Below are 248,828 nucleotides of genomic sequence, written 5' to 3' on the forward strand. Positions count from 1 at the left end.
GCCTAGTAAACAAAAACCAAAGGGATGAGAAAGAAAAGAGAAAACATCTTTAACTCAGGAAGTGAAGTTTTTTTTTGTTGTGTTTTGTTTTGAGATGGAGTCTCGCTCTGTCGCCCAGGCTGCAGTGCGATGGCGCGATCTTGGCTCACTGCAACCTCTGCTTCCCAGGTTCAAGCAATTCTCCTGTCTTAGGCTCCTGAGTAGCTGGAATTACAGGCTCCCATCACCACGCCCGACTAATTGTGTGTGTGTGTGTATTTTTAGTAGAGACAGGGTTTTACCATGTTGGCCAGGCTGGTCTTGAACTCCTGACCTCAGGTGATCCACCCCCCTCAGCCTCCCAAAGTGTTTGGATTACAGGTGTGAGCCACTGCACCCGGCCATGTAGTTTTGTTGCAGAAGATTCTGTGGACAGAATCCAGAGAAGCTACTGAGTCCATACATAGATAACTGGAAGAATATCTTTATGAAATATCGGTGTGGGATAGGGGAAGGCATCCCAACATGGAATTTTTTTAAAGCCTTCTTTGATGACCAGAAAAGACTGTGGGTGAGGCTGGAGGCACAGTTAGAGGGGAAAGATGGAAGGGTGACCAGAATGCAACTCTAAAAGCTCATTCCAAACCCCAGGGGTTCTCGACTGGGGTATTTGTTAATGTCTGGAGACATTTTCAGTTGTCACAACTTGGTGGTGCTACTGGCATCTAGTGGGTAGACATCCTGTAACACAGAGGCCAGCCCCCAACCACAAAGAATTCTTTCACCCCAAATGTCAGAAGTATGGAGCGTGAGAAACCCTGTACTAAAAAGTGAATAATGAGATTGCTGAGCAGTTAATGCCTCACATTGTGTGTGCTTTACAGTTTACTAGGTGTTTCCACATCCATTTGCTCCTCATCACAAACCTAGTGGGTTGGCAGGGCAGACGTCTCTATTTCCCTGTGGCTGCTGAGGAAGTAGAAGTTCAGAGACTGATCCAAGGGCACACAGCCTGGAGTCCAGGTGTTTGGCCCTGTCTCCACACTCTGCTGACTCTCCTGTCCCATGTGGCATACCAAAGTCATCTTTGAACTAGATGCTTGGGTGAATATGTGCCATGCCCCAGAAGGTGACAGGGAGAGGGGCTGCCAATGAAGCAAAAGTAGAAAACTCACAGTGCCAGGGGTGACATTACTGAAAGGCACTGATGGAAAATTGCTCAAGTGCCAGTGAAACAGCTACAATGGTTTCCCTTTGGTGGTGGCTCTTGGTCACATTTTGTCATACACCCACAGGAGTTTTTGATACACAGAGACCTGAAAGCGCTTGGCTTGTTCAAGGAAGGAAAATTACATGCAGTTAGAAAGTGGAGGTGATGAAAGAGATGTGGCGGACAGTGAGGTTGGAAAGCAGAGACAAGATCCTGGAGATCAAGTGAAAAATAGAACTAGATTAGGTGTCGTCCAAAAAAACCACCTAATTGGCCAAACTGTAGAAAGGAGAGCTTTACTGGAGATAACTGGTTTACAAGCTGAGAAGATAAAGTGTGGATTGAAGGTGCTATCTCTTTGAAGAGGGGAAGGACAGGTTGGGTTTTATGCCTTGCACAGCCTGTATCACACATATTCAGCAGGTTTGGGGGCAAAAGTTGTATTTATAAGGGGAGCAAAGTGCATGCACAATGGGTAAACATATGTAATATATATCCTGTGTTCACTTTGGGGTGGGGTTTTAGCATTAAAATGAGGTGGAATTTGGCTGTTTACATCAAAAAGTGAACTATAGGACACAAAAACTGTTTGTATGCAGCCTTTATAAGCTGCCTGAAACTGGCTTAAGGTCTGCAATTGCTTATCAGAAAACAATGTTTGTAAGGCCAGTCCTCTGTCCAGTCAGAATCATAGTGGCCTGGGTTGTAAATCAGAGTTAGGAGGGGTATTGTTAGTGTGTTTAATAAGTGTGTGTGTGTGTGTGTTTGTAGCTATAGAAATTTAGAAATTTCTACACGCCAGCCAGGTCCTGAACCCTCAACCTGTAGGAAACTTTTGTTTCCTTAACCTTGGGGTCAATCATAACTGGTGAAGGAGCATCTATTTTGGTATTGCAGATCACAGTCAGCAACCACGAGCCCTGGACATTTTGAAGGGCAGTAGTGACATGAGTTGACCAGTGTTTTACAAAGTCTCCACTCCATGAAGGACATTTTCTTTGAAATCACATTTATTCCTCTTGCCCATATTATAAAAGTGATTGCTTTTAAAAGCATTGCATTTGATGTCGGTGGGTTTTCACTGAGGGCTGAGTACTCTGCTACAATTTGGATGACAGAACTTACAGAGAAATTGGAAGCAGATGAAAATAGCATCCTGCACAGGCTGTCCTTTTGGGTGCCTATTTAAATACATAGTAAGTGAAGTCATAGCACAAACACTCTTACGAGCAGCCATCACCTGACACTAACCCAAATAGGTTTATTACTACAGTGCTACATTCAAATGAACCAAAATAGCCTACAGTGTGTACACAGGGTATCTAGTGTCATTTACATTTGCTGTCTCTGAAACGGAGTTCATCACCCTAAAAAGTGTAAGAAAGGAAAGCACTTAATTGCTCATGGTATCATGCTGTGCACCAAACCCAATAGTGACTGTCTTTACCTTTTAATTACTTACAACTCATATTTTAATAAACATTTTAATATTTTTTTGGGTACTACATGCTCACTGTAGATAAACTGGAAAAATGCAGATAAGTAAAAGGCAGAAAATAAAAGAGTCACCCACTATTCACCACAATACATTTCTTTCCAGAGTTATTATCTAAATTGCCCTTCTAAACACATTAATCATGGTGCCTTTTATTCCTAACTTCCTCTTACAGTTTCAGAGAAGATGCATCAGGATACTTTATTGTTCTAAAGTAAACACTGCTTAGATCAAAGGTGGCACTTGACCCAAAGCCGTCCAGTAATCCACAAGGTAGCGGGCCTGAGGTCTTCTGCCCTAGAGGAGTGATAATGAGCAAATCTAACTTGTCCTTCTGAAATCTGGACTGAAGGATTTGTGGCCCATTGGCCAATTGGCAGTGAAAAGGGTGAAACTCACAAACATGGAGCTAGAAGGACAGGTCAACGAGAGAGAACACCTGGGTCAGATGAGAGGGCGACACAGAGAGAATCAGCGGTAGGGCTGAGAGTGTGCTAGGTCCATCCACAGATAGCCTTATAATAAAGCCCCTCTTTCCTTTCCCCTTAAGGCAGTTAGACACTGTTTTTGTTTTGTATAATCAAAAGTGCTACATGGGCCACGCACGGTGGCTCACACCTGTAATCCCAGCATTTTGGGAGGCTGAGGTCGAAAGATCGCTTGAGCCCAGGAGTTCAAGACCAGCCTGAATGTGGTGAAACCCTGCTCTACAAAAAAAATACAAAAATTAGCCAGGCTTGGAGGCACACACCTGTGGTCCCAGCTACTGCGGAGGCTGAGGTGGGAGGATCTCTTGAGCCTGAGAGGCAGAGGTTGCACTGAGCCAAGATAGCATCACTGCATTCCAGTCTGGGCAACAGACAGACCCTGTCTCAAAAAATAAAAAAAAGTAAAAAAAAGTGCTATATGCTCAATTTTATTTTAGTGTTCTCAGTCATTAGCAGGAAATGGACATGAAGTAAATCTTAATGTTTATGCAAATGAAATAATTCACCTGTTCTCTCAAACAAAATTGTACTGTGTTCAAGATCTTGGGAAACTCCAGGTAAAATGTCATGATTCCCAACCTCAAGGAACTTATTATGAGATATAACTATAAATATCTACAGACAAATAAAAATATAGTTATTTTAAGAAGGGTAAAATGACATACTTCATTGAGGATGCTTTTGGCTTCAAGCAACAGAAAACCTCACTTAAAATGCTTAAAAAACAGAATCTCACATTAAAAAAAGTCCTAGTCAGGCATGGTGGCACACCTGTAGTCCCAGCTACTAGTGAGTCTGAGGCAGGAGGATTGCTTGAGCCCAGTAGTTCAGGTCCAGCCTGGGCAACATAACGAGACTCCATCTCTTTTTTTTAAAAAAAAAAAAAGTCTGCAGATAAAGCAGTTCCAGGGCTTACTGGTCCAATGAATGCCTAAACACCATCATCAAGGACATGGGTTCCTTCTGTCTTTCTGCTCTGCCATCTTCAAAATTTTATTGACTTTTGGTCCTAAGGTTTGTTTCCTCATAGATGCCAGGTGACTATTTCTCTTCCAAGGATCAAACCCTTACACAACAGTGTCTGAAGTTTGGAAAAGATGATGTTTCTGAGTTGTAAGAAAAACTCTCAGCGCCCACTAGCCGGCTTCCCTTCACACTCCATCACCATTGTCACTGGCAACGGAAATGGAATTACCTAATTGGTTTAGCCTAATCAAGAATCACCCCTGAGACTGGAGAGGGGCGCGTGAAACACATTGTTACCCAATACCTCAACAAAATAGGGGTTTGGTTAACAGAAAGAGGGGGGCAGCGCAAAATGATTCTTGAGTGGGCAACTAAGGGTGTCTGTCATATATGGTTTAAAAGGGCAAATTTAAAAACTACTGATGGGGGTTGGGGAGATGTTGGTCAAAGGATACAAAATTTCAGTTAGATAGACAATAAGTTCAAGAGAGCTATCATGAACTTATTTTAGAACAGGGTGAGAATAGTTAATAACAATGTATTGAATTCTCAAAAACTACTTTAAAAAGTGGGGGAAATGACTAGTAAAACAAAAATGGAGTAAAAATTAGAGTTAAAATTAGTATAAGAATCTAGATTAAAATACAGATTAAGAAAAAATTTAAATATCACATAGTTTAATGAAAAGAAGAAAAAAAAGCTGAGGAAAATTGAGATCTAACTGAAATATCAAATCCAGAAAACTAAGGTATCAAAAAGATGAAACGATAAAATAAATTAAGCCCAGCTGTTTTCAAAGGATGGTTCTTTGGCCAGAAGCACCAGCATAAACTGGGAACTTGCTAGAAATGCAAATACTGGGCTCTACCCCAGGGCTACTGAATCAGAAACCTTGCGGGTGGGGCCCAGCAATCTGTTTTAACAAGTCCTCCAGAACCAACAGGATCCCCAGGAGTTGATGTAGCTAACCCTTGTGAATCCAAAGAAAAATAGACACTTTAAAACATTAAAAATTGTAAAATGAGGCCAGCGCGGTGGCTCATACCTGTAATCCCAGCACTTTGAGAGGCCCAGGCGGACAGATCACCTGAGGTCAGGAGTTCGAGACCAGCCTGGCCAACATGGTGAACCCCTGTCTCTATTAAAAATACAACAATTAGCCAGGTTGGTGGTACATGCCTGTAATCCCAGCTACTTGGCAGGCTGAGGCAGGAGAATCGCTCGAACCCAGGAGGCGGAGGTTGCCGTGAGCCGAGATTGTGCCACTGCACTCCAGCCTGAGCAATAGAGCGAGACTCCGTGTCAAAAAAAAAAAAATTGTAAAATGAAAAAAAATCAGTAGGCAAAAGGGCCAAATAAAAATCAGCATCTAGACCGATTCCAGGGTTAACATCTTTTTGCTGGGCAAACACGGTTCTCTGAGCCATTTTACCCCTTCCCACTCCCCTGCCCCACGTCCTGACTGACCACCTAGTTGGTTGCCCTACCAAAGTTAAAATGAGCGGTTCTCATTCTGGCTACACTTTAGAATCACCTGGAGAATATTTAAATAATGTGGATAAACCAGCCCCTTCCTCACACCAAGCAAGTCAAAACCTTGAGGGTGAGGACCTGGCCTCTGTATTTTTAGGAAATCTCTTAAGTGCTCCTATTGTACAGCCATGGTTTTGAACCATTGGCTTAGAGCTTCTAGGTTGAGAGGTGAGGGTTGAAGAGGCCTCTTGGCTCTTGATAGCTTCCTTGACCTCACACTTGCCGCCCGTGTTCCTCAACAGCCTGGCTATAAGCTTTGGAGAAAACATAAAACAAGTATGCACACAGCTCACATCTTTTCTCCAGCAGGTCTACGTATACCTGCCCTGCATACCAACATCTGACCCTCAAATTACTCCATCTGGATCCCAGATTGTGGGCTCTCAGTATGGAAAAGCATAGGCCAATGTTGAAATTCTTGACTGACGTCTCTCGTGCTTTCTAAACACTGATGGGGCTGGGCATGGTGGCTTATGATTATAATCCCAACACTTTGGGAGACTGAGTAGGGGGATCGCTTGAGCACAGGAGGTTGAGACTGCAGTGAGCCATGATCTCGCCACTGCACTCCAGCCTGGGTAACAGTGAGACTCTGTCTCTTAAAAATAAATAAATAAATAAATAAACACTGATGGGAACATAATGTCCTCATTTCCAGCCTGGGCCAGTCCACCTCATAGGGAGCAACCCTAATTTTACATATGTATAAAATATTATACAGATGGTCCCCAACTTATAATGGTTCAACATATGATTTTTTTGACTTTACACTTGGTTTATTATTAGATGGATTTTCGGCTTATGATATTTTCAACTTATGATGGGCTTATTGGGACATACACCCATCATAAGTCAAGGAGCATCTCTATATACTATGTAATTATAATATTATACGTAAATTCTTTTACACATAATTATATGTTATATGTAATTATTAGATATGTGTGTGTATATACACATATATACACATATGAAAAATGAAAATAATATATATTTTAGTGGTCTAGGAGGAGGCCTGAGCATTTTAGAAGGTTCTCAGGTGATTTTCCTGGGCAGCCAGCATTGAGAACCACTGATTTAGAGTGAAACATTCATAAACTCAGATCTCTGGATAAGAAAATATAACATATTTAAAATAGAAGAGAGAAATACAGGTAACAAAAGTTCCCAAATAATGTCAGTGGGAAGAAAGCCTGGACTTTGCTTACTCTCTCTTCACGCTCTCAAGAGGTGTGTCCACAAAGCACTCTCAATAGCTCCCGTAGCAACATTGATTCTTCCACTGGACCTTCATCTTTTCATGGTGGCCCAAAGGCGTTGCTCTCCCTCTCTCCCTGGTAGGGAGCTTGGTTCCATTGCTCCTTCATATTTGCCTTCTGACTCCCGCTAAGCCTCACCTGAACCAGCAGACACAAATATTGTTCCTGAGGTGTCTTCCTACCTCAAGGCTCAATTGAGCTGAACTTCCCTAGAAATGACAAAGCAAGATACAAGAGAGATGAGCCCTAACAGACCAGTGAGCAGCCATGGCGGTTTAACAGACAAAAAGAGGATGGAGGGGGCTGGGAGAGAGGGCGACCACCTGTCCTGGTTTGCCTAGTTCCAAGGGCTAAAACTGAGACAGTCCTGAACAGTCCTATGACTAAGCACAGCTTTGTGTCTTGCAGGAGACGACACTTTCATGTGGGTCTATGAGACCTCATTGAACACAAGCATTTTATATTTTCTTTGTTTTGTGAGCATGCTGAGAGTTAATTTTCCAATTTTATTTTTTCTTTTTTTAATTAAACAATAGATGTGTCAACCATCGAAAAACTTAAATATTCAGAGAAGCAAGAAGAAAACAAATGAAATCACTTGTAATCTCACTTTCCAAGGAAAATTACTTTTAAGATACTGGTGTTTCTCCTTCCAATCTTTTTATGCGCATTTATTCTAAATATCTGTGCAAATATAAATATATTAAATTTACTTTCTATTCAGGAAATCAAAGAAGTTGGGAGAATAGAAAAGATCATTAGACACAAACAAAAGATGGTACACAAAGGGAAATGAAAATAAAACATGAATGACAAGAGAAGTGAGGGTAAAACTGATCCACACCAGTGCTTCTCCAGGAGCCATAGCCTTGATGGCCTTGATGTGAGGCATCAGGGCAGTGCTTTGTCCGTGGAGTGTGCTAGAACCATGAAGTCATCCTCTCTGATGGTGGTCACCCTCTCTGATGGTTCTATTACTTTTAATTGCAAAAACAGCAATTACTTTTGCACCAGCCTAATAAGTATATGCTGGGCTCCAGAACTGAAGAGGACTGAACGTCATAGGAGGCTGTGGCTAAAGAAACTGGAAAGGGTTCAGAGAAGAGAAACCAAGATGACTAATAAAGGGGAGCACAATGAAGCCTTTGAGCAGAGGTGAAAGAAAGCACAACTGTGCGGCCGGAAAGAAAGGAGGGCTGAGACAACGTAATACCATTCATGTAGATGAGGGGTGTGCACCTCTAAGGGGTGACTTGCTGTTCTCTATTTTCACTGAGGACTGAAAAAGGAGAACAAATAATAAACATCACTCTGTATGTCTAAGGGTTTTTTACTTTGCCAGAATTTTTTTTTTCCCAGTGACTGATATCATCCTTACATTTTGAGATACTGACTGTCCTTGCACAGGGATTTAGGTTTACACAGGAGAAACTACCATGGTGGCTGTTAAAGCATCCAATGAGATTTTCCAAGGAGGGCACAGACTCTTCTTTCAATGATCAAAATAGAACCGTCCTTCATCACATAGGGATGCTTTCTACATTGCCCTGCCTAAGAACCAAGAATAATAAGTATACCTTCCATTTCTAGAATACATTAATTGAATGTCTTTCTCCTTTCTAAACTCATTGGGCCTGTGAAACAATCATTTGAGGTCACGAGGAAGATATTATCTTCCCATTGTCCAGGTGAGAAAATGAAGGTTTAGAGGAAGGAAGTGACCTGCCCAAGGCCCCACAGTGAATGGTAAGCTAGAGTATATTCCAGACCTAGGGATTCTGGGTTTCCAGGACTCTTGCCACACTAGTCAATCTCTGAGATCAGAATCACCTGCAGGGCTTGTTGAAACACGGATTGCTGGATCCAGCCCCCGAGTTTCTGATTCTGTAGGTCTTGGGTGGGGCCTGAGAATTTGCATTTCCAACAAGCTCCAGGTAATGCTGCTGCTGTCTGGGAACCACACTCTGAGAATGACTGTGTTATACCACACCTGCCAGCCAACTAGAGCTGTGAAAGGAAAACACTTCAGTAAGACCTCAAACCCAGAGAATTTTCATTCAGACCTCAGACTCAGAGAAGTTTTATTTAACTTGAAAAATCATCTGCATGAAACTCACTAAGTTCTGACCACCTTCCAAGCAACTGGCCCCTGTGTTATCAGAACACATTAGCACATACGTCCACTCACAGTGCAGAGTCCAAGCCTCGCTTCCACACACTTTCCCAGAGCAATACAACCCAAAGAGGTAGAAGTGGAGCAGGGGAACTAAGAAATATTGAGCACTTATTCTATGATAGGCAGTGTTCAGAGTCTTGTATAACTCCTTATTTTATGTTTACAGTCACTCTGATAGAGAAACAATTATTCCCATTTTACAGAGGAAGAAATTGAGGCTCAAAAGGGTTACACAACTTTCCTAGGAAAACAACTAGAATATTCAGCTTCCAAACTATGTATTTTTTTGACATCACAGATTCAACTATTTTAGATCCATTCCCTAACTTGTATTCTATCCACCCTAATTTTTAGCCCCTTAGCACATTTCTCTCCCCCATTCTTCAGGGTTAGTGAGCCTCCCGTCTTCAGCCTATGGGCATTGCACTTAATTTCTTTCTAATTCATAAAGCTCTTTTCTGAACTTTGGTGCCAGAATCATTTAGGACTTATTGGTTGTCTATTTAGTTTGATGCAAAGACCTAACCTAGAGGGAATTAGTTGGGTAAATTGTGGCACATCCATATGCTGTTGTACATGGACATAAAAAATGGTTGTGACATATTTGAATTTTATTTTATTTTATTTTTACTTGTCTTTGTCAGGCAATATATTTGAATTTTAAAAAGCAAGTTACAATCATGCACAGTGTACTACTTTCTGTTAAAAAAAAAAAAACCACATGCATGCAAAAATGCACATTCACACATTGCAACCTACACAGCCTAGAAGAGTATACACCAAAATGTGAGCAATGATGAACTCAGAGTGGTGAAATTATGGGTGACTTTTACATTTTCTTTATTTTGCTTTTCTAAATGTTACGATTTTTCTTTTCTTTTTTTCTGTCTCTTTATTAGAGACAGAGTTTCACCATGTTGCCCAGGCTGGTCTCAAACTCCTGAGCTCAGGCCATCCATCCACCTCAAACTTCCACACTGCTGGGATTACAGGTGTGAGCCACCATGACTGGACAAAATGTTATGATTTTTCTTGATAGATATGTGTAAGAAGCTTCTTCACCTGCCTTAAACTTCTTATCCTTCTCTCTTCACACTGAGTTCTTTACAAGCTCCTGGTGTTTATTCTCCTAATTAAATATTTAGTTCTGTATTCTTCTCTATGCAAGAAAAGAAGAGTTCTTTGGGAGCAGGAAGGAAAAAAACATCCTCCCACCTATGTCCAATTCAAGGAGAAAACAAGCTGGCTACCAAAACTCCCCTGGGGCTCGTGTTTTCTATGCATGGTGAGAACACTATTCAAGGACGTCTCAGAACTGAGCATATATAATAATTATCTCTTTAGGGTTCTTAGGCTCTGCAGGGCATGCATAAGAGTGGAATACACCAACTCATAAATCTAAATGATTTATAACAACAGTATATATACCACAATAAATACTTAAAGAAATCAATGAACAAAACTTACACTTTGCAGTAGTGCTTTAAATACATTCAAAAATTAATAGCTACAGTTCAAAGCCCTCGACAGAGTAGTAAATTCTCTATCCGTGTAAGTCTTCTAGAGACCCTGGTACAGTGAAGGCTCAAAGCTGTGCAGGTTGGAAGGAGGATTCTGCAGTGTTAAGCCAGGGCCCTTTGGAATGAGCCTCAGGTCCAGGCCTTTTCCAGTGGAGATCTTTCTCCAGCAGAACACAAAACCATCAGGTGAATGGCCTGGGTTGGGGTAAATTCATTCGGTCACACCCCATGCCTTGGGCCAAACCATGCACCCAGCTAAAGGGAATGGGTGGCTATTTCTGTATCCCCAAGAATAAAACCAACTGTGACCTCTAATGCTATTGGGGCTAGAAAGGGAAGAAATATGCCTTCTTTCATGTGAATTCATGTAAGGGATGAGGATGGGGAATCATTCACTGAGCAAAGATAATTATTTGCAACTAGAACATCCCTAAGCCTGCAAATAAATCTTCAGAATAGGACCATGAGAGTAAAAGCAATTTCTGGCCCAGGTCTCATGCCCTAAGCACTTCACCTAGACAATCCTCCTGAGAAAAACAAAAAAGTCACTCCTTCCCTAGGCCTGCTGGTTCTGGCCTGGAGGCTGGTTGCTTAAACCAATGATTGTTTTCTAGAGAGCTGTCAGGGAGAGCAAAAGTAATGAAATCATTTCATGTTCTTTATCTGGGAGAGTCAGCCTGTGGCATTCTCAGCACTTCTCTTGAGCTGTATCCATCACTGTCAGACTGTCTTGTGGGAGTGGGGCATGCAGATTAAAAATGACTTCACAGCCCCTCCCTCGCAGGTTAGGGAGCATGACATCTATTGGCAGCTGGGCGTCTGATGGCTGAGAGCCGGACACCACGTTGCTACATTTCCACTGGGTGCTTGCTGAAAATATTTCTCCTGAATAATATCTTGGCCCTAATGTTGAACCAACTCCATCCCAGACTCACATCCTCTCTGAGATGATCTTTTGGTGATCTTCCACTCTCCACTGCAGCTTTTCTTCCTACTGCAAATTCAACACTGTAGCAGGTTTCCCATGGTGTATTGTTATCGGGGGACCTGCCCCGATAATCACGTAGGTTCTTTTCTATTTTCCTAAGCGTCGATTGGCTTGAGAAATAAAAGGACAGAGTACAAAAGAGAGAAATTTTAAAGCTGGGCGTCCGGGGGAGACATCACACATTGGTAGGATCCGTGATGCCCCACAAGCCACAAAAACCAGCAAGTTTTTATTAGGGATTTTCAAAGGCGGAGGGAGTGTGCGAATAGGTGTGGGTGACAGACATCAAGTACTTAAAAGGGTAATAGAATATCACAAGGCAAGTGGAGGCAGGGCGAGATCACAGGACCACAGGACCGAAAAGAAATTAAAATTGCTAATGAAGTTTTGGGCACCATTGTCATTGATAACATCTTATCAGGAGACAGGGTTTTGAGATCAACCGGTCTGACCAAAATTTATTAGGTGGGAATTTCCTCTTCCTAATAAGCCTGGGAGCGCTATGGGAGACTGGAGTTTATTGCACCTCTGCAATCTCGACCATAAGAGACAGGCACGCCCCGGGGGGGCCAGTTCAGAGACCTACCCCTAGGTGTGCATTCTCTTTCTCAGGGACGTTCCATGCTGAGAAAAGGAATTCAGCGATATTTCTCCCATTTGCTTTTGAAAGAAGAGAAATATGGCTCTGTTCTGCCCGGCTCACCGGCAGTCAGAATTTAAGGTTATCTCTCTTATTCCCTGAACAATTGCTGTTATCCTGTTCTTTTTTCAGGGTGCCCACATTTCATATCGGTCAAACACACATGCTGTACAATTTGTGTACTTAACGCAATTATTACAGGGTCCTGAGATGATATACATCCTTCTCGGCTGACAGGATTAAGAGATTAAAGTAAAGACAGGCATAGGAAATCACAAGGGTATTGATTGGGGAAGTGATAAGTGTCCATGAAATCTTTACAATTTATGTTTAGAGATTGCAGTAAAGACAGGCATAAGAAATTACAAAAGTATTAATTTGGGGAACTAATAAATGTCCATAAAATCTTCACAATCCACGTTCTTCTGTCATGGCTTCAGCCGGTTCCTCCATTTGGGACCCCTGACTTCCTGCAACATATTGTAAATATTTTTAAGATTTTCTGTATATTGTGATGTTTTGACATCTTAACCTTTCTGGCTGGGGAGAGACTACCCCTCCAGGAGCTAGCCAATTCTTAGAGGTAGCAAAGGACCCAAAGGGGAACATGCCTTTGATAAGCAGACTAACCAATCCAGAGCCATATCTCCTCTACCTGGCCCTCAGGAGGCAATATTCCATGATTTAATCATCCCCGGGCCTGGTATCAGGAACCTAGGACCACCACTACAGCTCGGAGTCCACCAAAATTATATCTAAACCAGCCAATACCACACTGTCCACCCTGCTCTGCCTTGACATTCCCTCAGAAACCCCAATCAAGCCACTGGCCTAATGTGTAAATGCTTAATGGATGGCAAACTAGCACATGAAAAGATGTTCAACATCATTTACCATTGGCAAAATGCAAGTTAAAACTACAACAAGGCCAGGCGCGGTGGCTAACGCCTATAATCCCAGCACTTTGGGAGGCCCAGGCAGGTAGACCACCTGAGGTCAGGAGTTCGAGACCAGCCTGACCAACATGGAGAAACCCTGTCTCTACCAAAAAGTACAAAAAAATTAGCCAGGCATGGCGGTGTGTGCCTTTAGTCCCAGCTACTTGAGAGGCTGAGGAAAGAGGATCACTCAACCCCGGAAGGCAGAGGTTGCAGTGACCTGAGATCGAGCTACTACACTCCAGCCTGGGTGACACAGCAAGACTCTGTCTCAAACAAACAAACAAACAAAAACCACAACAGGATACCACCACACAGCTACTAGGATGGCTCTAATTCTGTCACCCAGGCTGGAGTGCAGTGGTGCAATCTCGGCTCGCTGCAACCTCTGCCTCCTGGGCTCAGGCTCAGGTGATTCTCTCACCTCAGCCTCCCAAATAGCTGGGACTATGTGCGTGCACCAACCACCACACCCATTTTTTTGTATTTTTTTTAGAGATGGGGTTTTGACATATTGCCCAGGCTGGTCTCGAACTCCTGGACTCAAGTGATCTGCCTTCCTTGGCTTCCCAAAGTGCTGGGATTATAGGCATGAGCCATCACGACCATCCAAATAGCTTTTTTAAAAAAACTGGCTGAGCACAATGGCTCATACCAGCGAGGTCTCTTGAGTCAGAAGTTCAAGACCAGCCTGGGTAACATAGTGAGATCACTGACTCTACAAAATATTTTAAAATTAGCCACACATGGTGAGTGGCACAGGCCTGTAGTTCCAGCCTCTCAGGAGGCTGAGGCAGGAGGATTGCTTGAGCCTGGGAGGTGGAGACTACAGTGAGCCATGATTCTGCCACTGCACTCCAGCCTGGGCGACAGAACAAGACCTTATCTCAAAAAAATATTTAAATAAATGAATAAATAAATAAAAACTAACTAACAATAAATGCTAAGTGCTGGTCAGGATGTTGTGAAGCAGTTGGAACTCTCTTCTACTGCTAATCGGAATATAAAATGGTACAACCACTTTGGAAAACAGTTTGACAGTTTCTTTTTACAGTTAAACATGCACTTACCATGTGACCCAACAATCTCACTCCTAACTGAAATAAAATCCTTTGTTCACATAACAACCTTTGCATGAATGTTAATGGTGGCTTTATTTAAAATTTTCAAGGTCTGGAAACCCAAATGTCCTTCAACTGAAATGGATGAACAAACTATGGTACATCTGTACAATGAAATATTACTTAGTAATACAAAGGAATGAATTAGTGATTCATGCTGCAACATGGATAAACCTCAAAAACATGCTAAATGAAAGAAGCCAGACTCAAAAGTCTGCATACTATTTGATTACAGATTTATGGTTTAGTCTGCATTTTCTAGAGTTTTATTTATGTAAAAGCAAATATTTAGGGACACAAAACAGACCAGTAGTTGCCAGGGACTGGGGGTAGGGGAGAGGGGTTGACTAGAGGAATCTGAGAAAATCCTGGGAGTAATGGAGTGGATCTATATCTTAATTTTACTGATGGTTACACTACGGTACACATTCATCAAAACTCACTGACCTATTCACTTAGGATGAATTTTGCCATATGGAAATTACACTTTAATCTTCAAAATATGAAGCCAGCATTGGCATTTGTCTTCAGTGTAAATTCCTGTGATGCCATATCTATGTTCAGTCTTCTTCAGTGGGGCTTGTCCATGCTTCTCTCTCCCCTCTCAGAGTCACTGAAACAAATGCAGGTTTCCCACAGGCTTCCAGCCCTGGAGGAAATTGCTATGGCTGCTTAGTTAGCAGAAGTGACACTAGTAAAGAAAGCCAGCTTGGGATGCTGGCTAAATAGACAGGGAAGGGGCTCTGTCAGGGCTGCCCTTTATACATGGTAACATATCCTCAGTGATCACACAGAAAGTGGAAGTCACTGAGGTTGAGCATGGCCACCATAAGCCGTTTCTCACCTAGGCTCCAGGGTGAAAGGGATTGGAGGCAGCCCTGCCTAACAGGTGGTCAGCACCTGACAAGCTTAAGTAGGCCCCCAAATCCAGCTAACTCCATTCTTCCCTCATCCCAAAAAAGTACTGCATGTCATGGGGCCACTGTCCTTGTGAGCAATGCTGCACTCTTCAGCCAAACAGCCATCTGACTTTGACTTAGAAAAGACAGAGCCAGGCATCACTCCAAATGGACAGGCCCCAAATGTCCCTTGTTTCCGTGATGGGCAAGGTCCATTTCAGAGCCAGTTTGGGGAGGTGGCTTCTCTCCATCACAGGAAGCATATGTTTCTGGAAGCCAGCCTTCCACTGGTTCTGGAAAGAATCCTTTGGACCAGAGATGAAGTGGGGCCTGGATTGCTCTGCCAGATGAGTTCCTGTCCAGTCAGCCATTCCCAGGGTGGAGCCCTACCAAGGCAGACCGCTTCCCTACAGCATGGAGGCCAGTGGGGGCCAGGATGTGCACCTGACTTCCTGCTTCCACCTTGCCCCAGCTCTGGGCTTCCAGGCTTCTCTCCATTATTTTTCTCTTGTCGTTTGTTCCTAGATCTTGGCTACTCTGACCAGCAGCTTTCTCTCTCTCTCTTTGTCTATTAAATGGCATTATTAAGGTATAATTGACATGAAATAAGCTGAGCATTTAACTGTACAATTTGATAAATTTTGACATTCATATATACCCAGGTAACCATCACCACCAAATCAAGATAGAGAACACATCCATCACCCCCAAAGTCTCCTTGTGCCCCCTTGGTCATCCCTCCCTCCTGCCCTTGCCTGTCCCCCATTCCCAAGAAGCACCAATCTGTTGCCTGTCACTAAGGATTAGTCTGCATTTTCTAGAGTTTTACATAAATACAATCATACAGTATGTGTTCTCTCTCTCTCTCCCTCTCTCCTCTCTCTTTCTCTCTCTGGTCTGTCTGCTTTCACTTAGAAAAATTATCTTGAGATTTATCTATATTGCTGCATGTATCAATAATTTATTCTGTTTTCTTGCTGAATAGTATTCCATCATATGGCTATACCATAATTTCTTTACCTGTTCATCTGTTGGTGGATGTTTACATTGTTTCCAGGTTTGGGGAAGCCTTTCTCTTCAACCAGCTGGGCTGGCGGTCCTTCAGAAAACACCCAGCACTCCTTGCTGCCAAGGCTTCTTGCTCTGACCACTTCTGACTTGCTGCAGTGGGAGCACGAGAGTCACTCCACAGAGTGCAGGAAGATTTGCGAGGAGAGGTGGTCGCATCTCCATACAACCCCTCCACTTCTCCCTGCTCCTCCCCACTACCTCTGTTTCAACAGCCTCTCAGATCACAACTGCCCCTTGACTTGAGCCAGGAAGAGAAGGGACCAGATAGCAACTGGGAGGAATGGGACAGGTCAATAGTGACACCTTTCATTTCATGAGTATTTCCCACTGTTTGCCGTTTGAGGACAAAGCAAGTCCCTGTGGAGCGGTAGTTTGCTGACAACTTTTATAACACTGACTCTTAGAATATGCCTTTTAAGAGATTAATAAAGAATGTTTATGGTAGTGCTTCTTAACCTTTGATGTGGACACAAATCATTAGAGGGTCATGTAAAATGCAGATTCTGATTCAGTAGGCTGGGGACGGGACTTGAGACTGCATTTCCAGCAAGCTCGCAGATGACTGGATGCTGCTGTCTTCAGGCTCCACGCTTCAAGGGGTCATTCGCAGGTGTTTAGTTGTTTAATAATTGCTTTTTAACAAGTGTTTAATCACTATCTATAAAACTCTAATAAGTACAGGCTAATGCAAGTTGTCTTCTCTCCTGGAGATCCCCTGCAGCTATTCTGAATTAACCAGGGCCTCCTACTGAATACCCCAAGTGCTCCCTTGAAACTAGGATTGGTGTTAGAGCTAGGTGGTGTCAGATTTTAGCCTGCCAAGAACAGCTCCTCCTGTTGGCAAAATATCTACTGTTTCTCTTGTTTGCTGCCTTATACTGATCTTGGTTCCTGGAAAGTTTGGAACTTATACTGCAAAAATGGGTTATGGTTAAAACAGATGGACTACAAGGATGCAGGTAAAATGAAAAAAATGGGTTATGGGATAACTTGAATAGGATCTTTTTTCTGTGGGGCCCAACTATCACAGACCCATCTAGGGTGGAAATGAGCTGGTACTGGTAGCTGTGGAAACCACAGATCTCTGGATGCAAAGTTGTGATAAAGTGATCCATTCAATCATGCAAATGAATGTTTATGTCCTGAAACATGCAAGGCACTGTGAATACAGTCCCTTCCCTCAAGGGAGAGCAAGACACAAACTGATATAGCACTCATTTATGCCCAGAGGTACAAACTACACAGGAAAGCAGGTGGTGGTTACCTGAATGACAGCTGGGAGGTGGCTAGGACAAAAGCAAGGGAGATATTCCAAAAAGAAGGAATGACTGGAGTAAAGCCACAGGGTAGGAATGTCCAGTGTGTCTTTGGAGAAAGGAAGTTTCATTCTTCATGTCAGGAGGAATGGAATTGGAGGATGTGAAGGGAGGCCAGAGGCCTGTCTTGACTCATTACCACCCGAATGAAATTTGGTAGCTAATTAGGGATACAGACATCAGAACCAAGATGGTGTTTTATGATTGATTTGGTGGCAATACGCTTTGATGGAACAGTGGAGTGAGTCAGGAGGTAAAGAGAACAGGTAGGAGGCCACTGTATCGATTGAGGTGTGCAAACCTCAGCCAGATTGGAGTTCCAGGGATAGAAAATGTAGGTTAGATGAAGGAACAGGGGAAGAAGACACCCCAGGACCGGGTATCTGTATGTCAGGGGTGATGGAGAGAGGACAATGATCATGCTGCAATTTTGAGTCTTTCTGAGAGAATGGCAGTTCTGAACCATGAGTTTGGTTTTAGTTAAACTGAAACACTTATGTGAAAATGTCCAGCAGGCCAGCAGAGACATTAATCTGCAGCTTTAAAACCAAAGGGCTCAGCTGGACATGGTGGCTCACGCCTGTAATCCCAGCACTTTGGGATGCCAAGCGGGGTGGATCACCTGAGGTCAGGAGTTTGAGACCAGCCTTGGCAACATGGTGGAACCCCATCTCTACTAAAAATATGAAAGTCGGGCAGGCGTAGTGGCGGGTGCCTGTAATCCCAGCTACTTGGGAGGCTGAGGCAGGAGAATCACTTGAACCTGGGGGCAGAGGTTGCAGTGAGCTGAGATCGCGCCATTGCACTCCAGTCTGGACAACAAGAGCAAAGCTCTGTCTCAGAAAAAAAAAAAAAAAAAAGCAAAGACCTCCTGGAGACAGACATTTAGGTTACTCACACTGAGTTATTTCATTTTTCCTACAAACAAGCAAACAAAAACATGAGACTCTCTGGTAGTCTACACTGTGCTACTCACTGGGGCTACAAAAGTGAGAAAGATGGGTTTCCTCCCCTTGGAGTTGTCAGATCCATGGAGGAAACATGCCCCTCCTGCATTAACAGATTCCAGCACTGCAGTGGAAGGGGTTGCAGAGCGAGGTGGGGGAAACCCTTAGGTAGATGAGAGCACTGAGGAGGGAGGGCCCAGAGGGGGTAGATTCTTTCCTTGTAAGTTTACATCTTTCTATTGCTCACAATGTGCCAGGCACTGGTTTGAGCACTGCCAAGTGCAGACTTGTGACCACTGGAGTATACTGTCCCACTCGGTGAGGTCGGCAAGCAGTGGGAGAGAAATTACTCGGAGAAGGAAATAGAGAAAGGCCCCAGGGATAGGAAATCAAGTTACTGAGAAGTCCCTGAGGTCAAAAAGGAAGTGATAGCAATGGTCATTGGTGTCAAATGCTAACAAAATGTCAAGAAGGATAAGAATGAATTGGAGATGATTGATTTGGGAACTTGGTGAAGTCATGGTCATCTTTGGCAGCAATTTCAGTTAAGAAGCATCAGAGAAAGTCACAGAATGAGAGAGTTATGAGGAAGTGGAGAAACATGGAGTGTAGATACCTCTTTTTTTGAGAATTTTGGTAGTAAAAGGAAAAATGAGTGCCAGCAGTTCAAGGTGAGAGAAATTTAGGAATTTTGGGGGGTGGGATTATAAGAGAGTCTGAGGCATGTTAGTAATCAGAGGATGAAGGAAACATTGGAAATGTTCACGGATTGAAGAGAAAATGAAAGGAATAGCTTCCATGGAGAGTGTGTCAACTCTGCTTGGCTGCTCACCTGCTCTTCATACAGCACCACTTAACCCTCGCTTGTGGTCACTGCCCTTGAGGGGTTGGCACTATAGCCTTCAGAGCACCCTGGTTGGACCCTAGTCCTCCTGGAGCCACCAGGCCCTAATCAGTGGTTTCTCCTTTGTGCTGCATTTCCCTGGGAGTGAATTAGTGGTCTAAAGCCCAGTTTTCTCGGTGAATGTCTGTGTTCTAGCTTGTAAACAAACTGTCGACCAGATCTAGAGATTTCAGGAAACTGGTTTTCCTAGTCCTGAACACTAGAATGCTCCAATGACAGCTCCTCCAAGTACTGAGCATTTGTCAACCCAGATTTCTACTGAACCCCAGCTTTGCTTCTGTAGATTTGGCATTTGGTTTGAAAATTTTGCTGATTGTCCTAATTTCAAGAGACTTTACAGGGAAATCACCTTTTAAACCCACAGCTAGCAAACAACTATTTTATTTGCACTAAATAGCTAGCTTTAGGCTCTCTCTGGGTTAGTTTAGTATGCATTGCCTTGGCTTCAGTGTTGACAGCAGGAGAGACTGTGATAAAGAGCAGAGGTAGGTAGGGTGCAGCCCTTCCTTCTGGGAAGTTGAAAGGGGAGGAAAGGGCGGGGCATAGTGGCTAATGCCTGTAATCCCAACACTTTGAGGGGCCGAGGCATGAGGATTGCTTGAGCCCAGGAATTTGAGACCAGCATGGGCAACATGGTGAGACCCTGTCTCTACAAAAAACTGTAATAAATTAGCCAGGCATGGTGGTGTACACCTGTGGTCCCGGCTACTCAAGAGGCTGAAGTGGGAGGATCGCTTGAGCCCAGGAGGTGGAGGCCACAGTGAGCTGTGATTGTGCCCCTGCACTCCAGCCTCAGTGACAGAGGCAAGACCCTGTTAAAAAAAAAAAAAAAAAAAAAAAAAGGCCAGGTACGGTGGCTCACGCCTGTTATCCCAGGACTTTAGGAGGCCAAGGTGGGCAGATCACTTGAGGTCAGGAGTTTGAAACCAGCCTGGCCAACATAGTGAAACCCCATCTCCACTAAAAATACAAAAATTAGCTGGGTGTGATGGTGCACAACTGTAGTCCCAGCTACTCAGGAGGCTGAGGCAAGAAAATGGCTTGAACCTGGGAGGCGGAGGTTGCAGTGAGCCGAGATCGCACCACTGCACTCCAGCCTGGGGAACAGAGCAAGATTCCGTCTCAAAAAAAAAAAGAGGAAAGATTAGGAAATTCAAGAAGCAAGTCAACCTAGAGATCCTCATTCCCCAGCCAGTCATCCATCCATCTAAATATTCATTTACTCATCCTCTTAATTTTTCATTTATCTGTTCATCCAGTCAACAAAATTTGTGGATCACTCACAATATGAGCCTCCAGAAATAAGAGACAAAAACACTGAGAAAGCCGCAGGAAAGACTGAAACTAGCCCATCAGTGACTCAGAGGCCTAGACACGCCTAAATTATCTTTTGCTTTCAGCTAAAGAGAAAGGGAAAAACCTGTTTTATTCACAGACGTCGATGCTGGGGCTTCGACCAATTAGGATCTCAGCCTTCTCTCTCCTGTCCAGTTCTCCCCCAAGGAGGCATGAGTAAAGCTATCATTTAGCAATTCTGGGCAATAAGGCAAGTGCAGGGTATCAAGTCACTTAAAGACCTTGCCAAATCTAGAGGTGGGGAGGAATGCTACTTGCATAATATTTCTTGCTATTCATTACAGCAACAGGAAAATGAGCATTTTATAACAAATTTAACACCAGGCCCTGCCCCAGCAGGAGCTCCTTTAGGTACCAGAGGTTTTGCAACCTCCCACTGCTTAGCAGTTAGCGACCCAGCAGGGGCCCCCACTCATCACAGTTTCACTCTGGAGATGCCTACCCCTGGCTCCACTTCCTTGCCTGGGATGATCACAAGACCCAGATTCCCACCCGCTTCATCTGCTCCTCCAGGACTAGAGTGGAGCCCAGCCTTGGGCCAGGGAAAGGAAGAGGCAGGGGTATCGATGAAAAGCAGGAAGAATGTTCCACCTCATTCTACCACTGTCAGACACTGAACATGAAACAGACTCACATCTAAGTCATGCTCATTTAAAACTGGATTCTTATTTTTTAAATTTCCAACTAAAAGAAAAATATTCCTGTAGATCATCTGAAGCAGAAAAAACAATAGGCAAAAAATATATAGAATAAATGAGACATTTAAAAATTAAGAAAACAATCAAAAATATTGTTATACTGAAAATGTGTAAAATACTGAAAAGGACTGAGAAGAAATAAAATCATCCCAAGCCCTTATCACTCAGAAATAAACACTGTTAACATTTAGTCTGTTGCCAGTCTTTTTTCTTTGCCTATATATACATAATGTATTTATAACATTGTTATCTGTGTTATGAATACTCTTTTGTGATCTGCTTTTTATTTCACTTAATATATTGTGTCCATTTCCCCATGTTTTCAGATGTTCTTTTACAGCATATTTAATGGCCATGTTGTATGCACAGAAAAAATGTTAGTAGCTAACACTTAGAAAGTAGCAGACACTTTACATGGAGTAACTCATTCTCACAATAATTTATTGAGTCAGATACTATAAAATTATCCTCATTTTACAAAAGAGGAAACAGAGGCACAGAGATTCCACACAGTTATTAGGCAGAGAGCCAGAATTTGAACCCAGGCAGTCTCAGGGTCCAGGCTCTGAACCACTAACCCACATTGCAATGCCATTTACCTCACCTATTCCTGATTGTTGGGTGTTATTCTGACTCAGGGGCTCTTTTTTGCTGTCATAAACAATGCTGACTTGAACATTCTTTGTTTTTTTTTATCTATTGCCCAGGCTGGAGTGTAGTGGTGTGATCATGGCTCATTGCAGCCTCGACCTCTGGGACTCCAGTGATTCTCCCACCTCAGCCACCCAGGTAACTGGAACTACAGGTACCTGCCACCATGCCTGGCTAATTTTTGTACTTTTGTAGAGAGAGTTTTGCCATGTTGCCCAGGCTCGTCTCAAACTCCTTGATTCAAGGGATCCACCCGCCTTGGCCTCCCAACCTGCTGGGATTACTGGTGTGAGCCACTGCACCCGGCCTGAACATTCTTAAATACACACTTTTGTACACATGTTAAATTATTTCCTTATGATACTTCCTAGGCCAAATGGAAAACTTACTTTTAAGGCTTTTGATACATATTGCCAAATTTTAGAAACATACCAAATTATGTTCTGCATATATAGCAGTACTACTTCTTAATGAACTTTTACTAATGTTGGTTATATTTTTCTTTGTAATTTATTTGGTGAAAATGTTTCCTTATGATTGTTTCAATATGCATTTTCTTGCTTACTAGTTTTATGGAATTTAAAAATAAAATTATTGGTAATTTGCATTTTTGTCTTATTTATTTATTTATTTAGAGACAGGGTCTCTCTCTGTCACCTAGGCTGGAGTGCAGTGGCGCAATCTCGGCTCACTGCAACCTCTGCCTCCTGGGCTCAAGCAATTGTCCCACCTCAGCCTCCCAAGTAGCTGGGACCATAGGCATACTGCCACCGGCTAGAGTGTGTGTGTGTGTGTGTGTGTGTGTGTGTGTGTGTGTGTGTGTGTGTTTGGTAGAGACAGGCTTTCACCATGTTGCCCAGGCTGGTCTCGAACTCCTGAGCTCAAGTGATACACTTGCCTCAGCCTCCCAAAGTGTGAGCATTTTTGTTTTAAAAATAATTCATTTGCTTATATATTTTTATTTCTTTTATTTTTATTTTTATTTTTGAGACAAAGTCTCACTCTGTCGCCCAGGATGGAGTGCAATGGTGTGATCTTGGCTCACTGCAACCTCTGCCTCCCAGGTTCAAGCAATTCTCCTGCCTCAATTTCCCAAGTAGCTGGGATTACAGGCATGTGCCACCATGCCCAGCTAATTTTTTTATTTTCAATAGAGACAGGGTTTCATCATGTTGACCAGGCTGGTCTTGACCTCCTGACCTCTAGTGAGCCACCTGCCTCGGCCTCCCAAAGTGCTGGGATTACAGGCATGAGCCACCGCACCCAGCCCATACTTACATATTTTTCTATTATACTGTTTTATTTGTAGGAGTTCCTTGTATTAGGATTTTAAATCTTTTGTCTGCTATGTATGTGGGAAACATTACTCAAGGTTGTCATTTGATAGGCAAATGGAATTACTTAAAACTAAAAAGCTTCTGCACAGCAAATGAAACTATCAACAGAATTAAGAGATAACCTACAGAATGGGAGAAAATATTTGCAAACTATATATATGAGAAGGTGTTAATATTCAGAATACATAAGGAATTCAAACAACTCAATAGCAAAAAAAATCCAATTTTTACAATGGGCAAAAGATCTGAATAGATGTTTCTCAAAAGAAGACATAAAAATACCTGAGGTATATGAAAAAATCCTTCAACGTCATAAACATCAGGGAAAAGCAAATTGAAACCACAAAAAATATCATTTCACTCCAGTTAGAATGGCTATTATTAAAAAGACAAAAAATAAATGCTGGTGAGGATGCGGAGAAAGAAACTCTTATACACTGCTGGTGGGAAGGAAAATTAGTACCACCGCTATAAAAAACAGTAGAGTGATTCCTCAAAAAATTAAAACTAGAACTACCACATGATCTAGCAATCCCACTACTGGGTATACATCCCAAGAAAATGAAATCAATATGTCAAAGAGATACCTGCACTGCCATGTTTACTGTAGCACTATTCACAATAGCCAAGACATGGAATCAACCGATGTGTCCATCAGTGGATGAATGCATAAAGAAAATGTGTTATATTTATACAAGGGAATACTATTCAGACTTAAAAAAAGAATGAAATCCTGTCATTTGCAGCAACATGGATAAGACTGGAGAATATTATGTTAAGTAAAATAAGCAGGTGCAGAAGGGCAAATACTGCATGATCTCACTCACATGTGAAATCTAAAAAAGTTGATCTCAGAGAAGTAGAGAGTAGAATAGTGATTACCAGAGGCTGGGAAGGGAAGAGGGGAGAGAGGATGAAGAGAAGTTGGTCAATGGATTCAAAGTACAGATAGGAGGAATAAATTCTAGTATTCCATTGCACAGTAGGGTTACTATGGTTAAGAATAATGTATATTTCAAAATAGCTAGAAGAGAGAATTTTGGATGTGCTCACCAAAATTTTAATTTTGAGAATTAAAATGAGAAATGATCAATGTCTGAGGTGAGGGGTATGCAAATTACCCTAATTGGATCATTACACACTGTATACATGCATTGAAATCCACTATATCCCATAAATATGTACAATTATTATGTGTCAATGAAAAATTAGAAAAAAAGAGATTGTCATTTGCCTTTCCTTTAGTATTGTTTATAATGTTTTCTAAAAAAAAATAGTTTTAGTTTTTACTTGGACAAATTAATTGACCTTTTCCCTTATGTTTTGTTTTTAATGCCATGCTTGGAAAGCCTTTCTCTATTTCAAGAAAAATTCACTGTCCTAGCGTTCTTTTTAGGCAACATCATTTAATGACTTTCTGATCAAATGAGGAAAACTACAGATAATCAGAACTTATCCAATGACTTGATTGATTGCCCAGCGCAATATCTACTTTTCTGCCATTTAGAAAATGTCCCCCTTGGGGGAAGACAGGACTCAGTGCCATTTTGTGTGTCTCCTGGGAGCAGCGTGTCATTCTGACTCAGGGACTTTCATTCCCTATGTCCCCCTGAGGCTTCATTTCCTATCTCAGAGGTGGCCTGCTTGAGTCAAGATGACTTCTTTGCTGCTGTTGATGGGAGTTGTGGGTTTACAATCTGTGTGCACTTGGACCACTTTCCTTGTCTCTCCAGGCTTCTCCAAAGAATATGTTTAGAAAAAACAAATACCTAGAGCTTCCAAAGACATTGAAAAATTGGTTCAAGGACTCACCCATTTCCTTTCTTAAAATAAAAATGACAATCGTCTTTATGTAAGTTTGTTCAACCTTGTCCATGCAGGAACAACCCCACCCAGGGGACCAACCTCTCTCTCAGGCCATGATCCTGATGCAGTCTGGTTGTTTTTCAAGCCCCACCCAGGCCCTTGCTGAGTGACAGGAAGACAGAATATTGAGCTGCATTCTCTCTGCAGCCAAGAAATACAAAAAAGATCATCTAAGTGCATGAGCATCATTCACTGCTAGCCTAGTGTTTCTCTCTAAACAGGCTTTACCAGGTGGGGATGAAGGAGATACAGCATAAATGCCTGAGCAAGAAGCTAGCATTCAGGCAAATGGAGCCACTTGTGACGAAAAGCCTATGAATTCACTGTTCTTTTAATATATCTCCCTCCTCCTTTTGAGGAAAAGTTAAAAAAAAATGCTTTCTTTGCATAATTTATCTTTATCCCCTAACTTTACCATCTTTTTTATTCCTCTAGTAAAATTGCTACCAAGGTTTTTCAAGAGAGTTCTCTAAGAGGTGTTTGCTGTTTACCATGACAAAGCTATAAGTGAAAGGAGCTGTTGCAAGAGATGGGGGAAGGGATTAGGCTCAATCTGCTTGAATTACTAGAAAACAACATTACTGTGTTAATAGCACAATTTTCTCCCTATAATACCCCCCAACTCCCACCATCAGGAAGATGCAGGCCTGCCAAAGCGGCTGCAATCCTGAGGCAAGAGCCAGCAGTGAATCTTAGGTTAGCAGCCACCTACCTGTTCCTTCTCCCGAAGCAAAGAGGACTCAAACTTACAAAGACAGAATGACTATAAAATGTCAACTTCCACTCACTTTCCATTTCTCCCCCTGATATGGTTTGCATTTGTGTCCCTGTCCAACTCTCATGTCGAACTGGACGGGCCTGGTGGGAGGTGACTGGATCGTGGTGGCAGATTTCCCCCTCGCTATTCTGATAGTGGGTGAGTTCTCACCAGATCTGATGGTTTAAAATTGTATAGCACTTCCTCCTTTGTTCTCTCTCTCTCCTGCTGCCATGTGAGGAAGGTGCTTGCTTCCCCTTCACCTTCTGCCATGATTGTAAGTTTCCTGAGGCCTCCCAGTTATGCTTCCTTTTAAGCCTAAAGAACTGTGAGTCAATTAAACCTCTTTTCTTCATAAATTACCCAGTCTCAGGTAGTTCTTTATAGCAGCCTGAGAACGGACTAATACACGCCCTTTATAATCTTTCTCACACGAACGTACTTAAAACAGTTTTAGATAAGGATTGAGGGATTGCTGGGGGGAAAACATTCAAAGTAGAAATGACAAATTCTAAGAACTTCAATACAACATACTGTAACCAATAGGTTTTAAAAATATATATACTTTCTATTTTAGCCTGAGAAATTTATTGTGAAGATTGTATAGAGAATGTCCATATACCCAGTTTCTCCTATTATTAATATATTTCATTAGTGTGGTACATTTTGCACAATTAACAAATATTGGCTGGGTGTGGTGGCTCACACTTGTAATCCCAGCACTTTGGGGGGCCAAAGTGGGTGGATCACCTAAGGTCAGGAGTTTGAGACCAGGCTGGCAGATATGGTGAAACCCCGTCTCTACTAAATATACAAAAATTATCCAGGCGTGGTGGCAGGTGCCTGTAATCTCAGCTACTTGAGAGGCTGAGGCAGGAGAATCACTTACACCTGGGAGGCAGAGGTTGCAGTGAGCTGAGATTGCATCACTGCACTCCAGCCTGGGCGACAGAGCGAGACTCTGTCTCCAAAAAGTAAAAATGAATAAATAAATAAATAACAAATATTGATATGTCATTATTAACTGAACTCCACACATTATTCACGTTTTCTTAGTTTTTACCTAATGTCCTTTTTCTGTTCCAGGATTCCATCCAGCACACATCACATTTGTTTGTTAATATCTCCTTAGAATCTTTTGGCTATAACAGTTTCTCAGACTTTACTCATTTGTGATGATCTTGACAATTTCAAGGAGTCAGGCGTTTTGTAGAGCATTCTTCAATTTGAGTGTATCTGATATCTTTCTCAAGATTAGACTGGGTTAATATGTTTTTAGGAAGAAGATCAAAGAGGTAAAGTATCATTTTCATCATATCATATCAAGGGCACTTATTATCAATATAACTTCACCACTGTTGATGTTGACCTTGATCACTGGCTTGAGGTAGTATTTGTCAGGCTTCTCCACTGTAAAGATGCTCTTTTTTCTCCCCCTTTCCATTATGCTCTTTGGAAGGAAGTCACTATGTGCAGCCCACACTAGGAAGTGAAGACTTTACCTCCTTAACGATGGGGTATCTACATTAGTTATCTGGAGCTCTGAATGGGAGATTTGTTGCTTCTCCCACATTTATTTATATCACTATTGACTCATGGATATTTATTTTACAATTTAGGCTATAATCCAATACTACTTTACCCAGTAGTTTAAAAAAATTATTATGAAGAATTTTTAACAGATACAAAAGTAGACAGTGTAATGAGCTTTATGTACCAATTACCCAGCCCCAATAACCATTAAGCCATGGGCAGTTCTGCTTTCCAAACATCATATCATTTCATCCCTAAATATCTCTGTATGTATCTCTGAAAGATAATGATTTTTTCAAATACCATAATACAATGACTACAGCTTACACAACTAACAATGGATCTTTAAGAGCAAATATTCAGTCAATGTTCACATTTCAAATTGTTGTTTTCTAAAAATTAGTTCTTTTTAAACAATGGGACCCCTTGTTGGAAGAAGCATGGTTTTAGGAACCCAAAATGACAGCAATTACAATGAGAAAATAAAAGAGCAAGAAGGGAAACCCCAAAGGGGTTTAGGATCTGGGCTACGCACACAGCTTCCCCCACCCTCAGTGGTCTGTACATGTATGAACATGCCAGCATGAAAAACAGATACATTAACACGTGATTTAAATATTCACATTTTAAACTGCCCAGTGCAGGAATTCCTCTATAACACTTCCGACAATGGTCCTACCACTCTGTTTGAATATTTAATAAAGGTAATTTACTTTAAAAGGAAATTCTTCTTGTTTGTTTAAAATGCTTACATAATTAAATTTATTTTTAAAAATCGCAACTTCTCAGAAATTTTATTTTATTAATTCATTACACAATTTCTTATCAAGCATTGAGTTCTAGATGCCAGGGATATAGCAATGAACAAAACAGACATAAATTCACATCATGATGAAACTTCCATTCCCATAAATCAACTATGTTAAATAAATTGATGAAAATAAATTATATAGTATGTATCTTCTTCCTTTTGGGCTGCTATAACAAAATACCATAGGCTGGGTAGCTTATATACAATAGAAAAATATTTCTCACATTTCTGCAGGCTGGGAAGTCTGACCTCTGGGGGCCAGCATGGTCAGGTTCCGGCAAGGGCTCTCTCTGGGTTGTGGGCTGCCGGCTTCTGGCTGCATCCTCACTTGGTGGAGGGGGCAATCAAGATTCCTCAGGCTGGCCAGGTGCAGTAGCTCACACCTGTAACCCCAGCACTTTGGGAGGCTGAGGTGGGTGGATTACTTGAGGTCAGGAGTTCGAGACCAGCCTGGCCAACATGGCAAAACCCCGTTTCTACTAAAAATACAAAAATTAGCTGGGCATGGTGGCACATGACTGTAGTCCCAGCTACTTGGGAGGCTGAGGCAGGAGAATGGCTTGAACCCGGGAGGCGGAGGTTGCTGTGAGGCAAGATTGTGCCACTGCACTCCAGCCTGGGTGACAGAGTGAGATTCCATCTCAAAAAAAAACAAAAAAAGAAAAAGAAGTTTCCTCAGGCCTCTTTTATCAGGGCACAAATCCACTCCATGAAGTCTCCTCTGTCATGATCTAATCACTCCCCAAAGTGCCCACCTCTTAATCCCATCGCCTTCCAAGTTCGGTTTCAGCATATGAATTTGGGAGGGGACATAAGCATTTAGACCATAGCAGCGTCTTAGAAGGTGACAAATGCTGAGGATAGATACAGAGCAAGGTAGTGGGTCAGGGGTTGCATTCTTAAATAGGGGGTTAAAGGAAGCCCTGTCTAAGAATGAGTCACATTGGAAATCTGGGGGAAGAGTGTTCCACAACAGGGAACCACAGGAGCAAAGCCAAGCTACAGCCAGGCAGCCAGTGTGGCAGAGCCTAAACCTATATTTTGGGTTTCAAAACCAGACAGGTATCCCTTACAGATTCCATGTTACCTCATCACAGTGTTTCTCACTATATGAACTTACCTTGTTCTGTAATTTGTTTTTCTCTCCACTAGAATGTGAGCTCCATTAGAGAAGGAACCTTTTGTTTTTCTTATTCACTCCGTACCACTGTACTCCAGCATCTAGAACAATGCTACAGTAGTAGGTGCTCAATAAATATGTGTTGAATGACTGACTGGCAATGCATGAATGATAGCTTAACCCAAGACCATCTCCAGGGCCCCATTGCCCTTGCTCTTCTGCACACTGCTGACCCAGGGAAAGGAAAGGGGCCGATGATGTCAATCACACGGGCTGGTCCCATCTCCCGCTGCAGCTTCTCAGGAGTGTGAGACATTTCAATTAAAACAAAGGGAGAGGACAGTGCTATTGCTGGAAAGGCAAACATCTGTGGAAGAGATGATTGGGGTGGGCAGAAGAGGAGGATAAAAAAGGGAACTTGTCTGTCTTTTGAATCATTTTGCATAAACAGAGTTTAGGTCCCATCTTCCCTTTCAGCTTCTAAATCTTCATGTGTGGAGGTTGCGGGGATTGCTGCTGGGTATTTGATCTTTGGTCAGCAGCCCTCTTTTATCAGAAACAGGAATTCAAAGGTGCAAAGGTTAAAATGCCCTCACAGGTTAAGACCCCTCACAGGTTCCAGCATGGACTTCACAGCCTGTTAGAATTAACCGCTTAATGTTGGGGTATAACCCACCTACTGATTTTACGATTATTATTTTTCAATCTGGAAATACACAGTAGCAGACCTGATTTAAAGGGAGATGTACAATTGACCTGCTTAGAATGCTGATGATCTGCCAGAACACAGTGGAATCCAGGGCAATATACTTTTTTTCATAATTTTTAGAAGACAAGCCTATTCAGGTGCCAAGAACAAAAGAAAAAGAAAACAGCTGGGCTGTAGATCAAATAAAATGGTAATTCTGGACCTTAAAAATCAGAGTTGAATATATGCCACAGGGCTCAGCACTCTTGTCAAACATGTTTCAAGAACAGCAGGTTTCTTAAGTACATCACCACATGTGGTATTGGCAAGCTTGTGAGGTCGCTTCCCCGCCTTGTGAAAATCTGTGCATTTATTCATCTTAAAATACCTCGAGATTGTCAAATATTAAAACGTAAAAATATGACTCGTGCTGTCATGTCAATAGGATTCATGAACCAGATAGGACTTGCCTGCCAGAGAGCAAACACTAGAAGCGTCTAAGAAGCTGGAAGCTTAAAAATCTAAAGGGTTTTTGAGGTCCGGTGCGGTGGGTCACGTCTGTAATCCTTGCACTTTCGGAGGCCGAGGTGGGCAGAGGCCAGGAGCTCAAGAGAAGCCGGGACAACATGGCAAAACCCTGTCTCTCCTAAAAATACAAAAAATTAGCCCGTGTGGTGGTGCTTGCCTGTAATCCGAGCTAGTCAAGAGGCTGAGGCAGGAGAATAGCTTGAACCCGGAAGGCGGAAGTTGCAGTGAGCCGAGATCGTGCCACTGCACTCCAGCCTGGGCGACAGAGCGAGACTGTGTCTCGGAAAAAAAGCGGGATCAGGGTGCCGGGAGGGATTTTATATTACTCCCCAAAGCCAAGGAAGCAAAATAAAAGTGATGCCAGATTACTGTTTCTGCCAGAGAGTTTAAAATCTTTCTAGGGAAAAGTCCACTTGTTTAGACAAAAGAACACCAGTCCCTTGGCCATGACACAGGTAAGCAATCTTAAGAGATGTGGCCCTGTGCCTCAGACTAGGCACACCAAGCCTACAGATATGTCAAATATGGAGGCGATTCCCTCCAAAAACAAACATCAGTCTAGCCATTTGGCAAATGAACAGGTAAGCACCCTGTTGGCAGACAGATAAAAACTGAAGCAGAAAGCTTAGAAGTTTCTGTAGCTTCTCTCACAATCAAAGACACAGAAAGTTGTTTATATCAGTCAGCTCAATATGGACTAGAAAAACTGGTATCAAATATTCAACTGCAGCAGAACTTGTATCATATGAATGATAAATCTAACTACTGTAAATACATATACCAGTCAGTAGATATCTACTTTAGAAGAATTGTCATCTTTTAAGTTTTATCATGTCATCATAGGTTTTAAGAACAAACTTAAAACTACTAGCAAGTTAAATCAAATTACTTCAGTTGGTAAATAGGTGTCTAAAGATGACATAAGGAAATGTAAAGAAAGGCTGAGTCCATTGTCTTATTTTTCTTTGCGCCTTTACTTCTGTTTATTTCGCTTCCAGGCTGTAGCAAGTCCTTTCTTAATGTCTTAGAAACTGAAGAATGGGTAAGAGCAGATATAGGGACATACATAAAATGTTGAGATATCTTCTAAAACACATGACTTAAATGACAAAGAATATTTTAAAAAATAGTTTGAAATCTGAAGCTATTTTCTTTTCTTTTCTTTTCTTTTTTTTGAGATAGAGTCTTACTCTGTTGCCCAGGCTGGAGTGCGTGGCGGCCTGATCTCGGCTCACTGTAACCTTCACCTCCCAGGTTCAAGGAATTCTCCTGCCTCAGCCTTCCAAGTAGCTGGGCTTATAGGTGTGCACCACCACACCTGGCTAATTTTTGTATTTTTAGTAGAGACGGCATTTCACCATGTTGGCCAGGCTGGTCTTGAACTCCTGAGCTCAGGTGATCTGCCCTTCTCAGCCTCCCAAAGTGCTGGGATTACAGACATGAGCCACCGTGCCTGGCCTGAGACTATTTTCTAAGACTTACGTCTAAATATTAATGTCAAACAACTTTTTAAAACACCAGGCTTTCCCCAAGATTAGACTACAGAGAAAAATAAATAAATAAAACACCAGGCTTCCATGAATTTACTTGAAAAAAATGTTCATTATGCATGTTGGAACCAAAACATCTTTAATTTTTAATCCCCTTTTCTTCATTCATACAAGCAAAATAATAATTTCCATCTTGCTGCTGGATAGAAGAATATGCCCCCACACGAAGATGCTCAGCAAAGGAGGCTGATTATGTGGACAGCTTTGGTCTCTCTCGTCCATAATCTACAGCATTCATCCTCTATATTTACTGAGAACTACAACGTTCAGGAAAATGAGCTAAGGGCTTTGGTGCATATAGAGATGGCTCAGATATGGATCATTTTGCATGGGATGTCTAGGACAAGGAGCACACAGGATTAGGAATTGGGTGGTTGAGTTCTAGTCCTGGCTCTACCACCAACTAGGTGGCTCTTGGCAGATCACTTAACCCCTGGAGGCTTTGCTTCCCTCACCTATAAAACAAGGGAGAAACTAGATCAGTATTTCTTAACCTGGGGTTCATGACCCACAAGGTGTTCAAGGATAGTATGTGGGGTCCATAAACTTGTATGGAGAAAAAACTGTGTTTGTTATTTTTTTTCTTGACACAGGGTCTTCCTCTGTCACCCAGGCTGGAGTGCAATGGCACAGTCACAGTTCACTGTGACCTCGACCTCCCAGGCTCAAGCAATCCTCCCACCTCAGCCTCCCAAGTAGCTGGGACTACAGGCATATGCCGTCACGCCCAGCTAATTTTTTAAATTTTTTGTAGAGATAAGGTCTCGCCACGTTGCCCTGGCTGATCTCTAACTCCTGGCCTCAAGCAATGCTCCTGCCTCGGCCTCCCAAAGTGCTGGGAAAATTGATTTTTATTTTCACTAATTTCTCATTGCAAATAGGCATTTCCTTCAGTTGTGCTGTAAGTAACAAACCAGAGTAGAATTAGCAATGTATTAGCTGTGTTTTGGCAAACAGAAATCACAGATACATTCATATTATAAGGCAGTTGCTGCAGATATCTCAAAATATGGTTAAGGCTTATCATTACTTTGATATTATGGTAGCTATTAGACCAGCTGCTAGAGTTTTTTTTAACTTGTCTATTAGTAAAAGCTTATAAATTACTATATAACAAATTGGTTTTTAAAAATATATTGAAAACTCCACCTCATATCTATTAGGATAGCTACTACCAAAAAACAGAAAATATCAGGTATTGATGAGGATGTGGAAAAATTGGAAAGCTTGTACACTGTTGGTGGGAATGTAAAATGGTGCAGCCACTATGGAAAACAGATGATAGTTCTTCAAAAAATTAAAGTTAGAATTAATGTATGATCCACCAATTCCATTCCTGGATATATACCCAAAAGCATTGTAAACAGGGACTTGAACAGGTATTTGTCTGCTAATGTTCATAGCAACATTATTCACAATAGCCAAAAAATGGAAACAACCCAGCTGTCCATTGACAGATGAATGGGTAAACAATATATTGTAGATACATACATTGGAATATTATTCAGCCTTAAAAAGGGAAGGAAATTCTGACACGTTGCAACATGGATGAGCCTTGAGGACATTATGCTAAGTGAAAGAAGCCAGTCACAAAAGGAAAAAGACTTTATGATTTCATTTATATGAGGTAATTAGAATAGTCAAATTCGTAGAGACAGAAAGTAGAAAGGTGGTTGCCAAGGGCTAGCAGGGAGAGAAGAATGGGGAGTTATTGTTTAATGGGAATGGGTTTCAGTTTTGCAATACAGGAAGAGATCTGGAGATAGATGGTGGTGACATTTACACAACAATGGGAATGTACTTAATGCCACTGAACAGTGCACTTAAAAATGGTTAAGTAGGTCAATTTTATACTATGTGTATTTTGCCACAATTAAAAATAATAATCAAAAATATATATTGATGACTATTTCAGCATCACTTACATTTTTAGGATTTTGTGCATTTTATTTTATGCATTGAAAAATTATTCTGGAGGGGGTCAGTAGGCTTCACCAGAATGCCAAAGGGGTCTATGACACAAAAAGAAACTGCTTAAAAATCTCAAAAGTCGCTGGGCATGGTGGCTCACTCCGTAATCCCAACATTTTGGGAGGCTGAGGCAGGAGGACTGCTTAAGCTCAGGAGTTTGTGACCAGCCTGGGCAACATGATGAAACCCTATCTCTACAAAAAATTTTAAAAATTAGCCAGCACAGTGGTGATGTGCACCTGTGGTACCAGCTACTTAGGAGGCTGAGGTGGGAGAATTGCTTGAGTCCAGGAGGTTGAGGCTGCAGTGAGCTGTGATCACATCACTGCACTCCAGCCTGGGCAACAGAGTGAGACCCTGTCTTAAAATAAACCAAAAGACCCCCAAAACTCAAGGTGTTTTCAGTTCTGAAATTCTATAATTCTCTGAAATGGAAAAGGAAGCAAGAGAAAAATAGATGTTTTATAAAATGGATGAATGCATTCCTATATGTAGGAATATTTAAACCTTCAATAATAAATTCAAATCCTTTTTTCCTTTTAACAATTTTAAACTGAATTCAGAAATATTGAAAATGTTCTTTTTTCTTTTTTTTTCTTTTTCTTTTTCTTTTTTTTTTTTTGAGACAGGGGCTTCCTCTGCCACCGAGGCTGGAGTGAAGTGGCATGATCACAGCTCACTGTAGCCTTGACCTCCTGGGATCAAGTGATCCTCCCACCTCAGCCTCCTGAGTAGCTGGTACTATAGGCACATGCCACCATGCCCGGCTAATTTTTATATTTTTTGTAGAGATGGGATTTCACCATGTTTCCCAGGCTGAAAATGTTCTTTAAATCCTAAGAAAAAAACAATAGTTTTATAAGTTCTCTGCTGTCCTTTTCTTCAAAATATTTACCATGAGAGTCTGGTCAAGGACTCTATGGATGATTTCAATTGTTGATTATAACCAATTAAATCCATTTTTTTCAACATTTATCAAAATAGTCTAGCAGGTTAAGAACAAAGACTTTGACGTTGTTTTGCAATAGGAAAAAAGTAGAAAGACCTCCCTCCACTTTTTAAAAAATATCTTTACTTAAATTCGAATGGGAAGGGGAAAATATCTTAGATTTTTAAGGCAGTTTCTCTGCTCTGACGCCACTGGGTAGGAACTGAGCCTCCCACTGCCTGCCCCAGTTGGCCCTGCCATAGGAGGCCCCAGGCAGTTTAAGCAAAAGTAAAAATAATTTCCTTTCTCAGGGAGAGGTAAAGTCTTCTTGATCAATTCTGTTTCCCCTAAATAATCTCCAAAGTTTTATCTAATTACCTAAGCTGTAAATAGGTCGTTTTCAGTTGCGTGTTAGTCCATTCTTGGGTTGCTATAAAGGAATTTCTGAGGCTGGATAATTTATAAAGAAAAGAGGTTTAATTGGCTCACGGTTCTGCAGGCTGTACAAGCATGGTGCTGGCATCTGCTTGGCCTCTGGGGAGGCCTCAGGAAGCTTTCATCATGGTGGAAGGCAAATTGGGGAGCCAGCATGTCATATGGCGAAAGCGAAAGCAAGGGTAGGGGTGGTGCCAGGCTCTTTTAAACAACCAGATCTTTTGTGAACTCAGAGCGAGAACTCACTCATCACTAAGGGGATGGCACTAAACCATTCCATTCATGAGGGATCTACCACCATGATCCAAATACCTCCCACCAGGCCCCACCTCCAACACTGAGGGTTACATTTCACCATGAGATTTGGAGAGGACAAATATCCAACCTATATCAAGTTGTAAATAACTTTTATATAAACTGCTAAATAATATGTCATTGTTATAGTCTGTATGTCTAACAGAATGCTTTCTTCTTCTTCTTTTTTTTTTTTTTTTGAGACAGAGTTTTGCTGTTGTTGCCCAAGCTTAGTGCAATGGCGCAATCTTGGCTCATTGCAATCTCCGCCTCCCAGGTTCAAGCAATTCTCCTGCCTCAGCCTCCAGAATAGCTGGGATTACAGGCGCACGCCACCACGCCCGGCTTTTTTTTTTTTTTTTTTGTATTTTTAGTAGAAACGGGGTTTCACCATGTTAGCCAGGCTGGTCTTGAACTCCTGACTTCAGGTGATCCACCCACCTTGGCTTCCCAAAGTACTGGGATTACAGGCATGAGCCACCACATCTGGCTGAAAATGCTTTCATATCCCTTACTTCAGTGGTTCTGAACCAGGGTGATTTTGTCCCCCAGGGTACGCTTGGCAATATCTGGAGATATTTTTTGATAGCCATGACTAGATGTGAGGTGGAGAAGTATTGGGGGTGGTGCTACTGGCCTCTAGCAGATAAAGGCCAGGGCCGAGGATGCTGCTAAACCTCCAACCATTCATGGGACAGCCCCCATGACAAGAATTTATCCATCCCAAAGTGTCAATAATATAGAGATTGAGAAACCCTGCTTTATCTGATTTTGTTAAAAAGAAAATGATTCCCAGATGCCTCTTGAGAGCCATCTTGGGTGAGGAAAGCGGAACATAAAATACATAAAATCAAATTGAGTACTTTAGGCTTTGCTTATTAATACCTGTAATGCTCACCACAACCATGTGTTTTAGGTATTTTCTCCATTTGCACAAGTAAAGAAACAGGCTCCCTGAACTTAAATCACTTGTCTGGGTCACAGAGTATTGGAAGCATATTAAGCATGGGTCAGTTTGACCCTAAAGTCTATGCCCTGTCCATAATCTGTGCTGTAAGCAGTAAAAGTTCAGCTAGGGTGTCATAGAATGGACTCCCCCATATAGGAGTCCCAGTCTTCACTAAGTCCTCCCATGCCAGGGACAGAGACCTAGGGTCTTATACAACACCCCATCTAGCCTAACTCTTTGTTGCTAAGTGGCATACAAAAGAAGTATGAGATTGCTCTGAGGGAGAAGAAATGAATTGAGAAAAAAAGTGAAACTGTATGAAACTATTAAAAATAACAAAGTATATTGTGGCGCAGTATGTTGGCATTGGAATAATAGCACAATATATTGGTAAGTGTTGAATTACGTGGCATGGACAGTGAGTGCTGCTGTGTGAGTTTAGGAGGGAACCCTTCAGTGTGCACTAGAGTAGACTGGACAGTTCCATGGAGGGAGTAAGAATTGGGCTCTCATCGAGCATAGCATTTGAAGGCAGAGTTAAGTTCAGGAGGCTAAAGCTACACACACACACACACACACACACACACACACACACATATATGTATTTTTTGAGATGGAGTTTCACTTCTGTTGCCCAGGCTGGAGTGCAGTGGTGCAATCTCGGCTCACTATAACCTCTGCCTCCCAGGTTCAAGCAATTCTCCTGACTCAGCCTCCTGAGTAGGGGGGATGCGCCACCACACCTGGCTAATTTTTTTTGTATTTTTAATAGAGACAGGGTATCTCCATGTTGGTCAGGCTGGTCTCGAACTCCTGACTTCAGGTGATCCACTGGCCTCAGCCTCCCAAAGTGCTAGGATTACAGGCGTGAGCCACCGCGCCCGGCCTAAAGCAATATATTATTGCGATGAGTATGAGTATATTATTGTGATCTCTTGAATCAGATTCCCTAGGTTTAAATCTTTTTTTTTTTTTTCCACACAGTGTCTCACTCTGTTACCCAAGCTGGAGTGTAATGGTGTGATCACAGCTCACTGCAGCCTCAATTTCCCAGGCTCAAGTGATCCTCCTGCCTCAGTCTCCTAAGTAGCTTGGACTACAGGCATGTGCCACCATATCTGGCTGGGTTTTTTTATTTGCTTTATAGAGACAGGGTCTCCCTGTGTTTCCCTAGCTATTCTCAAAATCCTGGGCGCAAGTGATGCTCCCACCTCCACCTCCCAAAGGGCTGAGATTACAGGTGGGAGCCGCTGTGCCTCTCTTCCCTAGGTTTAAATCCTATTTCTGGCACTTAGCAAGCCATGTGACTTTTGGCAAAGCAATGAACCCTTTTGCATTTGTTTTGTCACCTGCAGAATGCAGATAATAGTACATTTTACACTGGTTGCTATGAGAATTAAATAAGATAATGCATGTAAAGCCTTAGCATGGTGGTGTTTGCCCTATAGTAAATGCTCATTCAATGTCAGCTTAAAAAGACAGGAGGGGTGTGTGTGTGTGTAAAAGTTCTTATTTGAAAGCAACAAAAATTTAGTTAGTTTAAGGGGAAAATTATTAGAAGGCTACAAGGGAGCTCACAGAATTGACAGAAGGCAGGATAACCTAGATCAAGAAACCAAGGAGGAACCAAGGGCAGCTGGGTGGAAGAAACTGCAGCCACATCATGTGGTGACAAGCAGGGTCCCATCTCCCATGAAGACCACACAATGGGGAAGTCCCTGAAGTAGGAGAGGATTAAGATATTGGGTAGCTCCTAGATTAGCAAATAGCTACTAAGGTAGATATTATATTTGGGGGAATAAGAGTAGATTCTAGGGTTTGATGGTGAGGGATAGGAGGAGGAAACCATGAGGGGGTGCAGGGTCTGGGGGTGCAGATGGAGCCCTGACAGTGCCAAGGAGAGCAAGGAAAAGGAAAAGTGGCTGTAGTGGAAGGCAACACTTCTAAGTCTTCCCACTGAGGCAGCTTAACCGCAGGTAGAGGAGAAGGAACTCATGCCCTTGAGGGACCCGAAGGAGCAGCCCAGAGGGACCTGAGGAGAAGGAATTAATGACTTGGAAAGACCGAAGGAGCAGCCCAGAGGGACCTGAGAAGAAGGAACTCATGCCCTTGAGGGACCTGAAGGAGCAGCCCAGAGGGACCCGAGGAGAGGGAACTCATGCCCTTTAGGGACCTGAAGGAGCAGCCCAGAGGGACCTGAGGAGAGGGAACTTATGCCTCTGAGGGACCCAACGGAGCAGCCCAGAGGGACCTGAGGAAAAGGAACTCATGCCTCTGAGGGACCTGAAGGAGCAGCCCAGAGGGACCTGAGAAGGAACTCATGCCTCTGAGGGACCTGAAGGAGCAGCCCAGAGGGACCTGAGAAGGAACTCATGCCTCTGAGGGACCTGAAGGAGCAGCCCAGAGGGACCTGAGAAGGAACTCATGCCTCTGAGGGACCTGAAGGAGCAGCCCAGAGGGACCTGAGAAGGAACTCATGCCTCTGAGGGACCTGAAGGAGCAGCCCAGAGGGACCTGAGAAGGAACTCATGCCTCTGAGGGACCTGAAGGAGCAGCCCAGAGGGACCTGAGAAGGAACTCATGCCTCTGAGGGACCTGAAGGAGCAGCCCAGAGGGACCTGAGAAGGAACTCATGCCTCTGAGGGACCTGAAGGAGCAGCCCAGAGGGACCTGAGAAGGAACTCATGCCTCTGAGGGACCTGAAGGAGCAGCCCAGAGGGACCTGCCACAAATTCAAAATTTCTTTGAAATGCCCTATTTAGTCTTAAAAGTGCTTGTGAATTTGATACTCTTCTTCATAACAGATGTTTGTTTTGATATACAATGTAATTGGAGTTACATATTAAATTCTTTAATATTTTCCCCTCAAGGCTTCAAGTATAACAGATGCTGCAGGAAAATATACTTTATTCACGTGACTTCGCGTATCTCCACCCAAATTGGCCTTGTACTCTGCAGGGGCATATGCAAACTTTCAAGCATCCATTCAACAAACATCGACTAATCTCCTACTGTGAGCTAGAGGCTAGCTATACAGAAGCAAGTCCTAACCAATGTGGTGCCTTCCCTCACCGAACGATGGTCTATTCAGCACTCCAGTCTAAGGAGCATAAATCCTAGAAAACTGTGAGCAAATGTGATTGAAGAAATATGGTTGGGGCAGATCATAGAGTCAGTCTCAGCTCAAGAAATACTAGGTCTTGGCCGGGCACAGTGGCTCACACCTGTAATTCTAGCACTTTGCGGGGCCGAGGCAGGTGGATCACTTGAGGTTAGGAGTTTGAGACCAGCCTGGCCAACATGGTGAAACCCCATCTCTACTAAAAATATAAAAATTAGCCGGCTGTGTTGGTGGGCACCTGAATCACAGATACTACTTGGGAGGCTGAGGCAGGAGAATCGCTGAAATCGCTTGAACCTAGGAGGCGGAGGTTGTGATGAACCAAGGTTGCGCCACTGCACTCCAGCCTGGGCAACAGAGCCAGACTCTGTCTCAAAAAAAAGAAGAGAAAAGAAATACTAGGTCTTGAAAAAAGACTTTACACCAAGTATGAGAGGCAGATAGGAAAAGGAAAAAAATCAGACTCAGAAAGTGGGCAAAAAATACATAACACATATGATACTTGTGATATGGCACCTAACAGACACAGGCATAAGGGACAGCACAAAGGAGGCAGGAATGAGTTCTGCAGGGGAGGATGTGCTTGCTGAAAGAAGGTTTTAAGAGATGACTAGGAGCTGATGAGGCAGACAAGGAGGGCAGGGCATTCTTGGCAGAGAAAGACGCAGTGTTGTGAAAGGGCATGGCGTGTTGGGATGTCTTAAGTGTAAGGAAGGAATGAAGAGAAGAATGGAGAGATGAGCAGGGGCTGGGTTGTGGAAGGCTTTGTCTGCCTGCCGTGTGAGTGCTGGGACTTTCACCTAAAAGCAGTGGGGAGTCACTGAAAGGCTTTTTGACAGGGATGTCAAAGGATCAAATTTGTTTTCAAGAAATGTAAGTCAGGAAGCAGTGGGTGTGTCTAAACGAGGCAAAATCGGTGGCTGGAAGACAACTTCTGAGACTACTGAGATAGTCTAGCAAGAGATCATGAGAGCCTCAAGTGAGGAAACTACTGTAGGGACAGGAAGAGGGGAGAAACCAGTAGCAATGAGGAAGATGATGGTAATTATAACAATTTTTAAAAATCAGGTAAGATTAATAAAACCATTACTATTCTTGCTAGGCACTGTTCTAAGGACATTAAATGAATTATTTTCCTTTATTAATTCATTCAACAAATAGGTGAGTCAGGTGCAGTGGCTCATGCCTGTAATCCCAGCACTTTGGGAGGCCTAGGTGGGAGGATCACTTGAGCCCAGGAGTTTGAGACTAGCCTGGACAACATGGCGAAACCCCATCTCTACACAAAATAGAAAAATTAGCTGGGTGTGGTGGCATGCACTTGTGGTCCCAGCTACTCAGAAGACTGAGTGAGACGGGAGGATCACTTGAGCTCAGGAGGTCGAGGCTGCAATGAGCTGAGATCGTGCCACTGCATTCCAGCCTGGGCGACAGAGTGGGACCCTGTCTCTAAAAGACAAAACAAAACAAATAACCAAAAACAAACAGGTGAATAAATCAAACACTGATCCAGGCAATAAGATACAGCAGCAAATAAAACTAACAAAAATCCTTACTATGATGGAGCTTACATTCCACTGAGGAAACAGACCATAAACAAGATAAATAAATAAAATTTAGTAGCATGTTAGATAATACTGAGTGCTAAGGAGAAAAAACAACACAGGAAAGGGGAAATAAAGTGCTGGGGAGGAGTGTAAAATTTTAAATAGCAGAGCCAGGCAAGACCTCAATAAAAGGCGACATTTGAATAAACCTGAAGGAAATGAGGGAACTAGCCACAAAAATATCTAGGCAAAGAGCAGTCCATGCAGAGGGAACAGCATGTGCAAAGGCCTAGAGGCATGAACACACCTGCTAAGTTCCAGTAACAGTGGGAAGGCCAGTTTGGCTAGACATCAGTGAATGAGGGGAGAAGTTGGAGATTAGGTAAAGACATAGTGGAGTCCCAATCTTGTTGAACCTTGGGGGCCCTAATGAGGCTTTGGCTTTTACTCTAAGTGAGCTGGGAGCCACTGGAGCATTCTGAGCAGGATAGCAATATGATGGAACATACATGTTAACAAGATCACTCTGGCAGATTTTTGAGAATAGATTGCAAGGGACAAGGGCAGAATCGGAGAAACCACTAGTGCTATATTCCTGGAGAAAAATGATAGTAGCTCAGAACAAGATGGCTGCAGTGGAGCGGGTGACAAATAGACAAACAATCAATTTCTGATTATAACTTGAATATAGAGTCAATAAAACTTGAGGGATCTCTGATGGATCAAAGAGAGAGAGAGAGGAAACAGGGATGAGTCTAAGGGATTAGGCTGAGCAGCTGGAAAAATGGAGTTGCCTTTAACTGAGGTAGGGAAGACTGGAGAGAGCAAGTTATGTGTGAGGGGAGGGAGATACCAGGAGTTCAGTTTAGGACCTGTCAGATTTTAGATGTCCAGATGCCAATTGGATACATTGGCCTGGACTTCGGGGGAGTGGTCTGTGTTAGAGATAACAATGTGAGAATGATCCGCATATAGGTGATATTTAAAGCTATAAGACTAGATGAGATCAAATAGGGAGTGAGCATATAGACGAAAAGAAGGGATCTGAGGACTAGGCCCCTGGACATTGCAACGTTCAGAAGTTGAGGAGTTGAGGAATAAGAAACTATTATAGGAGATGAAAATGGGCTGGGCACAGTGGCTCACGCCTGTAATCCCAGTACTTTGGGAGGCTGAGGTGGGTGGATTGCTTGAGTCCAGGAGTTTGAGACAAGCCTGGGCAACATGGCAAAACCCTGTCTCTACAAAAAAATACCAAAAAAGTTAGCTAGGTGTGGTGGTACATGCCTGTAGTCCCAGCTACTTAGGAGGCTGATGTGGGAGGATTGATTGAGCCTGGGAGATGGAGGCTGCAGTGAGCCGAGACTGCACCATTGTGCTACAGCCTGGATGACAGATCAAGACCCTGTGTCCAAAAAAAAAAAAAAAAGGTGGGGAGAGAGGGAGAGAAAATGGAACCATCAGAAAAGTTGGAGGAAAACTAGGCAAGTGTGCTATTCCGGAAGCCAAGTGAAAAAAGCGTTTCAAGGAGGACAGCATGATCAAACAACTGTGTAAAATGCTGCAACAGGTCAACTCAGATGAGGATTGGGAAAGAATCACAGGATTTAGCAATATGGAGGTCACTGGTACCCTGCTCAGAGCAGTTTCAGAGTGGAGATTCAAGAAATAATGGGAGAAAAGGCATTGATGTCTGTGAATCATATGGTTTGGATCTGCATCCCTCCAAATCTCATGTTGAACTGTAGTCCCCAGTATTAGAGGTGGGGCCTGGTGGGAAGTGCTTGGATCCTGGGGGTGGATTTCTCATAAATGGTTTGGCACCAGCCCCTTGGTGCTTTTCTTCTGATAGTCAGTTCTCGAGAGATCTGGTTGTCTAAAAGTGTGCAGCATATCCCCCCTTGCTCTCTCTTGCTCCTGCTCCCACCATGTGAGATGCCTCACCCCCCACCTTAATTGTAAGTTTCCTGAGGCCTCCCAGAAACTGAGCAGATGTCAAGATCATGCTTCCTGTACAGCCTGGAGAACTGTGAGCCAATTAAACCTCTTTTATTTCTTTTTTTTTTGAGACGGAGTCTTGCTCTGTCACCTCTGAAGCCGGGCTGGAGTGCAGTGGTGCGATCTCAGCTCACTGCAACCTCCGCCTCCTGGGTTCAAGCAATTCTCCTGCCTCAGCCTCCTGAGTAGCCAGGATTACAGGCACGCACCACCACACCCAGCTAATGTTTGTATTTTTAGTAGAGACAGGGTTTTGCCATGTTGGCCAGGCTAGTTTCCAACTCTTGACCTCAAGTGATTCACCTGCCTTGGCCTCCCAAAGTGCTGGGATTACAGGCCTGAGCCACCATACCCAGCCAAACCTCTTTTCTTTATAAATTACGCAGTCTCAGGTATTTCTTTGTAGCAATGTGAGAATGTACAGTGAGTATAGACAATTATTTGTGTGTGTTTGTTATTGTTTTTTAGAAGTAGGGTCTCACGCTGTTGCCCAGGCTGGAGTGCAGTGGTGCAATCATAGCTCAGGGCAGCTGAAACTCCTGGGTTCAAATGATCCTCCTGCCTCAGCCTCCTGAGTAGCTGGGATTACAGGCATGTGCCACCATGCCTAGCTAATTTTCATTTTTATTTTTTATTTTTGTAGATACAGGGGTATCAATGTGTTGCCCAGGCTGTTCCTGAACTTCTGAGCTCAGGTGATCCTCCCATCTAGGCCTCCCAAAGTGCTGGGATTACAGGTGTCAGCACTGCGCCTGACCTCTACAATTCTTTTAAGGAGTTTTGCTCTAGAAGGAATTGGGGGAATACAGCAATAGCCAGATGGGAAGCTGGGGCCAAGAAATATTTTTTTAAGATGGGAGAAATAGCATCATGCGTGGAGGTTGATGGGAATAACCTGGTAGAGAGGGGGAAACTGATGAAGAAAGGAAGGAGAATTTTTTTAGGAGGGAATGACCTCTAAGGTACTAGTGATGAGTTGACCTAAGGTAGGAGCTAAGTTCCTCTACAGGAACAGGAGTGAACAAAGAATACAAACACAGATAGATGCTTCACATTTACATTAAATATTAAATAAAATTTGAAATTCAGTTCCTCACTTGTAGAAGTCACATTTCAAGCACTCAGTAGCCCTATGTAACGTGTGACTGAGGCTATTTTATTGGACAGAGTGGCTGTAAAATATATCCATCATTGCAGAAAGTTCTTTTGGACAGCGCTGGCCTAGGGTGTGACCATGGGAATAAGTGGCTGAGTTGGATGGAGGACAAGATCACTAGAGAGGCCAGGGTGTTAGAAAGATCATCTGTGTGTAACTTGAAATTGCTAAGACCCAAGACAGGTAATATTGAGGTGAGTGAAAGTGGGTCAGTTATTAACATCATAAAAAAGTGATTAATAAATGACTGGAGACTAAGTGATATGGTCTGATGATAAGATAATTATGGAGGAGGCAGGGGGCATGGTCTAGAAGCAGCAATGAGAAGCAAGAAGAACCCTACCCCAACCTTCAGGTCCTGTGGAAGGGAAGCCAGCTACCACTGCAGAGGGCTTCAGGGAAGCAGTGTCACCAGGGGACAGAGCCAAGTTTCAGTTACTCCTCCAGGGGGAGGGGAAGGACACACTCAGAGGAGAGCACGAAGGAAAGGATTCTGCTGACGATTGCAAGTGAAAGGGTTTCGGGAGATGAGGAGGATGGCGAGTGAGGCTAGAAAAGGGGATGGGCAGAGTCAGATGGGGATTAGATGCCCAGGGATGAGAGGTGACCTGGGAGTCTTGGGTTTCTTGTGGGATGGACATCAGTGGGGATAAGGGACATGATGAAATTAGTCCTGATGGTCACAAGGTACATAGTGAAGGATTGGGGGTGGGGTGGGGTGTCTTGACAGGAGCTGGAGGGGTTGGGGATCCCCCTTGATGGTTGCTAGGAGAGGCGTGGAGTCTGGCTGAAGGGGCATCTTACACTGAGCCATGCCCTTTCTTGGTGGCTGCCTAATGGTGGCCTTACTTGATCCCCACAACTCTATAAAGTGCACACTATTGTTATTCCAATTTTACAGAAGCAGATATATTTAAAAAGCAAGGACTTGGTGAATGAGGGCCTTTAAATTGCAGGTTGAGTCTTAATCACCAATGAGGAAGTTGAGAAAGGGAGTCTATTTGGGTGTGAAAGTGGAGGGGGAATAAAGGACTGGGAGGTGGATTCTGGTTTAACATGTCTGGAGTTGAAGTTGCAGGCAGCGGGGACTGCCACGTGGAAATGAGTTGAAGGTGCTTGGAACTATGGAATTTGGCTCGGCATAGGTGTCAGAGCTGGAGAAGCGGATTTAAAGTCAGCAGTCCAAGCCAGAGCAGATTTTTCACCCCCAGATCTTCCCAGGTCTTACCACCTCAGGGAAAATGGAATTGTTTTCTAGGGGTGAGAAACAAGAAGGGATTAGAAATAAATTTCAAGGCCGGGTGCAGTGGCTCATGCCTGTAATTCCAGCACTTTGGTAGGCCAAGGCAGGCAGATCATTAGAGGTCAGGAGTTCGAGACCAGCCTGACCAACATGGTGAAACCCCGTTTCTACTAAAATACAAAAATTAGCCAGGTGTGGTTGTGGGCACCTGTAATTTCAGCTACTAGGGAGGCTGAGGCAGGAGAATTGCTTGAACCCAGGAGGCAGAGGTTGCAGTGAGCTGAGATCTCGCCACTACATTCCAGCCTGGGCAACAGAGCAAGACTCCCTCTCAAAAAATAAAATAAAAATAAGTGAATTTCAATTTAGGAACCTGATAAAATTCTAGCTGTTGCCCTCAAACTACCTGTATAATATCTTTTCTCTCGCAGTGTTCTGAAGGATTTTCTCAATTTTATTGCAGGTTGAAGGCTAATGCTTTTGAAATATTGCTTTAATAGTGACCCCTAGTGTTATAAGGAGATATCTGCTAACTGATGAGGTAGTTTGGAAACGAAAATTCCCTTAACCTGAAAGTCATTGCATAGATTGATATTGCCAGAAGGTACCTTCATAAATTATTCAATCCATCTCTCTGCCTTTAGGGAGGATCACACTTGAACAATTCCAGGTCACTTCCCTTCAAGAAAGATGTAATGGACCTGAAGAGAGTTCAGTGAGTGGCAAGTAGCATAAACAAGGAGAGAAATGTACTTTCCTGTGAGAATGGATTGAAGAAAAGGAGAAAGAAGAGGACAGGGAGGAGGAGGGACAAGAAGAAACTGCAGACTAGAAAATGGACACATACAAAACAGTGAAGTAATATAACAAATCTTTACATACTAGCTCTAAGAGGCACCTCTTTGAAACTATGAAGGGGCTGCATTAGCATAATCCTGGCGACCATTTTTGAGCATTTGCTCCATGGCAGGCATGCTTACAACCACCCATAAGGTAAGAACCATTATGATCTCCATTTTAGAGGTAAGGAAACAAGGTATAGCACTCAGTTACTCAGCCAAGGTGCCAGATGCTATGTCTCACACCTGTAATCCCAGCACTTTGGAAGGCTGAGGTGGGGGAATTGCTTGAGTCAAGACATTTGACACCAGCCTGGGCAACGTAGAGAGACCTCATCTCTACAGAAAATAAACAAAATAAGCTGCATGCAGTGATGCACATCTGTAGTACCAGCTACTCGAGAGGCTGAGCTGGGAGGATCACTTGAGTCCAGGAGGTTGAGGTTGCAGTGAGCTGAGCTCATACCACTGCCCTTCAGCCTGGGCAACAGAGGGTGAAAAAAATAAAAATAAAAAAATAGCTAAGCTGAGACAGCTCCAAGGGGCAAAATCAGGATTGGAACTCAGGCTTTTTGACTCCTAAGTGTGTGCTTCTAACCTCAATGCAACAGCCCTTAACTAATAAATAGGAATGCTAATTTATATGCAGAAAGCACATAAGTCATTAAACTGGCAAAGGCTAAAAATATAAATTTGTTCTAGAAAAGTGTGGATGTGGACATGGCAGTTTGGGAACATCTGTGATGTTTTCAGGCAAATCCCCTGATCTGACCCGGTGTGCTAATTCTCGTGTCCTTACTACACATCAAATCTGCGGATTTTCAGAGTAGAAACCTCATGCAGACCAAGCAGTACATTTCAATTTTTTAAAATCTGCAACAGCAGAGAAATTCTTCATGTCTAGCTAAATCCCTCCTGTTGATGCCCATTTTCTTTTATCCTGTCATCAATGAAGATGGAAAACAGCTGGACATAATCCTCTCTAACCTTTTCTATATGTGAACACCATTAAGTCTCTCCAGGTTTCTGCTCTATCCACTTTCGAGATAGATAGTCCTCCTTCCCTTTGAATATCTCCACAGGTTTTGTTATTTATCTTGTGATTTTAATGACCCTTAGGGAAGCATTTCCAATCCTAAAGAGAAGTTTGTGCTGATGTAATTAGTAAACCATAAAAATATCTTCGTTCATAAAAGCAATGCAATGCCTCTAATTTTCAAAGGAGTTCCATATTCCTTATCTTGCTTGATTCTCACATATTTGTCCCTGTTTTACAGAAGTGAAAGTGAGGCTCAGAGAAATTAAGTGATTTGCCCAAGGTCATATAAGGAAATAGTGGAAAAAATTAACAAGATTGTTAAAAAGAGGGAGCAAGGTATATGATGACTGAGAAAGTCAAAGGGAAATTTTTAGAAGACATGTAAGTGTCAAAAATAATCCTTTTTGCCTTTCTGTTTGTCTTTGGTAACTATCAGCATCTGGAAATATAAATATTCAGCAAACAAAAGTACAGCCTCCCTTTCCAGTCACCCACACGGCTTTCATTTTCAAAACTGGAGCCCAGAGACCCTCCTTCCACTTATAGGACTTAGGGAGCTGCCAACTCAGTGCCACCTAATTATTATGAAGCCATGCACTCTTCCCACCACCCCACCTGTATTAACTTGCGGAATCTTTACAACTCTCTGAGCTGGGTGTTATTGTTACCTCTCATTTCACAGATTTGGAAACAAATCCAGTTAGGTTAAATAATTGGCCCAAGGTCATACAGAGAGTCTTGGTAAATATAAAGGTAAAGTTTAAGTAAAAGCCATGTAAATTCTGCATTTAAATTATTAAGCAGTAAGTATTCATCACAGACAATGATCCAGTATAATGGCTGTAAGATACGTAAGACAAATACGATCCCTTGAACGCACATGGAAATTGAGTCCCAGTGAGGTTAAGTCATTCCGTCTTGATCACACAGTGAGGCAGGGCTGATACGAGTTACCATCCATTAGCATGGCCATATTAGTTCTTAAAATGTTCAGTATTTCTGTACAAATTAGTATTAGTTGCTGCCCCAAGCCCTCCATGGGCCTCTCCCCTGTGAAACCTTCAGATCTCCCCATAGTCCAGCAACTTGTGGGGTCCCTGCTCGGTGATGATTGCACTCAGCCCTTTGGCAGGCTCCCTTTGGAAACTGGCATGGGGGACAGAGAGGAGGAGATGCTCTGCAGTAGGTCAGGTGCTTGGGGGACAGAGGGTAGCCCAGGACAGGAGCCTTTAAGAGGTATCTGCTGCACAGTCGGTTTTACCCTTCCCCTCTGCATTATTACCCAAAAGGCAAAAATAGGGTTCAGGAACAGCAGAGAAAGTATCTTTCCCTTCATTCACACATTAGCAGGAGAAACTCTAGGTGTTAGAGCAAAGTAACAACCCTGCCTATGGTGCAGTGGTACCCTGGGGGGACTTAGGAGAAAGAAGACCAGTATTTGGGGAGAGCCAGAGGGCTGGAAATGAAGACTAAGGAGTTTCTCTCTTTCCTGTTTGGTGTATACATGATGATACACATACAAGAACCCCTGATACAGTGTCAGGCCCTTACCTGGTGCACAATAAATGTTTCTGAACTTTCTGGACTGATTAGATTATGATGTGAGCTGTTTAGAAAAAGGCCGTGGGAGTCTGCTTTCAGCCTTGAATTTAGTAGGGGATTATTACTAAGGCACCAGAGCAGATATGCAGGGGCCAGGGAGGAGCTGCCAAATAAGAGGACATTGTCTTGGTAAAAAAGAGAGTCTCTGAAATGGGCCAGCAGTTATAAATATCAATGGCAAATGCCTGAGCACTGATGTAAGAAGATGAATGCAAGAAACCTGACTGTCTTGGAAAAGACCTGAGCATGATGGATTCTTCCAAATCTAAATCCACTGAATTAGTTCTGAGACTACTCAGTGTTACATGGAAAGACAACAGCAGACAAGGCACCCCTCCATCTGCAAAACACTCCTGCTAGTGCTTCTAGAGTCACAGGAAGGGGACAAACAGAAACAAAAACAGTTGAGAGTCAAGATCATGAAATACGACCAACACAAAGGAGTTTGTGAAGTGAGAAGTGTTACTTATTCAACAGGGAGATTCCACAAAGAATCTCTTATATAGTTTTATGACCTCATTCTTGCAAAGGATATAGCAGAAAAAAGAATTGAGTCGTAAAAAGCAAAAGATATTTCTCAATTTCCTAATGATAACTTCGTGACTTAAAACAACAAAAGCTTATTCTCATAGAGTTCTGGAGGCCAAAGTCCAAAATCAAGGTGTTGGCAAGGCCATGCTCCCCAAGAAGGTTCTGGGGCAGAACCCTTTCTTGTCTCTTCCAGCTTCTGGTGGCTCCTGGCATTCCTTGGTTTGGGGCAGCATAACTCCAGTATCTGCCTTGGCCCTCACATGGTCTTCTCTGTGTGATTTTGTGCCCTCTATATTGTAAGGACACTAGTCATTAGATTTAGGGCCCACTCTTAATCTATGATGATTTCATCTTGAGCTCCTCAACCAATTACAACTAATTACATATGCAAAGAAAATTACATCCCTATTTCCACATAAGGTCACATTCTGAGCTTTTGGGTGGCCATAAATTTGGGTGGGGGACATTATTCAACCCACTATAATGTGTGACACATGCAGAAAATAGACAAAAAAGGGAGATTATGCATTTATAACATAGGAAATAGATTTACTCTTTGTGATTACCTTGTTATTCTTTACTACAGCCAACTATCTAATGATTGGTGACAATCAGAAGCAAACTTGATCTTTATCTACATGCTGTAGGACAATGGTTCCCAAATGCTAAACAATGAAACAGCACTGGTCCGAGGGAAAGCTTTCATAGGCCAAGGCATCTTTTCCACAATCCCTGTGGGCTCTCGATTGAAGTCCCAGGGCCTCAGTTGCTCAGCCTTAGCTAAGAGGAGCTACTGAGTAAGAGCTTGCTCTAAGCACCTGGGCTCTACCATCTGCCCCCGCCAAGTTCTTCATGGCCCAGTAAGGAATAAGGACAGCATCAGAGCTATCAGGAAACTTGCTTTCATTTACATAGAATATTCCAAATGAAGGGAAATGCCATTAAGAGTGTTACTTCCACCTTTGCTAACAAACCTATGAGAAACTGAGTTTCATAATGAATGATAAAGATATGAGAACAAATTGAACATTGATGCTCTACTTTGTGGTGTCCTATTGAATATATAACCACAAGCTGATAAATGTGTATCAAACTAACAATTATGTACAATGCAATAGGATTTCATATAGTAACTCTTCTAAACTCAAAAATTATGTATATATTTATAAAAATATATTTCATCTGTGTCTCTCTATTGTCAGATTACCAACTATCCTTTATGCTATGTCCTTTTTACTTTTTACATGTAAAGTATGATTTCTTTTATGAAATAGTAAATATAGATTCTTACCTTACAAAATATAGAGGGCAACTTTTGTTGGTTCCATGCTTTTTAAACATTTTCACTGAATATATTTTATATTTCAGTGATTTCTTTTTTATTGCTTTGGAGTACAGAATTATTACAGAAATAAATTTCAGAGTATAAAGGAATTTCTCCATAAGAAAACCTGCCATTTAAAAGTCAAGCTTATAGGACATATTGGTTAAAATATAATTGTATTATTTTGATTTAAAGTAACAGGATTTGCACTTAAGAGAAGGTATACCCTAGATTTCCTTTGCACAATAAATTCCTAAAGTGCATGTATAATATGATTCCATTTTATATTTAAATCCAAAATTTCAAGAGCACAGTCTTTTCAAATTAAGTTACACCTCCTTCTATTTTTCCTGCAGACAGCTGTCAATAGGCAAGATATTCCCACTGTAGCACTCACCTCTCCTATCCATCTGTCTTTCCACCAGGCATTTAGAGATCAGGCAAATAGAAACACTGTGTCTGGGGTAAAAAATGACTGCAGAGGGAAAACTCAACCTGGCTGGACATAGTTGCTCTGCCCAGAACATTGTTTTTTCTCTTTTATGGGCCTTTACTCTGATTGAGTACCATTTAACAAAAATGGTAGTGAGAGCAGCGTCACCGGATAATTACAATCTCCTTAAGTGTCAAAAGACCTTGGTCTTCCTTCATATGGAAACTCTCTACCCTCTCATTTAAAGCAATCGAGGCTGGGTGCAGTGGCTAACGCCTGTAATCCCGGCACTTTGGAAGGCTGAGGTGGGCCGATCACTTGAGTCCAGAGTTTGAGACCAGCTTGGGCAACATGGCAAAATCCTGTCTCTACACAAAATACAAAAATTAGCCTGGCTTGGTGGCACGCATCTGTGATCCCAGCCACTTGGGAGGCTGAGGCAGGGGTATGGCTTGAGCCTGGGAGGTCGAGGCCGCAGTGAGCCGTGATTGTGTCACCGCACTCCAGCCTGAGTCAAACAGTGAGACCCTGTCTCAAAAAAAAAAAAAAAAGCAATTGAATAACTTTCATGCGCGTCCGTGTGAAGAGACCACCAAACAGGCTTTGTGTGAGCAACATGGCTGTTTATTTCACCTGGGTGCAGGCGGGCTGAGTCCGAAAAGAGAGTCAGCGAAGGGAGATGGGGTGGGGCCGTTTTGTAGGATTTGGGAAGGTAATGGAAAATTACAGTCAAAGGGGGTTGTTCTCTGGTGGGCAGGGGTGGATCTCACAAAGTACATTCTCAAGAGTGGGGAGAATTACAAAGAACCTTCTTAAGGGTGGGGGAGATTACAAAGTACATTGATCAGTTAGGGTGGGGCAGGAACAAATCACAATGGTGGAATGTCATCAGTTAAGGCTGTTTTTACTTCTTTTGTGGATCTTCAGTTACTTCAGGCCATCTGGATGTATACGTGCAAGTCACAGGGGATGCGATGGCCTGGCCTGGGCTCAGAGGCCTGACATTCCTGCCTTCTTATATTAATAAGACAAATAAAACAAAATAGTGTTGAAGTGTTGGAGTGGCAAAAATTTTTGGGGGGTGGTATGGAGAGAGAATGGGCGATGTTTCTCAGGGCTGCGTCAAGCGGAATTAGGGGCGGCGTGGGAACCTAGAGTGGGAGAGATTGAGCTGAAGGGAGGTCTTGTGGTAAGGGGTGATATTGTGGGGATGTTAGAAGAAATATTTGTCATATAGAATGATTGGTGATGGCCTGGATACGGTTTTGGATGAATTGAGGAACTAAATGGAATAAGAGAAGGAGAAAAACAGGTATAAAAGGTCTAAGAATTGGGAGGACCTAGGACATCTGATTAGAGAGTGCCTAAGGAGATTCAGCATAGTCCTGCCAGCAAAGATTATTTATTTACTTCAAGAGTTTAGAGTGGCAGTTTGGGGATAGCACCAGGAGATATCAGCTGTGATGGCTTGGAGAAATAGTGTAAACCGGCAGTGTAAACAAGAGCAGGGCATATATGAGTAGTTGAGAACGGTGAATAGGAGTGTGACTAGATAAAAGATAGTAGGGATGACAAGTTTTTTTGGGGCACAGTCTAAGTTGGTCTGGTGTCAAATGAGACTGGGGCCTAATAAAAAGGAGCATGTATACAGGAGCTTAAATGGGCTGTACCTTGTAGAAGTGCAAGTGGTAAAAGTATTGTCCAGTCCTTTTTAAGTTGGTGGCTGAGCTTGGTGAGCTGTGTTTTTAAAAGACCTTTAGTCCGTTCTACTTTTCTTGAAGATGGAGGACCGTAAGGGATATAAAGGTTTCACTGAAACCTACTAAGAGCCTGAAAAACTGCTTGGCTGATTTGACTAATAAAGGCTGGTCTGTTATCAGACTGTATAGAGGTGGGAAGGCTAAACTGAGGAATTATGTCTGACAGAAGAAAAGAAATGACTGCGGTGGCCTTCTCAGACCCTGTAGGAAAGGCCTTTACTTATTCAGTGAAAGTGTCTATTTGGACTAAGAGGTATTTTAGTTTCGTGACTCGGGCATGTTGAGTAAAGCTAATTTGCCAGTCCTGGGTGGGGGCAAATCCTCAAGCTTGATGTGTAGGGAAGGGAGGGGGCCTGAATAATCCCTGAGGAGTAGTAGAATAGCAGATGGAACACTGAGAAGTTATTTCCTTGAGGATAGATTTCCACGATGGAAAGGAAATGAGAGGTTCTGAGAGGCGGGCTAGTGGCTTGTACTATAGCATAGCCTGCCTTTGCTGGTGTGTGGCGATTAGGCCTGGTGGAACTGCCATCAATAAATCAAGCGTGATCAGGGTGAAGAACAGGAAAGAAGGAAATATGGGGAAATGGGGTGAATATCAGGTGGATCAGAGAGATACAGTCATGGGGGTCAGGTGTGGCATGAGGAATAATGTGGGAGGCCAGATTGAAGTCCGGGCCAGGAACAATGGTAATTGTGGGACTTAAAGAGTGAGTACAGCTGAAGGAGCCGGGGAGCAGAAAGTATATGTGTCAGGTAGGAGGAAGAAAATAGATTTTGGAAGTTATGAGAAATGTAGAGAGTGAGTTGAGCATAGTTTGTGATTTTTAGGGCCTCTAAAAGTATTAAAGCAGCGGCAGCCACTGCACGCAGACATGAGGGCTAGGCTAAAACAGGTCGAGTTGTTTGGACAGAAAGGCTACAGGGTGTGGTCCTGGCTCTTGTGTAAGAATTCTGACCATGCTAACCATGCCTAGGAAGGAAAGGAGTTGTTGTTTTGTAGAAGGTGCTGGGGTTTGAGAGATCAGTCGGACACGATTGGCAGGGAGAGCACGTGTGTTTTTATGAGAATTATGCCGAGATAGGTAACAGATGAGGAAGAAATTTGGGCTTGATTGAAGTAATGGGGGCTGTCTGTGAAGCTTTGCAGCAGTACAGCCTAGGTAATTTGCTGAGCTTGATGGGTGTCAGGGTCAGTCCAAGTGAAGGTGAAGAGAGGCTGGGATTAAGGGTGCAAAGGAATAGTAAAGAAAGCACGTTTGAGAACTAGAACAGAATAATGGGTTATAGAGGCAGGTATTGAGGATAGGAGAGTATATGGGTTTGGCACCACGGGGTGGATAGGCAAAACAATTTGGTTGATAAGGCGCAGATCCTGAACTAACTTGTAAGGCTTGTCTGGTTTTAGGACAGGTGAAATGGGGTAATTGTAAGGAGAGTTTATAGGCTTTAAAAGGCCATGCTGTAGCAGGCAAATGATAACAGACTTTAATCTTTTTAAAGCGTGCTGCGGGATGGGATATTGGCATTGAGTGGGGTAAGGGTGATTAGGTTTTAATGAGATGGTAAGGGGTGCATGATCGGTCGCCAAGGAGGGAGTAGAGGTGTCTTATACTTGTGGGTTAAGGTGGGGGGATACAAGAGGAGGACGCAAAGGAGGCTTTGGATTGGGAAGAAGGGCGGCAATGAAATATAGCTGTAGTCCAGGATAGTCAGGGAAGCAGATAATATAAAGTGTCTCAGCCTAATAAGGGAACTGGGCAGGTGGGGATAACTAAAAAGGAGTGCTTAAAAGAGTATTGTCTAAGTTGGCACCAGAGTTGGGGAGTTTTCAGGGGTTTTGAAGCTTGGCCGTCAATACCCACAACAGTTATGGGGGCAAGGGAAACAGGCCCTTGAAAAGAAGGCAACGTGGAGTGAGTAGCCCTCATATCGATTAAACAGGGGATGGACTTACCCTCCACTGTGAGAGTTACCTGAAGCTCGGCGTCCGTGATGGTCCAGGGGGCTTCCGAGGTGATCGGGCAGCGTCAATCTTCAGTCGCTAAGCCAAGCAGATCTGGGAAGAAGTCAGTCAGAGAGCCTTGGGCTAGAGCTTTAGGGGCTCCAGGAGTGGCTGCCGGGAGAGCTGGGCAGTCTGATTTCCAGTGGGTCCCTGCACAGATGGGACATGGCTTGGGAGGGATCCTGGGCTGTGGGCATTCCTTGGCCCAGTGGCCAGATTTCTGGCACTTGAAGCAGGATCCTGATGGAGGAAGTCTTGTAGGAATGCTTGACTGCTGCGGCTTAGGCATTTTGAAGTTCTTGTATGCAGGAGGTGTGGCTGGGTTTTGTCTCACAGCAGAGGCAAGTAATTGTAACTCAGAAATGCGTTGCCGTCTGGCTGCTTTCTCTCTATTATTGTACACCTTGAAGGCGAGGTTGATTAATTCCTGTTGTGGGGTTTGAGGGCCAGAATTTAATTTTTGGAGTTTTAATGTCGGCAGCAGATTGGGTAATAAAATGTATTTTGAGAATAAGACGGCCTTTTGACTTTTTAGGGTCTAGGGCTGTAAAGTGTCTCAGGGTTGCTGCCAAACAAGTCATGAACTGGGCTGGATTTTTATATTTGATGAAAAAGAGCCTAAATGCTATCTGATTTGGGATAAAGAAAAAGGAGCATTAACCTTGACTATGCCTTTAGCTCCAGCCACCTTTTTAAGAATAAATTGCTGGGCAGGTGGGGGAGGGCTAGTCATGGAATGAAACTGTAAGCCAGACCAGGTGTGAGGAGGGGAGGTGATAAAAGGATTATAGGGTGGAGGAGTGGAGGCTGAGGAAGAATTGGGACCTAGCTTGGCCTGTTGAGGAGGGGAGAGGTCAGATGGGTCTGTAGAAAAGGAAGATTAGAAAGACTCAGCGACGCTTGGGGTTGGTACTGAGGGGACAGGCGGGAGGGAAAGAAGGAAGATTTGGGACGAGTTGCACTGGGCACAGAGACTAGGAAGGGACTGATGTGTAAAAGAATGCCTGGATGTCAGGCACCTCAGACCATTTGCCCATTTTACGACAAGAATTATTTAGATCTTGTAGGATGGAAAAATTGAAAGTGCCGTTTTCTGGCTATTTGGAACTACTGTTGAGTTTGTATTGGGGTCAAGCGGCATTGCAGAAGAAAATAAGACGCTTAGATTTTAGGTCAGGTGAGAATTGAAGAGGTTTTAAGTTCTTAAGAATACAGGCTAAGGGAGAAGAAAGAGGAATGGAAGGTGGAAGCTTGCCCATAGTGAAGGAGGCAAGCCCAGAGAAAAGAGTAGAGACACGGAGAAGGGGTGGGGGTTTCTTCCCCTCCAGAAAAGCAGAGAAAGGGTTGGGGCATGGAAATAAGGGATTGGGGCACAGAGATAAGAGATTGGGGCGTGGAAATAAGCGATTGGGGGATTCTTGCCCCCCTAGGAAAGCGGGACTTGCCGCTAACGGTGAAGGAGAAGGGGTTGAGGGGTACTTGCCCCTGCCCCAGGAAAGCGGGTCTTGCCACTGAGGGTGAAGGAGAAGGGGTTGAGGATTACTTGCCCCTGCCCCAGGAAAGCAGAGAAGGGGTAGAGACAAGGAGAGAAGGGGTTGGGGTACTTGCCCCTTCCCCAGAAAAGCGTGACTTGCCGCTAAGGGTGAAGGACCAAGGCAGGCGTCCCTGCGTGGTCTGACACCCTTGAAATGTGGGTGTATAATCAGAGAGGCATCCCTGCAATGATTAAACACCAAGGGAAGGCTGCCTTCCCAGTCCGTGACCGGCGCCGGAGTTTTGGATTCACGGATAAAACATGTCTCTTTTGTCTCTACCAGAAAATGAAAGGAATTGAAATTAAGAGAAGAGAGAGATTGAAGTGTGGCACCAAGATTGAAAGGAGAAAGAGGTTGAGGGATAGTGAGGGAGGTTGGAGAAGAGAGTAAAAAGAGGCCGCTTACCAGATTTGAAATTGGTGAGATGTTTCTTGGGCTGGTCGGTCTCAGGACCTGAGGTCGTAGGTGGATCTTTCTCATGGAGCAAAGAGCAGGAGGACAGGGGATTGATCTCCTAAGGGAGGTCCCCCGATCCGAGTCACAACACCAAATTTCATGCGCATCCATGTGAAGAGACCACCAAACAGGCTTTGTGTGAGCAACATGGCTGTTTATTTCACCTGGGTGCAGGCGGGCTGAGTCCGAAAAGAGAGTCAGTGAAGGGAGATAGGGGTGGGGCCGTTTTATAGGATTTGGGAAGGTAATGGAAAATTACAGTCAAAGGGGGTTGTTCTCCGGTGGGCAGGGGTGGATCTCACAAAGTACATTCTCAAGAGTGGGGAGAATTACAAAGAACCTTCTTAAGGGTGGGGGAGATTACAAAGTACATTGATCAGTTAGGGTGGGGCAGGAACAAATCACAATGGTGGAATGTCATCAGTTAAGGCTGTTTTTACTTCTTTTGTGGATCTTCAGTTACTTCAGGCCATCTGGATGTATACGTGCAAGTCACAGGGGATGCGATGGCCTGGCCTGGGCTCAGAGGCCTGACAATAACTACTCTGCCCAAGGTGTTCCAAGAATTGCTTACAATCTAACTGTGTTTTGTCTTCATTTCCTTGATGACTCTTTTGTGCAATTGCTTCTGGGTGTCCCTTTCTGTATTCTCAGGGAGAAAAGGCAAAAGTTTCTGGCACCTTAATAGGAACTGTTTTGTCAGCTGCTCATAGCTAGAAAAGCTGAATCAAGTGGTCTTTTAGTCTTTCTGAATATTTCAAGCATCTAGAAACCAAGGTCTTATTCATTTTTGCATTTTAAATGTTGTTTGATTTACAACCAGAGGCCTTATTTACCAATATCCAGTAAAAGTCATATTTTAAGAGATATGTACATAATATGGCTGACTTGCTTTCTAGCTGACTCATGAAAAAGCCATATACTTACATATATGAAAGCAGATATATGCATATCTCTGGCCGATGCCAAATGAAATCTCTTATCCACCTGCATGACACATAGTTTAATTTGGTACATCAAAACTGGTTGGGTCTTGCCTTCCAGAAAAGGAGCTGGTGTAGACACAAGGGTGGCATGAGTCAGAAAAAGATGAAAAATACTTATCAGTTTCTTCTTGGACCTTCGTGTGCTTTTGCACTTCATACACAAAATATATTATGTCCTTGGAAATGGCCCTTTATACCTCCTCCCCTCCTACCATTGTGTCAGTCTAATATATCATAGCGTAAGCCAGATATAAGCCTCCTTTTGGACTGAGCTGGCTGGTAAATTAACTTATGCTAAACGGCTGTCTGCCCATGACTGTCAACTCTATCATCCTTGTCTGTCTCCTTTTCCCTTTCCCAGACATTTCATTTCACTATGGATGACATTTCATTTTATTCTCAGTGCATTTCAACTCCTTGCAATATATGAAAATTTTCAGTGAACAGAATACTCCACTGACCCTTCTGAAACTGACAAGGATATTTGTGTGCCCCAAACTAGTTCAATAATACAACACTGCCTGGCTTCCTTTTCAGTTTACACTGGAGAAGCTGAGTTCATAAAAGAGAGCATTTGTCTCACCTGCACTTGAATCCCAAAACTGAACTTAAACATTATAGACACACGCTATGTCTATAATTTTTGACATTATAGACATGAAGGTCCTTAATGGGCTAGTGGGCAAAAGCCATCTAGGAATCAGAAATCAACAGATATTTTCCGAGCACTTGTAGTGTGACCTTGGATGCTAGTTTCAAGATCACCTTAATGATAGTAGTGGCATTATGGCAGCGGCTGGGGAGGCACGGCCTAGGCTATGCACTCCACAGAGCCAGCGGGAGCTGGGAACAGGTGGGAGCCTCACCCCCTTCCGAGTTAGAGGGGCAGGAGCCCCAACCTCCTGGGTGCACTGCAGCTGCCCAGCCACAGCTGCAGACCCGGGCATCCCTTCACTCTCGGAGACCTGGGAAGCCCACCTCCCCTCGCAGGATTGGAAGTGTCTGCTCCAACTGCCAGGCCTCTCCCTGCTCCCAGTGCCCGCTCTGATTTTGGAGCAAAGTTGAAGCTGAACCCAGGCACTGTTGCAACCCAGCTGGGTGTGCACGCGCTCAGGGCAGTGCTGACTCACCAGCCCTTGCCACCTCAGCCCCCTCCGGACTTTGGGCACCGAGGAACATGGGAGGGAGGCCGAGGGGTGGTGAGGGCAGCTTGGCACAGGCCTGCAGGCCCACCTCGACATGAACAGCCTGGGCACCGTGGGCTCGTGGACAGCAGGTTGATGGCGGTAGGGGGCAGACAGGTTCCTGGGCAGAAAGCAGTGGGTCCTGTTCTGTTCCATTGATCTATATCTCTGTTTTGGTACTAGTACCATGCTGTTTTGGTTACTGTAACCTTGTAGTATAGTTTGAAGTCAGGTAGCGTGATGCCTCCAGCTTTGTTCTTTTGGCTTAGGACTGACTTGGCGATGCGGGCTCTTTTTTCGTTCCATATAAACTTTAAAGTAGTTTTTTCCAATTCTGTGAAGAAAGTCATTGGTAGCTTGATGGGGATGGCATTGAATCTGTAAATTACCTTGGGCAGTATGGCCATTTTCATGATATTGATTCTTCCTACCCATGAACATGAAATGTTCTTCCATTTGTTTGTGTCCTCTTTTATTTCCTTGAGCAGTGGTTTGTAGAACTCCTTGAAGAGGTCCTTCACATCCCTTGTAAGTTGGATTCCTAGGTATTTTATTCTCTTTGAAGCAATTGTGAATGGGAGTTCACTCGTGATTTGGCTCTCTGTTTGTCTGTTGTTAGTGTATAAGAATGCTTGTGATTTTTGTACATTGATTTTGTATCTTGAGACTTTGCTGAAGTTGCTTATCAGCTTAAGGAGATTTTGGGCTGAGACAATGGGGTTTTCTAGATATACAATCATGTCGTCTGCAAACAGGGACAATTTGACTTCCTCTTTTCCTAACTGAATACCCTTTATTTTCTTCTCCTGCCTAATTGCCCTGGCCAGAACTTCCAACACTATGTTGAATAGGAGTGGTGAGAGAGGGCATCCCTGTCTTGTGCCAGTTTTCAAAGGGAATGCTTCCTGTTTTTGCCCATTCAGTATGATATTGGCTGTGGGTTTGTCATAGATAGCTCTTATTATTTTGAGATATGTCCCATCAATACCTAATTTATTGAGAGTTTTTAGCATGAAGCGTTGTTGAATTTTGTCAAAGGCCTTTTCTGCATCTATTGAGAGCCCTCAGAAATAACACTGCGTATGTACAACTATCTGATCTTTGACAAACCTGAGAAAAACAAGCAATGGGGAAACGATTCCCTATTTAATAAATGGTGCTGGGAAAACTGGCTAGCCATATGTAGAAAGCTGAAACTGGATCCCTTCCTTACACCTTATACAAAAGTCAATTCAAGATGGATTAAAAACTTAAACGTTAGACCTAAAACCATAAAAACCCTAGAAGAAAACCTAGGCATTACCATTCAGGATATAGGCATGGGCAAGGACTTCATGTCTAAAACACCAAAAGCAATGGCAACAAAAGCCAAAATTGACAAATGGGATCTAATTAAACTAAAGAGCTTCTGCACAGCAAAGGAAACTGCCATCAGAGTGAACAGGCAACCTACAAAATGGGAGAAAATTTTCGCAACCTACTCATCTGACAAAGGGCTAATATCCAGAATCTACAATGAACTCAAACAAATTTACAAGAAAAAAACAGATTCAGAGAAGGACTGTGTGGTAGATAGAGCTCCCTCTCCCCTCTCCCCTCTCCCCTCTCCCCTCCCCCCTCCCCCCTCCCCCCTCTCCCCTCTCCCCTCTTTCCACGGTCTCCCTCTGATGCCGAGCCGAAGCTGGACGGTACTGCTGCCATCTCAGCTCACTGCAACCTCCCTGCCCGATTCTCCTGCCTCAGCCTGCCGAGTGCCTGTGATTGCAGGCGTGCGCCGCCACGCCTGACTGGTTTTCGTATTTTTTTGGTGGAGACGGGGTTTCGATGTGTCGGCTGGGCTGGTCTCCAGCTCCTAACCGCGAGTGATCCGCCAGCCTCGGCCTCCCGAGGTGCCGGGATTGCAGATGGAGTCTCGTTAACTCAGTGCTCAATGGCGCCCAGGCTGGAGTGCAGTGGCGTGATCTCGGCTCGCTACAACCACCTCCCAGCCACCTGCCTTGGCCTCCCTAAGTGCCGAGATTGCAGCCTCTGCCTGGCAGCCACCCCGTCTGGGAAGTGAGGAGCGTCTCCGCCTGACTGCCCATCGTCTGGGATGTGAGGAGCCCCTCTGCCTGGCTGCCCAGTCTGGAAAGTGAGGAGCGTCTCTGCCTGGCCGCCATCCCATCTAGGAAGTGAGGAGCGCCTCTTCCCGGCCGCCATCACATCTGGGAAGTGAGGAGCGTCTCTGCCCGGCCGCCCATCGTCTGAGATGTGGGGAGCACCTCTGCCCTGCCGCCCCGTCCGGGATGTGAGGAGTGTCTCTGCCCGGCCGCCCTGTCTGAGAAGTGAGGAGACCCTCTGCCTGGCAACCGCCCCGTCTGAGAAGTGAGGAGCCCCTCCGCCCGGCAGCCACCCCGTCTGAGAAGTGAGGAGCGTCCTCCCTCCTCGTCCGGGAGGGAGGTGGGGGGGTCAGCCCCCCGCCCGGCCAGCCGCCCCGTCCGGGAGGTGAGGGGCACCTCTGCCCGGCTGCCCCTACCGGGAAGTGAGGAGCCCCTCTGCCCGGCCAGCCCCCTCGTCCGGGAGGGAGGTGGGGGGGTCAGCCCCCCGCCTGGCCAGCCGCCCCGTCCGGGAGGCGAGGGGTGCCTCTGCCCGGCCGCCCCTACTGGGAAGTGAGGAGCCCCTCTGCCCGGCCCGCCGCCCCATCCGGGAGGGAGGTGGGGGGGTCAGCCCCCCTCCCGGCCAGCCGCCCCATCCGGGAGGGAGGTGGGGGGGTCAGCCCCCCGCCCGGCCAGCCGCCCCGTCCGGGAGGGAGGTGGGGGGATCAGCCCCCCGCCTGGCCAGCCGCCCCGTCCGGGAGGGAGGTGGGGGGATCAGCCCCCTGCCCGGCCAGCCGCCCTGTCCAGGAGGTGGGGGGGGCGCCTCTGCCCGGCCGCCCCTACTGGGAAGTGAGGAGCCCCTCTGCCCGGCCAGCTGCTCTGTCTGGGAGGGAGGTGGGGGGGTCAGCCCCCAGCCCGGCCAGCTGCCCCGTCCGGGAGGGAGGTGGGGGGGTTAGCCCCCCGCCTGGCCAGCCGCCCCATCCGGGAGGTGAGGGGCGCCTCTGCCCGGCCGCCCCTTCTGGGAAGTGAGGAGCCCCTCTGCCTGGCCAGCCGCCCCGTCCGGGAGGGAGGTGGGGGGTCAGCCCCCCGCCCGGCCAGCCGCCCCGTCCGGGAGGGAGGCGGGGGGGTCAGCCCCCCGCCCGGCCAGCCGCCCCGTCCGGGAGGGAGGTGGGGGGATCAGCCCCCCGCCTGGCCAGCCACCCTGTCCGGGAGGTGAGGGGCGCCTCTGCCCGGCCGCCCCTACCGGGAAGTGAGGAGCCCCTCTGCCCGGCCAGCCGCCCCCTCCGGGAGGGAGGTGGGGGGGTCAGCCCCCCGCCGGGCCAGCCGCCCCGTCGGGGAAGTGAGGGGTGCCTCTGCCCGGCCGCCCCTACTGGGAAGTGAGGAGCCCCTCTGCCCGGCCAGCCGCCCCGTCCGGGAGGGAGGTGGGGGGGGTCAGCCCCCCGCCCGGCCAGCTGCCCTGTCCGGGAGGTGAGGGGCGCTTCTGCCCGGCCGCCCCTACTGGGAAGTGAGGAGCTCCTCTGCCCGGCCACCACCCCATCTGGGAGGTGTACTCAACAGCTCATTGAGAACGGGCCATGAAGACAATGGCGGTTTTGTGGAATAGAAAGGGGGGAAAGGTGGGGAAAAGATTGAGAAATCGGATGGTTGCTGTGTCTGTGTAGAAAGAGGTAGACATGGGAGACTTTTCATTTTGTTCTGTACTAAGAAAAATTCTTCTGCCTTGGGATCCTGTTGATCTGTGACCTTACCCCCAACCCTGTGCTCTCTGAAACATGTGCTGTATCCACTCAGGGTTGAATGGACTAAGGGCGGTGCAAGATGTGCTTTGTTAAACAGATACTTGAAGGCAGCATGTTCGTTAAGAGTCATCACCACTCCTTAATCTCAAGTACCCAGGGACACAAACACTGCGGAAGGCCGCAAGGTCCTCTGCCTAGGAAAACCAGAGAACTTTGTTCACTTGTTTATCTGCTGACCTTCCCTCCACTATTGTCCTGTGACCCTGCCAAATCCCCCTCTGCGAGAAACACCCAAGAATGATCAATAAAAAAGAAAAAAAAAAAAAGACTACTTTAAATAAAAAAAAAAAAAAAAAAGAAAAAAACAAACAACCCCATCAAAAAGCAGGCAAAGGACATGAACAGACACTTCGCAAAAGAAGACATTTATGCAGCCAGAAAACACATGAGAAAATGCTCACCATCACTGGCCATCAGAGAAATGCAAATCAAAACCACAGTGAGATACCATCTCACACCAGTTAGAATGGCAATCATTAAAAAGTCAGGAAACAACAGGTGCTGGAGAGGATGTGGAGAAATAGGAACACTTTTACACTGTTGGTGGGACTGTAAACTAGTTCAACCATTGTGGAAGTCAGTGTGGCGATTCCTCAGGGATCTAGAACTAGAAATACCATTTGACCCAGCCATCCCATTACTGGGTATATACCCAAAGGACTATAAATCATACTGCTATAAAGACACATGTACACATATGTTTATAGTGGCATTATTCACAATAGCAAAGACTTGGAACCAACCCAAATGTCCAACAATGATAGACTGGATTAAGAAAATGTGGCACATATACACCATGGAATACTATGCAGCCATAAAAAATGATGAGTTCATGTCCTTTGTGGGGACATGGATGAAATTGGAAATCATCATTCTCAGTAAACTATCGCAAGAACAAAAAACCAAACACTGCATATTCTCACTCATAGGTGGGAATTGAATAATGAGAACACATGGACACAGGAAGGGGAACATCACACTCTGGGGGCTGTTGTGAGTGGGGGGAGGGCGGAGGGATAGCATTGGGAGATATACCTAATGCTAGATGACGAGTTAGTGGGTGCAGTGCACCAGCATGGCACATGTATACATATGTAACTAATCTGCACATTGTGCACATGTACCCTAAAACTTAGAGTATAATAAAAAAAAAAAAAAAAAAAGAAAGCGGTGGGTCCTCGGTGAAACCCCACTTAGGCCAGAAACGGCCTGAAGCCTGGGGGCTGAGCTGCCAGTTCCGCCAGGAGTGAGAACTTATGGTGCTTTTTCCAGGTCCGCCCATTGCTGCCCATGGACCAATAAGCACACACTTCCTCCCCTCTGAAGCCCACCCCCAATCCCCAAGCCAGACTAGGGGACGACCTGCCTGTGGATGGAGCCATCCACTCTGGGCCTCCTCTTCACTGAGGGCTGCAGAGACAAGGAGACAACCTGCCTGCAGATAGGAGCTACTCACTCTGGGGCCTCTCACTCTGTCTCCTCTTCGCTGAGGGCTGCAGAGAGGGTGGGATGACCTGCCTGCAGATAACAGCCACTCACTCCAGGTCTGTCTGGATGACCTGTCTGTGGATAGGAGCCACCTACGTGGGTCTCCTCTCCCCTGAGGGCTGCACAGATGTTGGGATGACCTGCCTGTGGGTAAAAGCCACGCACTCAGGGTCTCCTCTCTGCTAAGTGCTGCACAGATGTTGGGATTACCTGCCTGTGGATAAGAGCCACCCACTCAGGGTCTCCTCTCCACTGAGGGCTGCACAGATGTTGGGATGACCTGCCTGTGATAAGAACCATCCACTCTGGGTCTCCTGTCTGCTGAGGGCTGCACAGATGTTGGGGTGACCTGCCTGTGGATAGGAGCTACCCACTACAGGTCTCTTCTCCACTGAGAGCTGGACACTCATTGGGACAACCTTCCTGTGGAAAGGAGCTACCCACTTTGAGTCTCCTGAGAACTGTTCTATCACTCAATGAAGCTCCTCTCCACTTTGCTCACCCTCCAGGTGTCTGCCTACCTCATTCTTCTTGGATGTGGGACAAGAACTCAGGACCTGCTGAATGGCTGGTCTAAAAGAAATGTAACACAAACAGGGCTGAAACATGCATCCCCTGCTTGCCACATTGCGGGGAATGAGAAGGAGGGAAGAGCTGTGGTCCCTTGTGAAGCCCAGACCAAGGGGCTCCCTGAGCCAGGGCTGTGACACCCTCTTTGGGGTTTTGCAGTTCCTGGTGTCTTCAAGCTTCAGGGTGCCACCACATTCCCCTTGTCCAGAAGCGGGTGCCTGCAGTGGAAGCCAGGCACCTTAGAGACTTTAGAAGAAGGCAGAGCAACCAGTGCTCAAGGCCCATCCACTCCCACCCCAACCCCAGTCTCAGCTAGAGCAGCTCTTCTTTTCCACTGAGCATTTGCTAGAAGGCATTGGGAGGGGTGGGGAAAGCAGCCTCAACAATAATAATGCATGCATGTACTCTGTAAATACTATCTGGGGATGATGGTGATATTATTGGGAATTCTAACCTATATATGAGAAAGGGAAACAACAGCTTCCTAATTTCCAAATGCATTATGTTTCATTGGGGAGAATGGTTCTATCAGGTGGATCAGGCAGAAGTAACATTATATCCTGTGAGAGAAAGATCTGAAACTTTTAATTGATTTATATTTAAACCCCAACCCTCCAACTGGTGAGCTGTGTGAACCTCAGTTTTGTCATTTGTAGTAATGGAACTCATGAACCTCCTTTATGGGATTATTGTGAAGAACCACTTTGTTTTTTGTTTTACAGCTGGAATCTCAATGCCTTGAATAGTACCAGGTGGTGGTAGGTGCTCGATAAATATTTGTTGAATTAATAAATGAAATGACGGTCATGAAACTGTCAAACCCAGCATCTGGCTCATCGAAGATGCTTCATTTTCTTCCTGTGCAGATGACTCAATTGGATGGAGTCAGAGATGTTTTCAGGGAGGGAGTAGAGTAAAATAGTAATAATAGCTAACACTCTATGTACCAGATACTGTTCTATAGGCTTTCCACATATTAATTTCTTTAATCCTCAATTCCTAGAGTCTTCACAAACCTGAGAAAATTTCCTAATCTTTGCCCTTAGGAAAGTTAGTTAACCTATCTCTGCTTCATTTTGCACATTTAAAAATGGAAATAACAGTACTCACTACTGACCTCATAGATTTGTTATGAGAATGAAATTGGTTAATCCATATATAATTCTTAGAACAATTCCTCATACAGACTAAGCACTCAATACGTTTTTAACTCTGATTAGGTTGTGAAATCTCTATTACTCTGTATTTTACTAATGATGTTCTTCTGAGTTCAATAAGTAAATGCTTTAAGAATTCTGAGATGAGAGAGGTCAATGTAGGCAGTAGGGGCACTTACTAGAGAACTTACTAGGATTTAAGCTGGGCCTTCACAAAATGTGGGTGGGCAAAGAGGAGTGGGAAGAACATTCTAGGAGGAGAAATATATGTAGCTAGGGGTAGTGTTAGAGTCATCCTCTAAAGTGCTTGACTTCTGGTTTGCTATTTAATAGTTTTCCCATCTGTAAAATCAAGAAAATATCTGCCCTATGGGTTACTTTTATTAGGATGTTATATGAACTAATAAACATAAAATGCTTAGTACAGTGCTGGGCACATTGTAAGCATATAGGTAGTTGGTACTACTGTTTACCATTAAGGGCAGACATAGGCCAGGTCCAGCGGTTCAAATCTGTAATCCTGGCACTTTGGGCAGCCAAGGCACGTGGATTGCTTGAGCCCAGGAGTTCGAGACCAGCCTGGGTGACATGACGAGAACCCGTCAAAAATTAGCTGGGCATGGTGGCACACACCTGTAGCCCCAGCTACTTGAGAAGCTGAGGTGGGAGGATGGCTTGAGCCCAGGAGGCAGAGGTTGCAGAGCCAGACCCTGTCTCAAAAAAAAAAAAAAAAAAGAAAAAAGAAAAAAAGAAAGAAAAAGGAAAAAAAGGGGGTAGACATAGAAGTTTATGAGACAATGCGAAAAATAGCCAATTCCATTCAAGAACTGAGCTAGTCGTGGTTCCCCAGAATGTATCATTAACTTTGCGATTTTTCACTTATATAAGACCTTATTAATAACATATATCTGGTTTAAGTGGAGTCTTAAGTTTTAATGGTTTGGATTTGGGGTATGGAGTGGGAATTGGTTTTAAGTATATGACTTAGAATAACTTTCATACTTTTATACTTGTATTTAAGTTGGTTAAAGTTACTTTGCAACTGAATTACTGAAAAGTAAACCAAATAGTAAATTTAGTGGAGAGGTGATTTGCTCTTTCTTCAAACTCTTTCATGCAGACAGAGGTTTGCTCCTTTTAACTTGCTGCCAGGGCAAGGAACAAGAAGTAACATGAGACACATGACTTTCCAGCCACTCCTTAAAATGCTTAATATAAACTTCTAGCTCCCAAAATACTTTTCTTGACCTCAGTGTTCTTTTAGACTGGTATTTCCTACTTGATCCTTTTATCCAACTCCAACCCCAACCCCAATATCTTCTTCTTTTTTTTTTTTTTTGAGACGGAGTCTCGCTCTGTCGTCCAGGCTGGAATGCAGTGGCACAATCCCGGCTCACTGCCAACTCCGCCTCCCAGGTTCACGCCATTCTCCTGCCTCAGCCTCCCGAGTAGCTGGGACTACAGGCACCCGCCACCATGCCCGGCTAATTTTTTGTATTTTTTAGTAGAGACGGGGTTTCACCATGTTAGCCAGGATGGTCTCTATCTCCTGACCTTGTAATCTCCCGCCTCAGCCTACCAAAGTGCTGGGATTACAGGCCTGAGCCACTGCACCGGGCTAACCCCCATATCTTAAAAGAGCATGAGTTCAGGCCTAACTTTTCCTTTCATATCTATTGTGGGAATTATTTTAATCATTTAAAAAAGTTTCTTTGTGAAGATTACATGCACACTTGGAATGAAATGGCATTTTCTCATTGGAACTTCATGCAATCAAGGGTGGAGTTTGCAGATTTATCTACAACACATGCAAGCTCTAGGTGAATTAATAGACTCATCTTCTACAATCTATATTTGGAAATATTGTAAATGTACACTTTCTCCTTTATATATGACATGAAAGATCAAATTAAAGACCTTTACAAATTTTTCCCAAGTGCCTTGTTCATTTCTGCGTCAGGTCCTTTGCCCAGTTTTCCTTACCTGGATTTATTTCCCTGCACTTTACCTGTTCAGGCTTGAGACTCTGCATGAAGCCGTCCCGACTACATAGCTCATACCAAGCTCTTCTCTGCACTTTTGGAATTATTTTATCTCACTGATTTGAAACTTAGCTTTATCATTCAGTGCATTTATTCTGTCTTCCCAAATTAAAGGGTAAAATCCAAGGTAGAGAACAAGTCTTTAGTTCCTGTGTATCCCAGCTCACTACCTAACACAATGCATTGGCAGAGAAGGCCCTCAAAATAACATTTTTATGTTTATGTGACAGTCTTCTTCTCAGTTCTGAAATAGCTTCGCTAATAATGATTGCATGATTGAATAATTTTCTTTGCTCTGAAAACAGAAAACATGTCATTCTTGTATTTCTGATACTTCGCTAGTTGATAATATCAGAGAGTGTCGCAATGAGCAAGTCATTATGGAGATTCTGCCTGGTACTAATTCCAGACTCTATGTTCAACTTCTAGAGAGCACAAGTCCACAGATAGTTCTATTTATTAATTGGATTTGGCAAGGAGAGTTAATTCCTTGCAAAAATAGACAAGCAAACTATTAAAAATAACATTCAAAGGAGAAGGCTAAAAATAATATACAAAAAAGCGAAATTGCTTAATTCAAGTAAAAGTGTAGAAAAAGAATTCTATTAAAATTCATTTAAGTATTTAGTGATAACGTTGAAGTGTTTAAAAAAGAGGCCAAATGTGGAATGTTAGCTCAATCTCCTCAGCAACTGTTTTTTTTTCTTTCATTTTTAAGATTTTGTTCAGCTTTTAATAATGAAGACTTTATAAGTAGTGAAAAGATGAAGCAAGATTTCTTAACAGTGAATCTTCTGAAATGTTAAATAAATTTTATATACAGTTGGTCCTTCATATTCATGAGTTCCACATCTGTGGATTTAACCAAACTCAGATCAAAAATATTCCGGGAAAAAATAACAACAAAAAAAATGGATGGTTGCATCTGTACTGAACACGTACAGACTTTTTTCCTTGTCATTATTCCCTTGACAATATAGATAACAACTATTCACATAGCATTTATATTGTACTAGGTATTATAAGTAACTTGAGATGATTTAAAGTACATAGAAGGATGTGTGTAGCTTATATAGAAATACTAAACCATTTTATATAAAAGGTTTGAGCACTCATAGATTTTGGTAACCAAGGCGTTCCTGGCCAATTCCCCGTGGATACCAAGAGATGACTGCACATGTCCCTTTTCTGGAGAAAATCCAAAGCTTTATTTGTATTCCCAAAGGGGAGCTTGTAATCAAAAGAGATTTTAAAAACACAGTGTTCTTCCTACTCACTACTCTGTTTGTTTGTTTGTTTGTTTGTTTGTTTTGAGACGGAGTCTCGCTCTGTCACCCAGGCTGGAGTGCAGTGGCACGATCTCAGCTCACTGCAGCCTCTGCCTCCCAGGTTCAAGTGATTCTACTGCCTCAGTTGGGACTACAGGTGTGTGCCATCGCACTCTGCTAATTTTTGCATTTTTAATAGAGACAGGGTCTCACCATATTGCCCAGGCTGGTCTTGAGTTCCTGGCCTCAGGTGATCCGCCCACCTCAGCCTCACAAAGTGCTGGGATTACAGGTGTGAGCCACTGCACCCGGCCTTACTCTGAGTTTAATAGGAGAGATGAAGATACTTCCAAATTACCTTTATTCCAAGTATGTCTCGAGTTTCAGTGCATTTTTTACTTACTTTGAAGTAAACAAAAACCCTCTACCTTTATCGGTCTCCAAGTTAAAAAGAAAAACAAAACACAGGTAGCATTCAAAGGCTTAATTTATATAATAATCCCTTGGACCTAGGGAACTTGACAAGGATTTCTAGAGTTGCTCTTGAGAGCTTTGAACATCTGGAGTCCTCATAGGAGTGGGGCTGCTAAGTCATTAAAAAGTGTTAGCTTTTTAGTTTGCCTGATTAAAAATATAGTATCATCTCCCTTTGGTCCCACAAAACCCACTAGAAGCACTTAACTGATTCCCACATAGTTAAACCATTCTCTGGGCAGTTAATTAGGAACTATGCCTTTCCCAGACTCCAAGAAGTTTTCAAACTGCTCAGCATAGTGTGTCTATTACACACATTATTAAAAGAAGAAAGGTTGCCTGTGCTTCTGGTAAAAACTCCTGCAGAAAATAAAAATCAAAACTATCTTGTAACCAGGAGGATTATGTGGAATAAAGTCAGTTTTCAAGAAGTCTGGCTTTTTATTTATTAAACAGAGTGGGAATGGAGCAGGGTGAGAAGAAACACCAGCTTTCAGTGAAAGTCATTTTAAAGAAGCTTGTCCCTGTTTAATGCGCTCATCATAATGCAGTGAATGACACTCCAGCGGAGAACATCGGTCACTCCAGTGATAACAGAATTTGGAAAGGATGGTGAACAGTTCTAAAAATATTTTTTAAATCTTTTATGCTAAGGATAGCTGCAGAGTATAATTAAAATACCAAAGAAAATACCCCAAATTAAAAATTTGAGAAAGAAACTTATATTCTGTGGTTCACATATCCTAAAATTAAACTTTTTACTCTTCCTTCTTGACACCTGAGCCCCAACCTGTCCTACAGAACACATCTTGTTACTATACTGAATGAGAATAAAAAAGAATGGGATATTGTTTATTAATCACTTATTCTCTAAATAAATATTTGTTTTGCCTTTTGTCATTTTTTTTTCTTTGAGTGTTTTCAAATCTTCCTTTTGAAGTTCAAACCTTAAAATACAGTTTTCAGGTGGATTATTTACTTCTTTTCCAATTACTCTCCAAGTAGGCTGTTAATTACCAATGAGGCCATTTGAGATCACTGACCTAACATAATTCAAGCTGCCCCATAAAAAGCTATACCTCAACACAGAATTAGGAGAGCCCTGGTTATCATTCAGTGTGTGCTTTATTATTACATACTATATTTATATATATTTGTAAAGAAGTGGCAGAAAGGGAATCAGGAATATTAACAATAATATTAAAATCCCTATTATTGTTTTTGTAAGGATGTCTTTTATAGCATGACCTATGTATTTGTTCCACATATGCTCATTCTTACCGGCTTATAATTTATGGATGTTTGGTGCGGGGCAGTTACAGGGATCTCAAATGGGCTCAGTTCAGGTTCTATTTCAAGGGTAGGTATGGGAAGATTTCCCTTCCTCACCCTTACAATCTCATGAGGTCTCCAGGCCCTACTGCCCTTCTCTGGGGAGTTCAAAGAGAGGTTGCCCACATAGAGAAGTGGACAAAATAGGCCAAAGTCTAAGGCTAAGACTGGAATCATTTCTGCAAGGTGGTCACCAGGAAAAGTACTGGCTGCTGTCAAAGGAAGTCCTCTCTAGAGATGCTGAGAGGAGGAAGAGGCATTAATGCAAGCCCATAGGTCCAGGCAATGGACATTGCTCATTCCAGTGAGGGCTGGACCATCTGCAGAGCCAACTCAGCTCCCACAGCTCCTTGAACTTCAAATAATGTCCCTCCCAGTGACCTTGGCTCTAATAGTCCTCATTATTGGGAGGCTCCATTGATCTTCCTGCTCTCAGTCCCCTCATCCACTTTCTTTCCATGCCTGGAGGGAATCCTTTTCAATGTTGAGAGGCAACTCCTCTTTCCTCAAACTCTACTTTCTTGCTAACACTTGGCTATGCTCCACGTCCCACTATTCTGCTTATGATCCAGGCTTTCAAAAACAAAGACGGGAAGACTTCTCCCTCACCTCCTACATTTTTTTTTCCTGTAAATAAGATAGCTACTACTTTCCCAGCCCTAACTACAGGTCAGTCCCTGCAAGGCCTGCCCTCTACCTCACCACACTTTTCCTTACTCTAGAGGCTTTCAGTTCCTGAACTGATACAGCCTCTCTCTCCCCAAGAGCCTTTGTCCAGAATGGTCTTCTCCTTCCTCTAGTTGCTCATGTCTACTTAACTCCTATTTATTATTCAAATCTCAGGTCTCAGCTCCTGATACTTCAGTGAATCTTTCCCTGACCTTGAGTCTAGGTCAAATTCCCATATTATGCAATTTTATAAAAGTAGGTACCACTCCTTGAGAGCATTTATAGCAATTGCAATATTATATTTGTTAGTGTCTTTATTGGGTAGTGTCTGCTTCCCACACTATACTGCCAGTTCCTTGAGGGCAGGGATTTTTTAATCACTCTCATCATTAAATCCCCGGTGCCTAACAAGAGGAGCATGACAGGCTCTTGCTGAATAAAGTCCTTTTTCTCCCCACTGTAATCTTTAGAGTCACTAGGATTGCATCAGTTCTATTTGTGAAAACCCCCTCAGTAACTAAATAAATTAGGTCAGACCAATCTGGACTTCCAAAGGATTTAGTATAATTTCTCTAGCAGAATAACTAAATCTGGAGGACAATGACCAAATTTAGAAGAAAAAGGCTGAAAGTTGAAATTCCACTTGTACATGTAGCCTAATTACAATTCCTAATTCCGCTTGTACTTGTAGCCTAAGTACAAGTAGATGTTGTAAAAGGTTATTAGCTTCATAGTAGATTTAAATTGCACATACTACAATTCAGGAATGAAGAAATATTCTTTTTTAAACAAGTTAAACTTTACTTGCTCTCAAGCCCCCATTTCTGTTTGGTAGCAGAAAAATAACAAACTTAATTTTTCCACTTAAATATAACTGTCTTGGGCTGGGTGCAGTGGCTCATACCTGTAATCCCAGCACTTTGGGAGGCCAAGGTGGGCAGATCATCTGAGGTCAGGAGTTCAAGACCAGCCTGGCCAACATGGTGAAATCCCGTCTCTACCAAAAATATAAAAATTAGGCAGATGTGGTGGCACACACCTGTAGTCTTAGCTACTTGGGAGGCTGAGGCAGGAGAAATGCTTGAACCCAGGAGGTGGAGGTTGCAGTGAGCCAAGATCACACCACTGCACTCCAGCCTGGGCAATGCAGCGAGACTCTTTCTCAAAATAAATAAATAAATAAATACACACACACACACACACACACACACACACACACACACACACACGTTATTTAGACATTGTAATCTTTAAACTGTTCCCTAGCATAACCTCTGGGTGCAGATGCAGGACTTGTTACACATAGAAAAGGCATAACTAAACAGTAAACTAGTCACTCTATGGTGTGGGGTGAATATCTTTCTGCAAAGTACTCCAAGAGTTGAGAGATGCAATTCTGGATCTTTTTGGGGGAATGGCTCCTCATTTGAGCAGGTAGTGACATGAAAATGGCTCCTATCTCTATGCTAAGTCTATTTTGTAATACAGAAAATAAGGTGTTTGGGAGGCTGAGGCAGGCGGATCACCTGACGTCAGGAGTTCGAGACCAGCCTGACCAACATGGAGAAACCCCATCTCTACTAAAAATACGAAATTAGCTGGGCATGGTGGCGAGCGCCTGTAATGCCAGCTACTTGGGAGGCTGAGGCAGGAGAATTGCTTGAACCCGGGAGGCAGAGGTTGTGGTGAGCCAAGATCATGCCATTGCACTCTAGCCTGGGCAACAAGAGCGAAACTCCAAAGAAAATAAGGTGTAATACCAGCCAATAACCCAGGCCGTGACCTTGCATTAACGATTAGAAGAGTTTTTTGCCTTAGAAGAAAAAGTTAGGGGAAAAGAAAACAAAAGCCAAGTCTTTATTCCTAATACAGGAAACAAGACTATCTGTATCTTTTAATTTACTTTTTCCATTGAGCAAATATTTAATCATATCAATAGTCTGCTATGTATTTAGTAGGTACTCCTGGGGAGATACAAAGGAATTATACGATAGTCTCACCTTTAAAAATATTCACAATCTTCTTGAGATTTGACAACTAAGAAAAAAATAATTTAAAGTGGAGTGAAGTGGGGCTCTTTATCTTTTGATTTTCTCCTTGACACAATGGCTAAGAGTTTTCTGATCAAAGAAGCCGACTCCTTTGGCCTTAAATTAGGCTAATGTACAAAGATGAACATATAATTAATTATGTTAAACCAGCAAGTCTACTTTTTCACCAATTCAATACCATGCTATAGTTTCTATTTTACTTGGCAAGGAATTTTCTAGCCCTGTGGTGATGGTAAAATATTCAACAAGAAGAATTTGCAAGTCAAATTTAGAAAATATCCTCTTCAGTTCAGGCCAACATCATAGCATATACACTCAAGTATAACAAAAGAAGTTAAAAAAAGTTTGAGCCTAGACATTTCATTCAATATATAAACATGTATATTGAGTCAATTCTCTATTAGAAACATTTAAATAGTTTCAATCTTTTATTTTTGTTTTATGCTATTATAGTACTGCAACCTTTTTTCCGAGGTTCTGCAATACAAAAAGCTCTGAAAACCTTTTTGTAACCCATTTTGTGGTAAAAGCTGAATGGACGTGAACTTATTTAGCAATAAAATCTACAAAGTTATTAAGCTATTTATGATCTTCACTTATCTGACTTCACATGAATATATGTTTCACTGCAGAATTATTTTATTGTAGGGTGTTGTTCCAGTACCTACTGGGGGTGTTATACAATATACAGCATATGCAATATTATCTTTTTTAAATATGAGAAGTTCTGAATTCTGAAACACATATGCCCCAGGGTTTTGAATATGGGACTTTGGAACTGTAGGCATTGCAACAAATATCCTTAACATTTTTGTTTTGTCAGGATAAATGTATATCGTGTATACATATCAAGTCAAATTATCTGGGTTTGAATCCTTGTTCTGTCATTTATTAGCTGTAGCTATACTTAAATTTTTTCATCAGTAAAATGGGGATAAGATTTCGAATTATTCTAGGGATTAAATGAGGTAACATATGCAAAACACTTAAAATGTCTGGCAATTAGTAAGCATTTAATACATGTCAGCTATAATTATGATAACATAAGAGTGCACCAATTTATAACCAATTTATCTTTCTAACAACAGTGCATCCATTTCCCTATGCTTTTGTCTACATTTGGTATTATCATTTTTGTCTATTGTGACAGGCCAAAAAACAAAGAGAGAGAGATCCCATTGTTTTGCTTACATTTCTTTGATTTCCAGCGATGTTGAAAATATTTTCCTACTTTCATGAACCATTAGTATTTTTACGCTCTTTTTCTTGAGTGTCACAATTTTATAAAGATCTTCCCTATTACAATATTTACATTTCCTATTACAATATTTACATCTACCTGTATTTTTTCTTAGTATTTGCAAGCCTATTTGTTACTGTCTTTCCTTCCTTCCTTTCTTCCTTTTCAGAGTTTAATCCTAAAAGGATTAATTTTCGTATACGACTTTAAAAATATCCTATAGAGTTAGCCAGTTGCCCCAGTACCAGTTAAATACCAGTTACTGAATAATTCATCTTTTCTCCGCTGATTAAAAACTCCATTTTTATTGCATACTAAATTACTGGTCTTCTTCTAGATATTATATATTAATCCTTTGATTGATCTATTATTTCTTTTCTTTCTTTTTTATTTATTTTTTTGAGACCGAGTTTCACTCTGTCACCCAGGCTGGAGTGCAGTGGCGCAATCTCAGCTCACTGCAACCTCTGCCTCCTGGATTCAAGTGATTCTCGTGCCTCAGACACTGAGTAGCTGGTATTACAGGCATGCACCACCACACCCGGCTAATTTTTGTATTTTTAAATTTTTTATTTTGTAATTTTTGTATTTGTAGTACAGCCCCATGTTGGCCAGGCTGGTCTCAAACTCCTGACCTCAAGTGATCCGCCTGCCTCGGCCTCCCTAAGTCCTGGGATTATAGGCATGAGCCACTGCACACAGCCTGATCTATTATTTCTCTTGCCCACACCATATTGTTTTGACTTCTGGTATGTCAAATACTCCATTATTTTGATTTTTCAAAATTTTCTTAGGTATTGATACACATTTATTCTCCCACATGAAAATCAGAATGCATTGGCAAAGTTTTCAACAAAACTGCCTGGGGATTTTGATTGGAATTAACTTGAGGAAAACTAGCATATTCCATATTGAGTCTTCTCATTTATTCAAGAACATAAAATGTCTTCATTTCTTCATAAACTTTATGTATGTTTCATAAACTTTAAAGTCCTTTTTAATAGCTATAGCTGATTAACAAGTTCTGAAATAAGCATGCCCTTTTAATTTTTAGCAAATGGAAAACTAAATTGATTAACATGTGAATACCTTTATTTGTACTAGGTAGTTGTGAGGGACTGAATGTTTGTGTCCGACCCCCGACCCTCGGCAAAATTCGTATGTTCAAGCCCTCACCCAGAATGTGATACTTGGAAATGAGGGGGAGGTAATTAGGGTTAGTTGGGATTTCATGTTGGGAGTTAGTGCCTTTATGAGAGACACCAGAGAGCTTGCTCTCTCTCCGTGCTCACACAAAGAAGAGGTCATGTGAGCACAGAGTAAGAAGGTGGCAGTCTGCAACCCAAGAGGAGAGCCTTCATCAGAAACCAACCATGCCGATGCCCAGATCTTGGACTTCTAGCCTCCAGAACTGTGAGAAATAAATTTCTGTTGTTTAAGCCACCCTGTCTGTGATACTGCAATATGGAAGTCCAAGCAGACAAATACAGTAATATATTTGTTACTTAGTGTGTCCCCAGACTCTGGGTTACTCCAGGCTTCACAAGTTAATTATAGCCCAAGGAAATAGGAGAACTGAAACAGCAAATATGGCAATAGAAAGGGCTATTTTGTTTGTAAAGTGCATTTTACTGTATTGCTTTGCATAAGGATTCAGAAAAAATAAAGGATTCTAAGTCACCTTTTTCCCTCGTTCAAAATGAAAACCTCTCTATTTTTATTTATTTTTTGAGACAAGGTGTCTATCACCCATGCTGCAGTACAGTGGCATGATTTTAGCTCACTGCAGCCTTGAGCTCCTGGTCTCAAGTGATTCTCCTGCCTTACCCTCTTGAGTAGCTGGGACTACCAGCTCCTGCCACCATGCCCAGCTAATTTTTATTTTTAAATTTTGTGTAGAGATGGAGTCTTGCTCTGTTGGCCAAGCTGGTCTTAGACTCCTGGCATCGAGCAATCCTCCTGCCTTGGCCTGAAAATAGTTTCTGGGCTCCATATTTCTAGAAATGCTGGTTTCCCTATTTTATTGCATAGAAGAATGCCAATGAGAAAACTGTTATTGATGTTTAGTGACCACATGTTACCATTTGGGCATATTTGGAAGTGGTAACATGGAAGTACAATATAGTCATTCCTTATACTTGTGGAACACTTTACTAAATACATTTATATATATATATATAAATTTTTTAGTATTTATTGATCATTCTTGGGTGTTTCTCGGAGAGGGAGATTTGGCAGGGTCATAGGACAATAGTGGAGGGAAGGTCAGCAGATAAACATGTGAACAAGGGTCTCTGGTTTTCCTAGGCAGAGGACCCTGCGGCCTTCCACAGTGTTTGTGTCCCTGGGTACTTGAGATTAGGGAGTGGTGATGACTCTTAACGAGCATGCTGCCTTCAAGCATCTGTTTAACAAAGCACATCTTGCACCGCCCTTAATCCATTTAACCCTGAGTGGACACAGCACGTTTCAGAGAGCACGGGGTTGGGGGTAAGGTTATAGATTAACAGCATCCCAAGGCAGAAGAATTTTTCTTAGTACAGAACAAAATGGAGTCTCCTATGTCTACTTCTTTCTACACAGACACAGTAACAATCCGATCCCTCTTTCCTTTCTCCACATTTCCCCCCTTCTATTTGACAAAACCGCCATTGTCATCATGGCCCGCTCTCAATAAGCTGTTGGGCATGCCTCCCAGACGGGGTGGCGGCCGGGCAGAGGGGCTCCTCACTTCCCAGACGGGGTGGCCGGGCAGAGGCGCCCCCCACCTCCCGGACGGGGCGGCTGGCCGGGCGGGGGCTGCCCCCCACCTCCTGGACTGGGCGGCTGCCAGGCGGAGACGCTCCTCACTTCCCGGATGGGGCGGCTGCCGGGCGGAGGGGCTCCTCACTTCTCAGATGGGGCAGCCAGGCAGAGACGCTCCTCACCTCCCAGACGGGGTGGCAGTCGGGCAGAGACACTCCTCAGATCCCAGACGGGGTCGCGGCTGGGCAGAGGCGCTCCCCACATCTCAGGCGATGGGCGGCCAGGCAGAGACGCTCCTCACTTCCCAGACTGGGCGGCCGGGCAGAGGGGCTCCTCACATCCCAGACGACGGGCGGTCAGGCAGATGCTCCTCACTTCCCAGAGGGGCTGGCGGCCGGGCAGAGGCTGCAATCTCGGCACTTTGGGAGGCCAAGGCAGGCGGCTGGGAGGTGGAGGTTGTAGCGAGCCGAGATCACGCCACCGCACTCCAGGCTGGGCAAGATTGAGCACTGAGTGAGCCAGACTCCGTCTGCAATCCCGGCACCTCGGGAGGCCCAGGCGGGCAGACCACTCGCGGTCAGGAGCTGGAGACCAGCCAGGCCAACATGGCGAAACCCAGTCTCCATCAAAAAATACAAAAACCAGTCAGGCGTGGCGGTGCGCGCCTGCAATCCCAGGCACTCGGCAGGCTGAGGCAGGAGAATCAGGCAGGGAGGTTGCAGTGAGCCGAGGTGGCGGCAGTACAGTCCAGCCTCGGCTGGGCATCAGAGGGAGACCGTGGAAAGTGGAAGACGGGAGAGGGGGAGGGGGAGGGGGAGAGGGAGAGGGATTTATATTTTTGTATGCAAAATTTTCTTTCAGTCTCATTCTATGAATGGAGTAAACTCAGATTCAGAGAAATATATGTCTATCACAAGGTAGCAGAGAACTACAGTTTGATTTGACTTATTCCACTGAATGAAACTTTTTCTGAGAATGTATTGTATGCACACTATGGTCCCCACCCTAGGTCTTTCTGTGCTGTGGTGGTCGGATTTTCTCTTAGCTTCTTGACAGACTCAAGCCATACTGTACTTACTTAGCTCAGGCTAGATCTAAGGATCTAGCCTACCACTGGAGTCTGAAACCACAGCCAGATGTGTAGTGCTGCCTCTCCTAAGGTGCAAACCTCTCTCTGCCAGTCCCTACCAAACTGGAGCCCCTAATGGACCAGCAATTGAAAAGAGTGTCTCTTAACAGCTGAGGTATTTGCTTGGAAAGCTCTCCTTCAACCCTCTCTTTCCTCTTTTCCCCATTCTGGTTAATCTGCTCTGTATACAGTGAAAAGAAGGTTTGAGATTTGATCTCAGGTCCAAATGGGAAGCCAGGCAGGCCACATGAAACTCATAGGCCTTAATTTACTCATTGTCCTACTTTATCCTGAACTAAACCTTTCACTAGTAGTTAAGTGGCCGTTGGAAGTGAAATGATGTCCCAAATTCAACATAAGACTTGCTCTTAATGAAGTAGAAGGAAGCAAAAACATTGTTGAAACAGTAGGGATTTGCAAGGCAAGAATAATGAAAATAATGCCACATTAAATTGAAAAACAGGCAAACTAAAGTTGTGTTTTGAAAAGACAAGCAATATTTAGTTCTAACTTTGTAATGATTGTGTATGTAGAAGATAAATCAGGAGCAAGATATGCAGCAGTGATTGTCATCTGAGGAAAAGTTAATTTCTAAAATTTTTATTCAAAAATTGCTTATATGTCTTCTAAACTACAAAAGAGTGCACAGTAACAACTTATCTTTGAATTTAAATCTGTGGGCATTTTAAATTCTTATTTATAATAGCTTTGTCTTATTTTTTTAGATTAATTTTACTTTTTTTGAGACAGGGTCTCACTCAGTCACCAAGGCCGGAATGTGGTAGCACAATCACTGCTTGCTGCAGCCTCAACTCCTGGGCTCAAGCAATCCTCCCACCTCAGTCTCCCAAGTAGCTGGGACAACAGGCACGTGCCACTGCATCTCGCTAATTTTCTTATTTTCTGTAGACATGGGGTCTCCCTATGTTGCCCAGGCTGGTCTTTAACTCTTGGGCTCAAGTGATTCTCCTGCCTTGGTCTCCCAAAGTGCTGGAATCACAGATGTGCACCACCATGCCCAGCCTTGTCTTATTATATTATCTTTAGATACATTATGCCTCAGAAATATTTATGGATCATGGAATGGATCATGTCATATAGGAGAAAAAAAAGAGAGTGCTTTCAGTACTTTGGAAATATTGAACTTATTTTAAATATTTTCAAAAGAACTACACTGGAACCTCTGTGATTGACTGGTACAGAATTACCAAATCTGATGGCGTCCCAGTATTTCACTAGTAATAGTGTTCTCAGAAGAGCTCTTATGAATAGTGCTACCAGCATGGATCCAGCATATTTTCTTTGCCCTCAGTCCCCTAAACTCAAGGGAAGAAAATAATACAATTTTCCTTCATAGAGTATAGATAAGAAGCATTGTGGTACATAGAGGAATACAGGACTAGGTGACAGGGAACAGCTGCATTTTACTTTTGGCTCTGAGATATTTTTAACCAAATCATTTCATCTTTCTAGGTTTTAATTTCCTCATCTATAAAAATGGAGATAACAATTCTTTTATCATTGAATATCTGGAATGATTAAATAAAACAGACCACAAAAAAAGAAAAAAATTATTGAGGAGCCAATATATGCCAAGTACTATAGTTAAAGGTGGAACTCCTAAGAGCTCCATTAGACCCATGATTGTACCAAATTACAATTTTAAATCAAATCATTAATAAAATGCTTTCAAGTAATCCTTATTTCACTCTAAAAGAAACTTTAATTTTAATACATTTTAAGGCTTACTATTACCAACTCTCAAAAGCAGAATAAATCAACAGTTGAAAAATAAAAATGCTTCCTAAAGATATTTCCTTCCAAATGTGTCATCTGTTGGCAGACTAATAATTCATAGTAAAAATAATCTGTATGTTTTACATTTTTATAAAATATTTTTCAAAGGGGATACTAAATTGAGTGTAATAAGTTAAATAAGCAAACTAGCTAAAATTTAACAATGGAAAAGTCTCACAAATTATTGTTACAATATTCTACTATCTAAAGACTACTTTATAGATGGAAATCAATTAATTCCATACAATATTTTAAAACATTTTATAGATAAAACTTCCTCAAACAGAATTTTAATCCAAAGTGTTACCCATCAAATTTGGGGGAAAAAAGGATTACATACATCAAAATATGCTAAAAGGACATTTAGTTTTACCTGAAAATAAAATTCAGTAAAATCCAAAAAATAATTAAATATAGATTAAAAGCTTGAGCTGTTAAAATTAGAAAAATATCTAGGCATAACTATTACACTATAAATATCACAAGAATTTAATAAATGTTTCAATAATATATTTTTCTATTAAACACAAATATACATATAAATATTCAGGAAGAATCCATAGCTTCTAGTTACAGATGACAAACCTGATAGGGTCACAGCTTTTCATTTGACCTGATATACAAATAACTTGAAAGTAGTAAGACTCATATTTTTAATCATTTTGGTATATAGTTAAGTCAGATTTTATTTTCAGCAGGTTTCCGTAATTTCTTATTAGAAAGGTCAGCTAGTTATTTGAAAAATAAATTAAAATTACTTTATCTTTGATATTTAAGTCTAGTTAGAATACATATGGCATATATATATATCTTTATAAAAATAAACTATTGCTAGATTTTTTTCTGAGATTAGGTAGATAAATTAAAATATTCTAGAACATAATCTGAACTTAAAAAAACAAAATAGAAATCACCAATTCAATGTGTAAATATAGCAGAAGAGTTCCTTTTATGTTTGACATATTGACCATATGTGTCTAGTATAGCCCTTTGAAATACTTTTACTCCCTAAAACCTTGTTAAATAGAAATTTGTACTTTTTTATTCAATCATTATTTACTAGGGAGTTTTGCTATTCAAACCAAAGGTTTTTGCAATTAAACCAAGGATTAGCAGTTTTCCATTTTTTATGTTTAAGTGTTGTGGTACAACTCCTTTACATACCTTATATAATAAAATGTATCAGGAAAAGCTATTACTCTTTAGATGTACAATACATAGTTACTTAGGTGATAAAGAGTTAATAAAATTTTCAAGGTCTGCTAAAGAATTTTGAAGTCCGTCATTCATATCTTGACTTCTGAGAAATTTTTTCAGAGTATCTAAAGCAGTTATTGCCTCAGATTTTGATGGTAAAGGGAGTTCAGTTCCTGGAGATCCATCATCATCCTCTTCATCAGAAGTGTAAAATCCAGTTTCATCCGATTTGCTTTCTTTGGTGCATACGGAATCACCATTTGGTGCTGCTTCACATGTCTCCAAATCATCATCCAGGGCAGCATATTCTTCTATAGATAAACCTTCAGGAAATTCTACTCCTGCCCCCAGAGCATCAGCAACCAAATCCAGACCAGTATCCTTCTCTGCATTTGTTATGTCACTTTCTCCCTTTTGAGATTTGAATCCTGCCTCTTCATAGCTTTTAACAATAGTCTCTGGGGTTACAGCCCTCCAGCAAAGATGCAATGTATCAACTGCATCTAGTAGTGAAAATGTAAATTCTTTGCTACCTTCAACAGAGCTTAAAAATTTCTTGATAAGACAGTGTCGATATTTGATTTTAAGGCTTTTAATAATGCCTTGTTTCATAGCTATACATTTGGAAGATAAACATGATGGAAAGAATGCTAACTCAATGGATTTTAGGTTCTTTACCTCTGGATGTGCTGGAAAAGACTCAACAAAAATCACCACTCTTCGTTGCTGGGCTTGAAATTTCTCATCAAGCTTTCGCATCCATTGTTCAAATACATCGGAGGTCATCCATGCCATTCTGTTAGCTTCATAACACACAGGCAATGATTTTAAACCTTTGAAACAATGTGGATTTCTCTTTTTTCCAATGACAAGCAAAGGAAGTTTCTCTGAGCCATCCATGTTTGTGCCAACCACCAGAGTTATTCTGTCTTTGCATAACTTTCCAACTGAACATGTTTCGCCTTTAAATGCAAATGTATTGGTAGGTAACATTCGATAAAGCAGCCCAGTCTCTTTTATATTAAAAACATTTTTAGGATGATAATCATTTAAATAATAAGGAAGTACATTTTGGTACCAGACAGTCGAAGGGTCTACTGGTACACCTGTAGCTTCTACAGGTTGAGCTCTGAATACTAAACCATACCTGGATTTAAAACGATCCAGCCAACCATTACTGCACTTAAAATCATTATGGCCCAGTTTCTGGGCAAAATCATTAGCTTTTAGACGTAACATCGGACCATTAACTGGTACATTTAGACACTGAGCAATTCGATACCACCTCATTAATGCCTCTTCCAGATCTGTGTAAAAAGCAGTTCTCAGTCTTTTTCTCTTTGGATCAAATCTTAGAGATTCAAAGGCTTCTAGAACTTTGTCTTTATTCTTCATAATAGAAGACAATGAATTTTTCTTTATTCCATATTCAGCAGCAATCTCTGCTTTTTTCTTGCCACTTTCCACTGCATTTATGATGTCGATCTTTTCCTCAATGGATAGGCTTTTCTTTTTCTTCACTGTTACAGGCAGAGTTGAGGCATCCACAGAAGCTTCTGCCATCTCAGCCAGTGCTTATGTAGAGATTACTCCTCTTAACTTCCTGGTGACTGTTTCTTTAAATAAATTTGTTTTCCAGTATAATATAGATTGCTGCTTTCTATCCTACCTTATACACTAAAAGTTGGTAAGTGTCTAATAGTCTTATTTTGTAGGAACTTGATGACAAAATATGCTTTTTCAAAGATCTGAAGAAAAATATTATATGCAACTAGAATATTTTAGAAGAGAAACTTCCTTCCTAGTACCTTGTATAGCTCAGTTTATAGCTTATTCAGAGTTGTAGAAGTCAAGCTAAAATAGAAATCTCATTATATAAAACCTGTCCAGTCCTGCTGATGTATTTTTGGAACTTCAATCCTTTAAGATGATCCATTTTATCCATGCACACATTCAACCTCCTATTAATTCTCCATAGAAGGCCTCAGAGATAAGAAAAAACGTTCAAAAGTTTTCATGCAACTATTACCCATTAATTTTCAAGTTTGTTCATGGTAAAGAAGAAAATGGTAGAATCCTTCTAGAACTTGCCAGTATATCTTTTTCTGTTGTTTGAAAAATTAAAAAAAAAAGCAATTTTAGCGATATGTCAATTGAATATTAAAATAATGCTTATACCCAATTATGATGTTCTTAATAATGAAAATAATAGAAGCATGGTTCTGAAAATACAATAAAGTTTCCAAGAGAAATGCTTACCTCCCAAAGGCCTCTCTGTAAAAGCTCTCTAGTTCTGTTCTACAGATTTGAATTCTCACTTGCCTTTGAATGCTTTATAATATATAGTTCTGAAATAAATCAGATAAATTTAATCTATTTTGAAAATGTGGGCTTACCAAAATTAAAGAACTAAAAATGATGCTGGATAGATGCTTGGTGGCTATTTTTCACATGAGGTCACAGACTGCACCCTCTAACTTCTCCAAAAGAAAACATACTCAGACAGTAGTCACAAGGTTCAACTTTTAATAGCACATGGGAGACAGTGTCTCTTTCATAGGAGTCTGACAGAAAATGCTTCCCTAAAAAATCAAGTGACAATTCTATTTAAAAAAAAATCTAAATCCCATTCGAACTAAAAGCTTAAAAACCCAATACCTTTTTATTTTTATGATTTAAAATTTTTCTCTTCTTTTTTTTTTAACCCTTATCCTGTTAGTAGGCTAAGAACTCAGTAACTTTTGTATTAATTTGACACATTAGCTGAAGGTACAGAGGCCAGAAATACTGGACAAAAGGCATAGAAACAAACAATTAGGAGAGTATAATGCAGAAAAAGATGTAGACTAAGAACAGGAAGGATAGTGACCACAAGTCTTAACGTCTCAGGTCTTCTACTTTCTATCTGTAAAAAAAAAAAAGGTGCCAGGCAGTTCTGAATTGAGAAGTGACTCTGCTATTTAGTACTCATGTGATCCCAGGTAATTTACTTAACCATATGAAGCTTCAGCTTCCTTATCTGTAAAATGGGAGTAACTACAGCACCTATCTCATTATTGTGCATTCAAAAAGATTCAATGAAAGAGTGTAAAGCACGTAGCACAGTATTTAGTACTTTAAGAAAGTGCTCAACAAATAGGTGGTGATGATCTCATCATCATTATCTCTCTCATGTCTTTTGGCTGTGTGAATCTACAATTTGGAAAAGTATAAAATCCTACTTGCAAACAGAAGCAAGAATCCCACCTTAAATCTATACTCAAAGTAGGGCTTTTCTTTTTTTCTTTTGAGATGGAGTCTCACTCTGTCGCCCAGGCTGGTATACAGTGGCACAATCTCGGCTCACTGCAACCTCTGCCTCCCAGGTTCATGCGATTCTCCTGCCTCAGCCTCCCAAGTAGCTGGGACTACAGGCACACGCCACCACGTCCAGCTAATTTTTGTATTTTTAGTAGAGACGGGATTTCAACATGTTGGCCAGGATGGTCTCAATCTCTTGACCTCATGATCTGCCCGCCTCGGCTGCCTCCAGCCTCCCAAAGTGCTAGGATTACAGGCGTGAGCCACTGTGCCCGGCCTAAAGTGGGGCTTTTCTTAAGCCATGAGAACAGTCACATGGCCCCAGATAGGCTCACCTCTACTTTCCCAAGTCAGCACCTCCCTTATCAGAATCTGTGGGGCAGCCAAGATAATAACAAGCTAATTTGATGAGCAGTGTTACTTCTGTGTGAGTGTGGGCACTCCATTCTTCTTGCTGGGCTTCCTGGTTTCCCAGGTGATGCACAACTTTTTGCACAAAATCTTTTGACAAAACTTTTGCCAAAATTCTTCTGCCCTTGTTGTCCAACTCAAAGGAGGAATTTTTAATCATAGGAATTACAACCAGTAAAGGAATTCTTTTTTTAAAAAAGTGTCATTTCGAAAAAAGTCTTAAAAATAATGATAGCCCAGGGTTTTAGTTTTTAAATGGTTTTACTACCTGTATTCCAAATAACTAAGGAGGAAGGTAAAACTGGATTTCATTGGTCCCACAGTTACAATGTGGTTAAGAGCAGTCCAGAATCCAGGCTTTTAAATGTCAAGTCAGCATTCTTTTCAACTATATTACAGTATCTTTGAATCACACTGGTGGGGCCTCCTGTGACCATAGTTACAGATTCTATGCTCCCAGCACCAACCTAAGCCAGCATTTCCAATGCCTTAAAAAAAAAAAAAAAAAGCAACATTAGGCCTCCATGGAAGAATAGGCCATTATGAATTCTGTGAACACAAATAGCAACTCTATCTGTCAGCGAGGGCAAACCTAAGTAATAAGATTTGACCATACAACTAACATTAAAAAAACTTGCTTGTATATGGGATCTCTTCTTATGTTTTCCTACGATTTCCTGTAAATATGCAATTATTTCAAAATAAAAATAAAATTCTTGCTCTTATTAGGAAGATACCAACCTTCAGAAATTGACATAGCAAAAACTAATTTTTCAAAGACAAAACCAACCAAATTTACTAAGAGAAAGAGAATCTCTCAACTTCGTCCTTCCTTCTTTCCTTCCTCTTTTCCTTCCTTCCCTCCTTTTTTCTTTCCTTCCTTCCCTTCCTTCCTCCCTCTCCCAATCCCTCCCTCTCTTCCTCCCTCCCTTCCTTCCTCTCTCCCTCCTGCCTTATCTCATTTATCAGAAATAAAATCTATCATGTCAAACAGCAAGGATTATAGAAAAAGTAACTTGAATTTCTTCTTTTCCCATCCTGGTTAAAGTGACATAATATATACTATCAGAGATTGCTCATTATCTTGAGAAAATTGAAAATGTGATAACTTTATTTAGGAAGATTAGGTTTTTCCCCTGAGTTAACATTAGTCAAAGCTGCAATTTTCCATGATAAGATACATCTTTATTCCTAAAAACAATCACATTTCTAATGCCAAACAGACAAATTAGACTTTTTCCCTAGAAAAAAATAAGGCATCAATACTACCTGATCAATGAAGCTGACATTCTCCAAACTCCAACAGTATAACATCTAGGATATTCTTTTGCAAGGAGTAATGGCAGCAGCTAATATTTCTCAGAATAGTCATCCTCTCAAGCTCATTAATCATTCTCCCTCTTGAAAATATTACAGCAGAGAAATGCTATTCTACATGTTAGGGAATATTTTCTCTATGTCAATGGTTAAGCTAATCAGAAAATAAGAATATGCAAATCATCAAAAAAGACTCACCAAATTAATTTCAAATAAAGAAAACAATGGTCAATCCTACTATTAATAAGAAAAACATAATCTTCTTTTAAAAAAAACATACATGTTTGTTTTTGCCTATCAGAATGTCAGTATCTAGCGTTTGCTGGGGTGAGGTAACAGGTTGTTAAGAGGCACATAAATTGTTACAATACGCTTATGGAGGGCAAATTTGCAATATGATATACAAACCTTAAAACTGTGTATAACGTTTTATCTAGCAAGTCTATATCAAGGATTTTCTTTTTTTTTTTTAAGACGGAGTCTCGCTTTGTCACCCAGGCTGGAGTGCAGTGGTGCAATCTCAGCTAACTGCAACATCTGCCTCCTGGGTTCAAGCAATTCTCCTGCCTCAGCCTCCCAAATAGCTGTGATTACAGGCATGTGCCACCACGCCCGGCTAATTTTTTGTATTTTTAGTAGAGACGGGGATTCACCGTGTTAGCCAGGATGGTCTCCATCTTCTGACTTCGTGATCCGTTCACCTTGGCCTCCCAAAGTGCTGGGATTACAGGTGTGAGACACCATGCCTGGCCTATATCAAGGATTTTATCCCAAAAGAATAATTATAGATGTAAAAATAATTTCTTACAAATGTATTAGTTTTCTACTGCTAATGCAACAAATTACCACAAACTCAATGCCTTAAAACAACACCCATTTATTATCTCACAGTTCTGTAGATCTTAAGTCCAGGTGGGCTCAACTGGGTCCTCTGTTTAGGGTCTCACAAGGTAGAAATCAAGATGTTGGTCAGAAGCTGGGCTCTTATCTGGAGGCTCTGGGGAAGAATTTGCTTCCAAGCGCAATCAGATTGTTTGCAGAATTCAGTTCCTTGCTGTTGTAGGACTATGGTCCCTAGTTTTTTTTGTTGGCTGTTGGCAGGGACTACTCTCAGCTTCTAGAGGCTTCCCTCAGGTCCTTGTCTGTGGCCCTCTTCATTTCAGCAATGGAGAACATTCCTCCTGTAGAATCTCTTTCACACTTTGAATCTCTCTGACTTCCTCTACTGCCACAAGCAGGAGAAAACTCTCTGTTCTTAAAGTGCTCACTTGATTAGGTTAGGTCTACCTAGAATATTGCCCTTTTGATTAATTCAGAGTCAATTGATTAGCAACCTTAATTACATCTCCAAAATTCCCTTGCAAGTAACATAACATAATCATGGAAGTAATATCCCATCATGTTCACAGGGAGAGGGAATTATACAAGGTAAGTGTCACTGGAGTTCATCTTAGAATTCCACCTGCTACACGGGACTATTCCCTGCATTGCTATATAATTACAGACAAAATTGAAAATATGCAACAAAAAGGATTCATTCAATAAATTACAAAATATCTACATGCTGAAATACTATTGTGCCACACAAAGAGAATATTTAATGATATGAAAAAATTCCATGATACATTAAGTGAAAAAAGCAAAATATAAAATTATATGTCAACAAATACAACATACACTAAAAATTACATCAGAGCAGAGGCTCATGATTATTCCTACACAGCTCACTTCCAGCAAACCATAGGGTGTCAGTAGCAATTTGTTAAATAAATGAAGAAATATATATCTACATAGATATAAAGACAAAAAATACATTGACCAAAATGTTGAATGTTCTCTCTAGGTACATGAATTATAAATAAGTTCAGTTTTTTCCTCTTTATAGTTAAAAACATTTTTACAACTCTAATGTTCTACCTTTTTTTCTTCCACAACAGTCATCTTAGAATAATGTTCTACTTTTGCACCAAGTTATTAAAAAAAAAATCAGTATCAGAAAACATAAAGCTGGCATTCTTCCCATTCAGAATCTCTAGGAGTAACGAGTCACTCTCCTTTTATCAGTAGTTTATACCCCTCTGCAGAGAATCAACTACTTCCAAACTTAAGAAAGCACTCACTCATTGTCTTCTACAGATAGATAGCAACTATATCCACTTAATCCCACTTGTACCATTACCCTAAGTAGCAGGAGTTGCTGGTATTCTTGAACTTGCCTGGTATGCAACAGACAACATATTTCCATAACTCAACTAGAGTTGGCCAATTTCCTGGTGTTATAAGAGAATCAAGTAAGTCCAAAGTTCAGTTTCCCCAAAACCATCTTATTTATCATGGCAAAACATGCAAAACAGTAGTATAAAGCAGACTGAAATGGGGGCTCAAATCAAAGGCTGTAAGATCCAAAAACAGGGAAAAATGAATTCTCACAGGGAAGATAAATAATGGGTTCATGACAGAAGTAGCATCTGAACTCAACTGTAAAGGATGGATAGGTACATCACAGGTAAGGAAAAATAGGAAAACATTTCTGCTGATAAGAATAGACAATAAAGCATGGAAGAGGGAAATATGCAGTTTGAAGCATATTAAACATTTCTTTGCAACTAAAGTTTCATATCTATGTCTATATTGGTATTTATACCTATCTCTATTAGTTGGCTAAATTAGCACTTTTCCTTCAGGTATATGAAAGAGAGTGCTCATTTGCAAGATTGAGGCCAGATCTTGGTAAGCCTTTAATGCCAGGATAAAGAATTAGACTTCATTGAGTATGCCACAAATGCCATTCAGGGCTACTAGAGTTCCCCACAAGCCCCATGAATAAATAGCACCTGATTTTTCAAAAGCCAAATAAACAGCCAATAGCAGTGCAAAGTTAAATGAGTAGATAATCTCCATGTCATAAGTATATATGGAAGGCAGCTATTCCCTTTTTTCTTACCTCTCTAAAAATAAATGACAATTCAGAGAAAAGTAGTAATCTTCTATTCTAAACAAAATGAGCAGGCAGGGTCCCCCAAGTTTTAGGGCAAAGGAAGAAAGGAAGAAAAGAAGGGAGGGAGGGAGGAAGGAAGGAAGAAAAAAAGGAAGGAAGGAGGGGAGAAAGGAAAAAAGAAGGAAGGAAGGGAGGGAGGGAGGGAAGGAGGAAAGAAAAAGAGGAAGAAGGAAGGAAGGAGAAGGGAGGGAGACAAGAAGGAAAGGAGGAAAGAAAAAGAGGAAGGGAGGGAAAAAAGGAAGAGAGGGAGAGAGGGAAGAGAAAACAAGTCTCCTCTAAGCAGGGCCAGGCTTAAAATGATGTTTTTCAGTTAGTACCAAAAATATTCCCCAATCCAAAGAACGCTGGTTTGCTGCTTCCATTGTCTCAAAGGATGTATAGAATTCCACTATTTTCCATCACCAGCTGAAGTAGCTTCTAGTGTTTTCTTGGAGCCAGACTACATTCTAATTTCCTTCAGGGCAGTGGAAATCATGGAAAGATTAAAACTGTGTATATATAGCCTTGCACAGCGTAATACTGTGGATGAGGATTAATCATACACAGTACCAGAATTCACTGAAGAGTATCTAACTTGGTTAGCATCTTCACCAAGCAGAAGTTAGCATTAGTTCCAAATCCATCTGAATCTCCATCAAAACCATCAGCAGCTGCCAAAGAAACTATGAACAAACTAAAGCAAGTCTTCACCTTTCCAAAATAAGAAACACTTCAGAGTCTGACAGTCTAATAGTTAGACTAACTTTAGTCAAGCTAAGCATCTCCAAACTCAAGAGACAGCTAGCAGGAATCTTTAAGATAACAGCCAGCAAAAACAATTTAGTATTATTCATTGTCCACATCATTCAAGCACCGCTGAGTCCTACCGTACACTTCCTCCAAGTCACCCTTCTGAAACCCTAGGAACAACACTTGTACTTAGCTGCAAGTTCTGTAGTTGCTCAGTTCCGACACAATTACAGCAGTAATTAATTTAGATTGGGATTATTTTCTTATAATTGAGAAGACTAACGGTCTCCAAACTAACAAGATGGCTTTGTACAGAAAAATCCACAGTAAGCTATAACAATTGAAGTTACAGTTTGAGTGGGTTGGCATATATATTTGCTCCTTTCTTTTGTTTAAGACAGAACCACTTAAGATGAGAGATTTATGTTTTGGAATTTCAGTACTATTTTTGTAAGAGGTGGTATCCTAGAGAGCTCAATCAATATTGTTATACATTGGAAACATTTATGGTGCCATAGGTATTTACTATTCACAGATCTGGGGAAGATACCTGCCAGGGATAATTTCACTACACTGAAACTCCCTGGAAATCTGTAGAGGTAGAGCTCTGCCTTTGGGCATTAGTCATTTAAAATGTCTTGTCAGCTACTGTGACAAGTAAAGGCAGCTGAGAAGTACGGTCTAAAGAAGGGTAAATCTCGCCGTGTGCACAGTTACCCTTCGCATTTCTACAAGCGAAATGGGAGTAAAAATGAGCATTCAAAGCTGTCAAAGGAAAAGCAGTCCAGCAGTTCGAAGGGATATTCTGTGATGGACCAACTGTATGGTACAGTGTGTAAATGAACTTCAGGTCTATCTAGCTTTCGCACCACTGAGCTCTGGGGATGGGGAGAGTAGTGCAGGTTGGGGCCCCGTTTAGGAAACTACGAAGGGCTCTGAGAGAGCGAATTGTTCAGCAGTTTCCGTAACAGAACAATGATCTATTTAAGAAGTAATGGGGCAAGCAAAGAAAGCAGAGCTCGGTCATCCGGAAAAAGAAAGAGGAGCCAGAAAGAAAAGTATCAGGGAATCTACTGTGAGAGAGCGAGCAAAAAGCAAAAAGCGATCACAGATCCAGAGCAAGTAAGAGCTCAGGGATGCCGGGCCCGGGGGTCTAGCCTTTCTGAAGGGAGAGGGCTCCCCAGGCACGGGGGCAGCGCCCGCATTCCGTCTGCTGCCTTATCTTCGCTTTCTCCCTACCACCCCCACCTTCCCCGCGGGACTGGAATAACCTTCTTCGTGCTCTCCGGTGGCTGAGAAAGCAGCTTTCGCTCTTCTGTGGTAGCGTGGAGGTGAGGTACATCCACCTCCACCCTCCCGGCACCAGCTCACGGTCTGTTGGGGGGTCCTCCCAACGTGTGAGGCTAGGGTGTGTGAATGAAAAAGAGGGAGGCGGAGGCCTCCTGGAGACCTTCGACCTCTCAAGACCAGGCAGGGGCGCCCTTCCGCAAGCTCCCAGCTCTAGCCGGTGCCTCTGGCTCCGCGCGCATTACGGCGCTGCCAGAAAATTACCCGGGCAACGACACCGCCGGAGTCCCGGATGTGGTTGCTAGGGCAGCAGAGGGAGGGGCGTAGCCCGCCTCCCGGAGAAGGGCGGAGGGATCCTCGTGGGAGGTGCGCTGACACCACCGAGACGTGGCCGGGCAAGGCCGGATTGAGGGAGAGAGAGGCCGTCCAGGGCCAGGGACAACGCTACTTCCGGTCTCCTCACTTCCGGCTTCGCTGCTTTTGGTTCTGGTTCTGGAGGCTGGGTTGAGAGGTCGCCGGTCCGACTGTCCTCGGCGGTTGGTCAGTGTGAATTTGTGACAGCTGCAGTTGCTCCCCGCCCCCGAGCAGCCGAGGTGCGTGGGGGAAGGGGAAGAAGGAAAAGGTCCGGGTCGCGTTTCCGCTCACTTTTTGCCAGGGTTGAGGCGATTCCAGAGAGCGGTGGAAAGGATAAGCCTCGACTTAGAAGCTACCGAGTTACTCTAAGAAAGGTGAGGGCGGAGCTGGCTCGCCTGGGAAGAGGCGGGGGAAAGATGGTTTGAGGTGGCTGGTGGGGCGGGCACGTTGCCTACGGGTTCACCGTTCCGAACTTTCACAGGGCACGCCTCTCCTTAGTCTGTGCCGTATCTGCCCAAGTGTTATGCCTTTGGTTTCTTCTGTCCTTCATTCCTTCTGTCCCTCTGAGTGTGCCCCCGAAACAGTCGAGTGAAGGTGTAGAACCGGCCCTTGCAGGGAGGCACTTTCTTGGCTTTGCATACATTGGGTGGGAAAAGGGGTTGCAGGATCCAGAATCCGGACCTTTCTTGACAAAGTGTCGGAGTGGGCCACCTTCAGGCTTGCTGTCCAACCCTCATTTCTCCCCTCCTCTCCCTGCATCCCCAGCTTCCTCTCTCCCGCAGTGGGAGGAAGGGAGATAGTGACAGTCCCTCTGAGAGGTTCATCTGGCAGTGGTGCAGGGAGGAGTCTTGCCTGTGAATGTCCCAAGCCCGACTGCGTCTGAGGACGTTCAAGGAATGCTGGAGTTTTGGAAAGGGAGTTGTTCGATTGTCTTCTGCTCCGTTCCTGTTTGCCAAGTTACTACTGTTTGCGTGTCTAGGAAAAGGAAATAATTTTTTAAAAACAGTTTTTAAATGCTAGACGTTTTTCCCTTTTACTTTATTTTGTTATTACTTCCTTTGTTTTGTTCTTACCTTCCTCTTGAGCCCTTTGATTTCAAAAAGTTTACACTTTATACTTCCTGCAGATCCTTTGGCCACTCTTAGGATTTCTGTCCCCCGCCCCTACCCTGTTTTCTCCTAAAGTATAAAATTCATCTAACTACATTATTATTTGATAAGGAAAAGCCGGAAGAGATCCAGAACTTCGCATAAACTTTTGCTTTCATACTTTCACCTGTAAGGGTGTGTTCATGTTTGCCATTTAATGAACTTAATTGGCATAGAAATGTGCACCAGAAATGGTTACCTTAAGTCAGCCGTCTGTTAAGGCTTCAGGAATTGGCCTTTTCTTTTTTCTTTCTTTTTTTTTTTTTTTTGAGACAGAGTCTCACTCTGTCGCCCAGGCTGGAGTGCATTGGCACGATCTCGGCTCACCGCAACGTCCACCTCCCAGGCTCAAGCTTTTCTCCTGTCTCAGCCTTCGAGTAGCTGGGTTTACAGGTAGGCGCCACTACCGCCTAGCTAATTTTTGTATTTTTAGTAGAGACGGGGTTTCACCGTGTTGGCCAGGCTGGTCTCAAACTCCTGACCTCAAATGATCCTCCCTCCTCGGCTTCCCAAAGTGTTGGGATTACAGGCGTGAGCCACCGCGCCCGGCCGAATTGGCCATTTCATTGCTGTTCTCTCAGAGCGGCTACAGATTACTATATTTTACTGCTGTCTTAATTCTGCTTTTCTTTCGTTTGTCCTGTGGTGTTTTTTGTTTTGTTTTCCTTGCTTAGCATGACCCACGTCTTCTCCCGACTACCAAGTCTAACACACTTTTATCTGAGAAAAGAGAAAAGATTTCTAATGTATTTTGTGGATTAAATCCCTGCCTCAGTTACTTTAGTTTCTTTCCAAATTGATAAACTGGTTTTCCTTGGATTATGATTTGCCTTAATCCTGGATGATGACTTGGGGTTCATGGCCTAAGGGTCAACAACTTTCAGGGGTCTTCCTCATTCCCACCCCTGAAATTATATGCAGTTTTGTTTGAGTGAATTTTTTTCCCTCCTGGGGAAAGTGTCCATTGTTTTTATCAAATTCTCAAAGGAGATATACAGCCTCTTGATAGATTAAAACCACCACTTAGGCAGTGTCTTGTTGAAGTTAGTGAAAACAGGTTTTGTGTGTGTATGTGTGTGTGTGTGTTTTCCACTTAGGCAGTATCTTGTTGAAGTTAGTGAAAACAGGTGTGTGTGTGTGTGTGTGTGTGTGCTTTCCCAAACTGTGCAAAGGAGATATATAGCCTCTTGATAGATTAAAACCACTACTTAGGCAGTGTCTTGTTGAAGTTAGTGAAAACAGGTAGGGGTGTGTGTGTGTGTGTGTGTGTGTGTGTGTTTTCCCAAACTGTAAATTGTTTGCTTTGGGACCAAGGAAAGGAGAATGCAGGGATTCTTCTAGTTTGATATTGAAATCTCTCCTTTAAAACATTAGTGTTTCTAAATTCCTTCCTAGACTTACAGAAGGAAATGAGGCTGCCCACTTTATTTCCTGATTTGTGGTTTTGAGGTTTCTTTTTAGGGATAGCTGTTTGTGGTCCATGCTCTGGAGATCCAGTGGATTTACAAACTGATGCGCCTATCTTTGATATGTATTAAATATCACCAACCAACTAGGCACAGTTCAGAGTAAAAAATTTAAATTCTAGTTGTATTTTGCTTTCATTTTCTTAATTTTTTTTGCTTGAGGCATGTACCTTAGGATTTGATTTGGCTTTGCTAGGAAGAACAAACAAGATGTTTCAGTGGTGTGGTCCTTTGGAATGTTGTTGCTTGTCTTGACATCCCCTTTCCCTCCATTCTGTATGAGATATTTTAATGATTGTTTCTCTCTTGTGAATATGTTAGTATCCTTCCAAGCTTAATGTAAGTTTTAGAGTACATATTTGAACTTACTGATTCGGTTGTGAATTATTTGTTGATTGAGGGTTGCAGTTCTAAAGGTCTGATACTTTTTTTTAGAATGTTAACTTGAAGACACCTATACAGCTCATGATAGTCTATCATGAGTATCCAGTTTCTTCTGCTCACAAAATAAGTTTTCCTCTGTCTAGCAACCTCACTTGGGGGAGCAGTCAACATAAGTTTATAGAGAATAGCATATGCTAGGCTGGGCACGGTGCCTCACACCTGTAATCCCAACACTTTGGGAGGCTGTGGCGGGTGGATCACTTAATGTCAGGAGTTCAAAACCAGCCTGGCCAACATGGTGAAACCCCATCTCTCCTAAAAATAAAAAAATTAGCCGGGTGTGTGTTGCATGCCTGTAGTCCCAGCTACTTGGGAGGGGCTGAGGCAGGAGAATCGCTTGAACCCAGGAGGCGGAGGCTGCAGTAAGCCAAGATCCCACCACTTCACTCCAGCCTGGCCAACAGAGTGAGACTCCATCTCAAAAACAACATCAACAACAGACTAGCTTATGCTAAATTAGTTTCCTTTTAAGGTAATGACAAATTCGGAGGATAGTTTATATCTAACACTGTAACAGTTACATTTATTTGCTTACCATGTGCGTTAAGCTAAGTGCTTTACATTATTATCTCAAATGATAACCTTATAAAGTGGCTAAAGTCCTCATTTCTATAGGTAAAGAAAATAAAGCTGAATGATTAACTGAAGCTAAAGTAGTCTGCTCAGAATTGCACTGGTGGAGCCAGTGCATGGCTCCACCTACGTTGTCTGACTCTAGACTACTACTGTAGACAACTTCTACCATGCGTCCATTATGTCCTTTTTGAAATGAGTTGGAGATATATCACCTGATTTTCTATCAGGTGTTGAGAAAAGGTTGTTTCCTTTCTTAATCTTCAGTGGATGAACATCTGGTTGAATATCATACTGAGAAGTTTGACAAAAAGAAGTGAATTTGGAGGAGGCAGTTGGTAGGGGTTTCCTATGGGGATGGATATAAGTCTCTGGTGTGTGTGTGTGTGTGTGTGTGTGTGTTAGAACACACACACCTACTTGAAATAAAGAATTGTAAGTATTATAAATTCTTGAAATGAAGATTCAAATAATAAGCAGATGGTGTGTGTGTATATGAGGAGGGGAAAATGTGAAAATGAAGATTATAAGTAATAAACTGGGCATTGTAAGAGTCTAGAAGTATAAATAAATTTTAGAATAATACATTTGGGATGGAAAGAATAAATTCAGAATGGAAGAAGGAGTAAATTAAACAGGAAACTTTAATATGGTTATGGATGAAAAACTAAAATATTTGTACAGAATGGAAAGTGAGTTGTTCCACTTAATATGGAAGTTGATGACTTAGGACCATGACAATCTAAAAGTCAGATATGTAGCACTACTTCTGGATGTATGAAAAAGACTATTGGCCTGAAAATAATTTTGTTTTCCTTGATCTTTACTAGCTTTTGGCAGTCATGGAAGCTGCCGAATGGCTCTTGCAGATTAACAGATATTCTTTATGAGACAAAAGTATTTATTTTCTTTTTCTTTTTCCTTTATTCCTATTCTCCTCCTTCTCCCATCTCTCATTCCATTCTCCTCCATTCCTTCTAAGCCTTTGTCTTAGGATGGGCATAGGCAGGTGTTGCTCAAACCTTTAGTTGTTCCTGAAAAAGGAATATAAAGTCTCTTTATGAAATACACTTTTTTCCCTTAATGAACATACTTATTTAAGTGAATGCTGTTCTTCAGAGTAGGCAATCTGCTTTGAAATCTTCTTCTAGTATGACTGTCGGTTCAGATTGAGACATACAAAAATGAAGTTCTTGCCTGGCTTCGTCACTTCGTGACCTCAGTCACCAGAATCTGAATAACTTTGGGTATTTGGAAAAAATCAGATCCTCTCTTGAAAGACAAAGATTTGGGGATCTGAAGGTAGTTGCAAAACAGGCAATTGCTCAAATCTTTTGTGAAAATATGGCAGTGTCTTTACCATGTTCTCACCTAAGATAAGAATTTATATTTTATTTTTGTATATCTGTGATAGCATTGGACTAGCAGCTCCTTGATGTTGAAGCTTGAGCCTCATTGGTCCCTGGGGAACAGTGACATACTGCCTTTGGAACAGGATCATAAAAGCAGCAGAGTTAGTGGTAAGCCCTAAATCTTCCAGAGGAGGGAGTCAGTTCGCCAACTCCAGTTTCTGCTAGCCTGAGATACTCATCATGGCACACATAAAAAATGATTATAATTGTATGGCAGACTAGAGCCAGGCCCTCCCTGGTTCCTTGGAAGCTGTGGAGTGGGGGAATGGGTCACAATTTCAGCACATCTGTAATCCATTCTTGGCACACTGTTTGGAAATCTTTGCCCTAGAGAAAAGGAATATGTTACTCTGTTTAATACCTTCTGTTTGTTTAGCATGTAATAATTTACAAAGCACTTTCACATACATCCTCATTTTATTTTTACTCCAGCCATACCAAATAGGTAGAGCAGATAACATCACCACATTAGAAATAAAGAAATTGAGATTTAGGTAAAGTGCTTTGTCCAGGGTCACATACCTAAAAAGGGATGGATCAGGAATTTATACCCTCAGTGGAAAGAGCCCCTGGATTTAAGCCCGTGATCTGTAATCTCTAAAATGGCCAGGACCTTATCTGTTTTGTTTCAGTGCTATATGTTGCCCAGGCTGGTCTTGAACTCCTGGGCTCAAGCGATCTTCCCGCCTTGGCTTCCCAAAGTGCTGGGATAACAGGCATGAACCACTGCATCCAGCCTAAGTATTATAAATTCTTGAAATAAAGATTCAAGTAATAAGCAGAAAATGGAAGGATGTTTTTTCTATTCCTCTAATCTCTCCACCCACCACACCTCTCTCCCAGTTAATTTGAAAAGTAGGTATTGGGGAATCAGATGAAATATATGAGAAAGCTGTAAACCTGCACTGTCTAATGCCAGGGACGCTAGCCACATGTAGCTATTTAAGTTAGTTAAAATTAAATACAATAAAAGATTCAGTTCCTCATTGTACCAGCCACATTTCAGTGTCAGTATCATATGTGGCTGGTGGCTACTTTATTGGACAGTGCAAATTTAGAACATTTCCAACAACATTGGCCAGCCCTGATAAAACTTTAAAATGCGACATGATATGATGTGATACATAATTCCTATGTTGTTGAACCGCGAGTTTAAAAGTCTGCTACCCGTGGTGCCTAGCAGTTTTTGTTTTAGCTGATGAAATGTTATTGCCATGTTCTCTCTCAGCTTTTTGTTTTAACTAAATCCAGATGGTCAAAGTCTAAGTCTAATGTTTTTCTTGGATATTTGGGGATTATTGTTAGCTGCTTTTCTAGGATAAAGATGTCAGCTTCATTAAGGGCATGAGTGTTTTCTGTCTGCTTTGAGCTGTAGATCTATATGTCTTGCTGTCTTGTTGACATCCTTTCTTGAATATCTTAAAGGTATCTCAAATCCAGTATGTCTAAAATGAAACTGATTTCCCCTTCCCTCCCTACAAAACTGCACAACGTTGGTTCTTTCTTTGTTCCTTTTTTCAGTGAATGACACAATTATCTTTTCATTGTAAAATTCAGAAAACTAGAAGTGATCCTTAATTCCCTCTCCCTGAGAGATCCAATGATTGAACAAGTTTTTAAAATCTTACTTTCTACATGACTCTTGAATTTTTCTATTTCTTCCTGTTTCCACTACTGCCACTTCATCTTGCCTGAAAGTTTTACAATAGCCTCCATTCTTATCTGTCCTCTCTAATTCATTACCCATCTTGAAGGCACAGTGATTTATTTTGAAACACACATTGGATTATCACTCTCCTTCTTCCTCCCCCAGTGCTTTTATGGCTTTCCATTGCTTCTAGGATCAAAATAAAACTGCTTAACAGCGTTTAGCTCTCCAGACTCATCTTGTACCACGTTCTGCATAACTCTCCAGTTCAACCATGCTGGCCTTCGTTAGTCCTTTATATGCACCTTGCTCCCTGCCATTTTTGCAAGGCTTTTGTACATGCTTTTCTCTCTGTCTGGACCATTCTTTCTTTACTTTCATTTCATTTCACTTGTTAGTTCCTAGTCATCCTTCACACCTCAGCTGAAGTTTTGCATCCTTAGAGAATATGCTAACTTCCCACATTAAGGTAATAGTATCATACATTTCCCGCAGTTTGCAATTTACATTTATTCATGTGACTGTAAGATTTTCTTTCTGTTCAGTGGCCTATAAACTTCATGAAGGTAAGGTCCATATCTTGTTTTCTTTTTTGGCTCATTTTTGAATCCCTAGAACCTAGCTCAGTACCTGACACCTAAATTTGACTCATTAAATTTCCAAGTTAATGGTATTAAGGATTTCAGTTCATCGAGTTTTGTAATACAAGAATTTGAATATGAATTTTTATAAAAATAGTGTTAAAATGGTAGTACAGTTTGAACATTCCTAATCCAAAAACTTGAAATCCAAAATGCTGCAAAATTCAAAACTTTTTTGAGCCCAACATGATGCTACAAGTACATAATTCTACACCCAACTTTATGTGATGAATCAAAGTCAGAATGCAGGTGTACAACAGTTTCCCCAAGAGAAAAAAGACCTGCCTAGCCCCCTTCAGCTGCCATATATCTTTTCCTCACACAGCCAGATACACCTACGCAAGCATGCCCACAAAGGGCAATACAATGCCATGTGTATGTGTAAGAAATGATTGGTGATACGTAGCATATAAATTCAGAGACGGGAATGATGGTGATGTCAAACAACCACAGACTGTCCACATGAGTGGCTGAGATAGTGACACCTTTGCTTTTGGATGGTACAGTGTATACAAACTTTGTTTCATGCAAAAAATTATTAAAAGTATTATATAAAATTACCTTCAAGCTACGTGTATAAGGTGTATATGAAATGTAAATGAATTTTGTGTTTACACTTGGGTCCCTTCCTGAAGATACCTCATTATGCATATGGAAATATTCCAAATGCCAAAAAAATCTGAAATCCAAAACATTTCTAGTCTCAAACATTTTGGAAAAGGGATAATCAACCTGTAATTAAATTTTCAGTTTGACTATTTCTTTCAAGTGTATGGAAATAAATTATTAGGCCGGGCACAGTGGCTCACGCCTGTAATCCCAGCACTTTGGGTGGCCGAGGTGGGTGGATCACTTGAGGTTGGGAGTTCAAGACCAGCCTGGCCAACATGGTGAAACCCTGTCTCTACTAAAAAATATACATATATAGATTAGCTGGGCGTGGTAATTCCAGCTACTTGGGAGGTTGAGGTGGAAGATCGTTTGAACCTGGGAGACAGAGGTTGCAGTGAGCCGAGATCGTGCCTCTGCACTCCAGCCTGGGCGACAGCAAGACTCTGTCTCAAAACAAAAAATGTGTTATTAGTAGCTATATAAAATATAGCAATATAGCACAGTATTCTTACACTATTTTGTAATAGACCCTTTTATTTTTGGATGGTTTTAGTTTTACAGAATTACTGTGAAGATAGAATAGAGCTTCCCATACCCACTTTCCCCTATTATAAGATAGGCTGTGCACAGTGGCTCATGCCAGTAATCCTAGCACTTTGGGAGGTCAAGGCAGGTGGATTGCTTCAGCTCAGGAGTTCAAGACCAGCCTGGGCAACATGGTGAAACCCCATCTCTACCAAAAATACAAAAAATTAGCCGGGCATGGTGGTGCCCATCTGTGATCTCAGCTACTTGGGAGGCTGAGGTGGGAGGATTACTTGAGCCCAGGAGGCGGAGGTTGCAGTGAGCAGAGATTATGCCACGGTACTCCATCCTGGATGACAGAGCGAGACTCCATCTCAAAAAAACAAAAACAAAAACATACTACATTAGCATAGTACATTTGTCACAATTAACCAATATTGGCACGTAATTATTAAAGTCCATATTTTATTCAGATTGCCTCACTTTTCCCCAATGTCTTTTTTTTTTTTTTTTTTTTTCTGTTCAAGGATCCCATCTAGGATAGCATATTACCTTTAGTGGTCACGTATCCTCTCGTTTTGACAGTTTCTCAGATTTCCTTGTTTTTGATGACAAGTTGATAGTTTTGAAGATTACTGCCTGGTCAGGTGTTTTGTAGACTGTCCCTCAGTTGGGACTTGTCTGCTATTTTTCTCATTAGACTGGGTGATATGTTTCTAGGAGGAAGATCACAGAAGTAAAGTGCCATTCCCATCACATCATATCAAGAATACAGACTTTTTTTTTTTTTTTTTTTTGAGGTAGAGTCTCACTCTGTTGCCCAGGCTGGAGTGCAGTAACGCAATCTCGGCTCACTGCAACCTCCACCTCCTGGGTTCAAGCGATTTTCCTGTCTCAGCCTCCCAAGTAGCTGGGTCTACAGGTACATGCCACCATGCCCGGCTAATTTTTGTATTTTTAGTAGAGAGAGGTTTCACCATGTTGGCCAGGCTGGTCTTGAACTCCTGACCTCAGGTGATCCACACACCTCAGCCTCCCAAAGTGTTGGGATTACAGGCGTGAGCCACTGTACCTGGCCAAGAATACAAACTATTAATATGACAGTACCATTGATATTAACCTTGACTACTTGGCTTGAGATAATGTTCATCAGTTTTGTCCACTGTAAAGTTACTCTGTTTTCCCCCTCTTGTATATTGTACTTTTTAGAAGAAAATCTCTCTGTGAAGCACACAATTGGGAATTGGGGAATTATGCTTTACCTCTTTAAGGGTGAAGTGTCTACATAAATTTTTGAAAAATCTTCTATAAGAGTTTTTTGTCTATTCTCCCCTTTCAGTCGTTTATTTATATCAGTCTGACTCATGGATATCTATTTTATACTTAAGGGTAAATCCAGTAGTACTTTATTACTTCGTTGCTCAAATTGTTTCAGCTTTGGCCACTGGGAGCTCTTTTAGTTGGTTCCTGTATTCCTTTGACATACTCCTGTCTTTGTGAGACTTTTGTTCTTGTTTTGTTTGTTTGTTTTTGAGCACTTTTAACTTTCTGGTATTACAAAATGCTCTAGGCTCACCTTGTGTATTACCTACCACAGGCCTAGAATCAGCCTTTTCTCCAAGGAATACTGATTCCTTCTATTGGAGAATAGTGTTAGAAACCAATATCTGGGCACTATGTTTGCTCATTGCTGTTGGAATGTCATTGCTTCTAGGCCCTCCCAGTGGACAGAGTAAGGAAATATATGTGTGTACACTAACTCATGTATATACACATATCTATAAATATTTCTATATGTCACTATATATATGTTAAGCTATATTTTCAGTTTATTTCCTGTGAGCATTTTTCATTAAAAAAATTACCTGTGAATATTGAAGGGGTTTATTTTACATGGTTTTGGGAATTTAGTAACAAAAAGTAACTCTCCAATTATCCATTGCTAAGGGACAAAAGCAGTTCAGATAATACCAAATAACAGGTAACCTGTTTGATCTTTGAATGAAATCAATTACAACAACAGAGATGACCACCTCTCTTGGTTCTTGGTTGGCTTCACTGCTAATGTTCTGGAACTGAGCCATCTATGAAGAATGAGGCCACAGCATACTGAATAATTTAGAGTTAATTTACAGCTAGTTTTCTTTTCAGAGAGTAATTTAGTTTTGAGAGTCTTATCATTTTACTTCTCATTGGTTTCTCTGTAACACAGTCTGAGTGGGGAAATTAAAAAGACTTCTGCAGACAGTCAGTTTTGTTACCTAAGAGTTGGTTATGGTGGTAGAGATAGGCGTAGTTGAAAATCTGTTAGGTTAACTTTTAAATTGTTTCTTATTATGCATATAATTCAGAATTAACTGTATTTTGTCAGGGCTTTCTATTTTTGAATTATCTAGACTGATGTGTTTATCTTTTTTTTTTTTTTTTTTTTTGAGGCAGAGTCTCAATCTGTTGCCCAGGCTGGAGTGTAGTGTCACAGTCTCGGCTCACTGCAACCTCTGCCTCCCGGGTTAAGCGATCCTCCTACCTCAGCTTCCTGAGTCACTGGGACCACAGGTGCGTGCCACCATGCCTGGCTCATTTTTGTTTTTTTTTTTTAGAGAGATGAGGTTTTGCCAGGTTGCCCAGGCTGATCTTGAACTCCTGGGCTTAAGTGATCCACTGGCCTTGGCCTCCCAAAGTGCTGGGATTACAGGCTTGAGCCACCATGCCTGGCCCGATGTGTTTATCTTAATAAGCAACCTGAACTTAATTTATCAATGTGTAGAAGAAATTGTAGGTATTTAGCAAAATAGCTTTTACAGATACCAGATAGTTGTTAATATAAAGACAGAAGAATAATGTAAATTATTCTGTATTATCTTCTTTGGTTATTCTATTTATAAAAATAAATGTAATATACTTTGAACATATTATGTGGTAAGCCATTTCCAGTTCTTTTGCATTGGACAGTAAGGAAAATGATTCGTTTTTCTTCTTATTAGGAGAACTGTCATCATAGAAAACAAAATCATTTTAAATTGTTTTGACTGAAAAGCTTCTATATTTTGGATATTTTCAACTCTGAACATATAGTTTTAAAATGGAGTCATGTATGGTAACTCAATTTTTTATTATAAACAAGTCAGTTCAACTTGAAAATTAATATTCAGTTACGAAATCAAAACAAGTCTCTTCCAGGTTTTAAGCAATGTCATCTTGGTATAAGCTCTGTTTTCTGAATATAAACCTATTTTCATTGTAATTTCTAAAAATCCAGTAGGTTTCTGGATTTTGTAAAGACGTAAATGCAGATATAATTGTGCAAATTTCATAGTATTTTATTTTGAGGTGAGAATTTTGTTATAGTTTATAAAAGATATTTTCCTCTTCAGACCTCAGGGCTATTTTGGGACCTACAAATAAGTATGACCACCAGCTGCTTCAATTCTTGCTATTCAAAAGGTTAATAGTCTTTAAGTTAAATATAATGTGATATTATTCAACAGAAAGAATATGTTTTTCCTTTTTAACCTCGAACAAATTCTGTATCTGATGTTTAAAAAGTATTTTTAAAAGTTGTGGTAATATAAAAATGTGTGGAAATTGTGGCTGAAGCATTAAAAATAACTTGCAAAATAAATATATTCTAATGGTAAAGAAAAAACTGATCTTACCATTCTGTTCCTGTTTATCCATGAATGGGAAAAGATGGGCATATTCCAGTAGATTTCATCAAAAGTGAAAGAGATAGAGCCACTTAAAAAAATCTTTAGAATAATAACTCATCTCTGGAATATCAAGTCTAAAGAAACTAAGCAAAATCACTTTAAAACAAGCCCACGTTTTGCTACTTTTTGCTCTCAGTGTTTTCTATTTACCTCCTTTTATTGTCCTTGACTCACCAGTCAGAAGTTCTTGATGCTGTATATCATTATTTATAGTACTTTTCAAACTTTTTTTTACTAAAGTACCTTTAGAAAGAGTAATAACCCTTCAGACATTTCTTTGAAGACTCATATTTTATCATAAAAATTCAGTCAATTTCTTTGAAGACTTATGTGTGTTGTTTTATTCAAGTGAATTTTGCTTTAGATTCTATATTTATTTTAGTGAAAAATAATGTAAATTCATATTCCAGTATGATGTGCCATGTTTATCTTGTCTGCTATGGTTGTATCTGCCCTCCTGTGTCTTGGGCATACCACTTCAGACCACCTGTTATATGAGTACCTGAATTTGAAAAGCTCCCATTATGATTTATGTTCAACAACACTCCTGCCACAGATCCTTTATCATTAGACTTCTGCATCTTTAAACTCAGTGTTGTCATGGAGACTCTGAAGGGGTTTTAGGGATCCTGGCAAATCTAATACCCTCTCTTTCCTGGGTGCTAAGAAGACCTTAAATGCATTTAAGAGTGGTAGAGTATAAAAGTCTCCCTCACTAAAATTTGGGAAAGGATCTTATAAGGTTTTCCTCTGTATAGATTTGGTCTATTCAGTATGTATATATAAAAATGTGATTTTTATAGTAAAATCAAAGCAGCTACAAAGAGTTGGATGGATTTTAAACTTGAGGTGACAAATTCTAATTAATAATTCACTTTGTAGGTCTTTGGTTCTTACACTCTTTTGTTAGCAAATACCTCTGGCTGATTTACAGTTGAACCCCCAGAGATGACTTAACGACATTTTGGCCTCCAATATAACTGGTCTGTGAGGGCTGAACATCAGTGGTGGTTTTGTAATAGTAATTTATCACTCTGTTTTAAAGACAGCTTTCAAAGATAACTGAATTCTTACAAAAATTAGAAAATGTATAACCTGAACAGCACAAATTATATAGGTCATTAACTTCTTAAGTCTTGTTACTCTCATGTATTTTGTTATCAAAGTTATAAACAAGAAGACCTTTAAGAAATAAATATGAAGTGGATCAGAGCACTTAAAGAATGAGCCAAGATAGCACCATCGTACTCCATCCTGGGCAACAGGAGCGAAACTCTGTCTCAAAAAAAAAAAAAAAAAAAAAAAAAAAATATATATATATATATATATAATATTTAGTACCTATCTCTGTAATTCTCAGAAATTTGATTTATGTTTCTTTATCTGCCTTGAGTTATTTGGTCTTTTCCAGAGCTGAATGATAATGATGTACAGTAGTCTTCCCATAGTCTTGGGGGAGATGTTCCAAGACCCACATACCTGAAACTGTGGATAGTCCCAAACTCCATATGTACTAAGTTTTCTCCTATACATACATACCTATGATAAAGTTTAATTTGTAAATTAGACACAATAAGAGATTAACAACAGTAATAATAAAGTAGAACAATTATAACAACATATTTTCTTAGTCTGTTTGAGTTGCTATAAAGGAATACCTGAGGCGGAGTAATTTCTAAAGAAGAGAGGTTTATTTTCAGACCATGGTTGACAGCTGATAAACTGTGGGAAGCTAAAACATGGATAAGGTGGGGGACCTACTATATTTTCCTCATTGGTGCTGTTTTATACAGGCGGTCAAATGATAACTCCTATTTCCCAAGAAAGTAAGACAGCAAAAACGAACTGCCTTAACCTTCCATTTTTCCATGTTACTCTTCACTATCTCTACAGGTTCCTTCTTCCTTTATTCTGGCCTCACTGGAAGAGATTTTCTCCTTTTATTTAAAGGGTAATTCCTCTACCTTTGTTCAGAATTTCTTACTGTTTTTAAAAAACTTTTAATCTAATTTTAGACTTGCGGAAGAGCTGCAAAAATAGTAGAGTTCCCTTACATTCCTCACCCCATTTCCCCTAATGCTGACATCTTACATAACCATAATATAATTATTACAAGTAGGAAATGAACATTGATATAATATTATTGATTAAACTATAGCTCTTATTAGAATGAAACCAAATTTTCAACTACTGTCCGTTTTCAGTCCCAGGGTCCTATATAGGAACCCACATTGAATTTAGCAATTTCTCCATAGTCTCTTTTAAAGTTTCTGACATTTTGCTTGTCTTTTATGACTATGACACTTTTGAAGAATACTGATCAGTTATTTTTAGAATATCTTGCAGTTTGGGTTTGTCTGATGTTTTCTCATGATTGGACTGAGCCTATGCATTTTTGGCAAGAATACCACAAAAATGATGTTGTGTCTTTCTTAGTGCATTGTATTGAGGGGTTTATGATATATGTCTTACTACTTATGATTACTTGATCACTTGGTTGAGTGTGTTGTTTTTACACTGTGAAGTTACTATCTTTCCCTTTTTAGTTGTTAAGTATCTTGTTGGAGCTACGTGGAGACTGTGTAAATCCTGTTTCTCCTCAAACTATTGCTCTCTAATTTTAGCATCTCTCAAGTGGATCTTGTCTGCAGTATTTGTGATATTTGCCTGATGTTGATTGTTTCCCACTTTGCTTCCTATGTCAATTTACTTATCGTAGTCTATTGTGAAGAAGAGTTGTCGCTTTTCCTCCATTTACTTATCAGATTGTTTATATCAATATGGACCCATTAATATTTTACTCCTTGTTTTTGATCTAGTACTATCATTTATTTTGTTGCTGTATTCGTTCCAGCATTGGCTGTTATGGGCTCCTTCAGGTTGGCTCCTGTGTTCTTTCAACGAACCCCCATCTGTTTTTGAAGTTTTCTTTATTTTCTGACACCATGTCAGCATGTGGAAATTACTATGGTTCTGAGAGTCAGAATTATTACAAAATATATCGCGTATCCAGAGAAGTGTCACTCCATCCTTAGCCTTGCTACTCTGTTCCCAAGCCCTTTCCCTCTTCTTTCCACCCCTTTCTCACCTGCCCAGGGTAGGTAACCTATCTCTTTAGTTTCTGGTTTATCCTTCCAGTGTTTTTGTTTGTTTGTTTGTTTGTTTGTTTTTGCTTTTTCAGTAGAAATGTGTATTTTCTTATATCCCCCTTCATTCTTACATGAACATAACATACCATAGGTATTTTTTTGCTTTTTTCAGACTTTGCTTTTTTCAGTTAACACTGTGTCCTGGAAATCACTTCATATTATAGAGATTTTCCTCATTCTTTATTTCCCCCCACAGTTGCATAACTTGGATGTACCATAGTTTATTCAGTCACTTTCCTGTGTGCCATATTCCTACCATAGAAAGGTAATTGAATATGGCACATCCACGTTTCCAATATTTTACAATTACAAAGAATGCTAGAGTGTGTATTTGTCTTTGTATATTTGGAGGTATATTCCCAGGGTGGATTCCTTGAAGTGGAATTGCTGGGGCCAAAGTTAAGTGTATATGTCATTTTGTTACACATTACCAACACTCCCTCCAGAATGGTTGTACCAATTTGTATTCCCATCAGCCATGCATGTAAGTGCCTGTTTCCCTTACATCCTCACTAATGGAATGTTTTGTCATATTTTAAAATTTTTGTGAGTCTAATAGATGAGAAATGGTATTTCAGTGTTGTTTTAATTGGCATTTCTCTAATTTTGAGTGAATTTGAGCAATTGTTACTTATTTGATGGCCCTTGTAATTTTTTTTTTTTTTTGGTGAATTGACTGTCTTTTTTCCTGTATCTGATTTTTGGTCCTTTTTCCCTTTGTTTTGTTTTTTTCCGCCCCATTTTAATGTTTACAAGTTAATAATCTCTTGATGATTGCAGACAGGTATGGCTGTTTGGTAGTATTCAGAAACATTACAGTAATGGTAGTTTTTTCAGTTGGTATGTAGTGCTCAATAATTATATATGAAATTGCTGTCAAACCAGTAAGACTGCATTTATGCATCCATCATTTTCAGGATTGTTGATAACCTGGGCATATTTCCCCAAATAACTTTGCCTCCCTGTGTCACAAGGCCCACTTCACTCACATTTACCTCAGTGACAGTCTTTGGTAATAACACCCGAAGTTGTATACAGCGGGAATGAGGGATTCTTCTTTACGCCAAGTATTGGTAGGCAAAAGGTGGCTTTCAGTTCAGGTTGTGTTACATGGACTTTCTTGAAATGCAAGCCCATTGGCCTGATGAATCTTTCATATTTAGGTGGTTTTCTTGTAAAGACATCTCTAGCAAAGCAGACTTCAGTAACCATCCTCTTCCATGCCTTCTTCTTTCTCTTTCCTGTTTGAATAACTTAATGCTTCTGTTTCTCCCTGGGCACATACTTTAGGCAGAGGGACTTCCCATTTTCCCTCATTCTCTTTTCGTTTCTGTTTAATCATATTGGAAAGTACTTTAGCTCAAGATTGTCTCTCTGTCCTGCTGATAGGCAGGTACTGCTCCCTGTGGAATCTTTTCATCATTCTTTTGTTTGGTGTTTCTCTTTTCATGCATCTTGATGGTCTTTTTTATTTGTATTTTCTCAGCATGGCGCTGTTTATGATTAAGCTTAGCCTTCAGACCAATCATTTTCTTTGCCTTCTTTGAACATTCTTGAGCTTCTCGACTTTCCTTCTTTCTCTTTCTCTCATGGTAATCCAAATGGTATAGCATTTATGGTGTAATTCAATATATTCATTCTGTGGCACGGTGACGGCTGCAGAGCGCCCAGAAGCAGCCCTTGGGGTGCAAAAATGCTCTCCTTTCCCTTTGTTTTTAAGAATTCTTTATATATTAGCCTTTTATGGTGTATGTTGTGAATATTTCATCTTAGTTTGCTTTGCATGTACTATGTGTGTTGTCCAATTAAAAAATTTTATGTAGTCGATATTTTCTTTTATTGTTTCTGGATTCTCCTTTCCCTATACCAAATTTGAGCAGAATTCATCCATTTTTTTTCTAGTACTTTCTCTGGTTTCGTATTTTATATCTAGATTCCTAATCCATTTGGAGTTTATTCTGGAGTATGATATGAGATAGAGATCGAATTTTATATTTTCCAGATGGATACCTAGTTTTCCTGGCACCATTTATTGAAAAGTCCATCTGTACTTTAGTGATTTGAGATGCCACCTTTGTTATTTACTAAATTTCTGGGTATATTTGGGTCTAATTCTAGACTTTTTAAATTTCACTGGTCTATTTATGTGCTAGTCCCACACTGCTTTAATTATAGATGTTTTTTGGTGTTGTAGTGTTTGATAGAGGTGGTCTCCTTGTGGTTTTCCTTTTTCAATGATTTCCTACCTATTCTTGCATGTTTGATTTTCCACATCAACTTGAATATCAACTTGCCAAGCTTTACAAAATAGCTTGTTAGTATTTTCATTGTATTGTATCAAATTTATAAAGTAAGGGAGAAATGACATCTTTATAATGTTGTCATCCTGTCTTAGAATGGGGATATCTTTCTCTTTGCTCAAGTGTTCTTCAGTGTCTTTCAGTGGTGCTGAAATTTTCCTTGTGTAGTTTTTACACATTATTTAGTTTATTCCTAACTATTTAATCTTTTTATTGCTATTATAAATGGGATTTTCTCTGCCATTATTTTCCCTGATTGTTGTTTTTGTATAGGAGAACTTTTTTTGTATGTTAATTATCTTGCTACTTCATTGAATTTTATTTTTGAGTTAATTTTATTATTGATTCTTCAAGGGTTTTTAGGCTACCATTATATCATCTGCAAATAGAGATAGTTTTACTTTCTCCTTACCTATTATTCCTCTGATTGATTTTTCTTAACTAGTTGATTTGGCTAATACCGCTGGTATGATGTTGAATAGTAGTAGAAATGGCCGGGTGCGGTGGCTCATGCCTGTAATCCTAGCACTTTGGGAGGCTGAGGCGGGTGGATCACCTGAAGTCAGGAGTTCAAGACCAGCCTGGCCAACATGGCGAAACCCTGTCTCTACAAAAAATTAGCTGGGCATTGTGGCAGGCACCTGTAATTCCAGCTACTCTGGGTGGTTGGGGCGGGTGCTGAGGCAGGAGAATCGCTTGAACCCGGGAGGCGGAGGTTACAGTGAGCCAAGATCGCGCCACTGCACTCCAGCCTGGGCGACAGAGCGAGACACCGTCTCAAAAAACAAGAATAGTAGTAGAAATGGTGGGCATCTTTGCCTTTTTCCTGATCTTATTGGAAATGCCTCTGTTATTTCTTTATTAAATAATTTAATGGTTGTAGGACTAAAATGTATATATTTTATCATGTTGAGAAATTACGTCCTAATTCTTGTTTCTTTGAGTGTTGGGTTTCGAATGGGTGTTGAATTTTGTCACATACACTCCATCTCAGTGGTATGGAGAAAATTGTATGTTTCCTACCTGCCTTAGATTTATGAATATGGTATGTACTAATAGATTTCCTAATTGAACCAATCCTTTACCTCTAGGATAAATCCCATTTGGCCATGTTGTATTATTTTCTTAATGTATTACATTCTGTTAGCAAACAGTAAAATCGTTCCCTCCAGTGTATTTCTAGAGTAAAAATTTGTTTCTTTGCATTATTGTAGCTAAAATGGTGTCTGGTACTTATTTGTGTGTATATTTATCTCTGTGATTAGATTCAGAGTGCTTTTAGAGCTGGAACTAGAGTTTACTTTTTATTACCCTTAGTGCCTAGCAGAATTCTTCATATGTAGTTGGTATTATCTAAATTTTACTGAACAAAAATAGAAGCAGAAATAGCACATTAAACTTTTCTTGAATGAAATTTGAGTATAATGTTTCACTTAGCAAACAGTCACATCAGTCCTAAAGAGCACTACCACCACATGAAGGTCAGGGAGATCTGAGTTCTGGTCTGGAACTTTGTTTTACATAGGTCACAAAAACTAACATTTTGGCATCAGACATCACAGTTTTTTCATCTGTCAAATCAGTTGACGCTCTGATCTTTTAAAATTTGTTTCATATCTAAATGATCTTATGAAATTAATTTTTACTTATTGCAGTGTGCATTTTTACATTTTGCCAAATAATTTTTCTGAATTTTTATTTGTCTTTAGAATGGTTTGCCTGTTGTAATGAATAGATATACATATGATTATGGATAATTTTGAAAAGCAAATTCTGAATACAAATAAATTAGTTATTATTTTCCCCATTTTTTAGTTGAACAAATTTAACCTTCAGAGAAATGGCGACTGATTTAGAGGAATTGGTAAGGCTGGAGCACAATATGGGGTTTTCTGTCTCCAGTTACAGTGTTTCTGTGCCAATCTGCCATCTGTTTATGTGACACAGTACTAGGCACAGTGTTTCTTCAACTAAGCCAAGCTACTGTGATTCAGTGTGATAAGTTTTAATGTAGGATTTAGAGCTGGATTATTTATGTTTAGTCCAAAAATCAAAGACGAATTCTTTGCACAATATGTATTCCTTGCGGGGGATTCAGGGTTCCTTGTGATTTAAAATAGCTTGAGTGTTTCACATTTGGCAAAGCAGTGTTGTAGTTACAGGTAATCCTGAGAAGCTAGAGAATTATGTATACGGTATGTATCTTAGTTCATGGATTTGATTTTTTAGGATCAGATCTCTGAATCTATCCTGTTGAGAGATGATCAGAGGAAGATTGTGCATGTGTGTTCTAGGAAAGATTGACAGCCTAGCCAATGATGGGATTCATAAAAATAAATGAAAGTATTCTGTTTGTGGTTTACCGTTGTGAGTTTTGTCTTTGTAATTGTCACTCTGATAGATGCTAAACTAGAAATTTCCTGCTCAATAGGGAGTTAAGTCTGGATGACAGTGATCTGAAGGAAACTACTGCCAAGCAATTGATTGTTCATACTTGTCTGGAAATTAACATTGAAATCCATGTTATGCATTCCTTGTGTTTTTAGCTATACCCAAATATGCAGCATTCATGGGGAACATTCTTATTAAATTTAAAAAAAGAACAGGTACGTGAGTATAAGCTGAATTTATCCTCCAATTTAAAAGCATTATATGAGTTTACAGTTAACAAAAGTACAGTTTAGGAATATTTTATGACTTTAAAATTCCCTACTCATTAGTATTCTACTAATTTAAACCTGCATGTTTAAAACTTATGGGTCAGATTTGTTACCAGAAGAACAGTAGCCTAATAGGCAACATTCATTAAGGGCCTATTAAGTGTCAGGCGTTGTACTAGGTTTTACATATGTCATCTCATTTAATGCTACAATAACCCTGTTGATGTTTTTCTCCCATTTTATAGATTAGGCAACTAAAACTTGGAAAGGTCAACATAGCTTTTAAGGAGCAGAGCTATGATTTGAGCCGCAATGAAAGAAAAGATGAGTAAATTTAGGAAACTGTATAGGAAAAAAACTATTTAAAAGTAGAAGCAAGAAATTGGGGAAACAAGCAAATTAGGTATATTTTTATAACAGTGACAACAAAAAAAGCAAAGAAATTGCATTAGATATTTATTAGTTTATCCTGAGATTGTAGTCTTAATTCTTCTTTTCTGTCTGTCCTTCAATATAGTAACACTAGAACATATACCTATTTCTAATATTTAAGGAAAATATACAGATATTTGCACTCTTTTGTGTAACTCAGACACCTAAAAAGTGAAATGAGTACAGATCCTGCATCCAAGGTCGTATTGTTTAATAGAGGAAATTTAAATGAAATAAAATGCAGAATAATAATTCCTTTAGCGTGGTACAAGTCAAGCATTGTGGCAGTTCAGAGGAGTAGCAGCCAGGAATATCAGTGAAGGTGCCATTTATTCTGAAGTCTTATAGCGTGGGTACAATTTAAACTACTTGAACAAAAGCACAGATAAAGAACATTGAGAAATACGTATGGAGAAGAGTAAGTTTGATTTCATAGGGTATCTGAAGAAACATGATTGGTAGAAAGAAAACAGGTCAGACCATAGGAAGGATTTTGAGTGTCAAGCTGAGGAGTCGGCTTTTACATTGTAGACACATCGGGGAGGGAGACAGACCATGTTAAAGATATACGTAAGTTATTTTATAGTGTAATGTAAACTAGTGTTTGCTGCTGTAAAGCATAAGGGGCTAGAGTGATGAAGAGTGCTAATTGACATAGATTGGTCAATGGTAGCCCTTCTGAGGAGTTGATGTTTGAGCAGAAACCTAAATGAGGTGAGGAAGAGAATCATGTGAAAATTCAGGAGTAAGAATTTTCCAGACAGAGCAAAGAGCAAGAGCAAAAATATTAGTAAGATTGGTGTGTTTGAGAAACAGTGGAGAGGGCTCTGTGGGTAGAACTGCCTGTCAGGAAAGATGGAAAGGAATGTGGTTCAAGATGTAGCTAGCAGCTAGGATGGCTTTCCCTAGAGTAAATGAATTTCTGTATCATCTGTGTTCAGTAATTATCTGGATTTCACCATATTTGCCTTATTCATTCATTTATAATAATAGGTTTGAGAATTACCTTCCTACTGAGGCCATGAAATTGCCAAGATAGATAGAAGAAAGAAAGAAACACAAGGCTGCAGACAGTAACATTTATAATCATATTTCAAATCTGTCTTGATTGTGGTCTGTTTTAGAAAAGTACACTTAGGGTACCCATAGTGACAAAGTTACAAAGAGTAGCTGTGCTGGTAAATACTAGTATTATTGGAACTACTTCAACATTTGTTCTGTTAGTCTTGAGCTGAAATCAGTGTGCTATAATTTTACATTTGATTTTCACAACAGCTGTGTTATATATAGGTGAGGTTAAAAATCTCATTTTATAAATGAGGAAACAAAGTTATACAAGTAAAGTGAAATGCAAAGGATAAAAAGAGACAGAGCTGGACCTTAAGTCCGTGTCTCTTAATATGTTGGTTAGTTCTGCAATTTCATTAAGTAGGCTTATTCACCTAATAGTTTTGAACCATGTTGAATTACCACATTGTAATAAATACATTAACCACTTTTCAAAGGCCATATTTTTACTAATACAGAAGGAAATTCCAAAAACTATTCGAATTATGAATTTTAATAGAATTACTTCCTTTTTTCGTAGGCAAAAATCTGAATAATTTCATCTGACACAGAAGGCATTTGTGTTTTTTGGTATTGGAACAAAATATGGTCTCTCTTGAGATGCATAATTAGTCCACTAAGCACTGCAGTCTTCATTGTCTGAAGCCATAACTAAAACAGTTAGGATTGAATTAGCTTTGTGTCATTCTTTTCTTCTTTCACTTTCTTTACTTTCTCCATTGCTTTGCCTGGAATTGACTGAACTTAAGAATTTGATCCTTCAAATAGGAAGAAAATATAACTACTTGATAACAGAACAAAATAGCTACTTGACATATGTCGTTAATAACCTGAACATTGGAAATATTTCACAGTACTTTTTATTGCATTTTCAAATAACTTTAAAAAAATAGTAGATTTAAGAAACAGCTAGAAATACTTTATTATACCACTTTGTTTTTGTTTGCTCAGTGGTAAACTGGATTAAAGAGCAATGTAAATGTGTTTTAGAAAATATAATGTCTTACGCAGTTCCACAAATCTAACCAAGGCTAAGGCAAGTTCTTTTAGATCCTTTCTAGAAAGTTTCTACATTGTTTCTAAGCATTTTAGAAATTACGTTTTACTATGAATAATGTAATGAATAGCAGGAAACTTATTTCTGGTGTGCCTTTCTTTTGCATTATTAAGATAGTGTTTTAGTCTTTGGATGACTCTTAATTTCCATATGGTATTAGCCTATAAATGCTAAATCGTCAAATGTAAAGCCATTTATGTTAGTGTCAAAGTGTATTTTCAGGATTTGAAAAATGTAAGTAGCATGAGAAAAAAAGTACATTGACTTTTAAATTTTAGCCCTGTCTTGGGCAGCTACAGAAAAGGCTATAGACTAGGGGTTGAATTGTCAGGGAGGAGAATTACTGTTTATCCTCAGGGTAAAGATGAAGTTAGTGGAGATTTGTCCACTGTCCAAATTGGCCAGTATGAAGAAAGGAGGGGGAGACTATGGTATGAGAAGCAGCTAGAGAAGTAGGTAGAGGTCAGACTGTAAGCAGTTTTATGAGCCACGTTATCGCGATTGTAGTACTGAGAAAGTTTGCTGGAGTGCTATTTGGTCCACCAAAGGACAGGAGGGAAGCTCTTCTCCCCCAGTGCAGTTGAAATGGGTTACATTTATGACATTGAGTGAAAAGACCCATAGGGCCTGCCAGTCTAAGAGGCAATTTATAGCATCAGGCAATTTTCAGAATTTCTCACCCTTGACATGTGTGACATATTTGGGTAATTTTTTATTTTGGGGAATTGTCTTAAACAGCATTGTACAATGTTTTCCAGCATCTCTGGCCTCTGCCTTCAAAATGCCAGGAGGACACCATTCCCAGCTATAACAACCAGACATTGCTAAATGGTGGGTGGTGGGGAGGTGGTGTCAAAATCCACCCCCAACATCCCCAGTTTGAAAACCACTGAGCTGTCATGATCAATGATAACATGTGCATATTTTTGGGCGGTTGATGCCATTTTCAACAACAGGCTTGTTATCCTGGAACTCCTAATTTCCAGGTGTCCTAGTTTAATTCTGCAACTGCCAACTGCTAGGAGTAGGAGCTTCCTGGATGCGCTGTCTCTAAGGCTCTGGGATTAGCAGAAGACAGCCCTAATGATATAAATGGAGGTTAATGCATCAGTCTGCAGTTGTTGGAAGTGAAGGGTCAGAGTAAATTAAGATGGGTGCTGCTCTTAACTGCTCATGATAATATGGAGATAAAAGAAACAACAGTACAAGTTGTCAACATCAAGAAAGCAGTGTGTTTGATTCATATAAATGTCTGAATGTGTATATATATATAATATAACATGTATTATATATATATATTTATATATAATATAACGTATTATATATAATATATAATATAATGTATTATATATAATATAACATGTATTATATATTATATATAATATAACATGTATTATATATATTTTATATATAATATAACATGTATTATATATATATTTTATATATAATATAACATGTATTATATATTATATATAATATATAATATAACATGTATTATATATTATATATAATATAACATGTATTTATTATATATAATATAACATGTATTATATATTATATATAATATAACATGTATTATATATTATAATATAACATGTATTTATTATATATAATATAACATGTATTATATATTATATATAATATAACGTGTATTATATATTATAATATAACATGTATTATATATTATATATAATATAACATGTATTATATATTATATATAATATAACATGTATTATATATTATATATATAAAATATATATTATGTATATTTTATATATAATATATATTATAATATATATAATATATATATTATATTTTATATATATATATAGTTGGGAGGGCCTGTTCATGTATTTCAGTCACTCTAGGAGAGGCAGTGTAATATAAAGATTAAAAACTCAAACCAGGTTGCCAGGTTTGAATCCCCAGGTCATCACTTGCTAGCTGTGTATCATTAAGCAAATTTCCTAATCTTTCTGTTTTCTTACGTGTGAAGAGTATTGGTGTGAAATAGGAATAATAATGGTACCTAGGTCAGAGATTCGTTGTGAGGTTAAATGAGATAATGCACATAAAGTAAGTAGAATTAAATCAGTTAATATGTAAAATTAATGTGAAAAACATAGAATAGTTCCTGATATATGGTGAGTACTCATTAAATGCTAGCTCTTATTGTTGTAGAGCTTCATTTGCAAGTGGATACATTATTTAAATTAGTTAATTTCCTTAACCTTTTTAGGCTGCAGTCTCCTCATCTGTAAGATTGGGAAAATCATATTTACTTCACCAGGGTAGTTGTGAAGGCTGACTGAAATGATTTATGTAATGTGCTTAGCACAGTGGCTGGCATGTAGTAAACTCTCAATAAAGGCCAGATTTTTAGTGATTAGTGTTAGGATTAGAGTAGGGAACTATGAAGGTATCAAACAAATTTTATAGCATTCTGACATTCTAAAAACTTGCTAGACCATTTCAGAGTTATCACCTGATACTCAAAAGCATTCATAAAGATATTGGAAGACCATATTCCATTTATCCACTTCCTGATTGTAAATCTGATGTCAAGGTCTTATGTTGTAAGCAAATGAAACCAGTTCCAGCTCATTTACTTAGAAAAGGGATTTACCAAGAGGCTATGAGGTAGTGTATAGAATTGCCTGGAGCATTGGAAAACCAGAATCCAGGCCCACATATCTAGGAATATTGATCCAAATCATGGTTGAGCAGTGGTCCAATGACGGCACCATTGCTTAACACTGGATTTGGCAGTTTGCACTGCCAATACCTGTAGCTCTGGTGACTGGATGCTGCCACTATGGTCACTTCTGACCTGGAAATTTGATCTTGCTGATTATTTTTGCCCCCTAGTGAGTTCTTTGATATCTTTCTTCGTAACCCTAGTTTCTGATTCTAAGTCTGGGGCAAGTGGGCTTTGATTTGGCAGAGCCTAGATCATGATGGCAGTGCCCTAGAGCTTGGGAAAGAATAGTATTAATGTAACTGAATATAGCACTCATATGTCAAGCGCTCTTCTAAATACTTTATGTTTTTATTTTGTGCCACAACAATGCTATGAGGTAGGTACCATTATCATCTTACAGATGAAGGAAGAGAGCTTTAGGAATTTGCCTAAGGTTCACAGCTAGTGGAGGAGCCATGAATTGAACACAAACAATCTGGCTTCAGATATTTGCTTGAATGTCTGGTATTTTGAGCTTTTATGTAATACAAGGCGGGCTCTGCCCTTTCCCAAGCCTCACAATGTGGAGGCTTTCCCCAACTTTGGTTGGGGCCTGGGGCTGGGCAGCCAAAAATAAGGAAATATACATCATACTTGGCTAAAGTCTTACTTGGCAAACCAGTTATGCCTGTATTGCTATTTTAGAAGATCTAAAATGAGGAACAGAGGAATTTTTTTTCTTCGTGATTGCATTTTATGTTCTGCCACTCTTCAGATATTTGCCTTTCTTTAGATATTCTCTTTGAGGCAGTACTTCTAATTTTCAGACTCTGGATCAAACACAGGGAAAATAGGTTTGTAAATGACACTTAGAACTATGCAGTCATTTTTCTAGTGAGAGAGTATTAGTGTAATTTATTTTTTGTGGGCAGGACACATTTTGGAAAATGACAAACTTTTTTTGCTGCTGGGTTGTGGAGCTGATTAGTTCCTCTTTGTAGGTGGGCACTGTGATCAGGGTCACACACACCTCCCGCCACCAGACTGGTATAGTATGGTTGCTCTCTGGGTGGATTGGGGGCCTGCAGGAAAAATAGGTCCTCTGCCATTAGAGATGATAAAATGTAATTTTTACCTTTTTTTCAAAATCAACAGTTTATTGAGGTAAAATTTACATATAAGTGTATTCATTTAAAATGTGCAGTCTAATGAGTTTTGACACATATATAAACTTGGAAAACCACAGTCATAATCAAGATGCAGAATGTTTCCATCACCATACAGTTAGTTTCTTGTGTCCCTTTGCAGTCAGTTCTTCCCTACATTACTTGTCTCCCAGGCAACCACTGATCTGTCATAACAAATTAGTTTTGTATGTTCTAGAATTCTATACAACTGGAATCATAATAGTATGTATTCTTTTTGTGCCTGACTTTTTTTTTTAGCTCAACATAAGTTTTTTTTTCTTTTTCTTTCTTTTTTTTTTTAGAGACAGGTCTCACTCTGACACCCATGCTGGAATGCAGCGGCAGAATCATAGCTCACTGTAACCTTGAACTCTCAGGCTCAAGTAGTCCTCCCACCTCAACCTGCTGAGTAGCTAGGACTAACAGGCATGTACCACCACAGCAGGCTAATAAAAAAAATTTTTTTTAGAGAGCATCTCGCTATGTTGCCCAGTTTGGTGTCAAACCCATGTTTAGAAATTAATCAAGAGTTGTTGCATGCATCAGTAGTTCATTCCTTTTGTATTGCTGAGGAATATTTCATTGTATGGATATACCACAATTTGTTTATTCATTAACCTAGTGATGGACTTTTTTTTTTCTAGTTTTGGGTTCTTATAAGTAAAGCTGCTAGGAGTACATGTCTACAAGTAAGGGCATTTATTTTAATTTCTTTTTGGTGAATGTTTTTGTATAGAATGGCTAAGTCATATAGTCAAGTATATATTTACCTTTACAAGAAACTGCTAAACAGTTGTCCAAAGTGAAGTACTTTTTGCATTTCCTACATTCATGTATGCAAGTTCCAGTTGCCCTTCACTCACATTTGGTATTATAGTCATCTTTACTTGAGCCGTTATAGTGGTTATAGTGGCATCTTATTGTGGTTTTAATTTGCATTTCCTTGATGACTAATGATGTTGAGCACCTTTTAATGTACTTACTCGCCATTCCTGTACTTTCATTTGTGAAGTGTTCTGTTACGTTTTGGCCATTTTTCATTTGTGTTTTCTTACTATTGAATTGCAAGAGTTATTTATATGTCTTTGCTGTCAGTCATTTGTTACATATAGATATTGTAACTGATTTTCTCCTAGTCCGTGGTTCACCTTTTTGTTTTTTTTTTTTTTGATGGTGTCTTTTGAAAAGAGGTTTTTAATTTTAATGAGGTCCAGATTATCAGTATTTTTCTTTTCTTGTTTTTGCTTGTCTAAGAAATTTTGCTTACCCACGGTCATGACTCCGTACTATTCCACCCCAAGATAACCACTGTTCTGCCTATATCATCAACACTTACTGGTTTTCTTTTTGAATTGGATCATGTAATATGTACTCTTTGGTTCTGGTCTCATTTGCTGAACATTATGTCTGTGAAGTTTTTTCCTTTTTTTTTTTTTTTTAAGACAGAGTTTCGCTGTTGTTGCCCAGGCTGGGGTGCAGTGGCGTGATCTTGGCTCACTGCAGCCTCCGCCTCCCAGGTTCAAGTGATTCTCCTGCCTCAGCCTCCCAAGTAAATGGGATTACAGGCATGCGCCACCACGCCCGGCTATTTTTGTATTTTTAGTGGAGACGGGGTTTCTCCATGTTGGTCAGGCTGGTCTTGAACACCCGACCTCAGGTGATCTTCCCACCTTGGCCTCCCAAAGTGCTGGGATTACAGGTGTGAGCCACCACGCCTGGCCTCCATTTTTTTTTTTTTTTTTTTTTTTTTTTTTGTAGCAGTAGTTTGTTGTGTTTTATTGCTGTGTGGTAGTTCATTGTATGACTCCACCACAGTTTATTTGATAGACATTTGGATTGTTTCCAGGTTTTGGCCATTATAGGTAAAGCTGCTGTGAATATTCTTGTACTTGCCTTTTAATGGACATGTGCATTTATATTTCTTGGGTATATTTCCTAGGAGTGGAATTGCTGGGTTATAGGATAGTCGTATGTTTAACTCAAATAGTACTGCCAAATAGTTTTCCAAAGTGATTTTTACCAACTTTTACTTGTACCAGCAATGTATAAGAGTCTAGTTGCTCTACATACTGGCTACTACTTGGTTTTGTCAGTCTTTCTAGTTTCGGCCATTCTAATGGGTGTATAATGGTATCTGGTGGTTTTAATCTGCATGACAAGTTGAGCTGAATGACTTTGTAGCTCCTTCCCAATGCTAAGATTTTCTGTGTGTTTTACAAAGTGGAGCCGGGCGTGGTGGCTTTTGCCTGTAATCCCAGCACTTTGGGAGGCCGAGGCATGCAGATCATCTGAGGATGGGAGTTCAAGACCAACTTGACCAATATGGTGAAACCCCGTGGTGTTTCACCACATGGTGGCATGTGCCTGTAATCCCAGCTCCTCAGGAGGCTGAGGCAGGAGAATGGCTTGAACCTGGGAGGCGGAGATTATAGTGAGCAAAGATTGCACCACTGCACTCCAGCCTGGGTGACAGAGGAAGACCTGTCTCAAAAAAAAAATAAGTGGCAAGTGTTGTAGCATGTAAACACAGGTCCTTAAATAACAGTAGGTGTTCTTGGGTTTTTGTGTAAATACAACAGATATTTGTATAGCTAATTTTGCTGTATTAACCTTCCTCTCTTATATAGGGCATGCTTATAGCACTGGTTCTACCTGGCTGCACATTAGAATCACCTGGTGAGCTTTTAAAACTATTTTAAAAGCATAGTGGCCATTCATATGGGTCCTGACTTGTAGATGTGTATTCATAGCAGCTTTACTTACGAGAGCCCAAAACTAAAAAAAGTCCGTCATTAGGTTAATGACTAAAGAAATTGTGATATATACATACAATGAAATATTCCTCAGCAATACAAAAGGAATGAACTACTGATGCATGCAACAACTCTTGATTAATTTCAAAAGATTAAAATTATGATCTCTATGGAGAGGCAGAAAGCTCCCCTGGTAGTTCTGAGATGCAGAGGGTTGATAATCGTTGGCATGTACGAATGGAATATTCCATTGCTTCTCAAGGGGGCTTGCTGTACCCTTTAGGAATGAAGCACCAACTATAAAATCTTTATTAGATATGTGTCATGTTAATTTATCCCCAACTTTGACCCATTGAAAGGATTCAAGAAGCTAGTTCCCAGCCTTCACTTTTTTGGTTGTACAATATACTAGCTCTCTAGGTAAGTTCTATGCTCATATTTTTAATTTTGCATTACTCTTCATGTTACAAGGCTAATTCTGCTTTTAAAGTACATTCTACGTACAACTCAAGAAAATCACCCATTATAAATGCACTCTTTCTGTTAGCACTAGAGCAGTAGTCATGGTCATGTAAGAGTATTTGCTCAGCTTTGATCTTCTCCTTTAACATGATTGTGGATTTAGAATGTACTTGAACTTAACAAGGAACAACCCTAAAAAGGCACATGATTTGATTGTTGCTTTGTAAAATAAAAAAATGAATAAAATGTTCAGCTTTTTGTTTATGAATATAATAGTGAATCTCACCTTCTATTGGTATGCAGGTTTGGTACATGACGATGCCTTTAGATCATCTCCAAAAAAGTAACATCATAATTGTATTGTGACATCCATATGTATTGGATTTTTAAAGATTGTTTCCAAAGATTCAGCTGTACAGAGTGTGTGTGCCTAATACTTTTCTAACTTGGAAATAATTCAGTGGTGGCTAAAGCTGGCTTGTACTGCCTGCAAAAGCTGATTGGTAAATTTTCAAGAATTTGTAAGCCAACTGTTAAACACAGCCATTATTTTAAAAATTATGTAGAGTTATTATTAAATACATATATTAAAAATAAAAGTAATACCTCCTCAAACTTAGTAGTTCCTAAATATGTTACCGTCTTTTACTGTTATCTGTGCTCTTAAAGTTGTGTCTGTGGTGTTTCTGTGGTAGAAATACAATATGATGTTGTGCTGCTGTATATCTCTTTCTACTATACGATGGTGTGCTGGCCAGGCATGGTGGCTCACGCCTGTAATCGCAGTAGTTCGGGAGGCTGAGGCGGGTGGATCATGAGGTCAGGAGATCGAGACCATCCTGGCTAACATGGTGAAACCCCATCTCTACTAAAAATACAAAAAAAAAAAAAAATTATTAGCTGGGTGTGGTGGCGGGCACCTGTAGTCCCAGCTACTTGGGAGGCTGAGGCAGGAGAATGGCATGAACCTGGGAGGCGGAGCTTGCAGTGAGCCAACATCACGCCACCGCACTCCAGCCTGGGCTACAGAGCGAGACTCTGTCCCAAAAAAAAAAAAAAAAAAAAGATGGTGTGCTATTCCACATCTCTTCCTACTATATGATAGTGTGCTGCTGCGTATCTCTTTCTACTGTATGACAGTGTGCTGTGCATATCTCTACTATATGATGTTGTGCTGCAGCGTATCTCTTTCTACTGTATGATGGTGTGCTATTGCATGTCTCTTTTTCCTGCCTCTGGATTCAGTGAGGTCACGTTCGAAGCTTGAAATTGGCCACTGTAGAAGTATTGGCACCATGGAAATGGACAACAGCCACATGCTAAGGTTAAGCCTTTTTTTTTTTTTTTTTTTAGTTTGGAAAACTGGTTGTTAAACATTTACTAGCACACCCACTCTGGAGACATTGTTCTTTATTCAATGAATGCCTTCTGTGTGCCGGCTACCCTTCATAAGTGCTTTGAATAAATCTTTACTTAATTTCCTCAAGTATTATCCGATATGTTTCTTAATATTATAGATGAGAAAAACAAGATTAAGTAATGAAGATCAGAAAGCAGCTGTTATATTGTACAGCTGGGATTTTAACCCAAGTCCAAAGCCCTTAGTCTTCTCATTATAGTGTGTGGTGTCTCTGAGGCTTTGGAATAAGTTTTATAGAAGAGAGATCATTTGAGCTGAGCCTTAAGTTATGGGCAGGATCTTACTAGATATTGAAGTTGGAAGAATATTTCAAGCATTGTGAACAATTTCAGCAAATGTTCATAGATATCAAAGTACATTTCATGTTCCAGAAATGATAAGTAGTAGATTCAGTAATAGAGGATATCTAGAAGAGTAAAGTTAAAAGAAGTGAAGCCCGAAAAGTTGATTGGAACCTATTGTGAAGGACCTTAAATAGCCTCAACCTTAGAACAAAAGAGATTGTTTTTATTCCTAAAGGACATAATTATGTCCCAAAGCATTTTGTATAATTATTTTGGTTGTCTAATTTGAATTTAAATTCAATTTCAATTTAAAGCATGAGTGAGGTATCATGTATATTTTTTGTCCAGGGAGATAACATGGAGCTTTTGGTTTGGGGCCTTATTCTGCTGATTTGTATGTTGGCTGTTAATTTTCAGTGCTATAATTAATGGTTAGTAAATGATGTTCCCCAAAATGGGTCATTCTTTGTAGGGAAGAAAATGAATAGATAATAGTTGCAATGTTTGCATATCTTTTGGCAAATGAGTATTCTTATTACCTACTTTACGGCATAAAGTAGTATTGGTTTATCATTGTCTTTCTGATTTTCAGAACATCGGTTTTTTATTTAAAGTCACAAACCCGGAACAATACATAGTTCCATTGCTGTAATTTTTTCTGCTGTATCTGCATCATGAACCATTTACTCCCCTTACCCCCAGAATCTTTTTTGCAGTATCTTCTGCCTTTTGTTGTTGTTGTTTTGAGATGAGGTCTTGCTGCGTCAGCCAGGCGGGAGTGCAGTGGCACGATCATGGCTCACGGCAACTGTGACCTCCCTGGGTTAAGCAATCCTTCCACCTCAGCCTCCTGAGTAGGTAGGACCACAGGCACATGCCACCAAGCCAGGCTAATTAAAAAAAAGAAAAAAAAGTACAGACAGGGTCTCCCTATGTTGCCCAGGCTGGTCTCAAACTCCTGGGCTCAGGCCATTCTCCCTCCTGGCCTCCCAAAGTTCTGGGATTGTAGGCGTGAGCCGCCCCGCCTGGCCTTCTCTGCCTTTTAATGTTCCACACGATTCTTCTCTTGAGTTCTTTTGTCATTCTTAACAGTTAATGCCATCCACATCCCTAAAGTGATGATTTCCAGGTTTATGTTTTCAGCCTGGAGCTCTAGACTTGCATTTTGAAATTCCAAATGAACTGGTGGACTTGGATACCCCACAAACATTCTCAAATTCAGAATGTCTACACTAGACTTAATCTCTGGCCTTTCCAAGCCAAATAAACCTCTTGCTTTCCTTATTTTGGTGAGTGACATGTTTATCTTTCTAGTTGCCCAAGCCATAAATGGGAAGACAGTGAGAAGAGGTAGGTCATTCTAGATTCCTCCTCCTTTTTCATTTCCACAATCCAGTTACTCTGTAAGTCTCTTATTTCTGCTTCCTTAATATCTGTTGAATCCACCTTTTTTCATTCCCACAACTTTGATTCCAGTTGTTATGATTTATTGACTATATTGTAAAATAGTCTTTCAAATAGCTTTTCTGTCTTTAGTCTGTGATGCTTTCCTTCAGTCTAGCCTCCCACCAGGCTGTTTAAAATACTGTCAGCCCTCCCTGTCCATGAGTTCTAATCCATGGATTCAGCCAACCTTGGATTGAAAATATTTGAGGGGGAAAAACAATAAAAAATAATACAGTGTAACAGTTACTTATATAGCATTTGCATTGAATTAGGTATTACAGATAATCTAGTGATGATTGAAAGTGTACAGGAGGATAGGCATAGGTTATATCCAAATACTACATCATTTTATATAAGGGCCCTGAGCATCGGTAGAATTTTGTATCCATGGGATGGGGAGTGTGGGCTGGGGGGTCCTGGAACCAGTCCCCGACAGATACCAAGGGATGACTGTAAATTGATCAGACTCCTCTTGCTTTCTTATTCCTTTCAGTTTTTTGTTTGTTTTTATGCTTCTCTACTCTGCGTTTTTCCTCTCCTCCTCTCTTCCTGCCTTTTCATTTATTATTTGATAATCTGAATATTTTTAATGTTGATTATTGGAATATTTTTATTTGAATTCCATTTTTATTTTTCTGATTACTTTTTAGCTGTACTTCTTTGCATTATACTTTTAGTGGTTGCCATAGGAGTACAGTATATATCCTGAAATTTTGTAGTCCACTTACAACTAATAATGCACTGCTTCACTTGAAATATAGAAATCTTACAACCTTTTAGGTCCATATTTTCCTTACCTTTCCCCTGTTTTTTGATAATAATTGTTATAGATATTATATCTTGATACGTATTAAGCCCCAGAAGATAATCTTGTAACATTTTCTTCAAGCAATTATGTGGATTATAAATAAATTAAGAGGAAAAGGCAAAAGGGAAAAAATAGGGTTATTTTTTGTATTTACCAAGTTATTTACCATTTCACTTCCTCCTCCTTCTTTTCTGAAAATCCACCTTTCTCTCTGATTTCATTTCCCTTCAGCCTGAAGAACTTCCTTTAATATTTCTTGTAATGCAAGTCAAGTCTTGGTTTTGTCCAAAAATATCTATTTCTCCTTTATTCGATATAGAATTCTAGGTGGACAGTTTTCTTTTATTCTTCTTCTTCTGTCTTCTTTCTTCTTCTGCTTTTTTTTGTTTGTTTGTTTCACTCTGTCACCCAGGCTGGAGTGCAGGGACATGATCATAGCTCACTGCAGCCTTGACCTCCCTGGGCTCACGTGATCCTCCCACCTTAGCATCCCAAATAGCTGAGACCACAGGTGCGCACCACCATGCCTAGCTAATGTTTTTTGTATTTTTTGTAGAGATGGGGTTTTGTCGTATTGCCCAGGCTGGACTTGAACTCCTGGGCTCAAGCCATCCACCCATCTCAGCCTACCAAAGTGCTGGGATTATAGATATGAGCCACCACTCCTAGCCAGTTTCTGTCTTTCATCACTTTAAAAATGTTTCAGCTCAGGTGCATTGGTTCATGCCTGTAATCTCAGCACTTTGGAAGGCTGAGGTGGGAGGATCATTTGAATCTAGGAGTTTGAGACCAGCCTGGGCAACATAATAACACCCTGGTCTCTACAAAAAATTAAAAAACAAAAAATTAGCCAGGCATGGTGGCACACTGAGGTGGAGGATTGCCTGAGCTTGAACAGTCAAGGCTGCAGTGATTCATGATCACCCTATTGCACTGCTAGCCAAGGGCAACAGACTGGGACTCTGTCTCAAAAAATAAATAAGGTAAGATAAGGTAAGGTAAAGGTAAAAGAATAAGCAAAAGTAAGACTACAACTTTCCCCCTGGGTACCCTGGCCACTGCTGGATGCACAGCATGGATAGCACTTAGCTCAAAGCTAAAAGCCTAGGAGACGGAAAGTTACTTGCATAGATCCCTGTTTCCATTCTGCAAGTGAGCACGACCTCCCCACCAGAGTTTCTGTTTACTTTCTGATACTTTCAGGGGATTTCTTTTTAAATTGTGTTCAGTTTTGTAGTTGCATTCTTGCAGGTGTGGGGAGGTTCAGTAGGGTCTTTGTCATCAGTCTCAGAAGCAGGAACCTGTGTTCTTTTTACCTGTCCTCAGAAGCCCCCTGTTATGTTTCTCCTTCTACCTTACATGCCATTCTTTATGAGTTTTTTCTGCTAGTGCCTCTTCATTTCCCTGTATCTCAGATTTTGGGATATCCCAGAGTGTAGTTTTTAGATTCTTCTTCTTCTTCTTTTTTAATCTCTACAGACTTTCTAGGGCAGGAGTCAGGCCAAATCCATGCTCATTCATTTGCATACTGTCAGTGGCTGCTTTGGGATTGCAACAGCAAAATTGAGTAGTTTCAACAGAGACCTTATGGCCCACAGAGCTTTAGATATTTACTGTATGACCCTTCATAGAAAAAAGTTGTTGACTCCTGTTCTAGGTGATCTCATCCAGTCAGAGATTTAAGTGCATTTACACACTGATGTCTTCTAAATTTCTTATTCCAGCTTCAAGCTTTTGTCTGGACCTCAGGCTCATAAATCCAGTAACCTACTTACCTTCTTCGCTTGCATATAATAGGCTTGTAAACTTTGATATGTCCTAAACTAAATTCTTGATATTTCCCTTACATTGTGCTCTTCCCCCAATCTTGTCCAATGGCAATTCCATCTTTCCAGCTATTCAGGCCAAAACTCTTGAGAGTTATCCCTGACTTCTCATTTTTCCTTATCTCACATCTGTCTGTAAGGAATTCGTGTTGTCTTTACCTTCAGAATATACCTGTAATCTGACCACTTGTTTACATCCTCAGCTACTGTTCCCTTACTCCAAGCTACCTATCATCTCTTGCCTAGACTATTCCAGTAGGCTCCTAATTGTTCTCCTTCTGCCTGTGCATGATTATTGTTTGATTCCAACACAGCAGCAAAAGAACAGTACTTTAAAAACCTGAGTCAGATTGTTTTACCCCACTGTTCAAAACTCTCAGGTAGATTTTCATCTTACTCAGAATAAAATCCAGAGTTCTCATGATAATTTTTGAAGTCACACACCTTCTTGCCACTGGCTGTCTCTCTGCCATTTCCTCCTTTTCTCCCCCTTGCTGTCTTCCCTCAAGCCACCTGGCCTTCTTGCCATTCCTTGAAAAGCTGAGCATGATACCACCTCCTGATATTTGTACTTACTGTTCTCTCTGCCTGCAGTGTTGTAGCTGTCTTTATGACTTACTCCCTCACTTTATTCAGGTCTCACAAAAATATACCTTTTCTGTGGTTTTCCCTGACCACCATATCTAAAACAGCACAAGTGTGAACACATATACACATACATGACCATGAACATTTATGACTATATGACATGTATATTTGTTTGTTTTTCCCAACTAGAATGTAAGCTCTATGAGAGCAGGGAGCTTTGTCCGTTTTGTTCTTCACAAAACATCACAAAATATACTGTATGTCTGAAATTGTACCTAGCACATTATAGAGTTTGATAAATTAGTTGGACTGATGAATGTGTGAGTGAGCAATCACCATTCTAGCCAAGTTGCTTTACTTGCAGTTTCTAGAATATATGACTCTTTTTCCACTCTCCTTCTTATTCCTCCTATTGAGGATCTCTCCTTTACTATATTCGTAATCTGTTATCGTACAAGATTTAGCTTAAATGTTACCTCTGTTAAGTTTTTCATCTTATTGCTCACAACATTGTTTCCCTCTTTGTGCTCACAACACTGATTATAATTTTTTATCTGCCAAAAACACTTTAAGTTTCTAGAAGGCTAAAAACTGATTTATATTTCTGTTTTATCTCATGCACATTGCCCACAATAGTAGGTATATAGTAAATACCTGTTGAATCACCAGCTGTTTTTAGGAGGAGTGAAGTAGAACATAATAGTGTAATTTGAAAAGGTAGTGATTATTTAGAGAGCTGGATGTTAGTCTTCCTAATTAAAGTCCAAATACTAGTGTGTGTATATCTCTTATTTGCAAGGAACAGAAACTTAACTCCAGTAGCCACAAATAATCTAGATGTAGTGTGAGAATGCAGTGACAGGAAGGAAAATAGGTATTTCAAAAATGCCAAGACCATTAAATGGAGAAAGGATAGTCTAACAAATCATGCTGGAAAACTGGATATCCACATGCAAAAGAATGATGTTGGACTCTTACCTCACACCATATACAAAAATTAACTCAGAATGAATCAAAGACCTAAATGTAGACCTAAGACTATAAAAGTCTTAGGAGAAAACAGGAAATGTTTTCTGACATCTGATTTGGCAAGGATTTCCTGGTTATGAAACCAAAGCACAAGCAACAAAAGTAAAAATAGACAAATTGGACTACAAAATGAAAAACTTCTGTGCATCAAAGGACACAACAGAGTGAAAAGGCAACCTATAGAATGGGAGAAAATATTTGCAAGTTATGCATTTGATAAGAAGTAAATATCCAGAATATATAAAGGACTTGTATAACTCAACAACAACAAAAACCCCCTAACAACCCAATTTTAAAATGGGCAAAGGACTTGAATAGATATTTCTACAAAGATGATATACATGTAGCCAACAAGCATATGAAAAGATACTCAATATCATTAACCATTAGGGTAATGCAAATCAAAACTACAATGAGATATCACTGTACACTTATTAGGATGGCAGCTATTAGAAAAAACAGTAAATAACAAGTGTTGGTAAGATGCAGAGATTGGAATCCTTGTGCACTGATGGTGGAAATGTAAAATGATGCAGCTGCTATGGAAAACAGTATGGTGGTTTCCCAAAAAATTAAAAATAGTTCTTTTTTTCCCCAAGATGGCAGACTGGAGACATTGTTAGCATGCCTGTCCCACTTGGAAAGACAAAATAGTGTGTAGAAATTCACACTGTGAACATTTTTCCAAGAAGCAACATAGGAACTTAACAGAAAAACTGAAACTACAGACCCTCTGAAAGAAGCAGCAGGCAGTAGCCTACACCATGAACCCAACAGAAAACGGTGTCTCCAGAGCTTGGGAAGGGGAGAGACAGCTGCCGTGACACACACTCCCACTGGGGAACCCAGTAATCCAGGCCATGAGGGGAAGGCTTTAACCCTGTCCAGCACTGGAGCTGATTTAGTGAGCAGTGGGGAATATATGGGAAGGAGCGGCATCAGGATGGGCTTTGCATGCACGCCCAGACTCCAGCAGGGATGGAGGGAAGCCATTCCCTATCACAGGGGACCTCATGTCAGCTAACTCAGGCTGAGGTCACAGGTTGAGAGAAGCTCCCAACTGAGATTTGTGCTATAAACTTGAGTGAGGATGAACACCATTGGCCAGGATTAAGGGAGGAACAGTAAGTGTGCTGTAGCCACAGGAACAGAAACTGGGCACTCCTGCTTCCACAGACTGGGAATGGTGTTTCTCGGAAACTGTGATTTCTGTGTCTCTGAATAGGTTGGTGGCCTGGGGGCAGTTTTGCCTTCCAAATGTAGGCTGCCTAGGACCTAGCTGGCTGCTGCTAGCAGAACACTATGGATTGTGAGACCTGCCTTGCCAAGTGCATAGGAGCTGAGTGGGACTTAGTGCTGCCTGCAACCCCTCCTTCCCACACAGATTCTTTCGTACAACAAAAGCATGTGCGCTTCTCCCTGGAACATTACCCCAGCAGCCAGGAAACTACCTTCTGAGCACAAGGTGCTGCTGCTTGTGCTCGTACCTGGGGAGCCAGAGAAAGGACTTGCCTGACCCAGCCCCCACCCAGCTTTGCTCCTTCACTTGCCCTGGTCGTGTAACACAATGGGCAGGGGCCTTTGGGAATGCCATGGCCCTGCCTGTTACCTGAGGCAGCAGAGTACCTCCCCTGGGTAACATAAGGCAAACACAAATTCCACCACTACCACTGTAGCTGGTGCAGTTGCAAGTGCTACCTCCTGGCTGATGGACAGCTGGCACAGCCCCGTTACAGCATCTGCAGGCACAATAACACAGCACTCAGGAAAGAGAAAACTGTGGCATGACCTCAACTATTGCCATCGCCTGCATCACCCTGGCTAACTAGAAGGCCTTCAGTCTGTTCATGTACCCAGTACATTACTGCTATGCTGGCATTTCAGAAAGGCAACACACTAAGGCTCTTTACAAGGAAATCTCAATCTACGTCACTTCCCTCCCACCCCCATCGGAGCTGCTGCTGGTACCTGCTGCTGGGAGACTAGAGGACAGGTTACGTCACTGAATCTATTGCAGACATTGCCCAGCACCAGCCTGGAGTATGGCAGCTTCACTGGGCAGCTACACCCAGAGGAGCAGCAGGATTCACAGTATGGCCCTCAGGGACTGCTACTCCTAGGGGAAGGGAGTGAGTGAGTGAGCCACATTAAGGGAGTACCCCGTGGGACAAAGGAAACTAGACTGCAGGTCTTGAATCCATGAATTTTCTACTTGGGGGAAGTTTCTTTCAGCAGAGGCACAAGTGCAGTTCTGGGCTTGGTAGAGAAAGTGCAGCTCTACCTCAACAGTCAGGCAGCCCTGGTGCTCCTGAAGGGTCTTGGAGAAGGAGATTACTTCTCCCTCTTGCCCACCACTGCAAACATAGCTACAGCTTCTCCTAGGGAGCTCATTGCAGGTGCCTCTTTAGACAGCATTTCTGGAACATTTCAGGGTGACTACATCCACATAGGAGGAGTGCCTTCTAGATTCAGGTTTGCATGAGAGGTGGAGTCACAACTCCTCTGTATGTGTAACATCAGCATTCCTGTAGATGAGAAGAGGTGCCTGTTTGTGATCTGAATAGCTGGAACACTGGGTCAAGAGTGTGATTGGGAGGTAGACTGCTTTCCTGCTGGCTTGGAAGAAGAGCTGTGGTGGCTCCCCCACCCCCAAAGAAGACCTCAGTGCATTTCACCGAGAGCTTCCACAGCCACTTCTGTCAAGGCTGGGACCTCTGCCCACCATTGCAGTATTGCATTTACCCACCTGTCTTTGCTGCGGCCAGTTTTTACCCATGGGCACCTCCTACTGGCATAAACCCTGAACTGTTCAACCTGGTGAATAAAATACTGGGGAAAAAAATTTAGAAAGTGCACACTACTGGGGAACAATAAGCTTCATGAGACCTCTGCCATTCCAGCCCCACAGGAGACAGTGAACCTTCTCACACACTGTATTAGTTTGTTCTTACATTGCTAAAAAAACTGTCTGAGACTGGGTAATTTATAAAGAAAAGAGGCTTAATTGGCTCATGGTTCCACAGCCTGTTCAGGAAGCATGGCTTGGGAGGCCTGAGGAAACTTACAGTCATAGTGGAAGGTGAAGGGGAAGCAGGCACATCCTATATGGCTGGAGCAGGAGGAAGAGAATGAAGGGGGAAGTGCTACACACTTTGAAACAACCAGTTTTCATGAGAACTCACTATCGCAAGAACAGCAAGGGGGAAATCTGCCCCCATGATCCAATCACCTCCCACCAGGCTCCTCTTCCAACATTAGGAATTACAGTTCAGCATGAGATTTGGGCAGGGACACAAATCCAAACCATATCACACACCCAGCACATTTCTCCTGCAACTAGCATCTGGCAAAGCCATCACACAAAGACTCTACATAACCAAGGAACTCATACAGAGTCTTCACCACTGAAAGCACCCGGAGCTGAAGCTAAGTGACAGTAAACTACAAACATTTAAGTCACATGCTCAAGGGGGAGAAAAGGAAATTTTTAAAAGAACCCAGTACAATAAAAAATAAATTCAAAAAATAGTTAGAAGAAATAGTCTGCTCACATGAGAAGGAACCAGAAAACTAATTCTGGCAATATGAAAAAACAGAGGGAGAGTCACCCCCAAGAGATCACACCACTTCTCCAGCAGTGGATCCAAATTAAGATGAGATCTTTGAAATACCAGATAAAGAACTCAGAAGGTTGATTATTAAGTTACTGAAGGAGATACAAAAGAACAGAAAGGCGAAAACCAACATAAATTTAAAAAACAATTCAGGATATGAATGAAAATTTTCTAAATTGATATTTTAAAGAAAAACCAACCAGAACTTCTGGAAGCGAAAGACATATTTAGGGAACTACAACATGCAGTGGCAAGCTTTAACAATAGACTAGACCAAGTAGGAAAAAGAATTTCAGAGCTCAAAGACAAGACTTTTGAATCAGCCCAGTCAGACAAAAATTATGACAGAAGAATTAAAAGAAATGAACAAAGTCATTCGGAAATAGGGAATTATATAAAATGGCCAAACTTAACAATTATAGGTGTTCCTAAGAGAAGAAAAAGAAAAAAAAGAATTGGAAAACTTATTTAAGGGAATAATTGAGGAAAACTCCCTGGCCTTGTTGGAGATTTAGACATCCAAATAAAAGAAGCTTAAAGAACTCCTGGGAAACTCATTGCAAAAAGGACATCACCAGAGCATATAGTCATCAGGCTATCTAAAGTCTGCATGAAGGAAAGAATTCCTAGAGCAGTTAGACAAAAGCATCAGGTAACCTATAAAGGAAAACAGACTAACAGCAGACTTCTCAGCAGAAACCTTATAAGCCAGAAGGGATTGGGGTCCTATCTTTAGTCTCATTAAACAGAATAACATCCAGCAAAACTAAGTTGTATAAATGAAGGAGAAATAAAGTCTTTCTCAAGACAAGCAAATGCCAAGGGAATTTGTCAATACTAGACTAGCCCTACAAGAAATGTTAAAAGGAGTTCTAAATCTTGAAACAAAAGGTTGATACACATCAGAATAGAAATTTCTGAAGGCATAAAATTCACAAGGATTTCATAAAACAATAATACAGTGAAGAAAACAGTCACTAGGTAACAACATGATGATCTATTTAAAAGATACAGATTGGCAGAATGGATAAAAAAATTGCAAACCAAGTATCTGCTGTCTTTAGAAGACACAGATAACACATAAGGATTCTTACAGACTCAAGGTAAAGGGATGGAAAAAGATTTCACACAAGTTGAAATCAAAAGCAAGCAAGAGTAGCCATTATATCAGATAAAACAGACTATAAAAGCAACAGCAGTAAAAAAAAAAAAAAAAAAAAAAGACAAGGTCATTATATAATAGTAAAAAGTTCAACAAGAAAATGTTACAGTCCTAAGCATATATGCATCTAACTTTGGAGCTTCCATGTTTGTAAAGCAATTACTGCTAGACCTAAGAAAAGACACAGACAGCAACACAAAAATAGTTTGGGACTTCAATACTCCACTGGTGACAGTAGACAAATCATTGAGGCAGAAAGTCAACAAAGAAACACTGGAGTCAAGCTACACTGTAGAACAAATAGATCTAACATATTTATAGAACATTCCACCCAGGAACCGTAGAATAAACATGATTCTCATCAGCACACACAACATTCTCCAAGGTATATCACATGACAGGCCACAAAACAAGTCTCAATAATTTTTTAAAAATCAGAATTACATCAGGTATCTTCTCAGATCACAGCAGAATAAAACTGGAACTCAATTCTAAAAAGAACCCAAAACCATACATAGACATGGAAATGAACAATCTGCTCTTGAATGTTGTCTGGGTTAACAGTGAAATAAAGATGGAAATTTAAAAAGTTTTTGCAGTGAATGATAACAGTGAAACAAGTTTTCAGAACTTCTGGGATACAGCAAAAGCAGTGCTAACAAATGTATTGTGCTAAACACCTACATAAAAAAATATGAAATATTATAAATTGGCAACCTAACATCACACCTCAAGGAACTAGAGAAACAAGAACAAATCAAACCCAAAGCTAGCAGAAGAAAAATAACAAAGAACATAATTAAATGAAATTGAAACAAAAAAATACAAAATATCAATGAAAAAAAAGCTGGTTCTTTGAAAAGATAAGCAAAACTGATAAACTACTCACTAGATGAACCAAGAAAAGAACACAGAAGATTCAAATAATCTCAATTGGAAATGAAAATGGAGACATTACAACTGCTGCCACACAAATACAAAACATCATTCGAGACTACTGTGAACACCTGTTATGCATACAAACTAGAAAATCTAGAGGGAATAGATACATTCCTGGAATCATACAACCCCTCAAGCTTGAATCAAGAAGAAATAGAAATCCTGAACACATCAATAACAAGCAGTGAGATTGATTCAGTAATTTAAAAAAAAATAAATAAAACTGCCAATTTTAAGAAGCCCACAGCCAGATGGAGACAGCTGAATTCTACCAGATATTCAAAGAAATGATACCAATTCTGGCTGGGCACAGTGGTTTATGCCTGTAATCCCAGCCCTTTGGGAGGCCAAGGCAGAGATCACTTGAGGTCAGGAGTTCGAGACCAGCCCAGCCAACATGGTGAAACCCCGTCTCTACTAAAAATACAAAAATTAGCCGGGCATGTGGCGTGTGCCTGTAGTCCCAGCTACTTGGGAGGCTGAGGCAGGTGAATCACTTGAACCCAGGAGGCGGAGGCTCCAGTGAGCCGACATCACACCACTGCACTCCAGCCTGGGCAACACAGCAAGGCTCCATCTCAAAAAAAAAAAAAAAAAAGAATTGGTACCAATTTTACTGAAATTTTTCCAAAAAATTGAGAAGGAGGGATTGCTCCCTAACTCATCCTATGGGGCCAGTATCACCCTGATGCCAAAACCAGGGAAGGACATAACAAAAAAGAAAACTACAGACCAATATACCTGATGAACATAGATGTGAAAATTCTTAACAAAATATTAGCAAACTGAATCCAATAGCACATCAAAAAAATAATTCCCCATGAGGCCAGGTGCAGTGTCTCCCGCCTGTAATCCTAGCACTTCGGGAGGCCGAGGCGGGTGGATCATTTGAGGCCAGGAGTTCCAGACCAGCCTGGCCAACATGGTGAAACCCCCTCTCTACTAAAAATACAAAAATTAGCTGGAAGTGTTGGTGCAGGCCTGTAATCCCAGCTACTCGGGAGGCTGAGGCAGGAGAATCACTTGAACCCAGGAGGCCGAGGTTGCAGGGAGCCTTGATCATGCCACTGCACTCCAGCCTGGGCGACAGAGCAAGACTCTTATCAAAAAAAAAAAAAAAAAAAAGTAAAAAGGTAATTCCCCATGATCGAGTGAGTTTCTTTCCAGGGATTCAGAGATGGTTCAGCATATGCAAGTCAATAAATGTGATTCATCATATGAACAGAATTAAAAACAAAAATGGTATGATCATCTCAATAAATGCAGAAAAAGCGTTTGATAAAATTCAGCATCCCTTTATGATAAAAACCCTCAACAAACTAGGCATAGAAGGAACATACCTCAAAATAAAGCCATATGTGACACACGCAACAGCCAGCATCATGCTGAACAAGGAGAAGCTGAAAGTATTCCCCCTAAGGACTGGAACAAGGGAAGCATGCCCGCTTTCACTGCTTCTATTCAACATATTATAGTACTAGAAGTCCTAACCAGAGGAATCAGGCAAAAGAAAGAAACAAAGGGCATCCAAATTGGAAAAGAGGAAGTCCGGTGATCTCTGTTTGCCAATGATTGGATACCTAGAAAGCCCTAAGGACTCCTCCAGAAGACTCCTCAATCAGATAAATGAATAAAGTCTCAGTTTACAAAATGAGTGTACACAAAATAGTAGCACTGCTATACACCAACAACAGCCAAGCAGAGAATCAACTCAGTAACTCAATTCCTTTTACAATTGATATATATATACACACACACACCACACATACATACACACACACACCACACATACATACACACACACACACATACATATACACACACACACTTAACCAAGGAGGCAAAAAATCTTCACAAAGAGAACTACAAAACACTGCTGAAAGAAATAATAGATGACCCAAACGAATGAAAATACATTCCATAAGAATCTGTATTCTGAAAATGACCATACTGCCCAAAGAATCAGTGAAATTCCTATCAAAATATCAGCATAATTTTTCACAGAATTAGAAAAAAAAATCCTAAAATTCATATGGAACCAAAAAAGAGCCCAAATAGCCAAAATCCTAAGCAAAAGGAATAAATCTAGAGGCATCACATTACCCCACTTCAAACTATACTATAAGGCTATAGTAAACCAAAACAGTGTGGTACTGGCATAAAAGTAGATACTTAGAATAATAGAGCAGAATAGAGAACCCAGAAATAAAGCCAGATACAACCAACTGATCTTTGACAATGCATACAAAAACAGAGTGGGGAAAGGACACACTATTCAATAAATGGTGCTGAGGAAATTGGATAACCATGTAGAAGAATGAAACTGGACCCTTGCCTGTCACCACATACAAAAATTAACTCAAGATGGATTAAAGACTTAAGATCTGAAACCATAAACATTCTGGAAGAAAACCTAGCAAAAACTCTTCTGGACATTGGCCTAGGCAAAGAATTTATGACTAAGACCCCAAAAGCAAATGCAAGAAAAACAAAGATAAATAAATGCAACTTAACTAAACAAAGCTTCTGCACAGCAAAAGAAATAATCATCAGAATAAACAACCTACAGAATGGGAGAAAATATTTGCAAATTATGCATCTGACAACCAATATCCGGAATCTACAAGGAACAAGTAATTCCATTAAAAAGTGGGCAAATGACATGAGCAGACATTTCTCAAAAGAAATACACAAATGGCCAACAAACATGAAAAAATGTTCAACATCACTAATCTTCAGGGAACTGCAAATTAAAACCACCGTGAGATACCACCTTACCCCACCCAGAATGGCCATGATTAAAAAGTCAAAAAGTAGATGTTGGCATGAATGTGGTGAAAAAGGAATGCTTATACATTGCTGGTGATAAAACAGTATGTAGAGATCTCAAAGAAGTAAAAGTAGATCTACCATTTAACCCAGCATTCCCACTACTGGGTATCTACCCAAAGGAAAAAAAGTCACTATATCAAAACTGCACATAGGTGTATTGCAGCACAGTTCACAGTTCCAACGATATGGAATCAACCTCAGTGCCCAACAACCAATGAGTAAAGAAAATGGGGTTTATATATACCATGGAATACTACTTAACAAAAAAGAATGAAATAATATCTTGCAGTGACTTGGACAGAACCAATAATGGTAGGCCATTATTCTAAGTGAAACAACTCAGGAATCAAAAAACCAGATACTACATGTTCTCACTTATAAGTGGGGACTTAGCTGTGGGTACACGAAGGCACACAGAGTGGCATAATGGACATTGGAGACTCAGAAGAGGGGAGGGTGGTGGGGAGTGAGGGATAAAAAACTACCTATAGGGTACAATGTACACTACCAGGGTGACGGGTGAACTAAAACCTTAGACTTCCCTACTATGTACTTCATCCATGTGATCAAAAACCACTTGTACCCCTAAAGCTATTGAAATAAAAAATTTTATTTAAAAAATAGAATTACAGTATGATCTAGTAATACTACTTCTGGGTATATATCCAAAAGAATTGAAAGCAGGATCTTGCACACCCATGTTTGTAGCAGCACTGTTCACAATAGCTAAACGTTTGAAGCAACCCAAGTATCCATCACAGGATGAATGGATACATATATGTGGTATATACATACAAGAAAATATTACCCAGCCTTAAAATGGAAGAAAATTTTGACACATGCTACCACATGGATAAACCTTGAAGACATTATGTTAAGTGAAATAGCCAATCACGAAAAGATAAATACTGTACAATTCCACTTACCTAGAGTAGTCAAATTCATAGAAACAAGTAGGGTAGTGGTTGCCAGATGCTGTGGGGAGGTGGAAAATGGAGAGCAATTTAATGGGTTATACTGTTTCAATTTTATAAAATGAAAAAGTTTTGGAGATTGATTACATAACAATGTGAATATACTTAACAGTACTGAACTATACACATAGGTTAAGATGGTAATTTTTATGTTACGTGTTTTTTACAATAATTTTTAAAATCTAGGAACAATTCTTTCATAAGGTCATAATTTAGAAGCAGTGGCAGATTTAGACAGCATTATTACTATTTTTAATTATTTTCAAGAGCAGTTTTCACAGCAAAATTGAGGAGAAAGCACAGAGAGTTCCCCTGTACCGCCTGTTCCCATACATGCACAACTGTTGACATCCCTCGCTAGAGTGGTACATTTGTTAAAATTGATGACCCTACATTGACACATCATCAACCCAAGTTCGTACTTTACCTTAGGGTTCATTCTTGGTGTTGTACATTCTGTGGATTTTGGCAAATGTATAATGACATGTATCCGCCACTGTAGTATACAGAAAAGTTTCTCTGCCTTAAAAACCCTCTGTGTTCAGTCTATTCTTCCTTCCTCACTAACTTCTAGCACCCTCTCGTCTTTTTACTGCCTCTATAGTTTTACCCTTTCCAGAACATCATATAGTTGGAATCATACAGTATGTAGCCTTTTCAAATTGGGTTTTTTGTTTGTTTGAGACAGCATCTTGCTCTGTTGCCCAGGCTGGAGTACAGTGTTGTGATCTTGGCTCACAGCAGCCTCTACCTCCTGGGCTCAAATGATCCTCCCACCCCATCCTCCCAAGTAGTTGGGACTACAGGAATGCACCAGCACACCCAGCTAATTTTTGCATTGTTTGTAGAGACGGGTTTCACTATGTTCCCCAGGCTAGTCTCAAACTCCTGGGCTGAAGCAATCCACTGCCTCAGCCTCCCAAAGTGTTGGGATTACAGACATGAACCACTGCACTTGGCCTAGGTTCTTTCATTTAGTAATTTGCATAAATTTCTTCCATGTCTTTTTGTGACTTAATAGCTTATTTACGTTTAGTGCTAAATAATCTTCCATTTATGTATGTACCACATTTTATCTGTTCACTGAAGGGTCTCTTGATTGCTTCCAAGTTTTGGCAATTATAAATTGTTATAAATAAATAAGGCTACTGTAAACATCTGTGTGTAAATTTTTATGTGGGTAAGTAAGTTTTCAGTTCATTTGGGCAAATACCAAAGAGCACAATTGCTGAATCATATGTAAGAGTATGTTTAATTTTGCGAGAAACTACCAAACTCTGTTTCATAGTGGCTGTACCAGTTTGCATTCCTTCTAGCAGTGAGTGAGAGTTCCTGTTGCTTCACATCCTTGTCAGCATTTGGTGTTGTCAGTGTTACAGGATTTGGCCATTCTAATAATTTTGTTATAGTATCTCATTATTGTTTTAATTTGCAATTCCCTTATGACATATGATGTTGAACATCTTTTCATATGCTTACTAGCCGCTTTACATTGTCTTTGATGAAACATCTGTTTTGATAAAACATCTGTTCTGATCTTTTGCCCATTTTTAGTTGGGTTCTTTTCTTAATGTTGAGTATTAAGAATTCTTTGTATATTTTAGATAACAGTCCTTTATCAGATGTGTTCTTTGCAAATACATTCTCCCAGTCCGTGGCTTGTCTTCTCATTCCTTCATATTGTTTTCTGTGGAGCAGAAATCTTAAATTTTAATGAAGTACAGCCTATCAGTTTTTTCTTTCATGGATTATGGCATTGGTGTTGTATCTAAGAAGTCATCACCATACCCACGGTCATCTAGGTTTTCTCCTATGCTCTCTTTATGAGCTTTATGGTTTACATTTTGCACTTAGGTCTGTGATCCATTTTGAGTTAATTTTTATGAAAAGTGTAAGATCTTTATGTGGATTCATTTTTTGCATGTGGATGTCCAGCACCATTATTCCAGCACCACTGCGGAAAATACAGTCTTTTCACCTTTGCATTGCCTTTCCACTTTGTCAGAGATCAGTTGACTACATTAATGTGGGTCTGTTTCTGGGCTCCCTGTTCCACTGACCTATTTGTCTGTTCTTTCACCAATACCACATTGTCTTGATTATTGTAGCTTTCCAGCTAGTCTTGAAGTCTGGTGATAGACAAGGAATTATTTTGATAACACTTGTCAACTAAAGTTTGTGGATTTTTAAGCTAGTGATCTGTTACCAACCTAATTCTACTCTGCCCTGTGCTCTCATTTGTCTTCGCAGTACTCCAGTTGGAAAAATGGAGCTGCTGTGGTTGAATTAACAACCAAGCTTGGCTTTCTGTAATTTTTTTTTTCCAATTGTAAGTAGTGTTCTATCATAACACTATTTAAGAGGCAAGGATAGTGCCTCTGGTACCTACAACAAATATGTAACTCATTTTCAATTAAGAAGTTTAGGTTAAGTGAAGTTAAAGCAGCCAGATGGAATTTTAAAATTGTATATGTATTCTGATTATTATACAAGTATTTGGTAGGTTGCAATGATAAAAAATATTAAAACGGTGGCTTGTAAGTACTATAAACATGAATACCGTCTTTATGATTTGGTATTAGTTACGGCGCTTTTTTTCTTCTTTTGTTTTAGGAGTCTACCATGGCTCAAGAATCTCCCAAAAATTCAGCAGCAGAAATTCCAGTGACTAGTAATGGAGAAGTTGATGACTCTCGTGAACATAGCTTTAATAGGGTAAGAACACTTTTCTTTCTCTTAATGCAAAGAATCATGATAAGTCTTTAAATGTTGAGATGGAAGTAATAGACAAAATTTAATATAGGATTGTTTTCTTAGATTGGCTTCAGTCAGGAATCTAATGTTATTATATAGGGATGACAAGGAAGGCCATTTTAGTAGTTTGTCAAGATTAAGCTCCAGGCCAGTAAACTATTAGGCTTTGGTTTATTTTCAGTAATTGATCAGCACAAAAGTATGTCTGATGATTTTGGTATCTAACTTTATAAGACTACTTAATTCTGTTTGTAATAAAAAGATTATCCTTTTAAAATTGGCACTAATATCTTTTCTATATATATGTCATTTAGTACATAATTTCTAAATAGCCACTTCTGATTTTGCTGTTCATTTTCTAAAGTGCCATACTTGACTCAGTGGAAAATGATACTCAGGGTGCATTTAATTTTGATCTGTCTCTCAGTTGAAATTTAATTTTATTGCATTTAAATGGGAACACCATGGGTTTGAAGATAATCTGGGTTCAAATTTCAGCTATGCCACATTTCTAGCAGTATAACCTTGAGCCAGTTATTTATTTAATCTCTTCAGGTTTTTGTTTTCTAATCTCTACAATGAATATCTTATTTACTTTCATGAAGATATTAATATTAAATGAGATAATATGTCTAATATAGTCATAGAAATGATAGTGATGGTTATTATTTCTGGAGATACTTGCATTAAACATTCCTTTTTATGACATTTGATGCAAGTGTACAACTTTAAAAACAGAGTTTTCGTATTTTTGAAAAAGTAGTGGTTGAAATGTACTTAAATTATTATGTAGTTTAAATAGGACTCTTTACTCCATGTGTTTAAGAATAAAATCTTTTAGTTAGCAGAAGGTGATAACTTAAATCAGGACTTCTCAGTCTTAGCACTGTTGACATTTTGGGCCAAATTATACTTCGTTGGGTGTATTGGCCTATACATTGTAGGATGGTTAGCACATCCCTGGCCTCTTCCTACTATTTAATAGATGACAGTAGTACCCTGCAGTTATGACAAGCAGATATGTCCAGATATTGCTGAATGTCTCCAGGAGAGGGGAGAAATTCCTCCTTGGTTGAGAATTACTGTTATAAATAGATCAGTTTAAATAATAGTAGAAATGTCCACTGAATTTCATTTATTTTTGCATTAACAGTCTTTTGAAAGGAACTAGTATGTCTTCAAGCTCGAGGTTTATTTTAATGGCAAGTACTTTAACTTGGTTTCTGAGCACTTGTGGTCCAATATAGAGTGACTCATAGAACCAAGAGACTTTTAAATTCTGAGCACACAAAAGAAATTTTCATTTCAGATTTTAGTCTTTCCAAGACACACCTGCATAATAAAGAAACTCAAGTTAGCATCATTAGACTATACCAATTACTTGATAAACTTTTACTAATTTTAATACTAATTATGCCAAGATTCAAGTTAATGATTTCTTCATCTTATTTTTGGTAACAGCTCTTTTTGCAAGCTTACTATGCAAGTATTTACTGAATATCTGCTCTGTACCAGGTACTGGGGATATACAGTGAACAAAAATATCTGTCATCAGGTAGTTGATATTTTAAAAGATAATCTGATGAAAGCTAAGGACCTTTATCCAAGAGTAATGCAATACATAGAAAATGTTGCATTCATGGTTAGGGAAGTCACTTGCCATCTTAAGCCTATTTTTTTTCTTCTTCTTCTTTATTGAGGTATAGCTTCTACACAGCAGAAAGCACAAATGTTAAGTGTACCGCTCAAGAGAACTACCGCTCAAAGATGTAGAACATTTCCAGGACCTCAGAAGGCTTCCTTATGCCCTCTAGGCAATACAACTCATCCCATCCTGGGATAACCACATTAACCTAACTCTATAATCATAAATTGCTTTTGGCTGTTTCTGAACTACCTATCAGTGGAATCATACAGTGTGTACTCTTTTTCAACTGGTTTTCACTCAACATTATGTCTGTGAGATTCAGTCATATTGTTGCTTATAGCAGTTTTTCTATCTTTTTTTTTTTTAATTTTGAGTTCTGGGATACATATGCAGAACGTGCAGGTTTGTTACATAGGTATACATGTGCCATGGTGGTTCGCTGCACCTGTCAACCCATCATCTAGGTTTTAAGCCCTGCATGCATTAGGTATTTGTCCTAATGCTCTCCCTCCCTTTGCCCCCTACCCCCCGAGTATTTCAGTGTTTAAAATTGTAGTATAGTTTTCCAGTGTGTTAATATACCATAGTTTGTATATCCATTCTTCAGCTGATTGTTATCTAGGTTGTTTCCAGTTTATGATTATTATGAATAAAGCTGCTGTGACCATTCTTGTACAGATTTTTTGGTGTACTTGATTATTTGTTTCTGTTGGGTACATACCCAAGAGTGAAATTGCCAGGTCACGAGTATATGAATGTTTGGCAAATGGTTGGACCAGTTGGCAACACCAGCAATGAATGAGAGTTCTAGTTGTTCCACATCCTTACTAGCTCTTCATATTGTCATACATTTCAATTTTAGCCATTCTTATAATGGTATCCCATTGTGGTTATAAAATGCTGTTCCCTGATGACTATGATGTTGAGCACATTTTCATATTCTTATTGACCATTGGAGATTGTCTTTTATAAAGTACTTTTCCAAGCCTTTTGCCCATTTTTCTACTGGGTGTGTGTCTTTTTTTCTAATCTATTTGTAGGAGTTCTTTATATATTCTGGGTATATGCCATTTGTTTGGATGTATATATGCAAATATCTTCTTCCAGTCTATGTCTTGTTTTTGTACTCTATTAATGGCATCTTTTGATGAACAGAAGTTGTTAATTTTAATGAAGTCCAATTTCTCAGTGTTTCCTTCTGTAGTAATTTTTATGTCGCATTTAAGAAATCTTTGCCTACTTCAGTATCTTGAAGACACTTTGTTTCTTCTAAAAGTTGTGTTGTTTTGTTTTTCACACTATGGTCTGTGATTCATCTTGAATTAGTTTTTGTGTATGATGTGAAGTAGGGACCAAGATTTTTCTTCCTCTCATGTAAATATTCAATTGATCAGCACTGTTTTTTGAAAAGACTCTGCTTTCTATACATATGCAAAAAAATTAAATTGGATCCTTATCTTACACCATACACAAAACTAACTCAAAATAAATTAAAAGCCTAACTGTAAGACCTGAAATTATAAAACTTCTAGAAGAAAACATAGGGGAGAAGCTCCATGACATTGGTCTTGGCAATAATTTTTTGATATGATGTCAAAAGCACAGGCAACAAAAAAATAAACAAGTGGGACTACGTCAAACTAAAAACTTTCTGCACAGCAAAGGAAACAATCAACAAAACGAAAAGGCATCCTATGGAATGGGAGAAAATATTTGTAAACCATATATCTGATAAAGTGTTAATATCCAAAATATGTAAAGAACTCATACAAGTCAATAGCAGAAAAACAGCTCAATTTAAAACTGGGGATTTGAGTAGACATTTTTCAAAAAAAAAAAAAGTACAAATGGCCAACAGGTATGTGAAAAGGTGCTCAACATCACTAATCATCAGAGAAATGCTAATCAAAACCTCAGTGAGATATCAGTTCATACCTATTAGGATGACTGTTATCAAAAAGTCCAAAGGTAAGTGTTGACCCTTATATACTGTTAGTGGAAATGTCAGTTGGTACATCTGTTGTGGAAAACAGTATGGCAATTTCTTAAAAAATTAAAGTAGAACGACCATAAGATCTAGCAGTTCCATTTCTGGGTATATATTCAAAGGAAATTAAATCACTGTCTTGAATAGTTATCTATACTCCCATGTTCTTTGCAGCATTATAAACAATAGCCAAAATATAGAAATAACCTAAGTGTCTGTTAATGGATGAATGGATAAAGAAAATATATACATACACATACACCCACAGACAATGCGATATCATTCAGGCTCTATTAAAAAGGAAGAAATCCTACCATTTGTAACAGCATAGGTGAACCTGGAAGATATTAGGCTAAGTACAATAAGCCAGACACAGGAAGACAAATACGGCATGATTCTGTACTTACATGTGGAATCTTAAAGTTGAATTCATAGAAACAGATAGTAGATAGGTGATTATAGGGAGTACGTTAGTCCGTTTTTGAGTTGCTATAAAGAAATACCTGAGGCTAGGTAATTTATAAAGAAGAATTTTGTTTTGGCTCACAGTTCTGCAGGCTGTACAGGAAGTATGATGCCAACATCTGCTCAGCTTCTGGTGGGGCCTCAGGGAGCTTTTACCCATGGTGGAAGGCAAAGCAGGCACATCACATGGTGAGAGAGGGAGCAAGAGAGAAAAGGTGGAGGTCCCAGACTCTTTTAAACAACCAGATCTTGTGTAAACTAACTGAGCAAGAACTCACCTATTACCAAGGGAGTGGTGTTAAACCATTCATGAGGAATCCGCCCCCATGATCCAGTCACTTCCCACAAGGCCCCACCTCTAACATTGGGAATCACATTTCAACATGGGATTTGGAGGGACAAACTTTGCCCCTAGCCCCCTAAATCTCTTGTTCTTCTCATACTTCAAAATGTAGTCATGCCTTCACAGTAGTTTCCTAAAGTCTTAACTCATTCCAGTATTAACTCTCAAGTCTAAACTCTCAACTAGAGACGAATTTCTTCCACCTATGAGTGTGTGAGACCAAAAACAAGTTATTTACTCCCAAGATACAATGGTAGTACCGGTATTAGGTATACATTCCCATTCTAAAAGGGAGAATTTGGCCAAAAGAAGGGGAATAGGCCCCACACAAATCTGAAACCCAGCAGGGAAATCATTAAATCTTAAAAGTTCCAAAACCATCTCCTTTACTCTGTGCTCTGCATCCTGGGCACACTGGTGCAAGGGATGGGCACCTCAGGCTTTGGGCAGCTCTGCCTCAGCCTCCATGGCTGCTTTCACTGGTTGGAGTTGAGTGCCTGTGCCTTTTCCACACTGAGATTGCAAGCTGTTGGTGGTTCTACCATTCTCGGGTCTGGAGGGTGGTGGCTCCCTTCCCACAGCTCTCCTAGGCAGTGGCCCAGTGGGGACTCTGTGTGGGGGCTGCAGTTGCCAAACTTCTTTCAGTCTTGCATTCTCTGCACCTACAGGCTTAACACCACATGGAAGCTGCCAAGACATATGGCAGTTTATATTCTCCAAAGTGGCAGCTGGCGCAGCTGGGATGTGGGGAGCAGTGTCCCAAGGTTGCACAGGGCAGCAGCATCCTGGGTCTGGCCCACAAAACCATTCTTTTCTTCTAGGCCTCTGGTCTTGTGATAGGAGGGGCTGTCCCAAAGACTTCTGAAATGCCCTTTAAGGCCTTTTTCCCGTTGTCTTGGATGTTAGCACATGGCTCCCCTTTAGTCACGCTAATCTCTCTAGCAAGTGGCTGCTCCACAGTCTGCTCGGATTCTTTCTCTACCACAGGGCCAGCCTGCAAATTTTCCAAACTTTTATGCTCTGCTTTCCTTTTAAATATAAGTTCCAACTTTAAGTCATTTATTTGCTCTCATATCCAATCTTAGGCTGTTAGAGGCAGCCAGGTCACCTCTTGAATGCTTTGCTGTTTAGAAATTTCTTCTGCCAGATAACCTAATTTGTCACTCTTAAGTTCAAACTTCCACAGATCCCTAGGACATGAATGCAGTGCAGCCAAGCTAGGGTGTACCATGGGTGACTTTTACTTCAGTTCCCATTCGCTTCCTCATTTCCATCTGAAACCTTGTCAGCCTGGACTTCACTCTCCATATTTCTATCAGCATTTTGGTCACAACCATTTAACCAGTCTCTAAGAGGTTCCAAATTTTCCTTCACCTTCCTGTCTTCTTCTGAGCCCTCTCAATTCTTCCAACCTCTGCTCATTACCCAGTTCCAGAGCTGCTTCCACATATTCAGGAACATTTATAGCAATACTTACTCCTCGGTACCAATTTTCTGTGTTAGTCCATTCTTATGTTGCTATAAAGAAATACATGAAACTGGGTAATTTATAAAAAAAAAGAGTTTTATTTGGCTCACAGTTCTGCAGGCAGTAAAGGAAGCGTGGTACCAACATCTGCTCCTGGTGAGGGCCTCAAGAAGTTTCCAATCATGGTGGTAGGTAAAAGGGGAGCAGACACATCACATGGTGAGAGCAGGAGCAAGAGAGAAGGGGGAGGACCCAGAGTCTTTTAAACAACCAGATCTCATGTGGACTGGGTGAGAACTCATCACCAAGGGGATGGTCCTAAACCATTCATGAGGGATCTGCCCCCATGATCCAGTCACCTCCCTCCTAGCACCATCTCCAACATTGAGAATCACATTTCAGCATGAGATTTGGAGGAGACGAACATCCAAAACCATATGTTGAAGAGGTGGGGGAGGAAGATTTTGATAAAAGGATACAAACCTGCAGTTGACGGGTAAGTTCTGGAGATACAATATACAGCATCCTAAATATAGTTTATTGACTATGTGATGTTTTATATACTTGAAATGTGCTGAGAGTAGATCTTAAGTATTCTCACCCACACATACAAATAAAAATGATAACTGTGAAGTAATGGATATGCTCATTAGTTTGGTTGACTGGTAATCCTTTCATAGTATAAATGTAAATGGAAACCACGTTGTACACCTTACAATGAAATACAATTTTAATTGTCAATTATACCTCAATAAAGCTGGGAGAAAAAAAGACTATCCTTCCTCCACTGGGGGCTTTGTTTTCAGATGATTGTATGTGTGTGGGTCTGTTTCTGGTATCTCTTTTCTTTCTTCTTTTTTTGGTCTGACCTTGAAGCAATAACACATTGTCTTATTTATTTACTACAGTAATTAAAACTGGAGTAAATGTCAGCTCCATTCTTGATACCGGTAGTTTATTTCACCAGGTTTGTTCTTTGAGGTTGCCTTGCACATTAAACTCATTCATGAGTCTTAAGAACATTTATTTGCCTTTGAGTAGCACTGAAACAAATTTTTCCCCCCTCCTCTCAAATTTTAACTTTAGGATAAAAAGTTTTATTTTTTATTTTTATTTTTCCGCAAGTTATTGAGGTACAGGTGGTATTTGGTTACATGAATAAGTTCTTTAGTGGTGATTTGTTAGATTTTGGTGCACCTGTCACCAAGCAGTATACACTGCACCATATTTTATCCCTCGTCCCCCTCCCACTCTTCCCCCCAAACCACTGAAGTCCATTGTATCATTCTTACATCTTTGCATCCTCATAGCCTAGTTCGCACATAATCAGTGAGAACATACGATGTTTGGTTTCCATTCCTGAGTTACTTCACTTAGAATAGTAGTCTCCAATCTCATCCAGGTCACTCCAAATGCTGTTAATTCATTCCTCTTTATGCCTGTGTAATATTGCATCATATATATACACCACAGTTTCTTTATATACTCATTGATTGATAGGCATTTGGGTTGTTTCCATGATTTTGCTATTGTGAATTGTGCCACTATAAACGTGTGTGCAAGTATCTTTTTTGCACGACTTCTTTTCCTCTGGCTAGATACCCAGGAGTGGGATTGCTGGATCAAATGATAGTTCTACTTTTAGTTCTTTAAGGAATCTCCACACTGTTTTCCACAGTGGCTGTACTAGTTTACATTCCCACTAGCAGTGGAGAAGTGTTTCCTGTTCACCGCATCCACACCAACATGTACTGGTTTTTGATTTTTCGATTATGGCCATTCTTGCAGGAGTGAGGTGATATTGCATTGTGGTTTTGATTTGCATTTTCCTGATCATTTAGTGATGTTGAGCATTTTTTCATATGTTTGTTGGCCATTTGTGTATCTTCTTTTGAGAATTGTCTATTCATATCTTTAACCTACTTTTTGATGGGATTATTTGGTTTTTTCTTACTAATTTGTTTGAGTTCATTGTAGATTCTGGATATTAGTCCTTTGTCAGATGTATAGATTGTGAAGATTTTCTCCCACTCTGTGGGTTGTCTGTTTACTCTGCTGACTGTTCCTTTTGCCATGCAAAAGCTCTTTAGTTTAATTAGGTCCCAGCTATTTATCTTCGTTTTTATTGCATTTGCTTTTGGGTTCTTGGTCATGAAATCCTTGCCTAAGCCAGTGTCCAGAAGGGTTTTTCCAATGTTATCTTCTAGAATTTTTATAGTTTCAGGTCTTAGGTTTAAGTCCTTAATCCATCTTGCGTTGATTTTTGTATAAGGTGAGAGATGAGAATCCAGTTTCATTCTCCTACAAGTGACTAGCCAATTATCCCAGCACCATTTGTTGAAAAGGGTGCCCTTTCCCCACTTTATGTTATTGTTTGCTTTGTCAAAGATCAGTTGGCTGTAAGTATTTAGGTTTATTTCTGGGTTCTCTATTCTGTTCCATTGGTCTACATGCCTATCTTTATACCAGTACCACACTGTTTTGGTGATGGCTTATAGTATAGTTTGAAATCAGGTAATGTGATGCCTCCAGATGTGTTGTTTTTGTTTAGTCTTCCTTTGGCTGTGTGGGCTCTTTTTTGGTTCCATATGAATTTTAGAATTGTTTTTTCTAATTCCATGATTCTTCATTCTTGATGGTGGCATTTTGATGGTGACTGCATTGACTTTGTAAATTGCTTTTGGCAGTGTGATCATTTTCACAGTATTGATTCTACCCATCCATGAGTATGGGATGTGTTTCCATTTGTTTGTATCATCTGTGATTTCTTTCAGCAGTGTTTTGCAGTTTTCTTTGTAGAGGTCTTTTGACTCCTTCATTAGGTATATTCCAAAGTATTTTATTATTATTATTTTTTGCAGCTATTGTAAAAGGGGCTGAGTTCTTGATTTGATTCTCTTCTTGGTCACTGTTGGGCTATAGAAGAGCTACTGATTTCCCTAGATTCATCTTGTATCTGGAAACTTTGCTGAATCCTTTGATCAGTTCTAGGAGCTTTCTGGAGGAGTCCTTAGGGTTTTCGAGGTAAACAATCATATCATCAGCAAACAGTGACAGTCTGATTTCCTCTTTACCAATTTGGATGTCCTTATTTCTTTCTCTTGTCTGATTGCTCTGGCTAGGACTTCCAGTACTATGTTGAAGAGGAGTGGTGAGAGTGGGCATCCTTGTCTTGTTCCCATTCTCAGAGAGAATGCTTTCAACTTTTCCCCATTCAGTATTATGTTGGCTGTGGGGTTTCTCATAGTTGGCTTTTATTACATTAAGGTATGTCCCTTGTATGCTGATTTTGCTGAGAGTTTTAATCATAAAGTGATGCTGGATTTTGTCAAATGCTTTTTCGGCATCTATTGAGATGATTGTTTAACTTTTGTTTTTAATTCCGTTTATGTGGTTTATCACATTTATTGACTTGCATATGTTAAACCACCCCTGCATCTCTGGTATAAACCCACTTGATCATGGTGGATTATCATTTTGATATGTTGTTGAATTTGATTAGCTAATATTTTGTTAAGGATTTTAGCATCAATGTTCATCAAGGTATCAGTCTGTAGTTTTCTTTTTTGATTATGTCCTTTCCTGGTTTTGGTATTAGGGTGATGCTGGCTTCATAAAATGAATTAGGGAGGGTTCCTTCTTTCTCTCTCTTATGGAATAGTGTCAAAAGGATTGGTACCAATTCTGTGTTGAATTTCTGGTATAATTCTGCTGTGAATCTCTCTGGTCCTGGACTTTTTTTGTTGATAATTTTAAAATTACCATTTCAGTCTCTCTGCTTGTTATTGATCTGCTCGGGGTATCAAATTCTTCCTGATTTAAGCTAGGAAGGTTGTATTTTTCCAGAAATGTATCCACCTCTTCTAGATTTTCTAGTTTATGTGTGTAAAGGTGTTCATAGTAGCCTTGAATGACCTTTTGTTTGTCAGTGGTTTCAGTTGTAATATCTCCTGTTTCATTTCTTCGTGAGGTTATTTGAATTTTCTCTCTTCTTTTCTTGGTTAATCTTGCTAATGGTCTATCAATTTTATTTATCTTTCAAATAACCACCTTTTTGTTTCATTTATCATTTGTATTTTGTTGTTGTTTGTTTCAATTTCATTTAGTTCTGCTCTGATCTTGGTAATTTCCTTTCTTCTGCTGGGTTTGGGTTTGGTTTGTTCTTGTTTCTCTAGTTCCTTGAGGTGTGACCTTAGAATGTCAGTTTGTGCTGTTTCAGTTTTTTTGATGTAGGCGTTTAGCACCTCTTTGCACTTCTTAGCACCACCTTGCTGTTTCCCAGAGGTTTTGATAGGTTAATTTCCACCTCGTTTTCATTTTTGAGCCAGTGCTCATTCAGAAGCAGGTTATTAATTTCCATGTATTTGCATGGTTTCAAAGGTTCCTTTTGGAGTTGATATCCAGTTTTATTCCACTGTGGTCTGAAAGAGTGCTTGATATAATTTCAATTTTCTTTTAAGTTTATTGAGGTTCATTTTGTAGCCTATCATATGGTCTATCTTAGAGAAATTTCCATGCGCTGTTGAATAGAATGTGTATTCTGTGGTGGTTGGATGAAATGTTCCATATGTATCTGTTAAGTCCATTTGTTCCAAGGTATAGTTTAAATCCATTGTTTCTTTGTTGACCTTCTGTCTTGATGACCTGTCTAGTGCTGTCAGTGGAGTATTGAAATCCCCCACTATTATTGTGTTGCTCTCTATCTCATTTCTTAGGTCTATTAGTAATTGTTCTATAAATTTGGGAGCTCCAGTGTTAGGTGCATATTTGTGTAGGATTGTGATATTTTCCTGCTAGACAAGGCCTTTTACCATTATATAATGTCCCTGTTTGTCTCTTTTAATTGCTGTTGCTTTAAAATTTGTTTTGTCTGATGTAAGAATAGCTATCCCTGCTCGCTTTTTGTGTGCATTTGCATAAAATGCCTTTTACCACTCCTTTAAGTTTATCTGAGTCCTTATGTGTTAGGTGAGTCTCCTGAAGGCAGCAGGGCCTTCCATTCTGTGGCTCTGTATCTTTTTTTTTTTTTTTTTTGAGACAGCGTCTCGCTCTTGTTGCCCAGGGTGGAGTGCAGTGACGCAATCTTGGCTCACTGCAGCTTCCACCTCCTGGGTTCAGGTGATTCTCCTGCCTCAGCCTCCGGAGTAGCTGGGATTACAAGGCACCCACCACCACGCCCAGCTATTTTTTGTATTTTTGGTAGAGACAGGGTTTCACCGTGTTGGCCAGGTTGGTCACCAACTCCTGACCTCAGGTGATCTACCCGCCTCGACCTCCGAAAGTGCTGGGATTATAGTCGTGAGCCACTGCACCCAGTCAGTTCTGTATCTTCTGTATCTTTTTTTTTTTTAGATGGAGTCTCGCCTCGCTCTGTTGCCAGGCTAGAGTGCAGTGGCGTGATCTCGGCTCACTGCAACCTCCACCTCCCGGGTTCAAGTGATTCTTCTGCCTCAGCCTCCCGAGTAGCTGGGATTACAAGCACGTGCCACCATGCCCAGCTAATTTTTGTATTTTTAGTAGAGATGGAGTTTCACCATGTCGGCCAGGATGGTCTCAATCTCCGGACCTCGTGATCCACCCGCCTCAGCCTCCCAAAATGCTGGGATTACAGGCATGAGCCACTGCGCCAGGCCAGTTCTGTATCTTTTAAGTGGAGCATTTAGACCATTTGTATTCAATGTTAGTATTGAAATGTGAGGTACGGTTGCATTCATTGTGCTCTTTGTTGCCTGTGTACTTTTGTTTTTTGTTTTTGCTTTTTAATGTGTATTTTTGTTTTATAGGACCTGTATGATTTATGCTTTAAAGAGGTTCTGTTTTGATGTGTTTCCAGTATTTGTTTCAAGATTTAGAGCCCCTTTCAGCAGTTTTTGTGGTGGTGGTTTGGTAATGGCCGATTCTCTCAGCATTTGTCAGAAAACGACTGTATCTTTCCTTCATATATGATACTTAGTTTCACTGGATACAAAATTATTGGCTGATAATTGTTTTGCTTGAGGAGGCGAAAGATAGGGCCCCAATCCATTCTAGCTTGTAGGGTTTCTGCTGAGAAATCTGCTGTTGATCTGATAGGTTTTCCTTTATAGGTAACCTTGTGCTTCTGTCTCACAGCTGTTAAGATTCTTTCTACCCCTGGACCGGCCTGCTAGCCCACATGCTCCGATGTTAATGACATCGAAGGCACCCGTCTCGCGGAAATCTCAACTGCACAACCCCTACTACACCCCAATTCAGCAGGAAGCAGTTAGAGCAGTCGTCAGCCAACATCCCCAGCAGCACTTGGGTTTTCCTGTTCAGAGGGGGGACTGAGAGACAGGACTAGCTGGATTTCCTAGGCTGACTAAGAATCCCTAAGCCTAGCTGGGAAGGTGACCACGTCTACCTTTAAACACGGGGCTTGCAACTTAGCTCACACCCGACCAATCAGATAGTAAAGAGAGCTCACTAAAATGCTAATTAGGCAAAAACAGGAGGTAGAGAAATAGCCAATCATCTATCGCCTGAGAGCACAGCAGGAGGGACAATGATCCGGATATAAACCCAAGCATTCGAGCCAGCAATGGCTACCCTGTTTGTGTCCCCTCCCTTTGTATGGGAACTCTGTTTTCACTCTATTAAATCTTGCAACTGCAAAAAAAAAAAAAAGATTCTTTCTTCGTCTTAACTTTGGATAACCCGATGACATTGTGCCTAGGATCTTTTTGCAATGAATTTTCCAGGTGTTGCTTGTGCTTCTTGTATTTGGATGTCTAAGTCTCTAGCAAGGCAGGGGAAGTTTTCCTTGATTATTCCTCTGAATATGTTTTCCAAGCTTTTAGAATTCTCCTCTTCCTTAGGAACACTGATTATTCTTAGGTTTGGTTGTTTAACATAATCCCAGACTTCTTGGAGGCTTTGTTCATATTTTCTTATTCTTTTTTCTTTGTCTTTGTTGGATTGGGTTAATTCGAAGACCTTGCCTTCGAGCTCGGAATTTCTTTCTTCTACTTGTTCAATTCTGTTGCTGAGAATTTCCAGAGCATTTTGGATTTCTAAAAGTGTTTCCATAAAAGTTTCCTGAATTTTTTATTGTTTTTCCTTTATACTATCTATTTCCTTGAATATTTCTCCCTTCACTTCTTATGTCATTTTTTTGGATTTCCTTGCATTGGTCTTCGCATTTCTCTGGTCCCTCCCTGGTTAGCTTAATAACTAACCTCCTGAATTCTTTTTCAGATAAATCAGGGATTCTTGGTTTGGATCTGTTGCTGGTGAACTTGTGTGATTTTTTGGGGGGATGTTGAAGAGCCTTGTTTTGTCATATTACCAGGGTTGGTTTCCTGGTTCCTTCTCGTTTGGGTAGGCTCTGTCAGAGGGAAGGTCTAGGGCTGAAAGCTGTCGTTCAGATTTTTTTGTCCTATGGGGTGTTTGCTTGATGTAGTACTCTCCCCATTTTCCTATGGATGTGGCTTCCTGTGAACCAAACTACAGTGATTTTTGTCTTTCTTCTAGGTCTAGCCACCCAGAGAGTGTACCTGGCTCCAGGCTGGTACTGGGGGTTATCTGCAGAGTCCCGTGATGTGAACCATCTGTGGGTCTCTCATCCATGGATTCCAGCACCTATTCCAGTGGAGGTGGCAGAGGGTGCAATGGACTCCATGAGGGTCCTTAGCTTTGGTGGTTGAATGCTCTGTTTTTGTGCTGGTTGGCCTCCTGCCAGGAGATGGTGCTTTCCAGAAAGCATCAGCTGTAGTAATGTGGAGAGGGACTGGTGGTGGGCACTGCCCTAGAACTCCCAGGAGTATACGCATTTGTCTTCAGCTACCAGGGTGGGTAGGGAGGGACCATCAGGTAGGGGCAGGGCTAGTTGTGTTTGAGCTCAGACTATCCCTGGGCGAGTCTTGCTGCAGCTGCTCTGGGGGATGGGGGTGAGATTCCCAGGTCACAGGAGTTGTGTACCTAGGAGGATTATGGCTGCCTCTGCTGAGTCACGCAGGTTGTCAGGGAAGTGGGGGAAAGCCGGCAGTCACAGGCCTCACGCAGCTCGCACGCAAACTGAAGGGCTGTTCTCACTTCCACTGTGCCCCCACCAACAGCCCTGAGTCTGTTTCAAGGCAGAGAGCGTGATAGGCTTGAAAACCTGACCCAGGCTACCCACCTTCCAGCTGCGAAAGAAAAGGGCTTGGTTCTTGCATGGCCTGTGGAGTCTGCACACGGGATTTGTGCCCTCCCCCGACTTCTGGCCAGGAGGCTTCTAGCACCGTTCAAATTGTTACAAAGTTCAGCTGGAGATTTCCTTCTCACTGTGGAGTTTTACCCCCTGCTCCTCTGGTCACCCTCCTGATGGATCCCTGTGGTACCAGGCAGGAATGGCCTGCTAGGGGACCCAGCGAGCTCCCAGGGCCTTTCTGCTGCTTCGTGTACCACTGTATTTCTCTTGGCTCTCTAAACTTGATTCAGCTTTAGGTAAAATCAGAAACTTCTCCCACGAACAGACCTTCAGCCTCTCCAGTGGGAGTGTGTTTGGGAGAAGAGGCTCTCCCTTTCCCACTTCCGTAGTTGGGGCACTCACAGTACTTGAGGTGTCTCCTGGGTCCTCCGGGAGCAGTCCGCTTCCTTCAGAGGGTCTGTGGGTCCTCTCGGGATTGCTGATTTGTTCTTGCCGTCAATCTGGAGCTAAAATTTACAATGAAAAGTTTTATTAGAATAAAGTGAATTAAACTGCAACATATCAGTATGAGTTATTTGCTTATTCAAAGCCAATAATTTCCTCCTTTGTGAATTCATTGATTGATTTAAATTAAATTCTCTTTTTAAAGATTCCCTTGCAATTATTTTACTTCCTATTGGAAGGCAGAAAAGGAAAACATAGGTTGTCTTGGTGGTCTCTCCTTATTGAATATGAACCTTATCAGTGGGCAAGCCTCCATAGAAGCAATAACCTATTTCACCTCCTTAAAGAAATTCAACATAATACAAATTAATTATTTCTGTTTGTACCTGCTGTTATTAAAAATAAACACATCAGATGACACAAACTAATAGGAAAACCTTCCATGTTCATGGTTTGGAAGAATCAATACCATTAAAATAGCCATACTGCCTAAAGCAGTCTACAGATTCAGTGCTTTTCTATTAAACTGCCAGTATCATTTTTTCACAGAACTAGAAAAAACTATCCTAAAATTCATATAGAACCAAAAAAAAAGAGTCCAAATAGCCAAAGGAATCCTAAGCAAAAAGAACAAGGCTGGAGACATGACATTTTGCAACTTCAAACTATACTCTAAGGCTATAGTAACCAAAACATCATGGTACTGGTACAAAAACAGGCACATTGACCAATGAAACAGAATAGAGAACCCAGAAATAAAGCATCACACCTGTAGCCATCTGATTATTGACAAAGTCAACAAAAATAAGCAATGAGGAAAGGACTTTCTATTCAATAAATGGTGATGGAATAAATGGATAATCATATGCAGAAGAATGAAACTGGACTGCTATCTTTCACCGTATATAAAAAATTACTTCAGATGGATTAAAGATTTAAAGATAAGACCTCAAAGTATAAAAATCCTACAAGAAAACCTAGGAAACACCATCTGGCCATTGACCTTGGGAAATAATTTATGAATAAATCCTCAAAAGAAATGGCAACAAAAACAAAATTGACAAGTAGGACCTAATTAAAGAATTTCTGCACAGCAAAAGAAACTACCAACACAGTAAACAGACAGCCTACAGAATGGGAGAAAATATTTGCAAACTATGCATCTGACAAAGGTATAATATCCAGAATTTATAAGGAACTTAAACAATTGAACAAGCAAAAAACAACCCCATTAAACAAATGGGCAAAAGACATGAATAGACGCTTTTCAAAAGAAGACATACAAGTAGCCAACAAACATATGAAAAAATGCTCATCACTAATCATCAGAGAAATGCAAATCAAAACCACAATGAGATGCCATCTCACACCAGTCAGAATGGCTTTTATTAAAAGGACAAAAAATAACATACCGGCAAGGCTGCAGAGAAAAAGGGAACACTTATACACTGTTGATGGGAATGTAAATTAGTTCAACCACTGTGGAAAGCAGTTTGGAGATTTCCCAAGGAACTTAAAACTACCATCAGACCCAGCAATCCCATGACTGGGTATATATCCAAGAGAAAATAAATCATTCTACCAAAAAGACACATGCACTTGTATGTTCATCAGAGTGCTATTGACAATCACAGAGACATACAATCGATCTAGGTACCCATCAGTGGTGGATTGGGTAAAGAAAATGTGGTAGATATACATCATTAAATACTATGCAGCCATAAAAAAGAACAACATTATGTCTTTTGCAGGAACATGGATGCAACTGGAGGCCATCCACCTGTTTTTGTTGCTGCTGAATTAACACAGGAACAGAAAACCAAATACCATATATTCTCACTTATAAGTGCTAGCTAAACACTGGATACTCATGGACATAAAGATGGCAAGAATAGAAACTGGGAACGACTAGAGTAGGGAGGGAGAGAAGGGGGCAAAGGGTGAAAAACTATTGAATACTATGCTCAGTACCTGGGTGACAGTATCAATGGTACCCCAAACCTCAGCATAATGCAATGTATCTGAGTAACAAACCTGCACATGTAACCCCTGAATCTGAAATAAAAGTTGAAATTAAACACGCGCACACACACACACACAAAGAGCATATGAGTCATTTACATATTTAATAGTTTTGAATTAAAATAAAACTCAGCCATGTGCTCTCTTAACCCGTGAGTGAAAACAGTATTTCAGAAGCATCGTTTGACTATTTTGAATAAATTACCCTCAAGATCTTTTAAGCATCTGTTTACCTCAATTTTGGCTTACTTTTCCCCATTTATTTTTCTGAGGAATAAATAGGAAAATTGCATTTAACTCCAAATTCATTTTTCTATTTTAATAGAGATAAAATTTTATAGAGAAAATAAGTGTATTAATATATTTTATAGACTAGTGAAGAGATCTCATATGTAAAACTGAATCATAACCAAAGTTTTCTGAGGTACTTTACTTATATACATGTTTCTTTTATACTTGTTTAAAATCTTATAATGGCTTTTGTTGAATGCATAATGCACTTTTAAAAGTTTAGTCTGTTACATAAAATAAAAGTGGTAGGTTATTACGTTGTCGTAACCTGGCTGGCCAGCTGGTGTCACTGTGGCACAGGCAATGAAATTACAATTTTTTTTTTTTGTTCTTGTTTGTGTTTCTCATTGCAGATATTTGATTTTTCATTTTACTTCCTTTCTTAGTCTGTCCTAAGAGAGGCCCTGGTTAGCTTCACACTCAATATTCACATCTATGTAGAGATGATTTCGTCCTAGCAATCCCTTTGCCAGCAGTTTAGTCATTGCCTCGTATGTTAATGTTTTTAGGTTTGTTCTTTTTTTTTTTTTTTTTTTTTTTTGGGACAGAGTCTCACTCTGTCGCCCCCAGGCCGGAGTGCAATGGTGTGATCTCGGCTCACTGCAACCTCCGCCTCCCAGGTTCAAGCTGTTCTCCTGCCTCAGCCTCCCAAGTAGCTGGGACCACAGTCATGTGCCACCACGCCCGGCTGATTTTTGTATTTTCAGTGGTGACAGGGTTTCGCCATGTTGGCCAGGCTGGTCTTGAACTCTTGACCTCAGGTGATCCTCCCGCCCTGGTCCCCCAAAGTGCTAGGATTACAGGCATGAGCCAGTGCACCCGGTGTCTTCTTTTTATTAAGATGGGGCAGCAACAGCCAGATGTGGAGAGGATAATCATCTTAGTATTATCTCAGTTTTTTACAGCAAAAATATTTCTGCTTCTAAATAAATGCATTTTATTTAGAAAATAAAAATAAAATTATTATTATAAGAATTTAAAATTATTCTTTTAAAAATTATTCTTTTAAAAGTGATTATTACAATTTAATCTAAATAATTCAAATTACTCTGATTTGTAAACTGTGTGTAGCATTTGTAATGGATGCTGTTATAGTGCTGGTCCAAATTAATTAGAAATTTGCAACTCATACCATGAGTTTAAGAGCAGAAGCAAATCATACTAACTCCACATGGTTGAAACTTCTTGTGAATTAATTTATAGTTGGTAGATTTAAAGACATTGCCTCCTTAGACCTAGCTAAAATGGAATTTTTCCCGTGGAAGGCCCAAAACAAAAATCCACTAATGTAGGGTGTTTTTACCTATGAACACTTTTTCTAGCAAAATGTCCATACACAAACCTACCAAATTTTGCATTCAGATTTAGTGAGCTTAGGACCCCCTGAACCCTGCATAAGGGTTCTCAGGTTCCCTGAGTCTTAAGAACCCCCCACCTGTAAGTTTTAAGTGAAATCACAGAGTATTCGTTCAGTAGAACTACCTTAGAGATCTCGGAGTCTCACTATGTTATTTTATAGTGGAGAAAAAAGGCCCTTGAAGTTGTTATGGAATTACCCAGTATTAATTAAATAGCTGTACCAAAAGCTTATGTGATTTGACTATAACTGCAGTGAGTGCAAGAGCGCTCTCTTTCATTACCTTATTTCCAGGATTTGGTAACAGTTTTTGGCACGTACTACCAAAGAGGGCCTTTCAATAAATGGTGAATAAATGAATGTTTATTCATGTAAGAACGAGGACGAGGACTAGAAACCAGATTTTTAGACTTCTCTGAAAAACCAGGGAAGAGATATTGTAATCTTATATTTGATACATCTTGTGTCCTTAATTTCCCTGCATGTGGTATTTGGGTTTGTGAGTGTGAGTCTTTGTTGTTATAGTTTTATTTTTAATGATTTTGTTGAGCTAAGTCGTTTCTTCATTCCCTTGTACTTAGCAGTCTGCAATATCATACACTACGATCTGGAGAAGATTTGGGAAAGAAATACAAGAAATTGTTGGAACACTGTTCCTCCAACTCCTACCCCCACCAGTCACATGTTGTAACTTACTTATCTCCTTTTCCCAAGAGATTGAAATCACTGTTAGGTCAGAGATAGTGTGTATACACAGCACAAGTTTTGGTTCATAGTAGTTGCTCAATAAAAGAATGAATTCTAGTAAATAGACTTAAAAGTTGACATCTTTTCTCCTTCAGCCATCCTACCCTAGGGTTTTCATAGCATGTGATTACAGTTTGTCTCCATTCTATATAGGAATGCAATATAATGTTTCCACGTTACTCACACGTAAAAAATGTAGTAGCTCGGTCAATGGCAATAATGATTTGATGGGGGCTTTTTCAGAGAGCCAGTTTTGACCAGATATGTATGTTGATCCCTTTTAGAGGTATGGCAAATGGTTTTCAAGGATTGTTTAACCCATACAAATCTAGATTCATTTCAATACTGTTTGCTTTTCAGCTATAGGCTATACTTTTAATACTATTACTACAAATTAAAATTTTAAGTATATTTTTAATATACACATACATTAAATTAATTCTGGATTGAGAGTCCTGTTGAAAATACAATTCATAATGAAAGGTTGAAGGCTTATCTGTCTTAATTATAATCTGAGAGTGTGCCCTTATTTATAAACAAAAGCTATTAGTAATATGTTTTTTTTTATTTCTTGGAGGAATTATTTTGTTGAAAATACAATTCATAATGAAAGGTTGAAGGCTTATCTGTCTTAAATTATAATCTGAGAGTGTGTCGTTATTTATAAACAAAAGCTATTAGGAATATGTTGTTTTTAAATTTCTTGAAGGAATTATTTTGAATGTAGATACATATAAATATTTCCACAGTGATAGTATGTGAATGAATTCAGTATTTCTTTGATGCAAGTTGGTACATGATTCAAGCTTTTGAACTACTTAGAATCTAGACTAAGTGGGTGAGGCCAAGAGGGTAGGCAGTGAACCACCAAAAGGTACTTGTAAGTTCTTGTTAAATATTGTTGAATGAATGAGAGAGAGAGGGAGAAAAGAAGATTGAAATTGTGTGTCTGTGGCAGGCAGGTGTGTGTGTGTATGGTGGTAAATGGAAAAAAATCAATAAAAATGTTAGATTTACTCTCTTGATTAGATGGAATAAGATACAGGAGGATATTGTGATCATAAAGTGAGTTATTAAACTTACTTAAAGTGAGAATCTAGAAGTGTTGCTTCCCAAGTGATGACAAGGTCTAAGAGTGGCAATTTGAGTTTAGGTTGCCTGAGTGGAATATGGGGTATGAAAGATGAAAGGCATTAGAAATGAAGATGTTAATGAAATCTGAGACTAAGGTGTAAATTGGGTTATACTAAGTCTAAAATGTCTTTTATCTGCCCTGACACTTTTTTGGCATGTTGTCCAACTACAGATTCCCAAACCTGATCCAGATTACCAATTTTACGCATTTCTGCAAGTATACGGAGGGAAAATAAAATCACATACCTTTACATATCATTATTACTATCCCCTGTCATTCTGCATCAGCATAGGTAGGCAGGCTCATGGAACAGATTTTAAGTGTTTTACAATTTATATTTTAAAATATAGCAACATACTACCTACCATAACATTAGTGGACTGTATTTTTAATGATCGGTGAAAACTTTCAGCCTAGACAGCGAATATATCAGCTTGGAAGGAATTGCTAACTGAACATCTATAATCATTTCCTGAAAATGTGCCCAACAACATGCAAAAGGTTAGAAACACCCAGTTTAATGGTGAGAGTTAGGGATAAAGCAGAAGCCCTAGATGTGCCAAAGTCCTCAATAAATATTTGAAATTGACTGGAAAGAAGGTAGATGACAATGTTGAGGTGGGGACGAGGGCAGTGAGGAAGGTGACACACAGGAAATGGGGGGTAGGGTAGGGGCAGAGTTGCACAAGAATGGAAAGCAGTTCTCTACAACAGTTCCTCAAAATAGACTAAGGATCACCTGCATCAGAATCACCTGATTTCCTTGTTTTGAAATTCGGATTTCTGGGCTTCACATTCCAACTCAGTGAGAATCATCACACAGCTAAGAGCAATCTGCATTTTTAACAGGATCCTCAGGTGATTCCTACTGAAATTAAGGTTTGAGAACTGGTTGTTTAGAAGTACCAATAGAGAGTTTAGAAAATGCTGACCCTGCCTTCTAACAATAGAATATTGATAAGTAGAATGTTGGAAGATAATCAGTTTTATAAAACTCAAGATAATTGTGGAGAAGCAGAGAGGCCACTTAAGGGGGGTTAATAGTGTTACAGAACTGGGGATGTGGAGGCTGTTGTAATAATAGCTTTGCTTCTGGCAGATACTTTTTATAGACAGCTAACTGTTAAACTAACAAAGGAGATTTTAAATTAACAGAATTCATCAAACATTTAACATAAGTGTTTTAGTTTGTTTCTTTAAAAAATTTATTATGTAGATGCTTTGGAAGGTTTTGTCCATTTTGAAGCATGAGATGTTACTGAGAAAATTTCTTGCCAAATGAAGTAATAGACACTCTGCTAGATGTCAAGAATACAAGTGGTGAACAAGATAGATAAGCTTCCTGATCTTAGCATATGGTCTTCGGAATGGGAAGAGAGGATATAGACAAATTAATTTTAATACCATGTGAAAAATGTTGTGCTAGGCCAAGTATAGCATGGTCTGAGTACTGGTGGGAGCATGGAAAGATTACCTGAGTGATTACTATATAAGCTGAGGTCTGAAGGATGACCTAGCCAGATAAAGGGTGAAAAATATTCTCATCAGAAGCAACTGTAACAACCCGAAGGAAGTGTGAGACCATAGAACTGGAAATTCATGTTGTTGGAATGGAGAATGTGAGGGCAGGTGTGTGAGAAATGAGGCTAGAGAGATAAGTAGATAGTAGATCCTGCAAAACCTTGAAAACCATATTGAAGAGTTTAGTCTTTACCTAAAAGGCAATGGAGAGCCACTAAATGCCATAAAAATGGGAGTGTCTCAGTTGGGTTCACATTTTAGAAAACTGTCTCTGTCTAGTTTGAAGAATTGATTGCAGGACTGACAGTACTAGAGACATGGGAAACAAGTTCAGTCATCAAGGGCAAAAGAGGAGTGAGACTTAGGACATTCTCAAGGATATATATTTTAAAACAAATTTACTGAACATTTTGTGTTCTTCATGTGTTGGTTTTACACTACAGTTCAAAAGTATTACCATGCTAAATTTTAAGTTCTAAACTTTTGTTTTTAATGTCATAATTATAGTAATCTCTATTAAAATATGCAAAATGGAGACGTTATTTTTCACAGCTTTATGAAAGCTATTACTACAAATATTACTTTGTATTCTTTTAAAAGTACCTAAAATGTACAAAAATGTATTTGGAGCTTTTGCCAAAAGCATATTTTGTTTTAGCTTAATTGTTTGAAAAATATTTTTAAAAACTATTAAATACTCAAGCATTATGCTAAAAGCTTGAATAAAAGGTTAACTCAGGTTTATCCCATTTTATTATACACTTGTTAAGCTTGGCCTTGCAAAGTGTTAAACTTTGAATTGAATGTCAGCAACATAAAAATGCAAATTAGGAATTTTATGTTGTTAATTATAAATGGGTCCATTGTCTCTGAAATATATTCTGGAAAATATAGGAGTAAATTCAGTAGCAGATACTTTATAAGTTGCTAAGCTAGGCACAGACTTATGTAACTGATACACTTAAAAAATTTAAGGGTTGGCCAGGCGCGGTGGCTCATGCCCGTAATCCTAGCACTTTGGGAGGCTGAGGCGGGCGGATTGTCAGAGCTCAGGAGTTCGAGACCAGCCTGGGCAACATGGTGAAACCCTGTCTCTACTAAAATACAAAAGAAATTAGCCAGGTGTGGCAGCGTGTGCCTATATTCCCAGCTACTCAGGAGGCTGAGGCAGGAGAATTGCTTGAACCTGGGAGGCGGAGGTTGCAGTGAGCCAAGATCACGCCATTGCACTACAGCCAGGTGACAGAGCGAGACTCTGTCTCAAAAAAAAAAAAATTTCGGGTTATGTAAAGAAAGCACATTTAAAATTTTGGTGAACTGTGAGGCTATATAATATTACTTAGAGAATGAGTATTTTATTGAAAACAACAAACTCATAAAATCCCGAGTATTATCTCACAAGTCATAAATTCGTCTCACATAGCCCCTATTATTTTGTGTTTCATTTAGCTGCCGAACCACATCAGAATGATAGTTCTCTTCAGAATTGGAATTGAACCTATTTGTATCATTTTTGGTTAGGCTCCTTCTGTTAGTAGCAGCTTAGGCACAGGAAGGCCTTAGTGATTTTCAGATTTTACACCTGTTTTACCTATAGGACAGTAGAGTTTTCTTCTGGAAGAACTTTTGTTTGTTTAGTAAAGAACCCCAGCAGACAGTAGGGAGGGATTTGAGTGACTGTAATGTCCTCAGCTACAGTTGTCTCCATTTGCATTTAAGATTTTTATTGATATGTTTTGTTGTTCTCATATTGTTAATTGGTTTTTGGTTATTTTGTATAATCTTTGTTCCTTTCTTTTTGCCTGATTGTTTCTCATTATGGTTTGGTGGTTTTCTGTATTGGTGCCGTTTGAGTCTTTTCTCTTTGTCATTTATGTGTTTGCTTTACCTGTGAGTTTTGTGTGTTCATGTGTTTTGATGATGGTAAATGTTGCCCTTTTGCTTCCAGGTTTAGCACTCTGTTGAGCATTTATTGTAGTGCCTGTCTACTGGTGATGAATTACCTCAGCTTTTGCTTATCTAGGAAAGACTTTATTTCTCCTTCTGGTAATTTTGTTGGATATAGTATCCTTGGCTGGACAGTTTTTTTCTTTCTGTACTTCAAATATGTCATACCATTTTCTCCTGGCTTCTGTCTCCTGAGAAATCCACTGATAGTCTTATGGGGGTTCCTTTATAGGTGATTAGACACTTTCCTTGCTGTTTTTAGAATTCTCTATTGTTGACTTTAGACATTTTGACTATAATGTGCCATAGAGAAGATCTTTTTGTATTGTATCAGTTTGGTGATCTGAGAGCCTCCTGTATCTGGATGCCTAAATCTCTTGCTAGACTTGGACAGTTTTCATTTATTGTTATATTAAATAGGTTTTCTAACACTTTCATTCTCTCTTCACCCTCTGGGACCCCGATAATATGAATATTTGGTCACTTTATGTTGTCTCATGTCATGAATACTTTCCTCATTCTTTTTTATTCTTTATTTTTTTCTGATTGGGTTCTTTCAAAAGACCTGTCTTCAAGTTCTGAGATTCTTTCTTTTTTTTTTTTTTTTTTTTTTTTTTTGAGACTGAGTCTCACTCTGTCACCCAGGCTGGAGTGCAGTGGGGCACGATCTTGGCTCACTGAAACCTCCGCCTCCCGAGTTCAAGCAATTCTCCTGCCTCAACCTCCTGTGCAGCTGCAATTACAGGCACGTGCCACCACACCCAGCTAATTTTTGTATTTTTAGTAGAGGCGGGGTTTCACCATGTTGGCCAGGCTCGTCTCAAACTCCTGACCTCAGGTGATCCACCTGCCTCAGCCTCTCAAAGTGCTGGCATTACAGGCATAAGCCACCGCACTCAGCCAAGTTCTGAGATTCTTTCTTCTGCATGAGCTAGTCTATTATTGAAGTTTTTGAATGTATTTTGTATTTCAAGCAATGAATTCTTCAATTCCAGAATTTCCATTTGGTTTTTTTTTTATGGTCTTTATCTCTTTGGTAAATTTCTCATTCATATCCTGAATTGTTTTTCTGATTTCTCTCTATTGTTTTTCAGAATTCTCTTGTATCTTCATCTTGAGAATCAGTAGTTTGAATTCTTTTTCCAAGGTTTCCTGAATTTCTTTTTGGTTGGGATCTGTTGCTGGAGAATCATTGTGATCCTTTGGAGGTATTATATTTCCTTGCTTGTTCGTGTTTTTTGTGTCTTTACATTGATATCTGGTGTAATCGTTTCTCCATTAGTTTGAATTTGCTATTGTAGGGGAGGACTTTTTCCTGAAGTTGTATCTATGCTGTTGGGTGAGTAGGCTACTTTGACTTTGATTCTTGTGCAAGCAGTAGTGTACTCTCTGTATAATTTCTTTGGCTGTATACAGCATTAGTGGTATCTGTGATTTTCCTCAGTGGATTAAGTGTACAGTTGTTAGTGGAAGCTGTGGTGAAGTTTTGCTTTAGATGTCAGATAGGTCACTCTTTGGGCCCCAGTTGTAGCAGTGGTGGGCTGAGCATGCCTGTCCTTTGGCCCCAGGGTGGTATATGCTGGCACCAGTATTAATGGGTCCAGGCGAATGGATTTTTGGGCCTCCAGATGGCTTACTTGGATGCCAGTAGTGGCGGCAGTGGGCCAGGCAGGTGGGCAGGTTCTTGGACCTCTAGGCAGCTAGCATAGCATGGGCAATGGCAGTGGCAGTAGCAGACGACCCTTTGGGTCCTGAGTAGTGTGCATGGGTATTGGCAGTGGCTGTGATGGGCTGGGTGGACCAGTCTCCAGGTCCTCAGCGAGTGCATGCAACTAGGTGCCAGCTGAGGTGGTAGCAGCTGAGTGGGTAGTCCAACCTCAGGTCCTCTGGAAGAGTGTTCAGGTGCCAGTGGTAGTGGACTGGGCTGGGCAATGCTGTGGCCCCCAGACTATGTGTTCTGGCACAGCTGCGGGGGGTGGGGAAGCCAGGTTGGGTAGGCATGTCCTCAGGCCCCCCATGGTGTGTACAGGTGTGCTAGCTGTGGTGGGGAGGGGTGGGGTGCAGAATGCGTGAGTAGGAGGTGGCAACAGCTGTGCTTCTGCACTTCCACTGGAGAGGGTGGTGCTGCCTTTAGTGACTGGCGGCAGCCTAGGCTGGTGGATAGGGAACATCTATGCCCCTTAGATCTCGGCCCCTGCAGTGCTTGTGCCTCAGCCCTGGATGCAGTAGTCTGCTATCACTTGCACCTAAGTCCTAGGGCCTGCAGCCCATGCTTCTCTTGTTTTTCAGGACAGTGTGAGATCTGTTGGGAGCAGAGCTCTGAAATGGCACCTTGCCGTATCTGCTTAGATCTCAGGGAGCATGTGGGACCCAGAGTGAGCTTCCTTTCTGGGGCAGTGCCATCACACAATCTCCTGGCAGCTCCCTACGTTTGTTTCAGGTCCCATGAGGGTCCAGGGGCTCTCCTGTAGCTAGGATTGCAAGAGTCCACAGTGGGAATGTAGACTTCTTAGGGTCTGTCATTTACCTCTTTCCCATATTGGGAAGTCTCCCTTTGCCTCCCAGCTGATCCTGGCAGAGCAGGTTGCCTTGCTTCCTTCTCCTTCCTTGCTTTAGATATTTCCTGTCACTTTTCTGTTGGATTCCAGTGGTCTCTCTTGGATGATGTATTCGAGGTGTGATATCTACTCTTTTGGTTCTTCTTAATGGAGGAAGGGAGTGCGAAATGCCTCTAATCAGCCATCTTGAAGCCCCTCTCTTAAGTTTTCTTTTCTAAGAGGCCATAGGTGACAAGATGAAAGGTATCTCTATAACTGCTTGAAAAGTTAGGTAATCAGAATTATCTATCATGTGTACTATTTAATAACACATTACTTAGCTCCCCTCCTCTCAGATAGTACTGCTATTATATCTCTTTTCCAGAAATTTACACAATATTCTATGACAGGAGAATGATACAGATGAGTGTTGTTCTTTCTGATAAAGTTCCAAGGATACATCTAACATAACCATTCTGGACCTATACAGTCAGCTGTCTTTATCCCAGCTTCTGTATCCCAGGGTCCACATCCACAGATTCAACCAACTGCACTGAAAATATTTGGGGAAAATGAAATAAAATGAAAAATAACAATACAATTAAAAATAATACAGATTTAAAAACAATATAGTATAACAACTATTTACATGACATTTACATTGTATTTGGTATTTTAAGTAATCTAGAGATTAAAGTATACGGGGAGGATGTGTATAGAGTATAGGCAAATATTAGGCATTTTATATAAGGGACTTGAGCATCCGCATGTATTTTGGTATCCAAGGGATCCTGGAACCAAACTTCCAAAGGACAATCCTGTGCCATTTGTATGTTGTTTGTGTTCAGATGTTAGGGTTTTTTTACATTTTTTGTATTTTGAGGGGTGTTTTGGTACTTTTTTCCTTAAGGAAAGCTGTTATACTCACTAAAACATAAGCCACTGAAAAGCTGTCAAGACTTAAGCAAGGCAACATTCAAGGAAGCCATTCCAAAAATAGTTGACCTAATGACCAAACTTGCAAAGTTTACAAATTATTTCAGTGATTTGACAGCATTTTATTTTGTCTTTCAGAGAGGGAAGATTCTAGTAATATAAATATGAATGAAAGGAATGCTAATATTTAAAACTGGAAACCATTGATTTTAGATATTGAAAACTAACTGGGAAAGTTAAAGGTCACTTATTCAGTGAAATGAACAGACTTGGAGACTCGGTTTAAAAATAGGAAGTAAATAAAAATTGAGTGTAAGGAATGTTTTCTTTTTGACTCTCTAAGTGTTCTTAAAAACAATATGTAGTTGAAAAGGGCGTTGTCCTGTGACAAGAGGTTTTAAGTGATATTAGGAAATGAGTGAATGGGATAAAGGCAGTTCATCTGTTTTGTACCAGTAGGAAATTACAGTTTGAGAACATATTTCTGTTAGTGCACTTAAACCGAAGCAGGTTCTGAAATAATGTTTTTTTAAAGCTATTTATTTAAATAAATCTTTTAGAAAACATACTAGCTAAAATAAATTCTAAGTCTCCAATAAATTGCCTATGGCTGCTTACATTTATTATACATTACAGTTAATATCGTTTCTGGAGGCTTAGTCCTAACCATATTGCTAGTTAATATCAAAATGACATACTTCTGTGTCCCAGTTTTCTCATCTGTAAAATGGGAGTGAAAGCACTTCAAGTGTTTGTCAAGATTAAATGAGGTAATATATACACAGTTCTTGCTTTGTATAGTTCCAATATACATTAATTTCAGTTAGCACAGTTTAGTTAAATAACACCAGTCCCTCAGCAACCCAGCTTATTACTCTCTCACTTTGTTCAGGACTCTGTTCACAATTTATCTCGTCAGAGAGACCTTCCCCAAATACTGCATCTGAAGTGGCAACCTTTATCTGTCACTCTCTATCCCTCTTATCCTGCCTTTAAAAACAAAAACTTATTTACTTGTTTATTACTTAATTACAGGACTTATTACCACCTATGTTTGTTTACTATCAATCTCCTCCCTTCCTATGTCCCCACCCCACAGAACATCAGTCTATGTGGGCAGGGACTTTATCTGTTTTTCTTTCACTGCCGTGTCAGTAGTGACTAGAGCAGTGGCTGTCATGAAGTTGGTGGTCATTAGATGTTGATTCAATACATAAGTAAATAAATAAGCCACCCCTGTTGGGTCACACCTGCAATTCCGCCACTTTGGGAGGCTGAGACGGGCGAATCACTTGAGTTCATGAGTTTGAGACCAGCTGGGGCAACATGGCGAAACTCCATCTCTACTAAAAATACAAAAATTAGCTGGGCGTGGTGGTGCATGTCTGTAATCCCAGCTACTCGGGAGGCTGAGGTGGGTGGATGGCTCGAGCCCAGGGGGTGGAGGTTACAGTGGGCCCAGATCACACCACTGCACTCCAGCCTGGGTGATAGAGCCAGACCTTATCTCAAAAAAGTAAAATAAAATAAGTAAATAAATAATTTATGTTCCATAGCTCAGGCAGTACTTCCTTCCTTCCTATTTTGTTTTTTATGGACTTAGTCTATTCTGAATTCTTCTGATACTTAGTGTTTTTACTTTGGCACCACGTTCAATTTTTATGTTAATGTCTATCTTGTCTCCAATGAGATGGCAAGGAGTGTACCTTATCTCTTTCTCTGACCAAAAAGTCTAATGTAAGAATAAGCAAATATACATTAAATTATATTTCAAAATAAACCCGTTATTATTGCAGCTTCTTAATCTACATGGCATTGAATCATAAATCCTTTAGTTCATTCAACAAATTCATTATTTATCTATTCAAATATTTATTTGATCCCCCTATATCTCAGGTACTATTTCAGGTGCTGGGTATATAGCAGTAAACAAAATAGGCAACAACCCTGCTGTCATGATGTATAGTATAGTGAGGGGACACAAAAATAAACAAATATACACATAATATATCACTTAATGGTCATTGCTATGAGAAAAATAGAACAAGGTAAGGGGAATAGGGATTTCTTTTGTGGGGGTTGGAGGGGATTGCTATGTTGTATGTTATCTTTAAAGGAGCAAGCCCTGTAAATCTCTGATCCAAACCTCATATCCAAACCAGATGGTAAAAAGACTTTTAGTAGGAAATCTAATGTTTTGAGAGACCCATTTGAGACCCAAGACCAATATTTTTCTTTTCCTTTATAAGAGACATACTAGTTTATCTCTCTTTTTTGTTTTTTGTTTTTGTTTTTGTTTGAGGCAGGATCTGGCTCTGCTGCCCAGTCTACAGGGCAGTCGCACCAATTGGCTCACTGCAGCCTCCGTTGCCTGGGCTCAAGCCATCCTTCCACCTCAGCCTCCCAAGTAGCTAGGACTATAGGCGCATGCCACCATGCCCAGCTGAATTTTTGTATTTTTTTAGAGTTGGGGTTTTTCCATGTTGCCTAGGCTAGTCTCAAATTCCTGAGCTCAAGCGATCCTCTTGTCTCAACCTCCCAAAGTGCTGGGATTACAGGTGTGAGCCATCACATCATGCCTGACCAGTTTATCTCTTTGAAAGAAAGAGTTTGATTTGGATTTTATGTACAGTAGGTAACCAATCATGTCTTGAGGTCTAGAATTCCTCAGATGCCTCACTTATTGAATATAGAGTGATGTTCTTCAGAATACCCAAGCTTGTAGTCTTTTGAGGATTTTCACAAGTGTTCCAATGACTGTTTCAAAGACCAGTTTATCTTTCAAATTCTCTTTAGCAGCCTTTCTTTGTTTATGAAAACATTCCTATCCCTACTGAAGGTACTTATTTTTAATGATCTTCCAGCTGGGCTTTTCTTGCATTTTTTGGTTTGTACTCTGTATATTCCTTACTTTTTGTATCAAACTCATCACCTTCCCTTTAAAGCATGTCTTTTTTCCCACATTTTTTGGTCTCTCACTCAGAAACTCTATTTCTACTAAAGGTGTCGTTTTATACATTTTAAAACAGATCTCTCCGACTTGTAAATTCTATCTAGTTGCCCTGTTTAAAGTCACTGGATATCAGAAGTTAATTATATGGTTAGTTTCCCATCTAGGCATGCTCTAATATAATTAAGATGGGGTTGTAAGTATAATAAGGGTGGAAATACTTATAATTTCATGACTTTGTCACTCAAAAAATAAAAATCACTCATCCTAAGTGATATGAAAATACATTCTTAGATATAATGGTCAGTTTTACATATAAGAAAATAATCTTTCATCATTCCAACTTCTAGTCTCCAGAAGAGTTCTATTTAAAAATTGGGATGAAGGAGAAAGACATTAATACATGAAGTACCAGATGTTGTAGTGTACTTTTTGTATGTTGTCTATGAAGTAAGAATAATTATCCCTTAACATTATCATGTTACAGTGAAGAATCTCAGCAATTCAGACTATTTGCCTGGGGTTATGCAGCCATTAAGTGACTGAAGCCAGGATTCAAACTCAGGTATATCTGAGCTGACTTCAGAGCCCACATTGCACCCATTATATCAAACTGCCTCATCAAATGATTGCTAGGTATTATTTTTTTGAAATAATGGATGCATTTGAAATCAGAGCCAGTTCTCAGACATTTTCACTGATGTCCAAAGTGCTAAACAATTTTGTTTGCCTTCTGAAACTCCACCCTGTATCTCTGAGTCCAAAAAGCATACTAAAATGCAACAAGAGTCACAGAGATTACCTTGAACCTACCGTAATATAAATACTTTACACACTGAAGTTGATAAGTGTTTTGCTTTCAACTACTATTAGTAACAAATCACTTTACACACATCTCACTGCCAGTGTGATGAAATCCCAGGTTTGAGAACTACAGGATAAAGGAGCCATTCCCAGACACAATCCCCTCCGTTTAATTTATTTCCAATAATAAATTAGTCACTAACTGGACAGATATTTGTTTAGCTAGAAAAAGGAAACCAAGCTGCAAAATTGGAGATTTAAGATTGAATGGATAAAACTAAAATGGCTAAAACTAAGCAAAGATACTTATGACAAGGTAGATTTTTAGATTTCATAGACAGCCTACAAATGTTGTTAATAGACAGTAGAAGGTCAGTATATGGGTGTTTGTTTTTCCATTCTTAGGTGTTAGGATCTGGAGGGAATTTTAAAAACTATTTTTAATTTAATTGAACCAAATTGGCTTTTTTATACTTCAGTTTTTAAAATGCTTTAGTAAAAATATCTAAGAATAGTTTTAAGCAATGTAAAACTTGACCTTTCAGAATGGAAATTATATTAAATCCTGTGTACTTAATTTAAAATCACAGATTCTAATAAATGTTCATGGTTAACTAAAGAAGTTTAGTGATAGAGATTCAGCATGCTCTGGACCTGGGTACCTAATCGTAATATAGTCCCAGAGAGTCCTCCAAAGATGATGCAAAGTAGAGAAAAGCATGACTCCATGGCCTAGCACCTAGAAGATTCTATTCATCTTTAGGAACTGTTTTGTTTCTATTCTTTATAGCCACCTATTTTCATTTGCAGCATGTACCTTTTCTCAGAAGTATAGAGATGATGAACCAAGTTATCCTTACTGTATTTCTATGACGTTGTATAAGTTAGTAAGTTCCTCGTTGAAAATAGTGAAAAACTTAAGGAAAAAAAGGTAATTAAGGGTTGCTTATACATTGGTCAAGAAAAACATCAAGTACATTTAAGGAGTACATTTAGAACATTAGAATCCAGATGGAAACTTCTTCAGCAAACATTCCAAAATAGGGTGTTTTCAAGTTATATTATACAATATGTCACTTAACTTGTCCTACAATATTTTTATTTCAGTAGCAGAGTAGATATAATTGTTTAAGATTAAATCTTCTTGGCTAGTGATTTAATAATCCCTTTGCATTTTGGTTCATGATTATGGAAATTAACTTCTGAAAGGGCTTCTTATTTCAGTAGTATATATTATCTTAGCTATACCACTTTATTGTTATATTTAATGTATGGCTATACCTTGAATTTTCATTAAAAGTTTGTATTTTAATTACTCTTAATTATTCTAAATTTCATCCCTTCTGTCTGTTCTTTTGGTCACCTCTCCATCCTAAACTTTAGCTGTTGAATACTTGAGATACAGTGGTATCTTATGATTAATCTTGCCTCAGTTTCTAACTCTTCCAAGCTGTTCTTACATGTCTACCAAATTAATATTCTTTAAGCAATGCTTTAACCAAATCAAGTAAACCCGTTACTCAAAATTTTCTAATTCATTTACCGCTATCTCTCAACATAGACCTTTAGCGACGTTGGCCATGGTAGCCTAGTTGCTGGCCTCCATGCTATCCCAATAATATGATAATGACTGCCCAGTGCTACCCACCCTCTTCCCTGAAAGTTTGTCTACTAGATTGAAGATGAACCCTTCCTAACCCTATTCCATCCCTCCAGCGTTCCATATCATCCATGTTGGTCACTGATGCAGCTTAGAATCCATCTCTTCCATTAAGACTTTTTCTTCTATTGAATGCACACTGATCATTTCCTCTTCTGAATTCTTAACTACATTATAAATTGTTGTATACTTTCCTCTTTGATTGCATATTGCCTTCACCTTCTGATTAAGATGTGTATGTTTTGTCCTAGGTTTAAAAAAAAAAAAAAGGATAACTGTCTTTGGAGAAATATCCTGGACCCCTGCTATAGGCTCTATACTTGTACCAGTACATCAAGAAAAGGTGTAATGGTTTAGAAAAAATATATAACAGTAGTTATATATATTTATGATCTAAAATCTGCTATCTTAAACTACGATCAATCTAAAAATTTAGCTTACTAGCTGTGTTTACTTTTAACTTGTCATAGCCCTGAAATTCCCATGAAAATTTAATAAAGGTAAATAGAAAAGTGATTTTATTGTAGATTTAATGCCTTCATTTCAGTTTGATTTCTCTGAAGTTCTAATCATGTGGATAGGCCAGATTTAAGTCTACATTATTCATAATTGTTGCATCACTTGAAGCCAGCAGACTGTAGCCTCAGCTTTACTTCTTGGTGATTTTACAGTTTTACTTGGCCTTTTTGCCTAATCATTACTTAAGCCCTGAGATTTAATTTACAAAGTTCTGGAAAAAAAAACTTAGAATATACTTAACTAGGATTGTGCCTTTTAAAGAACATTGTGCTTCTTGACTTTTTATACTTTTTAAGCTCTTAAGACCCAGTGTTGAATATTATTTTTATTATAATAAGGTTCTGTTATAGGCTAATTTGCAGTTAGGTTAACTATTATCATTGTGCAATGTAAATCTAAATAAGTTTTGCTTACCTCACCCTGATTGAAGTCAGAGAAGCCCTCTTGAAATGGAAGGGAAATTAACATGGCAAGTGAATGATTTGTTTATACTGTGCATTAGCCAGGCTCATTGTGATTATATTAGGTGTCAGTCAGCTTTTACATATTAGACATGGAAATTGAATGATCTTAATTTTGCTCATTAAAATAATTTTTCTGATGTATCAGTAAGATTAAAATTTTTACATTGAATTTTAATATCTGCCTGCTGCTTAATTCCAGAATGATGAAAGTGTATTGTATGTGATGTACACAATACCACTTAATACAAATCTTGCTGTATTTGCTGCTGATTATACATCATTATAGAATGCCATGATAGCATAAGGGAATACCGCATAGCAGAGAGAAAAATAATCTAAGATTTGATTAAAAGGATACAATTATTCTGAACTGTTACATCATGTGGGATTTTTTACAAAGTTTTTTCTTTTATTTAAATCTTGCTAAGGATTTGAAGCATTCATTACCATCTGGACTTGGTCTCTCAGAAACCCAAATTACATCTCATGGCTTTGACAATACCAAAGAGGGTGTTATTGAAGCAGGAGCATTTCAAGGTAAGAGCCCATATATTTGTAAAGATGGCTGGGATGGAGGATGGGAGAAGTTCACCAAATGCTACCTTTATTAATAAAGCACAAGAATGGAGCCCTTTCATTCTGTGATAAAACATTGATTATAAATGTATTCCTTTTTCTCTTCAATTTAAGTAATAGAATTATTTGAGTAGTCTCCTTTATATAAACAGATCAATGTGCATGATATCACTGGTTATTATTTAAGAATTGGTTATAAAATACTGAAATAAAAACAAAAATTATGTCAGAAATGTAGATGTAGATTATTTTAACTTGTAACCATGAAATTTATAAATCAATGTTGATTTTTATAAATACATATTTCTTATTTCAAAACAAATAGAAAAATGAACTTTTTACGTTATATAGGAGGTCTCCAAGACCACACTCATTAAAAGTTTGTATTTTAATTACTCTTAATTATTCCTAAATTTCCTCCCTTCTCTCCATACTTTTGACCACCTCTCTATCCTAAACTGTAGCTATTGAATACCTGAGATATAGTGGTATCTTATGATTGATCTTGCCTCAGTTTCTGACTCTTCCAAGCTGTTCTTACCTGTCTGCCAAATTAATATTCTTTAAGCATTCTTTTAACCAAATCAGCAATTTGCTAGGAGAATTCACAGGACTTACATAGTGACACTCATGGCTATGATTTATTATAATGAGAGTAGCAAGCACGATCAGTAAAGGCAAAAAGTGCATAGGCTAAGTCTGAGGAAAACTAGGCATAAGCTTCCAAGAGTCTTCTCCCAGCTTAATCACACAGGAATTGCTTAATTCCTCCAGCAGTGAGACTGACAACATAGGTGAAATTTTGCTAACTAGGGAAGCTCATTTGAAACTCCATGCTTGGGATTTTTACTGGGGGCTGATCACATAGGTTTCTCCATCTGTTACATACCAAGATTCTAGACTTCCAGAAGGAAAGCAGGTAAGCAGCATAAGCCACATTGCAGGTAAACAGCTTAAGCACAGTGAGGCACTCGTAATCATTCTGGCAATGGAGGGAATCCTCCCAAAATTCAAGTTGCCGCATGCCACCCTTTTTAAGGATAGCAGTTAGACCTGCTGTGTTAACTCTTTTCTGCACACATCTCATATCTATGTCTATTTTTAATAGAAAAATATTGGCTCCTTTCTTAATGCTTTTACTTGTGATAACTTTTTTAAACTTTTTTTTTTTTTTTTTTTTTTTACTCGAGTGAAAGTGAAGCCGTGTAAACATTTAGATGTGGGAAATAGATTTTCTGGACAGTACTGTAAAGTAGTAGCTACAGTTTATGTTCAGTTCAATTAAGCACATATTAATTTTAATGCTGCATTACATTTTACAAAATGAAGAAACAATTATGTCCATGCCTTTGTAAACCATAGCCCTCATGCAGATATTAGTATTCTGTATTTTTTTTTTTTAAAGATGTAGTCTCACTCTGTTGCCCAGGCTGGAGTGCAGTGGCGTGATCTTGGCTCACTGCAACCTCTGCCCCCGAGTTCAAGTGATTCTCCTGCCTCAACATCCCAAGTAGTTGGGATTACAGGCGCCTGCCACCACGCCGGGCTAATTTTTATATTTTTAGTAGAGACGGGGTTTCACTATGTTGGCCAGGCTGGTCTCCAACTCCTGAGCTCAGGCAGTCCTCCTGCCTGGGCCTCCCAAAGTGCTGGGATTACAGGTATGAGCCACTGCGCCCGGCCGTATGCTGTATTTTTTGTTGTACAGTTGGCCAATACTTTATTTAAAGAACAGTTTAGATTTTGAAGTATATTCTCTGCTATATGGGTCCTGGAAATAGACGTTTAGGATAATCCAGTATAATATCCTCTCCTTTAGGCTGTGAAATGAATGGACTGTCTACTGACATCATTTTTTTTCTCTTTTCATACTTATATTTAGAAAAATAAAGGGAGCAATCATGTCAGTGTCTTAGGAGTCATTCTGAAGCATCATGGCATTCTTATATCAGGGATAATTTTGAATTTGGAAGGGCTGACTGAGTACCTAAAACTAAGAGTGCTGAAAAACATAAGGCTTACTTTGCATAATTTGGTACCATTTTTTGACTAATCACCAATTCTAAAATTTAAATGTCAATATAGAATAAAAAACTAATTTTACTATTAAGATATTTTAAATATATATATTTTTTTTTATTGATCGTTCTTGGGTGTTTCTCACAGAGGGGGATTTGGCAGGGTCATAGGACAATAGTGGAGGGAAGGTCAGCAGATAAACAAGTGAACAAAGGTCTCTGGTTTTCCTAGGCAGAGGACCCTGCGGCCTTCCACAGTGTTTGTGTCCCTGGGTACTTGAGATTAGGGAGTGGTGATGACTCTTAACGAGCATGTTGCCTACAAGCATCTGTTTAACAAAGCACATCTTGCACCGCCCTTAATCCATTTAACCCTAAGTGGACACAGCACATGTTTCAGAGAGCACAGGGTTGGGGGTAAGGTCATAGATCATCAGGATCCCAAGGCAGAAGAATTTTTCTTAGTACAGAACAAAATGAAAAGTCTCCCATGTCTACTTCTTTCTACACAGACACAGCAACCATCCGATTTCTCAATCTTTTCCCCACCTTTCCCCCTTTTCTATTCCACAAAACCGCCATTGTCATCATGGCCCGTTCTCAATGAGCTGTTGGGTACACCTCCCAGACAGGGTGGTGGGCGGGCAGAGGGGCTCCTCACTTCCCAGTAGGGGCGGCCGGGCAGAGGCGCCCCTCACCTCCTGGACGGGGCAGCTGGCCGGGCGGGGGCTGACCCCCCCACCTCCCTCCTGGACGGGGTGGCTGGCCGGGCGGGGGCTGACCCCCCACCTCCCTCCTGGACGGGGCGGCTGGCCGGGCGGGGGCTGACCCCCACCTCCCTCCTGGACGGGACGGCTGGCCGGGCAGGGGCTGACCCCCACCTCTCTCCTGGACGGGGCGGCTGGCCTGGCGGGGGCTGACCCCCACCTCCCTCCCGGACGGGGTGGCTGCCGGGCGGAGACGCTCCTCACTTCCCAGACGGGGTGGCTGCCGGGCGGAGGGGCTCCTCACTTCTCAGACAGGGCGGCTGCCGGGCGGAGGGGCTCCTCACTTCTCAGAAGGGGCGGCTGCCGGGCAGAGGGTCTCCTCACTTCTCAGACGGGGCGGCTGGGCAGAGACGCTCCTTACCTCCCAGACGGGGTCACGGCTGGGCAGAGGCACTCCTCACATCCCAGACGGGGCAGCAGGGCAGAGGCGCTCCCCACATCTCAGATGATGGGCGGCCGGGCAGAGACACTCCTCACTTCCTAGATGGATGGCGGCCGGGAAGAGGCGCTCCTCACTTCCTAGATGGGATGGCGGCCAGGCAGAGACGCTCCTCACTTTCCAGACTGGGCAGCCAGGCAGAGGGGCTCCTCACATCCCAGACGATGGGCAGCCAGGCAGAGACGCTCCTCACTTCCCAGACGGGGTGGCGGCTGGGCAGAGGCTGCAATCTCGGCGCTTTGGGAGGCCAAGGCAGGCGTCTGGGAGGTGGAGGTTGTAGCGAGCCGAGATCACGCCACTGCACTCCAGCCTGGGCACTATTGAGCACTGAGCGAACGAGACTCCGTCTGCAATCCCGGCACCTCGGGAGGCTGAGGCTGGTGGATCACTCACGGTTAGGAGCTGGCGACCAGCCCGGCCAACACAGCGAAACCCCGTCTCCACCAAAAAAATACGAAAACCAGTCAGGCGTGGTGGCGCGCACTCAGCAGGCTGAGGCAGGAGAATCAGGCAGGGAGGTTGCAGTGAGCCGAGATTGCAGCAGTACAGTCCAGCTTTGGCTCGGCATCAGAGGGAGACCGTGGAAAGAGAGGGAGAGGGAGACCATGGGGAGAGGGAGAGAGGTGAGACGGGAGAGGGGAGAGGGTCTCCAAACAATTACTTGTAAAAGCAATCTTTTAAATATTTTTAATGAAATTATTTAGCTGGCATTTTTCCCCTTAAAGTTATTTTATAATGGTATTATACAATAATTGTAATCAGTTGGCCATCATGAACCGATATACATGAGCATTAAAATGCCCATCAGTTTCACTTGCTTATAGATACATCCTAATCCTTCCAATTGGAATAAGAAAATATATTTCGTGATAATGGTAGTAATATATGTCTCTCTGAACTGAGTTTGTAAAACATTTTAAAATCCAAACTGTATTGTTGATCAGTGTATTAGGAAAATAATCATTCTGCTGCTATACTTAAATTAGTTAAGCATTTGTTGGAAAGTTGTGATTGTTTTAAGATATATGTAGATAAATTGGAATGAACATGAGAAAGAATAACATACAATGGTTACAATCTGGAAAATAGGTCTTATGAAAAAATGTTAAAGGAATTAGGGCTGTGTTAGCTCTCTGGAAAGATGACTAAATGATAAATTATGACTGTTGCTTAAACAGTTAACAAGAAGAGTATAACCATCTACTTTTTCATCTATCTAGAGCAAATTAAAAAGTTATACTTAAATTCAGCTTAAAAACAACAAATATTGAAATCGGCCTAGCACCAAAGATGTTGCAGAATCAGTAATAGTGGAAATCATGAATAAATCAAAGCTCACAAGAGTGAAGTGTACTTGGTACCAGGGTTTTGTTTTAATGGGGGTATAAATCTTTGCACATATGTATTCATCTTTCTAGATTTTTGTTGTTGAGATGAAATACATTTAATTCCCCGAATTTAGCCAGTTAGTAAGATCCTGTATTATTGAGAGATCCTGTATTATTATTTATTTTTTAGTTGGTATTGGTGAATGATTTTGGTAACAGTTGTTTAAAGGGTTAAAGTATTAAAGATACAGAAAAGTGATAATTACCTTTGAAGGTAAATCAAAAAAGCTGAAGTCCCAGTTACAGCCACACTACATCATTTGCTATTTTACTTTGAAAATTTACATATCATTTGTTATATATATTATACACATCTCATGTAGTGCTATGGTTTATTTCTTATGCAAGATTAAGAAACTGTAATAACTAGAACAATAGAGCTCCTATTCCTGGGGTCAAGACATGGAAGTACAATGGTCTTCTTTTATTTTACACTTTATTTTAGAATCCCTTATGCCTTGGACGGTAGAGATACAGTCTTTGTTTAAAATGGTGATTGAACTGGATAACCTATTAAAATGCCTTCCAACTCAGCAAGTAACTTGTAGATTAGTGATTTCTATATTGAATTTAATAATGGAGATATTATGGTGTTCAGAACATCTGAGTCTCTAATAAGAAACTATTTTAACTTCTCTGGGCTTCATTAATCTTACCGTTTAATGTGACAGTTTAGTTGATTTCCATCATCCCTTCTGGTTTTAAATTTTATAATTTAACAGATTTAAAGAGAAAAATATCTCTCATTTTGAAAGTTAACAACAATCTATTTAGTTTAGGCCTATTGCATGTTTGAATTTTAATGTGAGATCCAGTTCAAGTTAAGGTATATTTTATACTGTTAGAACTCGTGACTGTTTCTATGTCAGAATTTAGTACATCTGGAATATGACCAATTATTACTAATAGCAAAGAAAGTAGACATGTCTTTCTTATTAGGAAATTTAATTATGAACTTAATGCATGTATTTTTTCCAGAGAACTGGGGAAGAGTGTAATTGAAATAAAAGTACATTATAGACATTAAAATATTCTCAGCTAAACATGGAAGGACTTTAATATTTTTTCAGTTTTAAAAACCTATTACTCCCTTTTTTTGTTTAATGCTAGACATTAGCAACAATGTTGGGTAGTCAGTGTTTCTTTCTTTCTTTCTTTCTTTTTTTTAATTGAGACAGAGTCTGGCTTTGTCACTCAGGTTGGAGTGCAGTGGTGCGATCTTGGCTGACTGCGGCCTCCTCCTCCTGGGCTCAAGCAGTCCGTCTACCTCAACCCCTGAGTAGCTGGGACTACAGGCTTGTGCCACCACGCCCAGCAAGATGGTGTTTTGCCATGTTGCCCAGGCTGGTCTTGAACTCCTGAGCTCAAGCAATCCATCTGCCTCTGCCTCCCAAAGTGCTGGGATTACAAGCATGAGCCACCGCTCTCAGCCAGTAGTTAATATTTCTTACTTTGTAGATAATTAAGGCTCAGAGATGTTTAGTAATTTGCCAGGGTGTTCCTGATATCATGTGGTAGATAGAGCCAGAATTTTAAACTCAGTGTTAGAATTTAAAACGTAGTTGTGTTTCATTCAAAAATTGTGTTGTTTCCTCTGGTTCTCAAACTTGGTTGTGTTTGAGAATCATCTTGAGTGGCTTTTGCAAAAGAATAGATGCCTGTTTCACTGATAATCAGTAGATCTTTTTGAGTATCGCAGGTATGTTTTAAAAGCTCCAAAAGTGATTCTTATAATGTCAAAAAATATTCTACATCAGCACTTCTCAAATTTCAAAGTACACACAAATCACCTGGGGAAATCTTATGAAAATGGAGGTTTGGGTTCAGTAGGTCTGGGCAGGGTCTGAGATTTTGCATTTCTAACAAGCGTCCAGGTGAATTGAAGAAGGTCCTCTATGTCCACATTATGAATAGCAATGAGACACACTATGTGACATTTGATTTGTGATTTGAAATTTTTGGCTACAATTCCTGTGAAGGCTGTAGTTCATTCACATTTCTTATAAGAGATATGAGAGCATGTTTTAATATCCCTTACATGCCTTTGAATTTTTACTTGAAGAGCTTTTCCTTTATATATGAGAGTAGCAAGTTATGAAATATTTACTGAAGCTTTAAATCATCCAACTATGGGACTGTATTCACATTCTGTTAACTGATTTTGGAAATAGTAGAGTCCAGTTAAAATCCTGGTTAGATGTCATCTTACCAGATTTCATTATATAGTTACATATTTTGTTTAGTTTTGATAGTTTGATGAAAAGTTTATATAAAAACTGAGCCTGGTAGCATACATTTATTATTAGTCCTTCCCTGAAAGAAAACAAATATATTAATTCCAACTTTTAATCCTAGTGTTTGAATATTTTAAAGGAAATATCAGTAACCCTATATTCAAAATGTACAGTATGTGGAGGAGGAAAAGGATTTTCACAGTTAAAATGTCTACCTTTTCAGGTTCCCCAGCACCGCCACTGCCATCTGTTATGTCTCCTAGCAGGGTTGCAGCTAGTCGACTGGCTCAGCAAGGAAGTGATTTAATTGTTCCTGCAGGTATTCACTGCACTGATTGGATAAAGCACTTATTGCTACTGCTGAAGCTACACTAATTTACTCAGTTTCATAATCACTTGCTTTATATTCTTAGGTGTGTGTGATTCTGACTTTTTTGGTGGCTGCCTTATTAACAATAAAGGAAATAATTTTTCTAACTGTATCCTATCTTTGTGGCTTTTCAGAATAATACGGCTGTATCTCACACCTGAAACTTAATCCATTTTAAAATTAAAACATAAAATTTGATTTGCTTTAAATCATTCTTTCTTTGCTCTGGAAAATGTAGGTTTACTGTTTGATCCTAAACTCTCATCTTTGCAGCTCTGCCTTCTATTTTCAGTTGAAGGAAAAACAACCTTCAACAATTAGGTTGGTTGTTTTTAAGAATGGATTAAATGAAAAAGGTCTTGTCTTCTTACTTTTAGCTTTAACTTACAAATAGTTTGCAGATTGCAACACAATACTATTAATTTACCAGTTATACCCAATGAAAAATACTTGGGAAAATCAGTATCTTTACATTCAATTTGCTCTGCACTTTACCGTTACTGGACTATAAAAATGGGAGAAAAAATGAACTCCACGTTTCTTCTTATATGAAATGTTAACATTTATATTTTGTTTTGTGAGAATTTTGTAAATTCTTAAATGTGTTCTATTTTATATACCATTCTTGTTCTCGGACTGGTAAAGCTATGGGAAAGATTGGTCTGATTGTAGGAATAAGTGAGAGAAGAAATTTTTGGGGATTTTTACTGGGGGCTGATCACATTTTTACTGGGGGCTGATCCTAATTTTTCTCTTTTCCTTATTTCATTATTCTTTTAAAATTATTGGAAAGTTTCCATCCCAAAACTGAAATGAAAAATATTTTGACTATGAAAAGTATTTTACTATTAAGAACTATATAGTTGTAGAGTTGCTTTCATATCAAAAATTCTTAATTGTTGGAAGAGTACATTGTCAGGAATTTATACTGCTTCTTTATTCATTATGGCTCTTTTTGGTTTTCTTACCTTTTTTTTGTGGTCTCTTGAGAAAAAAGAGGTACAATATAGATCTTGTTTCAACCCAGCCTTTCATACTAGTGATAGCATATCTTTAATGACTATTTGAATTGAACTACTGTATGAAATTTGAATTATTTTTTTCAAATTCTCCAAAATTATAGCAACATTCTATTGTTGTTGTAGTCTGCACATTACAGTGAAAGATCACTGTGGGGAATACGTGGCCTTTTAGATTTTTATCGACCAAGATACTTCTTTTTTAGTGTCATTAGTGTATAAAATTAGTTGTGGAAATTTTATTTTTCTTGAAGTAAGCGGCAGCTTATATAGAAAATAAGGCTGATTGCAGCAAGGGTTTTTTTGTTTGTTTGTTTGTTTAAAGAAGACAGATAAGTCACATGGCATTTGTGTTCAATGGACAGAAGTGTTGTTTAAGTAATTAGGAAACTATCCTCAGCGATTCCAGGAAGTTCTAGTTCTTTACTTTGTGGGAACCTTTTTTCTTTTTTTAGATGCATAAGAATTTTAATTTGAACAATGTCAGGGTTTTGTTTTCTTTCCCTGCTTGTCTTCATCTGGATTGTGTTTTTATCTTTTGTTATCTTGCAGGTGGCCAGAGAACACAGACAAAAAGTGGACCAGTTATTCTAGCAGATGAAATTAAAAATCCTGCAATGGAAAAGTTAGAACTTGTTAGAAAATGGAGTCTAAACACCTATAAGGTTTGTAATTATTTAATGTTTCCACCCTAAATGGCTCTAAAAAAGTTCATTTATATGTTTATTCAAGTCATTATGTTGCAATTAAATGCACATAGAGAAGAGAAAATGCCATCTAAACATGGTAGAAATACAGTTTGAAAATGAAGTATTTGTTTTATCATTGATCTTTGCATGTAATTTAAGAATTTAGTACAAAAGAGTAAAAAAGCTATTAAAATGCTTATTAACCGATAATGTACATAATTGAAGACATGTACTGCTTTGGAATTTATTTAGCTGTAGAGCTACTATAGATATATTTGCTCCTTCCCCTCCTTTTGATACTTTATAGGAGCTGAAGGTGAAGAGAGGTATATTAGTTCTCCAAAGTTTGAAATTCTCTGATTTTACTATAATAACTAAGCATTAACTATATGGGCAACACCAGATTGCAAAGTAGTTGTGTTTCTAAAGTTTGTTAACATTCTTAGTTGCATTGCTTCAGAGTAATTGGTGATTATTTTTCTTATGCCCTCCATAAAACAAATAAGCAAATTGTTTAACCCATATTGTATTTGATGTATTACAAACAGCTCAACCCCCAAATCCACTTAGTAACTTTTGAATTTTAACAGGGACAAGACTGTAGAATTCGTGGAATAGTTAGGATGAAAGCCCTAGCAGCTCAGGTTAGAACATTAGCCACAATTCTCCCTATATTCGTGAACTGATTGTGGGTCTAGTGATTGGTAAATTAGGAATTGTCTGTATTTTTATACGGAACAGGCCTTTCTTACATCTTCTCAACAGTAAAATAGAAGTGAATTTATTCTTTCAGTTAATACCTTAAAAATATGATGTAGAAGTCTTCTACAAAAGTATAGGTTTTCTTAAGATGGTAAAACCTCCCTGAAACATGTTACATGAATCTGTCCAAAAATTATTTAGCTCATGTAAGTGTAGAATCTGAGAAATCCTAGTGGTAGTCTTCAAAAAGTGATGCTTGCTTAAACTAAACTCTTCTTCTAAAATATTCATGGATTTCTATTGCATCTTCTTGCTGATTCCACATAGCCAGTCAGTCGTTAAGTCCTATGCATTCTGCCTTCTTAATATTCTTTCACCTTTTCCCCGTTCTCCTCCATCCCAGCCTTCACAGCCATAGTTCATATTTATTACTCTCTCACATTACTGTAACAGCTTCTTAACCAATTCGCTAAGACTACATGTTCGACTCTGCCTAACGTGGGTTCGCTCCTGCTTAAAATCCTTCAGTCAATCCCCACTGTTTTTAGAGTGGCATGAATCTGACCTCTATCTACCTTTCCCACTCTGTCTCTGCCTCTTTTCTATCTATGGATCAAGTGATTCATACCAAATTACCCAGAAACTTCCTAAACAATCTGTGCTTTCTCATACTTCTGTAACTTTGTTCATAAGACTATATTTGCCTCCTCCTTGGCATTCCCTTTCATTTTACTTGTTCATCTTTCATACTAGACTGAGCAAGTTTAAGCTTTTTGTTCATTTGAGTCTTCCTTTCATGTTGTTTAGTTGATGTTTTCGTTGTTCATTATCTATTTGTTCCTATGTGTTTATGTGTTATTATCTGCTTCTTTTCTTGCATCTCTTATCTCTACAATAATCTGAATTGAATCACTATTAAGATTCCATATTTATCTCATATTAATATGCCACATTTAGCCTATTAAAAATTTGTGTTAATGAAAATGACAGCTCTTTAAAATGTTATACATATGGTATAGTACTATTTGAAGGAGGCATTATTTTCTTTAAACCTTATTTTTAAATGACAATTTTTTTCATTAGAACTTAACTTGGATATTTTAATCTAGGTCAAAAAAGAAAAAGAAAGTATCTGACTTACATGATTCTGTGGAGTTAATAGTCCAGTGTGTCCTGGCTGACATATTCCACTCAACCAAAAAAAGTTCATAGTGTAATGACCTCATGGGGTCTTACTGCTTTTTGAGCTTCTCAGCTCAAATTTTAGCTAATGTTGGGCATTCACTATCATTTGGAAAATGCTTCAAATACTGATTCTGATTTGGTTGATTCAGGACTGTGCTTGTTATCCATTTTACTGTTTGTTTGTTTGTTTGTGTAGATAGGTCTCACTCTGTCACTCAGACTTGAGTGCAGTTGTATGATCATGGATCACTGCAACCATAACCACCTGGACCCAAGTGATCCTCTCACCTCAGCCTCCTGAGCAGCTGGGATACGGGCAGGCATCACCACTCCTGGCTAATTTCTTATTTTTTGTGGAGAGGGAGTCTCCCTATGTTGCTCAGGCTGGTCTTGAACTCCTGGGTTCAAGCAGTCCTCCCACCTCAGCCTCCCGGGACTTACAGGTGTTGAGCCACCACGCCCGGCCCCATTTTACTCTCTAATAACTTGATTCTGGCTATGTCTTTGGTCCTCTCTCTTTCATGCTTTCTACCTTTAATTTCTTCGGTTTCTATTCTGTAACAAATGCTTTAATGCTTTTCCTTAAAGGGAATATTTAGCTTCATTTATTGGTTGTTAATTTTGGTCCCAAGACCAACATGGTGATTCAAAGCAAATATATAATAGGAGCAATTTTAGGTTTAGTCATTGAACCTATCTTCTTAAATATTATTTTAATCTACCTGATTTTATTCACAAAATTTGAATCCAAAATCTATTTTCTTATTTTCATCTACAGAAATAGTTGAAATAATAAACTATGGTTTACTTAAGTTTTTTATTTTTATTTTTTCCTAGTCTAGAATAGAGTGCTTTTTGAAGTTTGTCTTTTTAAAAAAAAAAAAAAAAAAAAAGAATAATCTCTCAGTTTCAGCATTCAGAGCTATTTGGCATCTTTCCCAAACTTTTTTCTTAATGTTTAAGAATTTGCCATTAGCATTCACACCCTTATCAAGTTAACCTTTGATGTCTTTAAACCAGTATCTTTTAAACTTTCATGCCTGTTTTTCTTGTCATGTTGCCTCATTCATTTATTGGTTGACCTACTTCCCCTGTTCATTTTCCTTTTATGCTACCTTCTCTATCCCTTACCTTAATAATCCTTGTTGTATCTGTCAGTTGTTGCCATAAGTTTATACTTTTGCTTGTACTTAAATATCTTTATTCTTTTTTTTTTTTTTTTTTGGCACTACAGAAGAGCTCTTGGTGCTATTTGATAGGGTTTGGCTGTGTCCCCACCCAAATCTCAACTCCAGTTGTATCTCCTAGAATTCCCATGAGTTGTGGGAGGGACCTAAGGGGAGATAATTGAATCATGGGAGCCAGTCTTTCCTATGCTATTCTCGTGGTAGTGAATAAGTCTCACAAGATCTGGTGGGTTTATCAGGGGTTTCTGCTTTTGCTTCTTTCTCATTTTCTCTTGCTGCCACCATATAAGAAGTACCTTTCGCCTCCTGCCATGATTCTGAGGCCTCCCCAGCCATGTGGAACTGTAAGTCCAGTTAAACCTCTTTTTATTCCCAGTCTCGGGTCTGTCTTTATCAGCAGTGTGAAAACCAACTAATACAGTAAATTGGTACCAGGAATGGGTTGTTGCTGAAAAGATACCCAAAAATGTGGAAGCGACTGTGGAACTGGGTAACAGGCAGAGATTGGAACAGTTTGAAGGGCTCAGAAGAAGACAGGAAAATGTGGGAATGTTTGGAACTTCCTAGAGATTTGTTAAATGGCTCTGCCCAAAATGCTAATAGCGATATGGACAATAAAATCCAGGCTGAAGAACTTATTGGGAACTGGAGCAAAGGTGACTCCTGTTATGTTTTAGCAAAGAGACTGGCGGCATTTTGCCCCTACCCTAGAGATTTGTGAAACTTTGAACTTGAGAGAGATGATTTAGGGTATCTGGCAGAAGAAATTTCTAAGCAGCAAAGCATTCAAGTGGTGACTTGGGTACTGTTAAAGGCATTCAGTTTTATAAGGGAAGCAGAGCATAAAAGTTTGGAGAATTTGCAGCCTGACTATGCGATAGAAAAGAAAAACCCATTTTTGGGGAGAAATTCAGGCCAGCTGCAGAAATTTGCATAAGTAGCAAGGATCCTAATGTTAATTGCCAAGATGATGGGGAAAATGTCTTCAGGCCATGTCAGAAATCTTCACGGCAGCCCCTTCCATCACAGGCCTGGAGGCCCAGGAGGAAAATGTGGTTTTGTGGGCCAGGCCCAGGGTCCCTGTGCTGTATGCAGCCTAGGGACTTAATGCTCTGTGTCCTAGCCGCTCCAGCCATGGCTGAAAGGGGCCAATGTAGAGCTTGGGCTGTGGCTTCAGAGGGTGGAAGCCCCAAGCCTTGGCAGCTTTCACATGATGTTGAGCCTGCGGGTGCACAGAAGTCAGGAATTGAGGTTTGGGAACCTCTGCCTAGATTTCAGAAGAGATATGGAAATGCCTGGGTGCCCAGGCAGAAGTTTGCTACAGGGGTGGGGCCCTCATGGAGAACCTCTGCTAGGGCAGTACAGAAGGGAATCGTGCGATCAGAGCCCCCCACACAGAGTCCCTACTGGGGCACCTCCTAGTGGAGCTATGAGAAGAGGGCCACCATCCTGCAGATCCCTGAATGGTAGATCCACCGACAGCTTGCACCGTGTACGTGGAAAAGCCTCAGACATTCAACGCCAGCCCATGAGAGCAGCTGGGAGGAAGGCTGTACCCTGAAAAGGCACAGGGGTGGAGCTGCCCAAGACCATGGGAACCCACCTCCTGCATCAGCGTGACCTGGATGTGAGACCTGGAGATCATTTTGGAGCTTTAAAATTTGACTGCCCTGATGGATTTTGGACTACATGGGCCCTATAACCCCTTTGTTTTGGCCAATTTCTCCCATTTGGAATGGCTATACTTACCCAATACCTGTACCCCCATTGTATCTAGGAAGTAACTAGCTTGCTTTTGATTTTTACAGACTCATACGCATCTCAGATGAGACTTTGGACTGTGGACTTTTGGGTTAAGACTTTGGCTGAAATGAGTTAAGACTTTGGGGGACTGTTGGGGAGGCATGATTGGTTTTGAAGTGTATGGACATGAGATTTGAAGGGGCCAGGGGTGGAATGATATGGTTTGGTTGTGTCCTCACCCAAATCTCAACTTGAATTTTATCTCCCAGAATTTCCATGTGTTGTGGGAGGGACCCAGGGAGAGGTAATTGAATCATGGGGGCCGGTCTTGTCTGTGCTATTCTTGTGATGGTGAATCAGTCTCACAAGATCTGATAGGTTTATCAGGGGTTTCCGATTTTGCTTCTTTCTTATTTTCTCTTGCCACCACCATGTAAGAAGTGCCTTTTGCCTCCCGCTATGATTCTGAGGCCTCCCAGCCATGTGGAACTCTAAGTCCAATTAAACATATTTTTATTCCCAGTCTCAGGTATGTCTTTATCAGCAGCATGAAAATGGACTAATACACTACTTAAATACTCAGAGTACACAGTTGACTGTTGCATAAATTCATAAACCAGTATAATGTTGATTCATGGTATTTTGTACACTATCACTGTATTTCACCCACCCTTTCCCAAGTAGAGAATCTACATAGGTCAGTAATTTACTTTAGCTTCCTTTTGCCTCTTGAATTTAGCATCATTTGTCCTGTTCTTCAAAATGAATTTTTCATTTATATGGAAAACTGAATAGGACCACCAGCTCATTGTAAGTGATCTCCATTTTCAGGGACTCTGAGGAAGGTTAAATAATTTAGATTGTTAATTATCTTCCATTTTGAACTTGCTTTATAATATATACTGATCTCCAATATTACATTTTATTTCAGTATATACTGGAAAGCAATTTAAATAAAAATCCACTGTAGAGATCATCTAAGACACTTCCTCTAGGACCCTGATGAGTTGGGAAATGGGTGGCAACTTTATATCTTCTCACTACAACTTCCTTTACAAAGCTTCCTGTAGGAAATCTGTAGTACTCTCATTTCCAGATTCTTTAGGTTTTGCTGAAGAGTGTAGATTTATCAGATTGGAATATATGTGAATCTAGTTTTACAACTTCTTTCAAGTGTCCAGTTTATCTTAATTTGCCTTATAATCAGTATCATCTTACTCTTCCCACTGCTTTGGCTTCCTGGAAACAAAAAACATTTCCTCATTAATTCTTCACCTCTATGCCTGCTTGTAACCGTTATTTCTGTGGGGAAAAAAAAGGCCACTCAGACAGCAGTGAGTACATTTCTCTCACTGTGCTAAGAAACAATCCTTCTTCAATGAATTCTGACTTAATGGATTATTATATCTAGGCTGTTGTGAAAGTACCACATGCTTTGGCTTGTGAATAGAGTAAATGTCTCTGATAATATTGCATAGGGAAAACCCTGGTGTGGAAGAAAAATATGGGAATAAGTGACCTATCTATCTCCTTTATCTTGTTAAAATTTCTGGCATTATTTCTTGCTGATGGTTTTCTTGTTAAAATCACATCTTCAGTTCAACGTTTCTCTTGTGATTTTCATTTCCTAGGAGTGTTTGTACGTTTTCCACAGTAATACTTTATCCCCTTCTGTGGTTTTGATCTCTCACCTGTCCTGTTATTTGTGATTAAGGATTTCTCTACTTTTAAAAAATAACACTCTTTTGTTAAAAAAAAAAAAAGTTTATAAGGATCCTTAGTTGATGAGAATAGAAAATGTGTTGGGAAGTAGAAAAATATATAAGCAGATTTGTGTATATTGACAAGAAAAAGTCTCAGATTATTTTGTTCATAGAAAAGAAATATTCAGGATATTATATATAGCATAATCTCATGTTTACTCTAAAAATATCTGAGATTGTATATGTTTGAAGGAAAGTCTAGTATACCTATCAGACTGTTAATAGTAGTTTTCTACTATTCAGTGTGATTAAAGGAAGAGGAAATTCACCTCTTATTTCATGCATTATTTTAATTTTTACCACAGACATTAATTCTGTAACCAGAACTTTGAAGAACATGATAAAGAGCAAGTTTTAAAAATTGTAGTGCTGGCCAGGTGCGGTGGCTTATGCCTGTAATCCCAGCACTTTGGGAGGCCAAGACGGGCAGATCACCTGAGGTCAGGAGTTCGAGACCAGCCTGACCAACATGGAGAAACCCCGTCTCTATTAAAAATACAAAATTAGCTACGTGTGGTGTCGCATGCCTGTAATCCCAACTACTTGGGAGGCTGAGGCAGAAGAATCGCTTGAACCCGGGAGGTGGAGATTGTGGTGAGCTGAGGCTGCACCATTGCACTCCAGCCTGGGCAACAGGAGCGAAACTCCATCTCAAAAAAACAAAACAAAACAAAAAATTGTAGTACTTATTTACTGCTTTTTAAGAATATTTCTGATAACATTTAATGATGAGGTATATATTAATGCCCCAGTTATTCTTAAAATGTATTATCGAATGAAGTTGAGAGTAAAACATTAATACTAGAAAACTTATTTCCATGTGCTTTGAAATTAGATACTTTTTAAAAATTACAGGTTTCTAGGCTGGGCACAACGGCTCACGCCTGTAATCCCAGCACTTTGGGAGGCCAAGGCAGGTTGATCAGTTGAGCCCAGGAGTTTGAGACCAGCCTAGCCAACATGGCAAAACCCCATCTCTACTAAAAATACAAAAAATTAGCTGGGCTTGGTGGCGCACGCCTGTAATCTCAGCTACTTAGGAGGCCGAGACATGAGAATCACTTGAACCTGGGAGGTGGAGGTTGCAGTGAGCCGAGATTGGACCACTGCACTTCATCCAGCCTGGGCAATAGAGAGAGACTCCATCTCAGACAAAAAAAAAAAAAAAAAAATTATAGGTTTCTGTATTATTATTTCTGGGGAAGAATACAATAACATAACATCATATAATACCACACTGTGTGAGTAAAAGTAACTTAGTAGTTTCTCTCTCTTCCTCTTCACCCCCCCTTTAATTCCTTCCTTCCTGTTTCTTCTTTCTTTATTCCTCATTCATACACACATATATATATACAAGTCATTTAAGGGGGAAGATAGAAGTAAAAGAGCATTTGAAAGCAGTAGGAGAGTAGTATTTTGGTGTTCTTATTATTCCTATATTAACAGTCTATATTAGTCTTAATGCCAAATATCTCTGTTTTAGATAATCTACCCAAATGTACTAAACTTGCAAAATAATTATGTGAGAGAGTTCTTATGGAAGTATATAAGTTTGCTAGATATGTCTTAAAACTTCCTTTGATTAGTAATAATTATTAGACACATCTGGTGAATTTACTTTCTGAGTCCTGATCAACTAAGGGAGCTGACAATTTTCAGTTTGTTACGCTAGCTTGTTTGAATCCAAAAAATGGTGTATGCCATATGCTCTAGCATTTATATTTTGTTTTGTTTTTTCTTTCTAAACAAAATGCATCTTCCACTTTTAGTGTACTCGACAGATTATCTCTGAGAAGCTAGGCCGTGGCTCAAGAACTGTGGACCTTGAACTTGAAGCTCAGATTGATATATTAAGGGATAACAAGAAAAAATATGAAAATATTTTAAAACTGGCTCAAACATTGTCGACCCAGCTTTTCCAGATGGTACATACCCAAAGGCAACTTGGAGATGCATTTGCTGACCTGAGTTTGAAGTCACTAGAACTTCATGTAAGATTATTCTAAATAACTATTAGGGATGGGAGAAAATGATAATAGAAGTATTCTAAGAGGTAATTTGTTATTGTGATTTGCTGAACTCTTAATGAAAATGGAATTCTGAGATTCTCTTTTAAGATATTTCATATCACTTTAAGAAGGCCCTCTTAAAGTGATATGAATTCTGTTAACTTTACTTTTTATGAATTATCGTATGTATATAAATCTTTCATATTTTTCTTCCTGTTTGTTAATATTTTATTTTGCCTTTTACTCCTTAATCAATATCAAGGGTTACTGTTGTAATATGTTCTGTTAACTTTTTCTAAAAGTTGTAAAAATGTTGTTTTCTGTATTATTCTATTTCCAGTAACATTTATGTAGACTTCAGTGAAGTGTGTAACTTAGCTTGTGGAAATTTGGTGCCAAAAATCTTAAGCTGTCCTGCCTTTCATTTTAGTTTTTACATACATTGATTGGTAATCTTTTTATGTGGTCCTTTATCTGCCAATATTTGCAACAAATCAAGGTCTATAATATTTTGAAGACTGAGTACAGAGTGGAGTTACATGGACATCTCTTAAATGGAAAATGGTTTTAGCATAATAAGGATAATTTTACTTTCCTGCTATTTTCTGAATTATTGAATACTTTGTCACCTAAGAAGCGTAATTACAGCTATTGCAATAGCTTTAAATTTGTATCTTCTAATATTTTAGTTAATTTAATATTACATTATTTGTTTCAACTGAAATTGAAAAGTGTTTTGTAACAAACTGGAGAATTATCAAATTAAATGATACATCTTAGAATATGTGATCGGTTTTTTATTTGGTTAGGTGCATTCCTGATTAATCTGTTAATTAGTAAAACTTGCACTGGAAAGCTTTCACTGCTGAATGTACAGAGCTAGAGTTAGTTCTTGCCATATCCGAAGGAGTCATGTGTAATGTTTACTGCACCAAGATGCAGTTTATTCAAAAAGAATGAACTAAAGCTGGTGTTGAGTGATCCTTCCTCAGTTGTGTGCCTAAATAGAGCTGAGCTTGGGAGTCAGCTAGTCACCAAGTTTACAAAGAAATATGTATTGTTAATATTTATACTTTGAGGAGAATCAGTCAAAACACAAAAAAATGCACTTTGTTTTATGTCTGAAAGTTTTAACCAATTATTACCTAATTTGGCTGTGAAAGTTATAGTTTCTCTGATTAATAATCTGCTATATTTTTCTTTCCAACAGCTGTGCTTATAGTATAATAGAAACAAAATGTAGAAATGAAAATATTGTTTCTACTACAAAGTAACTTAAAAAAATTATTTAGCTTTTAGGTATGTATCTGAGCTGATGACAATTTTGGTTTATTGGACTTTTTCAGTAATTATATGGCTAGCTGTGATTTCGATTCTTAAAGACGGAAAGAAAAAGTAAAACTGCTACAGCTAGATCTCTATCTAAATCACATATTTTCCCATTAGTGACGTGCTTGAGATTTTTAAGTCATTTTTACTGATTTATTACTGAATAAATGAAGGTGACTTCTTTGTTTTAGGAAGAATTTGGCTATAATGCCGATACCCAGAAACTGCTGGCTAAAAATGGAGAGACTCTTCTTGGGGCCATTAATTTTTTCATTGCTAGTGTGAACACTTTGGTGAATAAAACCATTGAAGATACATTAATGACTGTGAAACAGTATGAAAGTGCCAGGTAAGGTATACATTTTTACTGTGTTGTCTGTTTTACAGATGGCATATAATTCAGTTAATTTTTTGGTTACAAACAACAGAAACCAACTCTGGCCAATATGGGCAGGAAAAAAAATGTACTGGAAAGTTATAGGATGCCTCTGCAGACTTGGCAGAAAGGGAGAGAACAAGATTCTGGAAACAACCAAGAACCAAAGCCAAGTTAAGCCTCAGAAGAATCTAATTAGAACCCCTATGCTGGGTGCCTCTAGTACTTGATGCTGCCACAGCTACCATAAATAATTTCCTAAATACCCATGAATACTTGCTTCATTGCCTTGAGATTATCTAATTGAGCCTTGGTCATGTGCCCAAACCCTGCCTTCTAGTGAGTAGGGAAATGGAGGATCTCCCAGCTCTGGCTTCTTTAGAAGAGGACAGGGCCCTATGTTCTACCAGGTAGGTATTACGTGGTCCTCTATACTCTTGCCTAAATTTACCTTTCATCCTTATTACCACTGCTTCCACAATAGCCAGACCCATACTTTCAGTTTCTATTGAATAAATAAGCTCGTTTTGCCTCCATGATTTTTGTTTGTTAGGATATCGGTCATCTTCCATTTATCCAGATTATAACAAGCCTTCAAACCCTTTCAAATTTTACCTTTTATATAAATTAAATATTTGACTTGTATTTTGATAACTTTATAATGCAATGTTTTTATACATCCTATTTTAATGGGTTTTTATATATCCATATTCATATATATATGTATATATACAGTTTCCCTGTCTCATAACTATCCTGTTAAATGGTGAACAAAATATATATTAATAAATATATTAATAAATATTTTGAAGGGTCTAAAATATGGCAGACCTATAATAGCCTTTTTCACCTTTTGATTCCAGGCCCAATTTTTTCCCCATATGCCCTACCACTTTTATTTAAGTATCATTCTAGTCCCTTTTGAGGTTTTTTTCTTTTGAGCACTCAAAATTCTTATTTTCCATTATACTTTTTATGCATAGTTGAAGATAAACTTTACCTTTTAGAAGGATAACTTTACTCTTTGCCTCTTATCCTAGTTTAATGGTATGAGAAATATCTGTAAAAACTCCAAACTCATCTAGTATTTTTGCAATTGAGTGCTTATTAAATATATATTTACTTACACTTCAATTAAGTAAAAGCCCAAATCATTTTGAAAAGTTAATTTTTGATGTTTTCACAGGAAGAGATGCTTCTGTCCCATACCATGTTTATTTTGTCATTTTCCATTTAGTATTAAAGTATGAGATTCTTATTGACTTGAAAATGAAGGTCAAACAGCTGTGGTTGTATGGAGGGGTAAGGGTGAGGATAGCTGTTAGTAAGATAGCCTTCCGTGGAAATCTCTTCAATAACATTCTCAGTAATTGGTTTTTCAGTCTCAATTTAAATCCTTTCATGGAAATTATATTTTTCAAAGGGTTCATTATGTATATGAATTTTAAAATTCATTTATATAAGTTTTACTTGATCCTTTTCTAAATTTGTCTGTTCCTTATTCATAATGTCCTAATTTGTTCATAATGGTACTGTTTCTTTTATCTCTAATCATTTTAAATATTCATATTTTCTAGTCCTTCTGATTGTTTTAACATTTATGGGTTTTAAAGATGGATATTGTTTTCTTCCAAAAATACCCCACCACCTCCTAGTTGAGAACTTTGTGAATCTAGTTTCTCTACTTTGCAATTGTCTACCTATCCTGAAATATATTTTCGTTAATAATAATCTCTTTCCCTTCAGCTTTTATTTCTAAACAGTTTATAATTAATTTGTAGAGGAGAAAACACTCTAGAGGTTAAATGGTTTGCTCACTTGTAGTCAATTTCAAAGGCAAAATAAGAACCCATTGGTTCTCTATGGTTCACATTTTATCAGTAGGCCTTATACCTGAGTATTAGTGCCCTAAGTATAATGTGGTATAAGATCTCAGATTATAAAATACAGTATATAGGTTCATTTGGAACTTTTGAACAAAATTATAAATCAAGTTACATGTACTTGGTAGCTGGTTTCTTAAGGGAAACCCTTACACAGCCTCTGTGTGTACTTTAAAAAACAACAACAGTAATGTTGTTTTTGTTTTATGTCATCCCGTAATTTATCCTTTTTTATTCAAATTACAATGTATGATCTTATTCATTAAGCTTAGCTTGGGGTTTGACTTTTCTGTTGTTTATGAAATAGCTGTGGAATTGGCTAGTTGTTAACACTAAAACCTTGCCTACTGATGGATAATAGTCAAAAAGAATCCAAGGTTAAAAGTTTTTCAGTAGCTGAATTTCCTTCTCTGTCAAAGCCAGAATTTACTGACTTTTAGGGCAAGGGTCATCTATTTGATCAGTGCAAAAAGTGGTAATTTAGGCAAATGCCCGAGTGGCCTTTTAATCCTCCCTATTATGCATTGTGTACAAGTATTTCCTAGCCCTCTGGTGCTTCATGTATAGAAAATCTTGTAACAGCCCATTCAACACTTCTCCACAGCAGCACCAACAAGGGAGTCAATTGTGGTCGAGACTTTTCAGATGTGGACACCTGTTCTCTAGAAGTTTTACATAAGCCATAAAGTAACCGTCACTAACTTTGTTGATATGGACTCAGTTCAGACGGGCAACCTTGAAGTGAAGTTGCTTTTTGAAAACTTAGTGAGCTTCTCTTCTTGGTGGTAATGAGCACTGTTAGAGAAGCTATTATGGAAAGTTTTACTTTGGTACCACCTACAAACTCTGAATGTAAAATTAAGAAATATAAGGTCAGTATTATAACTTTGAATATGTTTGAGTTAATCACTGTTGTTTAGAAATGCGCTCCAAGGCTATTGAAGGATATTTGTCCTTAGATTAAATCACCATGTATTACTATTTATTTAGTTCTACTTTTTTCTCTTTTATTTCCTATTGTTTTTAGTGTGCTTGCTTCTAGATACCCCTCTTCTAATTTGGCCATAATAATAAGCATTCTAAAGGTATCAGTTATTACCAGGTATCCTGTGTGTTTTATCTATATGAAGTTTTTGTGGAGATTTTTGTTCACATTTATAGATTGAAAAACTGGAGCACAAAGAGATGAAATAACCAGCTCAAGATAGAGCCAAAAGGCAGAGAGGTCATTCAGCTTGGCTCCTGAACCCATGGATTTAACTAACTAGTTATTATTGCCAAGTCAGTCTTGCCTCCTAAATCTTTTGTATTTGTCTCCTTAGCTCCAATGCCTTTGTCCTGATTCAGTGACTCATTTCTTATATGTCCATCGTTTTCTAATAGGTTTCCTTGCTCCTGATTTTTTAATCATTTATTCTATCCTCCATCTCTTACACTACCACCAGGGTCATCTTTCTATCCTGATACAATCATGTCATTTTTATGTCAGATCAACATTCTTCAGTGGCTTCCCATTACTTCTCCTACTGGATTAAATTTAAACACTTTAACATGGCCTGTAGGGCTGCTTACTTTCAATCCTGCCTGCCTGTCTAATGTTAATTTCTTCCATTGTCATGTTCCAGCTTCAGATTCTGACATACTGAATTCCCAAATGTGTCATTGTATCTTACAAATCTATGCCTTTGTCCATGCTATTCTCTTCAGAATCAGAGTATCCTACTGATTTCCCTATCCCAATTCACCTAGCCAGCTTTTACCATCCTTCAAATTTTAATTATAGTATTTTAATTCTGTCTGAGATACCTTTTCAGATATCTAATTAAATAATTATTCCTCTTGATTTCCATTATACCTTACCCTCATTTATGGTAGTTCTTATTATCTCATTTTGTTGTAATTGTTTACAAGGTTCTCTTCCTCTAGAATGCGAGTTTCTTGAGGATAAACATATCTGTTCATCTTCATAGCTCTACTTTCTAACACAGTGCCTGGAACGTGGAAAGTGCTTACTTGAGAATTGTTGAATGAATCAATGTATCAGTGAATGAATGAATGGTTCTCTTTTGACCCTGAAAGAGGCCAATTAAATTAAATCTTAACTCATACTGCTAAATTCAGTATGAGTTAAGAATAAATTAGGATCAGTGTGAAGGACTGATGTATTCTTTCTCAAGTCATATATACAATATAGATTATGTTATTTAAAGTATTGTTAATTCCCAGAATAGGAGATGTGAATTATACCCCTAATATCTCCAAATAAAGAGCTTTAGTTTTAGGGTATAAGCTTTGTGATTCTGATCTTGACTAAATTAGAGGTCACTTTGCTGCTTCTTTGCTGAGTACCGAATAGTTGAAGCTGCTGGATAAATCACTGTTTAATAAGCAAGATAGTACTATACTTAGACAGGCTCTGTGATAGAGCTATTATGAGGAGTTATGGAATCTTGGAGTGATGACAGTGGTGGGGTAACTATTTGAGTTGATGGGGGGAGAATATCAGAGTGAGGCATCTTACAGAACACAGGATGGTAAGTGCTCTACAATAGATACTGTTGTTACATTCTGAATACTGATGTTACAGAAATTCATCTAGAGTTGTGTTGTCAAGTATAGTAGCCACACATGTCTGGTGAGCACTTGAAATGTGGCTAGTCTGAATTGAGATGGGATAGAAGTGTAAAATACACAGTGGATTTCAAAGACTCACTACCCACTCTCCAAATGTAAAGTACCTATGAATAATTCTGTTATATTGATTACATGCCACAATGATTAATATTTTAGATATATTGGGTAAAATGAAATATATTGATAACAGGTGAAATTAATTATTATTTCATTGTAACTACTAGAAAATTTTAAATTACATGTGTTACTCACATTACATTTTTGTTGTGCATTGCTAACCCAGACTTTTTTCAGAACCATTTACACTTCCGTTAGTTTTAGTATGCCATTCTAGAGTCTGCTGTCCTTACCTGCTTTGCCTCATCAGTACTAAGCAATTCACTTGGGGTATTTATTCTACCCTTGATCTTGTTTTGACATTTATTTTTTTTAACTGGTTTTTAGATTTTGGAAATTTTACTTGTCAGTTAATACTGTGCTTTGAGAGAAATAGTTAATGAGATTAACCAGCAGCTTTGTTCTTATTTAAATAGCTCTTTGTTTTTAAAGAAATAATGATTTCAAAAGCGTCAAGTAGAATATGTGTGAGAATTTTATATATTTTATTGTATAGTATGAGACTGAATATTACATATTTCCAACCCATTTTTTGAACATACTTTACTGTTCTTGTAGTATGCTTCAGTTACTCTCTTCTTTCCAGGATTGAATATGATGCATATCGCACTGATTTGGAAGAACTGAATCTTGGACCACGTGACGCAAACACTCTGCCAAAGATTGAGCAGTCACAGCATCTCTTCCAAGCACATAAGGAAAAATATGATAAAATGCGCAATGATGTTTCTGTCAAATTGAAATTTCTAGAAGAAAATAAGGTAAATTCTTTACCTTCTAAGGTCTTTCTGTGGACTTTGAAGTCACCCTAAAGAGAGATAGTCAGTTTTTCTGTTTCTGTTAACTCTCTTGTATGACAATTGCAAGAAGGAATTCCATTTGTAATCAGTGTTTGAGTTTTTAGAAGTATACAAAATATATTTACCTTTCTTTGATAAAAGTTACCAATGCCACCGTCCCAGTCTTTCACATATAACACATGGCAAAAAGTATTTGATGGACAGCCATTGATCTTTGGATTGGCGTTGGTAGCAAGTGCTTTAAAAATTGAAATAATGATAGATTATGCTCTGAATATTTTGAAGCTTTTCTGTTAATGATAGGTACAGATTTCAGGAAAAGAACTATGGCATTCTTCTCAGCAATTGATAAGTGAAAAATAGCTAAAAGGTCCAGCTTAGGGCTGCAGTTAGCATAACCTAGGAGAAGGAAGCCAAGAGATCCATTTTCCACATTTTTTTCATATGTGAACACATCTAAGGACTAGAGCAACGAGGGCTGAACTGGACCAGCTGTAGGTTTCAGCAGGAAGTGGATTCATGTACTAATAGGCTCCTGTGTTTTGGTTTAAGTAAAAGGACGGTTTCTCATGTTTGACATATCTCTATTACTTGCATATTCAGCTTTGTATGCAGGATTGCAGTTCTGGAAATGGGAAATGAGTGAGCATGGTACGGAATAGGTGTAGTGCAGTCCTGTACAGATGGGTCTCACCATTGCATGTTGGTAGTTTTTTCTGTGCATTTCACATCCTGTGAAGTCATGACAGGTCTTCAACTGTACTCTCTTCCAGGTACCCTCTTAAAATTGTTTTTCAGTTCTCTCAGGAAACAGTCATGTTTATATTCTCCTCCATAACATCAAAGGGCATTTTAGTAAACTATAACTGTCAGTATCTTATTGTTTTCTTTAACATTTCCTTAGAAACTCTCATGGCTACTATAAAACCTATAAAATAATATATTTCTTTGGGATCCACCTAGTCTGCACTTTCACTGACTTGTTTTTAAGCTGCTATGGGTGAAAACTACTCACCAGAAAACATTATAGTGGCAATAAAGGAAACCTCAGCAGAGTTGTTAGAAAAATTGCCTGGCATCATTCAGACAGAGCCCAGTGCAGCCTTCTAGTATTCATTAGCTGAGCACATAAGATTGCATTCATTTTAGTCATATATATATATATATATATACCTATTTTAGTGTGTGTGTCTGTGTGTGTATATTTATGTGTATATATAAATATATACACATAAATATATATACTATATATGTATATATACTATATAGTATATATATGCACTATATATAGTATATATACACTAATATATACTATATAGTATATATATGCACTATATATAGTATATATACACTAATATATACTATATATATACTACTATATAGTAGTATATATACCATATATACTACTATATAGTGTATATATACTATATATACTATATATAGTATATATACACTAATATATACTATATACACTATATATTAGTGTGTATATATAGTATATATACACACTAATATATAGTGTATGTATACTATATACACACTAATATATAGTGTATGTGTACTATATATACTAATATATAGTGTATGTATACTATATATATACTAATATATAGTGTATGTATACTATATATATACACTATATATTTTAGTCATATATACATATTCATTTTAGTCATATATATTTAGTCATATATATAATGGATGTGAATATATCAATATTTAGATAATAGACATTGTATATTTTAAATATAAAAATATTTTTGACATTCCACCCTATCATCACTACACAATAATACTAAAAGAGGTATGCTAGAAGAATATACGTGTTTGATAGAAAAGTAGACTAACATAGTGAAACATAAGGTTCACGTGATTTAAAGGAAGAGAGAATCAAATGGTAATTGGAAGCCAGATTATACCAAGCCTTGACCACATACAGACTTTGAATTGTGGCCTTGGAATGTGTACACTGAGCAGGGAGGGAAGAAGGAGACACTTTCGTTTACAGAGGGAGGGAAGAAGGAGACACTTTTCATTTATAGAGCCAGGTCGTCTCTATAAATTTTAAATGTCAATCAGATGAATGTTACTTCTAATTTTATCTTGTAAATATTGAAGAATTTTTAAAGTTGAGAGTAGCAGGAAAAAGTCATTTAGAAAGTCTCTTTCTTTCTTAAAGGAAGAAAGAAAATAGAAGCACACATACTAATTAGGGATCTTTTATAGCCAAATGAAATGATTAAGAGCCCGAACTAGGGTCTTTGCAATAGCAGCATGAAGGAAGGAATATGGTGATTTTAAGGCTGCACGACAGGGGTCGGAAAACTAAAATGGGAAGCTGGTGTGGCCTGAACGGGGTAAGGGTAAAGGATTGGGAATTTTTTCTATTTGATCCAGTGTTTAGTTTGAGATGATGACAGAATACTCAAGTGGAAACAATTGGTAGGAATTTGATGATGTGTGTTTACAGTTTGGATGAACAGGGTCAGGGCTTCAGATATAAAGGCTTGGAAGTCATTGCTTTAAGAATAATGTTATTAGTACTATTAAATAAAAATAGAAAATTGCTTCTATTCTCAAGGATTTTATATTCTTAGATGAGGTCTTCCTCTTTTTGGGCTGCTGTAACAAAATACCATAAACTGAGTAGCTTATAAACAAGAGAGAATTATTTCTTTCAGTTCTAGAGGCTGGGAAGTTTACAATGAAGGTACCAGTGTCTGGTGAGGGCCCACCTTCTGACTCATAGATGGCTCCTTGCTATATCCTCACGTGGTGGAACAGGGAGGGGTCCCTCCCATTCCTTTATCATGAGGGCACTAATCCCATTTATGAGGACTGTACCTCCCAAAGGTGATTAGTACCTTCTAATACCATCACATTGAGGGTGAAGATTTCAGCATTTGAATTTGGCAGGGACACAAACATTCAGACTGCAGCAGATAGCATAGATATTCTTTGTTTTGGCTTTCCACAGTTGTCATCAAGGTTAAGTTTGAATTTGAACTGAGTAATCAGCTATGTCTAAAGTAAAATCTATAAAGAAACTTTGGTCTTTGTATATTTTTTATTTAACTCTTCAAAACGATAAGTATTGTCGGACTGTTCTTTTAAGTAGTAATTGTCATTTAGAAGAAGACAGAGATCCATGAGAGAACTTTTCTTTGTTTTTTTTGTTATTGTTGTTGAGCAACGTTTACTCTTTTCTGTTACTTTTAATAGCTTTAAAAAGGAAGGAAAAGCAGGTTTTTAGCCTAGGAACTGTCTGTCATCCCTGTTTGCTTTCTTGGTAATTTGAAATGCCTCAAGTCTAGGTTTTTTGTTCTTTTGTTAAACTAGGTGAATTTGTACCTCAACATCTCTTTTATGTGTGGTTGCTAGGTAATCTACTTAGCACTTTGTTTGTTCGTTTGTTTGTTTCTTGTTTTTGTTTGAGAAGGAGTCTCGCTATGTTGCCCAGGCTGGAGTGCAGTGATGTAATCTCTGCTTACTGCAACCTCCACCTCCTGGGTTCAAGCAGTTCTCTTGCCTCAGCCTCTCTGTAGCTGGAATTACAGGTGCGTGCCATCATGCCCAGTTAATTTTTTTTTTTTTTTTTCTAGTAGAAACAGGTTTCACCATGTTGGCCAGGCTGGTCTTGAACTCCTGAGCTCAGGTGATCCACCCACCTTGGCCTCCCAAAGTGCTGGGATTACAGGCATGAGCCACTGCACCAGGCCCAACACTTTAATTTGAAGAAAACATAGTATACTCTTCCTATTTCTTCCCCCCAACCACTCACCATCCCCTGCTTTTTTTTAAAGATAGTGGATCTCACTATGTGGCCCAGGTTAGATTTGAACTTCTGGACTCAAGCAGTTTTCCCACCTCAGCCTCCCAAGCAGCTGGGACTACAGGCGCATGCCACCACATCCTGCTAGTCATCCTATTTCTTAACAGGAAGAAATGAAACATCAATGAATGTGCTGTTCTGTAATTTGATAATGTCCTAAAGACTACTGCAGTATATACACCTGTTTTTGCAGCTTTTCTCTCTCTCTGTCTCTCTTTTTGGCTTTCTTTTGGTTCTCATGTCATGGCTTTTGGAATATCTTTTCATAACACTTCTCTTCTAAAATGAGAAGCCAGATAACCAAACAAAGAGAATAGGGCATAAAGTAAAAGCAAGTAGTCCTTGAGTATGGGACTAAAAGCCAGCCGTGTGACTATAGTAATAAGCTTTAGCATTTAGTGTTTTTCTTTATTCCCTCTTAGAACTTTTTTAAAATTTTGAGACAGATCAGGAGTTAGGTTCTTAGCTATAAAATTGATGTGTTTATATGTACTTAGTCTAGCCTTTCTTCCCTATGGCAAAAGAAAGAGGTAAGGTATATAAAATACTCACATTTCTGCATATATGCGTGATAAATGCACCTAAGGGTATTTGTCATTTACCCTTAATGAAAAAGATGTGTTGTTCTACTAGTTATAGTTCGTATTTTCTGTCTCTTCACCCCGTGATTTAGTTGTGTTTGCCTTTAACCTAAACAATCCTTATTCATCTCTGATATTCTCTTCTTTGTTTACTAAACCACATTGAGTTGTGTAGCAGTAAAGACATAGCTCATTAGTCTTCTAATATTTCTCCTTTCATCAGTATTTCTTCTTTTTGAGACCTTTAAATAATGTAACTTGAGCTATTTTGTGACTTAAGGCAGTTTGTTTACCTGTTATTGTTTCTTTCAGAGTTCAAAACAAAACATAGGCTAGTTTAGTAAAGAGAAAGAATAATAGACATTTCTGGTGCTTTGTAGACTTTGTGAGAGTAGATACCATGCTTTCTTTTACAGCCCTCATAAAGCCTAGCAATGGTGCAGGTATATAGTACTCATTCAGCAAGTGCATGTTTGCCTTCTTCCCAGAATTAGAGGCGCACTACAGGGATTGGAAGGAGATGGAAGTGAATGAAAGTCAACTTGGAGAGGATAAAAGGCAGAATCCTGATTACCTCACTCTTTGCTTTCATGAGGCCAAAGCATAGTCTCTCAGAAATGCTTCTGTTTTCTGCAATGTTTTCTGTTTGCATGGAAAGAGGAGGCAAAAAGTTAAAGAAAAATATGCAGATCAATGTAAGCAACTCATTTTTTTTTTTTAGATAGCTTTTTATGTGGCTTGGAAGTATAAAGATGTGAAAAAATAGTTGAAGGTTAATTTTTTCTTTAAGGTGACCAATTTAACTTGGGAATGATAAATCTCAAGGGCAATGAATATATTGGGAGTGGGATCTGAATGTATCAGAAGATTCAACAAAGCAGTTTGGGGTATAAATATAAAAAGCAAGGGTTTTATTCTTATTTTAAGAAGTGTAAAATACACTCCTACTCTAAGGTAATGTCAAATTAGCTATAACTATTAAATGCAGGTTTGTTTCATTATTATGTTATATTTTAGTGACTTAAAGGATGACAGAGGAGGCAGAAGAAGATGAACCAGACTTGGGATGTATCCTGGACACATATTTGATTTATATAGTTACTTAATTAAAAAAAATTTCTTAAAATTTATAGTCATTCCTAATCTTAGATTGATATGAAAACTGTTGTTTTCACTCACAGTGTTTCATATATAATCACAATACAGTAACATTCCTGTATATTAGGATTTCTTTTCTGATATATTATTTAACACGCCTGTAATCCCAGCACTTTGGGAGGCCGAGGTGGATGGATCACTTGAGGTCAGGAGTTTGAAACCAGCCTGGCCAACATGGTGAAACCTCGTCTCTACTAAAAATACAAAAATTAGCCTAGCATGCCCATAATTCCAGCTACTCCCAAGGCTGAGGCAGGAGAATCATTTGAACCTGGGAGGCGGAGGTTGCAGTGAGCCGAGATCGCGCCACTACACTCCAGCCTAGATGACAGAGCGAGACTCTGTCTCAAAAAAAAAAAGAAAGAAAGAAAAAAATGCTCAAAGCCTAGTACTTTTTTGTAAAAATACACTAAAGGTTTGGAAAAGCTTTGAGGGCAGAAGTATTCTTTGCTTACTAAAACTTCTCTTTGAGAGGAAAAATATAAACCTCAGAATTTAAAAAATAGATACTTGTTGCCAAAGTTTAAGGAGCATGTTAATACCTAATGTGCACAAGGAGATACATTCTTGAAATCTCTTTTCCCATTGTCAAAAGAAAAAGAACCCCTATTTCTTCTTGAGTACTTTAAAAATATTCATGCCAGTGACTTAATGTCACCTTTACTTCTAAAGCAAAAACAGTAGTACTTCTTGGTGTGTGCTCCTAGGGAAAGTGAGATTAAGTTATACAGGTGAAAGAACTACCTGGTTCTAAATTTTAAAATAAGCATTTATGGATTGATGTCTGTAAGCGTAACAAGCAACCAGGGAGTTCATAGTGCTGGACACAGAAGAACCTGCCTTTCAACACTGTGCCAAATATTATTACATACATTTGGATTCTGTGAGTCATTCTCTTATTCATGCAACTTTAATTCCAGACTTAATTTTGGCTGTGACTGGTGCTCTCAAGGGAAGGTACATGGTCACTTAAGAGTGGTTGGGGAAGGCCTTCATGAGGGAGTGATGCTGAACATTAACATCACTTAATGTTGAGAAAGTGAGAAACTGAGAACCAGAGAGTATTCCAGGAAGAAATACCAGCATGTGCAACTGCCTTGTGGCAGGAGAGGGTGTGGTATGGTGAAAGAATGAATGTAACTAGAGCCAGTTTGACCAGAGCATAGGGAGACAGCTGGAGAGGTAAGTGGTGGCCAGACTATGTAGCCCTGATAGGCCATATTAGGGAAAAGTTTAATATCAGTGGGAAGCCCTTGAAATAATTCTTAGCAAATGATAGGTCTAAAATATGGAGGATAGATCTTAGTAGGGCCTAAGAGTAAGTATAGTAGCTTAGACAAGAAATGGTAGGAAGTTGGATTACAATAGTGATAGTGGAAATGGAGTGAACTGAAGGCTTCAGGAGATATTTAAAAGGTAAAACAAATATAGGTAAAACAGTAACACAGACTGATGCATAATTAGCACCTTTCACATTTTATTCCTTTATTCAGCAAATATTGATGGAGTGGTCTTTTTATTTGTATTTATTTAGTTATTTGAGACAGGTTCTCACTGTGTTGCCCAGGCTGGAGTGCAGTGGTGCAGTCATAGCTTACTGTAGTCTTGAACTCCTGGCCATAAATGATCCTCCTACCTCAGCCTTCCAAGTAACTGAGACTACTGGTACATGCCACTGCACTTGGCCTTTTTTTTTTTTTTTTTTTTTTTTTGAGATAGGGTGTTGTTCTGTCATCCAGGCTAGAGTATAGTGGTGTGATCATGGCTCACTGCAGCCTCTACCTCCCAGGCTCAAGCACTCCTCCCACCTCAGGCTTTAGAGTAGATGGGATGACAGGCACGTGCTGCTAGGCCTGGATAATTTTTTAATTTTTTTGTAGAGACAGAGTTTCACTATGTTGCCCAGGCTGTTTTCAAACTCCTGGCCTCAAGCAGTCCTTCTGCCTCAGCCTCCCAAAGAGCTAGGATTATAGTCGTGAGCTGCCATGCCAGATCTTGTGGATTGCTTTTTATATGCCAGTCACTGAGTTAGGTGATAGAGGTATAATGGTCTTACACTCGTAGAGCTTATAGTCAAGTAAGACAGATAGGCATTAACCAAACAATTACGTAAATACAAGCTGTGGTAAGTGTGATGAAGGGAAAATAGAAATGTCATGTGTATATACAGAGGACTTGGCCAGGTGTGTGTGTTGCGGGGGAGGGGCTGGGGTATCATGGAAGGCTTCCCTGAGGCAGTGATATTGGGGCCAAGATAGAAAGAGAGAGGAGTAAGGTAAAGGTATGTGATGGAAGGAGATTTTAATTAGAAGAAAGAGCATATGTTGACGGTCAGTGAGGCCAGAGCATAATGGGAACGGGAGAAATAGCACTGGATGAAGCTGGAGAGGTAGTTTAGGGCCTACACAAAGATGAAATAACATAGGTACAAGGTTATTCATTGCAGCATCACTTGTTATTTCTAAAGATGAGAGAGAACTCAATGGTTCAGCAGTAAAGGACTAATTGAATAAACTGGTTTTTTCATACAGTGAAATACTTTGCAGCTATTTAAAAAAATGAGAATGCTAATGATAGAAAACTCCTCAGGACAGACAATTAAATGAAAAGAGCAAAGCACAAAGTAGTGTTTATTGTACAGTATCTTGTGTGTAAGAAAAGAAAGAAGAATGTATAATCATATTTTCTTGTATTTGCACAAAGAAAAACTGGAAGGATTAATAAAATCAGTTACCTATAGAGGGAACAGGGTGAATGGAAACAGGAATGAAAATGAAACCTCTCACCGTATACTTTTTATATCTTTAATTTTGAACCACATATATGTCTTACCTATTCAGAAAAATAATACTTTTAAAAAGATAGGAAAATTAAGTTAGCTAAGAAAAGAAAAAGTTAGCTAGAAAATGTTTCTTAAATACTGTGCCTTATCTTTTTTTCCAAAATGAGACTTAAAATAGACATGTATTTCCCAAATATAGTCTTTAATTTTCCTCTTAGCTCAAAATTAGATGATTAATTCTGTGTTGGTGAGAATAGAAAAAGTTAACTTAGAATGTGAGTTCTGTTGCAACATCATTCTTAAATGACAGAGTAGAAATAGTGCAATATCGTACCTTTCATTTACAGAAGAAAATATCTTAACATATGGTGCAACATTTGCTGCTGTTAGTGGTTTGTCTTTTTAAACACACATGGAAGAGGAAAAATTTGCTTGTGGTTTGCATTGCCTCCTTTCTCTCTTTAGAAATGAGGCAGAAATTAACTGTCTTTATATAAACCATACAACCAAAAAGAATTGTGAGTTGTAGGTTGATTTTTAAACTAGACTCATCCAACCCATACCTGTTTGGAATAAATCAAGGTAATTGTAATTGTTGAAGAGTGAGTAGGGATGAAAGCCTGAGTGGGTGCTGGGGAGAAGTACACCTAGCTAACCAATTCATATAGTTTTTTTTTTTTTACCAGTTATGCTAAGATTCCGGCATGACAATTTTTGTAAGGGAGGGATATTTTGTATACAGTATTGAAAAGCTTTCCAGGAAGGATAGCTTTATAATTATGAATTACTGTTCTTATAGACTTGGTTCTTTTTCGGCAATCATAAGGTACTTACATATTTTCTAACCCTTTTTGGTCAGAAGCTATCAACTTACTATAGAGTAGGATTAGAGTTTCTTATTCTGCTGTATATGTTGGAGGTGAGGGAATTGTTCCTTTCACTTTGAATGAAAAGAATTCACTTTAAAAATTTACTTTTTAATCATTATTGCTGTGATGTATCTGTTCTAATGGTTGATATACATGTGTGCTCTTCAGATCCACATTTCACTTATTTTGCCAGCCTTGGGTATTATCCAACTTGATTTGCCAGGTTTGTGATAAAGGTGAGTTTTTAAGTGATCAATGTGATACTTGAACAGATCACTAATAACTGCATTGGTTGTGCTGTTGATGATGGTACTGGGTGCTTATGGCTGTGACTTTGCTATACTTTTTTAGTTCTTAGTAGTTATGGTTCCTTCAGTTTGCTTAAAAGTAAAACCTTTAATTAGTATTTCTGAGTAAAGTCTCAGAAGACACTAGCAGTGTTTAAGAATTTGACTTTGCAATGTTCTTTTTTTTTTTTTTTTTTTTGAGACGAGTCTCGCTCTGTCGCCCAGGCTGGAGTGCAGTGGCGCAATCTCGGCTCACTGCAACCTCCGCCTCCCGGGTTCAAGCAATTCTCTGCCTCAGCCTCCCGAGTGGCTGGGATTACAGGCGCCCACCACAACGCCCGGCTAATTTTTTTGTATTTTTAGTAGAGATGGGGTTTCACCATCTTGGCCAGGCTGGTCTTGAACTCCTGACCTTGTGATCCACCCGCCTCGGCCTCCCAAAGTGCTGGGATTACAGGTGTGAGCCACTGCGCCCGGCTGCAATGTTCTTTTTAACCTTTTCTTGAAATTCTCTCAGTAATGACTCAGCGTTTTCATGTTGACCATAATTTCCTTCCATGACTTATCTATACTTTGCTGTGTTAGATTAAAACATTCATAACTTTTTTCCTCATTCCTCATAAACTTAATAACATCCTGATTTTCTATCCTTATTTCTTCCCTTAAATTTTCAAAGATGCTTTTTTAAAAATTCACCTTAAGTTTTTTAAGGTGCTTGTTTTGTGCAATTATGCCTGATCCTAAAGAACTATATAAGGTATTATCACAAACTGCCTACAGAGAGGCAACTTACAGTCTAAAGGAGGAATTTAAATAAAATCAATTATATATAAAACGCTAACTTAAACATGAGAAAGAAATACAGAATTTGATGAAGAAAAATGTTAGTGTGGGCTCAAAGTACCTGGTAAGCTAGGCAGTTTGACTTGAGCAGGACCACACAAGAATGGGTAACATGTGCATAGGCAGGAAAGAGTCAGAAAAAAAATTCTTGGAGAAACCCTGGATCATATGTTTAAGTGATTTGTAAACTTCTGTTGAATCATCTGTTCCCTTCTTGAAGCACAGCATACTATTACTACTTACAGGCTTTTTGAAAAGAAGAGTAATTGTTTTGTCCTAACAAATTTTGATAAGGCTTTTCCATTGGATGGGCCATTGGTTTGACTAGTTCCTATTGCCCAGTGTCCAAAAGCTGGTGAGCACAGGGTCTGCTGATCCCTGCGGTGACTTGTCCCCATTTCGTCACTTACCAGATAGATCCAGCAGATCTGGATACCTGAGCTTTCTGTTTCTTGTTATCTAAATATGGAATTCAGTGATTCCCTCCACCCCCTCCAACATCTGCCTACATATGTATCCCTTTTTTTTGGATTTCATAGGGATTTTGTGAGTACCTCAAGGGACAGGGACTAATTCTGAACTTGAGATCAGGAATGGGGTAAAGATCTGAGAGAAGTTATAGGATGGGTAAAAAAAGAAAACATTGGTGGGATCCCCTCCTCTTTCTATTCCCTATGGCCTTGCATGCTATTCCTGGGATCTCACTACCCCTAACTGTAACTATGGACTTTTGTGTGGTTTTGTAAAGAGGATTCAGTGCTGTCAAGCCCATGATTGTCAAACTTCTCTGTTAGGTTAATAACGATCTCCCAACTTTTTTTGAGATAACTTTATATCTCTCATCTAATTGATGAAATGAAATACCCAATTCCTTACCTACCCTTTTGTACCTAAATTGATTTTGGACTCGGAGATCAGATGGGAAATTATGATACTTTATGTTTTCTCTGCCAACTTGAAAGTGTGTTCATCCCTTCCTCCTCCGCATAGTACCCAGGCCTTTCTCCAGTTAAAGCACATAACGTACTATGTTGTGATTGCCTGCTAGTCGGTTTTTGCCCCTAGAGGTGCTCCATGGAGCACGGCCTTCCTACATTGAGTATTGAGTTAGTCAGTGGACACTAATCTTTGAGTACTATAATCTGTAAATGGAGGAAAGTTGCTATAAGGATTTTTATATATATAATACCTATATCTGTATAATATGTGATCTAGATGATTATATACCAGTGCACAGATGATAATGCTGGGGTTCAGAGAGGTTGAGTAGTTTGTTCAAAGTCTCACAGCCAGACTGGGATTCAAATCTAGATCTCTCTGACTCCACAGCCCTGCTTTTAGTTAAGTATAATACAATGCTGTAATGCTGCCCAAGGTGAGATTGTTCAGATAGCAGAGAGAGAAGATGGAAAGATAACCTTGGAAAACAGAAGCTATATTGATCACGTCTAAACTTGGAGCTCTTGGAAGGAAGGAAGGGTGGAAGGAAGAAAAGGAGGGAGAAAATGAGAGAGAAGGGAGGGAGGGATCAAAGGGCGGGAACTAACACTGTAAAAACATAGAACAAAAAAGGCGATAGACTTTTTTTGCTAAAGGTGAGAAAATCTCCGCACTCAGAATGTTAATGTATGTAATTATTCGATAAAGAATTATAAGACGTCACCACAGTTCTGTGACCTGCTGTTACTGGAGTCTATAGGTAATGTTTCATCAATTTTCTTCTCTTCAGAACTCTGCCTTTTGTTTTTCCTTCTTAAGGACTTTTTTTAACCTTCTGCTTGTCAGTGATTTGTTAAACCTATCCCAATGCGTCAGAAGAATGTAAAAACCTATTTTTCTACCCCACTTGTAGTTCATATTTGTCTTTCCTTCTCTCACTCCCTTCCCAGTGCCCACACCCATATTTTTATAGTGTTTCTCTTTCTCAAACAGTAGTTGCTTTAACATGACAGGCATTTCCAAAGCCATTGCAAACTAATAAAATTATACTCCACAAACCTAATAAAAGGCCAAGGCAGGTATATTTTCTTGCCTCTTATTCTGATCTCTTTCTGGGAAAAGTTCAGTGATGGGCAGGGAAAGCATAGAATGGTATATTTTTTAATAGGAGTAAAGAAAGGAGTTGATACCTTACACGTTAGCAGTTGGGGACCTCTTACCAAAATATGATTTTTACACTTTTTTCTTACACACCTTTTTCTTACAACCAGCTACTATCCCAATATTTTTGTACATTTAATATAAACCCCTATTTCATAGAATTATTGGGAAAGCCAGTAACTGCTTTGAAGAACTTAACAATCATAAATATTAGGTTGGTGCAAAAGTAATTGCGGTTTTTGCCATTACTTTCAATGGCAAAACCTGCCATTACTTTCAGTGGCAAAACCTGCAATTACTTTTGCACCAACCTAAATATATGAAGACTAATAACTTATTTTAACCGGGAATTGCTTTTTTAAACAAATTTAGTGCCTCTGAATAGGAAGGTCATATAATCTAAATTTTATTTGAAAAAAAGTTAATTTGGTAGAAATAAACTGTCTTTTATATGATTTTGATGTCGACAAGGTAATGCTTATCATTAGTTTTTTCAGTCAGTAACTTTGTAAATGTTATTTATGTTCTATTGATACATGCTGTGTAGGCAAGAGAAAGTTTTCGGTGTAGTCCACTTGGCATCATCGATCAGTTCTGCTCTTAAATTTCAGTTACCTAGTTTCTATTTAAAACTCCAGCTTGTCTTTCTGCCTTAGTAGTCAGTGTTAGAGTTTGTTTTGCCCTTTAACAATGAAAGTATTGTATGATATGTTTCGGTCACTCAACAGATGTTGCCGTAGTGGTTTTGCTCATTGTTTGGCAGATGTTTACGAAAGTTCTTCATAAGTGACTTTGTAATGATTTAGTATATTTCTAAATTGCTGTAATTGTTTCTGATATTAGGTTTTCAAAATCTGTCAAATTTGCCGCCATTCCATTATAATTGTTACCTCTATCTTCTTTTGCTCCTGTTTTAAATCTCTGCCTTTCTGTTGTATTAATATTTTATATTTTAAATCATTTCTAACTTAGGACATAAATAGTTCAATAAAGACTTTTTCCTACTCTGTAAATATGGGAAGATTATATAAAAGTTTAATGTTTTATTAATCTTCATAGTTTTAGCAAGAATTAACTTTTATTTCTTTCGTCTGCTCCAATCCTGTGTTAGATCCTTGTCCCAAGGATGTTTTAATACAACTTCAAGGCTAGAGACAAAATTGGGAACAAGGTTAAAGTGCTGTGTGTCTTTTCTACACTACCACTTTTCCTTTAAGTGCTCTGTTGCCCTTTCTTGTCTGTTTCAAATTTTGTTTAAAAGGTTTCTAAAATGTCTATTGCCCATGAATAGAAGCAGATTAAAATAGGTGAAAGGACATACTTGGAACTTGGAATAAGACATTCCTGAGTTTCCCAGATCCCAATCCATCTATCACCTGTCTAAACTTAGGCAAATTACTTAACTTTCTGAGTTTTCTTTATTTTTTGTTTTTCAACTGTATCATGGACTTAAGACTGTACAAGGCCAAATGTAGTGGCTCACACCTGTAATCCTAGTGCTTTGGTAGTCCAGGGTGGGAGGATCACTTGAGGTCAAGAGTTTGAGACCAGCCTGAGTGACAGAGAGAGACCCCGTCTCTACAGAAAATAAAAAAGTTAGCCAGGTATGGTGATGCGCACCATTATTCCTAGTTATTCAGGAGGCTGAGGTAGGAGGATCACTTGAACCAAGGGGATCAAGGCTGCAGTGAGCTATCACTGTGTTGCTGCACTCTAGCTTGGGCAACAGAGTGAGACCCTGTCTCGGGTCTCGGGGTGGGCGGGGGGAGACTAAACAGAGTAGATATAAGGGTAATGCATTATGTGTCATATAGAAGGTGTTTCCAAAAGTTAGTGCTCCCCCAGTATAACAAAGCATAGTCTACCAAAAATACCTGAAATACCTGCTCTTTCTTTCATTCTGTGCTCCTCAGTTCCTGTGGGCTGATAGCGTAAATATAGAAGTAAATTGAGAAAAGGTAAAGACCCTGAAATATTTCCTGGAACATTTTGGCTTTTTGTCCTTTCTCCTAAAAGTGGGATTTGAACTTCCTCTCACCTCACTTTCTTTGTCTCTCTCTGAAAGCCAGCGAGCGGTATTTGAGAAACCAGAATCTTTCCCAGGTTGACTTTTACAAGGTCAAATTGCCTGGTAAAGTGAACCTGATAAACCAAGTAAGCCAAATAAACTGAAATAATAATTTTATGTTCTACTGAAACTGCTTGTATAGTAACAGCACGATTCTCAAAATTGCAAAAATTTCTTATTTTAAAAGTTGTATTGCAATTGCTTTTCTAATACTACTTAATTATTCCCTTTAATTGGTAATTATTTCAATGTATTTAATAACCAAAATGTTCTGAGGATTCTCTGTAGCATATCGGGCAGAATGGCATTGAGGACATTATACACATGCATATCATAGTACAAATTAGTTAATAAAAAATAGGCAGAAAATCTTCTAAGTTTTTAATTCATTTAGTTGAAAAAGAATATTCATATTGAGGATTGTTCATTATGTTTTGATTGGATGAGTCAACACACTATTCTTATGTAAATTTGTATCTGATTTAGAAGATACACTACCAAAGTTAAGCTTGTACTACATTACAGTAACCAATACTAATAGAAAAGTGAGATAAATTATCTGTTTTGTTATAAGCCAAAGTGAGAACAATTAGCTTTTTAGAAAAAAAAAATAGCTTCTTATATTTGAGGATGAAATTTTATACTTCATTTCCATTTGGAGTTTTTTTTTTCTTTTGTTTTTACATTATAATTACAAAATTGTGAATCCTCAAAGGTCCCCTCTATACCAGGAAACTGATCTGATGTGCATGTATACTTTAAAAGGCTTTACACATCAGTCTTCTAACAATTACTGGGAGAATGTTTCTTGTGTATATGGGTATTGTATCATTTTGTTGTGAAAACTAGAATTCAATCCTAAAAAGCACCATCTTTGATTTCCCATGGATTAAGTTGCATTGTGGGGTGGGGGGCCAGTTTAAATACAACAAATACACTGAGCCTGAGCCTTTGTTAGTGGGCTACTGAGTCTTCCTCAGCTACAAAAGGAGCTGTCTCTGTGTTTAGTCAGCTACTTGGGGGTGGGGAAACAAACTGACTTATATTGACATTGTCAGGGCTAGTTAAAAATTTTTGGATGCCCTTCCCACTTTCTTTCTGACTCTCTAACTTTCTAGACTATTAACAGCAGCTCCCTGCAAGGCTAGTACATGAATTAAATCCCATACTCTGCTTTTATTCTCTCCTCTAATTCTAAAAGATTGGAAGTTAAAATTCTTTTTTTTTAAGTTATTTTTATTTTTAAGTTCATGGGTACACGTGCAGGATGTGCAGGTCTGTTACATAGGTAAACGTGTGCCATGATGGTTTGCTGCACCTATCAACCCATCACCTATATATATATGTGTATGTATATATATATATATATATATATTTTTTTTTTTTTTTTTTTTTAACAGAGTCTCGCTCTGTCACCAGGCTGGAGTGCAGTGGCGCAATATCGGCTCACTGCAACAACCTCCGCCTCCATAGTTCAAGCAACTCTCCTGCCTCAGCCTCCCAAGTTGCTGGGACTACAGGCGCGTGCCACCACGCCCGGCTCATTTTTTGTATTTTTAGTAGAGACAGGTTTCACCATGTTGGCCAGGATGGTCTCGAACTCCAGACCTCGTGATCTGCCCGCCTCGGCCTCCCAAAGTGCTGGGATTACAGGTGTGAGGCACCGCACCTGGCCCCATCACCTAAATATTAAGACCTGAATGCATTAGCTATTTATCCTGATGCTCTCCCTCCTCTGGCAACCCCCCGACAGGCCCCAGTGTGTGTTGATCTCCTCCCTGAGTCCATGTGTTCTCATTGTTCAGCTCCCACTTATAAGTAGAACATGCAGTGTTTGGTTTTTTGTTCCTGTGTTAGTTTGCTGAGGATGATGGCTTCCAGCTACCTCCATGTCCATCTAAAGGACATGATCCTGTTCCTTTTTATGGCTATATAGTATTCCATGGTGTATATATACATTTTCTTTATCTGGTCTATCATTGATGGGCATTTGGGTTGATTCCATGTCTTCACTATTGTGAATAGTGCTGCAGTAAACATATGTGTGCATGTATCTTTATAATAGAATGATTTATATTTTTGGGGGGTATATACCCAGTAATGGGATTGCTGGGTCAAATGGTATTTCTGGTTCTAGATCCCTGAGGAATCACCACACTGTCTTCCACAATGGTTGAACTAATTTACATTCCCACCAACAGTATAAAAGTGTTCCTATTTCTCCACAGCCTTCCCAGCATCTGTTGTTTCTTGACTTTTTAATACGCCATTCTGACTGGCATGAAATGGTTGATGGACATTTGGGTTGTTTCAGTTTTAAGCTATTACAAGTACAGCTATTATGAACTTTCATGTAGAAGTCGTTGCTTTCATTCCTCCTAGGCAAATACCTAGGAGTGGAATAATTGTGTTACATAGTAGGTGCATGTAAGGTTTTAAGAAACTGACAAACTTTTCTAAGATGCTTATACCATTTTGCATTCCCAACAACTGTGTATGATAGTTTCAGTTGCTCAGCATCCTGGTCAGTAAGGAGTATGGTCAAGGTTTTTTAATTTTAGCCATTCTAGTGTATGTGTAGTGGTTTTAATTTGGATTTTCCTAATAACTAAAGATGTTGAGCATCTTTTTATGTGCTTATTTGCCATCTTTGTTTTCCTTGATGAAATGTCTGTTCAAATTTTTTACCTGCTTTTTGGTTAGGTTATTCTTATTGAATTGTAAGAATTGTTTTTTTTTTTTTTTTTTTGAGATGGAGTTTCACTCTGTTGTCCAGGCTGGAGTGCAGTGGTGCAATACGGGCTCACCGCAGTCTCCACCTCCTGGGTTCAAGCGATTCTCCTGCCTCAGCCTCCCAAGTAGCTGGGATTACAGGTGCCTGCTACCATGCCTGGCTAATTTTTATATTTTTAGTAGAGACAGGAGTTCATCATGTTGGCCAGGCTGGTCTTGAACTCCTGACCTCAGGTGATCCACCCACCTCGGCCTCCCAAAGTTCTGGGATTACAGGCGTGGGCCACCGTGCCTGGCCAAGAATTCTTTATGTATTCTAGAATCAAGTTCTTTGATACCTGTTTTGCAAGTATTTTTTCCAAATATATGGCTTACTTTTTCACTTTTGTGTCTTTTGAAGAGAGAAATATTTTTGAAGTCCAATTTATTGATGTTTTTCATTTATAATTTATGCTTTGTGTATATTTTTTAAAACTCTTTGCCAAACCAAAGATCATTAAGATTTTCTCTTATGTTTTTTTCTATAAGTTTTTGTAGCTTTAGCCCTGACACTTGGGCCCATGATGCATTTCAAATTAAATTTTGTATGTAATTTGAGATACAAGGGTCAAGGTTCATTTTTCATGACTTAATCCTTGAATCACTTCTCTGTCCACTCTCTTAGGCGCTTATCTAGTCATGTGGCTTTAAATATCATCTGTATATTAATGACTCGCAAATTACAACTCTAGCCCAAACTGCTATTTTAAGAGATATCTCAAGCATGTCCAAAACTAAGCTGTTAATATCCACCTTTTCTCCTCTTCCATGCCTGCCCCTCTCACAGTCTTTGCCATTTCGGTAAATGCAACTTCATTCTTTCAGTTGCTTGGAGCAAAACTCTTAGCACATCTTTGAGTGTTCTCTTTCTCTGTCACCTCCCATCTTGATCTGTTGTCAGATTCCATTGGCTTCATCTTCACATTATATTCAGAATCCCACCTCTTCTCGCGATCTCCTCTTTTACCACTGTAGTCCAAGCCACCATTACCTCACCCAGGTTATTGCTGTAATATTCTAATAGGTCTCTCTCTACTTCTACCTTTGCATGTTTATTAAATTAAATGTTGTCATTTTTCTGCTTAGAACCTACCAGTAGCTTTTCATCTCATTCAGACAAGGAGCCAGATCTTTTTAATGATATCTAAGGGCCTGCACCATCTAGCCACCCATTACCTGTCTTACCGCATATACCAGGCCCTTATTCACTCTGCTGCAGTCATACAGGCCTTGTTGGTGCTTCTCAAACATACCAAGCACACTGCCTACCTCAGGCCGTTTGAACTTGCTATTTCCTCTGTCTGGAATGTTTTTCTTCCAGATAACTTAAAAGTTTATTCTCTCACTTCCTTAAATCTGTATTCAACTGTTACCTCAATGATCCCTTCCTATTTAATTGTAACTCTCACCCAGACATACATCTCACATTACACATTGCTGCTTTATTTTTCTCTGTAACATGTATCACCATCTAACATACTATATATGTTAGATGTTTCTCTTTCTTCCCTCAATAGAACATAAACTTCTTTTGAGAAGAGATGTTTGCCTTTTTTGTTGATTGCTTGCATTCCCAACCCCTAGAGAAGTGCCTGACACATAACAGTATGACCCTGTGTAATATTTATTATATGAATGGAGGTAAGTAACATTTTAGGTGGTTTTTTCCCTCTGAATATAAAATGGGAACATTGTGAACAGTGCAAGTCTTCAACAAAGTTGATGTAGACAGACTTCAGCTCTCATAATCTTTTTCTCTTTTTTAATAAACAAAAGAATGTTTAACATACAGACAAAATATAAAGAGTAACAAAAATAACAAAAAAAGCAGCCATGTTCCCACCACCCAAGTTAAGAAACAAATATTATTAATACTTTTGAAACATCCTTTGTGCTTTACCCTTACTTTATCCTCTCTACTCTCCTCCCTCTATAAACCTATTCTGAATTTGTTTATTGTTCCTATTGGTTTTCTTTATAGTTTTGCCACATATGAATATAGCATTCACATATGAATATATCATTCAGTTTGAACTCTATGTAAGTGGAATCCTACCACAGGCATTCTGCAAGTTGTTTTGCTTGACCTGATACTCCTGAGTTTCATCCAGTGATGCATGTAGCTACAGTTCATTTATGTTTACTCCTATATAGTATCCCCATTGCGTTGAGAGACCACTCTATCTGTTCTCCTGTATATACAACTTTGTGGTGGTTTTCTTGCTTTTTTAATGCTAAAAACAGTGCTGCCATGAACATAATTGTACATGTTTCATGAAACACACATGCAAGTTTTTCTATGGCAGATTCTTAGCGGTAAAATTACTGTTCCATAGGGCATTTATATCTTTCATTTTACTAGTTCGTGCCAGATTGTTTTCAAAAACAATTGTACATATTTATACACCCGTCAATAGTATATAGTTGTTATAATATTTAGTTTTCTTAATGTGGAGGGTATAAAGTGGTGTCACATGTTAGTTTTAATTTGAGTTTTCCTATTTCCTAATGAGGCTGGATATCTTCTCAGTTGTAATTAGCCATTCCTGTTTCCTCCTCTGTGAAATGTTTATCTGTGTTATTTGCTCTTTTTTAATTGGGCTGTTTTTGGTTTCTGGGAGTTCTTCATATATTCCAGATACATATTCTTTGCCAGTTATATATAAAGCAGATACCTTTTCCCAGTATGTAGCTTATTTTTTCACTATCTTTTCATGAATGTAGCTTATCTTTTCACTATCTTTTGATGAATATAGGCCGGGCACGGTGACTCACGCCTGTAATCCCAGTACTTTGGGAGGCCAAGGCGGGCAGATCACGAGACCGTCTTGGCCAACATGGTGAAACCCCGTCTCTACTAAAATACAAAAAATTATCCAGGCGTGGTGGTGCGTGCCTGTAATCCCAGCTACTTGGGAGGCAGAGGCAGGGGAATCGCTTGAACCCGGGAGGCAGAGGTTGCAGTGAGCTGAGATGGCGCCACTGCACTCCAGCCTGGCAACAGAAGCAAAACTCCATCTCAAAAAAAAAGAAAAGAAATTCTAAATTTTAATGCAGTTTAATTATCAATCTTTTTCTTTATAATTTATGGGTTTTATAAGCCTTACTTAAGAAATTCTTTCACATATAACATCATACAGTGATTTTTCTACCCTCTGTCAGGGCAGATTGCCCTTGAAGCGCTCCTTAGACCTGTCCCTGACAACCTGTTCTACAGAAGAGATCTGAGACTCAGTCACAATGGCAGAGGCGACCGAGACCAGCTCAGTTTTGGAAATCATTTTCAGAAATGGCTAGAGAGAATGTGGTGTGTGTGTGTGTGTGTGTGTGTGTGTGTAATATAGTGAAACAGAAATTTTCTATCCTGTTTTTTCATTTAGCATCATGTTTCAAATATTTTTACATCATTTATTATTAAAGTTCAATTTTAATGAATGTCATATTGGATGGGAATCAGAATTCTTATTTAACATTTTGCAGTTGTAAATAAGACCTCAGATGTCTGGGCTTGGTGGCTTACGCCTGTAATCCCAGCACTTTGGGAGGCTGAGGCAGGCAGATCACCTGAGGTCAGGAGTTTGAGACCAGCCTGGCCAACATGGTGAAACCCCATCTCTACCAAAAATACAAAAATTAGCTGGGCATGGTGGTGCACACTTGTAATCCCAGCTACTCGGGAGGCCAAGACATGAGAATCACTTGAACCCTGGAGGCAGAGGTTGCAGTGAGCCAAGATTGTGCCACTGCATAACAGCCTGGGTGACAGAGCAAGACTCTGTCTCAAAAAACAAAACAAAACAAAAGAAAAACAACCTCAGGAAACAGTTTATAAATCTTTTTGATGCATTGTTTATTTCTTTAAGAAAGACTTATAGAGGTAGTATGACTTGGTTAAAATATACTCTTGATGTCAGCAGAAGTAATAAGCAGTTGAAAATAATTGAGAGTCATATGAGCGTTAAGTAAATTGATTTTCTGAGCAACACTTGCTACTTGCTTGATTCTTTACAAAGAAAGTCAATATTTAAAAGTATCCAGCCTACTTGGCTTACATAAAGCTTAGATTTAATGATGTCCATATTTACTATTCATACATTGTGTAGCAATTATATATAATTTTCCCTTTTTGATATCTCACATGATTTTGAATGTACTTAGTTTGAGGAGGATTTAATGATATTTTTAATTAATCCTCTCAATAATGTTTGAAAATGGTTAATAGGGTATATATTTGGGCATCTTAAAACTGACCTATTCTCTTTATGGTAATTAAAAAGTCATCAAAGGCTCAGTGACCCTGCAAGGCAGTGTACACTTGGTATGTGTGAAATACTTGGTCATTATTAAGCCAGCTTTTCTTCAAGAGAGATACACTATTTAATTAAGGAATGTAATAAATCACTCTCTATTTTATTGTTATTGGTGTTAATGCTTGGTCTTGTAACTCTGCCCTGTCCACAGGTTAAAGTATTGCACAATCAGCTGGTCCTTTTCCACAATGCCATTGCCGCTTACTTTGCTGGGAATCAGAAGCAGCTTGAACAGACACTTAAACAGTTCCATATCAAATTGAAAACCCCTGGAGTGGATGCCCCATCTTGGCTTGAAGAACAGTAAAATCACAGCGGAAAATAAAAAGAAAGTCGCGTTGTTATATTTCTAAACAAACCTAACAAGAATTAAGCAGAGTTGGGGGAAGTGGGAGGGGTGACAAGCATTATAGTGATTCTTGCACAAACAGCTTTAATTTTTCCGTTTTTCATACTTTAACAATTGAACTGTTAAGGGTGGTTTTAATGTAAACAGTTTCTATAATCTGAACACAATAATTTTCCTTTTTGAGAAATCCTTTTGTATTGTGAGGGTTGATGGCTATTTCTGTAGTTTGAAAACATCTAATAGAGATTTGCACTGACAAGATAAAAATTCAAGGTTTTTGGTCCTGGAAATGAGGGCCGATTGTAACTTTTCCAAAGGGAGGTTTACATGATTTGTATCAACATCAGATATTTTATATGTGAATATATTAAACATCTTTAAGAGATTCATTTTCATGTATTAAAGAAAAAAGAAACTATTTTGCAGAGTAAAGTTATATGGTGTTCCTGCAGCGTCCACACAGAGGCAGCAGCTCTAATGAATGATTAGCTTGTGGAGTTGTGGCAAATACCTTTTTAAAAATGAATCTGTACCACTGTAATTTTATTTAGACTTTTTTTTAAAGACACAGAAATCACACTGTCATTTCTATGAGGCTTTTAAGCTTATGAATTTGCTTCACCCAAAGTCATTGGACAGTTACATTTGCAATTTCTTTTGGTTCATAACAAAACCTGCTTAAGAGAATTTTTTTTTTTTGACAGGTGGACGTGGGAATGGAAATTCTTAATTGTTTCTGGAGTAGAAATCTGTACTTAGAAAACTAGTTTTTGGGTCAGTTCCATTTTGATAGAAGTGAATACATAGACAGCTTTTATTGACTTCCATATGTAACAATACCGTTTAAGCCTTAAATCACAGATATGTGCCTTCTCAGATACAGTAATTCTTGTTCAAGCAATGTACAAAATCCATAAAGAAACCCCTGTTGGATAATGTTTGATGTGTCTATTCCTTCCATGGAATGGAGCACTATGTATGAATGTTGGGTTTCTTTGTACTTGTTAAGCCACATTTGAGGTTTATGGTAAAAGTCATCTTTTGAGTTTGCTCTTTGGTTTTTCTTCGTTCCTTTTGAGGATTGGGAAAACAGAAGGATTCTTTGATTTGGGTAATGAAGAGGTAATTTGGGACAGTGTGGTGGTACCAGGAAGAAAGAGGATTGGAAAGGCCAGTACTGTTTTAGTTGCTCGGCACTGTTGGTTTTGTTTTAATGTGGTTGTCCTGTCCACTACATGGTTCTATCAGTAGTGTAATCCATTTTCAATGTAAAGCTCTTTTAGTTTTTGTCATAGACATAAATTAATATTTTGAGAGGCATCCCTCACCTGTTCATTTCTTCTGTGTTGAAATGAAGTACTTAAAATTACCGTTATACATGAACTTTGTGGACTGTAAGATTTGTTATATATGTTCAAATGCCTTTTAGCTGGCTTTTTAATTAATATGCCTGTTTTGAGTGCTTAATACAATGTAATGTGATTATAAATCATACCTATTTTAAATCATTCCTTCCTGTATATTTGTACTCAGAGAGCCTTATTTTATTCTTCCAGCAGAATTACTACTTGTGATAGTTCATTTACATTCCCCAGAATGTGCCTCTAGTGTGAATTTTGTATTCTTATTAAACGTGTTTGCTGCAGTAAATCATTTCTCTGGACCTTCATAGTTTAAGAAGTAACTATTTGGAAACTCTGAAGACACATAATTTGCCTTTTCTGAACCTTAAAAAAAAAGGTACTTCTGTCACTTATAATTGTTTTAGCTCAGTAAGCTATTTTTTTTCAATGTGAATCTCTTTTGAGAGCTGAACATGTCCATTCTTAACCACATTTCAATAACAGTTACTGTAGCTAAGGAGCTAAATAGTTTCATGGATTAATTTTTTTCAGAATAAATTTAAAATGTCCATGATTCTGATAGTGGGCACATGACCAAAAGAAAAAAGTAAATCAATATATTTAGCCAATGGTACATTTACTTTGTTAGGAATGTAATTTATGTTCATTATAGAAAAGAATTAGAAGAAAGTTTCAAGTAATAGAAGATAAGTACCTTCCCAAGTGAATAAATACTGCATGGAACCACTCAACACCTCTGAAGTTGGATATTTTAGTTTTGGATTTTAGTATTACAAGCTCTATTTTGAATATCCTTTAATATACATTTACATCTTTGCACTTTTACTTACTCCCTTAGGTTATAGTCCTAGAAGTGAAAATGGGCCCTCAAAAGTATATACACACTTTTAAAACTTTGTAATATATTGCCTGTTTGCTTTCAAGAAAGACTGTGCCAATTTACACCTCTAAGAGCATACACATGTACCTGTTTAGTATATTTTTTAAGCCAGTGCTGTATATATAAAATGAGATAATGAAAGAGAAAAACAGGAAGATAAAGCCTGAACAATCACCAACTGGAGAGTTTGGGGATGCTGGGTGTGAGAGCAGGGAATGGATGAAAATGGCTGGCTTTTCTCTCATTAAAATAGAAGTTGTTATTCTAGAAAAAATAATGCACTGAGGAACTGGTCTGTGAAATTAAACTTTTCATCCCAAAGCTTCCAAATCTTAGGGTCCAGGAACTATCTGGGTTTGCAAAAGCAATTTAGCTGAAATCTAGGCTTTAAGAAGCATCTTTTCCATATTCAAAACACACTGATAATGTTACTGAAGCGTATCCTTTAGAGTGTGAAACTAGAAGGTTCCTTAGAGATTATGTAACACACTTTTTTTTTAACAGATGAAACTATCAAGGCTTCAAAATATGTTAAACTGACTTAGCCAACCCCCATCTCCAAATGTAATGCCGGATGAGTATTTGCAACTATATACTTGAATTCCCCTTTAAATCCTGCCATTTCAACCGCATAATTAAATCAATGTGTCAAAAGTGTCAAGTTTCTTCTAAAGTTAAGTTTAATGTGTATTAAATATCTTCCCATTGGGGAAAAAAAATCCATCTCCCCCCAAATGGCTTCATACTAGGTAGATTGCAAAGTATGCAAGATGCTTGCCTTTCTATCCACTGACCTTTAACTTGCAGTATTCTGCAAAAGAAATCAGGTGAGCTTGAAAAGTGTTATATAAAGTAAAATTATGTATATTGAAAAAACTAAAGATAAATTTCTTCTAATCATGGAACTGTTAATTGAAAGAATAATATAGCTACCTCAAAATGTGCCCATTCTTTAGTTTTCACTGGAGATGACTGTAGTTTTGAAAAATAAAAGTAAATTATCTGAGTTGCTAGTCATTCAAGTATAATTTATGCTAATTTCGTGAAGTACTACTTAAATACCTCTTTGCAATAGTCCTAAATATCCTTTGCCAGTGGCTCTTTTTTTTTTTTTTTTTTTTCCTTTTCTTTTTTAACCTTTCAGTTTGCCTGGGAGAGTTGAAACTAGCTGGGAGAGTTGAAACTAGCTGAAATCTTTGATCACTCAATTTTTTTTTTTTTTTTTTTTTGAGACGAAGTTTCACTCTTGTTGCCCAGGCTGCGGTGCAATGGCGCGATCTTGGCTCACTGCAACCTCCGCCTCCCAGGTTCAAGCGATGCTTCTGCCTCTCAGCCTCCCAAGTAACTGGGATTACAGGCATGCGCCACCACGCCTGGCTTATTTTATATTTTTAGTTAGAGACAGAGTTTCTCCATGTGGGTCAGGCTGGTCTCGAACTCCTGACCTCAGGTGATCTGCCCGCCTCCACCTCCCAAAGTGCTGGGATTACGTTACAGGTGTGAGCCACCACACCCAGCCCTAATCACAATTTTAACCAAATTTAGGTATTTTCAAAAATCTAATTCCCCTTTAAGACTACAAATTTTTACATTAGCTAAGACTATCCAGTTGTAAGTAGGCTATTTTCTGATCAGAAGACCAGTTGTATTTTGCATTATTTCAAAGCTTTCCCAAGGTCACAGTTCCTTTACTATTTTTACAGTATAGCAGGACCTATTAAAATAGGACAATGCAAACAATTTTTTTGAGGACTTTCATTAAATTCCCACTTTCATTATGTTCCCACTTGAAGGTTTCCTGTTCAACAGATTTCGCAGCATAAATGGGCCTTTGTAATAAATTGCCAAGTGGTCATCGTAATGTACAGGAAACTACAAAGTTCAGCTTTGTTTTCATGAAATAAAGTTTGACTCTTAGTAGTTTATGTATGTTAAGTGAGAACTGTTAGTCTGGTATCAGCTCTGGTAGGGAAAAAGGAGAGTAGAAATATGAGGGAATTAGGTCCAGTCTGAGCACCATAACTCTACTCTTGTGCAGTTAATTGATTAGTATGCTATCAGAACTGAGAATTCTGGGTTTTTTAAACAACGGAAACTGTTCCACAAGAACCAAAATCACAGTTTTGTTTGGGTCCAAGCTAGGCTTTGCCATAAACTCTGTCAAAGATTGCATGAATTGTTGATTCATAAGGAAGATGTAAGAGGAACAGGATACCATTTTGTCGATTTTAAAAGTAACTTTCTATGACTTAGACTTTCATATCACTTTGCCTTTGGTACAGGTGTATATGTTCATATAAATAACTTACAGGTGAAATGTACATCTAGCTGGTATAGGGCACATAGGAAGAAGAACCACAGCCATATATATCTCACTACATCTTGGAGCTTTGATTATTGACGTTCTACTAAAAGCAAACTCTGTAAAAACTTTTTTTTTTTTTCAAATGAGTGTAAAGCATTATAGAGTAGTGAGAGGAAAGGTAACTTTAATCTTGCCAGCCTTCCTGAAAAGTTTTTAAATTATGAAGCCTTAGAATAATCAATAAAGTACTCAAGATAAATTATTTATATATGCTACTTTACTGTTATTCTCCTCCTAAATGATTTCTGATTCTATGTTAGGAAGCTTTTTATAAAAACTGCCTAAGGCTTTTTTATAGAATAATTATTCTTTCCTTTGAGGAATATATACTTACTATGACTAGACATTCAGCTCTTAAGAAAAGCACGGGGTAGGCTGTCTTATTCACCCTGTATCCCCAACTCCTTGCATAATTTTCTTTTTTGAGACAGAGTCTCACTCTGTTGCTCAGGCCCAGCTAAGTTTTGTGCGTTTAGTAGAGACAGAATTTCGCCATGTGTGTCAGGCTGGCCTCAGACTCCTTCAATATACGTAATTCCGCCCGCATCGGCTTCCCAAAATGCTGGGATTACAGGCGTGAGCCACTGTGCCAGGCTTCCTTGTATAGTTCTTAATTCAAAGGAGCCATGTATAAAAATTTGTTTTTTTGATCCAAAATTCAAATGCAGAAAAATATTCAGTGCTTGCACTGCAATTTCATTTGAATGAGTTACAAAAGAGGCAGTACACTTATAACTTACTCTAAATTAATGTCAGGATGTTACCTAAGACAGTAGGATGTTTACAGAAGAGTGGCCAGCTTTTAAAATAGCCGTTCTTCTGTAATGGCCATTCTTTCTGTAGTAGAAAGAATGGCAGAATTAGAGAAATCACCATGTTGAAACCATGACTGAAATAATTGATTTACACAGGGATGGCCAATGGATGCTAATATCATTAGGTGAGAGATTAATGGAAAACAGACTATTTCCATAGTACCAAAGTATTACCCTACAAATGGCTCAATTCGAAATGGGAAAAAGTACCATTAATAAGAGATTTGTGCTTACAACCTAAATTGTGATCAAATTTAGAATCATGAATAGTAATCATTGTGCCTTGGATATAATGAGATATAAATTATACAGTATCACGTATTTCTGCTGGAATTGTTCAATCTGCAGCTAATCAAGTATTTTACCTTAAATTCCAGTGTACAGAAGATACAGGGAGTTAAGGAACAATTTAAATGTTACCAAGAAGAATCAATTGGACAAATCCAGAATCTGAGACATTCTACAACATAATTGGCTTGGTTTCTTCAAAAAGTCCATCACAAAAGAAAAAAAAGTTAGTAATACTGTTAGAAAACAAAAGATTTGAGATCATAATTCAAAAAAAGTAGCTATATAAGACATTTGAAGGAAAAACTGAGTCACTTGAGTGTGTATTTGACACTGCTAGGAACTTACGTTTTTTTAGGTATGATATTATATTGTGGTAATATAGGGGAACAGCTTTATTAGGAATGCATGCCTAAACTACTTAAAGCCAAAGTGGCATGATGTCTGCAGTTTACCTTTAAATGGCTCAGCAAAAATACATACATTCATATGTATTCACATATATGGAGAGAAAGCTGGAAGAGAAAAAGGAGAGAAAGATGTCAAAGTAAATATGGCAAAATGTTAGCAATTGTTGAAATAAGTGGGTGGATATGTGGGGTTCCATAGTACTAGTCTTTTTCTTTTTAAAAATGTTTTTCATAATAACATTAAAAAAAAAGGCAGCAGGACCCACTAAATCTTTCCTCTTGCACCAGGGTTGCAATCAGAGGCTTTTTTTGGTATAGAGAGTGACACCACTTGCTCTACTCCTACAGATACTACAATTTCTCCTCTAGCATGGGAGATAAATTGATTTGTATTTGGAAACAGAAATTCAAGTAAGCATAAAGTTGAGCAGTTTGTCAATAAAGAGTACAGGACAAGTGAAGAGGCAAAAATAGTTTAGGATATGACTATGTAAAAAAGATTCCATATAGGAAAACATGCATTCACTAAACCGGACCTTTTTCTCTTGTTTTTTTCTCCTCAGCTCATTTCCAAATTGAAGCTTTTCAAAAAAATTGCTATATTACTACAGGTATGTGCCACCATGCCCAACTAATTTTTGTATTTTTTGTAGAGATGGGTTTCGCCATGTTGCCCAGGCTGGGCTCAAACTCCTGGGCTCAAGTGATCCTCTCGCCTCAGCCTCCCAAAGTGCTGGATTACAGGTATGAGCCACTGTTCCCGGCCCCAGATTGATGCTTTCTAAATAGCTATTTGAAAGTTCAAGGGAAGTTAAGTTCAAAAACAAAACACTAACTTTCTTTTAGCCTAATAATGATGGTTTTTTCTGTCTCAATTTTTTTGCCCTGTTGTAAATTAGCATATACTACTATTCTGTACTACTATAGATTTTTTTAAATGAAGCTGCTTAGAGTTTTATTTACTATAACAACTTGAGACTACTTAAAAATAAGTATTTATACACTGGTAATTTTTAATAATGGTTATTTCCAATCCAAAAATATATTTTATGAGATGGCCACGTTTTCCCTAATTCACACTTCTAAAATTAATAAAATTGCTTAACTCTTTAAAGCATTCCTCAAATAAGTAATGGATATTTATTTATATTGTTCTCAAATTCTCTTTTTCCAATTCCCCACCCCATCTCAGATAAGAACAAAGAAAATACTATGGATTAAAATTTTCTGACTAGTTTATATCAATAACAGAAGTAGCAAAAAGGCCAGGCAATGTTTGGAGAATTGAGTTTTAACCATGGCAATGGTTACTATATAATCACTAGTACTATCAAGTGAGTTAGAAAAAAAAATGTAAGTTTAAACAGTCATGAGTATTTGCTGAATGACTGGTCAGCTTGCCTGTGTTGACTTTCATTCGCCGCCTGATTCCACTAACACCTGGAAGAGGGTCAGATGATTCCTGAAGTGGGCACTAACAATTTCTTTTTTCTCAAAATTTTGTTTCTCTGAAAAGGTTCACCATATTTTCTCTGTGAAGTTTAGTTAGCATTTTTCTCCAATGAAGCCAGCCATAAAATGAGGGAAAAAATTCGTTAGAAATAGCAAATGAACAGCCATGTCTAATGACAAAATTGTGTGTGTGTCTATAAGAGACCTTGCCTAAACTCACAAGGGAAAGGCAAGTATTAAAGCTTGATAGTAGGCTGTGGCCCTAACTTGCCCCTTTGTTCTTTTAAAAAAAATATAATGACATACTAAGAGGCTATTGTGCTGTCTTCAAGTTTTCAAGCTTTTGGAGTCACTATTTATGCTTATGACTAGAGCAATGAAAACAAGTCTTTTTTCCCCAAACACAAGTAGCTTCAGTCCAAGCCACTCCAGACTTCCTTGCCAGTGACCTCAACACTGACCTTGATTTATTCTAGGAAGAACTCTGCCTGTTTAGTTCGTTTAGCTCATTTTTATGTGAATTCCCATTCACTAGTAGTGAACTAACTTCAACAATTTCATTTCTAGTCTGCTGACTTTTCATTATTATGGTTTTGTTTTTCCTTACAGTAGCCTCTTTGGAATCCTGTACACCTAGCTTATGGAAATGCGTTAGCCCAAGCCGTGACAGAGCCAGGTAATTGTCTTATCAAGGCCATACTTAGTCTTGTTTAAAAGCAGGCATCCCCATCTCTTTGGTGTAGCCCTAAAAGAAGTGGAGGATCAAAGCCACATGCTTCAATTCTCAGTCCTCTTTGCCTGATCACTTTATCAAATTTCTGAAGAAAGAACTCAATCCATCCCTCTTCTTCCCAAACTGTGTCAAAGCTGGACTTGTTTTTCAGTCCAACACTGAGCCACATTGCTCTGGGTGGAGCATCAGCATGTCTTCTGAAAGGTTTCACTTAATTGGCCTGTATAAGTCTACATTTCTTGGTTCACCTAAAATCTTATGATACCTGGCTGTTCCCTTCATGCACTCTTACATCTTAACTCACTGGTACTAGCAAGTAGATTATTTTTTTAATGTAAGTTTAAATGGTCATGAGTATTTGCTGAATGACTGACTGGTCAGCTTACCCACGTTGACTTTCACCACCTGATTCCACTAACACCTTGAAGAGGATCAGGCTTCAAAGAGCTTGGATCTAGCAGATTTGCTTCTGGCCCATAGAAGCCTCGTGAGGGCAAGAACTGTTTTGAACATGTTTGTAGCCCTCCTCGTGCTTTGCACGTAAAGGTCACTCAATGTTTTCAATAATGATAATTAGCATTGCTGGGGCACTTAGCCTTCAATGACTGGAGGCCCACTGGCAACATTTGCTGGTGATGAAAATCACAAGCAATGTGAAAATACATTGACTACTAACAGCTGTCGAGCCTTGAAGGTAAATACTACAAAGATGTGAAGTTGAATAAGACAGGCTTGCCCTTAAACTTTTGGGTTTAATGGGGAGCAAGTCCATACAAATCATAAGGAGTGAATGGTCAGGAGAAGGGAGGGATCAGTGTGGAGAATATACAATTAGTGGTTGAGGATGGAGGCAGCCAGCCTTCAGCTCCAGAATGGAATGTCTTAATTCTGAGCATGTGTGTTTGTTGGGTGGGGAAGAAGGCATTTTACCATTCTACCGTGGCAGCTAGGTCAGTGAAGATGGTCCTATCCATGTTGCCAAATAAATCTCACATAAATCTTAAATATAGTACAATATTATTTCTGTGTAGCCTTTGAATCTTAATACTTTCTTTTTCCCCACCAGACATTCTAACATAGAATGCTTGACTCCTTTTTACCTAGTAGCACTAGAATATATTCGGACAGTTGAAGTGGCAGAATTCATCTGAAGCTTCTAGGTCATTAGGGTCATTGTTGGCTAGAACATTTAGCAATTTATATGACTTTAGTTTTGATTTAGAGGCCAGTCTAACTGCTGCCATTTTTTAGAAGGAAAATAAGTTAATAACTAGTTAGCCTACCTGTTCAAGTGTGTGGATTCTAACTACAGGCACACAAGGACTGGGTTGCATGGGTGTTTCAAGGTCACCCAGGGGAGACAGAGTCTACAAACACGGCTTTCTGGAATTGGAAGGCAATTCTGGTAGGGAAGTTCTTTTTTTTTTTTTTTTTTTTTTTTTTTTTGGAGACTCTCTCTGTTGCCGAGGTTGGAGTGCAGTGGCGCAATCTTGGCTCACTGCAGCCTCTGCCTCCTGGGTTCAAGCAATCCTCCTGTCTCACCATCCCAAGTAGCTGGGATTACAAGGTGCCTGCCACCACAGCTGCCCAATTTTTTGTATTTTAGTAGAGACAGGGTTTCACCATATGGTCAGGCTAGTCTTGAACTCCTGACCTCAGGTGATCCACCCCCATTGGCCTCCCAAAGTGCTGGGATTACATGCGTGAGCCACTGCACCCGGCCTGGGAAGTTCTTTATTATAGTATCTATTTTTGCAATCTAATGAAGAAGAAATTGACTGATTGTGACAGAGAACACACTCACACACACACATAAAATGTGTCTTCCTTGGTTATCTCAAGAACTTTGGCTAAAGGTAGAATAGTATATGACTTTTGTTAAAAACCTTGATGCCAATAAAAAACTGAGGATAAGTCATAACCTTCAAGTCAAAACTGATGAAAAGGGTACTTGAATTAGTTAGACATAGGAAGTGTTTCCTGAGTCATAGTGAAAATTTTCTGATTTGTGAAACAATTTAAAGCCAAGAGCACAGAATATTAGGTTGGAAGGAAGCATTTCCTTTAAGATAAAACATTTTTAGCATCAGGCCACAACAAACAGTTGGAACCCAAACAAATAAAACTTAATGGGAGCTGAAAATTAGTTTAAGGATAGAGTTATCATTTTAAGCCTTTAAAATGAGGAGAGAAAGCTGAAAACAGTGAGATGCAATAAAAGTTTAAACTTTGGGTTAAAAAAATAAAAATCTCTTGTAATTTTATTAAAAGTAAATCAATACCTTAAGAAAATTTCATTGTTCTACCCAATTCTTTAGTATATGTGTCTTTTTAAAAAAAAACCCAATCTCTAGAAAGACCATTATAAATAATTTCCCTTTAATTATAGACAACTTGATCATATATAAGTTTTTTCCATAAATCCTCTTGTTATGACTTACACAGACCATTCATGACATGCTTGGACTTTCTTGTTTGTCCTGAACATCCCTTTTTCTTAAACAACCAGTCATTTTATTCTAAGGCAGAAATCTACCATATAAAATTATTTCTCATATAAAATTATTTTCCTTTTAACCTTTCTTGCTAAAAATACCTGTTATATTTATAACTTCCTTTACCTTGCTTTTATTTACTGGTTACTTTTACCTTATTTCATAAATAACTTTTAAATAACTTTTGAATTAGACAAAAATTATTTTCCTTTAAATAAGAACACATTTCTTTTTTTAGAAAAAATATTTTCCTATAATATATATTTTTAAAAAATTGGAAATGACCCAGACATTTAATGAGTATCCATTATTTAACTTAATATAACTTTAGATTCTAACTTATATGACAAGTTTATTTACAAGGATTTATTCATCACATTTATCTAATTAATTTTTTAATATTTTACCCAGATTACTTATGAAAACTGTGATAGTTATCATTTAATGTTATTTCCCAGTTAATCATTTTTATAGTCTGTGAATTTCAGGTTTTCCTAAGTAAGAACCTTACAGTTAGATAAATATTTTCTTTCCTTCCTTCCTTCCTTCCTTCCTCCCTCCCTCCCTCCCTTCCTCCCTTCCTCCCTTCCTTCCTTTTTGCCAATAACTCAGAGTTTAGCTGTTTCCATTAACTGAACAATATTAAATACCTTATTTATCAAATTTTGCACAAGCAAAGATAATTTTCCTTTGGGCTGCATTTATAGCTTTATAACCCTCATGCCAAATTTTGACATCTAGCAGAGATAAATATGAAATCATTTTACCAATAAATTTAGACACAACATACCAGAATCTCTGGGACACATTCAAAGCAGTGTGTAGAGGGAAATTTATAGCACTAAATGCCCACAAGAGAAAGCAGGAAAGATCCAAAATTGACACCCTAACATCACAATTAAAAGAACTAGAGAAGCAAGAGCAAACACATTCAAAAGCTAGCAGAAGGCAAGAAATAACTAAAATCAGAGCAGAACTGAAGGAAATAGAGACACAAAAAACCCTTCAAAAAATTAGTGAACCCAGGAGCTGGTTTTTTGAAAGGATCAACAAATTGATAGACCACTAGCAAGACTAATAAAGAAGAAAAGAGAGAAGAATCAAATAGATGCAATAAAAAATGATAAAGGGGATATCACCACCGATCCCACAGAAATACAAACTACCATCAGAGAATACTACAAACACCTCTACACAAATAAACTAGAAAATCTAGAAGAAATGGATAAATTCCTTGACACATACACCCTCCCAAGACTAAACCAGGAAGAAGTTGACTCTCTGAATAGACCAATAACAGGCTCTGAAATTGTGGCACTAATCAATAGCTTACCAACCAAAAAGAGTCCGGGACCAGATGGATTCACAGCCGAATTCTATCAGAGGTACAAGGAGGAACTGGTACCATTCCTTCTGAAACTATTCCAATCAATAGAAAAAGAGGGAATCCTCCCTAACTCGTTTTATGAGGCCAGCATCATCCTGATACCAAAGCCGGGCAGAGACACAACCAAAAAAGAGAATTTTAGACCAATATCCTTGATGAACATTGATGCAAAAATCCTCCATAAAATACTGGCAAACCGAATCCAGCAGCACATCAAAAAGCTTATCCACCATGATCAAGTGGGCCTCATCCCTGGGATGCAAGGCTGGTTCAATATACGCAAATCAATAAATGTAATCCAGCATATAAACAGAACCAAAGACAAAAACCACATGATTATCTCAATAGATGCAGAAAAGACCTTTGACAAAATTCAACAACGCTTCATGCTAAAAACTCTCAATAAATTAGGTATTGATGGGACATATCTCAAAATAATAAGAGCTATCTATGAGAAACCCACAGCCAATATCATACTGGGGCAAAAACTGGAAGCATTCCCTTTGAAAACTGGCACAAGACAGGGATGCCCTCTCTCACCACTCCTATTCAACATAGTGTTGGAAGTTCTGGCCAGGGCAATTAGGCAGGAGAAGGAAATAAAGGGTATTCAATTAGGAAAAGAGGAAGTCAAATTGTCCCTATTTGCAGATGACATGATTGTATATCTAGAAAACCCCATTGTCTCAGCCCAAAATCTCCTTAAGCTGATAAGCAACTTCAGCAAAGTCTCAGAATACAAAATCAATGTACAAAAATCACAAGCATTCTTATACACCAATAACAGACAAACAGCCAAATCATGAGTGAACTCCCATTCACAATTACTTCAAAGAGAATAAAATACCTAGGAATCCAACTTACAAGGGACGTGAAGGACCTCTTCAAGGAGAACTACAAACCACTGCTCAAGGAAATAAAAGAGGATACAAAGAAATGGAAGAACATTCCATGCTCATGGGTAGGAAGAATCAATATCATGAAAATGGCCATACTGCCCAAGGTAATTTATAGATTCAATGCCATCCCCATCAAGCTACCAATGACTTTCTTCACAGAATTGGAAAAAACTACTTTAAAGTTCATATGGAACCAAAAAAGAGCCCGCATCCCCAAGTCAATCCTAAGCCAAAAGAACAAAGCTGGAGGCATCACGCTACCTGACTTCAAACTATACTACAAGGCTACAGTAACCAAAACAGCATGGTACTGGTACCAAAACAGAGATACAGATCAATGGAACAGAACAGAGCCCTCAGAAATAACGCCGCATATCTACAACTATCTGATCTTTGACAAACCTGAGAAAAACAAGCAATGGGGAAAGGATTCCCTATTTAATAAATGGTGCTGGGAAAACTGGCTAGCCATATGTAGAAAGCTGAAACTGGATCCCTTCCTTACACCTTATACAAAAATTAATTCAAGATGGATTAAAGACTTAAACATTAGACCTAAAACCATAAAAACCCTAGAAGAAAACCTAGGCATTACCATTCAGGACATAGGTATGGGCAAGGACTTCATGTCTAAAACACCAAAAGCAATGGCAACAAAAGCCAAAATTGACAAATGGGATCTAATTAAACTAAAGAGCTTCTGCACAGCAAAAAAAAAACTACCATCAGAGTGAACAGGCAACCTACAAAATGGGAGAAAATTTTCACAACCTACTCATCTGACAAAGGGCTAATATCCAGAATCTACAATGAACTCAAACAAATTTACAAGAAAAAAACCAACAACCCCATCAAAAAGTGGGCGAAGGACATGAACAGACACTTCTCAAAAGAAGACATTTATGCAACCAAAAAACACATGAAAAAATGCTCACCATCACTGGCCATCAGAGAAACACAAATCAAAACCACAATGAGATACCATCTCACACCAGTTAGAATGGCAATCATTAAAAAGTCAGGAAACAAAAGGTGCTGGAGAGGATGTGGAGAAATAGGAACACTTTTACACTGTTGGTGGGACTGTAAACTAGTTCAACCATTGTGGAAGTCAGTGTGGCGATTCCTCAGGGATCTAGAACTGGAACTACCATTTGACCCAGCCATCCTATTACTGGGTATATACCCAAAGGACTATAAATCATGCTGCTATAAAGACACATGCACACGTATGTTTATTGCAGCACTATTCACAATAGCAAAGACTTGGAACCAACCCAAATGTCCAACAGTGACAGACTGGATTAAGAAAATGTGGCACATATACACCATGGAATACTATGCAGCCATAAAAAATGATGAGTTCATGTCATTTGTAGGGACATGGATGAAATTGGAAATCATCATTCTCAGTAAACTATAGCAAGAACAAAAAACCAAACACCGCATATTCTCACTTATAGGTGGGAATTGAACAATGAGAACACATGGACACAGGAAGGGGAACATCACACTCTGGGGACTGTTGTGGGGTGGGGGGAGGGGGGAGGGATAGCTTTAGGTGACATACCTAATGCTAATGATGAGTTAATGGGTGCAGCACACCAGCATGGCACATGTATACATATGTAACTAACCTGCACATTGTGCACATGTACCCTAAAACTTAAAGTATAATAAAAAAAAGAAGAAAAATAAATAAATAATTAAATTTAAATGATAATGTATGTTGACGATTCTGGAGCCATTTCTAATTTCTAGTTCATGAATGCCTTTAAAACCAGCTTATTTACTAAAGATTTATTCAAGTTACATGAACTTGAAATAGCATTTGACTTAAAGTCTCTATTTTTTCTGATAAGGTATTTGATTTAAAGCAACTTTTTTTTTCTTTAAGCCACGTAATTAGACCTCTTTTATATATTTTTAGCAATGAAACATATGACACATAAATGCGTAGACGTATTAGACATGCAGACAGAAGTAGATCTTTTAGGTTCATAAAACCTTTTTTTCCTTCTATTTTAGACTTCCAATTTCTTGGTAGCCTATTTTATTACCCTAGGCAGTTGTCAGCTAGATAGCCTTAAATTTGTACATTAAAGGAACTCTTGGGTGAAAAAATCAGATAGCTAAATTTACATCTCAAGGTACAGAGAGAGTCTGATGGCAATAGAGGGAAATTAAAAACAAATGCCAAATCAAACATAAAATTATAGAAATCTATCATAGGATTGTATAAGAAGACCAATTTTATTTAGATAGGTAGTTCTAAACTGGATCTCTGATCTCTGGACTGAGCCCACACTGAATCCTGGGTCTCCAAAAAGAGAATTATTATGAGGCTAAGACCACATGATGCTTTTACAGTGCATCCTCCTTTTTTTTTTTTTTAACAAAGACATTTCCCTAACTGTCTAATCTATACTCTTCCTTACTTTAAACGCCCAAGTGTAACCTCTGTTATAGTAACTATTTTAGTGAAAAAGAAGAAGAGGGAGAAGGAGAAGAAGGAGAGGAGAAGAAGAAGAAGGAGGAGAAGGAGAGGAGAAGAAGAAGGAGGAGAAGGAGGAGTAGGAGGAGGAGGGAGAAGGAGAAGGAGAAGGAGAAGAAGAAACCAGGTAACATAATACAAAAGCAAGGAGTTTAAGACCTGAGATGAACTTGTCTGTTTACGCTCTTGGGATTCCGTAAGGAAAAACAGAGGTTTCTCCCCAAAAGAGAGTCTGGCACCTTCTCTGTTTTCTTTAAGGAATGCCTGTTAGAAACAGGCTGTTAGAAACTATTTTAGGTTCCTCATGCAGCAGAGGGTGGCAAGAAAAAGGAGAGACAGCAGAAACAAATGAAAAAACAGATTCAGTCCACTGAGAAGGAAAAAAAAACTTGATAAAAACAAACAAACCAAGGTCCTAGGAGGGAAAAAAACAAAACAAAACATGAAGGCCTTTAAAATACAGACACACACACACACACACACACACACACACACACACACAATACACACAAACACATCTTGGATGTTAGCTTTTAATTAAGCTGACTTTTAACCATTAAGCTCCCTAAAAAAATTCTTTTAAATCTCATTTCCGTATTTTAGCTAGGACACATTGCTGATATTTCAAAAGTAACACGAATACCAAACCAGAAAGGGCTTGATTTAGGAACAAAACCCAGGCTGATGTGATGAAAAAAATAGGGCAGAACCTTAGTTACCAAACTGCAGTGTGAGGTGATGCCATTGCTTTTTTAGTTTGGCTTGGTTAGTTAAAAAAAAAAAAAAAAGGTGGCCTTGTTATGTAACTGAAGCCCTTTAGGTAATCTAAATAAAAAATCTTTCCCTTTTTTTTTCTTTTGCTGGCCGTTTTTTCTTTTTCCCTTTTTTACTTTTTCAATTATGGGAATTTAGCCAATTCAGAGGCCTTGTTCCCCACAATTTGGACTTTCCTTTGGATTTCATCAAGGCTGATAGAGTTGGTCAAACCCAATGGGAAAAAAAAAAACAAAACAACAAAAATACAAACAAGCAACAGTAACAACAAAAACAGCTAAGCAAATCAAACAAACAATTGCACAATTTATATGATTACTGAGTACTCTAATGGTAAGAATTTAAGACCAGCTGATTGTGAATCTTAACTTTAGCTAAGACAGAACCCTGATTCAGCTACTTATCTAAGAATGGGTCTCAGGCTGAAGACTGCTCTCTACCATCCTAGAAGCAGGAAAAATCTCAAATTGTTTTGAAGTGAGCTCAGACTCCACAAAAGAGTTACCTGCCTTCCATTGTCATGGAAGTAGGAAAACTTGCTCTCCTTGTTGGAAGCAAGTGAAACTCCAGAAGAGGGGTTGTATAGCCAAGTAAACTTTAGATCTCGACCAAGTTTTGGGAGATCAGGGATCCTCTAAACGGGAGGCTCCCAGGCCTCAGCCAAGTATCCTATTGGTTTGAGCCATAAAGATAGCTCAAGCTGGTACCAAGCACCAATAAGAAATTTGTCAAAGGTCAGGGGAACCTCCACTCAGAATCCCGCTGTGGTTGCCAATTGTGAACCCAAAATATCTGAGACAGGTCTCAGTCAATTTAGAAAGTTTATTTTGCCGGGACTCTATAGTGGTGATTGGTTGTTTCATTATGGATGGAGGGGATGATGGTAACCTTGTTATCAAAAAGAGGTTTGTGTCTGAGGCAGAACTAGATGAACGGTGCAAAAGGAGGCAAGAAGAATGGGAGAAAGTTCGAAAACCTGAAGATTCAGAAGAATGTCCAGAGGAGGTTTATGACCCTCGACCTCTATATGAAAGGCTACAGGAACAGAAGGACAGGAAGCAGCAGGAGTATGAGGAACAGTTCAAATTCAAAAACATGGTAAGAGGCTTAGATGAAGATGAGACCAACTTCCTTGATGAGGTTTCTCGACAGCAGGAACTAATAGAAAAGCAACAAACAAAAGAAGAACTGAAAGAACTGAAGGAATACAGAAATAACCTCAAGAAGGTTGGAATTTCTCAAGAGAACAAGAAGGAAGTGGAAAAGAAACCGACTGTGAAGCCCTTAGAAACCAAGAACAAGTTCTCCCAGGTGAAGCTGTTGGCAGGAGCTGTGAAGCGTAAGAGCTCAGAGAGTGACAACAGTGTAAAAAGACTGAAACCGGACCCTGAGCCAGATGACAAGAATCAAGAGCCCTCATCCTGCAAGTCTCTCAGAAACACCTCCCTGAGTGGCCCCTCCATCCACTGCCCCTCTGCTGCAGTCTGTATCAGCATCCTCCCAGGCCTGGGCGCCTACTCTGGGAGCAGCGACTCTGAGTCCAGCGCAGACAGTGAAGGCACCATCAATGCCACCGGAAAGATTGTCTCCTCTATCTTCCAAACCAATACCTTCCTTGAGGCCCCTAGTTTCTCTGTCCTTACACAGGGAGCTCCTCCCCAGTAGTAGATCGGACCATTCACGCTGCCTTACAGGCATTATGTCCCTCAAAAAAAAACTCCTTTGCCTGCATCCTGTGCACAACATGACATTTTTAACCAATGCAATCTAAAAATGTGCTAGAATCCATCTGTGGCCCAAATCGTGTTTGGTTTCTCGTTCTACTCCAGTGCAGATGACCAAACCTGTCCCGCTGCTACTTTCCTCACTGATATTGGGAGGAGGGAAAGGCCCAGCTGAAGTTCTACTAAAAATGCCCTAGGAGAATAGGCACCGGCCGACTTGCCAAAGGGTTTAGGCTTCATTGCTTTCTGTTTTTTACTTTTCCCCAACAGCACAAAGAAGTAAGGGCAGTTACTGGACAGGTGTTATTGAAACATTCTATTGTAGATGAATGTGTTGTTTGGTTCTACTGCATTGTGGAGCATGTGGGGGAAGAGAACTGACCCGGGTGATGAAATGGAGCCCTTCCCTGGAACTCACCAGTCCTTGATGTTGTGTGACTAAGTAAAGATGATAAACGTCATCTGCTGGGGGTGTCACTTCACACTCGGCATGCATTGTGAAAGCTTTCCGTATCCTTGGCCATTCCCTCTCGCCTCTCTATCCAACCCCATTTATGCATGAAGGGACTGCTAACAAGAAAGCTTCCATCTCAAACCTTTTCTCTGCTTGGGAAATTATTTTATGTTTGTTTTTGAAATGATTTAGTTTAAGATTCTAAATTTTAGAGAAAAAAAAAGAAAGTTTATTTTGCTAAGGTTAAGGACACACCCATGATATAGCCTCAGGAGGTTATAATGACATGTGCCTAAGGTGGTCAGGGCACAGCTTGGTTTTATACATTTTAGGGAGACATGAGACATCAATCAATATATATGTAAGATGTACATTGGCTCAGTCCAGAAAACTGGGACAACGAGAAGCATGGAGGGGCTTCCAGGTCATAGGTAGATAAGAGAGAAATGGTTGCATTCTTTTGAGTCTCTGATTAACCTTTTACTAAATACACAACTTACATGTGAGAGGGGGCATAGAGGAATAGTCACTTATACCTTAGTCTGGCTTAGTGAAACAATAAGGCAAAGGAAGCACAGATACGCATTTGTCTCACATGAGCAGAGGGATGACTTTGAGTCCTGTCTGTCCTTTGTCCACAAGGAATTTCCTTGTGTGCAAACTGTGAGGGAGATATGTCACTTTTTAATCTTGGTAGCTATCTCATTTAGAAACAGAATGGGAGGCAGGTTTGCCCAACGACGCAGTTTCCAGCTTGACTTTTCTCTTTGGCTTAGTGATTTGGGGGTCCCGAGATTTACTTTCCTTTCGCACCATCAAGGGACTTCTGTAGACTCTGTACATGAGTACAGGGATCACCAGAGACCCCCTTTTTATGAGTTCCCATGCAGTGGAGCTGCTGAGGTAGGATTAATTTCTCTGCCTTCTTCCCCTGCCATAGACAATGTTTAACCTGATTATGCTCTGCAGGCAAGTAGCCACCCTTGGATATTAATCTCCTTATCGAATAAGATAAACTGTGAAGAAGGCATGCCGTAAAGGAGGGAATGCAAAGCTAGAAAATATGTTCGAATCTGTCATGGGAAGCATGGAGGGAGAAATGAAGATGTGTGGACATCTAGTATTTTCTCTGCTTTCCCTTCTCTCTGGTCCTTTAAAATTTTCAATTCTCCTGAAAAGAAAAATTGTATCTTGTTTTTGTGAAGCCATTTCCAGCATGAAAACAATTCCATTTGACAGTGTAAACTGTCCTGTGCTTAGCTGTGTGCTTGCCCTGCACTCCCTCCCTGCCCCCAACTGTGTGAAACAGACGCCTGCAGTGACACTGCCCATCAATCACCCCACAGGAAGCAGGGCACCATTCAAAACCCCAAAATGCAGAAACGTGTTCACCTGTGCCTTCTGCACAGTGGTGGGGTAGGTAGGAAGCCTAGGGTATTACTTGGAAAACAAGCAACATTTTAAGACAGATTAAGTGTAAACTTGTTTGCTCTTTTCTCTGGCATAGTTTTGAGAAATCACCACCAACTGGATACATTGTAATGTACAGATAAATTTTCTTCTTTTTTACTATCTAATTTACAATTTAATATCTAACATACAAAAGTTGATCAAAGGCACAAAAACACTAGATAAAAGGTTGAATATTTAATACCAACCCTTCTGAGTTAATTACCAGATCCTTGTTTTTCAGTAGGAGGCCAGCAAGTTAGGAGTTAAGATGAAAGGAGTCCTAGATTTAACCCCAAAAGACCCCCCTTCAATTTTAGCCAGGTCAGGCCCACAAAGAGATGTAGATGTAAACTGATTATGATGCTAAGTGTTTGACAGGGATCCTCTTTGTGTCCAAGGCCAGTCAAAACTCGAATAATAGTATTTCCGACAAAAAGCTTGCCCCCTTTGCTTTTTAATGGTGCATTTTAATTATTTCTATAAATCTGCTTGAGAAATATTAAGATTCTGATTGTTGTGGACTGGTTTATTATTTGCTACCATACCCAAAGTATTTGCCTTCTCATTATAGAAGCTTAGTGCAAAGAACTGTCCAGAGCTAGTTCACTAAACTAAGCACACACTCGATTTCCAAGGGGAGCAGAAAGGGCTTTACCAATTGCTAAGTCACCAACATGTCCCTTTGCCCATCTTTCTATGTCCTACAAAGACTTACGTGGGGTGTGCACATAGTATTTCCCCAGGGAAAAACACACACACACACACACACACACACACACACACACACACACTCTCTCTCTCTCTCTCTCTCTCTCTCTAATATTGTTGATTGATTAGGTTTGTTTGGAGACTGCTTAAACTGTGTGTGTTATGGTTTCAAATTACTGTTTGCTCTTCTAACTTCTTAGAAGGGTAAACAATTTGAAAACAGTTTAAACCCATAGCAAAAGAAACTGGCATCTGACAAACTCTTTAACTTAATTCCTCTTATTAAGACTCATATACTGTTTTCTGGTGATAAATAATGGAAAGAAATGATAGGTTTTGATGTTATATTTTACAGCTGTTTTTCTCCTCAAGGTTTGAATGTTATAACAGCCAGACCCTACACAAACACCAACCAGTTTTCTAAGCACTGAGTCAATTGTAAACTAAAAAGAGCTCTAGCTGGAGGTTTTCTGGGTGAAAGCTCAGTGATATCTACAGTTTTTTTTTTTTTCTTAGTCTCCTCTTCCATCTCCAGCCTCTAAAACACACACACACACACACACACACACACACACGAAAAACAAATGGATGGACAATTTGCTCTAAGGAAATACAGTATAGATAGGCAGGCATGAGAGTCGTCACATTATCTTACTACCTCATTCCTGTATGTTGGGTAAAGGTTGTCTTTAATCTCTCCTACCTTCAAACAAAGCAGGCACTATTGTTGACAAAATACCCCTATTTACTTCTGGCAAGGCAAATGTCATTGATGCTACCTTAGATACTAACATCACATGTGGAAGCATTTTCTATTTTAAACTTTCAACCCTGTCTTTACAAAAAATACAAAAGGTAGCTGGGCGTGGTGGCATGTGGCTGTAGTCCCACCTACTTGGGAGGCTGAAGTGGGAGGATCAGTTGAGCCCAGGAGGTTGAGGCTGCAGTGAGCAGTAACTACGCCACTGTATGCCAGCCTGGGTGATGGAGCGAGACCCTGTCTAAAAAAAAAAAAAAAAAAAAAAAAAAACCTTCAAAAATCACTACTTAGCATTCAGAAAAATATTTCTCCCTTTTCTCCCTCTTAATGATCAGAGCCTAGTCATTACTTACAGTATTTAAAGGCAACTTACTATTTAAATTTCTTAGCCTTCAAAAATGAAGTATTGGCTGGGTGTGGTGGCTCACATCTGTAATCCCAGCACTTTGGGAGGCCAAGGCAGGAGGATTGCTTGAGGTCAGAAGTCAGAGACAAGCCTGGGCAACACAGTGAGACCCTGTCTCTATTAAAAAAAAATTAAAAATAAACTAAAAAAATCAGAAATAAAGTATTATTTTTTCAGTTCAAAAGTTTTTTGGGGCCAGGCACAGTGGCTCATGCCTGTAACCACAGCACTTTGGGAGACTGAGGTAGGAGGATGTTTGTGTCACTGTACTCTAGCCTGGGCAACAGAGTGAGACTCTAGCTCAAAAAAAAAAAAAAGTTATTTGGAAAATTGCCAATAAGGTATTTGATACAAATTTGCGTTTTATAGTAACAGTAACAATTCTGCTGATTTTATTTTGCACTTGCCACTCTTTGAAGGAAACAAGGTCAGAGGATTGGCAAGCCTTTGCATTTGTCTGCAAATCTGTTTAACCATAATGTGGACAGAGTTTGTTTCTTTCTGCAGTTTCCAATTTTAAAAGGCAAAGATAGCCTAGAATCTTAATACTGAACAACTGATCTAATCAAATATATATTTTAAGAAGAATAACAATTAAAGATTAAGTAAAGATCTCAGTCTGTACCCTAGAGGGCCCATGAAGTCAGCTCATGAATTAGACTCTTACTCCTTAAGCGAATACTAAAAGTCTGTTTTACATGGATTCTGAAATTTGATTCATTTTGAAGGCTTTGTTTAGTTGTTCCTAATGACAGATTGAAACACAAAATACTTGATGTAGGAGAAACTAAAAGCCTCTCTGGGCCAAGGAGGCAGAAGCCATAAGAATCAGAATAAACTGGGTGTAGGAAATACAGCATTCTGGAAAGGGCAACCCAGGGAGAGGGAAGAGCAAGCTGCAAATCGAATCAGGAAAACACAGCAGTTCTTCTGCAGGGCCTGGTACCAGTGCCTGGTACAGACCCATTTTCTGGGCCACACTGAGTTATCTAACACACTTTCTGGGAGGTTTGGCCTGGTTGGAAAAGTGAGAGCTGGTCACACTGCCCACTGCTCAAGAGGCCTGCAGTGGCAGCAGTGCCACCTCCAAGCCACGAATGCCAGTAGCTGGGCAGACTTTGGGCACACTGGGCTTCAGGAGCCTTTCCAGACTTACTTAAAGGCTGGTTAGCACATTTGGGGGATACAGATGGACAATCAGCATATTAATAGATGAAGAATAAATTGTCTTCTAGATTTTGCAGCTTTAGATCCAATCCATCAAGATATGAACTCTATTGAAGAGTTGTGCCATGCTTCATTCAAGCACTTTTTGACCACATCCTATGTACAATTTGAAAAATAAGAGTCAAAGTAGGCCAGGCGTGGTGGCTTACATATGTAATCCCAGCACTCTGGGAGGCTGAGGCGGGTGGATCACAAGGTCAGGAGATTGAGACCATTCTGGCCAACATGGTGAAACCCTATCTCTACTAAAAATACAAAAATTAGCCAGGTGTGGTGGTGCATGCTTGTAATCCCAGCTACTTGGGAGGCTGAGGCAGGAGAATCACTTGAACCTGGGAGGCAGAGGTTGCAGTGAGCTGAGATCGCTCCACTGCATTCCAGCCTGGCGACACTGAGACCCCGTCTCAAAAAAAAAAAAAAAAAAAAAAAAGTCAAAATAAGCATGACATATTCAGGGGCAGTACGTCCCACTGCTTGAGTGAAATGGGACGCATCCAATTGTGGGAGATAAACGTAGGATGCTGCCGGATTGTCAGACTGAAGAATGCTGCCTTCTTCCTGTAGGAACACATGGGAATCTGCAGAAGGTTTTGAAGAGGTAGGTAGCGTGATGAAATCAGACTTTTAAAAACAGTGACCTGACAGCAGTTTTGGGATGGATTTAGGAAGAAGAGAGAAGCAGAAACAACACCAAGGTAGTGGATGTAGGTATCCAATTTAACTTCTCTAAGCTAGGAAATCAGAATGCTTATAGGATCATGGTGAGAATTAAGTGTGGTGCCTGATGTGTGGCCAACAGCAGATAAATACTTGTTCCCTCTTCCACTACTTGGGGTTACTGCGGTGATGGTGCATGTGAAACATAAAACAGGTTACTTGGGAAAGAGCAGCAAATTTAGCAAATACTTGAATTTTAAAGAATTTAAGAGAGACAAGCAAAGGAAAAGCTAGGATTTCAAACAGAAAAACCAGATCTTAGGTAAAGAGGGGGAGGTGGTGGGTGTGGGAATAGTACTAGTTTTGAGGGAAAGATGAGTTGATTTTTGGATATTTTAATTTGGACTTGAAATTTTACAACGATAATATGGATTCAAGAGTCCCTGACATTGAAGAGAAACCCGGAGATATACCTTGAAGCTCAAGTTTCCAAGCCCCTCATTTTCCCTGGGCCCTTCCAAGGATACATGTCTAGTATTAAGTTTGTAAGTTTTTATTGCTTTCCTTTAAGAAGTTCCCCCAGGAGTTATACAAGCTTCAGGTCCCACGACATCTGGATGGGTTCCGTTTGAAATCTGAAGGTATTTCTGTGGGATACCGGGAGATCAAGAGTTGGAAGAACCTTGTTACTGTCCTCAAAGGAAGAGAAGGGTCAGCAGAGAAGTCCAGAGAAGCATAGAGAAGGCCTTAGGGTAGGATGCTGCCAAGGAGATCAAAGGGATGAGGGGCTGAGAATGGGTCACCAGACTTGACTTCTCAAAAAGTAACTGTTTTTAGAGTGCATGCTCAATACAGTTGGGGGTGAGGCCCACTGTCATGGGGTTGAGGAGGGAGGAGTAGGCAGGGGGTGTGGACTCCCCATTTAACAAGGTCGACAGTAAGAGAAAAGAAGATGCCACTCAACTCCTCACTTTCGATCTGCTGTAATTTAACTTGAGCCTGAACAGTCAATATTCCTTTGGGATTGATATTAGCTCCCTGAGCATGACATTGTCTTTCTCTTTATTACATTTTCTTACTCCTTAAGATTTTAAGATTTTCTTAATTGGATCCATTTCTCTTCATGCTCCATCAATGGCCAAGAAATGGGCTATTGGCAGGCACAGTTTTGGTTTTGGGGTTGATTGGTTTGTTTACACTAATAGTTTCTCTTTCTCGATCCAAGGCTCGACCAAGGAGGTCAGGAATTCTGTCCTGGGAGTTCAGGGACTGAGGACCAGGATGGAGGAAGCAAAAGGCGTCAGGCATTAGGCTGGAAACGTCTTGGTCGGTTATCTAGGATCAAAGAGTCAAAGGTAGCGATGACTTCATCCCCGTAGAGGGCGCCTCCCTACCCCGACAGTGGATTTTCGGTCAGCCGGTTTGCCCGGGATGTTTTCTTTGACTACTTGCTTCTCACTGGCGCCCCAAGTCACTTTGAAGAAAAAAAATGTGATTAAATCGATTCCCCTGTTTCTTTCTGTGAGGAGTGTGCCTTTCCCAGACAGCGTGCGTTCATTCGATAAGGCCTGGCAAAATTTTTGAGGGGTCTTTTTACGCTTTAATACAACCTAAAGGTTTCTGTTACCATCATCATTGAGAATTAAAAACAAAAACAAAATAAAAAACGGTAACAAATTTACAGGTTGGCAGGCCCCAGGGACGAGCTGACCTTTGCGAAGCTCTAGCGCAGCCAGGTTTCAGCTGTAGGGGTTGGGACAGGACAGTTCGCCCAAGTGCTGCTAGCTCTCCAGGGAGA

At 39.5% G+C, this 248,828-nt stretch overlaps 3 protein-coding genes and 1 pseudogene across 14 annotated transcripts; 2 read left to right on the forward strand and 2 right to left on the reverse strand.

The window, feature by feature from the left end:
- Positions 1–80,469: 80,469 nt before the first annotated feature.
- On the reverse strand, positions 80,470–93,044 carry TIGD4 (tigger transposable element derived 4). Of its 2 annotated transcripts, XM_054682693.2 has the most exons (3): positions 92,741–93,044; positions 84,974–85,062; positions 80,470–84,819 (listed from the first exon to the last, which is right to left on the reverse strand). In XM_054682693.2, the coding sequence occupies exon 3, from the start codon at positions 84,275–84,277 to the stop codon at positions 82,739–82,741; it is 1,539 nt and encodes a 512-aa protein (XP_054538668.1). In that variant the 5' UTR covers positions 84,278–84,819; positions 84,974–85,062; positions 92,741–93,044; the 3' UTR covers positions 80,470–82,738. The 2 variants fall into 2 exon arrangements, with proteins under 2 accessions (XP_054538668.1, NP_001230819.4); NM_001243890.4 differs by lacking the exon at positions 84,974–85,062 and having other exon boundaries at positions 82,627–84,819; positions 92,741–93,022.
- ARFIP1 (ADP ribosylation factor interacting protein 1) lies at positions 93,042–224,936 on the forward strand. 11 transcript variants are annotated; one of them, XR_010156360.1, is made up of 11 exons: positions 93,245–93,484; positions 104,019–104,135; positions 142,573–142,674; positions 176,536–176,644; positions 183,753–183,848; positions 185,471–185,583; positions 193,957–194,178; positions 195,717–195,874; positions 201,122–201,296; positions 206,237–206,443; positions 223,089–224,936. XR_010156360.1 is itself a non-coding variant. In XM_054683430.2 (10 exons), exons 3-10 carry the CDS (start codon positions 142,582–142,584, stop codon positions 223,242–223,244), a joined length of 1,122 nt encoding a protein of 373 aa, XP_054539405.1. In that variant the 5' UTR covers positions 93,165–93,349; positions 104,019–104,135; positions 142,573–142,581; the 3' UTR covers positions 223,245–224,936. The 11 variants fall into 11 exon arrangements, 8 of the variants coding, with proteins under 8 accessions (XP_009446694.1, XP_009446693.1, XP_009446691.1 ...); XR_010156361.1 differs by lacking the exon at positions 104,019–104,135 and having other exon boundaries at positions 93,047–93,349; XR_010156359.1 differs by lacking the exon at positions 104,019–104,135 and having other exon boundaries at positions 93,060–93,484.
- Positions 109,237–121,099, reverse strand: LOC104006250 (ribosome biogenesis protein NSA2 homolog; annotated as a pseudogene).
- LOC129143782 (PSME3-interacting protein) lies at positions 224,779–242,987 on the forward strand. Its single transcript, XM_054683433.2, has 5 exons — positions 224,779–225,026; positions 229,088–229,224; positions 230,062–230,152; positions 231,470–231,536; positions 238,844–242,987. Exon 5 carries the CDS (start codon positions 240,507–240,509, stop codon positions 241,305–241,307), a length of 801 nt encoding a protein of 266 aa, XP_054539408.1. The 5' UTR covers positions 224,779–225,026; positions 229,088–229,224; positions 230,062–230,152; positions 231,470–231,536; positions 238,844–240,506; the 3' UTR covers positions 241,308–242,987.
- The last annotated feature ends 5,841 nt before the right edge of the window (positions 242,988–248,828 follow it).

The sequence above is a fragment of the Pan troglodytes genome, chromosome 3 (genome assembly GCF_028858775.2).
Source record: "Pan troglodytes isolate AG18354 chromosome 3, NHGRI_mPanTro3-v2.0_pri, whole genome shotgun sequence".
Classification (NCBI taxonomy): Eukaryota; Metazoa; Chordata; class Mammalia; order Primates; family Hominidae; genus Pan; species Pan troglodytes.

Coding starts and splice junctions, on each gene's coding strand:
- LOC129143782 (XM_054683433.2), top strand. CDS start 240,507: ATGGATGGAGGGGATGATGGTAACCTTGTTATCAAAAAGAGGTTTGTG.
- ARFIP1 (XM_009448416.5), top strand. CDS start 142,582: ATGGCTCAAGAATCTCCCAAAAATTCAGCAGCAGAAATTCCAGTGACT. Junction 185,584..193,956: donor GGAGTCTAAACACCTATAAG/GTTTGTAATTAT, acceptor TTCCACTTTTAG/TGTACTCGACAGATTATCTC. Junction 195,875..201,121: donor AAACAGTATGAAAGTGCCAG/GTAAGGTATACA, acceptor TCTTCTTTCCAG/GATTGAATATGATGCATATC.
- TIGD4 (XM_054682693.2), bottom strand. CDS start 84,277: ATGGCAGAAGCTTCTGTGGATGCCTCAACTCTGCCTGTAACAGTGAAG.